General features: G+C 37.5%; 1 long non-coding RNA gene across 2 annotated transcripts; it reads left to right on the forward strand.

Annotated features, from left to right (window-relative positions):
• Positions 1-61,930: 61,930 nt before the first annotated feature.
• On the forward strand, positions 61,931-182,777 carry LOC140500392 (uncharacterized). 2 transcript variants are annotated; one of them, XR_011965718.1, is made up of 3 exons: positions 61,931-62,199; positions 180,261-180,346; positions 181,135-182,777. It is a non-coding gene; the product is annotated as an uncharacterized lncRNA (long non-coding RNA). The 2 variants fall into 2 exon arrangements; XR_011965717.1 differs by lacking the exon at positions 61,931-62,199 and having other exon boundaries at positions 179,125-180,346.
• Positions 182,778-288,358: the final 105,581 nt, after the last annotated feature.

Consider the following 288,358-nt stretch of genomic DNA (forward strand, 5'->3'; position numbering starts at 1 on the left):
ACAGATAGTTCTAAGAACACATTACCCTTTGATTACTTTTGTTCTAACCAGACAGTTACCCTCAGAAAATCTTTCAGTAAAACACTCTGATGGATATCAGGACACCTGGGCTTTGGTGTAGGTTCTGTCATGAAATTTCTGAGTAACTGGTCTTATTCCTTCCTCTTTTTTGGCTTCAGTTTTCTCCTCTGTAAAATGAGGACAAAAGATATATGTCCTTTAAGGTCCTTTCAAGACCTAAAATTCAGTTTTCTATATTTTATCACCTAGTGTTCTAAAGATATTCCAACTCTCATTCTACATTCTAACATTCTCTAATGCATCACTTTTTCAGCTCTAAGATTCTTGGAGAGAAGCAGCTTGCCTGATTCTTTGCTGTGACTCAATAAAGACTGGCACTTGTAATGAATGGGTAGCCAATTATAATGGTTACCCTCTCTTTTTAAGTAATTGCTATTATTGCAATTCGCCTTGAATAACAGTGGTCACAGTCAATTCATTTGGCCCTGGTGAAGACTGTGATCTATCAGGCAGGTGAGAAGTCTGACCTCTTGCCAGCTAGATAGGAGGAAGAGGAGGAGGAGAAAAAAAAAGAAGAGGAGGGGCAGGAGAAGGAGGAGGAGTATGTGTTGTGTGTCTGTCTGGTGATTTTTTCCATTCAATATCTCTGTATCTTCCACTGGACTGAGGTTCAGAATGTTGACATCACTTGGAAAACCATTTCAAGAGAAATTCAACCAGATAGGCATTACACAGGGCCAGGGGCCCACGAATGGAGAGAATGTGCCAGGGTTAGTAGCTTGGGGTACTGAGAGATCCTATTGGCTAAATTCTCCTTAGACACTGAAATTTGATCCCTTAATCCCTCATATTTGCATAAAGTGTTACAATTTGCAAAGTGTTTTTAAATGAATTATCTTATATGATCAACAGCCCTATTAGATAGTCAAGAGAGGGAGATGACTACCCCTATTTTTAAAATAAAGTTTTATTTTTTCAATGAAAAAATGTTTATTTTCTCTCTCTTCTATCTTCTCTATCCACGCTCAATGGGAGAGGAAAAAAGAAAACAAAACTCTTGTTAAAAAAATACATGCACACACATGGACACACACATAATCGAGCAAAACAAATTTTTGCGTTGGCCTGATTCATTATCACATAGCTAGTAGGCAATGGAGCTGGAATGTGATCCCAGGTCTTCTGAATCCTGGGACAGGGCCTCTTCTACACTGCATTGACCTAAGTAGTGTGAACATAATCTCTCAAAAAATGCCCATTGGGCTTAGCCAGATGGCTTCATCTAGCTGAGGGTTCAGAATATACATTGTATCTTCTACTAGATTATGAACTCTCCAATGATCATCAAACCCTAGATTTAGACTTAGAAGCTTCCCTGAATGTTACCCAAAGGAGGAAGAGAGCACACAAGGGGCTCAATAGAAGCTTGTGGATAAAGTGCTGATTCTGGTTCTGCCATGTTTCCCGCCATATAGCTTCTATGCCTGTAGCTTCCACCCTTAGTAAAGAGTACCTTACTTCTTTTCTAAGCTTGATTGAGAGGCATCTTGTAAGTAGTTGGGATTCATTTCAATAAATTCCTCAGAGATACCCCTATGTCTCTGAGCCATCTTGCTCACATTAGGGGGGAATCCTACACATCCTCTACTTAGATCAAGTTACTTTGCCACTCAAAAGCTCTTTTATTAAAATAATTTAATTCATATCTTTTGTCTTTACATTAGCTACACATCTTCCATTTACCTTTCTTTCCCTTTCTTACCTTTCCTTCACTTCTCAGAGAGACATTTTCCATAAAAACAAATATTAGGAAAAGAAGAAAAAAAGAGGAAGAAGAGGAAAAAAGTCAGCAAAACCAATCAATATATTGAAAAAAGTTTGAAAATACATACAATGTTCAACATCTCTACAACTTTCACTTTTGGAAAGGTCTTATGAACTTTTAGTGTATGCTTATTTCCTTGGAAGAGCTCAAGAAGGATTTTAAAAGCCAAATTAAAGAGGTAGAAGAACAATTAACAAAGGATTTTAAAAACACAGTCAGCTACTTAAAAGGTAAAATTGACCAAATGGATAAGGAGATACAAATCCTAACTGGAGAAAATAACTTTTTAAAAAAGAAGGTACAAAAGCTAAGTGAAGAAAACAATTTGTTAAAAATTAGAATTAGGTGGTTAGAAACTAATGACTCTATGAAGCATCAAGAATCAGTCAAACAAAATCTAAAGAGCAAAAAAAAAATAGAAGAAAGCATAAAATATCTCACTGAAAAAACAACTGACCTGGAAATGAAAACTGCCCCAAGGTCCTAGATACAGAGGGGAAAATAGTCATTGAAAGAACCCACTGATCATCTCCTTAAAGAGATCCCAAATTGAAACCACCAAGGAATATTGTTACCAAATTCCAGAATTATCAAGAGAAAATATTGCAAGCAGCTAGAAAGAAACAATTCAAACATCAAGGAACTACAGGCAGGATCACACAGGACCTTGCAGCTTCTACATTAAAAGATGGGAGGGATTAGAATATGATATTCCATAAAGTAACAGAGTTTGGACCACAGCCAAGTATCAATAACACAGCAAAACGGATCATGCTGTTTTGGGCAAGGAGATGGATATTCAATGAAATAAGGGATTTCTATACCTTCCTGATGAAAAGGCCTGAACTCAATAGAAAATTTGATCTTCAAATACAAGGCTTAAGAAAGGCATAACAAGGTAAAAAGGAAAAAAAAGAAAAAAAATATGTTATGCAATATGGGCAAACTGTACATCCCTATATGGGAGGATAATATTTGTTAATCTTGAGAATTGCGTATTTATTAGAACATTGAAAAGCAATACACAAAGATAGAGGATGTGGGCATAAATTAACTGATATGATAATAACAAACCTAATTAAGGGGTGCAAAAGGAGAAGAGGAAAGCAGGAGACAGAAAAGGATAAATTGTATTACATGAAGACACACAAAAACATATTATAGTAGAGGGAAAGAAGGTGGGGAAATGAGCATTGTTTGAGCTTTATTCTGATTGGATTTGGTTCAAGGAGGGAATACCATACTCAGTTAAGCATAGAAATCTAACTTGTGCTACAGGCGGTAGGAGAGGAAAGAGGAAAGAAAAGGGAGGGGGTAGTTATATGGGAGAGAGGGAGTGAGGGAAAAGGAAAAGAAAAGGGAGGAGCTGATAGAAGGGAGGGAAGACTAAAGGAGGCAATGGTCAAAAGTAAAACTTATGAGGAGGGGAAGGGAGAAGGGAGAAATGAAAGCTCAAATGGGGGGGAAATAGGATGGAGAAAAAGACACAGTAGTCATAACTCTGAATGTGGATGGCATGAACTCTTCCATAAAACAGAGGCAGAGAGCAAAATGGATTAAACAGTATAATCCTATAATATATTGTTTACAAGAAACATATTTGAAACAGGGGAATACACACAGGGTAAAGGTAAAAGGCTAGAGCAGAATATATTATGCTTCAATGAAGTAAAAAGCAATAATAACAATAGAGGTTGCAATACTAATCTCAGACAAAGCAAAAGCAAAAATAAAACTAATCAAAATACATAAGGAAGGAAGCTAAATTCTGGTAAAAGGCACCATAGAAAATGAAGTATTATAGTTAGTAAACATGTATGCACCAAGAGGTATAGCAAAGAAATTCTTAGAAGAGAAATTAAGGGAGTTACAGGAAGAAATGGACAGCAAAAGTATATAAGCGGGGGATCCCAACCTCCACCTCTCAGAACTTGATAAACCTAATCTCAAAATAAACAAGAAAGAAGTTAAGGAGGTGAATAGAATTCTGGAAAAAGATATGATAGACTTCTGAAGAAAACTGAATGGGAACAAAAAGGAATATACTTTTTTCTTGCAGTACATGGCACATGAAAAAATGACCAGGTGCTAGGGCATAAAAACCTCACAGTCAAGTGCAGAAAGGCAGAAATAGTCAATGCATGCTTCTCAGATCATGATGCAATAATCATTACATATAATATGGTGCCATGGAAAGATAGACCAAAAATTAATTGGAAATTAAGTAATCTAATTCTAAAGAATGAATAGGTCAAACAACAAACCAAAAAGCAATCAATAACTTCATTCAAGAGAATGACAATAATGAGATAACCTACCAGAACTTATGGTTTGCAGCAAAAGCAGTTCTTAGGGGGAAATTTTATATCTCTGAATGCTTACATGAATAAAATAGAGAAAGAGGAGATAAATGAATTGGATGTGCAACTGATAAAACTAGGAAAAGAACAAATTGAAAATCCCCAATTAAATACCAAATTAGAAATACTGAAAAGCAATGGAGACAGTAATAAAATTGAAATTAAGAAAACTATTGAAAAGATTATGAAGTGCAAAATGGATAATTTTGATTACATTAAGTTGAAAAACTTTTGCACAAGCACAATGCAACCAAGATTAGAAGGGAAGCAGGAAACTGGGAAAGAATTTTTGCAACTAGTGTTTGTGATAAAGGCCTCATTTCTAAAATATATGGAGAACTGATGGAATGTACAAGAATATAAGTCATTCCCCAATTGATAAATGGTCAAAGGATATGAACAGGCAGTTTTCAGAGGAAGAAATTAAAGCTATCTATAATCATATGAAAAAATGTTCCAAATCACTATTGATTAGGGGGACGCAAATGAAGACAACTCTGAGGTACCACATCACTCCTATAAGATTGGATAACATGACAAAACAGGAAGATGATAAATGCTGGAGAAGATGTGGGGGAGTTGGAACACTAATTCAATGCTGGTGGAGCTGTGAGCTGATACAACCATTCTGGATAGCAATTTCTAACTACATCTAAAGGGCTATAAAAATGGGCATACCCTTTGACCCAGCAAGACCTTTTCTAGGGCTATATCCCAAATAGATAATAAAAATGGGAAATGGGCCCACATGTACAAAAATATTTATAGCAGCTCTTTTTGTCGTGGTCATGAACTGAAAATTGAGGAAATGCCCATCAATTGGGGAATGGCTAAACAAGTTAGGGTATATGAATGTAATACTCTTGTGCTACAAGAAATGGTGAATAGGTGGACTTCAGAAATACCTGGACAGACTTATATGAACTGATGCTGAGTGAAATAAGCAGAACCAGGAGAACATTATACACTGTAACAGCCACAGTGTATGAGGACTGTTTTTTAATAAATTTAGTCCTTCACAGCAATGCAAGGACCTAAAACATTCCCAAAGGACTTGTGATGCAAAATGCCATCCACCTCCAAAGGAAGAACTGTGGAATTGCAATGCAGAATGAAGCAGACAATTTTCTCTTTTGTTATGTTTGGTTTTGTTTAGTTTTATTGATGCTTTTTACCATTTGTTTTTATTCTTCTATGCAACATGATTAACGTGAAAATATGTTTAATAAGAATGTATTTATAGAGCCCATATAAGATTACATTCTCTCCTGGAGCAAGAAGGGGAAGTGAGGAGAAAATTTAAAACTTAATGAAGTGAATGTTGAAAATTGTAAACAAAAAAATAATAAATTTTGGAGAAAGAAGTGTCCTTATTTCTAGACTGCTCTGTTGGGCTGCAAATCACTTTCAGCTGTAGCTAGTACATCCCCCTTCACCAGGCAGATTATGCATTTATAGAAACTGATAAGACCTTATCAATGGAAATGAAATTAAAGAAGCATTAACATCTTCTTTGTCACTTTACCGTAAGGGCAATGGGACTTTCCATCAGACTAGGAAATGATGTGAACTGCTTGACAATAGGGACTATCTTACTTTTCTTTCTATATCCTCAAGGGTTAGCATAGTTCTTTGCTCACAGTAAACACTTAATAAATGCTCTATTCATTCATCCACTCATTTATTCATTCATTGGCTCAATTGGTCGTCCACATGAGTTCCTGTCAGGCTGGGCTACTTTACATTCAGCATCAACCATTTGTCTACTTCACTCCTGTTCTAAGAATTAAGAATCATCCCTTTCCAACTACATCTTTTAAATTGCAAAGTGAAGTAAGCAAAGCCAGGAAAACAATATGTACAATGATTACAACAACGCACGTGGGAAGAACAATGAAAATAAAAGAACTGAAACTGAATGATACAAAATTATAATAAGTAGGCATGGCCCCAAAGGAGAGACATCAGGAGGTGCCTTTTCCTGCTGTTTTGTAGAGGTGAGGGGCCAGGCCTGTACATGGAATGTTGAGTATAAAACATCAGGTATTGTTTTGATAGGTTAGCTAGTTTGGCTAAACTGTTTCATTTCCTCTTTTCATTCTTTTTAAAGAGATCAATCGCTAGGAGAGAAAGGAGGGAGCAACATGGAGAAATACAAGTGATGTAGAAACAAAATTTAATTTAAAGAAAGCAAGCAAAAAAATGAACACATCCCTGGTGGAACAAAGAAGTAATCCTCTAAACATTTGGTAGAAATAATATCAACTCTGATAATATCAGAACTTTCTTCCCTTACTGGAGGCACCAGGGTCAACAATAAAGTACTGGGATCTACAGGTGTATGCATGCATGCGTGTGTGTGTGCATGTGTGTATGTGTACATGGGTGAATGTGCCCATAGGACATGTGGAATAGGAAGCCTGTGAAAAAAGGACTGAATAAAAATATGACCAACTCGCAGCACTACCTAATGCCATCCCTGCACCTGACAAAATTATTATTGGGAATGAATTCAATTCAATTCAATTAACTTTATTTCCACACAACTGAATTCAATGTAATTCTATTCCAGTCTACTCAACCTCTTACAACTCTATTCAGTTTGATTCAACATATGTCATCTCAGCAGTGTTGAACACAACATTCTTCATTCAAATACAATTCAATTCAAATTAATCTCATTGTATTCCATTAACTTCAAAGAAATTAAAATCAATTTGAGTCCAATAAGTTCCATTAATTTTAACTCACATATATCAAAGACAATCATTTTGGCCCAACTCACCTCAAATCAATTCAATTCAACAATTCGATCTAATCATTTCAATTCTTTTGAATTCAGTTTATTTCAGACTTATTCAGTTCAATTCTGCAACTTTATTGAATAATCATCTTTTCAAAAATTTTTCTTGATATAATGCTTCCTTCTAGAGTAGAGGTAATCTTAGGCTCTCAGACGGTCGTTAACAAAATATGAATCATCAGAGATCTTACAAAAGTGCAAAGACTTTAGGAACAGACCAAATAATGGAGTGTTCAACTATCATCTAAAACTCAGCCCAAGTGACAAGAAAGGACCTCATCACAAGAGGGTTGACTCTCCATATGAGGGCGTCCCAGATGGTGAAGGGTCATCCTAAGATGAGTTGAAGGAATAGTGGATATTTACATGGAGAAGACTTGATGGGAGAGTAGATGACAAATTGTCTTTAAGAGCTTTCACAGGGAAAGGGAATTAGAGTTGTGTTTTCCTTGGCCCCTCAGTATAGAGTTACGACCATTGAATGGAAAATCTCCAAAACCATATCACATATATACTTAATTTAATTACATGAAGTCTAAATTTGCCTCAGAAAGTTATCCAAGTATGAATTTGGCTTCCTTGGGAAGCAGTGGGTTCCCGCTCTCTGGAGGCCTGCACACAATATCTGAAAGACCCATTTGTTAGGAGGAGTTATTGCTTATGTGTAGATTGGACAGATGGTCTCTAATGCCTGCTCTAACTAAGAGTTGAGAATGCTAGGAGTTTGTGGTTGGTCACCAGGGAATCCACCAGATACTCATGAAACCCTTTGTTATAGGGGTTTTTAATTTGAGGTTTGTGAAATTAAATTATATACATACATATACATACATACATACATATAATTAAATTTATATATATGTACATGCATGTATGTATGTATAATGGAATTTTAATTTAATTTTAATATAATTAATTCTATAATTGAATATATTTTAATATAATTAAATATTTTAATTCAACTGATATAATATTGAATTTTATATATGTACATGTATATATGGATAACCATATTTCAATACAATTGGCTTCCTTTGTAATACTATGCATTTTATTTCATGTTTTAGTCCATAGGCTTCACTATATTGTCAAAGAGGTCAATGACAAAAATATATATATATATGTACGTATTCTAGTAGGTGTGGATAATCTACACTGATGAAACTTTGGGTTTTTGAATGATTTCATTAAGTATTATTTATTATGTATATGACCAGTATGGGCAGCTAGGTGGTGAAGTAGTTAGAGTACCAGGCCTAGAGCCAGGAAAACTCATTTTTCTAAGCCATCAAATCTGGCCTTAGATACTTACTAACTATGTGACCCTGGCCATGTCACTTAATCCTGTTTGCCTCTATTTCCTCATCTGTAGAATGAGTTGGAAAAGGAAATGATGAATCCCTCCAGAGTCTTTGCCAAGAACATGGCAAATGGAGTCAGGAAGAGTTGGACATGACTAAAAAATGGTTGAATAACAAATGTGACCAGCATGGTACTATACCCTCAGGGAGTTTACAGATTGGTTGGGGAAACAAAACTAATGTGCCAAAATTAGGTGCTTATTGATGATTTTAAGGGAATGAATGAATGATGTGAATGAATGTTGATGGCTCCTTTGGGAATGAGAGGACAGGAAAGAGGGGTGGGAGATGGAGGAGTTGTAGAATATTTCCCCAATTCTAAAGACCAGGAAGGGATACTGACCCCTTAGCCTTAGGTAAAAGCCCAAATCTAAGTGCTGTTTGAGAAGTATAAGGACTTTGTGTAATGTCTTTCATTTTCCTGGCTACTGCCAAGGAAGGAGAGAAAATGTAAGATAAGCATATATAACTGAATTGTAGTTAGAAATGTCAGGGGGCACATCTTACCTCTGACTTCAACTTGTTGAGTGACTGTGGACAAGGCATGTCTTCCTTCTGAGCTTTAGTTTTTTTCATCCACATGTAACACTAACTACATTGGCCCCTCATTGCCTGAAGACTACATGTTTTATTTTTCTTTCCTCCCTTGGGTTCTTTGATACCCTAAAGGGGGCTGGGGAATGTGACTACCCTTTATGCAAATAGGTCAAGCCTCAGTTGCTATTAATCCAATTGCAGGGAAGGGACTCCTATGCCCTAGTTCCATTTAGGCACTAATAGTTGGATTAGTTTTTGTTTTTTTAAATTACTTCAAAAAGTATAATAACATATACAAACACCTCTATAAACTTACTCCCCCCAAAACATGGGAGGCATAATCCCTCCCCCTTACCTCAGTCTCTGGGGAAGTGAAGGAGATTAGTTAATAACTGAGCTCAATTCCTATGGATACAGTCCCAATTCCATGTTTAAAATGTTTTTGGATTCCTAGACACCTTGGCTTATCTGAGTTTCCCTGCCAGGCAGGCTGGTTATACTATCCCACCTGCAATCAATCATTCAATCAATAAACATTTATTAAATGCATCCTTTGTACTAGGCACTGTGCTAAGTACTGGTGATACAGAAAGAAGCAAAAGAGAGTGTCTAGCCTTAGGGAGCTTATACTCTAATGGAGATAATTTGTCAGAAGGAAGGTTCTATAAATGAGAGGGTTTGTGTAAGGCTTCCTGTAGAAGTTGGGATCTTAATGGCACTTAAAGGAAGACAGGGAGGTTAGTAGTGAGGGTGAAGGAGGGAGACCATTGCAGGTATGGGAGATAACCAGAAAGAATTCCCAGAGCCAAGAGATAGATAGGTGCATGAAAAACCAAGGAGATGAAGGGTACAAGTCAGAGAATACCTTAAAAAGACTAGAAAGGTAGGAGAGGGCTACCTTATGAAAGATTTTGAATCCCAAATAGAGCATTCCGTATTTGATTCTGTGTGCCACCAGAGTGTAAAGCAGTGGCAGGAAGGAGGAGGAGAATGTCATAATCAGATCTGTACTTTAAGAAAATCTCTTTAGTGGCTCAATGGAAGATGGTTGGAATGGAGGGAGATTTGAGACTCCCCATCAGGCTATTGTAATAAATCAGACATGAGGTGATGAGAACCTGCACTAGAGTGGTAGCAATGATAGAGGAGAGAAGAGGCCATATTTGAGGGATTTTGCAAAGGTGAAATCTACAGGAGTTAGAAACAGCTTGGGTGGGTAAGAGATAGTGAGGAATTAAGAATGATTCCAAGCTGGTGAACCTGAGAGACTGGGACGATATTGTTACCACCTGTCAGTAATAGAGAAAGTGGGAGAGGAGGAGAGTTTGGGGGAAAGACACTGACTTCCATTTTGGACATACTGAGTTTAAGATGTCTACTGAACATCCAGTTTGAGATTTCTGAAAATCAGTTATAGATGCAAGAGAGGAGAGAAGTTAGTACAAGAAGGGTAGATTTGAGAATTATCAGCATATCAATGGAAATTAAATCCATGGGAGCTGATGAGTTCACAAGTGAAGTAGTATAGAGGGAGAAGAAAAGAGGGCCTAGGACAGAACCTTGAAGAACACTTTTGGTAAGAAGGCATGACCTGGACAAAAACCCAGCAAATAAGTCAGGGAAGGAGCAGTCTGATAGACAGGAGGAGAACCAGGAGAAAATCATGTCCCAGAATCTAAAAAGAAAAAAGATCAATTAGTAGTGCCAAAGGTTGCAGAGTGGTCAAGGAGAAAAGGATTGAGAAAAGGTCATTTGATTTGGCAAATAAGACATCATTAGTAATTCTGAAGAGGCAGTTTCCCACATGGTAAGAGGTCAGGAAGAGAGTGAGAGGAGAGAAAGTGAAGGTAATTATTTCAGACTGCCTTTTGGAGAAGTTTAGTTACAAAGGACCCAAGAGATATGGGACAATAGATGGTGGCGATGGAAGGATCAAGTGAGGGATTTTTTACGGTGGGGGAGATGTGGGCATTTTTGTAGGGAGCAGGAAATGAGCTAGTAGAGAAGGAGAGAATGAATATAAGTGATAGAAGGGGCAATCTATTAGAGGAGAGGGAATGGAACGGTTCTCTTGGTAAAGAATAAAACTACTTCATCATATTAGACAAGGATGAAGGAGGAGACAGTGACAGAAAGCATCTGAGTGATGGGAGATGAGGGGGTGAATGGCCTCAATTCTTTTATTTTGTAAAATATGGGGCAAAATTTTCAGATAAGGGAGTTGGGGAGGGGTTTGAGGAGGGACAAAAAGGTTTCGAAGAGTGTCTGCGTAGAAGGCGTTAGTAAGTCCATCTGGTCTTTGAGATTGTTGCAGCTTGAACTCCCCACCAGGAACTGAAACTGAAGACAAACAGCACAAAATAGAAGTAAATACTCCTAGATCCATTTTTCAGAACCGTTGGAAAACGTAAGGTGAGGTGATCATGGTGCCTGTTCTATGGGTGAACTCCTATCTCCATCCTTTGGACCTACTGAATGCATAGGAAAAAAATATTTAGAAAAAAATCAATTGTCTCAGTCTCACAAGTTTTATTGGTGTAGTCTTTCTGCCATGTATCTAAAGAAAGGAAACTAACCCCACCCATGTGGGAGGGGATGCAGAATGCCTCTATCTTAGATCTAAGCATGGCCGGGTATGCCCCTTTAGTAGTGTCTCCATGTTAGGCAGTTTGGGCACGCTCCAAAAGCCCCATTACATATAAAATAAGCACATCTGTATTATCTACCTTATGAGACTATTGTGAGGCTCAAATGAGATGATGTATATATTTTTCAAACTTCAAGTGATATATAAATGTCTATTAATAATATTATGAGGGGGGCAGCTAGAGGTTCCAGGATTAGTTGAGTGTGCACTTTGGTGCTTACAGCCTGTAATTTGCCCAAGACTTCTTTTTTGGGGTTTTATATGTTGAGTTCTTAACCATCATTCAAGGCTCAACTTAAATTTCACCTCTTCCATCAAGCCATCGCTGATTCCCAGTCAGTGATGCCCTCTACGCACAGCCCCTTACTTCGTTAACTCCTCTCTTAGACACTTATCACACATATGTCGTGGCATATGCCACTTGTGCATTATTGTTATTTATGTTCATGTCTCATCCCAGATTAGACTGGGAGATCCGAGTGGAGTAGTGTAGAGGGAGAAGAAAAGAGAGCCTAGGACAGAACCTTGAGGAATGTCCATGGTAAAATGGCATGACCTGGATGAGAATCCAGCAAAGAAGACAGAGAAGCAGCAGTCTGATAGGAGGAGACTCAGGAGGTAGTGGTGTCCACAAAAACCTAAAAAGAAGAGGGTATCAAAGAAGAGACAATGTTTGGCAGTGTCAAAGGCTGCTGGGAGATCTACAAGGACAACCCATTACTTAACTTACCATAGGCACTTATTAAAATGTTTGCTGAACTAAGTTGAAAGGAATGGGGGAGCAGAGAGAAGAAGGGGAAAAAACACAAACCTCTAAAACTAATATTTGTTTCCCGTCCAAAAAAATAATTTCTTGGCACCAGAGGTATTCAGAGGTCTAGGCTGACAAATGATTTGTACCAAATTTCCCTGCTACTCTTTGATAACAAATCCCTCTCCACGGCTCCGTTTCCCTAAAGCATTCTGGGAAGAGAGCTGGGTCCAGGCTGCAGAAGAAAAATACAGCACCAGTGTGGGCAGAGATATCTCTTTCCCCAGCGTGGCCATAAATTGGGGTCAGAGCTCAGCTTTAGCTCCATGGGGGCATCACAGTGATTGCTTCTGTGTTTCCTGTGGCTTATAACTTCCCTCTAGTGTAATCAAAGCAAATGACTGTGTACATGAGGTCTGAGAGGAAAAGATGCAATGGATAAAGCCAGAAAAGAACGAATTTAGAACTGAGGATAGATTATGAGCACTGGCACTGATAATAGAGGCCATCTAGTTCAAAATACAGTTATCCTTTGCACATTGTGGGGATTAAGGATGTGACCCCTCATGCCCCATGAGCTGGAAAATCCCCTTAAAATTTTTGGAATCTCCCTTCCTTCATGCCAGAAAAGAAGTCTGATTTTTTTCTTGTTCTTTTATGGAGCGTTTACAATACCTTATTATAATATTTGGGTTAATTACTTGATCATAGACTCTGTCATCTGCTGGCCTCCACTTGTTTTTTGCAGCTTCTGCAAAATTCTCCCCAAATTCCCATTTAATTTCTTATGCCAAACTGTGATATATCAAAACTATCATGGGAAAAGTCATATTATGGAAGGGATAACTCATTTCTGGCTGAGATAAGTGAGAGGGAAATGGTTAGAGTAGGTTGTTAACTTTGGGGCCACTCCCCATTAGGACTACATAAATAATTATTCTGTCTCCTTTTCTTCTTTTAAATTCTTTGTTGATCTGATTCCATCTCTAGGAAAGGCATCATGGTGTAGTAATATAAGTCCTGGTCAGGACCAGATACCAAGTCTTCAATCTGCAGCTAAATCATCATCTCACCTGGGGTAAGTTACTTTTTTTTTTTTTTTTTGTTGGGATTGTCAGCTCTATAAAATGAGGGACTTATAAGATGATTTCTAGGTAGAGGTGTGGGTAGAGTCCTGGACTTGGAGTCAGGAAGAACTGAGTTAAAATGTGGCCTTGGATATTTGTTACCTGTGTGACCCTGGGCAAGTCAATTTATCTCAGTTTCCCCATCTGTAAGATGGGACTACTACAGGCACCTACTTTTCAGGTAAGGATCAAATGAGATAAGCTTTATAAAGTGCATACATAGCACAGTCTCTGACATATACTACGTAATTAAGGAATGCCTTAAAAATGATAATGTGACAACAGCAAGGTGGGGCAGTGGAAGATTCCACAGTATAGGAAGACTTAGCTTCCTGAGTTCAAATACGGCCTCAGACACTTACTAGTTGTGTGACCTTGGGAAAGTCACTTAATCATGTTTTCCTCAGTTTCCTTATCTGTAAAAAAATGAGCTGGAGGAGGAAACAGCAAGCCACTCCAGTATCTCTGCTGAGAAAACCCCAAATGAATTTACGAGAAGTTAGACATGACTGAATAACAGTATCAGCTCTACTAGTCTATGTTCCATGTGCTAAGCCTATTGGAAGTAATAACACTCATGGTAGCATAGTGAAAACAACACTGGATTGGGAGTCAGGAGAGCTCGGTTGAAATCCAGGCACTGCTATTAGGCACTTGGGCAGCTTTTGACAAATTGCTTGCCCCCTCTGAGACTTGGTTGCTCACCTATAAAATGGGTGCAGTGAACTAGATGATCTCTAAAGTCCCTTCCAACTCTTAGGGGAAAAATTTAAACTCTAGATAAAGAGCAATGTCTGAACCGCAGGAGAGTGAGTTACATTTCCTACCTCCACTTTCAACAGAGGATGTGAAGACAAGACCCCACTTTCTTCCCTTGATTCCTTTATAACAGAGGACTTCTGGTACATTTCTGGCTTAGGCTACAGAATTAAGGCTATCCTTGAGAATTTTGATAATAATAGTTATTTACATAATGTGTTTATATTTACCAAGTGTTTTACCTATATTCTTTCATTTGAGCTTCACAATATCCCTGAGAGGCAGGTATCGTTTTTATGTCCATTTTCCAGATGAGGAATCAGAGAAAGACAGATAAAATAACTTACCCAGCTAGGAAGTGACTAAGACAAGATTTGAACTCAGATTTTCTAGACTCCAGGATCAATGCTTCATTCATTAAGCAACCAATGCTTAAATAGGAAGAGTGCCATTGAAGGACTAAGCCTTCCTTAAACTTCACTTAGCCATCTTTGAAGAACTATGTAAATGTTGACTCATCATTACGCTCATCCTCATCCTCATCCTTCTTATGTGCCTACTTGTGACTGGTCTGCCCCATGTACCTTTCTTCTGCTCTTTTGAGCTACAATACATTGCCCATGCATTGTTTCTTCCTCTTCTCCTATGAGCTTCATTAAGTCACTCATTCCTTGCAGTGATGAGTATGAGCTTATCTCAGATGTCCATTGACTGCACACATCTCCATGAAAAGGGAACCTAGTATAAAGGGTGCTAGAGTCAGAAGGAGTCTGAGTTCAAATTCTGCTGCTGAAAATAACTTTGTGACCAAATTACTTAACCTCTCTGAACCTCAGTTTTTTCATCTGGAAAAATGAGGATAACAGTACCTTTAGTACTTCTCTCATCAAGTTAGTGGGAGAATCAAATGAGATGATGCATGTAAATCAAGCTGCCAACTTTAAGCTCTGTGTGTGTGTGTGTGTGTGTGTGTGTGTGTGTATGTGTGTGTGTATACTAGAACCTACCTTTCAGGTGAGGATCAAATGAGATAAGATATATATATAATGTTGAATATTCTCTAACCCTAAATTGAACATTCTCTGATTTATACTAAGTATTTCTCTCTCTGTGTCTATATATCTATATGTGTATATATAATATATGTAGACACAGAGAGAAACATTTATTAAATGCCTACTACATGATAGACGCTGTGATAAACTCTTTACAAATATTATCTCATTTGATTCAAAATTCTTCATCATGATTATTATGTGGTTATTTTGAGATGTGATTTGTCTCCCTCCTTCACAGATGGGATAATTGAGACCCAGGGAAAGGAAGCAATTGGTCCAAGATCCCACGGGGAGTAAGTGGTATAACTGGGAAAGAAACCTTGTGCTCTGACTCCCAGTCTCCACCTTCCTCCCCTCATCATGACACCAGCCACTCAGCTGTGAGGCAGAGCTATGAAGGGTTTGGTTGCATCTTGTCAATTTTTAGTTCTCGCCTCATGAAATCCAGGCAGTTGGAGTTCATGGGGTGTGAATTGTGAAAATCTGTTTCCCATTTCAGGACTGATCACTATTTTGTGCCTGTAAATTCCTGGGAACCTAGTTTATGGGTATGTGTGTGTGTGTAGAGGGTAGTAGAGTGGGGAATACATCTTTATCATCATTTAAAGTGGTTTTGAAACAGCTGAGGAAATTCAGGAGGAAAATTATGTTCCCATTTGTTTGAGAGAAATACAGTAGGTATCAGCTTCCCTGATGGGGCAACTGAGATTCAGGGAAGTGATATCTAAGGTCACAGGGGGAATGAGTGACAGAACCATGCCACATTTTGGGAAATCCTGTGGGTCACAGCATATTCCTTATTTATGGGAACATAGAGCTCATCTTCCTTAGCATAGCAAGAAGGGCTTTGGTCTCCCACTTTGATCTCCATTTGTTTTGGGACAGTGGAGCACTCTACGACACAGAGACAAAGAGGCTACAAGCAATACTATGTAGGTTCTCCTGGTAAATGGTGTCCGGGCTGCTAGAAATACCTTGAGATCCACCTCATTGAATGGATACATCTGCCAGGGTATTAGAGGATCCAAAAAAGGGATTTTACAATAATTCATATTTATATAGTGTTTTGAAGATTTGAAAGGCTTAGTTTTGACTCTGTGAGATAGTAGAGTGAATATTGTCATCCCCATTTTACAGATGAAGAAACTGAGAGTCAGGGAGGTACAATAGTTTGCCCAAGGTCACATGTCTATTAAGTCTCAGAATTAGAATCTGAATTTGGGTCTCCTAATTTGAAAATTCCAAAACTCCACTATGTAATTTGCCTTTTTAAAAAGTCTATTTGTTTTTACTTTTCAACATTTCCTTCCATAAATTTTAAATTTTCTCCCTACCCTTCCGTCTCTTCCCCTAGACAGCATTCAATCTGATACAGACTCTATATAATACATTCCTATTAAACATATTTTCACATGAGTCATGTTGTATAGAAGAATTATAATGAATGAGAGGAACCATGAGAAAGAAGCAAAAAAACAAAATAAAAAAAAAATAGTCTGCTTCATTCTACATTTTGACTCCTTAGTTCTTTCTCTGGGTGTGGATGGCATTTAGCCTCATTAGTCCCTTGGAAATGTTTTAGGTCCTCACATTGCTGAGAACAACTAAGTCCTTGCATGGTGTGGCTGTTACTGTGTACAATGTTCTCCTGGTTCTACTCACTTCACTCAGCATCAGTTCATATAAGTCTTTCCAAGTTTTTCTGAAGTCTGCCTATAACATTGCCTCTTTGGGGTAGCTAGTGCACACAGGCTCAAGGAGGTCAATATTTGATGACTTTAAAACATGAAAAAGACTAGTTGGGACTGTGAGGTGGGACATGGAACAATAGCACATCTGCTGCGTAGTAGGTTTGCATCAGTGTTCCCCAGGTCCCCAGCCCAGGGATTTCTGAGCCTTCTCAACGAAGTCCTCCATCCTCACTGCCTCTGGACAATGAGAAAAATCTTTGATCATTATGGTTCTTACTTTATTGGAGAGGTCTACCTTCCTATTGCCTCAGGATTCTGGTGTAAAAATCATTATAATTTTCTGGTTTCAAGAATTTCTTGATCATTTTTCAGTCTGCTGCAAACTTCAGGGTCTTGTTTGGCTAGGTATGTGGGAGGGGTTTGTCTCCTGTTCAGCCGTCCTTTCAGGAAGTCTTGGGAATAAGATTTTCACAGGTCAAAGAGCTGGAAGGGATCCCGGGGAGTGTCTCATATAGCTCATTCCAGAATTAGTATCCTGTCTTCAACATCCCCAACAGGTGGTCATACAGCTTCTACTTGAAGACTTCAAGAGATGGAGAACTCACTGTCTCCCAAGACAGTGTTGTAATCCACTTTGTGACAGCTCTTATTGTTAGGAAATTGTTGAATTTTTTTTCCTTTAAAAGGGCTTAAATGTAGCTCTTTACAAGTCTAATAGAAGACAGACTTCTGAGAAAGTGACAAGGCTCATGTGAGAAGAATAAACACAGTTTTGGATTCTCAGAGGAGTGAACTCTTTCATTTGTGGTGAGTAGAGAAGAATTCCTGCTAAGTATAAGATTTAATTTGGGCCTGGAAGAACAGATATGATTCCATAGGCAGAGATGAAGACATAGAAACAGTACTCTAGGTGTGGGAAAGGATTGAGGAAAGCTGCATAGACGGAACAATAAGGTGTTTGTTGGGGGTCTCCACCCCCTTCTGGGTGGAAGTGTTAGATTAGGAAAGAAACAGTTTGGGGACAGACAATGAAGGATATATAATGTCAGGATCAGGCTTTATTAAAGACACAATAGGGAGAAAATGAAGGTCCTTGGGTTACTCTCATTGGTCCAGGATTCTTTGGATACTTTTGATTCCATGATTCCTATGAATTATTTTCTTTTTTTTTATATTTCAATAAGGTTGTAGTGCTATGCTGTCTGTTTCTTCTGCTTTGTGGTATGCATATAAATATATATATTATATATTTATAAGTATATCATATATATTTATAAATATATTTATAAAGATATACATACATACATGGATCCTGCCTCCAAGCTAGTCCTTGGAACAATCATCCAAGAAACAGGCTCTTGAGAAGAAGAGACCAGGCATCCTCACCAGCAGGGCTGGCCAGACTAGCTAAAGCAACAAGGCACACTGGGAAAGAGAGAGAGGAGGCAGCATGTAGAAGACAAGTCTCACCAACATCATGACCATGTCCAAAATCTCCCCTCACTTCCTGATGGAAACAGCCCAAGACCCTGAACCCAAGAGCTTTGGGAATAACAATACTTCCAGCCTAGTGCCCTTAGCCATCATTCTGGGAAGCAACCCTGTGGAGCCACAGACTGGCAGCAGCTCCTCAGTGACCACAGCCACACCTATTGAAGACCCAGAAAAGAAAATCATTGTCAACAAAGTCCTTGGCGCCGTCAAATGGTTCAACATCAGAAATGACATTAAAAAACAGCATTACCATCTGCTTTGACACATACAAGGACCACAGGACCTTTCAATCTGACTTGCAGCTGAAACGTACCATATGTGATGTCTTTCTGTAAGGTCCTTGAGAGCTGGAACTGTTTTACATTTCTATTGATATCCTTATTGCTCAGCACAATGTTTTGCACAAAGCAAATACTTAATCAATGCTTTATTCATTCCTTTATCCATCCATTAATTCATTCATCAATACATCAATCACACATTCATTCATTCATTCATTTACTTTTCACAGTAGAAAATTAATCATCCATCCATCACGTACAATAGAAAAAGCCATAGACAACTGAACTTGAGTTCTGCCTCTACCAGTTAGCAGGATGTTATGTCATTGATATGACCTTGGGTAAATGACTTTCCCTCTCTGTGTCTCAGTTTTCTCATCAATAAAATAAAGGGTCTGGACTAGATGATCTTGATACCATCCAGTTTGGACATTCTGGGATTCTGTGATTCCTACCTGTAAAGGTCTAGGAATAAGCAGGATGTGGTCTTACAGCAATAGCCCAGGTCCATAACCATCTGGGTTTTCTCCTTCTGTCCTATTGTATCAGTGTCCACACATGTATTACTAACATAACAAAACCAAAAACAGACCAGATACGTTCTTTTTCCTTCAAAGAGATCATAGATTTATAAATAAAAGGAACCTCAGAAATCTAGTCCTACTTCCTCATATTTCAGATAAGGAAACTGAGACCCACAGAGACAAATGTACTTGCCCCAGTTTCCACAGTAAGTTAGTTGCACACTGTGATTTGAAGCCAGGTTTTTCAAAGCATCAGTCTTTCTACTGTCCAAAAACAACTTGCCTGGGGGTGTCTTGTTAGCAGATGGCATTAATATTCCAGAGCCTGAGAACAGGAGGGAAAATAGATAAGAGAGACATTGGTTGAAAAAGTGCCAAGCTACAACAATAGGCGAAAACAAATAAAATTAAGTGGAATAACAATAATAATGTAATTGATATAATATTTTATACTACTTATCTCAAAATGCTTTATAAATATTATCTCAATTCATCTTCACAACAACTGTGGAAGTTAGGTACTATTATTATTCTCATTTTATAGATGAGGAAACTAAGGCAGACAGAGGTTAGATGACTTTCCCAGGATCACATATATGCTAAGTGTCACAGACAGGATTTGAACTTAGGTCTTACTGACTCCATGGGTAGCATTTTAATAGTTCTACCTAATTACTTATAAAAGGGACATATATTGTTCTACAATGGGTTAAAAAAAATAACTTTACCAAAAAATGAAAGAAATAAACAGGTATTTGAAAAGAAATAATCTGAAGGTTTTAGTGGATTGCAAGTTTAGTATGAGGCAGCAGAATGTTGCAGACAGAAAACTAAGGTGATTTCAGGTGGCATTAAGAGAAATGTGGTGTACAGGACGAGAAATGTAATAATTCAATAATACTGTGCCATGGTTAGGCCCAAACTGGAATATTATGTTCATTTCAGAGTGTTGCATTTTAGCAACAGCAACATAATAATGATAGCTAACATTTATAAAATGATTTCTATGTTCCAGGCACTGTACCTTTTATTAATATTATTTCATTTGAGCCTTACAACAACCCCGGGGGTGTGTGGTAAGTGTTATTATCATCCCATTTTTCAGATGAGGAAACAGAGGCAAAAAAAGGTTAAGTGGTTTGTCCAGGGACACACATTTAGCAAATATCTGAGGCCAAATTTGGACTTGGACCTTCCAGACTCCAGGTCCAGTATGCTACCTATTGTATCACCTAGCTGCTAGGACATAGACAAGCTTAGTCAAGTCTAGGAAAGTAAGATAGGTATAATGGGAAGACTGGACACTATGCCATACTAGGATCATTTGGAAGAACTAGGGACATTTATCTTCACAGGGGAGGAGGTAGAAAGATGAGGGAATGTTTTAGAGCCAGCTCAAACCAAGACACTTGATTGTTAAATTTTCAGCATGAGCATTTATACCTGAAAAGTCAATAAGTATACAGATCAGGGATTGATTTATTGTTTTATTAACTGTCTACACTTAGGAAGGAAATGGAGAAAAAGTTAATATTGCCAATTAAATCTGAAAGTATGTCAACTGTATACTTGTCTCTCCTCAGCCCAGCCCCCTGAAAATTGGTTGTCAGCATTTACTAGTACACCCCTAGTCACATAATAGCTGTGTCCATTGGTGGATTGACGTGTGGAAGATGGAATGGATGGCTGTTGTTCTTCTTAACCCAGAGGGCAAAACAGTTAGTGACGACTGAAAAGAAACAAATATGATTTTGATGTAAAAAGAATTTTTGAATCATTGTAACTAAAAATAGAATGAGATTTTTTTTTATTTGTTCTTAGAAATGAAGTAGTTTCCTTCTCAATGGAAGTTAGGTTGACTGGTTTGTTGTTGGACATATCCGTGGGTAGATTCTTATTCTTGTGTGGAATGCATTTTATGGCCTATAAAGTTCCTTTCAGCTCTTAGGTTCCAAGATTTCTCAGTTCTATCTTCTGAGTCCCAATAGGGGAGGAGGAATCATATGCAAATGGAGTACAATTAATGAGACAAAGAAACATAGAGAAAAGACTATCAAGGTCTATCAAGATAGGATCTCTTAGATCACTCGGTTCAATTTCTTCCTTTTACCAAAAAGGAAACAATTCCAAAGATGGGAAAGGACACATCTGAGGTCACCAATGAAGTATCAAGTAGTGAGCTGAAATTCTGTAATGATTATTAGCCAAAAAACTAATGCAATCTTATTTATTGATCATGTAAATGAAATCGCGACCTTAGCTACATAGGCCCTTTATTGCAAAGATTTCAGGCAGCATCAGAAGAAGTTTTGCAAGAAAAAAAAGGGAGATACTAATCCTATTGTCCTCTGCGATGGTCAGATCCCCTCTCAAGTGTTGGAAAAGAATTTCTCAACACTGAAAGCTGGCTAAAAAATAGAATGATAGGTCTGAGCCCCTCAATGACTTCCCCATCATTAGAGGTGTCATAGCAAAAGCTAGATGTCTACTTTTCAGGGTGACAATGAAGAGAATTTCTGGTCTGTGTGGGAGGCTGGGCATAATGACCCCTTTCCCAGTTATAGTTTTCTGTGATTCTAATGGAGCAACAGGGAAAGTGCCAGATCCTGTTGGCCAGACAGTCCGGTTTTTGGCAAGCTGAGGCTGTCCTGAGTCCAAATGAGTTTAGATGTGTTTGGCTGGTCCATGTCTGCAGTCCCTGTCTGTCTCCTCTTCCCTCCCTCCCTCCTTGTCTGTCTCTGTGTCTCTCTGTGTGTGTCTGTCTCCCCCATCTCTCTCTGTCTCTTTATCTCTGTGTCTCTGTGTTTCTGTCTATCTCTGTGTCTCTCTCTGTCTCTGTCTCCCATCTCTCTGTCTTTCTGTGTGTACCTCTGTCTCTGTGTGTCTCTGTCTCTGCCTATCTCTGTGTCTCTCTGTGTCTCTATCTCTCTCTTTCTCTCTCTCTCCCCACATCTCTCTATATCTCTCCTATCCCTCTTCTCACTCTCTCTACTATCCCTCTCAGCCCCTACTCCTCTTTCTGCTTGTTTCTTTTCTTACCAGAAAGAGTAATGAGTCAGCAGTTCGTAGTTGAGTTCCAGGAAGAGCTTGATGCAAAGATGGCTGGATGAAATCAGCAGCCCGGGGTGAAGAACTCCTGTTCCTGTGGCTGCCAGCATTGTGGAGGGAGGAGTAGTTGGAATTATAAGTTGCACAAGCACATCTTTCCATCACTAGGAACTATAGAAATAAGAGATCTTTCACTGAGAGTAACCTGGGCTGTTGAGGAAGGGCTTACTTTGATCTTCAGATAATTATCCAGATGTTTTCAATTTTCTAGATGTTATGTTGAGTTGCAGACTGAATTACCACATCACAGACTTACTTTACATTTAATTCCAGGGAGAAAGCTTATGGGGAACCTTGAACTTAGAACAGGTTTAGTGGATAGAGAACCAGGTCTGGAGTCAGGATGACATGGGTTCAAATCGAGCCTCAGACACATAATAGCTGTGTGACCTTGGGCAAGTCATTAACTCATTTGCCTTAGTTTAATCATCTGTAAAATGAGCTGGAGAAGGAAATGGCAAACCATTTCAGTATCTTGGCCAAGAAAATCTCAAATGGGGTCACAAAGAATTAGACATGGCTGAAATGACTGAATAGTAGCAAAAAAGAAAAGATCATAATGGATGTCACCACCCCCGAGGAAGCCTCATCTTTAGAGAAAGAAGGGTTGTCATTAAGGAAAGGGGAAGAGGGTTCTTATAAAATGTATTTATTTCTTAAATCAATCTGAAATATTTCTGATATTTTACCCTGGGACTCCAAAATTTAAAACTACTACCAATGGTCATCAAATACATGAGTGATCAGTATAATCTTGGAGGTAATGGTGATGCTAATCCATCAACAATCAATCAACAAACATCTACTCAACTCCTGCCTGTTATGTATTAGGCCTTATATATACTAAGTACTAGGGAGATAAACAGACAAAAATGAAGCAATATCTGCTCTCAAAGAATTGATATTCTATCATGTGAGAAAACATGTATCTATATAAGGATATATCCTCCCTAGATGCTGCCATCTCTCCTAGCTAAAATGCTATATTTCTCCTCTTCCCCCATAAATCCTTAAAAATTCCATCAACATTTGGTGCCTCTACTGCTTTTCTTCTCAGTCTTTTCTAAACTTATCTTCTGATTTGATTATTCGGCTGAAAATGCACTCTTTAAATCTTAATTTTCAAATTTAGTGCACTCCTTTGGATTCTCATCCTTCTTGATCTCTCTTTTACATTTGGCAAACTTCTACATATTCTGCTTTATCATGGTTCTTATCCTGCCTATGTGAAAGCCCTTTCTTGATCTCCTTTGTTGTGTCTTCATCCACGTTGGACTCTCAAACTTTAGGTATACACAAAGGCTTTGTCCTAGGTTTCTTTTTCTTTTCTCTCTAAAGGCTCTCCTTTGGTAATCTCATCAGCTCCCCTAGGTTCAATTTTCCAGTGATTCCCAGATCTATTTGGCTAGTCTCTAGTATCTCTCCTAAACTTCAACACTGATCACCAACTGCTTATTGGACATTTTAAATAGGAGGTCACAGAAGCAACTCAAACTCAACATGTCTAAAATATAGCTCATTAGCTAACCATCCTCACAAACTAACCCCTCCTCTGAACTTCCTTACTAGTGTTGTATTGACATTAGTAAATCAGGTTCAGACCTTTGGTTTCATTATCTGCTTCTCACTCTTTTTCATCTCATGTATTCAATCAGTTGACAAATCTTATCATTCCTATCCAAAATGTTTATATGTCTCCTCTCCAATCACACAAGTATCATCCTTATTTAGGGATTTATTACCTTTAATTTGTACAAATTCAATAATTTCCTAATTGGACTTTGTACCTTGAGACTTTACCCACTCTTGTCCATATCTCATACAGCTACAAAATTGATATTCCTAAAATACAGGTCTAAGCATATCACTTCCCAGGGTGGGGGGTAGAGCCAAGATGGTGGAGTAAAAGTGGGAACTTGCCATAGATCTCCCCCCAAACCTCTCCAAATACTTGTAAAAATGACTCTAAAAATTCTAGAGCAGCAGAACCCACAACAAATCAGAATGAAATAAATTTTCAGCCAGGAAAGGTCTGTTGCACTGGGCTAGGGGAGGAATTAGTCTAGCTCAAGCCATGCCAGCATAGACCCAGCCCCAGAGAACCTGGAACAGTCCTCAGGCCATTGAATCATAGGCAACTGTGGTGGTTTCCAGATTTCTCAACTCACAAATGCAAAAGATAACTTAGAAGGTCAGTGGGAAAGGTCTGTTGGACCTGAATGAGAAAGGAACACAATCCAACCCCAGCCTCAACACAATCTGGTGGTACTGTGGTGGTGGCGGCAGTGGCTTCTTGTAGAGCTCTCAGCCCACAGAAGGTAAGGTGATTGATTGAACAATTTATCAGAAGGAGATCACAGAGGTCTCTTTGCTGTCACTGGCATCAGGCTTCTGTTGCTTTGCCCATACTTGGACCTGGGTTGTAGTCCTGGGTGGCAGTCATGAGGCAAGAAGGAGTACTGGCATAGCAGAGCTTGTGGCAGCAGTGGAGAGAGACCCCTCTTCACAATTCCAGGGCAGAAAAGAGTGCTTGTGGTCACTCAGAGACCAGAGTACAGGCCAATAGAGTAATATACACCTCTCCTTAGATGATACCACCTTGGAAGAACTGAAATCTTACAGGTTCCAAGAAGTATCTCTGAAAACAGCTGCACAAAACCCCTAAAGCTTGGGACAATACACACTCCACACTCTAAGTAGAGAACTACCTTAAAAAGTCTTTTTGAAAGTTCTTTAAAAGTTAAAAAGTCAAATAGTTGACTGAGAAAATGAACAAACAGTGGGAAAAAAACTCAGGCTATAAAAACTTATTTTAGTGACAAGAAAGATCAAGGGGGGTCAGAAGAAGACAACAAAGTCAAAGTTTCTACATCCCAAACCTCCCGAAATATGAATTGGTTTCATGCTATGGAAGAGCTAAAAAGGGATATTGAAAGTCAAGGAAGAGAGGTAGAGGAAAAATTAGGAAGAGAAATGAGAGTGATGCACTAAAATCATGAAAAATGAGTAAATAGCTTGCTAAAGGAACCCCCTCCCAAATACTGAAGAAAATAACATCTTAAAAATAGACTAACTCAAATGGCAAAAGAAGTCCAAAAAGCCAATGAGGAGAAGAATGCCTTAAAAGGCAGAACTGGCCAAATGGAAAAGGAGATCCAAAAGCTCACTGAGGAAAATAATTCCTTAAAAATTAGAATGGAGCAAATGGAAGCTAATGATTCTGTGAGAAATCAAGAAACTATAAAACAAAACCAAAAGACTCAAGAAGTAGATGACAACGGGAAATATATCATTGGAGAACAAACAATTGAACTGGAAATGGATACAGGAAAGATAATTTAAAAATTATTGGATTACCTGACAACCATGATGAAAAAAAATCCTAGCCATCATCTTCCAAGAAATTACCAAAGAAACTGCTCTGAAATTTTAAAACCAGAAGGGAAAATTAAAATTAAAATAATCCACTGATCACCCCCTGAAAGAGACCCCAAAAGGAAAATTCCCAGAAATATTATAGCCAAATTCTAGATTTTTCAGGTCAAGGAGAAAATATTGTAAGCAGCCAGAAAAATTCAATCATTATGGAAATACAATCAGCTTCTATATTTAGCAGTTTCTACATTAAAAGATTAGAGATCTTGGAATATAATATTTCAGAGGTTGAAAGAGCTAGTATTAAAATCAAGAATCATGTACCCAGCAAAATGAAGTGTATTTAATGGGGGAGGGGGGTTGATATTCAATGATGTAGAGGGATTTAATCCATTCTTGAGAACAAAAGGAGAGCTAATGAGAAAAACTGATTTTCACATACAAGACTCAAGAGAAACATGAAAAGGTAACAATAAAATTAAGGGGTGAACACAGAGACAGAGAGCACAGAGTGAATGGAATAGGATGGGATCATATCTTAAAAAAATGAAATTAAGTGGTGAGAGAGAAATATATTGGGAGGAGAAAGAGAGAAATGGAATGAGGCAAATTATCTCTCATAAAAGAGGCAGGCAAAAGACTTTTTAGTGGAGGGAAAAAGAGGGGAGGTGAGAGAAAAACATGAAGTTTACTCTCATCACAATCGACTAAAGGAAGGAATAACATGCATACTCATTTTGTTATGAAAACCTATCTTACAATACAGGAAAGTGGGGGAGAAGGGGATAAGTAGGGTGGAGGGGATGATGGAAGGGAGGGCAATGGGAGGAGGGAGCAATATGAGGTCAACACTCTTGGGGAGGGATAGGATCAAAAGAGAGAATAGAAGCAATGGGGGGCAGGATAGGATGGAGGGAAATATAGTTAGTCTTACACAACATAACTATTATGGAACTCATTTGCAAAATTACACAGATATGGCCTACATTGAATTGCTTGCTTTCCCAAAGGGAAGGGGTGGGGAGGGAGGGATGAAGAGAAGTTGGAACTCAAAGTTTTAGGAACAACTGTCGAGTACTGTTTTTGCTACTAGGAAATAAGAAATACAGGTAATGGGGTATAGAAAGTTATCTTGCCCTACAGGACAAAAGAGAAGATGGTGATGAGGGAAAGGAGGGATGTTAGAAGAGAGGGCAGATTGGTGATAGGGGCAATTAGAATGCTCGGTGTTTTGGGGTGGGGGGAGGGGAGAAATGGGGAGAAAATTTGGAACCAAAAATTTTGTGGAAGTGAATGTTAAAAGTTAAATTAATAAATTTAAAAAAATTAATGGATGAGAGAGGAATGTACTGGGAGAAGGAGAAGAGGAGAGGTAAAATGAGGTAAATTATCTCACATAAAAGAGGCAAGAAAACATTTTACAGTGGAGGGGAAGGGAAGGTGAGAGGGAATGAGTGAACCTTAGTCTTACTGGATTTTGCTCAAAGAGGGAATGATATACACACTTAACTGGGCATCAAAATCTATCTTATCTTTACTGGAAAGTAGGAGGGAAGGGGATAAGAAAGGGGGAGGATGACAGAAGTGAGGGTAGATTGGGGGAGGGTGTAATCAGAAGCAAACACCTTCGAGGAGCGACAGGGTCAAAGGAGAAAATATAATAAATGGGGGTAGGATAGGATGGAGGGAAATATGCTTAGTCTTTCATGACATGACCATTATGGGGTGATTTGCTTGACTATACAATCTGACCTATATTGAATTGCTTGTCTTCTCAATGAAGGTGGGTGGGGAGGGAGCAAGGGAGAGAATTTGGAAAATTTTTTTTTAAATTAAATTAAATTTAAATTAAAGTTTTAAAAAATGAATTTTAAAAATTGTTTTTACATGCACCTGGAAAATAAGATACACAGGCAATGTGGTATAGAAATCTATCATACCCTACAGGAAAACAGAAGAGAAAGGGTATAAGAGAAGGGTGGGTGGGATAGAAGGGAGGGCAGATTGGGGGAAGAGGTAATCTGAATGCATACAGTATTAGGATAAAGGAGGGGAGAAATGGGAAGAAAATTTGGAACTCAAAATCTTGTGGAAGTTAATGTTGAAAACTATAATAAATAAATATACATTTAAGAAATAAACATCACCTCCCTTGTTAATAAACTCTAATGCTATCCCCTTTCTTCACCTCTAAAATAAAATATAAACAATTCTGCCATTTCAAAGCTTTCCCCAACTTGTTCCCTTTGTACCTTTCTTATCTCCTTACAGATTTCTACCTTCCTTGCATTCCAGTCTAGCCATACTGGCCAACTTATTTCCCCTTAAACCGTACTGCTTCTTGTCTCCATGTCTCTGCACTAACTATCCCCTAATGGTTGGAATAATTTGCCCTCTCTCTTTGCATTTTGGAATCCTTGCTCTTCTTCAAGATTTAGCTCAAGCAACATCTTTTCTAGGAAGCCTTTCATGTTCTCCTTACCTTCTAGTATTACATCCTCTAAAGATATTCTACATCCACTTTGTATATATCTTGTGTATGACAAAGATTATGTGTGTTGTTCCCCTTGTTCGATAGTATGATCTTTGAGAATGGGACCTCTCATTTTTATCTCTGTACTCCCTTCATCTAGTGTGGAGATTACAATCTAATGAGGAAGACATGTACAAACATCGTCATATACCAGATTGATTAATATAGGATAGAGTTAGGGACTGAATCTATAATTTTACCAGTATAGGAAATTCTAAATGAGGAAACTTTTTTTCCAGGTGTAGGTCTGGGGTGTTACCTTCATTGTATCTCACAGTCTTAAAGAATCATTTATGAAACTGAGAGGTTAAGTGACTTACCCAGGGTCACACAGTCTATGTATGTCAGAGTCTAGGATTGTGGATTCTAGTCGTATTCTTAGCTTTGAAGTGAGTTCCCTAGCCATTAAGCTAGGCTGTCTTTTAGAATAAATAGAAAATAAATACAAATTAATTAACTACAAAGTAGTTAAGGAGGGAGCAAACTAGAAGGTGAGTGAATCAGGAGAGGTTCCTACAGAAGACAGTACTTGACTGATGTCTTATAGGAAGTGAAGGATTCTGTGATAATGGTGATGGCAGTGATGGCTTAAAGGAGATCCCTAATTGTGTTTGGCCACACTCCTCCTCTTCCCAGAAGCTCTTCAGCCTTCAGTTTTCCATTCTGGAATCTATACTTAATCCATAATAGCTGCCCAAATATTTCCTTAGGCTTAACACAAGGGAGAGGAAGTCAAAGACCCCAGATATCAAAACTACCTCATCCTCTTTGTTTCACATCCCACATTGAAAACAACTCAGAAAGAGAAAGGGTCTCCTCCCCGCCTCCTTGTGGAATGGCCTCAACCCAGATTCCCCAGCAATTATTAACTGCACAGAAAGGCACCTCATGGGATGGATGTTATCTATGAATAATGAAAGGCCCCTTTTGTATTCAATTTCTGGATGCGGCATGATTAAATGGAGTCTGCTCATGGCATAAAAAACAAAATGCTGACATTGTAAATCAACCTGAACCAATCTTGTGTTTTCCCAGGCGTTACTTAAAGAAAATTAATTCCCCCACACCCAGGAACAAGCCCTCCACCTTGGATAATTGATAAACTGGATCCTGGCTCCCATGTAATTGAAAATAATAGTTCTTCCTTTTATCTTTTGATCACCATCATTATTATTATTATAATTCAACAAACAGTTATGAGTACCTACCATATGTGATAATAATTATTACTAAATTCAATAATTGTTTATTAAGTGTCAAAGATATATTCGTACCATTAGCATTATTCAAGTCAATATATTTATTAAGTACATGCCATGTGTTGTTATCATTAATAAAATATATAATGATGCTGAGCATGTTGGAATGATGTGGGAGTGACAGTTTGTCTTAGGCTAGGAGTTTTCTATGCTTTTTTTTGCATCTGAGGCAACTGAAGGACTCATCTGTTAGTTTGGCCCGTGTCCTCTGGCACATAGTAGGAGCTTCATAAATGTTTATTGACTGATTGAAAACTACTTGGATCAGGTCCTGGGCTGGAACACTTCCCAGTTATTTATGGGCAGTATATGTGGACTCCTGGGAACTGGCAGGGGGGAGGTAAGCCAACACATTGCTGCCAGCCTCCTGTCTCTGAGATCTTTCCCGAAAGCCCTCCCTCTTCTGTGCTTTCCTTCTTTCTTTGACTTGGCCAAGGTCAGTGGAAGTGCATGGTTTGTCCTCTAAATTCAGACAGCCATAAAACTATTCACATATTACCCATAATAGCTGCCTTTTTTTCCTATGTCTATTGGTGCTTTACAAAGTGTTCTCACAACCACTAATCAATTAAGTTCAAGTGTTAACTAAATTCCCACTATGTGCCAAGGACTCTTCCAGGTGTTGGGACAAATTAATATTAATTATATCTAGTATTTATATAGTGCGTTAATGTTTACAAAGTAATTTGTAAATATTATCTCATTTTATCCTTCCTACCTGGGAGATGGATACTATTATTATCCCCATTATACAAATGAAAACACTGAAGCAGAGGTTAAATGACTTGCCCAGGGTCACACTGATAGTAAGCATCTTTATCACTCCAGGTACAATTCCCTACCTCACTGTCCAGCCGCCTTCAAGAACATATGTTCTATTAGGAGTGATGTGTGAAAAGATAAGTACACCATATATAGAAATGGTAATTGGGGTGACTCAGAGAGAATAACAACTGAGGATCAGAAAAAACCTCTTGGCTTTTTCTTAATGGCATTAATTGTTAAAATTTTGGGATATTCTATTGATTTTTTTCAGTTATTAAGAATTTATTTTCCCTTCCTCTCACCTTCCTCTTACTGGGAAAAAAAGACAAAGAAAAGGAAAGAAAACATAAACTATGTAGTAAATGCACACAGTTAAGCAAAATAAATTCCCATACTTTTTGGTCATGTCCAAAAATATATATTTCTCATTCTGAATTTTATGGTCATTACTCCTCCTCCCCTCCTCCTCCTCCTCCTCTTCCTCTTCCTCTTTCTCACCCTCCTCCTCCTCCTCGTCCTCCTCCTTCTACTCTAACTCCATTTATGTTTCAGTTTGTGCTTTCTTGGCTATTTCATCTTTGCTTCTGCTTATCCTCCTTCTTCATCTTCCCTTTCTTGCTCTGCTTCTTCTTAGTCCTAGTTCTATTCCTTTTCTTCTCTCTTCAACTTCCTCTCTTTCTCTTTTAACTTCTCTTTATCCTCCTCCTCCACTTCCTCCTTCTCCTCCTTTTCCACCTTCCTCAAAAGTTCATTGAATTTATCAATGTGAGAGTTAACATTTAGGTACACCCCTACTACCCTAGTGTAGTAGTCTTTATTTACTGTGGCCAAGAAAAGATTAGTTTCCTGATCGCCAAACCTCTTTTGAACCTTTGTGTACTTATGTAAGCACATTTAGGGTTACCATTTTGCCATTGGACTTATGTTGGAAACCTTTCCTACTTAGTTGAATAGGAAAGATCTTGTAGTACACTGGCAAAGTTTTGGATAAAGCAAGGTACTACCACACCATGATGAGGCATCTGAGGAAGATATTCCACAGAAGTCCAGTTAGTAAGTAAGTAACTAGTAAGTTAGTAAGTAAATCTTTCAATAGATTTGACCGTTTAGTTTAGCAATAGATAAAAAAGGAAAGTGGAATGTCCATTAGCATATTTTTAATTCCAGTCTCAAAGCCCATTGGTATGGAACCCTCTTCACATTGGTAGAAATCAACACCCTGCACTTGTTTGAGGGGCAAGACAGAGTTGGTGAGAACTGGAGAGAGAAGAGCTCTTCAGTTCTTCTTCAAACATTCTTTGAGTCCCCTTCAAGTTTCTTTGGAATTTGGACACTTCTGGCTTCCAGATTGCAATGGTTATTTAAATGAGAAGATCTTTCCCATTCATTAATAGACACATGTCACCTACCTGGGTCACATGGAAGTCTGAGTCACATGGAACCTGTGGTGGGAAGAACTTGCTGAACAGGAAGAGGTGGAGTTAGAGCAGAACTGAGAGGAAATTGGTCAGAGTCTAGTCAGAAGGATGCAGGCAAGCAGACAGAGGGCTAGAATGAGTGAGAGAGCTTGTTTGTGATTTTGTTTAAAGGAGCCTTCTTGTGATTTGTTTAATGGAGCTGGTTCGTGGGAAGCCTAGCAGGAAGAAGGCTTGGGGATTGTGTTGCCCTCTGTGTTGTTATTATGTATAGATTTCTTTGTTCCTATGGTGGATTTGGATTTCTGGTCTTGGGATTTGGCTTTCTGGTATCTGAATAAATGTTTTGGTTCTGTCTTCCATGTGGAGAGTCTATTGTATTTTGTGACTCCGAATTGTGCCAGGATATCCATGGCCACCATAGGCGCTGTGAATATTGCATTGATGCTTCAAGAGAGAAGATAAAAGATGCCAGCCCCATTTCAGGTTGCAGAAAGAAAAGACTCTGGGAAGGAGCCAACATGAAAGGAGCTAGCAGTGTCCATCACTTTCCTATACCTAGATTGCTGTATTAGAGACCTCAGGGAGTTTCTCCTTGGGTGAGAAACTAGGATATTTTCTCTTGGTTGAGCTCTTACCTTGCTCCCAATAAAAGAGCTTCTTCACTCTGTTATCTGGCATATATTATTATAAGTATACTTTCTCTGATTTCTATTTAGCTATCAAATTAGATAAAGGGGTTTTATTGTCTAGGTGTGTGTGTTCATTGTGGAGTTGGAATTTGGTGGGAAAGGGGTCAATACATAAATATAAGACTTGGAGTCTTCCTCCTAAGAGTGAATAATGACCAGAAATGAAACTGAACATGAAAATCACATTTTCTAGACCAATACTATTTAAGGGAGCAGATACATGTAATTTTAGCACAGTGCCCCCTATATCTGAGGAGAGCAAAGTGGCTAGTCTGTACCTTCTGCTTCCCTTCCTGGCAGGAATTGAAGTCTCCCTTGGAAAAGGGTTAGGGGAGAGGAAGATAGAGATCTTTATTCTGCCTCCCTTTGAGCCAACATGATATGCCCTCAGAACACGTGGAGGCTTACTACATTTCAGTGGTCTGGTGGCAGTAGTAAAGAGGCATGAGGTGGGGAGAGAGTTACTTTCCAAAAACTTTGGGGTGAGGTAAGAAAATAAAGGTTTTTCTACAGAGTAGAAAAAGAGCAGAAATTGAGAGTTTTGACCCAAGTTCCAATTGGGAGGGATCAAATGGTTTTCCATTTCTTTACAGGTTCCCTTTTCCTCTTCTTTTTTCAGACATCCCCATTTTTAGGTGATGAAACTGAGTATGGCTATTACATGCAGGATGATATTTTAGTTATCTCTGTCCATTTCAGAGTTGTTCTGCTGGATTGTGTGTATCTAGAAGGAAGGGAGCACATCTTTCTCCTCTGAAAGAGTAAGAGGGAACCAAAAGAGAGGAAGATATAAAGCATTGCCTCTCTTCTTCTGAATGCCTCCTAGAGTTCCCCAATCAATACACTGACTTTTACCCCTGCAGTTTAATTCATAATGCAGCAGGGATTTTATTTGGTTCTGTCAGCTTCAATTCTGGCTAAATCTTAGTCTTATGCAACAACATCTAGAGAGTTTACCAAGGAAGTGTGCCAGCTGTTTCAAGCTGGGAGCACAATGGGATGGCTGTCCTCCTAATGTTTAGCTCTGAAGCCATCAGTGGCTCCCCATTGCCTACTGTATAAATACAAAACTTCAGGACTAGCTTCCACAGTTTGGCTCCAGTCATAATTCATGCTATTCCCCTTTGCATGCTCTACATTGCAGCCAAGTAAGATGATTCACCATCCTTTGGTCTTGTCCTGAATTCTCTTTTCTCTCTACACCAGAAGTTCTCTCAAAAACCCAGTCTGTGATCTACATGTGACCCACATCACTCCTGAGTTTTGCAGAACTAGCTAACATGTAGTTCCTACCTTGCTTTGTGTCTTGACATATTAATTAAAATATAAATATAGAAATAGGTGTGGTTTCCTAAGTCACTATGTGGCCCACATGGATCCTTAGGCATAGTTCAGTGGCTCCTGTTTCTATATACCTTTGATACCACTGCTCTACACCATCCCCCATTCCTGTAACATACTGTCATCCATCGCAGTCCAACAAACATTTTTAAGTGCCTTGTTGTTGTTGAATTGTTTCAGCTGTGTCCAACTCTTCAAGACCCCACTTGGGTCTTTCTTGGCAAAGGTACTGGAGGGGTTTTCCTTTTCCTTCTCCAGTTCATTTTACAGATGAGGAAATGGGGCAAACAAGGTTAAGTGACCTGCCCAGGGTCATGAAGCTGGTATCTGAGGTCAGATTTGAACTCAGGTTCTCCTGACTCCAGACCCAGCACTCTATCCACTTAGCCACTTAGCTTCCCATTATTTGGTGCCTACTCTGTGTAAAGGGTTTCCTAATCTGTGGGTGTTCAAATAAACAAACAAGAGAGTCCCTGCCTTCTTGGAGTTTATATTCTTCTGAGAGAAATGCAATATGTAAACTAAGGAAATACATTCTGGATTATTGGAGGAGTATGGAGAGAGCATTGCGAATTAACGGGATTAGGAAAAGTATCTGGCTAGAGATGATGTCAGCTGAGCCCTGAAAAAAATCTTATTATTCCAAGAGGCAGTGGTTAGGAGTGAGGGCATTCCAGGCATGGGAAGCTGCCTATTCAAGGCAGCAGAGGGAGTGCAGAGTTTGAGAAACAGTAAAACTCGACCACCTCTCTGCCTATTGAGCTTCCCTTCTTTCAGGATCCAGTATATATACCATCTGGTTAGCTAGGAGGTACAGTGGATAAAATGTTGGGCCTAGAGTCAGGAAGACCCAAGTTCAAATATGACCTCAGACACATACTAGCTGTGTGACCCTGCGCAAATCACTTAACCCCTATTTCCCTTATTTCCTCATCTGTAAAATGGGGGTACACTGGAGGACATGGCAAATAATTCTAAATCTTTGCCAAGAAACTTCATGAATCATGTAGACTCAGGAATGACTGAATGACTGAACTACAGCAAATGTGTACTATCTCCTTCAGGAAGTCTTTCCTGATTGCCCCCTCCCTATCCCCAATAAAAAGCAATCTTCTCTCTCTTCAAATGCATTTAGTGTATTTATAACCTCATGTGGTCAAATGTATAACCACTGAGGTGTTGAGAAACTAGCTCTACCACTTGTTATTCATTTAACTGCTCTCTATTTCCTCCTCTGTAAAATGGGGCTAATTCTTTCACTGCCTGTCACATAGGATTGTTGCAATGAAAGAAAGCACTTTGATAAGTCATGAAATGCTGCAAAAAATGAAGCGTGGCACAAGTTCTTATTACCTCCACCTTGCTCATACTTAATAATAGCCAGCATTTATGTAGCACTTGAAGAATAAAATGCTTTACAACTATCATCTCCTTTTATCCTCACAACAAACTTAGAAGGGAGGTGCAGTTATTTTCCTTGTTTTGGGGGAAATGAAGATAGACAGAGGTAAAGTGATTTCCCAGGGACACACAGCTAGTAAGTGTCTGAGGTTGGATTTGAACACAGGTCTTCCTTACTCCAAGTCTTGCATTCTAATCTGTTACTTAGCTGCTTCTCCGTCTCTGTCTCTGTCTCTGTCTCTCTCTGTCTCTGTCTCTCTCTCTCATCTACATATCCATGGCCCACCCCTCCTCTAACTCTTTTAACCCAAGGATTTTTTTTTTATTTCTAGCATGTAGCACAGATCACTAATCAAAGTAAATACTTAATACATATCAGTTTAATTAAATTGTTCCAAATGTGTTGAAGATATGTTAGTATTGGGGTGTGTGTGTGTGTGTGTGTGTGTGTGTGTGTGTGTTTGTGTGTGTGGGACAGAGAGAGAGAGAGAGAGAGAGAGAGAGAGAGAGAGAGAGAGAAAGACAGAGAGAGAGAGAGAAAGACAGAGAGAGAGAGAGAAAGACAGAGAGAGAGAGAGAGAGAGAGAGAGAGAGAGAGAGAGAGAGAGAGAGAGAGAGAGAGGGATTCTTTATTATTATTTTCCACTCTCTAGGTCCAACACAAGTAGTGTGAACAGTCAGGTCAGCATCTGACTCATGAGAATTATATGAAGCCAGAAAACATAGCCAGGTATTAGAGTACGACTGAGGACAAACCCTGGGAGATCATCTTGCTTTCAAACATCTCTGTAATCTTTTGGCTGCTTATTGAAATTCAACCATTAGGGCCATTCTTTCAGATTGAGGCCCTAGGAAGAATACATCTTTTGTACTCTTCTTTCACTCCTACCTCATTGTAAAGGAGTTCTATATCGTTTCTGAGATCAGCTTTTGAGGATAGCACAAAGAGTAGGATGAAACACATGGGGAGAAGATATACTTCAAATCTACACGTCAAGTCAACAAGTCTTTACTAAGCATCTGCCACATACCAGGTACTGCTATTGCTAAAGATGAGCAAAGATGAGAAATTAAACCTGAATTCTAGCCCTAAACACAGCACGGGAGGGGGGGGGGAGGTAGGGGTTTGGGGGCAGGGTCAGAGATGTAGCTTTAACTCTGTCCTCAATATGCATCTTTAATTCTATAATCTATAGATAGCTATAATCAAGTCCATATTATTCCCTGACTCACTAGTCATGGTGTGAAGTATTCACTTCCCCTTCAGGGATTCATTTTTTCCCAGACACCAAATGGGAATAGCGGTTAGAAAGTTGGTCTTGAAGCTAGGAAAAGATATGGATTCAAGTTTGGCTTCTGATACATCCCAACTATGTGACTGTAGTAAGTCACTGAATCTTCCCGTGCTCTAGGCCATTCCCTAAGAGTCTATGTCTCCCAGAAGTTGCTAGCTTATGTTGGTAGAGGGAGTTCCTCATTTGTATGTTCCCTATACCAATATAATCACAGGCTTAGCTACTATCCTATTTGTGGTTATCAACTCATGAGTTTTGGTTTTTTGAAGTAAAACAATTTTTTAAAATATTAAAATAAACAATTGAATGAATATATATTTCTTTATTAAGTACTTACTATATGCAAAACACTATGCTCATCCTCTGAATACAAACAGAAAAATGAAAAAGTCCTTACCTTCCAGAAGCTCAGATTCTGATGGGGGAGATCACCCAGATGGACAATTTCAGCTTCCAGTTAGTTAGAAAGGTCCCATGGTCTTTAAGGTATAGCAGCAAAGCAGCTGTTTACTTTTTGTCTTTCTTGTTGGTGTTGAGTCGTGTTGTTTTTCAGTTGTTTTCCATCATGTTTCACTCTCTGTCACCCAATTTGGGGTTTTCTTGCCAAAGATATTGAGTAATTTGCCATTTCCTTCACCAGCTTGTTTTATATATGAGGAAACTGAGACAAGCAGGGTTAAGTGTCTTGCCCAGAATCACACAGCTAGTAAGTGTCTGAGACCAGATTTGAATTCAGGAAGATGAATCTTCCTGATCCTAAACCCAATGCTCTATACACTACATTGCCTAGCTACCTCAGCATCCTATTTACTTGTGGTCATATCTATTTCTAAAGTTAAATCATTTAATGGTGCCAAGTATTTTTCTTAGTCTTTAGTAACTATGTCTGCTGAGGAGGCAGGGACTCTGGCTCCTATAAAAGCATTTGCAAGGTCTCATCTCTCCACAGGTGTTGCTTCTTTGGACAATCATGGCTGGCACTGGTCTGGAAGCTGGATCAGTAGCTTGCTGCCAGGGATTTTGGCTACTCCTCTCCACTGCTGGCAATTGGTCAGCAATTGGAGTTAGTGGCAATGAAAGTGGGTCCCATCTTTGTAGTGATTGTTTCCTTTGATGAAACCGAGGAGCCAAGTTTGAAAATAAAGCCAACTGTCTAGAGGGTATTGAACTTCTCAAGGCTTTTGTGTTCAGTGTCCTGGGCTATCTCCCTCTTGGTCTGAGGAGAGGTGGTGGTTGAGATGGTAGGATTTTGACTTGCCTGGCACATGTCCTTACCTGTCTTTCCAACAGGGCTCCTTGCTGTTTCAGCTAGGTCAGCTTGCCTGCCCTATAGATTGCAGTTGAGGATCACTGGCTCCTTCTTCATAGGGGTTGCTTCCCTGCATGATGCTTCTGGAGGCTGGACTTGAATCAAGACCAGTGGTTTCAAAGAATACTGCCTCTGTTAAGACTTTTACTTCTATTTACGCTGACCCATGGTGGCAGTTGGACAAGTCGTTAGTATAAGTGGTGGCAAGGTGAAAAATGTCATTATCATTGGTCATTATTCATTATTGAAAAGCAGAGATGGAATTCCATTTTGATTTCTTTGTTTCCACATTTATTGCTTTTCTCATTATACCATGATGTCTCTCCTATTTTTTTTCAGGATAGGAAGACCAAGTTTGAAAGAAATAGGAACAAAGTAGGACAGAAAGTGGGGCAGGTCATGGTAAAGAAAATATACCATAGTGGAACAAGTCTTGTGTTCAGATACCGTCTCTGCTGCTAGCTATTTTTAAAACTAGATTTGTTATTTAATTATTTTTAAAATATTCTTTTCTTTTTAAATTTTGAGTTCCAGATTTTCTGAGAAGTCAAGCAAAATAATATTGATTATACATGTGAACTCATACAAAGCATATTTCCATATTAGCCATATCACAAAAAAAAGAAAGTGAGACAGTTGTACTTCAGTTTATACTCAGACTTCATCAGTTCTGTCTCTGGAGGTGGATAGCATTTTTTTCACTAAGAGTCCTTTGGAATTGTCTTGGATCATTGTCTTGATCAGAGATTTTTTCATAGTTTATCATCATTGTAACATTGCTGTAACTATACATAATGATCTTCCAGTTCTCACTTCACTCTGCATCAGTTCATATAGGTCTTCTCATGTTTTTTTTTTTTCTGACACCCCGCCCCCCCCCCCCCATAATTTCTTATAGGACAATAGTATTTCATCACGATCATGTGCCACAATTTGTTCAATCATTCCCCAATTGGTGTCCTTTCAATTTCCAATTCTGTGCCACCACAAAAAGAGCTGCTATAAATATTTTTATATACATAGGCCTTTTTCTTTTATCTCTTTGGAGTACAGACCTCACAGTGATGTGACTGCATCGAAGGGTACACAAAGTTTTATAGCCCTTTGAGCATAGATCCAAATTGCTCTCCAGAATGATTGAACTGGTTCATAATACCATTAAAAATTTATTAGTGTACCTATTTTCCCTCAATAACTCCAATATTTTTTGCTTCTGATAGATATAAGGTGACACCTCAGAATTATTTTAATTTGTGTTTCTCTAATTAATAGTGATTTATAATATTTTTATATGACTATACAAAGTTTTGATTTCTTCTGAAAGCTGATGTTTTGACCTCTTATCAGTTGTGTAATCACTCTTATTTTTTATAAATTTTTTCAGTTCCCTCTATACTTGAGAAATGAGACCTTTATCAGAGAAACTTGCTGTAATTTTTTTCATATTACTTCATTGTATATTGTACCTTTTAGCAAAATATAGTTTCCTGATTACCTCTTTTAATTAGGTCTACTTTTGCTTTTGTTTTATCTCAGGTAATGATTACTATCCTTGTCTTTTTAAATTCAGCAAAAGAATAATAGATTCTGCTCCAGTCTTTTATTTTAAATCTGTGTGTGTCTTTCTGTTTCAAGTATGCCTCTTATAAATAACATGTTGCTAGGTTCTGGTTTCTAATTTCTTCTGCTACTTACTTTCAGTTTGTGGGTGATCTATACCATTCTCATTCATAGTTATGATTACTAACTGTATTTCTTTCCATCCTATTTTCTTATGTTCATCCTTCTCTCTGCTTTTTGATCCTGTCCCTCCTCAAAAAGTTTTTTTTTTTTGCTTCTGACCATTGTCTCCCTTTATCTAACCTCCCTTTCTATCATCTCCTCCATGTCTCTTATCCCCTTTCCCCTCCTATTTTCCTATTGTGTCAGATTTCTCTACCCCACTGAGTATATACATGTGTATGCATACATACATACATACATATATACATATATATATATATATATATATATATATATATATATATATATATATATATATACATAATGTTCTTCCCTCTTAGAACCAGTTCTAATGAGAGTGAGGTTTAAGGATTGCCTGCAAACCACACCATTTCCCCCCTCTTTTCTAAAAGCTCTTCCTTGCATGCCTCCTTTATATGAGAAAAATTTTAATTCTACCCCTTATTTTTGTAGTTTCCAGTGTATTTCCCTTTCTCACATATTCATTTTTTGGGATCCTTTTGACATAATTAACTCACACCTGTGTCCTCTATGTAGGTGTCTTCTAACTGTCCAAATAATGATAAAATTCTTAGGAGTGATACGTATCATTTTCCCATATAGAAATATAAACAGTTTAACTTTACTGAATCTCTTGTGATTTCTCTTTTATCTTTACCTTTTCATCCCTCTGTGCCTATGACCTCAGTGCCACAGAATTTTCTGCCAATCCCCAAAGTTGTCTTAAATACCTTACATTGTCTCTGACAGTTCAAAATTTTATTTGAGGTGTTATTTTAAAGTTGTTTGGAAAGAAATGTTGGGAGAGTCCAGTAGAATGACTGCCTGTACTGTACCAGCTTGGCTCCAGCCCATGATGCTGACTATTTGAATGTACTTGGGAAACTTATTGGGTCTCAGTTTTCCTATCTGTAAAATGAAGGGATTGGACTGAATGAAGTGTGCCCCTACAATTAACGCTAATACATCGATCCTGTACCCTAAGCATATGTGCAGATATGACTTTAGAACAAGAAGGAAACTACCAGGGTTTATCTACTCTAACCTAAGGAAAGCAAATCCCAGTGATTTATTAAGTGATTTTTTGCCTAAGTTGAGATTTGAATCCAGGTCTTCTGGCTTCCAAACCAGTACTCTTTCTACTGCAGCATGTTAAGAAATCTCTGGAGCTTCAGTTTTACACAGAAGATTTGTCTTCTGAAAACTTGTCCTCCTGGAGCTTTACCTTAATTAACCTTGAGTCAAAGCCCCAAATGAGAGGGCTTTTGTTGAAAGCGGTTCAGATACCCCACTGAATGCTTCTGAAGCTGGTAGAATCAAATGAGCAGACAGGAGGGTGGGTGCAAGGAGGGAAGGGAGGAGGACTGGGACTATTGATCATGTAAGACTTCCTTACAAGATCAAAGGCACAGAGAGTAAGTCCCAGGGGGGAATGACTGAGCAAGAGACTGCCGACATCACAGAAAACTATGATCAAGAGGAACAGTCAGGCATGGTGTGGTAGAGCCCTCATCTGTGAGGCTGAACAGGGAAAGGCACAAGTAGGGAGAGAAAAGTCTTCCATACTAGGAAAATGATGGGTCATCCCTCAGGGGACTTTCCCACTCCACAGTAGAGTCTCTTACTGATAGGAAAGGTTCAAGTATAATTCAAGCCAGAGCTAGCTTCTTTAGTCCCCATGTGGATTGCAGAACTTAGACTTGGTACTTCCATAGGTACTAAAACATCCCTTAAATTATGTCCATGGAAATCATCTCTATACTTAGAAAACTGCAGGAGGCACCAGTTGACAGTTATAATCAAAAGAGTTCAGAAAAAGTCTCTTTTTTCAAATACTGAAACTGTTGGTGTCGATTATATAGTATACAAATGAAACTAACATTTATCTAATTCAACAAGCTCCTCTTTTATGCAAGACTGCACTGCTAGACCCTAGCTATACAAAGACCAAAAAAAACAAAAGGTCCCAGCTTATGAAGCGGATACAGTGTGAATGCATGTAAGGATATTCAGAGTCATCTCTGGGGCTACTGACAATGGTAGGGATCTATAAAGACCTTCAGTAGCAGCTGCCACTGCAATTGAGCCTGGAAGAAAGCAAGGTTGTCCTAGAGGCAGAAGAGCATCCTAGGCGTCAGAAACAGTCTACACAAAGGCATAGTGGAGGGAGATAATCCTTAGCAAACAGCTAGAATTCCTGCATGATGGAAACAGATTTTGTGAAGGGACCAGTATGAAACAGGTGCCTTATTAAATACCTCCTATGTCCTGGATCCTGGACTTGGTGTTGATGTTAGGAACAAATGAATAAACAGTTACAAAAGCTTTTATTTTGAACCCAGGCCTTTGATTTCACTGGTGTAGATAGAGTGTGGGTTAGAAACTGTTCCACCATTAAAATCATTGGTCAGAGAAGAAAATTCGTTGCTCTGAGTTAGAATTTCTATGATTCTACAAGAGATATAAGAGGTGGCAAGGCATACTTGATTGCATTGGGCTTGGAGTCAAGATGGCTTGGGTTCAATTCTGCCACAGATCTTTACAAGCTGTGTGACCCAGGGCAAGTTACTTAGCCTATGTCTTACTTAACCTATCTCAGCCTCCTTGTTCTAATATGAAAAATGGGTTTAATAAGAATACCTATGTTGTAGTCATGAGACCAAATGAGATGATCTATATAAAATGCTTTGCAAACTTAGTGCTATGTATTAGTGAGATACTTTTATTCTAAACCTTGGTTTGGTGTATCTTCCATCTCTAGAGTATGAAGCATCCTGTGTTGACTTCCCTAGAAATACTAACAGGTTCCCATCCACTTCACCTTCTGATATTGATTTGATCCAATGGATGAATCAGCAGAAAACAGGAATAGGGCATTTTCAGACATTTTATGCTTATGCAGAGGGGAGAGCCTGCGGTAGGAGGAAAGAAAGACGGAGGACAGAGGATTCTATCAGTAGCCCAGTTGCCTATGTGCCAATGTAATTAACAAAGTGATTCCATCATGGACGCAGGCAGCATTTGATACCTCCCCAACCCTCCTTGGAGCAGGATTTCAGATTGTCATGTTCAACATGGAAAACTAATTGACTCAATGTCTGCAGTGCACGGCCATAAACCCTAAACTTACTGACATATAAATCTGCCATGAGTGGGGAGGAGCCGTTGAAAAGTCACTGGGAACATACACAAGCAGAATTGGTCAGAAATAGGCCAGGGATCCTCTGCTGGCTGCTCTTTCATAGGACTTTCCCCTTCTAAGGGGATCAATCATCAAACAAGGAAGATTTTCAATGTTGTTTGTGACATATGGGGTGCAGACAACACCAAATTAGGTATTGTGTCTTGTTCTGCATACCATATTTTAGGATGGAAACTGACAAACTCTAGAAGAAGGTGACGTGGATGGGGAGAGAGGTATAAGTCAATTCATAGTAGTAGTTGAAGTAAGTAAGTTCATTTCATCTGAAAAAGAGAAGAGTTGGAGAGTGGGATCATTGTTCTTAAATATCCTTGCTTCCTGACTATATGACTTTGGATAAATAACTCTGTCTTTCTGAGACTCAGTTTACACATCTGTAAAATGGTATTAGTAATTTTCAACAAAGATCACTCCAAGGAAAGTTCTTATAAACTTTAAAGTTCTAAAGAGTTGAAAGTTGCAATTATTATTAACAACCAAGAAATATTTAAAATTTGTTGAAAATCTTAAAACGCTATGTAAATTTTAGCTATTGTTATTATTCAGAATTGTTGATGTTTAGTCTTGAAAACAAGACATTTAGGGAACTGGACTACCATAGGAGATAATGGGTTCTTCCACACTAGAGGTCTTCAGACCTAGGCTGTATGACTACTTGTCTTGACCAGGCATGAATGGGACTAAATGTCACCTGACAGCACTTCCAGTTAAGAGATTCTGTGATTTTGGGAGAGGATACAATCATTGATTTTGAATATCTGAAGGACCAAGTTCAGCCACTCACTAGACATGTAATGTTGAACATTTCACTTAACGTCCCTGGGCTCATAAATCAGATGTTTTTCCCCCTCAGTAGAAGGTAAGTTTCCTTAAAGGCAGAGATTCTTTTAAATTATTTTTTTGCTTGTTTATATTGTACGCCCAGGGCCTTACATAGTGCCTGGAATGTACAAAGTGAACAATTGATAAATGCTTATTGGATTGAGATGAATTGAACTTCAGTTTCTTCAGCAATAAATTGGGAATAATAATTCCTGTCTCACCAGTTATTGGATGCAATAATGCATATAAAGCACTTTGAAAATCTTATAAGGTTATATTAATATGAAATTGTTTTGAATCATCTTGTCCTACTTGGTGCTAGCGGGGAAAAAAGCAGGGCTAAAAAAGAGGATTACAGGAAGGCACATTTCAACTTAGCATAAGGGAAACCTTCTTAAAAATCCAAGTATGGAAAAGCTGCGCTTCCCCCATGGAGGCAAATCCTCTCTGAAATGAGCCCTCTGAATTCCATCTTGTTTCCTTTCCTCATTATCCCCTGGCTTCTTCCAATACAAGCTGTACTTTTTCATTGTATCTAAACCTTCTCTTATTTTGTTCTGCCTTGTCAAGAACACTTACCACCCTCTTATCAGAAAGCAAATCCTGCCCTGACTTTTTAAGATGCAGTTCCAATATCACCACTTCCAGATTTCACCTTTCCCTTTCTATGACTTTCTATGGTATATCCTCTGTTGTATGATCTTGTAATGTCTGGTAATGTTTCTTGTTTATGGGCTTTGCTACCCTAACTGGACTATGAAGTCTTTGGAGTCATGGATTGAGTCTCTTAGACACTGGGATGATGATGACATTGATAGTGATGATAGGGTGATGAAATACATTTAATGCTTGCAAATGTAAATCCCCTCTGATTCTGTGTCCTCTAGAACACAATGGAAGAAGCTTCTCATAGTGCCTCCATTCTCACATCCCCTAGTAGTTATCCAGTCATGTAGCTTCTCCTCCAAGATCTTCAAGATTCCTCATACAGAAAACTTATAACCTCCAAAAGAAACCCATTTCCCTTTGAGGCAATCCCAGTTGTTATGAGTGTCTTCTTTAAATTAAGCTGAAATTGACATTGAGTAGCCTTTCATGATGAGTATGTCCTCCATTCTGAGGGAAGGCATGGCCCCTACCAACAGGGTATCCAAAGTTTGGTTGGGTAGCTACACAAAAGTGTTCTTTTTTTATATATCACTGCTAATGACTATATGTGGATAAACAGAATATTTTCCTAAACAAACTAAGAACAACACAAGTTTTCTAACTATGGTGAGAGTTTTGTATTTAGATACTTTGAAGGATCCCTGAACTTATCAATGTGAAAAACCAATGATCTTATCAATACTTCAATTGATACAGATCAAAATGCATCTTACTGAAATTCTTGAGCATGTATCCTCATAAATCTGTTGATTCATTTGATTCAGGTAAATGGAAGGGTGGAGGTAGTATAGAAAATGGTCCAACCATGGATGTCCTCAAAGTGGGAGATGGGTAGATTATCTTCAAGAGCATTCAACTCTTTGTTCCATAACAATTGGGAAAGAAAAGGCCAGCTTCGAGAGAGGCCCAGCCCCACAGTGACAGGACTCAGGGAGTAATAGCCTCAGAGATAAACTGAAATTGTAATGACTATCCTCTCATCTTCTATGTTCCCCCAGCAAAACATATTATAAGATTTCCAAGATGTATTATATAGATCCCTTGAGGTCAGGGACCTAATCCTTTTCTTGAGTAGTCAGAGTAGGTTCCATATAGGAAGTAAGATCTAAGTTGGCTCTTGAAGGATAGGTAGGATGAGGCCTGGTTACTTTTTTATCTTTCCTCTTCTTTTGGGTGTTTACTGTGTTTTTTGGTCTGTCCCCAAACTGTGTGCTGCCACAATGGTAAACACTGTTTGAATCCTAAGCAAATTGTCTCTAATTAAACAGTCGGCAGATTACAGCCTTTTGCTTCCAATTGTCAGGTTTCCTCTTCCTGAGGGAAGACAACTAGAGCTTAATGAGCTTCCCATCCAGGCTGTGTTTGCTACCAACCAGGCTGATGCCCTACTTGCCCCTGGGCATATGCCTCATGCTTGAAACAGCTCTTTCTACCAAAAAAAGTTGTTTTGCTGGAGTCTGGGGCTGAGATGACATGGCTTGTTTGGTGACTGTGAGAATGTGCATATGTGAAGGGAGGGGGGTGTAGAAGCCTGGGTGCATAAGCTGCTGTGAATGTGTAACATGGAATATTTCCCAATGGCAACACATAAGCGATTTTTCACTCTCACTAAGGGACTTCCCTTATGGAGCTATTTGGCTGGGCTTGATGGTATAGTATCTGAGGGACATGCTATTTGGTAATATCAAAATTAAAGAAAAGAGGATAAAATTACCTTTGGCCACCATTTAAAGACTGAAGTGATCATTATGACAAGTCAAAAAATCAGCTCTTGGGCTATCAGCCCAGAAAGAATCCCAGTACATGTCAAAATAGTTGAAGTTTTGATCCTTACTATATGATTGTATGCTAGTTTTGTTATAACCATCATTACATTAGCATTATCCCCATCATCAGCTTCACCATCTTCACCCCATCATCTCTGTCCTAATCACTATCATCCTTTTCATCACCATCGCCATTTCCAATCTCCTCTTCACTGTCTCCATCCCTGTCATCATCACAGTCATAGCTTTTACCACCTTCAGCATCTTCCTTCATCACCATCATTATTGCCATCACCGTACTTACCACCCCTAACTTCACCATCACCATCATCACCATCACATCACACCATCTGCAGTGTCCCCCATCAACATCACCATGATTTCCTTTATTTGACCATGTGCTAAATGTTAACATAGTCACTGTCTTCAAATTCTTTTACATTCATCATATGGAAGAGGGGTTATTATTGTTATGTCTTAGCCCAAAAGGCAGAACTAAGAAGAATATGGTGAAATCACACTGAGACACTTTGCTACAAGGGGGAAAACACAACTTAGGGAATCCATTGCCTTGAAAGATAGTAAATTTGCCATCACAGGAGGTTTTCAAGTATAGGCTGAACTTTTTGGGGATTCTTTTAAAAATTATTGAAATTTTGTTTGTGATTAGACTGGATGTCCTCTGATGTGCCTACTGACATTGCATTTCTATGGTTCTAAGGTCACACAGAAAATCACCACCAGGACTGATATGAGAGCTAGGCAGCACCTTGATTTGAAGTCTCATGCTTCTTGTTAGCTCTTCCTTACTTGATAGGGCTCTACTTAATAATCTCAATCCTCTCTTTATAACAACTTCATCTAACAATGTTTTTTCCCCAGGCCTGAATAGCACACTTTATTCTAACTCTACCTGAATTTTTCTTGGTTCAGGGAATAGAGGAGATTAATAGACTATAGGGTTAATGAGGACAGGACTGCATGATCTTATGGTTCATGATGAACTATATCTTACCTAAACATATTTCCCCCAGTACTAAGCACAATGTTCAGCACATTTTTGGTACTTAATAAAAGTTTTCTGAATGAATAAATGAATGGACCTTTGTTGAATGAGCTCTAGACCAGAATATTCCTTTCAAACTCACATCTCTTCAGCAGAGTAGAGAGAACTTCACTGGTACAGGTTGGGGTTGGAGATGGGGTTAAATAGACGACCTCAGTGACATCAGAGAAAAGGCATTAAGTTGTCCTTTAACGTTCCCAGTTAGCTCACTAAGTACTAAGAAAGATTTTCTCTCCATTTCCCTTCTAAATTTCTTGCATCATCTTTCACTTCTTAGAAAGTCAGGAAGGGAAGGAAATTTTATCATGCAATATAGAATCACAGAACTTTGCTCATTAGAACTTGAAGGGATTTTAGAGGTCATCCAATCTAATAGTCTCGTTTTACAGAAAAGACCAAGAAAGGAAATCGAGGAGTGAGTTACTCAAGGTCATATAGCCAATCAATGACAAATCTGGGTCCAGAAGCCAGGACTCTTGACTTCCTGACTTAAACTGTTTCTACCACACTATGAAGTTTCTTAAAAATTTGCATTTACTTTGAATATGTGATTGAGCAAATGAGCTCAGGAAAGTGATAACGGGTTGATAAAATATTTAAAAGAGACCTTACCTACTTGGTTTAATGTCGGTGCCTCTGAGCCCACACAGATGTTATGCACAGACTGTTGGTACAGGGTGAGGTGGGAGGGGAGGAAGTGAGGTGGGCCAGACATTTCTGTCTGTTTTTTGGGTTGTTGATGATACCATGGAAAGAACAGGATCTCAGAGAGAGCTGACAACAAAAGTATCCTCTCACTTCAGAAATGCCTTTGTCTCCTGTGGCCATGGTAGTGAGGATCAGACTGGAGGAGAAAGGTGCTATTACCTGGTTTCCTATTAGCAACTCTGGCCTTCTACTTTCATCTTATGGCTGGCATCACTCCAGGTTGTGTAGTTCACTAAGCATGTAGTAGTACCTATCTCTGGCTACTGTTTAGTTAGCTAAATGTTTAGAGCCTTTAGAAAGAAAAAATAATTTTCTTTTCTCAAAGTCACAGACTTAGCCCTGAGCCTGGACCCAGTCTGAGTCCAGACCTTAGCCCCAGACTGAGCCCTGAGCTTGGTCCCAATCTGAGCCCTTAGTCTGGTACCAGACTGAATCCTGAGCCTAGTCCTATTCTGAGCCCTGAATCTGGTTCCAGACTGAACCTGACTCTGACCGCAGACTGAGCCCTGAGCTGGTCCTAGTCTGAGCCCTGATCCTGGTCCCAGACTGAGCCCTTAGCCTGGTCCCAAACTGAGCCTCAATCTTGGTCACAAACTAATAATCCTGAGCCCATCAGCTACCAAAAAATACATTTTCTGGGTCACAAGGGAGATTTTTTGAGATTCTAAGGATCTCAAGGCAGTTCATGTATCCATTACTTCAAGCAAAGGACAGTCACTTTCTATGGTCCATCAGGTACCACACCAGACTTATCCTGTGAGCTCAAGCAGGTTAGTTGCCTTCTATTGGACTTAGTTTCTTCCTCTGCCAAATGGATATAGCAGTTCTCTCCCTGTTCCTTCAAAAATTTGCTGTGGAGATCAAGTGAGTTAACACACACGAAAAATGCTTCAAAAGAATTTAGTTTTTTCAGAGAAGGAGATATCCTTATGACCCCACAGGGTCTAGCACAGGGTGGGCCATACAGTGGATATTCAATTAATGGACCACTGATTTTTTAAAGTAAGAGGCAGTATGGACCTCGGCCAAGCCCTTCCACTTACCCACACTACCTGGGACTCCTTATCACCCACAGAATCAAATATAAACAATTTTGTTCGTCATTTAAATATCTTCACAGCCTACCTTCTCTCAGCCTGTCTAATTTTCTTATATCATGAACCCTGCGATCCAGTCATAATGGGCTACTTTCTGTTCAGCGCACATGCCATGACAGGGCAGTAACAGGACCTCCCCAAGTTTCTCTGTACAGTCAATGGATGGCTTTTTTGTGTGGCTGTTGTTGTCATATCATTGTTGCTTACTAGTCTTTCATCTAGGTGGCTCAGTATTAGACCTGGAATGAGGAAGACCTGAATTCAAATTCAGCCTCAGACACTTAGTAACTGTGTGATCCTGGGCAAGTCACTTAACCATTGTTTGATTCAATTTCCTCAACTGTAGAATGGAGATAAGAATAGGATCAAATGAGACAAATATTTGCAAAGCACTTAACACAGTGCCTGAGATGTATTAAGGGCTTCTTCCTTCTTTCCTTCCTTCCTTCCTTCCTTCCTTCCTTCCTTCCTTCCTTCCTTCCTTCCTTCCTTCCTTCCTTCCTTCCTTCTTTCTCTCTTTCTTTCTCTCTTTCTTTCTTTTTTCTTTCTTTCTTCTTCCCTTCCTTCCATCCAGCCACAAACCAAAGAATGTTGTTCAATAGTAAAATGATTCCATTTTCTTTTCCCCATACAGAAGAACAAAGTTGAAATGGGCTGAAGAAGCCATTTAGTAGTTTAGATCAGTGAAATCTTAGACATCATTTAATCTAATCCCCATTATCACTGCATTGAGCCTAAGGCCCAGAGGTTAAGTGAATTGCTCAAAATCGCAAAACTAGTAAGTAGGATTCCAAATCAGGTCTCATAATTCTGAAGTTGGGGCTCTTTCCACTGAACCACAGTAAATCTCAGTCTCTAACTCGACACAAATCCCCCCCACTTTATCCCTGACAAGTCATTCCTTTCATTGACAAGAAACCTAAGGCAGCTCATTCTTCTTCTAGAGGGATGGATTTGTTACTGTTAAGGAAGTTTCTTTTCTATGGAGTCTAAACCTGCCACTTTTCAACTGCCACCTCTTATGCCTTCTAGGGTTAAGCAGGACAAGTCAAATCTTTCTTGAGCATGATAGTCCTTCAAATACTTTACACAGCTTTCAAGTCTCCTTTGACCCTTTCTCAACCTAACATTATCAATTCCCTTCAACTGGTCTTTGTATGGTAGAGTCTCTATACTCTCTGCTGCCCTTTGCTGTCCTGATTAGTCTTCTCTGTATGTGTCCCATGCTGTCAATGTCTCTTCCTAGGGTGTGGCCTCAAGAAATGACCACAATACCCCAGTTAGGATTTAACCAGAAGGTCAGAATGCAGCTACAGGAATACAATGGAAGAAAAAATGGTTTTTGGCAGCTGTCTGAGGACTGTATCTCTTGTCATTTGCTTGCAGAAGACTCATTGTTTCAAATCCTTGCAGGTTGGCACACTAGTGGGGATGTTAGGACTGCAGATATGGAAGTTCAGAAGTAGCCCTGGGGCCCATTAACTTACAGGAGGACTGCCCCTTTCCATCTTTCCAGAAATGCCTCTGGCCGAATGAGCCTGGCTCATGGGACTAAAATATTTATAGCAGCTGTCATGTAGAAGACCCTGTGCTTCTTCCTGGTGACACAAAGATGAAAAGTCTGACTCACCAATGGGAGTCATGGATGAGATTCACATTTGTGTGAGGAGCCAGAGAAGATAACAATAATAGACTACGTTTATGCAGAGATTTTGAGGTTACAATGAAACTTCTATATATGACCTCTTTTGAGCCTCACAAAAATCTAGTGAGGTAGGCAGTACAAATCTTATTATCATCATTTTACAGATGGGGTAACTGAGGCCCAGAGAGGCTACACAACTTGTTATGGTTACACAGCAAGGGAAGGGCTTCATGGTCTTGTTTAGAAGAGTTTAATCATTGTTTTCTGTCCTGGATCCCTCTGGAAATCTGGGGAAGTCAATGGAGCCCTTCTCAGAATAATATTTTTAACTGCATAAAATAAAATACATATGATAAGAAGAAGCCGATTAGATTGAATAGAGTTTATAAAATATTCAAATAAAACAAGTTCACAGACCCCAGGTTTGGAGCCCCTGGTCCAGGGGGAAAGGATTGGTTTTGACTTCTGACTATTATAAGCTACTATCATGACCTAAGACAAATCTTTAACTTTTATGGGTTGAACTTCTATGGAAAATGAGTGTTGTATTTTATAATCCTAAAACAAATGTCAATATTGGGACTCAAACCCTTCTCTTCTGACTCCAAGCCCAGCTCTCTTTCCTGTACATCACAATCTGACTTCAGAGGGACCAGTCAAGGATCCCAGGATGCCTTCTGATCTTCAGGAAGACTGGGAAATAAATGGATGTGGTGACCATTTACCCTTATAGTGTTGAGTTTATTGATAGCAAATCTTCAGTAAATAGTGTCACTCCCTATGTTTTTGCTATGGCTAGCAGTGAGCCTCGAAATCACCTTTCCATTTCTATTCATCTCACAAAGTCCCTCATGACAGTTTTTCTTCTTATTATTTCCTTAAGGAACCCACTTAATATGAAACTCAGCACTGCGATGATAATAGCGCCTGGGCTTGTTTTATTCCAAGCCGCGTGATGCATAAACATTTTAAATCTTCTTGGCTATGCATGAGTGTGCCCTATAGAAAGGAAGAAGAAACATAATTTGGGGCTAAACTACCAACTTAATGCCGCACCAGAGAATTTCCAATCACTTCTGTGGCCTTCAGCCATCTCTCGAAACAACTAGCTCCAACCAAGGGGAAGTGTCAGGCAGATTTCATCACAATAGAAGGAAAAGCTTCTTAATGATTAGGGCTGTCTAGAAATGCTATGGGCTGCCACAGGAAGTTAGTGAATTCCCCATCCGTCAAAGCTTTGAGTGGAGGCCTGATGACCACTTGTCAGGAATGTGGTCGATAGGGTACATGCTTTAGGTGGGAAGTAGACTAGATGCCCCCTGAGGTCTCTCTATTTCGGAGATTCTGTGATTCCAGGATTCCCCCTGCTTCCAAGTTGACATATTTGGTAGGGTAAGAGAAACATGAATGGATATAATCTCTTCCATTTGGGAAACTTTCTCTTCCACTGTCTACCAAAAGGTGGGAGCCAGCAAAGAAGTGAGTTGCCCTGCTGGGAATTCAGTTTCTGTTATTATCTGTCCTTCATTCTCAAAGAAGACCATGATGATATCAGGGAAAATCCTGTATTTCTAACTTGTCAGCTACATTGACAAATCAGTTTAGAAATCCCTCAGCTTGTGTAGGATTCCTGAGGCAGTTGTTCATTTCCCACATTGGAGTTCTTCCTCCTGCCCCCCAATTCTTAGTCTTTATCTTTTTTCCCAATTAAGGAGTTGTTAGCTGTGAAGAAGAAATAGGCAGTCCCATAATGTAGTTTTAGGTTGGAGTACCCAGTGGTTTTTCTCCTGTGACATATTTATGAGAATTTGTAAGTTCATAGGATTTGGAGCTCAAATTAACATTGCACATCACCAAGTCCCACCACCACCTTTTGTAGATGAGGATGCTATGATCTAGAGAACAGGGTCAAGTTGCCCAGTTATACAGGTAGAAAGAAGCAGACTGGATCTGAGCTCAGGTCTTCTGCCTTCAAATCCAATAATCTTTCCATTATACCATACTGCTAGTATCTCCCTATTCTCTCTGAGATCAACCTTAACTTCTTTTGTTTGACTCTTAAAGCCCTTCAGAATCTGACCCCTCCCTATCTTTCCAGTCTTCTTACACCTTCCTCCCCTCCATGTTGTCTGTGATTTGGCCGCATGGCTGTCCTTGCTGTTCCTTGTGCTCAGCACTCCATTTCTCAACAAGGCACTTTCACTGGCTGTGCCTAAAGCCTAGAATTCTCTTCCTGCTCATCTTTGATTCCTAGCTTCCTTAAAGTCTCATTCAAAATCTCACCTCCTACAAGAATCTTTCCCCAATTCCCCTTAATGCCTTCTCTTTGTTAGCTCTCTCCAATTTATCCTAGAAATCTCTTGTTTGTACAGACTTGTTCCATGTTGTTTCCCTATTAAACTTTGGGCCGCTTGAGGCAGGGACTGTCTTTCTGCTTTTCTTCCTGTCATCAGCACTTAGCATAGTGTTTGTCACATGGATGCTTCACAAATGTTTGTCTGTTTGATTAGTACATAGGGCAGTCATCTGTCCATACACAGATTTAACAATCACATGCATGTGCATTTACATAAACCCATATGTAGACACACATACTTCCTTTCCCAATTACAGCTTGTAATCATAGCCTACCTTTCTTTAAACTTTATAAAACACATTCCATTCATTACAACTCTGAGGAAGATGTTGCAAGAATTATCATTATTTCCATTTTGCAGATGAACAAACTAACATTTAGAGGTTAAGTGACTTTTCCTGGATCACATAGCTAACACATGTCAAAGTTTGGATTTGAACTCAGGTCTTTTGGCTCCAGGTATATCATACAACCCATCAGATACTGAACTGACAGGTATACCTATAATCAGTGCTCTAATTCCCTGTCTTATTTCTCTGTCTCTCTGTCTCTGCTTATTTGTCTCTCACACACATTATCTCTGTGTCGGTTCCCCAGTCTCTGTGTATCTCTCTGTGCCTCTCTCTCTGTCCCTGGTTGTGTCTTTCTATGACTGTGTCTGTTTCTTGTCACACAATGCCCTCTGTCCCTGTCTCTCTTTGTGTGTGTGTGTCTATCTTTCTGTCTCTGTCTCTACTTCTCTGTCTTTATTCTTCTCTCCACCTCTTCTTCTGTTTCTGTGTTTGAGAGACTGACAGTAGACAGACAGAAACACATACACACACACACACATCAGAATGTTATCATACAGGAAGAAACACTAGGGTCAATAACCCTGGGTGTGACCACTGTACCCTGAGTATGAGGCATAGATTTATGTCACTGATTGCGTCCTATTAATCTGTGTAATGCATAAAACACACATTGCATTTCACAAGTTCCTTATCTTTAGCATCCTCTGAGGATGAGTGGCCACCAGGAAATTCAGCTGGTCAAATTCAGATAGGCAACATGTGTGACTTTGCAGCTTCCTCACTCCTTATTTCCCCAAAGGAACTGGGAGCAGGCCCTAAGAAGAACATATGCTGAGACCAACAGGATGTTTGTGAACACCCCTCCCCCATTTCAGGATGTCCCGAGGGAAGGCCACCATGCCATCCAGATATTTGTGGGTTTCTCCCTAGTGAACACTCTCCAACACTGACCCCAACCTCTGCTGAATCTTCCAAGTGCTCCATCACTACAGAGTGCTCTCATTCCTCAGCCTGGACTCTGGCTCCATGCTACCCCCCACACTACCCCAGCAGCTTTTACATTCCTTCGCTCCCTTCAAAAGCCTGCCAACAATGCTGGCAAGAGTCACCCTCTCCTTTTTCCAGCTGCTTCCAGGCACACGAGAGATGAGGCAGAGAGCTCCTCTTCCATGATGCTAAAAGCAACATCTGTACTGTTTTATCTTTCCAGCTCAGACGTGGCCCAGCCTGCTGACATATATGTGGATATACTCTTTATTTGCTGCGTAGATTCATATATGTATGAATCTCTCTCTCTCTCTCTCTCTCTCTCTCTCTCTCTCTCTCTCTCTCACACACACACACACACACACACACACACGCACACACACGCACACTTCCCAATTGAGTACATTCTCCTGCATCGTACAGGTAATAGATACTGACAAAACAATGCTGAAGAAAGAAATTGTGTAATCAATTACTATATTCATGAGCAGTTGGGGAGCCTTTGCTTATGTGACTTCCTTGCTCAAATATCTTCATTACCTGGGAGAGAAAGTCAAAATTCCGGAGTCTGGCATTAAAGGACATCCATACTCAAGCCGCCACCAGCCATCTTTTAGTACCACCCTGCATATGTCATCTGGTCTTCTTAATAATTGTATGACAACAGCAGTTGGAATAGCTCTCATCTTTATAGCGCTTACCACATACAAGGTGCTGTGTAGTAAATGTTTTTACAATGATTATCTCATTTGATCCTCACATTAACCCTGGGAGATAAGTGCTATGTTATCCCCATTTTGCAGATGAGAAAACTGAGGCAAACAGGCTCACAAACAAGTCTCACCTCCTCTAGGAAGCCTGCCATGGTCAGCTCCATTAATCAGATCTTTCATCTTCGAAGTCTCTATAGCAGTCATTGTCATCATCACTGATTTCTTTTCTAGTCTAGCTGCTGGTGGTTATATATTATCCCATGTCCTAGACTACAAACTGAGAGCAGGAATTGTCTTCATATCTCCAAGTTCAAAGCACAGGCCACTGAACATAGTAGGTGCGTCATAACTATTTATTTTTTGATTGTTTGACTTGAGGTGGACTTGGAAAGAAATGTCTCAGTTTTGAAAGAAATAGGTGGAAAGCCAGTGTAAGAACACAGAGGTTTGAAGGCAGAATGCAGTGGGACTGTAGTTTCTGGATTTTGATTCAGGAAGTCAAGGATCAAGGGGTGGCTTCTAGGGAGAAAAAATAGAAGAGAGAAAAGGGACCTTTGAATCTTAGAGGCATGGAATCATGGTATCTCAGAGGCAGCTGAAAGGGGTGATAGAGGCTTCTAGTCTTCCCAACCACCTAGCACAGAGATCCCCACAGAAGGGTAGTTAGCCAGCTACATTATCTCCCTAATCAGAGGGTCTCATTTTTGCAAGTATATTAGAATTCATGCCCCTTTGCAAGAGAGTGAGCCTCCTCTGGGGCTTCCTTTGGTAATGATTCTTCCGTTCCAGCACAGCCTCAGTAATTTCAAATCCCCACTTGGGATTCTGCTCTGTCCCTTTGCTAGGGCCAAGTCTAGGAGCAGCACAACGTTTCTAATTGGCAGTGACTACAGACCAATCCCCAGGGGAGGCTGGGATGGGTTGTGCAGCCTGAGGGTGGCCTCGACTTGGAGATAAGGAGAGATTTATGCCAGGGGCCATCCACCTCATCCCCACCAGGAGCTATTAGCAATCTGACAAAGAGAGTGAAACTGAGCCAACTTGGGTTTTTAAAAACCATCGTTATCCCTGACGTTTATATAATGCTGGAAGATTTGCCAAACACTTTATGTGAATTATCTTATTTGAACCTCACAACAACTGCGTAAAATAGCTAGTACAAATAGCATCACCCCTATTTCACACGTTAGGAAACTGAGGATGAAGAGAGATGGAGCCTCAGCTCCCAAGTGAGAGAATAAGGACTCATAGGATCATGAGATTAAAGCTAAAGGGGCTGGAGGCATCATTTTATGGACAAGGAAACTGAGGTTCAGAGAAATTAATGTGTGTATTCTGAGTGTTTTGTCCAGATGCCAACCCGAGTTCTGTGGTGCTATATCTAATATTCTTTCAAGTTTGCCAAGTTCTGAATCTCAAAGCTTTTCCTATCTTTTTTCTGGTTCTTTGCTTATCAGTATTCTGACTATCCTTCAAGACTCAGATGAAGACTCTTACCCATCACCTCCTTCTAGGAAAGCTTCCCTAACTACTCAAGTACATATCATAACCATCTTTCCTTCTCTGAATTTTGTAGTCTAATACACACAATATGGATTATATCCTATTATCTGTTGTTCTCATTTTCATGCATGACACATTTGTCTCCCCAATGAGCACTAGACTAGAAGCCAGGAAATATGGATTTTCATCTTAGTCCTGCCACTAGCTAGTTATGTTAGATGAGCTAAGACAAGTCTTGCCCCACCTGCAAAACCAATACATTGGACTAGGTCACTTTCCAGTGCTGTCATTTTACCTTCTGATTTCTGTTCTATGCTCTAAGGTCTCTCTCACCTCTAACATTCTGTCTGTGATTCCAAGATACCTGAGTGACCGTCTCCTCTTTCTCTTGTCTCCTAGGTTGACTGTGATACCTCTTGCCACGCTTCAAGGTCTCATGCTGAGAAAAATCTTTCTCTCTGTCTATGTGTTGCTAGTCATTAAAATTCCAAACCTCATGAATACTGAGCAGTTCAAGCTCTAATTACCAGCTATTGTTAATTATGCAGAACCATCAGCAATTTATTTTTATATACCCAGACAAAACCAGGGCCTTTGGAAATATTGAACCCCGTTCTGTTAGAACCAAGACTTGCCAACATCCTACTGGTACAAGGCCATGGGAAGGAGATGCTATGGCTATGTTTTCAATGCTATCCACATTCAAGTCCATTTAATTCAGTTCCGTTAAATTCGATGTGTTTTTTTCTGAGTTAACAAACCAACAGGTATTTATTAAACACCTATGCCAGGCAGTGTGCTGAGCTCTGGGGAAACAAAGAAAGGTAACAAAGGTCCCTGCTCTCAAGAACCTCACAGTGTAATGATGGCGGGGAGACAACACACAAACACTGATGCACTTGTAAGATGCATACATTGTAAATCGAGGTAATTTCTGAGGGAAGGCGCTAGCCTTGAGGGGGACCTGAGACTTGAAGGAAGTCAGGGAAGACAGGAGACAGAGAAAGGGAGAGAGAGCATTCCAGGCAGAAAGGACAGCCTGAGAAAAGACAGAGTCAGGAGGTAGTAGGGTATTTTATTCACGGAACATCCAGAGACTGCTATCAGTTTAGAGTCAAGTTCTCAGATCTGCTAGGTACAATAGCAGCTGGAGAGAAGAGAAAAAATGGACAAAGAATGAAATAGGACAGGTTTCCTCGAAGAAGCAGGGCTTAGTCAGTACACTGAAGGTAATTTAGGATGTGAAAGCTGATGGAGAACAGAATCTGATGTTTTTGTAGATATTTTGTAGTCCTTGTGTTTTTAAGCTGAGCTTTCATCAGTGGGATAGAAACTGAAATCCTTAGTTCCCTTGAAGGCTAATCTCAGGGAGTGAAGATTAAAATCTTCAAATTATATTGTATTTACTAATCTGTGTAGATTCTGCATCCACCCTCCCTAACCCTGCTTCTCCAGTATATACTCCTTGAAGCCAAAGTCAGTTTCTCATTTTGTCTTCATATTCATAGCACCAAGAATATGCCTCACATATAGTAGGTGACTAATAAATGCACATTTAATTGGAATGATGTTGCTAGAATAAGGAACACATGTTTATTGGCATATATACATATGTGACAATCAGCATAGAGTGGTGGACTTTAGAATCATGAAGACCTGGAATGTTTAAAGAAATAAACTACGTAGTACTTTAAAAATCAATAGGACTATTATTATCACAGAACAGCAGACCTGTAGTCAAGAAGATCTGGGTTGAAATATGGTCTTAGATATTTTCTAGCTGTGTGACCCTGGTTAAATCACTTAACCTTGTTTTGCCTCAGTTTCCTCATCTGTAAAATGAGTAAAATGACAGCACCTATCTCCTAGGGCGGTTGTGAGGGGCAACTGAAATAATATAATGTTAAAATAATATATCTAACAATAAAATGAATATATGAAATAATATGATATATCTAAAGCACTTAAGAACCTGGTCCACAAATAAGCGCATTATGAATATTAGCTCTTACTAATACCATCATCACTGGAAGAAAGGTTGGCCGCTAGCTAATGATGATTGTTTTTGCCTTATTTTCATTTAGTTTTTATCCACATGAAGAAAATGAAAAAAGAAAGCGGAAGGAGTTTCCTTATAGGGAGTTCCTTATACCAATGAAATCACAAGTCTGTTTCCCCCCGCAAAAATAACAAATCAATTATTTCATCAGTTGAGAGGATATTGAATGAGGGAACTCCTACCGGTACAGATCAGCACTTGCTTGGTAATTTATAGTCATAGCTGTCCTGGGTCATCAAAGCTTAAATGACTTGCCTAGGCATTCACACACACACATTACATACATATACATACTTATGGCTAAATAAGACAATATGTATGTATTCATACATCCATTTTCATGCATCCTAGTATCATTTATGTGGTTATTTCTGAGAAATACAGACCTCAACCCTTCTACAACATAGTATACATTTTCTTCAGGTTGAAAAAAAAGTCATGGCCCAATGACCAATCTACCAGAGATAATAACAGCTCAGATTTTTATACTTTATGGTTTCTGTGAGGTCCATGCACTATAATCTTTCCTCCATGCTTCACTGTGGCATAGAAGTGATGAAGATTTCACCAGTAAACAATGAGTTCTGGTGGGCAGATCCTTCCACCCTGGGAAAACTTTGAGTATGGGTCCAGCAAGAGGATGAAGTATTTGCGGTCTGAAAGGTATCATAATAAAGCTTAGACAGGCTTATCCCCTGAAGACTGGTCATGTGATGATTTGTTCTTAAAATCACAGCCACAGAAGACAGCAAGAGGAGTCAAGTAGGTGCAAACTATAACCAAGGTATGGACATACACCAGTTTAACAGGCCTTGAGGGACTAAAGTGTGGTTTACAAAATCTGTTCCCCACAACAACCATAGGTAGATAGTACAATACTAAACTGCCCCTCCCTCCAGCACATATACACTTTAGTGAAGAGGAGATGGGGCTCAGAAAGATCATACCTTGGAACCAGGACTTTCACTGCTTTGCTTGTTTACCTGGAACATCTCAACTGCTAATTAATTCTTAGATAATAGCCAGCAGCTGTTTGTGCCCTGTTCTTGGCCCAAGAAACTACATCGTATTTTCTTTGCACACATTTCACATTTACCTCTCTGTGTACATGTTTCACTCTTGTAGAATATAAGCTTAGAGGATAGAGGACTATTTTGTGTTTTGCCTTTATATCACCAGCATCTAGAACAGATCCTTATAGGCACAACCTTGTTATTCAGTTATTTTTTCCATCCCAACCTTTGTGACCTCATTTGGGGTTTACTTCGCAATGATACTGGAGTGATTTGTCATTTCCTTCTCCTGCTCATTTTAAAGATAAAGAAACTTAGGCAAATAGAGTTAAGGGACTTGCCCAAGGTCACTCAGCTAGGAAGTATGTGAGGCTAGATTTGAAGTCAGGAAGATGAGTCTTCCTGACTTCAGGCCCAGCGCTCTATTCACTGTACCACCTAGCCACCGAGACACTTTCTATTTTTTTCCTTAATTGAATTGAAATGAAAGAGAGCAGGATCTGGGAATTTTCTTTCCACATGATAGTGGGAGAATCAGTTGACCATTGCCTCCAATCTTCATATTTCTGCAAGGATTTAGTAGAGCATCAGTATAGGGTATTGGTGTCACCCTCACTGTTGGGACCTTCCAAACAGAAGAACTGAGGGTGTACTGTAGTTAGTGGGTGAAGATAGCAGGGAGTTCTGTCCCAGGACTCTGGTCAGTAAATATTAGGAATTTTATTCTGCAAATGAGTTAAGCCTCTGCTATATTATAGCTCTGTAGATGCTGGGAGATAAGGATACATCAAAGACATCCACATGTAGAATAGTAGCTAGAGAACCATGGTACTATAGGAAGTGTTATATTTAGAGTCAGGTGTTCCAGATTCAAATCCTGGCTCAGTTGCTACATGCATTCTACGTGTGTGACCTTAGACTTTCTCTGGGCATCAGTTTCCTCATCTGTAAAATGAGAGGCTCGTACCTCTCACAGTCTTTACAGTAGTTTTCAGCTCTCATTTCATGATCTTATAATGAAAGGATTAACTCCTAATCTTTGAGTTTACCAATACAGCTCTCTAGTACTTTTGGTACCCAGACATCTCCAATATATGATGAATTTATAGGCCTGAGGATTAGGCTTTCTGCTTTCTCTGGTAGGCAGTTTGTAACAAGGACTTGCTTCATTAGAGAAAGTTAAAATATTATCCAGTATCTTCCATTTAAAAACTCATGAAAATACATGTGGTATATATACTTCTACATTTAGAGTGATCCAAGATTTTGCCAATAGGGTCAGGCAGACTCCACCCATACAAATGATCCCATTCATACTATTGATTGCCCCTTCCTAGCTTAGTAAATAGTCTTGATAAATTGTCATGGCAAAAAAGAAACCTATCCTTTGGCTCCAGTCTTCTTACAGGGAGCTGCCGAACACTGACTAGTCCTTGTAACAACCAGTCTGTCTTGAAAAAAATAATGGAAGCATTCTAGCTTGATAGGAGACTGTGCTCATGTGAAATAGCCTTGGAAATAGACTCATATCCATTCTAGGTTGTAGTGGTGGAGGAGACCTTGGGTATACTGTGAACATACGTAGTTTGATAGTCAACAACATTAATTAAACAATTACTAGGTGCCAGGAATTGGGCCACACAAAGACAGCCTAAAAAACCAAACTGAGCCAAACCGAAAAACCCAACCTCAAGCTAAATGAAACCACAATATCATAAATTCTTCCTTTCAAGGAGTCACATAGGTACACCAATAAGAACCTAAAAAGGAAGCTTCTATCTCTAGGAATTCATTTGTAGCTAACCCTATTTTTCCTAACTTTTCTCCAAAACACACATGTAAGTTGAGGTGCTGGGAAATGTAAAACTGAACGGAGGAGTGGAAATACAGACATTGAACTGCAAAAGAGAAGGTCTTCAGGCATAAAATAAACATTTTACTTATGATAAAGGATGAGAAGTTTGAATTGATCAATTGCTGAGGAAGAGGCTGGCAAAGATAGTGAATTGCCCTTAGGGCACAGACTATATTGCCAGCTTCATCCCCAGTTCCCCAGAGGTGTCTGGGAAATGTAACTGTCTGAATTAGCACTGATCACCATAAGGCAAGGTGGAGTTCCTTACTGAGGGGATTGGCTTTGAATCAGAAAAGATTGTTGAATTGACAAATCTAGACCTCTTCCCCCACTTCACTGATGATGACAAATGTTAGATCTGAGACTTGGAGGGGGTTAAGAAATCAAAGAGAAGAGGCTTCAGCCAATCCCAAGGTTGTTGACCTATGTGACAGGATACTGGTGCTTTTGGCTCTCATTCCATGATTTTATGATGGAAGAATTAGCTCCTAATCCTAATTCTTTCCAACTGAAAAGAATGCTGCAACATTCTAGTTGAAGAGACCATAGTACATACCAACCAAAGATTGTGAAAGACTGGAGTTACCCATTAAATAATAAGCCTGAGGGAGTCCAGCAGTTTGACCCATCTGACATTGATGTTATATTTGGATAATATCCCAGTGGCTAAGCGACCTGCTTGGCAGCAGATACCCATTAGCCAAGTGACCAGTCAGGGTCAGCTCAGCAGTTGGCATGCCCAGTGGCTGAATAACCTTCCCAGTACAGATCAGCAACACATCTATCTGTCCAATCAAGCCACCATATCCTATCCTACAGAGCAAGCCCAGCAAAGCATTTGGTCCGGCTGAGAAGTCATGCCCTACAACGATTCAACTCTGCTGAGATATGCAATTCAGATGTCTGCTCGTCCATTGCTGATGCCACACTACATAGCAATCTTCATGAATATCCTCCAGAGATAGAAAAGGTGAGGGAACACTGGATTTCCAGTTATCAGTAGCCTAGGTAACATGGGTTGTCTGCATATGTGCCCCATCACCATTATCCATTCAATTTGTATATACTCTTCCCTTCATTGGTTCTGTGTGTATTTGTGGGAGAGTATGTTCCAGGTATTGGGGAAAGCTCTTTATTCCTAAATGTTCTTCTATGATGCTTGAGTGAATATCTTTCCTAAAGAACTAAGTCTCTGATCTGATTGTTAAGGAGAACCACACAGGTGGAGACTTGGGAGCTGGTGTTAGGAGGTTATCCACTCACAGAAATACCTCTCAAACCCTAGCAGCTGTCCTAGAGAACATTAACCTACCACCAATGTCAAAGGGTACCAAGGGAATGAATACAGAGGGGGTGTTACACACATTGTGAAATAAATGAGGCATTATTATAGATAATTTGTCTATGCAGCCGCCTCTCCCTCTTAAATATCTTTTTACCCTCTCTTAAATATCTTTTACAAGAGATTTTAACAACAGGGATTAATTAAATTGTCATTTTCCCATGTTGATCTAGAGACCAAGGTAGATAAATACCTATTAATTAATGCAGCTAAATAAAGAATCAAAGAGGCTTCAAAAAGATCATCCTCCCAACCATGACTACCACATAGTGTTTCTAGCAGTTTGGGTGAAGATGAGGGGGGTTTCTTCTTTTCTTCAAATTCAGTGCTCCATCTCCTACCTTCTAGCCTTTGAATGAGCTATCCTCTCCCATTGGAATGTATACCTTTTCCACCTCCACTCATTTCTCATATCCCTAGTTGAAGCCCCATGTTCTACCTGAGTCCTTTCCTAATCTCCATTAGCTGCTAGTCTCCACCACTTCCCCTATGACATTCGATCTTCTTTATATACAGTGCCGAGATCAGTAGACAGTTTGCTCCTAAGGGGACTCAAATTCTTATATATTTAACTCAAGAGTGTCAAAGTTCCAAAGGAGACTATGCTTCTTCAGACTCAGATATGGAGTTGATCATAAGATCATAGATTTTTTTCTTTTTTTTTAAATACTTATTTATTTTTAGTTTTCAACATTCATTCCACAAGATTTTGAGTTTCAAATTTTCTCCTCATCTCTCCCCTCCCCCCACCCAAGACACCATGCATTTACCCTCAATCTGCCTTTCTTTCTATCACACCCTTCTCTTCCCCTATCCCTACCTCCTCTTTTTACTTATTAGGCAGGATAGATTTCTATAGCCCATTACCTATATTTCTTATTTCCCAGTTGCCTACAAAAATAATTCTCAACATACATTCTTACTTTGAGTTCCAGCTTCTCTCCCTTTTTCCCTCCCCACCTATCCCCACTGAGGAGGAAACAATTCAATGTAGGTTATACATATATAGTTATGCTAAAGACTTCCATAGTAGTCATATTGTGAAAGACTAACTATATTTCCCTCCATCCTATACTGCCCCTATGTTTATTCTATTCTCTCTTTCAACCTTTTCCCTCCCCAAAAGTATTTACTTCTAATTACTCTCTCCTCCCATTTGCCCTCTACCATCCCCCCTCACAACTCACTTATCTCCTTCTCCCCTACTTTCCTGTAGTATAAGATAGATTTTCATGCCAAATTGAGTGTGCATGTTATTTCCTCTTTAAGCCAAATGTGATGAGAGTAAGCTTCACTTTTTCCCTCTCATCTTCCCCCTTTTTCCCTCCATTGAAAAAGCTTTCTCTCACCTCTTTTATGAGAAATAATTTGTCCCATTCAATTTCTCCTTTTCTCTTCCCAATATATTCCTCTCTCACCCTTTAATTTAAGTTTTTAGATATCATTTCTTCCTGTTCAACTCATCCTGTGCCCTCTGTCTATATGTATATAATTCCTTCAACTACCCAAATACTGAGAAAACTCTCAAGAATTACAAATACTATCTTTTCATGTAGGAATGTAAACAGTTCAATTTTAGTAAGTCCCTTGTGATTTCTCTTTCCTGTTTCCCTTTTCATGTTTCTCTTGATTCTTGTGCTTGAAAGTCAAATTTCCTATTCAGCTCTGGTCTTTTCATGAAGAATGCTTGAAAGTCTTCTATTTCATTGAATGACCATTTTCCTCCTGAAGTATTATACTCAGTTTTGCTGGATAGGTGATTCTTGGCTTTATTCCTAGTTCCCTTGACTTTTGGAATATCATATTCCAAGTCCTGCAATCCCTTAATGTAGAAGCTGATAGATCTTGTGTTACCCTGATTGAATTTTCACAATACTTGAATTGTTTCTTTCTGGCTGCTTGCAATATTTTCTCCTTGATCTGGGAACTCTGGGATCTGGCTACAATATTTTTAGGAATTTTCTTTTGGAATCTCTCTCAGGAGGTTATTGGTGGATTCTTTCAATATTTATTTTACTTTCTGGTTTTAGAACATCAGGGCAGTTTTCCTTTGTAATTTCATGAAAGATGATATCTAGGCTCTTTTTTTGATCATGGCTTTAAGGTAGCCCCATAATTTTTAAATTGTCTCTCCTGGATCTATTTTTCAGGTCAGTTGTTTTTCCAATAAGATATTTCATATTGTCTTCAATTTTTTTCATTCTTTTGGTTTTGTTTTATAATTTCTTGTTTTCTCATATAGTCATTAGCTTCTACCTGCTCCATTCTAATTTTTAAAGAACTATTTCCTTCAGTGAGTTTTTGAACCTCTTTTTCCATTTGGCTAATTCTTCTTTTAAAAGCATTCTTCTCCTCATTGACTTTTTGGACATCTTTTGCCATTTGGGTTAGTCTATTTTTAAAGGTGTTACTTTCTTCAGCATTTTTTGGGTCTCCTTTAGCAAGCTGTTGACTCAGTTTTCATGATTTTCTTGAATCGCTCTCATTTCTCTTCCCAGTTTTTCCTCCACCTCTCTTATTTGATTTTCAAAATCTTTCTTGTACTCTTCCATGGCCTAAGACAATTGTATATTTATTTTGGAGGCTTAGAATTTAGAAGCCTTGACTGTTATGACTTCCTTTGAAGGTATACTTTGTTTTTCCTCATCTGAAAAGGAGGAAAATACCTGTTCACCAAGAAAGTAACCTTCTATAGTCTCATTTTTTTTCCCTTTTTGGGGGCATTTTCCTAGCCAATTACTTGACTTTTGAGTCCTTTTTCAAGTGCAGGGTATACTTTAGTGATCTGTAAGTTCTCAGTTCCTTCAAGGTGGCACAATCAAGGAAGAGGAGTTTACTCCTTTCCTGGCCTGTGCTCTGGTCTGTGAACAACCACAAGCTTTTCTGCCCAGGATCTGTGAGTAGAATTCCTTCTTTATAGCCTCCACCAGCACCACCCTAGGGCAGGGACCAGACTGCATTTTCTCTCTCTCTCCCTCCCTCCCTCCCTCCCTCTCTTCCTCCCTTCTTCATTTCCTCTGTCCCTCTGTCCCTCTCTCTGTGTCTCTCTGGGTCTGTCTGTCTGTCTTTCTGTCTGTCTCTCTGTCTGTCTGTCTGTCTGTCTCTCTCTCCCCTCTCACACCCCACCCATAGGTAAGCTCCTTGAGAATAGATAGATTCTATTTTTGCTTTTGTCTTCGTCTCCAGTGCCTGTTAGAGCAACTGCCACATAGTAATTACTTAATAAATGCCCGTTGATTGATGATGATGATGATGATAATGATACATTACATTTGCATATAGCCATCAGTAATAACCTCTATTTCTATAGCAGTAGGAAGGGTGTAAAACACTTTACTCACAATGTTATGAAGTATTTCACATCAATATTATTATCTCTCATTTTGCTTATGAAGCTGGAGTTTAGAGAAGTTGTGTACCTTTCCTTAAGCCACACAGCTCAAGTTGGGATGTTTTAGAAAGTTTTATTTTATTGTATCTAAAGGCGTAGACTTGGCTTTCTCACTCACTTAGGAGCTGATGCAAAATCTGAGGAGGAAGACAGATCCAGCAGTCAGGGAGGACCTGGTACAAAGGGAATTTTCAGCTCCCTGTCAACCCCACCACAGCCTAAGATAGTCCTCAGGGAGTCCCTGCTTTGGAGGCTGAGAAAGGGATCCCAAAATAATGACACACAAACACACAAAGCAGTGTGCTTATTGTGCTGCAGGTACCTTTTTTTTTTTTCCTGTGGTGAGATACACACTCTAATTCAGGGAGCAAAATCCATTACTGAGCTTTCTGGCTGAGCTTTCTTCTTGGAAGGAACCTTTCTTCCATTCCCTTGTAAACTCGTCTCTTTGTTCTGCCTCCCCAATTACTGATAAGGGGCCAATCTGCATAACAAGAGCCTTCTGCCTCTGATTTTGCTCCTCTGGTCTTGTCTCTGGGTTTAGAGACAAAAATTAAGATGCTGGCTGCTCACCAAACCCTGAGTTAGAGGGGCATTCTATTAGAATCTGTACTTTATTTGGAGCTAGCTCTAAAGAAAGGAGGGTGGGGGGGGGGCGGTAAGTAGTGAGGGGAGGAGGATCACAGCAATGAAAAAGAGCAAAGCTTCAGAGGCATAAGATCTAATCCTTGCATTAGCTCCCACAGTGACCTTGGGCAAATTTTTTCCCCTCTCTGGGCTCAGAGTCAAATTTTCCTGCCGTAAAATGAGGGGGTTAAATTAGATTCTCTTCAGCAAACATTTTTTAAGCCCCTAGAATCATAGACTTCTAGAACTAGAAGGAATTTTGGGGAGCCTCTAATATGAACTTGTCTTTTTTTAATATTAAGGAAACTTCAGTCTCCAATCCTAAAATCATAGAACTAATTAGTGGAAGAGGCTTGAATAGAGCCCAGGTCTTCTGACTCCATTTTCAATATTCTTTCTGATGTATTCTGGGCTCAGTAACTCATCCTGAACCACTGAGAGGTGGTTCCCTCTAGGGATGGGTGCAATCATTTTCAGAATAATAGAGGTTATTCTGTGGATAGCTATCCTACTAACACTAGCTTATGAGTCCCTACTGGCATGACTCCCAATAAAAATCATCCAATATGTAGGTTTTTTGCAAAGATATTTATTCAGATGACTTAACAAGAACACTATTCCCACTATCCTCACTCACCCCCACATACACCAGATATGCACAATCGCACTAATCCTCACAGTCTTGAGTGGAAAGAGTAAACATGAATTTAATGCCAAATTGAATGAGTTAGACATTTAAAGAAACTCACAACTCTGTAATGTCAGGGTCCAATGTCTTTTATCTGTCTGGAGGGTCCTAATGATATTTCTGGTGGGGCACAAAATTGGTTATGTATGAGTTGTACTGCTCAGCTAGGATAGTTCCTTGAAGGGTATAATGTTATTACAAATTATATTATAATATTATTACAAGTTATATTACAAATGCTTCAACTGTACTTGATTCCTGTATGACTGAATAGATAGCTCACCTGAGCTTACTCCTTGTGTGGTATGATATCTTAGAAGGACAGGTCAATCTGATGCTGGACTGAAATAGACAGGCTTCTCTACTGCTGGGCAGTTTCTTTGGGATAATACCAGACAAATCACTCTGCCCTTGGGCAGTTGTCACCAGGGGATACTCTATAGCTTTCTGTCACTGCTGGTCAATGCTAGACAATCTACTATGCCATTGAGATGTGACTTCCTGGCTAGACCAAGCAGATTGGTAAACTCCTAGGCTCTTTTCAGGGAATATGGCTGCTGCTGAATCACTGCTGCTAGATCCATTAATTCATTGTCCTCACTGGACTCACTTTGCAAGGCTTTGATAGTCTTTTCCCATTTTCAGGCCCCGGTTTGGCTAGGTGGTACTAGGCTGAGTGTTACAGTGTTCTTCCAGCTAGGGCAATTAACTTGGGTTTGATGGAATTTTCTTTCCTTCGACTCCCTCAGAACCTAAACTCTCAGGCTGATTGTCACTGCCAGGTGGGAGATGGAAGAGGTCTAGCATCAATTATTTAATGATGCTTTCTGACTCAAAATCTTTTCCTTCAGTAAACACTTTATTTTAGGGTGGTCAGTTAAAAATTCTGTAGTTTTCTACTTCCCATACTCCTTTGTGGCTGTTACCTGGATGTGGGTATAGATGTAGATAGAGATGAGTGATTAGGGACTAGGGTATGAATGCAGTCTACGCTCTGGAGACAAGTTTATTGTTTCATTGTCCTTTTGAGGTCTTCAAGTCTGAGCCCCTTTCTAGGTCTGGAAATGTCTATTTGGCATCTGAAAGCTTCCTCCAGTATAGTTTCCTGTCTCTGGCATTTAAAGTCCCTCTAAATCTTTGGCTTTTGCTGAGGTAGTAAGGAACCCTTGTTCTCGTAGTAGTATAGCTGTGGGGGTAGAGATTAGTTAGTCAGTCAATAAACAGTTACTAAACATTTACTAAGCACTTATATGCCAAGCACTGTGCTAACCCTTAAAATACAAAGAAAAACCAAAATTGCTCCTGTCTTCAAAAGACTCATGCTCTAATGAGAGATACCACATGTAAATAACTAGTTATGTGAAAATGCATCCAGGGTAGGTAGATGAAAGGTAATCTCAGAGGGTAAAGGAGAGCACCAGGAGCCGGAGAAGGCTTCTTGGAGAAGAAAACCTTACCTGGACCTTGAAGGATGGGTAGAATGTGGTGAAGCAGAGATGGAGTGGCAGGAGAACATTCTGGGCATAGAGGACTGAGTCAGGAGTAGCACAGGGGTTAAAAACTCAGTCATTTGCTGTGACTTGAGGGTAAGGCATATGGGAAGAGAGCTTAAGGTCAGGTTGAGGGGAATCTCAAATGCCCAATGGAAGAATACGAATTTGAGGTTTAATACTATATTCTCTTTCCATGTATTTTCCTGTCTCTTTCCTTTAGTTCAAGGTCAGTCAGCCTTATGCTGGCACTCAGGGCCTAGCACAGACCTGGCACAGGCCTTGCATATAGAAATAGTTGTAGTTTATTCAGCTGAATTGATGTGTGAGGGGAATGCACAAAGTTAGAAGACATTGTACCTGCTCAAGAGTCTTTCAATTTAATGAAGAAAAAAGATTCATGTATAGAAAATAGAGAGAGCACAATAGAAGGCTGTGAATGATCAATTCGCCAAGTTGTCTGTTATAACATTCTGGGAGGGAGGATGAGTGAGCTAAGAGGGCATTAAGTCCATCAACTAGCCTATCATGTGCTGGTATTGTGCTAACTACTTTCTATTGCCCTGAGATGGTGACAGTATTTCTCCCACTTTGAGATTACTTATTTTAGACAATAGATAAAAGCAGAGAGAACTCAAAGACTTGCGCTGCTAGCTGCTATTGCCCAAAGTAGACAATATACTGTGGCTACAGGGCTGAGCGTGTTGATGAAAAGGAATAAGAAAAACTGATGATACCTCTCTATAGGCAAGCTTATTTACCTTGGAGATTTTCCTGAGTGTCTGTACAATTATCCCTTCAAAATTGTGGGGATTAGGGGGATGGCCATATCTGCTATTTGAAAAATCTGAATAAAAGTTTTTGGCCCTGCCTTCATACCATAAAAGAAGTCTGACTTTTTTTTTTTTAATTTTTCTTTTATGGAATGTTTACAGTACCTTATTAAAAATTTGGGTTAAATATTTGGTCGTAGACTCTGTGTCATCTGCTGGCCTTTGCATGTCATCTGGTGCTTCAGCCAAACTCCCCCAAAATTCCTGTTTAATTTCTTATGTCAATCGATAATACACTGAAACTGTGATGGAGAAAGTAACAATGTGGGACGGATAGCTATATTTGCTGTATTTGTGTGTATATATCTATCACTGGCTTGTACAGAGCTTATACCAGTTCTATGTATGACTATTGGTACCTCAGGAAGTCTTCTCTGATGGTTTGTGACATGAACTGCTTGATAATTAGGCAGAAGAAAACTGATTCCTGGTTGGATTCAATTTGCTTAATAATTATTTATTTTTTAAATGACAGTTGCTTAATGAGCACAAACCAGGTGAAGGATACTCTGCTAGGTATTAAGGATATAGAAAAGTTACTGTTCAATTCTGTGACCTTGGGTAGATCGTGCCTTCTTCCTGGGCCTCAGTAACCTCACTTATAAAATTAAGGAGTTAGATTAGATAATCTCTGAAGTCCTACCCAGATTTAAATCCTATGATTTCTTGCCTCTATTTTTCACTGAGTAGCTGATATAGTGGATCTGGGAAGATTCTTCCAAAGTCCTCTTGACTCACATACACCAACAAGGGCAGGAGCTTGAACAAGAGATACTATGGTAGTACCAACTTTAAGTGAAATTGAATTTCTGTAGAAGGGAAAATCTCGGCAGGCCAAAGCAGGAAAAAGGTAGGAACTGAGCTGGGCCTTGAAAGACAGGAGAGAATTTGGTAAGACAGAAAAGAGGGAGGTGGGGTAAGCCATTCCACATGAGGAAACCATACTAAACAATGTCCTGGTCTAGAGGAAGGAATGAGAATAGATCCGAGTTGCAGACACTATCTTTCAGTGAGAAAGAGAAAATGTTGGGGTCTCAACTTGATTGTTTCTCTCTATATAAACAGAAATAAGAATTTTGATTGAATATGAGGTATTGTGCCAAAGGGACATATACTTTTAAAGCATCAAGCTATGGATTTCTTGGTGACAAAGATCTTGAGGAGAACTAGGATAAGCATCACTGATTCATCTTCCAGAAACTTTTCAACATCTGAATATTTAAGATTGGAAGAGGTTAAGATTGGGGAGCAGGGCTCTGATCTCCAAAACACAATGTTAGGGATACAGAGATGAAAAAAGGAAATCATTTTCCCTTGAGCAGTTTATAATATGGTATATATGACCAATTTGTGTGATATAATTTATTAACAATAACTAATCCTTCCATAGCATTTGAATGATTATAAAATATTTTCTCATACAACAACCTTGTGAAGTAAGCCATGAATGTGTTATTATCTATCTTTTACAGATGAGGAACCTCTGACCTGCATAGGAGAAATAGCTTCCCCAAGGTCACACAGCTAGTGTCAGAGATTGAATTTAAAACAAGATTTGAAACCAGGTCCCCTGATTCCAAATCTAGTTTTCTTTTCCTTCTTTTCTTTTTTTTCCAATCCAGTGTGCAGAAGGGACCAAACAGAGAGGAATGAAAGTTCTTTGGAGGATGAGATCACTTCTAGCTTGGGAAGAATTATGGAAAGATTTATGGACCTGTAGATGGGTCTTAAAGGCAAAGAAGGTTGTTAGCAGGCAAAGATGGGCAAGCAATGAATTTCAGTATACTTCCTCTTCACCCCAGGGATCATGCTTGTGATATTTGGTGGGGCAGAAAGTTGTCTTATCATATGTATTTATCCATCATTTCTCAAGTTTTTGCTGTGTTTTGATCTTGAAAACAATTTCCTTCTGGGAAGAGGCCATTCAGTAAAGAAGGAGAAAAGCCACTCTGATATGGAAGAGAAAGATTATGGGATGTGCTAATAACCTATGTCATCCTTTCCAAGGCAGTATATAGGGAAGGGGAGAGGAGGATTCTGAATGCTAGTCCTATGACAAAACACAAGGTATGGGACCTTTAATGGAGAGAGAGAGAAAGGGGGAGAGAGAGAGAGAGAGAGAGAGAGAGAGAGAGAGAGAGAGAGAGAGAGAGAGAGAGAGAGAGAGAGAGAGAGAAGACAGACAGATAGGAGAGGATAGGCTACTAGACTAAGGTTGGTGAGACTCTCAGAGTCTACTCCATATTACCTGTTTCCAATTTTTTTTCCTCAAATACTTTCCAAGGGTATGTGAGAGATACCCCTGAGGGATAGATGAGAGGATATCTGGAGACAGAGAAAGAAATGCAGCCACAATGGCCGTGAAGTAGAAGCCTGTTCCTCTAAATGCCTATTTATATTTCTGTGATTCTAAAAATGCAATTAACAAACATAATCATTTATAAATTTTACAATAGTCAATTTTACAAGTGTAAGCTAAAATATTAACAGAAAGAAAGTTAATACAAAAGGGAGAAAATATTTTGTTAGTTTGGGAGAAGTAGGGGGAAGTTGACTAGAGAAAGCTTCTGCAACTTTAGTAATCTTTGGGATATTTATTTCCTAGACTACTTTTGAACCTGCAAAAAGACTTTAAAAAGGAAATGAGTCAATAGTTATGGGAAGTGAATGGTATATAGGATATATTTAGATATAACAACCCCTCTGAAGACTTCACTCACTCATTTTCCCTCTTCCTCTTCCCAATCACCACACAGGCATGATCGTCATAGAAATTATATGAGCAAAGGTTCAGAAAGGCTTGATAACGTCATCCAATGGACAAGAATGAACATTGAGACAAAATATTGGGTTGAATAAGGTTGAATGGGGACTTTGAGACTAGACTGATAAGAGGTCCTACAGGGTTTACCTCTCCCAGGGAAACATGCTCTTTTTCTTAAGTAGTACATCTTTTGGGGTTACTGACCCAACTCTCATCCCCATAGAAGTTTTGTTCCCCAGAAAGTGGCTCATTATTCATTCCCTCCTAATTCTAAAGGTAACTCTGAAGGGTTTATATTGCATTTCTCATTAGCCCTATCTGGTGTGTTTTCTGTTATCAGAAAATTAAACTTCATTAGCTTTTATAAAGGGGGGGTATTTATTGAGAAAGTAGAACATGAACAATAGTTGTAAAATGTTTCCCCCCACTACCACTAATCCAGGGGCACATTTTCTTTTTGTACACACAAGAGTTACAGGGAGAGTCCTATCACATTTAAAACAAAATAGGATTGAAGTATACTGTTGGGAACATTTGGATCCAAGAGATTCTTCCAAAACCCCAGCCTTGGAAAGTCTTTTGTCCTTTTGTGGGATCCCCATGGACTTTTTCTTAAGTTTAGTTCTCTGTAGGTCTCTAAGGACTGCTGCTTTTCTAGAGTCCAGAGACAGCATTTCTCTGTAAAAAGGGGTCAAAATCTCTAAAATTTTCATTCTCTTGAGCAAATTTTGTTCCACATTGGTCTGTAAGGTCTTTCTTCTGTCTTAGTCTGCTATCACTCTGGAAGATTCTTCAAACAATGCAGGTTATTAGTGGCACACCTTGCAGTTTTGATGTGTTCTAGTTCATGCCCACATTAGAATATTCATTCTCCTTTTATTTGGAAAGAATACACACACATAAACGCACATATACATACAAAGAAACAATATGGTCAGAGATATGTAGCATCAGAATTGGGGAAAAGTGACCAAATTTCCTTTCCAAGCGGCAGCTTGAAAAACTCTTCTTCCATCAAAAGTTTCCATAGAAGAGACTGAGAAATTATCTATTTGACCCTTTTGTATGCATAAGCTTGGTTCAGCTTTTGAGTCATCAGTATTGACTCCAAAGTCAATTAGAAGACTGTTTACCATCACACCATACTAACTCTGAGTCTTCATGGCTGAAAATAAGTTCACCAAGCTTCTATCAGGTTAAATTGCAATACCTATACAAACTTTGAATAACTGATTGGAAGGGCAAATTCAAAAATTCTCTAATTGGTTCTCATTGGCCCAACTCTTCATTATAAATAAGACTGATTTCTTTTAAAAATTTATCCTAGGATCAGGTTATGGGTATCTTGAAGAAACCAAGGAACCAAGGAACCAAGATACTAGGATAACTTGTGAGACGGTGATAGTTTCACTAGTCCCAGCTGATGAGGAAATTCAGAAGAAGTGAAATAACCTGCCTAATGCAGTACACTATGAAAATTTAGAGATGGAAGGTAGTTAGATATCTTTACTTCAAGTCCAGTATTCTGAGAGAAAGGATAGAGAAAATCCAGAGGTTAGGAGCAGAAATGTGATGAATAGAGACTCTGGGCCACTTGATAGGGGAGCAATATATGAGTCCCCAAATGGCAGAATAGAAATGGCAAAGAAAGTAGGAGGAGGTCAAACTCATTCTGTTCAGAAAATTTCAATGGCTCCTCATCGTATGTTTCAGTGGTCCTCAACTTTTGTTGAGTTCAATGCCCCTTTTTAATGTTAAAACAAACTTGTAGAATCCCATACAATACTATTTTGTTGGAGCTAAATAAAGATCAAGCTGGCAATTCTTGAAGCACATACGGATTCTTAGATTCCTTCTAATAACTCCTCAGTTTGCTTACACATTGCCATATACCTCTCCATTGCTCTCTGTGTGATTCTCATGTTTAATTCTTCATTAACTGTAGTATTCCATGACTCATCATCACAAAACAACGCTAGTAGAATAATGAAATTAAAAATGGGTCTTAATTTCAGAGATATGTATTAAAGAAGCTTTGGAATTTCAAACCCCCCCCCCCAAAAAAAAACCATCAAAGTAGCCTGTTCTCTACCTACTATTTAATTAAGGATCCAATTTGCTGTCCATTTACGTTGCCTGTCCAAACTTTATAAACTGATCAGCTGTAGGATGTGAAGAATATAAGGTTCCAAAATGCTTATTGATTAAAAAAAGAGTTTTGATAGAACAAAGTAATGCCTTAAATGTACTCTTCCACCAAAGTACTTACCTTGCATATATTCAAATTATTCACCATTCCTTGAGTGAGCTAACCCTCTCAGCAGTACTATGAGGGGAATCACAGAAGAAGAAGACATGGTCAATAAAGGTACTAGCCACTCTCAAGGTGGAGATCTAGGACAGATTACAGGTTGAATCCATCCCCCAATGGTGGTAAGGATTTGCAGAGGTTTATGTGGCATACCACATTGTTCTGCTTGCATTAATCTGTGGGAAAATGCACAGTCTTCTGAAGAGGATAATTCATCACTCAAGAATTTGATCTAACCTTCTGCATTGGAAAAATAACTGGGTGAAGAAGGATCAGAGGTAGAATACGAAGGCACATTAATTCACTATTGTATAGAAAACTGGGTTTGAGTCTGGAAGAAAAACTGGCTTTGCACACAGAACTTTCTTAAGGAATATTTATTGAATAGAATTCACAATGTATGCCTTATAGACAGTCTGTATTATAGTTACCTGTGCCCATAACTTATATCCCTCATTAAGCTATAAGATCCTTGAGGTTTGGAGCCAGATTCTGTTTCCTCTACTAGTGTAAAAACCATTGGTCATGGAACAAAGAGTTCACATTAACAATATTAACAATTAAAATAATTCATTTTAATTAAAAAGACCTCTGCTTTTTTGAATTATTTGACCTCCTTTCCAACACTGTGTCTCTATCACTGAGGAAGTCAAAAGGGGCTATCTAACTGCACTTGTTTCAAAAGTTTCTGTAACCAAAGAATTAATATGGGTCGTTGGTTTATCTCCCAAACTATAGCATAAGTTTCTTGAAACTAAGAATTGTAGGGGGAGGAGCCAAGATGGCAGAGTAGAAAGATTCACATATGCTAGCTCCAAACCCACAGCCCATAAAATACCTGTAGAAAAGAACTCCCAACAAACTCTGGAGCAGCAGAAGCCACAGAACAACAGAGTAGAGGAGATTTCTGTTTCAGAGAGCCCTGAAAAACCAATGTGAAAGGTCCGTCGAGCCCCCGGACCTGGAGCTGAGCCCAGCCCTGCCTTGGCCACGTGGCACCAAGAGGAGCAGATCCCAGCAGGCTTCAGGGACGGAATCTCCAGCAGCCACACAGGTCCCTCCACCCACGGGCACCAGGGGTGAGTGAGAGAGTCTTTTTGGCTTGCTGGGAGGGGAGCAGGGTGTCTCGATAACTCAGGCCCCCTCGGGAGGCAGCCGCGGAGGCAGCAGCAGACAGGGGCTCCCCAAGCAGGAAAGAGCATGGATCCATTGTTGAAGGTCTCTGCATAAACCCCCTGAGGGAACTGAGCCTGAGAGGTGGCCCTTCCCTGACCTGAGCACCTGAACTTAATCTCACACTGAATAGCAGCCCCACCCCCGCCCAAAGCCCTGAGGCTGGCAAGCAGCATTTGAATCTCACACCCCAAGTGCTGGCTGGGAGGATCTGGAAGCAAAGTGGGTGTGGAGACGTCACTCAGAAGTCAAGTCACTGGCTGGGAAAATGCCCAGAAAAGGGAAAAAAAAATAAGACTATAGAAGGTTACTTTCTTGGTGAACAGGTATTTCCTCCCTTCCTTTCTGATGAGGAAGAACAATGCTTACCATCAGAGAAAGACATAGAAATCAAGGCTTCTGTATCCCAGCGCACCCAGTGGGCTCAGGCCATGGAAGAGCTCAAAAAGGATTTTGAAAATCAAGTTAGAGAGGTGGAGGAAAAACTGGGAAGAGAAATGAGAGAGATGCAAGAAAAGCATGAAAAGCAGGTCAACACCTTGCTAAAGGAGACCCCCCCCCCAAATGCTGAAGAGACTAAGAATTATACTTTGTCTTTGTTAACAATTCCCATTTTCATAGCACTAAAGCTTCACTTTACATAAATTAATGACATGAAGTTGGGGGTACAAGGACTTTTTGCTGCATTTTGTATATCTGGTTGTATATATTGAGATTTAGAAAAATCAAGAGATTTTTCCATAGTAGTGTAATTGGTAAAATGTCAGAATAAGACAAGATTCAAGCTCAGTTCTCTGGCCTCTAAGACTAGTGTTCCTTCCATTGGATAAATCTCTAGCACAGGGTTTGGTCACTTGATTTTGTTAAATCCAAAATTTTGGAGTTAACCCTGACACTAACCCCCCGTTTTGAAGGATGACACATACGTAAACTCAGTCCACATGCAGAGAGGTGAATTTTCTGCCCACAACTAAATGACTTTATGTGGCATGTCAACACATCACCTAAGAGAACAGAGCAACACCCAAAATGATGCTTTAATTACTCATCTCAGATGAAGTAATGATCTTTAATGTGCACTGGATCTCATTAATTAACTCTCAGATTTTAATTAACTTCTTGCCTATTTCACCTGCCACAATATATTATCACAAATGTCAACTTAACAGAATGCTTTTGTCTGAAAAAGAAGTTGCACACAATAATTATACTCTATGATGCATTTGTAGTGTTCTCCAGGAGGGTTGCCTATCCTCTATCTTATGAGTTTTTTCCAGTTTGGGATCTAGTGATCACAACCCCCTCCTATAAGTCAAGAAACTAATGAGATAGCTGAAGGGACTTGTACTGGCATTTCTTTGTGGTTCCATTACCACAATGGTACTGTATTTGTGTTGTTAGAAGGCTGACTCATCATCATTGTTATCAGAACTGATATCTCTGTGACCATCACTAATGCCTTTCATCATCACAATTACCATCATCAACATTATGTCTATGCTTTTATTAAATGCTTGTAACTTAATATATGCAACACTCTTTGCTTTTACATATGGATCTGTTTTCCAGGATTGAGTTCTCCCTGAACAGTTTTTGAATGTCTGATGAGTTCGGTGTTTTATTCAATACTTTCAACTTTTGTGCAGGTAGCTGAGATTGGCTTGGCCAATTGCAACATTTTCAGGGCTGGTGAATACAAACATGATCTCTGATATGCAAATATTTAGCTTATTCGTTTGATTCATCTTTCCCAGATTATCCATAGCAATGATGTGCCATTTGATGATTGAGGAGAAAGGTCCAAAATGCAGTCTAGAGCAGAAAAAGATCAAGAGGAAGAAGAGATAAGAATGTCATTCAATTTCAAAACTGAAGGAGTAGCTTTTTCCATTTCCATGTTCAATAACATTCCCAGACCTATAAAAACACTATACATTTTCAACTGTTTAGTACCTACTGTCATATCTTTCTTTTTCTTGATGGCTGGAGAGAAGCATGAAATAATTTAATTAAAGGTAAACTTAGAGATAACTTGCCTATGTGGAATCCATGATTTAGCTAAGGGTTAGAGTGGGCTTGTGATGTTCCTTATGCTTCTGAGATTCTATGGATCTATGACTACTGTGATTAAGAAGGCTATTTAAGGAGTTGAGAATATTGAGACTGAAGGAAAAAAGACATTAGGCACATTATTAGTATCTTTAAATATATGAAGTTGGTTTATGGAGAAGATGATTGACACTTTGTTCTTCATAACCCAAAGGTTCAGAACTGGGAGCAGTGGAAAGAAATTACAAAAGTAAATTGTAGTTAGATATGAGAAGAAAATTTTCTAATATCAGAGTTCTCCCATGTAAGTCCCAGAATTCCCCTGGCTGGGGAACCCTGTACTTCTCCCATAATCATGGGATATCCTTTCGATACCAAAGAAAGAGACCACAGATCTCTAGATGATTATAAGTAGTAGTTTAATTAATCATTATGAATTCTTACAAACAAGGGCAATCTTTGGGCTGGGGTGGCAGCCAGAAAGATTTGTGGATCCCTCCTGAAGAACATCCCAATCCCCATGGTAATTATAGAAAACAGACGAAGACAGGAAGAGCTAAAGAGTATATCACCACTGATTGGTGGATATTTTTGGTTTTCTGCTTAGTAATGAGCTTGGGAGTTAGGCCAATGTTATGCCCAAATATAAGTTTATCCTTTGATCATGTCCCAGTTACAATATTCTTGGCTTTCATAGGTTATAGTATCTTAAGTTTTACCACAGTGTCTTAGTTTTAATTTGCTATCTAAATTATGATTTGTTAACAGGTCACAATGTTTGGGCTTCCATCTTTCCTGGAATTTAAGATTTTATGACTTTTCATTTATTGCTGCATTTTAGGACTTTTTCCCCAATTCAATCCCTACATGCCAAAAGGGAAAGTGTTGTCTAAGGATGTAGGGTTCTCCCTCACTTTGGTCTTCAAGTAAAGATCACTATTTTTTCTCTCTGTTCTTCCTTTCTCCAGTCTTCCTACCTCCTTTCCTATTGTCCTTCACAACAATGTCTGAACAATTGTATTATTCCTTTTCCTAAAAGGCTTTCTATGACCCTCTAGACCCCTGCACTTGGTGGAGTGGGGTCAGGTATGTTTGTCTCACTTTTGTCTTTGTAACTCCATTATTTGGCATAATGCCTGGCACATAGTAATTACTTAATAGATACTTGTTGACTGTCTGACACCTCATTGACTAATGAATGCAATCAAGTATCAATTCCTGATTGTATCATTCAGAGCCCTTCACAATCTGTCCAGTTTTTCTGTGCAGTATTATCTGCAAGCATTATCTTTCACATATCCCAGGGCCTCAGTCAAAGTGGACCATCCTTCATTTCCTATATTCTCCTGCCTACTCTCATCTCTGCACCTTTATTCATACCATCTCTCATATTTGGGATGAATTCCAACCCTTCTATCTCCATTTGCTGAAGTCTCTTCCTCTTTCTTTAAGGCCTAGTTCAGGTGATATCTCCTCTGTGAGGGATTTCATGAATACCAAAGGTGCCAGCCATCTTTCCTCTTTTTTTTATCCCTTTGGAAGCAATCGGGATTAAGTGACTTGCCCAGTGTTGGGCAACTAGTAAGTGTTTGAAGCTGGATTTGAACACAAGAAGATGAGTCTTCCAGACTCTGGGGCCAGTGCCCTGTCTACTGTGCCACCTAGTTGCCTCCATCTCTCCTTTAAATCTAACTTGCCACTTTGCTTGGCTCCAGACTTTCTCACTCTCCCTTGCATTATAGTGTTTTGTATACATTTCTTCCCCTTAATCCCCATTAGATTATAAACTCTGTGGTATCAAGGAATATGTACTGTCTATCATCAAACACCCAGGACCTAGCATAACACTTTATACATTATAGGCACTTACTGAAAGTTAATTAAATGAAATTGAAAATATTGAGAAGCTGATTTAGGCTTAATATAAGATAAAAATCTTTTAACACTCCAGGCTGTCCCATAATGGAATGATTGATCCCAATAGGTAGTGAAATCCCCATCATAGGAAATATTCAAGTATAGGCCAGAGCTTTCTATTTCAGGAGTGCTCTAGATGGCAGATCTTTCTATGAGACCAAGCAATCAGGGGCCTTATTGGAGTTGTACAAGGGGGGTATACCCCTCCCACCTGACCCCTGGAGTTTGTTCCAACTCTCAGATTCTGTGGTTTTATTATCCCCTGTAACAAATGGGGAAATTGAGTTTCAGAGATGAGAACTGATCTGGCCAAGACTACCCAGGTTGCTAGTGGCAGAAATGGGATTGGTGCCCATGTCCCCTGATACTCTTCTTGCCCTGGATACCTTTCCCCCATGATTAAAGTTTCTTTTGGAGATGATTTAAGCCCTGCCTGATTTGGAGCTCAGCTAAACAATGGTCTGTGGGCTGGTGCTTTATGTTCCATTCTAATACTTATTGATGTATGAAATTAAATGAAGTGCTGCTGTTGAGTTGAACCAATTACTGTGGCTGCTGCCGCTGCCAACAACAGAAGACGCCTAATTGTTTGCCCAAAAAAGAAAAAAAATAACACAAAACCAACCAACAAAAAAGAAGCCCACTAACTGAACACACACCAGCTTTAACTCCTTATTGAGGGATTCTGCCTTTGATGGTGCACACACAGTATATAAAGCAGTAGACTTGGAGTTCTTGGCACTTAGGTTCAGATCCAACTTCAGATCTGTTGCTGGGTGACTCTGAACAAGACAGCTAACCTGTCTTAATCTGTGTTTAATCCTTTCCTAACAGCCATCCTTGCATCTCCAGCATCAGTCTAAACTGTGTCATCGAAAACGATTTTTAAAACATATGTTGCTATAGTTGCTTTGCTAGAATTTTATTTAACATTTTCACATCTCTATTCATGGGTACTATTCCTTTCTTAAAGTTCTATTTCTTTTACTAGCAGACTTCAGCATACACATTAATATTTCTTCTGGCCTCCCAGTTCCTTAATTTCTTCAAATCCTATAACCTGCTAGGTCCAACTAGGTGGTTCAATGTGGATAGAGTTCTGGGCCTAAATTCAGGAAGTCTTAGGTTCAAATTTAGAATGAGATATTTACTAGACTTGTCACCCTGGGCAAGTCACTTAACCTCTCTCTGACTCAGTTTCCTCAACTGTGAAATGGGATGATGACAATACCACCTACTGCTTAGAATTGTTGTGAGGATTAAATGAGACAATCTTTATAAAGTGCTTAGGACAGTGCCTGACCTACATCAGAGGCTTAAAAAATGCTTCTTCTCTCTGTTCCTACTCCTTTACTTTACCTCAAACACATGCAGAGTGAGTGTCACATACACTTCATGTCACTAGCACCCACAGATATCTTACTTTCATTCAAGAATCCTGAAATTCTTATATCTGGTCAAAACAATCCTTCATCTCCATCTGTCTCAATTTCTTTTCCCTCTTAAATCCATTCTTTCTCCGTATCATGACAACCAATCCCTTGACTCTCTCAGTTCTCTCCCAACCCATTATCCCTCCTCTGGCTTGATACTTCTCTCTTGCCAGTTTTGACCCTATACTTACACATTACATTGTCTTCTAGGATCACATACCCTCATCTTGTTCATTCCTTGCCAAACCCAGCCTTGGTTTATTTTTGCTATCTACCTCCTTTGTTCCTACTCACGAATCGCCAAACGGAACCTGAGAAAGGAACACAAATGTGCTGACTGGATCTAGTACAAACTTATATCATTGAATATTAACCGAATACTTGCTGCCACCAGACAACACTTTTACTCTTCCTCCATTGATTCTCTGTCCCATTTACCACCAGGAAGGTACCAAACATTCTCTTCTCTATTCAAACATCCCATACATCTTTTTATTTTAAAAGAAGACCTTGTTTCACACTCTACTAAGAAAAGAATGGACATTAGCCAGGAGCTCCTGATTCTCCACATTTTAGAACCCCTTCACATCAGCTCCCATTACTTTCTCCTTTATGCCAGCATCTGAAGAAATGACACTTCTCCCTGGCTGGGGCTAACCCCTCTACCTATGTACTTGAATATATTCCTTGCCATGTCTTCTAATAGATTACCCAAATAATCATCACTCTTTAAAAATCTTAATCTCTCCCTTTCTGCTCTTTCCTTTCTTATTTCCTACAATGATGACCTCTTTCATCTATATTTAAGACAGCTGCATGACTTACCATATTCTGAAACTGTCATCCTATATTTCTCCTCCTTTCACACCAAACTTCTGGGGAAAAAAATGCCTGAACTTATGGTTTCTACTTCTTATTCACTTCTCAGATCCCTGCAATATGGCTTTCATTTTCATCACTTAACTAAAATTGCTCTCTCCAATGATTTACATCTTCCTTTCTCCCTCCCTTCTTGACTCTCTCCCTCCCTCCCTGCCTCTCTTCCTTCCTTCCTTCTTCCCTGCTTCCTTCCTTCTTTATTTTCTCCTTCCTTTCCTTTCTCCCAGTGAAGCATTATATTGGAGTCATCTAACTGGTTTTCCAGAGTCCATGGCTAAATATTCAGTGCAAGGCTTTACACTTGAGAAATCAATTGGTATCATTACAAATCAGGCCTTGATTTGTTGTTTTGTTGATTGTCTAGACTTAAAAAAGCATCAGTAATGTGGATTAAATTTAGAAATGTATCTGTTTACCTCCCTCTTCTCTCTACAATCCACTTGTAAAACATCCACCGGGACACCTTTGTATTTCTCTATAGTGGAGGACTCAGGGAGATAAGTCAGCATGGGACTGTAGGCCTTATGACTATACACTAATAATAATTATAATAATGAGGATTTATACAGAGTTTTATGGTTAGTAAAGTACTTCTCATCTATTGTCTCATTTGAATCTCACTACACCCATGCTCATGGATTTGATCACACTGCTGATCAACAAGGAAGCTTTTGACCTGTTTTGTTGACTTGGACTGGCTTGTTCCTCCTTAGGCAACATAGTGGCCCCTGGTTTCTGGGAGGGGTTAACCGCATTTGATGCCATACCTAATGTGGATACATGATTGACTTTATCCCTACTACAGTTCTGTGCTAACTTAAATAATCCATTAACTTCAGTTTTCTTGGTATCAGAAATTCTGGGCACTTCACACCTAGACATTGTTGATTTCTTCATTGTTAAATCCAGTGGCCATTTGTTATTCATCTTTGGTGACCTCTCTTTCAAACTTTACACTTGACTATGCTCTCCTCCTAGATACCCTCTCCTCTCTGGGTTTTTTGTGTCACAGTTTTCTCCTAGCTTTCTGACTGATTTTTCACAGTTTTCCTTGTTGGATCATGAGTTTTCTATCATTTAACTGATCGTGAAACCCAAGACTCTACCCTCTATTCTCCCCATTTTGTCTCTATGATCTCTTAATTTGTGGCATCATTATCATTTAAAGAATCAGTTTTCATTTTTGTGTGTCCCAAACCTTATGACCAGACGTTATTTCTTTAATGTTTCAGTCCCATATTATCAATTATCTTTTTGACATTGCAAACTGGCTATATCACAGAAATCCCAAACTCAATTATTTTCTCTTTATTTATTTATTTATTTGTTTGCTTATTTATTTTCAAAGCACTTTATTTTTATTTATTTATTTTAAGTTTTCAACATTCATTTCCACAGAATTTTGAGTTCCAAATTTTCTCCCCATCTCTGCTCTCCCCCCACTGCAAAATGCCTTGCATTCTGATTGTCCCTTCCATCAAAGTGCCCTCCCTTCTAACACCTCTCCCTTCCCTTATTCCCATCTTCCCTCTTGTCCTGTAGGGCAAGATAAATTTCTATACCCCATTACTTATATTGCTTATTTCCCAGTTGTATGCCAAAACAGTTCTCAACATTTGTTCCCAAAACTTTGCGTTTCAACTTCTCTTTCTTCCTCCTTCCCCACCCATCCCCACTGAGAAGGTAAGCAATTCAATATAGGCTATGTATGTGTAGTTTTGCGAATGACTTCCATAATAGTCATGCTGTGTAAGAGTAACTATATTTCCCTCCATCCTATTCCGCCCCTCATTTCTTCTATTCTCTCTTTTGACCTTGTCTGTCCCCTAGAGTGTTTACTTCTGATTGCTCACTTTTCCTCTTTGTCCTCCCTTCCATCATCCCCTTACCCTGTTCCTGTAGTGTAAGATGGATATTCATACCAAATTGAGTATGCATATTATTCCTTCCTTGAGCCAAATGTGATGGGAGCAATCTTGACTTTTTCCCTCTTACCTCCCCCCTTTTACCCTCCATTGGAAAAGTTTTTTCTTGCCTCTTCTGTGAGAGATTATTTGCCCCATTCCATTTATCCCTTTCTCCTCCCAATATATTCCTCTCTCATTCCTTAATTTTATTTTTTTTTAGATATGATTCCTTCCCATTCAATTCACCCTATGCTCTCTGTCTCTCTCTGTCTGTCTCTGTCTGTCTGTCTGTCTGTCTCTCTCTCTCTCTCTCTCTCTACACACACACACACACACACACACACACACACACACATGTGTGTGTATGTGTGTGATCCCTCCAACTACCCAGATAATGAGAAATGTTTCAAGAATTACAAATATTATCTTTCCATGTAGGAATGTAAACAGTTCAACTTTAGTAAGTCCCTTGTGATTTCTCTTTCCTGTTTCTCTTTTCATGCTTCTCTTGATTCTTGTGTTTGAAAGTGAAAATTGCTTTACAGGTCTGGTCTTTTCATCAAGAATGCTTGAAAGTCCTCTGTTTCATTGAGTGACTATTTTTTCCCCTGAAGTATTATACTCAGTTTTGCTAAGTAGGTGATTCTTGGTTTTAATCCTAATTCCTTTGACTTCTGGAATATCATATTCCAAGCCCTTTGTTTCCTTAATGTCGAAGCTTCTAGTCCTTGTGTCACCCTGATTGTATTTCCACAATGATCGAATAGTTTCTTTCTAACTGCTTGCAATACCTTCTCCTTGACCTGAGAACTCTGACTGCATTATTCCTAGGAGTTTCTCTTTTTGTATTTCTTTCAGGAGGTAATTGGTGGATTCTTTCAATATTTACTTTACCCTCTGGTTCCAGAATACAAGAGCAGTTTTCTTTAATAATTTCATGAAAGATGATGTCTAGGCTCTTTTTTTCATCATAGCTTTCAGGTAGTCCCATAATTTTTAAATTGTCTCTAATGGATCTGTTTTCCAGGTCAGTTGTTTTTCCAATGAGATATTTCACATTTTCTTCTTTTTTCATTCTTTTGGTTTTGTTTTGTAATTTCTTGGTTTCTCACAGAGTCATTAGTTTCCATCTGTTCCATTCTAATTTTTAAAGAACTATTGTCTTCATTGAGCTTTTGAACCTCCTTTTCCATTTGGCTAATTCTGCTTTTTAAAGCATTCTTCTCCTCATTGGCTTTTTGGATCTCTTTTACCAGTTGAGTTAGCCTATTTTTAAAGGTGTCATTTTCTTCATCATTTTTTGGGTCTCCTTTAGCAAGCAGTTGACTTATTTTTCATGATTTTCTTGTATTACTCTCATTTCTCTTCCCAATTTTTCCCCCACTTCTCTTACTTGATTTTCAAAATCCTTTTTGAGCTCTTCCATGGCCTGGGACCATTGCACATTTATTTTGGAGGTTTTGGATACAGAAACCTTAAACTTTATGTCTTCCCCTGATGGTAAACATTGTACTTCCTCATCTGAAAGGACGGGAGAGAATACCCATTCATGAAGAAAGTAACCCTCTATAGTCTTATTTTTTCCCCTTTTTTAGGCATTTTCCCAAGCTGTTACTTGACTTTTGAGTCCTTTGTCAAAAGTAGGGTGTACTCTGGGGACCTGTGAGTTCTCAGTTCCTCCAAAGTGGCATAATTAAGGGAGAGGAGTTTACTTCCTGGCTGGGCTGGAGGCTATGATTCAGATTAGCTGCTCAATTCCCCAGGGCTTTAAACTTAGGCTCCAACAATGCCTGCCCTGACCACCACCACCCAAGGTGCTGCTGCTGCTCCCACAGCTGCCACAGCCTGGGGCCAGGGCTAGGAGAGGACCCCGCTCCCTTTTCACTAAGTTGGAAAAGCTCTCTCACTGACTTTCGAAGCTGCCTTTTGTGCTTGTGGGTTGAGGGATCAGCAAACGTCTGCTGCTACTGGTGGTATCTGCCCCCCAGGCCTGTTTCTCCAGGCACAGGGAGGCCCAGGCTGGTCTGTGCTCTGCTCCATGGTGGGTATGACAGACCTCTCTCATCAGCCTTCCAGGTCACCCTGGGCTGGAAATCTCCTCCATTCTGTCATTCTGTATCTTCTGCTGCTCTGGAATTTGTTGAGTGTATTTCTTTACAGGTATTTTATGAACTGTGGGGGAAGAGCTAGAGTATGTTCCTCTTTCTACTCCACCATCTTGGCTCCACCCAAACTCAATTATTTTCAAAACAAAATTATCCCTCAAACATGCTTCTCTACTATACCTGCCCATTTCTGTTTTGGGGATTTTCATTATTCTAGTGATCCAGGATCATAAACTATGTGTCATTCTTGACTCTCACCTTTTCTTCACAATACATATTTAATGAGTTACCAAATCCCTTTGATTTTTCTTCATAACATCTCTCAGTTCAAAACACTTTTTTCCATACAGAGTCACTAATGTAGTTCAGGCCACCATCATCTCTGATCTGTCCTATTGTCACAACTGTCCTCTTGGTCTGTCAGCCTCAAGTCTCTGCTTGAGATTAGGAGCTGTTTTTATTTTATTCTTTAATTTCTTTCTATCCTTGGGGCCAGTTCCAGTGACTGTGACAAAATAGGTACTTAATAATTGCTTGTGGACTTGACTTAACTCTTTCTAATTTATCCTCCATATAGTTGCCAAAATGATTTTCCTAAAGGACAGGTACAGCTATGTTACTCTACTGCTCAAGAAGCAGCAGTACCTTCTCATCACTTTTAGGATGAAATACAAATTTTCCCATTGGGCATTGAATGTCATTCACAATCTGTCTCCACCATACTTTTACTAGATTTATTACATATTGGCCCCTTTTACATATTAAATGGATAACTAAACTGGCTTCCTTGCTATTCCTCATAAATGATAGTCCATCTGTCTCCTCTAAGTCATTGTAAAGATTTCCCTTTTTGCCTGAAACCTATCCTGTCCTCACCTCTGCCTCTCAGAATTCTTGTCTTCATTCAAAATGGGTGTGTATGTGTATACACACACATACATACATACACACATACATATATAAAACATATGCATATGTGTTTTTGTGGCTATCTATATCTAAATCAATATCTATAATTTATATTTGTTTCTTCCCATGAAATATATACTCCATGAGAGCAGGGACAATTTCACTTTTGTTCTTGTAACCCCATACTCAGTACAATGCTTGACAAATAATGGATTCTTAATACAGGGAGAGTGGATAAGGTGCTGGGTCTGGAGTCAAGAAGACCCATCTTTCTGAGTTCAAATCTGGTTTCAGACACTTAATAGCTGTGTGACCTTGGGCAAACCACTTTATCCTTGTTTGCTTCAATTTCTTCATTTATAAAATGAGCTGGAGAAAGATATGATAAACTACTCCAGTGTCTTTGCCAAGAAAACCCCAAATGAGGTCACAAAAGGTTCAACATTACTAAAAATAACTGAATACATGATTAGCGATTGATATTTAAAAGCTTACAGTCTTTGATTTTCATTTCCTCTTGACTAATTTATTGTTTCTTTCAGGTCTGTTAACTTGTTGAATCTTTTTAAACTTGCATATTTAATTTATCAATCCCTCCTCCATTTTGCTAATGTATATTTTTAGAAAGTGATTTTTCTCCCTCTGAGGACTGTTTATCTACATCACAATATGTTTCATGGTGATTTGTCATTATTCTAATTTCACATAGGTATGAATTGTTTTTGTTTGACCCACTACTTAGGCCTTTTAAAATGATTATTAAGTCTACATTGTGTTTAAAGTCTGTAATTTGTAAAGGATTTGCTTAGAATCTCTATCATTAATAATTTATCTGTGTCTTGGCTCAGTGTCTAATCATTTAAAGACATTGTATGGTCTTCAAGTGTGTGTACCTTATTCATTGTTTCCATTTAACAGTCATTAAGAAATAGTTTCTTCAATACTTTATTCAGTTCTAAATTTTCCTGTTTAAAAAATGTCTAAATTTATATAGCTCCAAGAGAGCAATATTAAAGTCTCCTATACTTATTGTGTTATGACAAATATATATATATATATGTGTGTGTGTGTGTGTGTGTGTATGTGTGTGCAATTCAGTTAACTTTTATGAATTTAAATTCTAAGCTATGCATTGTTTAATATTTATGTTATTTCAGTATCTGTGGTACCTTTAATCACAAAGCAATTTTCCTATTATCTTCCCTTGCTAATGGTGTCTTTTTGTTTGTCTGACAGCATGACCAATAATCTTATCTTATATAAAAAAACACTTGCTTAATAATATTTTTCTAGTCACCAATTTACATGTCCATTTTACCTTTATTTATGATTTTTTTGTTTTTATGTTGGGAATTGGTGGGTTTTGTCTTCTTACCCATTCTACTGCCCTCATTTGTTTGATTTGCTTATACATTCTATTCATACTTAAGATTATGATTGTTAATCTTGTATTTTCTCAATTTTTTGTAACTAATCTTTATCCCCTTCCTCCTTTAAATCGGTTTTGTCCTTTCCATGAACTTTGCTTACATAGTTTTGATATTATTTTGATTCCCATACACTCTCAATGCCCTATTCCCATTTACCTTCCTTATCCCAAATTCCTAGAATTTACTTGTCATTTTTATGCCTTCTCTTCATTTGATGCTTCTCTTACTTTGCTCAGATAATCACATGACCCAACACCAATATCCAGTCTCAGCTTAAGTAGCATTATTCATGATACTTTTACTAAAAAGCTTTTAAGTTACTTTTTCATCTTCCTAGTTTCTAGTACCTTCCAGTCTATGCTGAATTCTGTTCTTTCCTTGTGTCTTTTTTTATTCCTTCTGTGTAATTCATCTAAAGTAGAGCATCTGGGGTATCATGTCTGAGCTCTGACTTCTATCTGATTTCTATGGTACTGTATTTGCAGATCTTGCCCTATATGTTCTTCCTTACATGTATTTATCTATTCATTTATTCATCTATCTATAAATTTATTTTTTAAAAGTTTTTGGGGGTTATCATTTTTGGAGGGACCTTTTTATCAACCACTTCCAGAGGGACATCATGTCATCTGATGGGAGTCACTCTGTATCTCATATAATGAAGTGTGATCCTGCCCCCTGCCCTTTCCATTATCCTTAACTATTTCTAAGGCCAGGTTATTCTATCTCTAGCCTTCTCTCATCTTTCACCTTATTATCATAGTTTCTAGCTTCCCCTTGGAGACCATACATTTTTCCTGGGGTAAGATGAACTTCTGGGAAAGAAAACTGTTAGTAGTTAAAGCATTCTAATATTGTGTACTTTTCCTCTCTCTCCCAAGATGAATTCCACTATTAAGTTCCTGTTTTTAATGATAAATCTTGATCTTCCCATTCTCATCTATCCATTATTTAAATATCACCATTCCAGGCCTTGCTTTCTATTACTGTCATCCAATTTTGCAAAAACCTCCACTTTTTTTGTGGGCTTAAAAAAAAATGGCTATCCATTCTCCGTTCACTTCTAGGCTTGGTGGGTAGTATACTGTCATCTCACCTCTATTTCTTGCCTTACATGTCTCCTCTTGAGTCATTTCCTATTATGTTATTACTCTTGCAAAAGATAATAAACCATTAATAGAGGAACATGGAATAAAATCCATGTAAGACTAATTTAGTTTTTTCTTTTTTTTCTTTCCCCATATTGCTTCAATATTTTAGCTCCTTGTATCTGTTTTTACCTTTTACAACTCCTCTTCACTCTATTTCCCCTCGTTCAGTTTTTTTGGATAAAAAATATTACATACATATGAGGTAATTGGTTACATTGATTAGTCTTATTTTTGATAATTATAATCTTTTACTTTTTGTGTGTTTCTCTTGTTTAGAGTTTTTGCAAGTCAAGCCTGATTCTTACATCTGGATTCTGTTGAAGTTTTGCCTTCAATGATTCTCTTTTTTTGAAAAGCAGAATATGTTTTGGCTTGCAGCTTAAGACTTTTTGCTTTTGCAGTATCCTATAACATCTTTTCCCTATAATTTCATCATGCCTCCAGGATAATCCTATTATGTAAATTGGCATTCTTTCACACAGATGAAATTTTTTGTCTTACTATTTGCAAAATTTGTTGTTTGTAATCGAAAATTTGAAATTTAGCCACCTTGGAGTTTCAAACATGTTTTCTTTTCAATCTAAGAATCTGATCATTGAATGCTTTATTCTCTATACTCAAAAGTTCTAGGTAATTTTCTTTTTATTTCCTGTACTGTGTTATTCAGTTGTTTAATTTGCTGTGTTCTTCTCTGATACCTGAGATCCTTAAGCCATTTCTGTTCATTTTGTACTGAGGGTAAGAACTTTATATGATATAGAAATTCGTATATTTTATTTGTTATCTTTTGATTTTCTTTTCTCCACTTTTCTTCTACTTATGTACTTTTTAATTTAATTCTGTCTTTCAGTGCATCTCCTTTTTGATTTTTCAATGTGTTGTCCCGTTCAAATCTTATTGTTTTATTTCTTTTGTTCTACATTGATGTATTTTTATGTTCAACCTTATGTACGCATACGCACACAAACACACACACACGCACATATATGTATTACTCTAATATTTTCTTTCAAAAGTATTATTTTTCTTATGAGCCAGGAAATTTTTAGTTCCTTTTTCTTCAAAGAATTATTGTTTGTGCTTTGGTCATTTAATGTTATCCAGCAATACCACTTCTAAGACTTTATTCCAAAGAGATATAAAAATGGAAAAAGGATCCACATGTACAAAAATATTTATAATAGCTCTTTGTGTGGGGGTCAAGAACTAGAAATTAAGGGGCTGCCCATCAATTGGGGAATGGCTGAACAAGTTGTGATATGTGAATGTAATGGAATACTATTGCTCTATATGAAATGATGAGCAGGCTGACTTCAGAAAAATCTGGAAAGATTTAGATGAACTGATGCTGAGTGAAGTGAGCAGAACCAGGAGAACACTTTACACAGTAACAGCCACCTTGTGTGATGACTGACTTTGATAGACTTAGCCCTTCAAAGAAATGCAAGGACCTAAATCAACACCAAAAGATTCATGATGAAAATGTCATCCACATTCACAGAAAGAGAGTCTGAATGCGGATGAAAGTGTACTTTTTGTTCCCCCTTGTTTTTATTTAGTTAACTTTTGTTTTTTTCATTCTCATGTTTCTACCTACTCATAATTTTTCTATACAACATCAGTAATGTGAAAATATGTTTAATAAAAATGTGTATGTACAGTCTATATAGGATTGCATACCATCTTAAGGAAGGGAAGGGGAAGCAGGTGAAGAAAATTTAAAACTTATGGAAGGAAATGTTGAAAATTTAAAAATTAATTAATTAATTTATTAAAAAAACACAAATTTTACTTGTTTTTCTTTCTATTTTTGAATCTCTTTGTTAATTTATCTACATGGGAAATTTTTCAGTTTTTTCCCCCATCAGCTTGTTTGTAGCTATCCTTCTTACTCTTGATCTTGAGCTTTTTCTTTGTTACACAGATAATTCTAGACACCCTGTTTCCTTGTGTTAGGGGAGTAGATATAAAAGTAAAAGAGTAAATAAAATAGGATCTTTGCTGTTTTTGCTTTAGCATAATCATGAAGTATAATGCCTCTATTTGAATGTGATTGGGGAGGATCTTTCCCACCCATTGTCAGACTTGGGAGGATTTGTAAGTAGGTCCATACCTTTTGTTGATGAGGCACCGGTTATCAAGGGATGTGATGAGCTCTTACTCTAAAAAGTGTATAAAGATTCTGAGGGTAAGGTTTTACTTTCGAATTTAGCTTTTCTTTAGTTTTTGTGAGAGTTTCATTTTGTAAGGGTGTTTGTTTGGCCAGATGAGATCTCTGGGAAGCTGCTGAGGAGCACCCCTCCCCCACTAGATGTCATGCTTCCCTTTTTGGTAACTGTGGTCAGATAGTTGGAGCACAAATGTCTGCTGAATTCAGTCAGAAGAAGCCATGTCTGTTGATCTTTTATTTCTCTATATTTTCTTTGAAGTTTGGGGTGGTGAGTCCCCTGAATTAGGAGAATGATATACGTGCTTGGTTAAAGGATTGATACATGTGCTTGATTAAAGTGATTGTTAACCCCTCAAAAGTTACCTTTCCTTTTATGAATGCAGATCTAAGAACCTGTGATAGCAGCCCCCCCCTTTGTATGTTAGGGTGCTTACTGTTACAGAGGGTCTACTGTGCTCACATCCTGAGCATGACAATTAACATAAGCTTGGTTTCCAATCCTCTTTAACTCATGCATCGAAATCCCTAGGAATTGCCCTCTAATTGGTGCTAAGCTAAGATCTTAAAGAAAAAAATCAAAACATTATTCAGTTGTCAGCATTCACTTTCACAGGATTTCGAATTCAGAATTTTCTCCCCGTCTCTCCACTCCCTCACCCCAGGACAGCATGTACCCAAACCATCCCTTTCCGCAGTCTGCCCTCCCTTCTATAATCCCTTTTGACCCATTCCCCCTTCCCTCCATTTTCCTGTAGGGCAAGATAGATTTCTATATCCTTTTGCCTGTACAATTTATTTCGCAGCTGCATGCAAAAACAATATTTGACATTCATTCAATAAATGACAATTTATTGATAAATTGACAAATAACAAACAATAAATAAACAATAAATGACATTCATTTTTAAAACTTTGAGTTCCACATTTTCTCCCTTCCTCCCTCTCCACTCACCCTCATTGAGCAAGCAAGCAATTCGATTTGCTCATACATGGGTAGCCATGCAAAACACTTCCATAACAGTCATGTTGCAAAAGACTAACCACATTTCCCTTGATCCTATACTGCCCTCCATTTATTCCATTCTCTCCCTATCCCTGCACAATAGTGTTTGCTTCTGATTATCCCTTCCCCCAATCTACCATCCCTTTGATTATCCTCCATCTCCTATCCCCTTCTCCTTTGCCTTCCTTCAGGGTAAAACAGATTTCCATACTCAACTGAATGTGCATCATTCCCTCCTTAAGCCAAATCTGATGAGAGTAAGGCTCACTTATTCCCTCTCACCTCTCCCTTTTCCCCTCCATTGTAAAAGCTCTTTCATGCTTCTTTTATGGAAGATACTTTACTACATTCTACCTCTCCCTTTCTCTTTCTCCCATTACATTCCTCTCAACACTTAATTTTATTATTTAGTTATCCTCTCTTCATATTCAGCTTACCCTCTGCCCTCTGTCTATACATAACACATACATACACACATACATAAACATATTCATGCATTCACATATATCTACACACATAATGCACACATACATATACATGCATATATACACACACACACACACATATATATGTATGCGTGTGTGTGTATATATAGGTGTATATAGATATATGAATGAATATATTCCCTCTAACTACCCTAATACTGAGAGGTCTCATGAATTACAAATATCATCCTTTCATGTAGGAATGTAAACAGTTCAACTTTAATGAGTCCCTTATGGCTTCTGTTTCTTGTTTACCTTTTCATATTTCTCTTGATTCTTGTATTTGAAAATCAAATTTTCTATACAGCTCTGGTCTCTTCAACAAGAATGCTTGGAGGTCCTCTATTTCATTGAAATTTCATTTCCCCCTGAAGTACTATACTCAGTTTTGCTGGATAGGTGATTCTTCGTTTTAATTTTAGATCCTTTGATCTCTGGAATCTCATGTCCCAAACCCTCTGATACCTTAGTATAGAAGCTACTAAATCCTGTGTTATCCCAACAGTGTTTTCACAATACTTGAACTGTTTCTTTCTGGCTGCTTGTAATATTTTCTCCTTGACCTGGGAACTCTGGAATTTGGCTACAATATTCCAAGGAGTTTTCCTTTTGGGATTGTAATGGTAAATTAGGATCTTTTGCTGTTTTTTTTTTTTTTAGTGTAATCAAGTGCCTCTGACTGAATCTTGTCTTTATCATTCAAGAGTCCTTACAAGGAGTAAAGTACAGAAACAAGAGTTTCTTTAACTAGAAGTAGTATATGTATTTGTATTGCTAATTATTGTAATGTGATTAAAGATCTTTCTCACCCATTAATGGGCCTGCCCATTAAGGGGAGTTTGATTAGAGAAAATTTCTGGGAAGGACCAAGTCTTTTGTTAATGAGGCACTGGATCTCAAGGGTTGTGATGCTCTCTGGCTCTAAAAAAGGTATAAATACTCTGAGTTGAGGTTTTACTTTGGGGCTTAGTTTTTGAAAGAAGGTTTGAGTGGCAGATGAGGAATCTGAGAAGCTGTAAAGAAGCCCCCTAGATTTGAGAATTCAGATGTTGTGCTTCTCTCTCTGTTAACGATGGTCAGAGAGTTGGGGTTAAATTATCTGCTGAAATTAGACAGAGGAAGCCATGTCTTTTGTTCTTTTGATTTCTCTATATTTTCTTTTTTTCTTTCTTTTTTTTTTTACTAACAGTAATGTATTTTTTGTATGTTTCACTTAAGGTTTATAAGGCAGTTTCCTTGAAACAATCCTGCAAAGCAGATAGTATATCATGGGCCCTATTTTACAGATGGGAAAACTGGGGCTCAGAAAATTTAAATGGCTGGCCCATGTTCACATAATTTGTTTTTGTTTTTTTTTTTTTAACATTTATTTTCACACAATTTTGGGTTACAAATTTTCTCCCCTTTTATCCCCTCCCCCCCCCAGACCCAAGCTTTCTAATTGCCCCTGTGACCTATCTGCTCTCTCCTCTATCCTCTCTCCCTGCCCTTGTCTCCGTCTTCTCTTTTGTCCTGTAGGGCCGGATAGCTTTCTTGACCCCTTAACCTGTATTTCTTGTTACCCAGTGGTAAGAACATTACATTTGGTCCTAACACTTTGAGTTCCAACTTCTTTAGCTCCCTCCTTCTCCACCCCTTCCCTTTGGAAGACAGGCAGTTCAATATAGGCCATATCTGTTTAGTTTTGCAAATGATTTCCATACTAGTTGTGTTGTATAGGACTAACTATATTTCCCTCCATCATATCCTGTCCCCCATTACTTCAATTTTCTTATGGTCCTTTCCCTCCCCATGAGTGTCAACCTCGTATTGCATTCTCCTCCCCATGCCCTCCCCTCTATCCTCCCCCCCATCCTGCTTGTGCCCCTGTCCCCCACTCTCCTGTATTATGAGATAGGTTTTCCTATGAAAATGAGTGTGCATTATATTCTTTCCTTTAATGGAATGTGATGAGAGTAGACCTCATGTTTTTCTTTTGCCTCCCCTCTTTATCCCACCACTAATAAGTCTTTTGCTTGCCTCTTTTATGAGAGATAATTTGCCCCATATAACTTCTCCCTTTCTCCTCCCAATATTTCTCTCTCACTGCTTGATTTCATTTTTTTTTAAGATATGATCCCATCCACTTCAATTCACTCTGTGCACTCTGTCTCTATGTATGTGTGCGTGTGTGCATGTGTGTGTGTGCGTACTCCCACCCAGTACCCAAATACTGAAATGTTTCAAGAGTTACAAATATTGTCTTTACATGTAGGAATGTAAACCGTTCAACTTTAGTAAGTCCCTTATGATTTCTCTTTGCTGTTCACCTTTTCATGGTTCTCTTCATTCTTGTGTTAGAAAGTCAAATTTTCTTTCCAGCTCTGGTCTTTTCATCAGGAAAATTTGAAAGTCCTCTATTTCATTGAAAGACCATTTTTTCTCCTGAAGTATTATACTCAGTTTTGCTGGGTAGGTGATTCTTGGCTTCAGTCCTAGTTCCTTTGACTTCTGGAATATCCTATTCCATTCCCTTCTATCTCTCAATGTAGAGGGTGCCAGATCTTGTACTATCCTGATTGTATTTCCACAATACTTGAATTGTTTCTTTCTAGCTGCTTGCAATATTTTCTCTTTCGCCTGGGAATTCTGGAATTTGGCCACAATGCTCCTAGGAGTTTCTCTTTTTGGATCTCTTTCATGCGGTGTTCTGCGGATTCCTGGAATGTTTATTTTGCCTTCTGGTTCTAGAATCTCAGGGCAGTTTTCCTTGATAATTTCATGGAAGATGATGTCTAGGCTCTTCTTTTGATCATGGTTTTCAGGTAGTCCCAGAATTTTTCCATTGTCTCTCCTGATTCTATTTTCCAGGTCAGTTGTTTTTCCAATAAGATATTTCACATTATCTTCCATTTTTCGAATCTGCGTGGTATGTTCTGAGATATCTATCTTTCTCATAAAGTCCTTAGCGTCCATCCGTATCATTCCAGTTTTGAAAGATCTATTTTCTTCAGTGAGCTTTTGAATCTCCTTTTCCATTTGGTTGATTCTGCTTTTGAAAGCATTCTTCTCCTCATTGGCCCCTTGCACCTCCCTTGCCAACCGAGTTAGGCTGGTTCTCAAGGTGCCAATTTCTTCAAGATTTTTTTTGTTCTTCTTTAGCAGGGAGCTGATCTGCTTTTCATGCTTCTCCCTCATCCCTCTCATTTCCCTTCCCAGTCTTTCTTCCACCTCTCTAACTTGATTTTCAAAATTCCTCTTGAGCTCTTCCATGGCCCAAGCCCATTGGGTGGGCTGGGACACAGAATCCTCGATTTCTGTGTCTTTGCCTGATGGCAAGCATTGTTCCTCCCCATCAGAAAGGAAGGGAGGAAGTGTTTTTTCTCCAAGAAAATACCCTTCAATAGTTTTACTTCTTTTCCCTTTTCTTGGCATTCTCGTCAACCAGTGACCTAACCTCTGAATGTTCTCCTCACACCCACCTCGCCTCCTGGTCCTCCCAGCCAGTGTTTGGGGACTGAGATTCAAATGCTGCTTCCCGCCTTAGGGTTTTTGGTGGGGGCAGGGCTGCTATTCAGTGTGAGAATTAAGATCAGGTGGTCAGGGGCAGGGCTGCTTCTCTGGCTCAGTTCCCACCGGGGGTTTATGCTTAAACCTTCCACAATGGATCTAGGCTCCCACCCGTTTGGGGAGCCCCTGTCTGTAGCCGCCTGTCAGCTTCTATCTCCTGGGGGGGCCCCAGCCACGGGGGCACCCCACTCCCCTCTCAACCCACCAAAGAGTCTCTCTCACCTACCCCCGTCAGTCCACTGTTGGTGGGGGGCTTGTAATGCCACTGGAGATCCCTTCTCTGGAGCATTCTCAGATCTGTACCTCTCGGAGCCGCAGCCCGCTGCCGCCTCCACAGGTCCGGGCTGGGCACCACCTGCAGCGCGACGGACCTTTTGCGAGAGGTTTGCAGGTCCCTCTCTGGGTGGGGGGACCCACGTGGCCGCTAGAGATCCCGTCCCCGTCCCCGTAGCACTCTCGAATCTTTTCTTCACGGTGTCATGGCCATGGCAGGGCTGCTCTCTGCTCCCCGTCCCGGCGCCCAGTCCACGGCGCGAAGGACCCCCCGCGAGAGGTTTGCAGGTCTCTCCAGAACAGAAATCTCCCTCGTTCCAATATTCTGTGGTCTCTGGGTGCAGAATTCGCCCTGGGTTGGTCGCCTCTGCCGTTCTGTGGTTTGTGGGTTCGGAGCTATGTGTATGTGCGTCTTTCTACTTCGCCATCTTGGCTCCGCCCCCTCTATATTTTCTTTGAAATTCAAAGTCGTAACTCCCTGAACTAACTGAATGATAAATGTATTTGGTTAAATAAATGATACATATGCTTGATTAAAGTGATTGAAAATTATTTTCCTTTTATGAATGCAGATCTAAGAATCTGTGCTAGCAGGCTCCCTGTGTATGTTGGGGTGCTTACTGCTATAAGGAACTCTTTCAAGAGACAATTGATGAATTCTTTCCATTTCTGTTTTACCCTTTGGTTCTGAAATATCAGGGCAGTTTTCCTTCAAAATTTCTTGAAAGATGATGTTGAGACTTTTTTTTTTATTATGGTTTTCAGGTAGACCAATAATTTCTAAATTATTTCTCCTAAATCTATTTTCCAGATCAGTTATTTTTTCCAACGAGATATTCTACATGGTCTCCTATTTTTTCATTCTTTTAGTTTTGTTTTATAATTCTTATTTCTCACAAAACCACTAGCTTCCATTTTATCTATTCTAATTTTTAAGGAATTATTTTCTTCAGTGAGCTTCTGGACTTCCTTTTCCATTTGGTCAGTTCTGCTTTTTAAGGCATTCTTCTCTTCATTGGTTTTTTCGACATTTTTTTGCCATTTGGGTTAGTCTACTTTTAAAGGTGTTATTTTCCTCAGCATTTTTTGGGAGGGCTCTCCTTTAGCAAGGTGTTGACTTGTTTTTCTTGATTTTCTTGAATCACATGCATTTATCTTCACATTTTTTGCTCTACTTTTCTTACTTGATTTTCCTTTTTTAATTAAATTATTTTATTTTTTTTTCAGTGTTCGAAAAACACTTCCATACTTCTTAGATTTTTTTCACTCCCTCCCTTTCATTCCTCCCTCCCTTCTCACTCTCTCCTTAAGATGTCACGCAATCTTAAATAGGTTCTACATGTGTATTCATATTAAATACGTGTTGCATAGAAGAATTAAAAAGAATGGTAGAAACCATAAAACAAAACAAAACAAAACATAGTGCAAAAGAAAATGGTCTGTTTCTATCTGCAATCCAATTCCATACTTGAAGGTTGCAAAATAAAACCACATAAATCATCAGTATTTCTGTGTATTACTAATAAAGCCTAACAGCAAGAGATGGAAAGAGAAATCCCATTTGAAGCAAGGGTAGACACTATAAAATATCTGAGAGTCTACCTGCCAAAACAAGCTCAAGGACTATATGGATACAATTACAAAACACTTTTCACACAAATAAAGTCAATGCTAAATAAGTGGAGAAACATCAGGTTCTCATGGGTAGACAGAGCTAATATAATAAAAATGACAATTCTATCTTAGTTAATTTACTTATTCAATGCCATATCAATCAATTCACCAGATAATTATTTTCTAGAGCTAGGAAAAATAATAGCAAAATTCATCTGGAATTTTAAAAGGTCCAGAATATCAAGGGAACTAATGAAAAGAAATGCTAGAAAAGGTGGTGTAACCCTACCAGATCTCAAATTGTATTATAAAGCAGCAATTATCAAAACCACATGGTACTGGCTGAAAAACAAAGGAGTAGACCAGTGGAATATGTTAGGTTCTCAAGACACAATAGTTAATGAATATAGCAATCTACTGTTTGATAAACCCAAGGACCCCAGCTTCTGGGATAATAACTCACTGTTTGACAAAAATGACTGGGAAAATTGGATAACTGTTTGGCAGAAACTAGGCATAACCAATGCCTGACACCATACACAAGAATAAAGTCCAAATGGATACATGATCTAGGTGTAAAGACTGATACTATAAATGAATTAGGGGAGCACAGAACAGTGTTGTTTTCAGATTTATGGAGAATGGAGAAATGTATGAGTAAACAAGAGATAGAGAAGATTATGAAGTGTAAAATGGATAATTTTGATTACATTAAATTGAAAAGTTTTTGTACATACAAATGCAATGCAACTGAAATTAGGAGAGAAGCAGAAAACTGGGAAAGAATTTTTGAAACTAGTGTCTGTGATAAAGGCCTCATTTCTAAAATATGTGGAGAATTGATTCAAATGTACAACAATACAAGTTGTTCCCCAATTGATTAATGGTCAGAGGATATGAACAGAGAATTTTCAGAGGAAGAAATTAAAGCTATTGAAAATTATATGAAAAAATGCTCTAAATCACTATTGATTAGAGAGATGCAAATCAAAACAATTCTGAGGTACCATATCATACCTATCAGATTGGCTAACATGACAAAACAGGAAGATGATGAATGTTGGAGTAGATGTGGGAGAGTTAGAACACTAGTTCATTGTTGGTGGAGCTATAAGCTGATCCAATCACTCTGGAGAGCAATTTGGAACTGTGCCCAAAGGGCTACAAAAATATGCATACCCTTTGACCCAGCAATATTGCTTCTGGGACTCTATACCAAAGAGATCATAGAAATGGGAAAAGGTCCTACATGTAGAAAAACATTTATAGAAACTCTCTTTGAGGTGGCCAAAAACTGGAAATCAACAGGATGCCCATCAATTGGGGAATGGCTGAACAAGTTGTGGTATATGGATGTGATGCAATACTATTATGCTATGAGAAATGATAAACAGGAAGACTTTAGAGAGTCCTGGAAAGACTTATATGAACTGATGCTGAGTGAAAGGAGCAGAGCCACAAGAATTTTGTTCACAGAAACAACCACAGTGTGCAAGGAATTTTCTGGTAGACTTAGTACTTCATTGAAATTCATGGACTTCAAAAATTTCCAGTGGACTCAAGGCAAAACGCCTTCCACATACATGAGGTCCTTGGGTTTATCAAACAGTAGATTTCTATATTCATTAACTATTGTGTCTTGAGAACCTAATATATTCCACTGGTCTACTCCTCAGTACCATGTGGTTTTGATAATTGCTGCTTTATAATACAATTTGAGGTCTGGTAGGGTTACACCACCTTTTCTAGCATTTCTTTTCATTAGTTCCCTTGATATTCTGGACCTTTTAAAATTCCAGATGAATTTTGCTATTATTTTTCCTAGCTCTAGAAAATAATTATCTGGTGAATTGATTGATATGGCATTGAATAAGTAAATTAATTAAGGTAGAATTGTCATTTTTATTATATTAGCTCTGTCTACCCATGAGAACCTGATGTTTCTCCACTTATTAAGCGTTGACTTTATTTGTGTGAAAAGTGTTTTGTAATTGTGTCCATATAGTCCTTGAGCTTGTTTTGGCAGGTAGACTCTCAGATATTTTATAGTGTCTACCCTTGCTTTAAATGGGATTTCTCTTTCCATCTCTTGCTGTTAGGCTTTATTAGTAATACATAGAAATACTGGTGATTTATGTGGTTTTATTTTGCAACCTTCAATTTTACCAAAGTGGTTTATTATTTCAAGAAGTTTTTTAATTGATTCTCTAGGATTCTCTAAGTATATCATTATATCATCTGCAAAGAGTGAAAACTTAGTTTCTTCTTTGCCTACTAATTCTTTCAAGTTCTTTTTCTTCTCTTAGTGCTACACTATCATTTCTAATACCATATTGAATAACAGTGGTGATAATGGACATCCTTGTTTCACCTCTGATCTCATTGGAAATGCATCTAGCTTGTCCCCATTGCATATAATGGTTGCTGAAGGTTTTAGGTAGATACTACTTATTATTTTATGGAAAGTTTCATTTATTCCTATGCTTTCCAGTGTTTTCCATAGGAATGGGTGTTGTATTTTGTCAAAAGCTTTTTCTGCATGTATTGAGATAATTGTATGGTTTCTGTTAGATTGGTTGTTGATATGATCAATAATACTAATAACTTTTCTAATACTGAGCCAGCTCTGCATTCTTGTTATAAACCCCACCTGACCATAATGTATTATTCTCATGATAAGTTGCCATGTTCTTTTTGCTAATATTTAAAATTTTTGCATCTATATTCATTACAGAAATTGGTCTATAATTTCCTTTCTCCATTTTACCACTTCCTGGTTTAGGTATCAGAACAATATTTGTATCATAAAAAGCACACTTTCTTCGGCAATTTTCTCAAATAATCTATATAGTATTGGAATTAACTGTTCTTTAAGTGTTTGATATAATTCATTTGTAAATCCATCTGACCCTGGAGATTTTTTCCTAGGGAGTTCATTGATGTCTTGTTCAAATTCATTTTCTGAGAAGGGTTTATTTAAGTACTCAAATTCCTCTTCTGTTAATCTGGGCAATTTATATATTTTTTTAAATAATCATCCATCTCATTGAGATTGTCGAATTCATGGACATAGATTTGGGCAAAGAAATTTCTAATTATTGTTTTCATTTCCTCCTCACTGGAGGTTAGTTCCTCCTTTTCATTTTTGATATTGATAATTTAGTTTTCTTCTTTCTTTTTCTTAAACCAAATTGACCAAAGGTTTATAAATTTTATTGTTTTTTTCATAAAAGCAACACAGTTTTATTTATTAGTTCAATAGATTTCTTAATTTCAAATTTCTTAATCTCTCCTTTGATTTTCAGCATTTCTAATCTGATATTTCCTTGAGAATTTTCAATGTGTTCATTTTAGAGCTTTTTCAGCTGCATTCATTGATCTCCTCTTTCCCTATTTTATTCATATAGGCATTCAAAGATTTAAAACTTCCTCTAAGAACTTCTTTTGCAGTATCTCATAAAATTTGATAGGTTGTCTTGTTATTGTCATTCTCTTGAATGAAGTTGTTGATTGTTTCTATAGTTTGTTGTTTAACCCAGTTATTCTTTAGGATTTGATGGTTTAGTTTCCAATTAATTTTTGGTTTATATTTCCATGGCCTTTGATTACATATAAGTTTTATTGCATTGTGATCTGAGAAGGATGCATTGACTATCTCTGCTTTTCCTGTACTGGACTGTGAGGTTTTAATGGCCTAGCATATGGTCAGTTTTTGTATATGTGCCATGTACTGCTGAGAAAAAGGTATATTTCTTTCTATCCCCATTCAATTTTCTCCAGAGATGTATCATATCCACCTTATCCTGAGTTTTATTTACCTCCTTAACTTCTTTCTTGTTTATTTTGATGTTAGATTTATCAAGTTAGAGAGGGGGAGTTTGAGGTTCCCCACTAGTATAGTTTTCTCTCTATTTCTTCCTATAACTCTTTGTTTCTCCTCTAAGTATACGGATGCTCTAACACGTGGAGCATATATGTTTCGTAATGAAATTCTTCGTTGTCTATGATATCTTTTAGCAGGATGTAGTTTCCTTCCTTATCTCTTTTGATTAGGACTATTTCTGCTTTTGCTTTTCTGAGATTAGTATTGGTACCCCTGCTTTTGTTACATCAGCTGAAGCACAATATATTCTGCTTCAACCTTTTACCTTTACCCTGTGTGTATGCCCTCATTTCAAATGTTTTTCTTGTAAACAACATATTGTCGGATTATGGATTTTAATCCATTGTGTTATCAGTCTCCATTTTATGGAAGAGTTTATTTCATTCACATTTCACTTTCATACTTATGATTACTGTCTGTCCCTTTCCCTCCATCCCATTTCCCCTTGTTTATGCTTTTAGTTCTCCCTTCCCCTTCAAAATAGAGTTGTAATTTTTGACCACCACCTCCCTTCATCTTCCCTCCCTTTTTTCAGCCCCGCTCCCTTTTAATTCCCTTTTCCCTCACTACTTCTTCCCTCCTTTTAGCCTCGCCACCCTTTTCTTTCCTCCTTCCCCTCCTACTGCCTCTAGTTGTATTTCTTTACTTAACTGAGTTTGTTGTTTCCTCCTTGAATCCAATCAGATGAGAGTACCTCTCAAACAATTATCATCTCCCTCCTCTCTTTCCCTCTACTGTAATATATTTTTGTGCCTCTTCTTATGATGTAATTTATTTTTTTCTGCCTCTTCATTTTCATATCTCCCATTACAATCTCTTTGCACCCTTCAATCGCATTTGTTATCATCACATCATTTAATTTATACCCACTCCCTCCATGTATATTCTTTTTCTATATATATAATATACAATTTATAAATATACAATTCTCGAGATTAACAATATCATCTTCCCTTATAGGGATGTGAATAGTTTGCCTGTGTTGAGTAACAGGTTTTTTTTTTTTCCCATTGCCTTTTTATGCCCCTCTTGAGACCTGTGTTTGAAGATCAGATTTTCTATTGAGTTTTGGCCTTTTCATCAGGAAGGTCTGGAAATCCCTTATTTCACTGAATGTCCAACTCCTTGCCTGAAATATTATGCTCAGCTTTGTTGGGTAATTAAACCTTGGTTGTAGTCCCAGCTCCTTTGCCTTATGGAATAGTGTATTCCAATTCCTTCTATCTTTTAATGCAGAAGCTGCAGGGTCTTCTGTGATCCTGACTGCAGCTCCTCAATATTTGAATTGTTTCTTTCTGGTTGCCTGCAGTATTTTCTCCTTCACTTGATAGTTTTGAATTTGGCAACGATATTCTTTGGTGTTTTTAGTTTGCGATCCCTTTCTGGAAATGAGTGATGGATTCTTTCAATGATTCTTTTGCCCTCTGGATTCAGGACTTCTGGGCAATTTTCCTTGATGATTTCTTGAATTATATTGTCCAGGCTCTTTTTTCATCAAGTCTTTCTGGTGGACTAATAATCCTTAAATTTTCTCTCCCAAATCTATTTTCCAGGTCAGTTATTTTTTTCCAATGAGATATTTCACAGTCTCCTATTTTTTCATTCTTTTAGTTTTGTTTTATAATTTCTTGATTTCTCATAAAGTCATTAGCCTCCATTTGTTCTATTCTAATTTTTAAGGAATTATTTTCTTTAGTGAGCTTGTGGACTTCCTTTTCCATTTGGCCAATTCTGCTTTTTAAGTCATTCTTCTCTTTGTTTTTTTGGATATCTTTTGCCATTTGTGTTAGTCTACTTTTAAAGGTATTTTTTTCTTCAGCGTTTTTGGGGTCTCTCCTTCAGCAAAGTATTGACTTTTTAAAAAATTTTCTTGAATCACTCTCATTTCTCTTCCCATTTTTTGCTCTACTTCTATTATTTGATTTTCAAAATTGTTTTTGAGTTCTTCCATGGCCTGAGACCATATCATATTTTTCTTGACGGCTTTAGTTGTAGGAGCCTTGACCATGCTGTCTTCTTCCAGTTGTAAGCTTTGATCTTCCTCATCATAAGAAAATACTTTTTCACCAAAAAAATAACCTTTCATAGTCTTATTTTTCCCCTTTTGATGATTTTGGTCGTTTTCTCAGTCAATTACTTGACTTTTGAGCTCTTTGTTAAGTACAGATAGCACTGACCCAAGTTTCAGGGGTTTTGTGCACCTGCTTCCAATGATATCTCTAGGGACCTGTAAATTCTCATTTCCTCCAAAATGGTATGATCAAAGGAGAGGTATTTACTCCTCTCCTGGCTTGCACTCTGGTCTGTGAGCAACCACAAACTCTTTTCTGCCCAGGAACTGTGAGTAGGATTCCCTCTCCACAGAAGCCACCACTTCTTCCATGACAGCATTTCTCTTTTCCCTATGACAGCCACCCACGACTGGGTCCAACTCAGATCAGCCACTCAATTTACCCTATCGTCTATAGACTGAGAGCTCCAGAAGCAGCCACTGCTGTAGCATATCTCTCACCTCTCTCTCTCTCACCTCTCTCTCTCTCTTTCTCTTTCTCTCTCCTATGTGAGAGAGTTTTCCTACTGACTTTTGAAGCTGTTTTTGGTGTTCGTGAGAAGTCTGGAAATTCCTACAGCTGCCAGTGGTTTAGCAGTCTGAGATCTGCTCCAATCCAGTCTGTGCCAGCATGGCCCATGCTTGTCTATGTTCTCCTCCAAGACTGGTGCAATAGACTCTTCCTGTTTGGCCTTTCATATTGTCTTAGCTGGAAATATGTTCCAGTATGTCATTTTGTGACTTTTCCTGTTCTAGAATTTGTTTACAGTAATTTTTACATTTTTTGAGGGGTGTAGGGAGATTCCTCAGGCAGGTTCCTACTTCTACTCCACCATCTTAGCTCTACTCCCTAAGTTAAAATCTTAAATGCATAATTGAAGGGGGTGAACATTCCAGGCCTGAAGAAAACCTTTTTGAAGACATGAAGTTGGGAGTGAAAATTTTTACTCCAGGGAAGATAAATTAGGAAATTTGGTTGGAATGTGGAGTTTATGAAGGGGTTAAAATGAAGTAAAACTTTACAAGTAGACTAAGGCTAGTTTTTGATGGGCTTAATATATCAGGTGAACTTGCATTTTATTCTAGGCACTAGGGAGTCACTGTAAACTTTTAAGTGGAGAAGTGATAGGATGAATCTTGTGGCTTTGTTTCATTATTCTGGCAGCTTTGTGGAGGATTGATTGGACAAGGGAGAGACAAAATATTGCAAAGATTAAGATATGTTGAGTGAAAATCAACAACAACCTAACTGATAGGATATGGAGATGAAGGAGAATGAAGAGTAAAGAATACAATAATCCTTTTCTTATTCTACTATAGAATGGAAATATGTGTTTTATTTCTTAAGTTCAGAATAAAATTAATAATATTTGAAAAATAGAATGATGATGAAGTTAGGGAGCTGGGAGACTGGAGGATAATGGGACCCGGTATCCTTGACAGTAATAAGCAAGTTTCTATGAGGAAAGAATTCTATTTTGTTTGGTTTTTTTTTGTTTGTTTTTTTGAGGGGGGAGGGAAGGAAAAACTGGAAATGAAAAATTGTGTCTTGAATATTATGAGTTGAGATATGAATAGGTTAGAGATTTAGAGATGTTTTACAGGCATCAGACAATATGGACTAAAGCCAATGCAGGAAATATATAGACCTAGTAATTGTATGCATAGAGATGGCATTTAAACCCATGGGAGCTGAAGAGTTCATATAGAGAAAGTGCTTAGAAAATTAAAAGACTACAGGCCAGGCAGGACCATGAGGGATACAGAAGGCAGAAAAGGGGATAATGATTCAGCAAAGGAAATTGAAAACAAGTGGTCAGACAGTTCAGAAGAGAATTAGACATCCAACCAGTAAGTGTAGGAGCTGGGGATCTTCCAATTTTTCAATACCACTGGTCCATTCCACCAGGATCTTTTAACACTGTCCCTTCCTCATCTCTCCCCTAATCTCTCTTTAGTGTAGTATAGAGAATAAATGGTTTCTGGATTTAGAATCAGAAAGCTCATGTTCGAAACCTGATGTTGCCACATACTGCCTTTGCAACCATGCCTACATTGCACTTATTTAGGTCTGAGCTCATGAATTTATAAAATGAGGGGACTGGACCAGAAACCGAGGGAGTGTTGTAAAAGGAATTATAATGGGAAGAAATCTGGTATCATCAGAGTCAGAGTACCCAGGTTCAAAGCACTTTTAATGCTTACTTACCTTGTGAACTTGGGCAATTCACTTATCCTCTTTGGAGTTTAGTTTCTTCATCTATAAAATGAGGGAATTGATCAGTGAGCATTTATTAAGCACCTATTATATGTCAGACATTGTGCTAAATGCCTTCCAAGGTGACTTTCAGCTCTTGAGGTAACAGGAGGATTACATGGTATCTAAGGTCCTGTTTAGCCCTAGAATTATCGGCTTATGAGTTGCCTTTGCACTTACTTCCATGACACTTTGTGGCCAACATTTGCAAAATTGTGTTTCTCCTGTGGAGAGGTTGATGGGAGAATGCTTCTCAGTGATAGGTGGATCGAAGATCCAGAAAAGAAACTCTGGCCCATACAGTGTACTATAACTATGGGCTTGGGACAGAAGTATCTCTGTCAGCTTGGTTATATATGACACACAGTGGTTTATTGGTCCCCATGACAGATGGCTACATAAACAATCAGAGGCAGGGAGAATCCCTCGTAAACCATAAATGATTCCTATCCAAATGAATATTTCAGAAGTAGAGATTGAGTTTATATCTTCTTGAGACAAGGGAAAATGTCTTTCCCATGCCTTCTCTGTCTTTTCTCCCAGGAATTGTTCTGAAGGGTGAGAATGGAAGTGAGAGCAGGATATTACACTTAAAGAAAGACAGCTATATACGCACATATGTGCATATGTATGCATATATATATGTACTTGCTTACATAAATTGAAATTATGGAAATTCATCTCCCAGGTGGTCATTGGGCAGGGACACAGGTGGCAGTAGCAGTAGTAGTACCTATCCAATCCCTCATCGGGGGTCCTTTGCTCAGGCGCTGAAGATCCTCGAGATCCACAAAGCCATGAAGAAAGTGGGGTTACAAGGAGCCCCTGGAAGGAAGTCTGTGGAATGGAATAGTCCACTTACATTAAGTGAGAACTGACAAAATATGATGTATGCATGTATATATAAATAAAATATACATATGCATATTATATATATAAAAATATATATACATACATATATGCAGACATATATATGTGCGTGTACACATATATTTGTCATTGTTGTTCAGTCATTTCAGTCATGTCCTACCCTTTGGGACCCCATTTGGAGTTTTCGTGGCAAAGCTACTACAGTGGTTTGCCATTTGCTTCTCCAGTTCATTTTACAGATGAGGAAACCGAGCCAAAAAGGGTTAAGTGACTTGCCAAGGGTCACAGAGATAGTAAGTGTCTGAGGCTGGAGACATACACACACACACACACACACACACACACACACACACATACATATGTATATACAAATATGTATGTGTGTGTGTAGTCACAAGCTATTATATAAGTAAGTGCAAAGGCAAATCAAAGAATTTTAACTCAAACTAAATAGGAATTCAAATGTCATCTAAACATCCTATCACTTCAAGAGCTAGAAGGGACCTTCAAAGTCATCTAGTAAAATGTATAAATATCTGTTATTAACATTATGTGGTCAGAGAGATACTACTGTGGACCAATGAACTTAAGAAGGGATGGTAGGCAACATGTTTTCCTTCACCTTCACCAGAGGTGGCACCTCTTTCTCTTGTGTCTTTTCTCTTTCAACTTCTACTGATTCAGGGATTGGTACACTAGAAAGGATTAGAAATATGGGTGTTCTAGAGTCAGCTTGACTGGCGTACTGGAACTGATTGCTGATTTTTTTTTTTATATGAGTATTTACTTAAACTTTGGAAATTAGCAAATGCTACAAATCAGGGCATGTTTTATTGCCTTATTGGTTGTATAGACTTAGAAATGATGGAGAAAACAATATTGCTGTAGATTAAACTTAAAAACGTATTTTTAAAACACTTTTCCTCCCCTAAGGGCCTGTTTTTAAACATTAACCAGTACACCCCTGGTTAGGAAGTAGTTAGTTTTGTTACTTTATGTTTTGATTTGTTTTGACCAGATCACCTTCAATGAGGAAGTTCCCTTTAGCAATGCAGATTGATCCTTGTTGTGTAGTTATATCTTAGTAGCCTGCAGCCACCTGGAAGCAAAGAAATTTGTCCAGGTCACACAGCAAATAAGTATTAAAGGTGTAACTTGATCCTTGGTCTTTCTGACTCAGAGATCATTATTTTCTCTGACATAACATATTGCCTCTTTGACTGCCGCGTAAGTACTTGGAGAATTGAATTGAGGTGAAATGAAATCAAGTGAAATGAATAGAAATTAATTAAATTCAAATGAGTTGCATTATATTGGCCTTGATCAAATGGGATTGCAATGAAATGCATTTAATTGCAGGGAAATGAATACAAAGCAGATAGACTCAATGAAGGAATGGCTCTGGTTGTTTTATGAGCTCCCCAAGGAGTGGGTGAGTTGGTGCTATACTCAGAGAGCTAAAGCAGACAAGCTCCTGGGTACTGGGTACAATCATAGGCGACTTGCTATCACTGTTTTGACAAGTGTTATGGATGGTAATCGCAACAGTGATGCTACCTTACATTTCCATGCTGCTTTATAGCACACAAAAGACTTTTGCATCCTTTGTCTCAGTTGGTCTCTCTTGCCACCATGAAGGAAGCAGGATAGGAATCATTGGCTACTTTTTGCTGAGGAAGAAGTAAGACCCAGGAAGGCAAAGCAAATTGAACAAGGTCAAGCAACTTGAATTCAAGACTTGAAAACCTGAGGGTAGAGGCAGCTGGTGGCACAGTGGACAGAGGGCTGGTCCTGGAGTCAGGACGACTCAAGTTCGAATCTGGTCTCAGATACTTAATTGATATATGACCTTGGGCAAGTCACTTAACCTCTACCTCAGGTTCTTCATTTGTAAATGGGAATAATAAAAGCATCTCCTTGAGAGAACTGTTGTGAGGTTCAAATGGGATTATAATTATAGAAGTGATTAGTATGGCTCCTCACACATATTAGGTGCTATATGAATGCTTGTTTCCTCCCCTCTGTCCCCAGGTTGACATAGCACATAAGTTGCATGCATGTATCAGATGAAGACATCACAATCATTTAACCATCTAAAAGACTGTCATGAGACAGAAGGAAGAGGCTCATTTTGAGTAGTTTCAAAGAATAGAATTAGGATGGATAGGGACAGAGATATACTAGAGCTAGCTTGAACTGACTTGTAAAGGCCAGATTAAAGTTTTGGTGTGAGCAATTATGGGGAGTCTAAGGGAATGCAGTGGATCGAACACAAGACCTTGACTCAAGAAGGCTCATCTTCTTGAATTTAAATCTAGCCTCAGACACTTACTAACTATGTGACCCTGGGCAAGTAGCTTAACTCTTTTTTCCTCAGTTTCCTCATCTGTAAAATGATCTGGAGAAGGAAATGGCAAACTACTTTAGTGTCTTTGCAAAGAAAACACCAAATGGTATCACAAAAAAGTCAAATGAGACTGAAATAACTGAACAATAAGTGCACATTTATTGACACTTGAGAAACTGCCAAATACTACAAACCAGGACTTGATTTATTACCTTGATGATTTTCTAGATTTAAAAAAAAAAGTGATGATGAAAATGAAGAATAAATTTAAAAGTGTGTCAGGCATATTCCCTCCTTCCCCACAGAGCCAGTTGTTTAACATTTATCAGAACACCACAGGATAGGGCAGGGAAGACAGAGAAAGATATCTATATTTATATGAAGAAAAAATTTTTCTAAAAACCAGAGCTATCTATCCTACAATGGAAAGGGCTGATTATATGATGTTAGTAGTGGTATTATGGGCAGGGAACATGGTATAGTAGAAAGGAAATAGGATTTAGAGTCAGGACATCTCACTATCCTATCTCAGACATTCACCAGCAATTTGCTTATGACTAAGTTGCTTAACCTTTCTAAACTTCAGTTTCCTCATTTGTTTTAAAAGATGTTTTTTTTTTTAATTTCAGCAAGTATTTCTTAATTACATGTAATTATATGAAAAATTACATGTAAAAATTTTAACATCTTTAAAAATTTTAAGTTTCAAATTTTGTCCATCTTTTGTACACCTCTAATCTCCTTGAGAAGATAAGCAATTTAATTTTGAATATACATGTAAGGTCATACAAAATATATTTTCATATTAGCCATGATTCAAAAGAAAACACAAACAAAATAAAACAGTAAGATAAAGAAAAATTACAAATATGGATTCTTTGAAATTGTCTGGGATGACCGTCTTGATCAGAGTAACTAAATCTTTTACAGGTGATTATTCTCACAATGCTATCACTGTGTACAGTGTTTTCGAGGTTCTGCTCACTTCACTTTGCATCAGTTCATAAAAGTCTTCCAGGTCTTTTTCTGAAAGCATCTTGCTCATGATTTCTTATGGTACAATGATATTCCACCAAAATCAGATAACATATCTTGTTCAGTTATTCCCCTATTGATGGGCATCCCTTCAATTTCCAATCCTTTGCCACCAAAAAAAAGAGCCACTGTGAATATTTTGTACAAATAGGTCTTTTCCCCTTTTTTTTTATTTCTTTGAGGTAGAGACTTAGCTGTGGTATTGCAGAGCTTTATGGCCCTTTGGACATAGTTACAACTTCTTCTCTGGAATGGTTTGACTAGTTCACGACTCCATAACCAATGTATTAGAGTCTTGATTTTTCTACATCTTCTAAAGAATTTGTCATTTTCCTTTTATGTCATATTTGTCAATCTGGTAGTTGTGAGATGGCATCTCAGAGTTGTCTTCATTTTCATTTCTCTAATCAGGAGTGATTCAGAACTTTGTACATACATATATCTATATCTGTAGATATATATATATATACATATTATATATATATACATACACACATATATATGTATATATATGCACATACACCCATATGTGTGTGTATATATATGTGTGTGCATATATATGTATGTGTGTATATACATATACATACATATATATGCATATATGTATATGTATATATATATGACTATTGATGACTTTGATTTCTTCTGAAAACTGCCTGTTCATATCCTTGACCATTTATCAACTGGAAAATGTCTCCTATATTTTTTATAAATTTATCTCAGTTCCTTATATTTGAGAAATGAAGGCTTTATCAGAGAATGTTGCCATAAAAATCCTCTCCCCCTCCACCAGTTTCTTGTTTTCTTCTAATTTTTACTGTGTTAGGATTTGTGTATGTAAAGAAAGTTTATTTTTTAATTTCGTGTGTCATAAAAATTGTTAGGACAGAATCTTTGGCAGTAGTGGCAATTTCCAGACCTCTCAGCCAGGATGGGGGTCTTTTGGAAGTGGATGAGAGAGAAGCAAAGTCCTGGCTATGGCAGTGACAGCAGTTAATCCTGGGTCTATCAAGTCATAGACTGAATGTTTGAAAATCACCTATTTAAATTTCTGGGAGCCAAGATGGTGGAATAAACAGTAAGTACTCACCATACCTTTTCAACCTTGAAAAACTCAGAGAATATTGCCCCAAGAAAAATCCTGGAATAGTGCAGTCAACTGAAAAACAGAACAAGACAAACTTCTAGCTCTAGCTCAAGAGGCTTAGGAGATTAACAGGAAAGCTCCATATTGCTGTAACTAAAGGGGATCAGTAAAGGATGGGAGATGTCCCAGAAAACCAACAATAAACCCTACCTCAGCAGACCAGCAAGAGATCCTGAAGCCCAGGATAGAGCAGCAGGCAAACATCAACACCAGGCACACAACACCTGCAGCTCAGCACCAGGCAAAATACCAGAACACTACAACATATAACTGCAAGCACCTGAGGCCCCAGCACAGAAAATGAGTAACCAGACCCCTAGCCATGAGCACAGAAGTCTAGAATGAGGCCCCCAGGGTCCCAGAAGCAGAGATCAAATTTGAAAGCCAAAAAATAAAGGGAAAACAACATGAGGAGAAGAATAAAAAAAACAATGACCATAGAGAAATAGTTTAGTGACAGAGAGGATGAAAACACAAATTCAGGAGAGGAAAACATGGTCAATATACCCACATCTGAAACCTCAAAGGGGAATAGAAACTGTTTTCAAGCACCAAAAACCTTCTTGGGAGAGCTCAAAAGGGATTTTAAAAGTCAAGTAAGAGAGGTGGAAGAAAAATTTAAAAATACAACTGACAAAATGGGAAAGAAAAGTACACTGAAGAAAAGAACTCCTTAAGCAGTACAATTGATCAAATGGAAAAGGAGGTAAAAATGCTAACTGAAGAAAACAATTTGCTAAAAATTAGAATTGCGAAACTAGAAACTAATGACTCTATGAGATGTCAAGAACCAGTTAAAAAAATTGAAAGAATGAAAAAAGAGAAAAAACCCATAAAATACCTCATTGAAAAATCAACTGACCTAGAAAATAGATCCAGGAGAGGTAATTTAAGAATTATTGGTCTACTTGAGGAACATGATGCAAAAAAAGAACTTGGACAGCATTTTTCAAGAAATCATCAAGGAAAATTGTACTGAGGTCTTAGAACCAGAGATTAAAAGAGCCCTTGAAAGAATTCAACCATCACCTCCTGAAAGAGAACCCAAACTGAAAACACCAAGGGGTATTGTAGCCAAATTCCAGAATTGGCAGATTAAGGAGAAAATGCTTCAAGTAGTCAGAAAGAAACAATTCACATGTTATGGAACCACAGTCAGGATTATACAGGACCTTGCAATTTCTACATTAAAAGATTGTGGTTGAGGGTGAAGCCAAGATGGCAGAGTGAGAGCACCTACTCACCTAAGCTCCAAGATAAGCTCCTTCAGATACCTCTAAAAAGACAATATGAACAAATTTTAGAGTGGCAGAATCCACTAGGAGACAGAGTGTGGCAGATTTCTAGCCCAGAACAGCTCAGAAGGTTGACAGGAAGGATGTGTTGCATGAGCTGGAGGAGGAGCTCAGAGTACACAAACTGTACCAGCATGGACCCTGCTGAGCAGGAAGCACCAAGGAGTCTGAAAGAGAAGAAGTAGTGTAAACTCTGAAACATATCAACCTAGGGTGGAAGTCCAGTGGAACTGAGTGACAGAGAAGTGCAGAACCCCAGGTAACAGCAGCAGCTGCCCACAGACTGAATATCTACAAGTTACCTACTTGAACTTCTGGGAGCCCAGATGTCAGAGTGATCTGTAAGTGCATTCCCGCTCCCCTTGTTGACCTTGAAAAACCCAGAGAATATCTCCCCAGGACCAGCCAAAGGGGTAAACAATCTTTTAGTCCCAGAGGCCAGGAAAATTTCAAAAGGAGGGGTGTCACTCTTGCTATGACTGAAGGGAACCAGTTCAGGACCAGAACTATTCCAGGCAGCCCCATGTCAGTGAACCAGGAGGAGATCCTGAGCCCCAGGGGTGTGGAATCCATAAGTGCCAACCCCAGAACCCAAGACATGTCTTATCACAGCCAGGGTAATTGGGAAGACACTAGCACAGTCAAGGTATCACCACATGCTGAGCCTGCCTGTGATCTAGCTCAGGAGAGGAGACCTCCTGAGGCCAGACCACCCTTCCCCGAAACCTCCTGCAGCAAGCTCCAGGGTAATTCCAGGGAAGTTTAGAAAGAGTCCACCTGTCTGCTTTGGCACACCAGTCAGTTAAGCACCAGGTAAGCTACAGCATTCTAATTTCTAGCTGAAAGAACCAGAGGCCACAATGCACAAAACCTCAAGTTCTAAGCACAAATACCATGGGAAAGAGCCTCCTGTGCCTCAGAACCAGAGTACCACTCAAAAAGCCAGGAAAAAGTCAGTCATCAAGAGCAGGAAGCAAACCAGAGAAGAAAAGACCATAGAATCTTACTATGGAGACAAGGACCAAACCACGAATCTGAAAAGTACAGCATTGAGCCTGTACTCCCATCTGAAACATCAGAACAGAATATGAACTGGTGTCAGGCCCAAAGAGCATTATTGGAAGAGCTCAAGAAGAATTTTAAAAACCAAATGAGAGAAATAGAAGAGAAGTTGGCCAATGATTTGAAAAATTTTAAAAATATGAAAAAAAGAAATCATGGAAGAATTTAAAAAGAAAATTGGACAAATGGATAAAGACTACAAAACCTAACTGGAACAACTGGACAAATGGAAAAGGAGAAGCAAAAGTTAACCGAAGAAAACAATCTATTAAAAATTGGAATTGGGCAAGTAGAAGCTACTGACTATGAGACATCAAGAATCAGTCAAGTAGAATCTAAAGAGTGAAAAAAAAAAAGACAGGAGAAAAGGTAAAACAACTCATTGAAAAAACAACTGACTTGGAAAGTAGATCCAAGAGAGAAAAATCTAAGAATTATTGTTTTACCAGGAAGCCATGATGAAAAAAGAGTTTGGAAAATATCTTCCAAGAAGTCATCAAGAAAAAATGCCCTGAGGTGCTAGAGTCATCAGAAGAATCCACTGATCACCTCCTGAAAGAGATCCCAAACTAAAAACACCATGGAATATTGTTGTCAAATTCCAGAACTATCAAGTTAAGGAGAAAATACTGCAAGTTGCCAGAAAGAAAAAAATTCAGATATCAAGGAGCTATAGTTAGGATCATGCATGATGTTGCAGCTTTTACATTAAAAGATAAGAGGGACTAGAATATAATATTTTGTAATAGAAAAGAGCATAGAATATAACCAAAGATCAATCACTCAGAAAAATTGAGCATAGTATTTCAGTCAAGGAGATGGAAATTCAATGAAATAAGGGATTTCTGAACCTTCCTAATGAAAAGGCTGGAGCTCAATAGAAAATGTGATCTTCAAGTACAAGTCTCAAGAGAGACCTAAAAGGGTAAACAGGAGAAAAAACAACAAAAACTTGTTATTTAATATGGGCAAACTGTTTATACCCCTATAAGGGAAGATGATAATTGTTAATCTTGAGAACTGTATATTTGTTATGATATTTAAAAAGGAATATACATAGATAGATGAATTAACTGATAGTGAATTAACTGATGTGATGATAAAAAGTGTGATTTAAGTGTGAGAAGAGATTGTAATGGGAGAAGTGAAAAGGAGGAGGCAGAAAAAGTTAAATTACATCACAGGAAGAAGCACGATAACACATTGTAGAAGATAGAAAGAGGGGAGTGAGATGAGCATTGTTTGAGATGTACTGTCATCTCATTTGGTTCAAGGAGGGAGCAACAAATTCAGTTAAGGTATAGAAATCTAACTTTCCCTATAGACTATAGGAGGGGAAAGGGAAAAGAAAATGGAGGGGAGGCTAAAAATGAGTGAAGAAGTAGTAAGGGAAAAGGGGAAATAAAGGGAAGGGGGCTGATACAAGGGAGGGGAGACTAAGGGAGGTGGTGGTCAAAAATTAAAACTCTCTTGTGGAGGGGGAAGGGAAAAAGGAAAACTAAAAACATAAATGGAGGAAATAGAATGTAGGGAAAGACACAGATAGTAATCATTACTGTGAATGTGAATGGGATGAGCTCTTTCATAAATAGGAGGCAGACAGCAGAATGGATTGAAAAACCATAATCCAACAATATATCGCTTACAAGAAACACATTTGAAACAGGGGGATACACACAGGGTACAGGTAAAATGTTGGAGCAGAATATATTATGCTTCAGTTGATGAAAAAAACAGGGGTAGAAATCTTCATCTCAGACAAAGCAAAAGTAGAAATAGATCTAATCAAAAGAGATAAGAAAGGAAACTATAACCTACTAAAAGACGCCATAGACAATGAAGCAATATCATTACTAAACATATATGAACCAAGTGGGATAGCATCCAGATTCTTAGAGGAGAAATTAACAGAGTTATAGGAAGAAATAGACATTAAAACTATACTTGTAGGGGATCTCAATCTTCCCTTCTCTGAACTTGATAAATCTAATGTCAAAAATAAACAAGAAAGAAGTTAAGGAGGTGAATAGAACTCTGAATAAGGTAGACATGGTGAATATCTAGAGAAAACTGAATGAGAATAGAAAGGAATATACTTTTTCTCAGTGGTATATAGTACATATACAAAAACTGATCATGCACTTGGTCATAAAAACCTAACAGTCCAGTGCAGAAGAGCAGGGATAGTCAATGCATCCTTCTCAGATCATAATGCAATAAAAATTATATGTCATATAAGACCATGTAAAGATAGACCAAAAATTAATTGGAAATTAAATAATCTAATCCTCAAGAATGAGTGGGTTGAAACAACAAATCTTAGAAACAATCAAGAACTTCATTCAAGAGAATGACAATAATGAGATAACTTACCAAAACTGATAGCATTCTGCTAAAGGAGTTCTGAGGGGAAGTTTTATATCATTGAATGCCTACATGAATAAAACAGAGAACGAAGAGATCAATGAATTGGGCATGCAGCTAAAAAAGATAGAAAAAGAACAAATTGAAAATCCCCAAGTAAATATCAAATTAGAAATACTGAAAAATAAAGGAGATATTAATAAAATTGAAATTAAGAAAACTATTGAACTAGTAAATAGAATTAACAGTTGGTTTTATTAAAAAAAAACAATAAAATTGACAAATCTTTGGTCAATTTGATTAAAAAAAGAAAGAAGAAAACCAAATTACCAATATCAATAATGAAAAGGTGAAATTCACCTCCAGTGAGGAGGGAATTAAAAGAATAAATAGAAATTACCTTGCCAACTCTATGCCAACTCTAAATTACCAACTCTATGCTCATAAATTTGACAATCTGAGTAAGATGGATGAAGAAGAAGATGAATAATTAAACAACCACATCTCAGAAAAAGAAATTGAACAAGTTATCAATGAATTCTAGGAAAAAATCTCCAGATCCAGATGGATTTACAAGTGAATTCTATCCAACATTTAAAGAACAGTCAGTTCCAATATGATATAGGCTATTTGGGAAAATTGGGGAAGAAGGAGTCCTACCAAATTCTTTTTATGATACAAATATGGTTCCAAAACCTAAATGAGGAAGAGCCAAAACAGAGAAAGAAAATTATACATACATTTCCCTAATGCATATAGATGCAAATTTTTAAATAAGATATTAGCAAAAGAATGCAGCAACTTAGCATGAGAAAAATACATTATGATGAGGTAGGATTTAAACTAGGGATGCAGGACTTTTTCAGTATTAGGAAAACTATTAACATTATTGATTCTATCAACAACAAAACTAACAGAAAACATATGATTATCTTAATAGATGCAGAAAAAGCTTTTGACAAAATACAACACCCATTCCTCTTGAAAACACTGTAGAGTGTAGGAATAAATGGAACTTTCCATAAAATAATAAGCAATATTTACTTAAAACCACCAGAAAGCATTATATGCAATGGGGATAGGGTATATGCATTTCCAATAAGATAAGGGGTGGAACAAGGATGTCTGTTATCACCACTGTTATTCAACATGGTACTAGAAATGTTAGCTATGGCAATAAGAGAAGAAAAAGAAACTGAGGGAATTAAAATAGGCAAAGAAGAAACTAAGTTATCACTCTTTGCATATGATATGATGATATACTTTAAGAATCCTAGAGAATCAAGAAAAAAACTACTTGAAATAATAAGCAACTTTGACAAAGTTGAAGGTTACAAAATAAACCCACATAAATCATCTGCATTTCTATATATTGCTAACAAAGCCCAACAGCAAGAGATGGAAAGAGAAATCCCATTTAAAGCAAGGGTAGACACTATAAAATATCTGGGAGTCTACCTACCTAAACAAACCCAGGGACTATATGAGCACAGTTACAAAACATTTTTCACACAAATAATGTCAGATATAAGTAAGTGGAAAAATATCAGTTGCTCATGGGTTGGCCAAACCAATATAATAGAAATGGCAATTCTACCTAAATTAATTTACTTATTCAGTACCATACCAGTCAAACTACCAGATAATTATTTTCTAGAGCTAGAGAAAATAATATTAAAATTCATCTGGGAAGAGCAAAAGGTCCAGAATATCAGGAGAATTAATGAAATGAAATGCTAGGGAAAGTGGCCTAGCCTTACTAGATGTCAAATTGTATTTTGAAGCAGCAATCATCAAAGCTATCTGGCTAAGAAACAGGGGAAGACCAATGGAATAGGATAGGTACTCAAGACAGAGTAGTCAATGAATATAGCAATCTACTGTTTAATAAAACCAAGGACCCCAGCTTCTGGGACAAGAACTCATTATTTAACAAAAATTACTGGGAAAACTGGATAACAGTGTAGCAGAAACTGGGCATAGATCAATGCCTGACACAATAAACAAGAATAAATTCCAAATGAATACATGATCTAGGTATAAAGACTGATTCTATAAACAAATTACTGGAACAAGGAATAATGTTTTTGTTAGATTTATGGAGAATGGAGAGATTTATGACCAAACAAGAGAGAGAGAGAACATTATGAATTGCAAAATGTATAATTTTGATTACATTAAATTGAAATGGTTTTGCACAAACAAAACTAATGCAACCAAGATTAGGAGAGAAGCAGAAAACTGGGAAAGAATTTTTGCAACTAGTGCCTGTGATAAAGGTCTCATTTCTAAAATATCTAGAGAACTGAGTCAAATGTACAAGAATACAAGTCATTATGCCCCAATTGAAAAACATCTAAGGATATGAATAGGCAATTTTCAGAGGAAGAAATTAGAGCTATCTATAGTCTTATGAAACAATGCTCTAATTCATTTTTGATTAGAGAGATGCAAATCAAAACAACTTTGAGGTATCACATCACATCTATTAGATAGGATAATATGATAAATCAGGAAGAGGATACATGTTGGAAAAGATGTGAGATAGTTAGAACACTAATTCCTTGTTTGTGGAGCTGTGAGCTGATCCAACCATTCTGAATAGCAATCTGGAACTGTTCCCAAAGGGTTACAAAAATGTGCATACCCTTTGACCCAGCTATATTTCTTCTAGGACTTGTCCCAAAGAAAGCATTAAAATGAGAAAAGGACCCACATGAACAGAAATATTTATAGCAGCTCTCTTTGTGGTAGCCAAGAACTGGAAATTGTGGGGATGCCCATCAATTGGGGAGTGGCTGAACAAGTTGTGGTATATGAATGTAATGGAATACTGTTGTGCTGTAAGAAATGATGATCAGTAAAACTTCAGACAGTCTTGGCAGTATTTATATGAACTGATGCTGAGTGAAAGGAGCAGAACCAATAGGTCTCTGTACACAGTAGCAACCACTGTATGTAGGGAATTTTTCAGGTAAACTTAGCCCTTCACAGTAATGCAAGGACATGCACATTCCCAAAAAGCTCCTGAGGTAAAATGCCATCCACATCCAGAGAAAGTACTATGAAATTCTAATGCAGAATGAAGCAGAATATTTTCTCTTGTGTTTATGTTTTGTTTGTTTGAGTTTTTGTCATGGTTTCTCACATGCATTTTAATTTTTCTATGCAACAGGACTAATGTGAAAATGTATTTAATAAGAATATATGTGTAGAACCCAAATAAGATTGCATACTGTCTCGGGGAGGGTGGAAGGAGGGAAGAGGAGAAAATGTAAGATATGGAAGTGATTGTAGAAAACTGAAAACAAGTAAATAATTAAATAAATAAAAATATCATAGGGCCTGGAATATGATATTCCATAAGGCCAAGGAGCTTGGATTACAAGCAAGGATCAACTACTCAATGAAATTGAGAATAATGTGCCAGGGGAGAAGAAGGGCATTCAATGAGATAGGGAACTTCCAGTCTTTCCTGATGAAAAGACCAAAGTTCAATGGAAAAATCTGATCTTCAAATACAGGACTCAAGAGTGGCATAAAAAGGTAAACAGGAAAGGGAAAAACAAACAAACAAACAACCATGTTATTCCATAAGAACAAACTGTTTACATTGCTTCAAGGAAAGATGAAACTTACAACTCTTAAGAACTGTATCTTTATTACATCATGTAGAAAGCAAATATATAGACAGAGGGTGTGGGTTTAAATTGATTTTAATGTGTCAATAAAAAAATTAAGTGCTTAAAAAATTGTAATGAGAGATGAGAAAAAGAGAAGACAGAAAGGGGGTAAATTACATTATATGAAGAGGCACAAAGACATTTTACAGTAGGTGGAAAGTAGGGAGGGTGATGAGCATTGTTTGAACTTTGCTGTCATTGGATTAGGCTCAAAGAGGAAATAATATATTTAGTTATTGAAATCTAACTTGCCCTATGGGCAGTTGGAGGGAAAATGGGAAAGAAAAGAGAGGGGGCTGTTAGAATGGAATGCAGATTGAGGGAGGAGTCAATAAAAAACAAAATTCTTTTGACCAGGGAAAGAAAGAAAGGAGAAAGAAAAACATAAGCATATGGGGGACAGGATGTAGAAAAAGACAGATAGCAATCCCAACTGTGAATGTGAATTCCCATAAAATGGAAGTGGATAGCAGAATGGATTAAAAATCAGAATCCTACAATATGTTGCTTACCAGAAATGCATTTGAAACAGAGGGATATACACAGACTAAAGGTAAAGGCTGGAATAGAATATAAGCTTGAACGGAAGTAAAAAAAAAAAAAGTGCGGATAGCAATCTTGATCTCAGACAAAGCAAAAACAAAAATAGAACTAATTAAAGAGCCAAGGAAGGAAAGTATATCTCACTAAAAGGCACTACAGACAATGAGGCAATACCATTATTAAGCATGTATGCACCATGTGGTATAGCATCCAAATTATTAGAGGAGAACTTAAGTGAATAATGGGAAGAATTTGACAGCAAAATTATGCTAGTGGGTACCTGAACCTCCCATCTTTCTCTTGTTTGGTCATAAACTCTCCTCTAACCAATAGATCTTACACATACATTCCCCAAGCTCCTTTAATTTACTTAGGATACTGCCTTTTATGTCTAAATCATTTATCCATTTTGACTTCTTAATATATGGTATGAAGTATTGGTCTATGCTTAGTTTCTATAAAAATGCTTTGTAGTCTTCCCAACAATTTTTGTGAAATGTTGAGTTGCACCTCTAATGCTTGGATTTTGGTTTGTCAAACGTTAAAGTAATATGGTCATTTACTGCTGTATATTGTGTACCTAATCTATTCCAGTGATCCTTATTTCTTAGTCAGCACCAGTTTATTTTGATTGTAACCACTTTGTAATATAGTTTGAAATCTGGAACTGGCAGTCTGACTCCTTTCTTACATTTTTTCATTGATTCCCGTAATTCCTGACATTTTGTTACTCCAGATGAATTTTGTTACTCTCTTTTTCAAGCTCTACAAAAGAATTATTTAGTAGTTTGATTGGTATAAACTGAAAAAAGAAATTAAATTAAGCAGAATTGTTATTTTATTATATTGACTTAGCCTATCCATGAACAATCAATATTTCTCTAATTCTTTAGCTCTATCTTTATTTGTGTGAAAAGTATTTTGTAACTATGTTCATATAATTCCTGAGTTTGTCTGGGCAAGTAGATTCCCAAGTATTTTTTATTGCATATGGTTATTTTAAGTGGAGTTTCTCTTTTTATATCTTCCTGCTGCTTTTTGTTAGTAATATACAGAAATGCTGATGATTTATTTTTTTCCTTCAAATTTGCTGAAGCTCTTAATTGCTTCAACTAGTTTTTAGTTGATTCTCTAGGGTTCTCTAAGTATACCATCATACCATCTGCAAAGAGTAATAGTTTCATTTCCTTATTGCCTGTTTTTATTCCTTTAATTTCTTCTTCTTGTCTTATTATTATAGCTAGCATTTCTAAAGCAATATTGAGTAACAGTGGTGATAATGGACATTTTACTCCACTGCTGTTCTTATTGGGTCTGCCTCAAACAGTTACAGATAATGGTTGCTCTTGGTTTTAGACAGATACTACCTATCATTTTTAAGAAAAACCTCCATTTATTCCTATGCTTTCTAGTATGTTTTAATAAGAATGAGTATTGTATTTTGTCAAAGACTTTTTCTGAATCTATTGATAAAATCAAATGATTTTTGTTGTTTTTGTTATTGATATGGTTAATTTTGATTATGGTTTCTCTGATACGGAATCAGCCTTGCATTCCTGGTATAAATCCAATCTACTCATAGTGTATTATTTTGGCGATATATTGCAACATCCTGGCTACTATTTTATATAAATTTTTGCATTAATATTAATTAAGAAAACTGGTCCATAATTTTCTTGGTTTATTTTTGCTCTCCATGGTTTAGGTATCAAAATCATATTTGTCACAAAAAGAATTTGGTAGGACTCACCTATTTCTTCTTCAAATAGTTTGCATAGTATTGGGATTAATTATTTATTAAATGTTTGGTGGAATTCATTTGTGAATAGCTTTGCTTCTGGCGATTTTTTTGTAGGGAGCTCATTGATAGCTTGTTCAATAATGTTTTTGTAATCTTTTATTTTTTTCAATTGTGTAAAAGCAATTTCATTTTTTTAAAATTCTGAGTTCCAAATTCCCTTCCACCATCCCTGCTTCCACCTTCCCCACACTGAGAGAAGGCTGTAGGTTGTAAAGGTGAAGTCATGCAAAATACATTTCCATACTAGTAATGTTGTGGAAGAAAACACAGACCTGCTCCCCAAAATGAAACACTAAGAAAAATGAAGAAAGTAAAAGAAAAGTATGCTTTGATATGCACTCAGATTCAATTAGTTCTTTCTCTGGATGTAGACAACATTTTACATCATGAATCCTTTGGAATTGTCTAGTGTTGGTGAGCATGGCTCAAGTCATTCATAGTTGATCATCATACAATATTGTTGTTACCGTGTAAAATGTTGTCGTTCTGTTTACTTCAGTTTACATCAATTCATGGAAGTCTTTCAAAGTTTTCCTGAAAGCATATTACTCACCATTTCTTATAGTACAATAATATTATTCCATCATAATCATACACCACAATTTCTCTAACCATTCCCCAATTGATAGCATCTCCTCAATTTCTGATTCTTTTCCACTACCAAAAGAGCTGCTATATTTTTGTATATAGGTGCTTTTCATTTTTTAAAAATTCTCTTTGGTATACAGACCCAGTAGTGGTGTTTCTGGGTCAAAGAATATGAATGTTTTATAGCTCTTTGGGTATAGTCTCAAACTGCATTGGATCAGTTAACAACTCTGCCAACAGTGCATTAGTTTCCCAATTTTTGCATATTTTCTCCAACAGTTATCATTTTCCTTTTCTATCACATTAGCTAATCTGATAGAGATGAGAAATGGTAATTCAGATTTGTTTTAATTTGCATTTTTCTAATCAATAGTGGTTTAGAGAATTTTTATATGACTGTGAATAGCTTTGATTACTTCATCTGAAAACTGTCCACATCCTTTCAAAATTTATCAACTGGAGAATAATTTGTATACTTATCAATTTGACCCACTTTTCTGTACATATGAGAAATGAGACCTTTATCAGAGAAACTTATTTAAAAGCTTATTTTCCCAGTTTTCTGTTTTCTCTCTAGTCTTGACTGCACTAGGGTTTTTTTTGCACAAAATCTTTCTAATATAGTATAATGAAAATTATGCATTTTAGATTTCATAATCTCCTCTACCTCTTGTTTGACTGTAAATTTTTTATTCATAGATATGACAGGAAAACTATTCCATGTTGCTCTAATTTGCTTATGGTATCACACTATATGTCTAAATTATTTATTCATTTTGACCTTGTCTTGGTGTATTGTCTGAGATATTGGTCTGTACTTGTTTCTGCCAAATTATTATCCAGCTTTCCCAGCAGTTTTTGTTAAATGTTAAGTTCTTATTCCAAAAGTTTGGATTTCTTGGTTTTTCAAACACTAGATTATTATGGTCATTTACTACCATGCGTTATATACCTGATCTTTTCCATTGATCTGCCAATTTATTTCTTAGACAGTACCAGACTGTTTTGATGGTCACTGCTATATAATACCATCTGAGATCTCATATGGATAAGCCACCTTCTTTCACATTTTTTTCTCATTGGTTCCATTTATTTTTTGGAGCTCTTGTTCTTCTGGATGAATTTTGTTACATTTTTCTAAACATAATTCTTTGGTAACTTGGTTGATATGACACTGAATAAATAAAGTATAATTGTCATGTTTGTTACATTGGCTTGGCTTATCTATGATAAATTAATATTTTTCTATTGCTTAGATTTGACTGTTTGTGTGAAAAGTGCTTTGTAATTGTATTCATATAGTTCCTGAATTTGTCTCAGCAGGTAGATGCCAAACTATTTTATATTGTCTGCAGTTATTTTAAATGGGATGTCTACTTGCTACTGATCTTTGATGGTGTTATACAGAAGTGCTAGTGATTTATGATAGTTTATTTTGCATTCTGCAAGTGTACTAAAGTAATTATTTCAACCAGAGGAAGTGCTAATCTCTATAACTGCCTTTGTGTAATGGGCCCCGTATCTCTTTACTATATGTATTTTTGTTAGAATGCTTTCCAAACCTATTACAGTTCATTCAACAGTATTAAAATTGTACATTAAGCCTGGTATCATATAGGTATAAATTACTTAAATATATTATTTCTACTCATCTTTGATTGCAAGATGCTGATAAGTTTCTTAAATTCAATAACAGTTTGCTTCTAGATATCTATCTATATCCTGGGTCTTTCTTGTAGAACAATGCAATTGTAAATATTACCTTTGTCAGTTTGTTCAATTTGTTTTCTGCATTAAAACTCAAAGCATTTAGTCTCTACATTAAGAGTCCAAATGACATTTTAATGTCACTGGGAAAAGATTCTACATGATGGAAGAACTTGTTAATGTGCTTTTCCCCCATTGGAACTTTATAGTTTCATGACATCTACATACATCAAGTATATGATAAGATATTTTATTTTGATCCCTTTTGACTTACAAGTCATAATTCTGTTTAAGAGAGATGATAGTGAACCTAAGGAAAGACTTAACTAAAAGGGATTTAATAATTTCCTGATAAATGTCATGTTTTATATCCATTGTTTATGATATAATTGTGTTTTAAGTAGATACTATGTTTCCATTTGGTCATAGAACACTCTAGAGTTTTTGTAATTTTAGAGTTCTCTTTTGTAAATTGTAGTAAATGACTAAGCCATGAGTACAGGCTGAGTCAAAGGCTTTGCAACACTCAATAATGGCAGTGTTGTTGTTACAATATTTTCAGGTAACTTGGTCAAGAATGAGATTAATAAGATGCTGTTATTTATGCAATTGGAACTGATTTAGTACATAAATTTTGCTTAACTAAACACGTTCTTTTCATGTACCATGTGATAAATTGATTTTTTTGTGATACAAACTGTGAATGTTCTGCATAAGGTACAAAAAAAGCAGTTGGTCTATATTTGAAGGATCACTGATGTTGTTATCTTTTAGCAGTAAATATGGTGCTTTTTGTTAAGAAAGGATGGAAAGAGGTTAGGGGAGTGTTGGAGCCAAAATGGTATGATAGCAGGAAGAACATCCAACCTCTCATAAAGATCTAGAAAAGGCAATTGACCAGGTCACAATCAGGAAATACAAGAAAAAAATCACAATGAATCATTTTTAAAACTCAGGTCAGCACAGAGAGACTGAGATGACTGAGAATCAGTCACACATGGACTGCAAGAGGGTAGAGTCTATGCACTATGGAAAGGTGAGGTATCAGACCCATAACAGGATATGTCAACTTCATGCAGGATGTGGGAAAAGGTGCCAGTAGGTGATTCTGTTGTGCCCTACCCATTCTAAGTCACAGATACAGGGTGAACTGATGAGGGGACCTATATCTAAGGGTGCTTTTACAGGGTAAGGAGCATCTGTGGTCCCTAGATTGTATACTGAGCCAGGAACAAGTTCAGAAGCAAACAGCTATGTGCCTTTTATAGGAACAGAGCAGAATCTCAGCAGAAGCTTCCAGACCATTCTTAAGTCTGCAATGGAATAATGAAGGCAGGAACCTCAGACCAAAATGAAGCCGAATAAAATGAATTCTTTTACTCTGAACCAGAGAGCTTTCAGATTGTCTGATGATGTCTGCATTACTAGCAATAGTCTACTGGAACTTCCAACCAAGGGCAAGAAAAGGTGGGCACACCAAACTCTGGTGAATAGAGATAGATAGAGATAGAGACAGATATACAGATAGACCAGTTGAACAGTAGAATGGGGATCAAATTTTGTCATGGGTCAGACAACTTTGGGAGCACTGAAAGCTTATATGTTCCCAGCCCAAGGAGACCCTGAGGTCATGATTATCAATACTACAAGAAAGTAGCAGAAGGAGCCAAGGGTATAAAAGCTCAATTGAGAATTATCCCTAGAGGTATGTAGAACCCAGTCCTAACATAAGATATAAAGCTGATAAATGAACTAAAGGAATGAACAGATAAATAAAAAAAAATTCACCTTAGGAACTATTATGGTGAAAGAGATGCTCAAGACACAAACTCAGTAGAAGAGTATGATTATAAACATCAAAAAGCAAAATCTCAAAGAAAAACCTGGCTTGGTTAGAAGTGCAACCATGATTCCTGGAAGTGAAGAAGCAAGAGTTATTCTTTTAAAGAGCTAAAAATGATTTTAAAAATAAGAGTGCTAAAGAATAAATGGAAAATAAATTAGAAGCATGGAACAAGTATTTGAAAAGAGAATTAACACCTTGAAATAAGGAACACAAAACATTTACCAAGGGGGAAAAACTCCATTAAAATTATAACTGACTAAATAGAAGCTAAGATTTTACGAGAAAAGAAGAAACAGTATAACAACATAAAAATACCTTAAAATAGAAGAAATTAGATGGTATCTCCTAAAACAAAACAAAACAAAACAACCAACAAAGAAACAAACAAAATGGCATGGAAAAATTATCTGGGAGAGTTCATTTAAGAACAATAGAATTACTTGAAAGCCATGACCAAAAAAAGGCTTAGACCCCATATTTGAAGAAATTGCAAAAAAGAAAACTGTCTAAATCTCTTTCAGAAACAGAGGGAAACACAGAGACAGAAAGAAAATACTACTCACCTCTCAAACGACTCCAAAATGAAAACTCCAAAGTATTTTGGCCAAAATCCAGAGTTTTCAAATAAAAGAAAAAAATACAAGCAGCCAAAATAATAATAATAACGATAATAATAGTAATAGTATTAATGTACTATGAAACCACAGTCAGTACCAAACATGATTTATCAGCCACCACTCAAAAGAAGCAGGGAGCTTGGAATATGAAATTCAAGAAAATAAGCTTACAACCAAGAATAACTTACCTTAAAAAATTAAATCCTATAGGGAAAATGAATTTTTAATGGAATAGAGAATTTCTAAACATTACTGATGAAAATGCCAGAGGTGAGTAAAAAATTGGAAATACACATATAGTATTCACTAGAAACTTAAAAAGGTACATATGAAGAACTAAAGAAAAAAATGTATCCTGTTATGAGGAGGTGTCACCTGTATTCATTCATAAATCTATCATCATCAGGGGCCATAGAGGGAGTTTCATTAGACAGATGACTTGGATGTGGTTTTCTTGTATGTTGATGATCTTAAGATGCGAAGGGAGTAGAAGAAGAATACATTGGGAATAGAGAGGGAGAAGGTAGTTAGGGAAAAATTTCATGTAATCAGGTACACAAGTAGAAGTTTGTATGAAGTAGGAGGAAGGGTTTGTTGAAGAAGTAGGTGATGTTTCAGCTTTACTCTGATCTGAACTGGTAAAAGGAGGGAAGCAAATCCCATGGAACTGGTAGTGAATGAGGTAAAATAATAAAGTGCAATCAGTGCAAAAACAGTTATTGAAACAGTTTACTTGACATGGAAAGAGGAGGGAAAAAGGAGAAAGGAAATGAGGAAATAAGAGGGAGGATATATTGAAAGTAAATTGAAATGTAATTGTAAAAATAAAGCATGGGATAGGGATTTTTTCTGAAAGAAAGCTGGTAAAATGATTGATAATACTTCACATGCAACTGTGTAACATTTAAGCCAACAAGTATGGATCTTGTCATTATCTACCACTTTCCAGTTTTGTGGAAAAACTAGTTTTTTATACCCTTGATTTAACTTTTCTGTCATTCATCATTAGTTGTGTTCAAACCGTTTGTTTCTTTTTTGATCAGACTTGTATTATTGATGTCTTATTTATCTCATCATTTTGTAGAGTTCAGACAGAAATGACCCAAGCACAAGTAGCTATATTGCAATTATTCTTTCATATTTAATATGCTGTGGAACTTTGCTTAATTGAATAAATTAGCTGTTTTATATAATTGAATAACAATATTTGGATGTGAACTCATCTCAACATTTATTGAACATGTTATTAGGACTCTAGTAATAAACAGAGTGACAAGAATGATGTATATAACATCTTGTCCTCACATGTTCTTAATTTCTTCACTTAGGTGACTACAATTTGACTTGTAATTCCATAAAATTTGGAGATTAAATTTTAACTACAATATCCTCTGTTAAAACTTGTTCTTAAATTTTTATGGATCATCATTATGTCTGGGTTATTGTGGAAAGTGGTTCTGCGTTGTTGCTTATTGATGTATGTTGTTGTTGAAGGTGTTTAATCATGTTTCCTGTCAAAGAAATGTTAGAGTCACAGTTTTCAACCCTCGTTATACACTTAAAAAGTATTGAGAACCACCTACCAAGTGTTTTTGTTTATGTGAATTATATTCATTAATATTTACATAAGAAATGAAAATGTTATTATTATTATTAAAATAGTTTATAGCTCATAGTCCCCCTGAAAGGAACTCAGAGACATGTACTTTGAGAACTGCTTCTATGGAGGATAGTTCTATATCAGGTTGAAATAATCTAGATACCATCTAAGTTCCTTTCCATGTCTCTTCTTTAAAGAGATATTGATACAGCTCTGGAGTCAGAAGACCTAAGTTCAAATTCTACTTGCTGTTTACTACCAGTATCATTTTGGGAAAGTCATTTAACACTCTTTGGTCTCTATTTCCTCACCTATCAAAAGGGTCAGTAAGTCTATACTGATTTACAAAATTGCTTCCAGACTGAGATTTAGGATTCTATGAAGATTAGCTTCCCTGAGCAGAACACTTTTTAGAGTACATGGTAAAACTATTACACTATTTTGTTTAAGAGCCCTGTGAAAGTTTCTTTTTAAGTGACTTTAAGTGACAAAAATAGTTTGTTCTGAAGAGTGCTTCTGGCCCTTTTAGAAAAGTTTCTGCTTTGTAACTCTTAAGTGCTATAGGAGAATCAGGTTGTAAAAGTGATGCTCATTGAGGGGACCATTATTTTTAAATTGCTAGTAAACACCATATTGAGCAGTGAAAGTCTTCTTAAGAGTGGGAAGGTTCCACTCCCCTTTGAGAGGGGGGAATGACTCCCTTTTGATTGGAAAAAGATAGTTCATGGTGTTGAAGTAGAGACATACATATGTGATTGCCAACTGTCTTTCCATTATGCATTTTGCAAAAAAGGGAGGGGAACAGAAGAGTAAGGGGAAATATCATCAACACTCTATTAACAAAGAAAAGTACAGACAAATAGACCACTGGTGACTTTGACAGATGGAAGCCAGAGAGGGCAGGAAAAGATGAGGAGGAGACTTTTTGAAATCCAATATGACATGGAATCTGAGTATCACATAATTTAAGAGATGAAAGAGACCTCTCATGTCACCATGGAAATGCATAGAGTGTGGGTCCACCCAATGCAAGCCTGTGGATGTCAGAGAGATGAAAGAGTTTGATCTGGGAGGTTCCTTCAAATCATCAAATATAAACTCATCTTTTTATAGAGAATGACGTGATCCTGGGCAAGTCATACTTAACCTCTCTCTGCTTCTGTTTCTACAACTGTGAAATGGAGATAATAACACCTACTTCTGAGGAGTATTGTGATAAAAATGAGATAATATTTGTGAAGCATTTGTAAATCTAAAAGTACTAAAATGTTAGTTATTATTATTATCATTGTTATATTCCCCTATAAGTCTTCTCTTTTCTTGGATAAATAATCTTAATTCCTTCAGCCACATTTTTTCTCCAGTTGTCTCTCATCCCATCCACTCTCCTTTGGACCCATCCCAGTCCTTCACTGTTCTTCCTAACATGGAGCAATTGGACATGGTCACAGTCCATCTACAATGAGATCTTGAGAGGCAGTGAGTAGGTATCTTGAGATCAAGACTACAGTTCAAATTTGGTTGCCATCTACAAAGAAGTGACAGTTAATACTGTGAAAATAAATGGCACCTCTGAAATTCAGGATAGCTGGAAACATAAAAAAGAAAGATTACGAACTTAAGATTGTATGGAGAGGAGTCAGAAGGAATTAACAGAAGTTAGCCAAGATTATCTAGGTGTGGGCAGAGAGGTAGTAACAGAGCCAGGGTAGTATACTGTAACAGAGGCAAAGCTGGAAAGAGGCTCAAAAAAGAGAGGCATGTTACAACTGTCAAAAGCATCTGAGAGAGGTCAAGGAGAATGGGAAGCCAGGAGAATCAATGATCCTAAGATTCTTTAATTCTGGGAGTCAGTAATTTCAGGATAGATCCCTCCCTGCAATGACATGTTGTTTTTTATGAGTTATAAACATATATTCTTATGAAACACAATTTTACATTGGTCATGTTGCAAAGAAGAATTAAAATGAATGGGAGAAAACATGAGAAAAACCAAACTAAACCAAACCATAACACAAGAGAAAATATTCTGCTTCATTCTGCATTCCAATTCTATAGTTCTTTCTCTGGATGTGGATGGCACTTTGCCTCAAGAGAACACTGGGAATATTTTAGGTCCTTCCATTGCTGTGAAGGGCTAAGTCTACCAGAAAAATTCCTCATGCACTGTGGTTGTTACTAGGTACAATATTTTCCTGGTTCTGCTCTTTTCACTCAGCATCAGTTCATAGAAGTCCTTCTAGGCCTCTCTGAAGTCTTCCTGTTCATCATTTCTTATAGCACAATAGTATTCCATTACATTCATATACCACAACTTGTCCAGCCATTCCCCAATTGATGGACATCCTTTTGATTTCCAGTTCTGGGCCACCACAAAGGGAGTTGCTATAGATAATTTTGTTCATGTGGGACCCTTTCCCATTTTTATGATTTCTTTGGGGTAAAGTCCTAGAAGAGATATTACTGAGTCTAAGGGCATGCATATTTTTGTAGCCCTTTTGGCCATAGTTCTAGATTGTTCTCCACAATGATTGGATCAATTCACAGCTCAACAAACAATGAATTAGTATTCCAACTCTCCCACTCCTTCTCCAACATTTATCATCTTCCTGTTCTGTCATGTTAGCCAATCTGATAGGTGTGATGTGGTACCTCAGAGTTGTTTTGATTTGCATGTCGCAAATCAATAGTGATTTAGAGCATTTTTTCATATGACTATAGACAGCTTTAATTTCTTCCTCTGAAAACTGCCTGTTCATCACCTTTGACTTTTATCAATTGGGGAATGATCTGCATTCTTGTGCATTTGAATCAGTTCTCTATATATTTTAGAAATGAGGCCTTTATCACAGACACTAATTGCAAAAATTCTTTCCCAGTTTTCTGCTTCCCTCCTAATCTTGGTTGCATTGGGTTTGTGTGTGCAAAAACTTTTCAATTTAATGCAATCAAAATTATCCATTTTGCACCTCACAATGTTCTCTATCTCTTGTTTGGTCATAAATTTCTCCATTCTCTATAAATCTGACAAATACGCTATTCCTTGCTCCACTAAATTGTTCATATTATCTATCAATCTTTATACTTAGATCATGCATCTATTTGAACTTTCTTCCTGTTTATAGTGTCAGGCATTGGTCTATGCCCAGTTTCTGCCACACTGTTATCCAGTTTTCCTAGCAGTTTTTGTCCTCTGGTGAGTTCTTATTCCAGAAGTTGGTGTCCTTGGGTTTATCAAAGAGTAGATTGCTATATTCATTGACTACTGTTCCTTGAGTACCTAACCCATTCCACTGGTCTACCCCTCTATTTCTTAGCCAGTATCAAGTGATTTTAATGATTGCTACCTTATAATACAATTTGAAATCTGGTAAGCCTAGGCCACCTTCCCTAGAATTTCTTTTCATTAATTCCCTTGGTATTCTGGACCTTTTGTTCTTCCAGATGTATTCTGATATTATTTTTTTCTAGCTCTAGAAAATAATTATCTGGTAGTTTGATTGGTATGGAACTGAATAAGTGGATCAACTTAGGTAGAACTGAATGACAGATATTTTGAACAGATTATATATCCTCTTCCTTTCAAAAAGAAGAAATTTTTTCGGGTTATTGTTGACTTTCTCTGGATGATAGAAGCAGTTGCCACAGGTAACAAGGGAACTGCAAGTGGTTGGATTGATAGCTCCTTTCACCCCTTGGCATTTTAACTAGTTCTTTGCTTCATCCCGTCTCTTTCAGAACCCTGTGGGCCAATTGTAGTAGCAAGAACCCTGGCATGTACAGAAGGTCCTGCTGCACAGATTCTTAGATTTGCTTTTCTAAAAAGAAAGCAACTTTTGAGGAATCAACAATCCACTTTAATTACATATACCAACACAGAAAATACAGGCAAAGAAATAAAGACCAACAGACAGGGCTTCTAACTGTCTGACTGTAAGCAACTCATTCACCACAGATCAACAGACAAATTGAACTGTCTGACCATTACATACATACATAGTTACCAGAGATAGAAGCACCAGCATCTGGGTTTTCATAGCATGGGTGGGGTGCAGTGGGGGGCTTCCTTAATGGCTACTCAGAGTCTCATCTGGCACATGAACCTTCTTTCAAAGAGTAAGCCCCAAGGCAAAACCTCACTTCATAGTATATATACATATTTCAGAGCTGAGAGCAAGGCCCTCCTGACCCAGTCCCTCATCAGTAATTAACAAAAGGTGTGGGCCTTCTTAAAAACAAGCCTCTGGTAATTGGAGGTCTATTAATGGATGTGGAAAAATCTTTCCTCAACATAAATTTCATTAACTTTTAGCCTATGGGAATTTGATTCCAGAAAATTACCCAAAAGGGGCAAGAGATAAATTTTCCCAAGAACTCATATGCTGTTGCAAAATTTGTCTCTCAGAAGCATCTCTTCTTGATTGAATTCTAGGTTAAATTGTTGGCACCCACTTTGGTGAACTTTAGGTCACTGATGCTGTCTTTAGCTAACTTGTATGTGATGAAAGGTGGAGGTAGGAGGGGAATGCCTTTAATAGACTGTCCCTGCTGAGATTAAGGGCTACTGTAACGTTTCCCTCTTTTATGAATAGCTATAGTCATTTTTCATTTGAAAAAGAGATTAGAATGTCTCTGGATCGATCAGTGAGTGGAGCTAAGGTTGTGGAATAAGAGCAACTACTCACCTAAGCTGTAAGACAAACTCCTTCAGATACTTCTGGAAAGAGAACCTGAATGGATTTTGGAGGGACAGAAGCCAATAGGAGACAGACTGTGGCAGATTCACAGCCTAGGACAGACTGAAAGATCAATGGAAAGGGTCTGCTGTGTGGGGCTGGAAGAACACACAGCACACAGCACACAGGCTGTACCAGGGCCATCCCCACCATGGCAGGGTCAAGCAGGAAGCCCATGGAAGTCTGAAGCAGTGGCCACACCCCAGAATCTTGTCTGTAAGTAAATTCTCTCCCCCTCCCCTTGCTGACCTTGAAAATCTCATAAAACATTTCCCTAGAAAAATCCTGGAGCAGTGGGATCAGTTGAAAGGATAAATAATTTCTTAACATATAAGGCTAGGAAAATTGCTAATGAGAGTCCCTGTTGCTGTGACTGAAGGGGACCAGTGTAGGACTGGAGCTGTCCCAGACAGCCCTACCTCATCAAACCAGGAAGAGATCCTGAGCATCAGGAGGGTAGAGCCCACAAACACCAACACCAGGACCCCAGGCGTGCCTCAGCAGCCCAGGGAAATTGAAAAGACAGTAGTGCTGATGGGAACACCAAATGCTGAGCTTATTGATATGCAAGCTCAGCAGAAGAGATCTCCTGAGGCCAGACCACCCCTCCCCCACACATAATGCTGCTAGCTCTGAGATAATTCTGGGAAACCCAGAAAGACTTCACCTGACTTCTATTTGTTCATACCACTCAACTCAGTACCAGGTAAGCTTCAGCATTTTAACTTATAGCTGAAAGAACCAGAGGCCACAGCACACAAAGCCACAAGAGCTATGGGACAGAGTCCCCTGTGCCCCAGAAGCAGAGATCTACTTTAAAAGACAAGAAAAGGGTAATCATCATGAGTAAGAAGTAAAGCACAAAAGAAAAGACCATAGAATCTTTCTATGGGAACAAGGACCAAAACATGAATACCAAAGAGGTCAGCATTGAGACTGTACCCCCATCTGAAACTTGAGAATGGAAAATGAATTGGTCCCAAGCCCAAAGAGCATTCTTGGAAGAGCTGAAGAAGGAATTTAAAAGGAAACTTAGAGAAACAGAAGAAAAACTGGCCAATGATTTTGAAAATAGGAAAAAATAAATCACAGAAGAATTTAAAAGAAAAATGTGACAAATGAAAAAGGAAGTACAAAACATGGCTGGAGAAAATAACTCCTTAAAAGGAAAAACTGGACAGATGGAAAAGGAGATGCAAAAGCTAACTGAAGAAATCAATTTGGTAAAAATTACAATTGAGCAATTAGAAGCTAATGACTCTATGAGACATCAATAATCAGTCAAACAAAATCTAAAGAATGAAAAGATAGAAGAAAATATAAAATATCTCATTGGAAAAACAACTGACATGAAAAATAGATCCAGGAGAGAAAATGTTAGAATTCTTGGTCTAACAGAAAGCCATGATGAAAAAAAACCCTGGAAAATGTCATCCAAAAGATCATCAAGGAAAACTGCCCAGAAGTCCTAGATCCAGAGGATAAATCATCATGAAAGGACTACACCATTCACCTCCTGAAAGGGATCCCAAACTAAAAATGCCAAGGAATATTGCTGCCAAATTCCAGAACTGTCAAGTGAAGGAGAAAATACTGCAGACAACCAGAAAGAAACCTTTCAAATATCGAGGAGCTACAGTCAGGATCACACAAGACCCTTGCAGCTTCTACATTAAAAGATCGAAGGAATTGAAATATGATATTATATAAGGGAAAGTTGCTGGGACTACAGTCAAAGATCAATTACCCAGCAAGGCTGAGCATAATATTTCAGGCAAGGAGATGGACATTCAGTGAAATAAGGGGTTTCCAGACCTTCAAGATGAAAAAGCCAAAGCTCAATAGAAAATTCGATCTTCAAGTATAAATCTCAAGAAAGGCATACAAAGGTAAAGAGAAGGGAAAAAACTTCTTATTTAATATGGGCAAACTGTTTATATCCCCACAAGAGAACATGATATTTACTTTCACCTGAATGGGTTCAAGGAGGGAACAACAAGATCAGTTAAGTGTAGAAAACTAAGTAACTCTATAGGCAGTAGGAAGGGAAGGGGGAAAGAAATGGGAGGGAAAGATAAAAGGGAGGTAATAAGTAGTAAGGGAGAAGGGGAGTATAAGGGAAGGGCATTGAAAGAAGGAAGGGAAGACTGAAGGAGGTGGTGGTCAAAAACTGAAACTCTGTTGTGGAGGGGAAGGGAGAAAGGAGAGTTAAAAGCACAAATGGGGGGAAAGAGGATGGAGGGAAAGACACAGATAAAAATCATAACTGTGAATGTGAATGGGATAAACTCTCCCATAAAATGGAGATGGATAGCAGAATGGATTAAAAACCACAATCCAACAATATATTGTTTACAAGAAACACATTTGAAATGAGAGGATACATATAGGGTAAAGGTAAAAGATTGTAAGAGAATATATTGTGCTTCATCTGTTGTAAAAAAAAAAAGCACAGGTAGCAATACTAATCTCAGACAAAGCAAAAGCAGAAATAGATCTAATCAAAAATGATAAGGAAGGAAAATATATCCTGCTAAAAGACAACATAGAAAATGAAGCAATATTATTGCTAAACATATATGCTTCAATGGTATAGTATCCAAATTCTTAGAGGAGAAGTTAAGGGAGTTACACGAGGAAATAGACAGCAAAACTATACTAATGGGGGACCTCAACCTCCCCTTCTCTGAATTTGATAAATCTAACCTCAAAATAAACAAGAAAGAAGCTAAGGACACATAGTGCAGACATACTAGGGGTTTGGCCTGTTTCAGTTGGTGTTGTAATAAACTCACTATTTGGGGAGGAGCCAAGATGGTGGAGTAGAAAGATGGATCTATAGAAACTCCCCTGCATAGCCCATATAATACCTGTAAAAATGACTCTAAACAAATTATAGAGCAGCAAAAGCCACAAAACAACAGAGTGAAATAGATTTCCAGTCCAAGGCAGCCTGGAAGGCTGACAGGAAAGGTCTGTCTATCACACCAGGCATAGAATGGAGCACAGCCCAGGTTGGGCCAGAATGGCACAGCAGAGACAGGACCTGGAATAGACTTCAGGATGCCACTGGCAGCAGCACTTCCAAGATTGCTAAACCCACAAACACCAAAGAGTTTCAAATGTCAGTGAGAATGCTTTTTCCCTTGGGTGAGAAGAGAATGTGGTCTGGACCTGTCAGCAGCTGCCACTGCAGTGGCAGCATCCCTTTTTGGAGCCCTCTGCCTAAAGATTCTGGGGGAATTGAGCCACTGATCTGGATTTCAGCCCTGAATGGCTCTCCTAGGTTGAAGAAGAGTTCCAGCAATGGAGCTGCTGGAGGTTCTGGAGAGGGAATGCTACAGATTCTGTGCAGAACAGAGTGCCTGTGGTTGCTCTCATATCAGAGTGCAAGCCACGAGAAGAGTAAATTCCTCTCCTTTGACTGTGCCACTTTGGAAGAACTGAGAAATTATAGACCTCCAGATTATAGCCTCCTCTTGATAAAGGACTCAAAAATCAAGTAACTGGCTGGGAAAATGCCCAAAAAAGGGAAAAAAATGACTATAAAAGGGTACATTCTTAGTGAACATGTATTTTCTTCTATCCTTTCAAATGAGGAAGAACATTGCGTACCATCAGAGGAAGATCTAAAAGTTAAAGCTTCTTCAGCCAAAATCTCCAAAATAAATATGCAATGATCTCAGACCATTGAAGAGATCAAAAAGAATTTTGAAAATCAAATAAGAGAGGTGGAGAAAAAATTGTGAAGAGAAATGAGAGTGATGCAAGAAAATCATGAAAAGCAAGTCAATTGCTTGCTAAACGAGATCTCCCCAAAAAATACTGAAGAAAATAACACCTTTAAAAATAGGCTAACACAATTGGCAAAAGAGGTCCCAAAAGTCAATGAGGAGAAGAATTCTTTAAAAAGCAGAATTAGCCAAATGGAAAAGGCAATTCAAAAGCTCACTGAAGAAAATAGTTCTTTAAAAATTAGAATGGAGCAGATGGAAGCTAATGACTTTATGAGAAACAAACAAATTACAAAGCAAAACCAAAAGAATGAAAAAGTAGAAGATAATGTGGAATATCTCATTGGCAAAACAAATGACCTGGAAAATAGATCCAGGAGAGAAAATTTTAAAAATGTGGGACTACCTGAAAGCCATTATTAAGAGAAGAGCCTAGACACCATCTCTCATGAATTTATCAAGCAAAAGTGCCCTGACATTCTAGAACCAGACAGCAAAATAAATATTGAAAGAATCCACAAATCACCTCCAGAAAGAGGTCTCAAAAGAAACTCCTAGGAATATTGTAGTCAAATTCCAGAGTCCCCAGGTCAAGAAGAAAATATTGCAAGCAGTCAGAAAGAAACAATTTTAGTATTGTGGAAATACAATCAGGATAACACAAGATCTAGCAGCTTCTACAGTAAGGGAACAAAGGGCTTGGAATATGATATTCCAGAAGTCACAGGAACTATATTGAAAACCAAGAATCACCCACTCAGCAACACTGAGTATAATACTTCAGAGGAAAAAATGGTTATTCAATGAAATAAAGGACTTTCACGGATTATTGATGAAAAGACCAGAGCTGAATAGAAAATTTGACTTTCAAACACAAGAATCAAGAGAAGCATGAAAAAGTAAACAGCAAAGAAAAAACATAAGGGAATTTCTGAAGTTGAATTGTTTACATTCCTACATGGAAAGATAATATTTGTAACTCTCGAAACTTTTCTCAGTATTTCTCAGTAGTTGGATGGATTATACACACACACATACATACATACATACATATATATGTTTGTGTGTATATACATACACACACATATATAAACGTGTATATATATATAGATATAGATATAGATATAGATAGATATAGATATAGATATATAGACAGAGAGCACAGGTGAGTGGAAGGGATGATATCTGAAAAATAAAATTAAGGGGTGAGAGAGGAATGTATTTGAAAGAGAATGGGATAAATGTAATGGGGCAAGAAATCTCTCCTTAAAGGGGCAAGAAAAAGTTTTTCAATGGAGAAGGAAAGGGGGGAGTTGAGAGGGTGAAAATGAAGCTTACTCTCATCACATTTGGCTTATGGAGGGAATCACATGCTCACTCAATTTGGTATGAAAATCTATCTTACACTACAGGAAAGTAGGGGAGAAGGAGAGAAGTGTGGAGGGAGGATGATAGAGGGGAGGGACAATGGGAAAAGGGAGTAATTAGAAGTAAACCCTTTTGGGGAGGGACAAGGTCAAAAGAGAGAATAGAATAAGTGGGGGGCAGGATAGGATGGAGGGATGTAGTTAGTCTCACACAACATGATTATTATGGAAGTCTCTTGCAAAACTACATGTATATAGCCTATAGTTAATTGCTTTTCTTCTCAGTGGGGATGGGTGGGGAGGGAAGAAAGGAGAGAAGTTGGAAGTTAACATTTTAGGAACAAATGTTGAGAATTGTTTTTGCATACAACTGGGAAATAAGAAATACATGTAATAGTGTATAGAAATCTGTCTTACTCTGCAATGAAACTGAGAAAATGGGGATAAGGAAAGGGAGGGGTGAGATAGAAGGGAGGGCAGATTGAGGGAAAGAGCAATCACAATGCATGACATTTTGGGGTGGGAGGAGGGGAAAGATGGGGAGAAAATTTGGAACTCAAAATTTTGTGGAAATGAATGGCAAAAACCAAAAATAAATACATAAACATAAAAAAAATTCACTATTTGCTCTAAAAAAAGTTAAGGAGGTGAATAAAACTCTGGATAAGGTAGCTACAATATACTTCTGGAGAAAGGTGTATAAGGATGGGAAGTAATATACCATTTTCTCAGCAGTACATGGCACATATACAAAAATTGACTATGTACTAGGCCATAAAAACCTCACCATCCAGTGCAGAAAGGCAAAGATATTATATGCATCCTTCTCAGATCATAATGCAATAAAAATTATATGTAATAAAAGGCTATGAAAAGATAGACCAAAATTAATTGGAAACTAAATAATCTAATACTGAAGAATGAGTGGGTTAAACAACAAATCATAGAAACAATGAACAACTTCATTCAAGAGAATGACAATAATGAGACAACCTACAAATCAAAAACAGCAAAAGCTGTTCTTAGGGGAAGTTTTACATCTTTAAATTCCTACATGAATAAAATAGAGAAAGAGGAGATCAATGACTTGGGCATACAGCTGAAAAACTATAAAAAGAACAAATTGAAAATTCCCAATTAAATACTAAATTAGAAATACTAAAAACCAAAGTATAGATTAATAAAATTGAAATTAAGAAAATTATTGAACTAATAAATAAAATTAAGATTTGGTTTTATTCAAAATTCCATAAAATTGATAAACCATTGGTCAATTTGATTAAAAAAGAAATAATAAAACCTAATTACCAATAACAAAAATAAAAAGGGCGAACAAACCTCCTATGAGGAAGAAATTAAAACAATAATTGGAAAATACTTTGCCCAACTCTATGCCCATAAATTTGACAATCTAAATGAGTTGATTATTTTTAAAAATGTAAATTATCCAGATTAACAGAAGAGAAAGTTGAATACTTAAATAACCTCATCTCAGAAAAAGAAATTGAACAAACCATCAACGAACTCCCAAAGGAAAATCTCCAGGGCCAGATGGATTTCCAAGTGAATTATATCAAACATTTAAAGAACAGTTAATTCCAGTACACACACATACATACATACATAGACTATTTGAGAACATTGGGGAAGAAGAAGTGCAAACAAATTCTTTTTATGATACAAATATGATTCTGATACCTAAACCAGGAAGAGCCAAAACAGAGAAAGACAATTGTACACTGATATCTCTAATGATTACAGATGTGAAAATTTTAAATAAGATTTTAGCAAAAATAATACAGTAATTTATCATAAGAATAACACATTGTAATCAGGCAGGATTTATACCAGGAATGCAAGTCTGGTTCAATATTAGGAAAGCTATTAGCATTATTGATCATATCAACCACAAAACTAACAGAAACCATATGATTTTCTCAATAGATGCAGAAAAAGCTTTTGACAAAATGCAACACATTCCTATTAAAAATACTGGAGAGCATAGGAATAAATGGAACTTTCCATAAAATAATAAGCGGTATGTACCTAAAATCTTCAACTGGCATTATATTCAATGGGAATAAGCTAGACACATTTCCAATAAGATCAGAGGTGAAACAAGGATGTCCATTATCACCACTATAATTCAATATGGTACTAGAAATATTGGCTGTAGCTATAATAAGAAAAGAAAAAAAAAGAAATTGAAGGAATTAGAATAGGCAAAGAAGAAACTAATTTATCACTCTTTGTAGATGATAGAATGATATACTTCCAGAATCCCAGAGAATCAAGTAACAAAGTACTTGAAATAATAGACAACTTTGGTAAAGTTGTAGGTTACAAAATAAACCCACACAAATCTTCTGCATTTCTATATATTACTAACAAAGCCCAACAGCAAGAGATGGAAAGAGAAATCCCATTTAAAGCTATGGTAGACACTATCAAATATCTGGGAATCTCCCTCCCAAAAGAAACCCAGGAACTATATGAACACTATTACAAAGCACTTTTCTCACAAAAAAGTCAGTTCTAAGTAAGAGGGAAAACATCAGTTGCCTGTGGGTAGGCTGAGCCGATATAATTAAAATGATAATTCTACATAAATTAATTTACTTATTCAGTGCCCTACCAATCAACCTACCAGATAATTATTTTCTAGAACTAGAAAAAATAATATCAAAATTCATCTGGAAGAACAAAAGGTCCAGAATATCAAGGGAACTAATGAAAAAATACTAGGGAAGGTGGCCTAGCACTAGGAGATCTCAAACTGTATTATAAATCAGCAATCATCAAAACCACTTGGTACTGGCTAAGAAAGAGAAGGGTAGACCAGTGAAATAGATTAGGTACTCAAGACATAGTAGTCAATGAATATAGCAATCTAGTGTTTGATAAACCCAAGGACCTCAGCTTCTGGGATAAAAACTCACTGTTTGAGAAAAATTGCTGGGAAAAATGGATAACAGTGTGGCAGAAATTGGGCATAGACCAATGCCTGACACAAGAATAATGTCCAAATGGATGCGTGATCTAGGTAAAAAGATTGATACTATAAAAAATTAAGGGAGAAAGGAATATTGTACTTGTCAGATGTATGGGAAATGAAGAAATCTTTGACTTAAGAAGAGATAGAAAACATTATGAAGTGCAAAATGGATAATTTTGATTACATTAAATTGAAAAGTTTTTGCACAAACAAACCTAATGCAATCAAGATTCGGACAGAAGCAGAAAGCTGGGAAAGAATTTTTGCAACTAGTGTCTGTGACAAAGGCCTCATGTCTGAAATATATGGAGAACTGAGTCAAATGTAAAAAAAAATATGTCATTTTCAATTGATAAATTGTCAAAGTATGTGAAGTTAATTTTCAGAAGAAGAAATTAAAGGTATGTATAGTCATATGAAAAAATGTTCCACATCACTATTGATTAGAGAGATGCAAATCAAAACAACTCTGAGGTATCACATCACACCTATCAGATTGGCTAACTTGACGAACAGGAACATTATAAATGTTGGTGAAGATATGGGAGAGTTGCAACACCAGGTCATTGCTGGTGGAGCTGTGAACTGATCCAACCATTCTGGAGAGCAATCAGGAACTATGCCCAAAGGGTTATAAAAATGTGCATGCCCTTTGACCCAACAATATGACTTCTAGGACTGTATCCCAAAGAGATCATAGAAATGGTAAAGGGCCCCATGTGTACAAAAATATTTATAGCAGATATTTATAAAGAGATATTTATATCTCTTTGTGGTGGCCCAGAACTGGAAATCAAAGGGATGCCCACCAGTTGGGGAATGGCTGAACAAGGTGTGGTAAAAGAATATAATGGAATTCTATTGTGCTATAAGAAATGATGAATGGGAAGACTTTAGAGAAGCCTGGAAAGACTTATATGAACATATTGAGTGAAAGGAGCTGAAGCGGGAAAACTTTGTACACAGCAACAACTACAATGCATGAAGAGCTTTTCTGGTATACTTAGTGCTTCATTGCAATTCAAGGACCTAAGAAATTCCCAAAGGACTTTTGAGGCAAAATGCCTTCCACATTCAGAGAATGAACTATGGTTCCCTATTGTCTAAGAGATAAACTCTAAATCCCTCCCTTTGCAATCAAATTCCTCTAGAGTTTAGCTTACTTTTAATATGTCACTTCTCATTCAAACATCTACTGTGGCTTCGTAATATCACCAAGATCAAGTTCTAAGGTTTGGCATCCTATTCAAGGGCATCAAAATTATGCCCTTTATCTCCAACCCTATTTTTCCCTCCTTCCCAATATGAAACTTTATTCTTATTATGTCAGTCTCTCCCTGTTGTCATTATACTTAACTGATTTAATTTCAGTTCAACCCCTTTGTACTTACATGTCCCTGGTTAAGTAATTTTATTTCTGCGATCTATAGTTTTTGTGATCTATAGCTTTTTAAAATAAAGGCAGTAGACTCAATGATCTCTAAGATCCCTGCTTTTTCTGATATCTGTAATTACTAATTTTGTTAACATTTATAATTTTTTAAAAAAAATATGTGCTGGGTTGTCATTGTATTCAGTCATGTTCAAATTTTGTGACCTCATGGACACATGAGTCCATGGACTTTTCTTGGAAGAGATACTAGAGTGGTTTTCCATTTCCTTCTCCAGTGGATTAAGGCAAACAGAGGTTAAGTGACTTACCCAGGGTCACACAGCTAGTTAGTATCTGAAGTCAAATTTGAATTCATGTCTTCCTGACTCCAGGCTGATCCCTCTCTCTACTGAACCATCTACCTGCCTCATGTGCTGGGTGCTTGGATCCAAAGATAGTAAAAAAAACATAGTTCTTTCCTTAAAAGAGCTTAAAATATAATAATGAATGTGTAACTTGTACACAACTGCATAGGACATAGGATACAATGGGATGGGGCAAAGGAAAGATCTAGAAATGTACATTTGAAGGTGATGGCAAGATAAAGGGTATGACTATCTTTGTGTGTGAATGAGGGAGGATGGAAGAATAGATCATGGAAATTGAAGAGGTTGAAAAAATGAGTGGTTAAGATCTTTGAGAGGAAGTCAGTATATATTTTGAAGTCTTCTAATATGGAGCTGGGCAGAAGGTGGCACAATAGAGTGCTAGATGTGGAATTAGGACTACTCATCTTCTTGACATAAAATCTTGTCTCAACACTTAATATTTGTGTGACCCTGTGGAAGTCACTTCACCCTATTTTCCTCTGTTTCCTCATCTGTAAAGCGTGCTAGAGAAGGAAATGAAAAAACCACTCCGGTATCTTTGTCAAGAAAACTGTAAATTGGGTCATGAAGAGTTGAACACAACTGGAAAAAAATGAACAAGAAATATGGAGGGAGGAATTGGAGAGGAGAAAAAATGTGAGCTCAGTAGTGAAGTTTTTGAGGAATGAGAGTGATCTGGAAATCTGGAAAACCGTCTACTAGGATTATGCTTGGTTGGTAGATACAGATTGCACAAACCTCAAAGGAGAAGAGATTACTGACCGATACTGTTTATTGTTCATCCTTCACTCTCAGAGGTCCAATGAAACAAAAGAGTCATGTTTTGACTTTCAAGTGAGTTGGATTTAAGTAAGACAAAGCTGTGCAAAGTCATCAGCCTCCCTCCTCCCAAATCATGAGAGTCCAAAGGCAAGGCATAAGTTAAGCAGCCTGATGATGACCCAGAACTGAGTTTGGGAGATAGTGGGGAAATCTGCAAGTGTCAATGGGGAAAAGGATTATTCCAATCCATGCCGCCTCAACCACTAACCTGAAGGGAATGAGTGAAAATGTATCTAATTACTGAAAAGGATGACTAGGAAGGCTACGCTATCAGGGAGGACCCAAGCCTCATGATTTCGAAAAGGTAGAGGGAGTGGGAGAAGAAAAAGCTTAAGTTGAAGAGGAGTTTGTTGTTTATGGAACAGGTTTTCCAGGTGTCATAATGGAAGGATTGGGTAGCATTTGGTTGGGACTTTGGTGTGGGAAGATTGAGTGAAATGGAAATAAAGTACTAGGTGGCAGAGAATAGGCAATGAGGTTTGGATGGTGACCTACAGGGGATAAGAATCAGTGGGATATGTAAGGTATGGCCAGGTATGAGTATGTTCATCACTGAATGGAAGGTAACACTTCTTAGAGCAGGTTAGAGGTCAGGCAGGATACGACACAGAAGGTAATGGGAGTACTTCTCCCTGCTGACTTTTCTGTTCTTCTACCCTCAGGGAGCAAGAAGGGTGTAAAAGTATCAGTCAGATGAAGGTTAGGGGAAGATATAAGACCACTTCAAGATCAACATTGGAGAGGTTTACCTTTGCAACTTAATCCAACCCAGAAAGGTCACTGTCTTTTAAAACCCATCCTTCCCAGTGTTGGTCCTTTGTCTTTGATGCACAATGTGTCAGTCGAGAGGTTCCTTTCTCAACTTGATGCCTTTAGAGGTCTGCTAGACTTGTTCATCTCCTGATTTCCCTACAATCTAAATCTCCTATCTTGCATCTGCTCCCTCCTGATCTAGACTTTCTATGTTTTTGATGGGGTTATTGGCTTATTTGGAGGACACACACACACACACACACACACACACACACACACAATTCATGTTCACGTGATCAGAAGGAAGAAGAACATCTATCCATAGAAAGTCACTACATTTGTAACAAAAAATAGTTTTAGATATGGGAATGAACCTAGATCATAAAATGGTGAAATTGAAAGATATTGTGGCAAATTTTAATAACCAGCTCTGGGCATAAAAATAGTACTCTCAACACATTTTAAAGTTTAATCTATATCAGTATTTTCTCTACCTCTTAAGCCTAGAAAATCCACAAAACAATAAATTATGTTCTGATTTGTAATGTTTGCTCACTTTTAAGGTGTAAATAATCATGCTGAGAATTAATAATTAGATCTCTAGAGGTAGTTTGAGCTGGTTCTAGCACACACCAAGTTGGAAAGTACTTTGGAACATAAAGGGACTTTAGAACATGGAACACAGAATGTGAGAATTAAGAAGTTGTGAGGATCACAGACTGTGGATTGCTACATATGCAAGGGATTTTAGAATATGGAACATAGACTGTCAGAACTGAGGAATCTTAGAAATAATGTAAATAAACTCAATTAACTTTATGTTTAATGTAACCTATAAGTATTCCCTATCTTTGTTGTCTGACACATTATGAAATCTAAAATTGTGAATTTCAGGATAGGCTAGGTGGTAAAATGATACTCTCAGAATCAAGTAAGAGAAATATGAGAAGGGAAATGCTGGTGAAAATTATAGTAACTCATATCAATAACTGCAGAGAAAACTCTTGACAAAATGAACACCTATTCTTATTTAAAAACAAATACATGAAATCATAGGAATAAATGGTACTTTTCTTAAATGATAAGATAGCTATTATGTGTAATGGGAATAAACTTGAAGCCTGCCCAATGAGATAAGTAGTATGTTCATTATCAGCATTATTATTCAGTGTCTTACTAGGATACTAGCTAAAGCAATAAGACAAGAAAACATAAATTGAAGGAATAAGAATAGGCAACAAGGAAACAAAAGTTATCGCTCTTTGCAGATGATACAATCTAAATATTTGAACTAAAAACTATTTGAAACAATGAGCAATTTTAACAAAGTTGCAGGATATACACAATGTACATACTATGTAAATCATGAGCATTTTTACATATAACCAACAAAATTCAGCAGGAAGAGAAAGAATGAAAAGAAATCAAAGTTATTAATAGTCATATGAAAACATATCTCAAATCACTAGGATTTGGAGGGAAGCAAATTAAAACAATTCTGAAGTTCAACTTCACACCTATCACATTGGCTAACATAACATAAAAAGAAAATGAGAAATGCTAGAGGGGATATGAAAAAAAAAAAACCAGGAACACTAATGCAGTGCTGGTGAGTTGTGAACTGGTCCAACGATTCTGGAGAACAATTTGGAACTATGATTAAAGAGCAAGAAATACCATTACTAGGTCTATGTTCCAGAGAGATCAAAGGAAAATAATCTATCCACACAAAAATATTAATAGCAATTCTTTTTGTTGTGGCAAAGAATTGGTAATGGAAGAGATGACCATCAATCAAGGAATGGTTAAGTCGTGGTTTTTGATTGTGATGAAATACTAATTTATTGTAAGAACTTACAGAGGGGATAGTTTCAGAAAAAAAGAAAAAACAACATGGGAAGAATTATATGAACTGATTCAAAGTAAACAGAACTAGGAGAATATTGTGCTCGGTATCACCAATATATTGTAATAATAATCAACTGTGAAAGACTTTCACTAATCAATACAGGGACTTATGATAAACTTGTGATAAAAATATGATAAAGGACTTATGATTAAAAATATTATTCACCACCAGAGAGAGAACTTATGATCTCTAAATTCAATTTGAAACATATTTTTCACTTTCTCTATCATTCTTTTTTTCTTTTTCCTTTTTGTAACATGGCTAATAATAGAAATAAGTTTTGAATGACATCAGATGTAAAATGGGTGTCATATTGCTTACTCCCTCAAAAGGTGGAGGAAGGGGGATGGAAAGGAGAGAATTTGGAACATAAAACAAAAATTAATTTAAAAAATAAATGATAATGCTCTCTTAGATTGAGTTTGGTTCTTTGGATGACAATATAAGATAGAAAAGAATCAAAATAAAATAAATGAACTTTTGGGCAGATCTGAAATAATATACAAATATGTATATACACATATATACTTATAGACACATACATATGCATGCATATGTTTGCACACATTTAAATAAGCAATGCATACATAAACACATGCATATACACATATGCACATACACAGAATCATATATATATACACACAATATACAGATATGCGTTATCTATGCATTTTCATATAAAGGCACATATGCACACATAATCTGCACAGACGTATAATACATATATATCACAATACACCATGCATATACAAATGCACACTTATATATACATGTGTATGCATGCACACACATATATGCACATGTGCATGTACAATACACACATATACAAAATACACATCTATACATTTATATGCATATATGCAGACAGTTCACATACATACCCATATAAATATTGAATATATGTGAATTTACATACATATATAACATGCACACAATCTACACACGTGCAATGCATATATACAGATACATGTATATAAACAGATATGTGCATTATATGCTATGTATGTGCATGTACACACATACAACACAGTACACATACATATAAGTGTGCATATGCATATACGTATAATATATAGACATTCTTACACTGTATGTATATATGCGCATATATATGTATAACTCTGCTTCAAGTATTTCTTTCATATAGCAAGTATTTGTAAAAAACCACCATTCCTGTAGCCCTCAAGTCTTTTAACCTCTGGCTTATTAAACTTTTTACATTTCTTTTTATTTTATTTTATTTTTTTTATTTATTTAAAGTTTTCAACATTCATTTTCACAAAATTTTGAGTTCCAAATTTTCTCCCCATCTCTCTCCTCCCCTCATCTCAAAACGCCTTGCATTTTGATTGTCCCTTCCACCAAACTGCTCTCTGTTCTAACACCTCTCCCTTCCCTTATCCCCATCTTCTCTCTTGTCCCATAGGGCAGGATAAATTTCTGTACTCCATTACCTGTATTTCTTATTTCCCAGTTGTATGCCAAAACAACTCTCAACATTTGTTCCCAAAATTTTGAATTCCAGCTTATGTTCCTTACTCCCTCCCTCCCCACCCATCCCCAGTGAGAAGACAAACAATTCAATATAGGCTATATATGTGTGTGTGTGTGTGTGTGTGTGTGTGTGTGTGTGTGTGTGTGTGTGTGTGTGTGTGTGTAGTTTTGCAAATGACTTCTATAACAGTCATGTTGTGGAAGACTATATTTCCCTCCAACCTATCCTGCCATCATTTCTTTTATTCTCTCTTTTGACCTTGTCCCTCCCCAAGAGTGTTTACTTCTAATTGTTCCCTTCTTCTATTTGCTCTCCCTTCTATCATCACCCCCACCATGCTTATCCCCTTCTCCCTTATTTTCCTATAGTATAAGATAGGTTTTCATAAAAAATTGAGTGTGCATGTTATTCCTTCCTTGAGCCAAATGTGATGACAGACAGTAAGCTTCACTTTTTCGCTCTCACCTTCCCTCTTTTCCCTTTCATTGAAAAAGCCTTGCCTCTCTTACGAGAGATAATTTGCCCCATTTAATTTCTCCCTTTTTACTTCTGATATATTCCTCTCTCACCCCTTAATTTTATTTTTTTAGATGTGATCTCTTCCTATTCAACTCAACCTGTGCTCTCTGTTTCTCTGTCTCTCTCTGTCTCTTTCTGTCGCTGTCTCTCTGTCTCTCTGTCTGTCTCTGTCTGTCTCTGTCTCTCTCTCTGTCTCTCTCTCTGTCTCTCTCTCTCTCTGTCTCTGTCTCTGTCTCTCTCTGTCTCTCTGTCTCTCTGTCTCTCTGTCTCTCTCTCTCTCTCTCTCTCTCTCTCTCTCTCTCTCTCTCTCTCTCTATATATATATATATATATATATATATATATATCTGTGTGTGTGTGTGTGTGTGTGTGTGTGTGTGTGTGTGTGTGTGTAATCCCTCCAACTACCCAAATACTGGGAAAAGTTTCAAGAGTTACAAATATTATCTTTCCATGTGGGAATGTAAACAGTTGAACTTTAGTAAGTCCTTTGTGATTTCTCTTTCCTGTTTCCCTTTTCATGTTTCTCTTGATTCTTGTGTTTGAAAATCAAATGTTTCATTTCGCTCTGGTCTTTTCATCAAGAATGTTTGAAAGTCCTCTATTTCATTGAATGACCATTTTTTCCTGTGAAGTATTATAGCCAGTTTTGCTGAGTAGATGATTCTTCATTTCAATCCTAGTTCCTTTCACTTCCAGAATGTCATATTCCATGCCCTTCAATACCTTAATCCAGGAGATGATAGGTCTTCTGTTATCAGGATTGTATTTCCACAATACTTGAATTGTTTCTTTCTGGCTGCTTGCAATATTTTCTTCTTGACCTGAGAACTCTGAAATTTGACTACAATATTCCTAGGAGTTTCTATTTTTGGATCTCTTTCAGGAGGTGATTGGTAGATTCTTTCAATAATTATTTTGCCCTATGGTTCTAGAATATCAGGGAAATTTTCCTTGATAATTTCATGAAAGATGATATCTGGGCTCTTTTTTTTATCATGGCTTTCAGGTAGTCTGATAAGTTTTAAATTATTTCTCCCAGGTCTATTTTCCAGGTCAGTTGTTTTTCCAGTGAGGTAGTTCACATTATCGTCCATTTTTTCATTCTTTTGGTTTTGTTTTGTAATTTTTTTTATTTCTCAGAAAGTCATTAGTTTCCATCTGTTCCATTCTAATTTTTAAAGAACTATTTTCTTCAGTGAGCTTTTGAATTTCCTTTTCCATTTGGCTAATTCTACTTTTTAAAGAATTCTTCTCTTCATTGGCTTTTTGGACCTTTTTTGCCAATTGAGTTAGCCTATTTTTAAAGTGTTATTTTCTTCAGCATTTTTTGGGTCTCCTTTAGCAAACTGTTGACTGGCTTTTCATGATTTTTTTACATTGCTCTCATTTCTCTTCCCAATTTTTCTTCCACCTCTCTTACTTGATTTTCAAAACCCTTTTTGAGCTCTTCCAAGGCCAGTGTCCATTGCATATTTACTTGGGATGTTTGGGGCAAGCAGAAGCCTTGACTTTTATATCTTTCCCTGATGGTAAGCATTGTTCTTCCTCATCCAAAACGATGGGAGAAAATACCTGTTCACCAAGAAAGTAACCTTCTATAGTCTTATTTTTTTCCCTTTTTTGGGCATTTTCCTAACCAGTTACTGGACTTTTGGGTCCTTTTTCAAGAGTAGGGTATACTCTGGGGATGTGTAATTCTCAGTTCCTCCAAGGTGGCACAATCAAGGAAGAGGAGTTTACTCCTTGGTTGGGCTGAAATTCAGATAAGCTGCTTAATTCCTCCAGGGGCTTTAGAAGGGAGCTGGGCTGATACTAAGGGCTGAGGGTCAGATCAGCTGCTCAATTCCCCCAGGGGCTTTAAGCTGAGGCTCCAACAATGGAGGTTTGCTGTTGCTGCTGCTGCTGCCTCCTGGGGCCAGGGTTAGGGGAGGACCCTGTTCCCCTCTGTCTGACCTTTGAAGTTTATTTGTAGCCTGTGGTTTGAGGGATTTGAGAACCACTGCTGCTGCTAGGGATTCTGCCCCTGAGGCCTGCTCTGGTGCTGTTCTTCCCAGTGCTATGGGGCCAAGGCTGGGCTGCATTCCGCTCTGCATCTGGTGTGACAGATCTTTCCTGTTGGCCTTCCAGGTCATCCTGGTCTGGAAATCTCCTCCACTTCATCATTCTGTGGCTTTGGCTGCTCTAGAATTTGTTGAGAGTCATCCTTTACAGGTGTTTTATGGGCTACAGGGGAAGAGCTAGAGTATGTGCATCTTTCTACTCTTCCATCTTGGTTCCACTCCCCTGAATTTCTTTACTGGTTTCTTATGGAATGTTCTTTGGTATTTTCACTCTCCAAGTAGTCCTGCAGTGGATGTTCTCTACTTTCTTCATGAAATGGGAGGAAATGTGTGAGAAGTTCAAGAACACCATGAGGTTATTGCAGATCAGTACATAGTAGTAATCAGAGACTTTCATGATCTGATGATCTCCCATATGTCTCAACCTTCCAGAACAGAATAATAACTTCTTGAGGCTGATAACTTGGGGCTAATATTGATATTTAATAACTTTTTGTATTGCTAATTTCATCTTTCACAAGTTGGAAGAATCAATGACAGGATCCATTATTTTAGACTCAATTCTAACCAACAAGGAAGAACTGTCTACTTGGGTGGAAATCATAGGAAGCTCAATTGAAAGTGATCATTCCATCTTAGAATTGCTAACAAAGAGGAAAGAAGCCAGACATAGTTTGGTTTTCATCCTAGACTATGGTGAAGTCATATCAAAGTGTTCAAAGAAAGGATACACAGAATCCTATAGCCTAAAATTCTTCAGAGAAGTCAGTCCCAGTGATATTCACTGCTCTTAAGAACAACATGCCAGATACTAAAAGACACACTTCTGGGAAGAAGGGGAGGAAAAGGAAATAAACTGTCAAGACACTAATATGCATGTACAAGGGAGTTCTCACAGAACTTTGTAGAAGAAAGAAATTTCAGAAGTCATGTAGTCTAAGTTATTTCTGAATAACAATTGCTTCTGCAACATAGTTACCAAATGAACATCTAACTTGTCTTTAAAGGTCTTTATTGAGTCAAAACTTACTACTTCCCTAGGCAGCAAATTCCACTTATGAATTCAGAGCTCTAATGATGGAGTCCTCTCCTCCCTCCTTATATACACACCAAGTCTAAGTCTATTTCTCTGCAATTTTTACCTATTTCTCCTACTTCTGCCCATTGGGACCAAATGGAACAAGGCTAATGCCTCTTCCTGACAATAGCTGTTTTAATACTGAAAGGCAACTAATATCTTCTCTAAGTCTTTTCTTTTCCAAGTCAAATATTCCCAGTCTCTCCAAGTGCTCTTCAATTGTCATTAACTGGCAGATCCTCATCACATTGGTTGCCTTCCTCTGGACACTATTTTTCGTTGTCCTTCTTAAAATGAATTACCCAGAACTTAATAAACTATTCTATGGAGAGTACTAAGGAAATTATCATTACCCTGATCCTGAACATGATATCAATACTATTTTTAATTGAAAAACATTAATTAATTTTTGTTACATTTTAAATTCCAAAATGTCTTCCTATCTCCATCCCCACCCTACACTAGAAAAGGCCACCATTTGACAGTGGCCTTTATATATATACACACATGCATTCACAGATGCATATATATGCATATACATGCATAAGTGTATATTCATATGCATACATCTACACATATAACACAATACACATGCTTGCACATATACACACATATATGTATATGCATATATACACATATGTACATATGTGTATATGCATGCATACATAATTTATGTTTGTGACATGTAAAACCATACTGTGTATACTTCTATTTATCTACTTATCTAAATTCTATTTATCATTTCTTTCTCTGAAAGTGGATAGCATCTTCCTTCATAGGTCCTTTGTAGACATGTCCAATTCTTAATGTCTCCTAACATCACATGAGTTCTTTTCGCTGTCATATCAGACTGTTTAGTTCCATATTTCACTTACAGGTCCCTAATTGTATCCTCTTCAGTCTCTCTCAGATTTATTTCTCTTTAGCCTTCCTTTCTGCTTCCTTTCCTCTTCTTGCAGACTTCACTGACTTATAGCTAACTGATTCTACTCTTTTTCTTTATTTTTTAAAATATCAGCATAGTGTTTACCATTCTTCCATCCTGGGTCACTTGTCTTCTTCTCTAGCATTTACATGTTTAAATATTTTGTGATTTTCCAAGTGGAAGCATCAACTACTTTTTAAAGAGGAAATTCTGTTGTTATCCCATCAACATCCTCCCAATTCTCTCCTTCTCCCCCATTCCCAGCATGAATGTATGCATACACATTTCTAACAACCTGTAATCTGTGCTCTGGGTACCTTGGAATCTAAATTCCCGTTTAATTACCTCTGGGCCCTTATGAGTGATTAATCCAAGTTAATGTTTCGATGCAGTGCTTGATTTTTTAATCATTAAAGCATAATAAAGAACAACAGCTGTCGCCTTACTAGATATGAGACTTTCACCCTATCTGCTCTGTAGGGAGACTCAGACCAACAGGTGATGCTTTTACATTTCACTTCTGGACCTGAGTGACTATTTCTTCTCACTATCAGATGTTCATAAGTTTTGGAAGTGTAAGAGACCTTGGAGATCATTTACCAGAGGTTTTTATACTGAGATAATGTCCTGGGTATATGTATATTTGTACATATGTGTACATGTATTGCATGCATATGTGTGCCCATTTGGGGTGCATATGTACATATATGAGTATGTGCATGTACACGTACACACATACATATACATATATACATACATTATATATTATATGTACATACATCATATATTATATTTACTACATTTCATTGTAATTGGTTTCTTCATATTTTATTTTATGCAATTAAAAATATTATGAGGAGTCTATAGATTTCACTAACCTGCTAAAGGATTCTATATCACGAAAAAATTTAGGAAACCTTGGTCTAGCCCAACACACTTATTGTATAAAAAAGAAAGAAACTGATCTCCAAAGAGGGACAAGGGATTTGTTAAAAATTATTTGTGTAATAAATAACAAAGCCAGAATTAGAACTTTGGTCTTTAAGTTCTGACTCCAAAACCAGCACTTCTTCTGCTGTTGCTTACCATGACTTCTATATACATGTTGCTTTGATCATTTTGATCACAGGATCACAGGAGATAATGGATACAGCATTAAGAAGTTAAAAAGCATCATCAACCCTGTTTCTTGGGTCTTCCTATTCACTTCTTATCTCAAGTCTGGGACTATGATTTTTTCCACAAAGAATTCTCTGCCTCATCCCCACCCTAATTTCAGTCCTGATCACCTTGTTTCTATTTCACCTTCTTCACATCTATTTTTCTCTCTTCTTCATTCTTTTGTTTCTCCTCTCATCTTTTATCTTTCTTCTCTTGATTCCTAGTAATCTTTCTTCCCTTCATCCAGATACACCTTTTTTGACAGAATCAACCAACAAAAATACCCTGGAAAAACAAAGACAAAATAAAAACAATTCCTACCCATGAAAAGCTTACCTGCTAGCCATGGGAAGCAAGAAAGAATTATAGGATCGTTGGTTTAGCACTTGAAGGAATCCTTGAGCCATATTAGCGTAGAAAATATGCACAAAGTCATCAGAAACTGAGGGGCTAGGGCAACATTTCATGTCAAAAACTGAACTTTTGTGAGCCTTGAGTGATTATAGTCATTCTAAGATATGGAGGCAAAGAGAGCAAATTCTAATCAATGCAAAGGCATGGAGATGGGAGATGGTAGGGCTTTTATGAGGAACAAGAAAATAACCAACTTGGATGGATTATAATGTTCTTTAAAGAGTGATATTATTGAAAATATAGCTTAGAGATGGGTTACATAGCATTTTAATTGTCAAACAGAGGACTTTCTATTTGATTCTAGAGATCACAGGAAGTCAGTAGAGTTTACTAAGTAGTAGAATGACATGGTCAAATTTATAGTTTAGGAAAAACACATTTAGCAGAGTGCCTGACATAGTGAGCCTGTTTGAATTTCAGTTCTGCCTCTGATATGTTGACTGTATAGTAGTCACTTAATGCCTAGCCACCTAGTCAGTTAGGCAAGTCATTTAATCTCTCAATATCTTAGGTAACATTTTACAAAGAAAGGCTGATTTGTGTTCATAAAGGGAATTCCTTACTGGTAGTTCCATTGTGGCAGGTAGGTGAAACAGTGGAGAGAATGCCAGGTCTCATCTTCCTGAATTCAAATCTGGTCTTAGATAGATAAAGCTGTGTGACTCTGGGGAAGTCACTTCATCCTGTTTGCCTCAGTTTCCTATAAAATGAGCTGGAGAAGGAAGTGGTAAGTCACTCTAGTATCATCACCAAGACAGCTCCAAAAGGGTCACAAAGAGTTAGACATGGAGCCCAGCACAAGTACAAAGCAGAGTACAATGCAGCAGGGAATCCTGCTCATGGAACAGAGTGCATGCCTGGAGAGGAATAAATTCCTTTCCCTTGATTGGAGGAACTGAGAACTTAGAAGTCCCCAGAATATACCCTTATCTTGAGAAAGAACTCAAAAGTCAAGTAACTGCCTGGAAAAATGCACAAAAAGGGAAAAAGAATAAGAAAATAGAAGGTTAATTTCTTGGTGAGCAACTATTTTCTTCCATCCTTTTGGATGAGGAGGAACAATTTAGGTCTTCAGAGGAAGACCTAAAAGTCAAGGTTTCTGCATGAAAACCTCCAAAATAAATATGCAATGGTCTCAGGCCATGAAAGAGTTTATAAAGGGTTTTGAAAATCAAGTAAGAGAGGTGGAGGAAAAATTGGGAAGAGAAATGAGAGTGATGCAAGAAAATCATGAAAATCAAGTCAACAGCTTGCTAAAAGAGACCCCAAAAATGCTGAAGAAATTAATACCTTTAAAAGTAGACTAACTCACATGGCAAAACAGGCCCAAAAAGTCAATGAGGAGAAGATGTGTGCGTGTGTGTGTGTGTGTGTGTGTGTATTCATCCTTCATTGCCAAAGAAGACCATGCCATCAGAGAAATAATGAAATGACTTTCACTTGACTTTGTTTTGAGTGAAGGAGGGCTCTGCAGCTCACCAGCCTCAATTCTCCTCCAGAGACATCTGAATCCAGTGACCAGATATTCATCAGAATGAGAGGAGATGACCCAAGATGAGACAATTGAGGTCAAGTGACTTGCCCAAGGTCACACAGATAGTGAGTGTCAAGTGTCTGAGGTAAGATTTGTACTCAGGTCCTCCTAACTCCTGTAATGGTGTTTTATCCACTGACCACCTTGCTGCCCCAAAGAGCAGAATTAGCCAAATGGAAAAGGAGGTTCAAAAACTCACTGAAGAAAACAGGTCTTTAAAAATGAGAATGGAACAGATGGAAGCTAATGACTTTATTAGAAATTAAGAAATCACAAAACAAAACCAAAAGAATGAAAAAATAGAAGACAATGTGAAATACCTCATTGGAAAAACAACTGACCTGGAAAATAGAACCAGGCAAGACAATTTAAAAATTGTGGTACTACCTGAAAGCCATCATCACAAAAAGACCCTAGATATCATTTTTCATGAAATTATCAATGAAAACTGCCTTGATATTCTGGAACCAGAGGGTAAAATAAATATTGAAAGAATTGACCAATCACTTCCTGAAAGAGATCCAAAAAGAAAAACTCTTAGGAATATTGTAGCCAAATTCCAGAATTCCCAAGTCAAGAAAAGCATATTGAAAGTAGCTAGAAAGAAACAATTTGAGTACTGTGGAAATACAATCGAGATAACACAAGAAGTAGCAGCTTCTACTTTAAGGGATCAAAGGGCTTGGAATAGGGTAGTCCAGAAGTCAAAGGAACTAGGACTAAAACCAAGAATCACCTATCCAGCAAAACTGAGCATAATACTTCAGAGGAAAAAATGGTCATTCAATGAAATAGAGGACTTTCAAGCATTCTTGATGAAAAGACTAGAGCGGAATGGAAAATTTGACTTTCAAACACAAGAATCAAGGGAAGCATGAAAAGGTAAACAGGAAAGAAAAATCATAAGGGATTTTCTGAATTTGAACTGTTTACATTCCTACATGGAAAGATAATATTTGTAACTCTTGAAGCTTTTCTCAGTATTTGAGTAGCTGGAGGGATTATACACATATGTATAGACAGAGAGCACAAGGTGAGTTGAATAGGAAGGGATGATATCCAAATAAATAAAATTAAGGGGTGAAAGAGGAATATATTGGGAGGAGAAAGGGAGAAATGCAATGGGGCAAATTATCTCTCATTAAAAAAAGGCAAGAAAAAGCTTTTTCGATAGATGGAAAAAGGGAAAGGTGAGAGGGGAAGCTTGCTTTCATCACATTTGGCTTAAGGAGGAAATAACATGCACACTCAATTTGGTATGAAAACCTATCTTATACTATAGGAAAGTAGAGGAGAAAGGGGTAAGTGGGGTATGGGTGGATGATAGAAGGGAGGGCAAATGAGAGGAGAGGAGTAATTAGAAGTAAACACTTTTGGGTAGGGATAAGGTAAAAAAAAAGAATAGAATGAATGAGGGGTAGGATAGAATGGAAGGAAATATAGGTAATCTTTCACAACATGACTATTATGGAAGTCTTTAGCAAAATTATATATATATATTATATTGAATTGCTTGCCTTCTCAGTGGGGATGGGTGGGGAGGGAGGAAGGAAGAGAAACTGGAACTCAAAATTTTAGGAACAAGCATTGAGAATTGTTTTTGCATGTAAGTGGGAAATAAGAAATACATGTAATGGGGTATATAACTCTATCTTGCCCTACAAGAAAAGAGAGAAGATGTTAATAAGGGAAGGCAGGGGTGTGATAGAAGAGAAGGTAGATTGGGGGAAGGGGTAATCAGAATGCACAGCTTTTTGGGGTGGAGGAGGGGAGAGATGGGGAGAAAATTTGTAACTTAAAATTTTGTGGAAATGAATGTTAAATCCTAAACATAAATAAATTGGACAAAATAATAAAAGAGCTAGACATGACTGAAATGATTGAACAATAGCAGTTCCCTATAATGATGAAGTCACAGGTGAGGTTTACAAAAAAGGGAAATAAAAAAGATCACTATGCCAACTATGTAAATGATAGAGTAGATTTTAAGGGGATTTGAGGCAGAGAGATTAATGAGGAGGTCATGATGTTAGTTCAAGCAAGAGGTGATGAAGATCTGAACTAGGGTAATGTTTATATGAGCAGTTTGAATGAGATCAATGTGACAGCTGTTGTGGAAGAACTGATGTGGATGTTAAAACAGATTACAGTAAAAAAATATGAATGAATGAATAAACAAATAAATGAACAGATAAATGAATGAACGAATGAAGCATGTAGGGCCCTGGATGAGAATACTGATGTTAGAATAGTAGATTTAGAATGAGCCCATGGACATAGGGCATAAAATACCTGGATATTGAATGACTGATCTCTAAAGGATATTAGAGAAAATGAGAGTCCAGCCCCTCCATCAGGCTCAATTCTGGGTGGCCCAATTTAGGAAGGCAACTATCCAGCATCTAGAGATAGTCTAGAGAAGAGTAAAGTGAATGGATAGTGGACTCAGTCACTATGAGACTCAACTGAAGGAGCTGAGGACTTTTAGTGTGAAGAAGAGAGGACTAGGCAATCATGATTGAACTGTTTATGTATTTGAAGAGCTCTCATGTGGAAGACTGATTGGACACGTTTTGCTTGACTCCAGAGAGATAAACAAGGAATAGTGAATCAGAAGGGGGAGAGACAGATAGAGAGAAACAAACAGAGAGATAGAGGCAGAGACAGAGGAGAGAAGAAAAAGATGTGTACACTCACATATATGTATGTATGTATGTACACTTACATACATACATACTTCTGTCTGTATCTATTTGGAGAGAAAGAAGAGGAGAAAGAGAGACAGAAGAGACAAAGAGAAAGATGTGTATGTGGGCTTATATATATGTATACATTATATATGTATATACACATATATAGAAAGGGATAGACAGAGACAGGAGATAGAGACAAAGTCAGAGACAGGAACAGAGAGAAAAGAGATAGAGACCACACACAGAAACAGAGAGACAGAGAGAAGACAGACAGAAGCAAAGATGTGTTTGTGTGTGTGTGCTCACGTGCGTGTGTGTGTGTGTGTGTGTGTGTGTGTGTGTAGAGACAGACAGACAGACATAGGCAGAATGATAGAGACAGAGAGACAGAGAGAAACAAAGACATTCATTATATATATATATGTGTGTGTGTGTGTGTGTATGTATATATATAGAGAGAGAAAGAGAGAGAAAGAAGAAGAAGAAGAAGAAGAAGAAGAAGAAGAAGAAGAAGAAGAAGAAAACTAGGTTTATTTTAAGATAAATTTTTGAAATAAATGGAGCAGGCTAAAAGTGGGATGTACTGCTGTGAGAGGTAATGATCTTTCTCCTCCTTAAGCATAAGTTGGATGACCACTAATTAGGTATACCATAGTGGGAATTCTTGTGGGAGTATGAGATAAGCTAAGTGAAAACTGAGGCCCCTTCCAATTCTCAAATTTGCCTAGTTTTACATTTTACAGATAGCCCAGAGGGGAAATTATCTGAGCATTGTTACCTCAACAGTCAATAACAGGAATGCCTGTCCAGCTTGAACTCATGTCTCCTGATACCTAGTCCAGGATTTGTGTTCCTGTTTCTGCTCCCTCCCCCTTTTTTTCTGCCTTCCTCCTTTACTTCTCTATCTGACTTACTGAAGGAGTTGGGAGAAGGGCACATAGAAGTCAGGAAAAGAAATCAGAAGGGATGAGTGATGATGATTCTGTCACAAAGTCAGTGTGAGCCGTATCCTTGGCATCACCTCTGAATCCTTTGCTCTTCTTTTGAGCAATCCTGGTTAAAGATGGTTGTACTATGACCCCACACTTCCACCTCCCCCTCTTTTTTCCCTATTCCTCTAAGTCTTCTGGCACTTGCTGAGGGTAGTTATTCTGCTCTATCATGACACCCTGTGCAAAGTTCAATTCCTTGTTGCCTAAACAGGTCTTTTATCTTCTACCCCCATGCTCTATCATCCTTTTTCAGATGAGCACTGGGACAAGTGCAAAACAATCCAATCAGTCCAATAAAGAAACATGATCTTAATGAATGACCACAGTTTGATACATTCTTGGTCAGGAGGAAGTTAATTTTTAATTGCAATGCAAAATTAAATAAATTTTGATGCAAAGAGCCTGTCACATTCCTTCAAGATTTTGGGATAAGTGAGGCTCTTCTTGTCCCCCAAGGGCATATATGGGGATATCTCAGAGGTGAGAGATTTTTGAGGATTTTTCTGGAACTATGAAGAAAAAGGAAAGATGTTAGAGAAGGAAGCTGTTGTTGAACTAAGGGACTCCTTACCTCCACCCGAGTTGCTCAGCATCCTGCCAGAATTCATAGACAATTAAGGTTTCTATGCCACTCTTTACTGATGCTAAGACTTCAGGCATCAACTTAACAATACTGTTGCAGCTTCATTGCTGTGGATACTGACCGGGCTCTGGATTTGACCCAACTATTTGCTGCCAGTCCTAGACATAACTTGTTCCCTCTGGCTGCAGTTTCCCAGAGATTCAGTATGCCTGTGGGCAGCAGCAGCAGCAACTTCCAGGCACTGAGGTTGCTATGTTCCCATGGCAAGCTTCTACCACCATAGGGCCAGGCTGACTTTATAAGCCATCATCCCTAGAGGTTTCCATGTGAATTGTTTGGGAAATAGGAGATGCACATATTTGCTATTGATGTACTTCCTTTGTCTTTTATCCTGCAGTTCTATTTTAAGTAAATTGTATTTTTCTACTACTATAATGTGATATCATATGATTAAAATAGTGATTGGTCATGGGACAGAAACTGAAAGGAATGAGGTCTTGAACATTTGTTTGAGTATACAGGAACCTAAATTCAGTTCAGATAGCCAAAAGTAATAGAAGTAATCTGTTAAATTTTCAGTCTTAGGCATCAAGGAAAATTGAGGAGTGAATGTTTTCCCAGCACCATTAAGGCAACTGTGTGTTTCACCTAAACGCAAAACCTAGAGCTGTTTGTTGAAAGGGAGAGGTTGTTGATGGAAAGTCAGGGAAAAAGGGTTGGGGGGACTGTGGGTAGCAATCTCTCTGCTTTCTCTGAGTTGCTTCTGTCTGCTTTCTGTTGTCTCTGATGTTTTCACTTTCTGTTACATCTATCACATCCCTGCTGCCAGCAAGCTGCAGGAGAGATACCAGCTGGTTATGAGCTAGGAATGACCACATTAATGTTTGATTTGCATGGGGTTGTACTGTAATTGTGTTAATTAAAGTTTAACTGGAGTTATTAGCAGCCAGTAGGGTAGAAGCGAACATGTTCAGCTGGCAGGCAGGAGAAAGTGGTGTGAGATATAGGGGAGTGGAGTGGCAGAGGGCATTAGGTTTGGGTTCCATCAATGCCATTAAGTCTCAAGAAGGAGAATATATTTGTAACTCAACAGACAAGGGAGAACATGAGGAAAAGGATTCAGATGGGGCACATTTCCCATTTATGGAAAATTGCATTCATTTTTCTTTGAGATGTGACTAAAAGCCCATGTTTTCTTAAAAGCATTCTATCTAACTTCTGACTCTGAATGTGAGGGTATGAAAACAGAATTAGATTTAGAGATAACCTGAGTTCAAATCCTGCCTCTGTAGGACTTTAGTCAAGTCATTTAACCTGCCTAAGCCTTAATTTCCTCATTCGTAAAGTGAAGAGATAGTATTAGAGAGCTTCATAAGCCCTTTCTATGACCTGGAAGAGAACCTTGGGAATATCATTGCTCTAATGCTTCTTGAGCTTTGGCAGGTCTACCCAAACTGAGAAGGCTTCAAGCAAAGTCTAGGCAATGGGCTATGTGTCTTTCACCTGAGGATCAACCTATCTAAACCAAAAGAACTTTGGCCATCAGGAAAGAAAACTTTTGACACCAACAAACTCATGTGCTAAGGTGTTGAAGGGATATGATTTATGTTGTAATAGACAGTGCCCCACAAAATGAAATTACAAATCTTTTGAAGCATAGCAACCTTTCAATGAAAAAAATAAGTTGCATAACGTCTTTAGTTCTCTGTTTACTTACCTATAAAATGGAGATGTTGCTTTCATTTTTTTTTTTTTTTTTGCTTCAAAGAGTCATGAGGAAAACATTTTTACCCTTCAAGGTGATATTGAAGTACAAGTATATTACCTTGTATGTCCTTCCCCTGTTCAAGGGCAGCACACAAAGACTACTCCTTTACATTAATTTTCCTCAGTACTTACAAATTATATTGAATTTTTTAATTTTCTTGGTATCCTGAAAATAATTTCTACTCACCATACAAAATTCTAACATTTGGAACACTCTGTCATATAGAGATAGGTTGATGTTTCAAAGAAGCACACGTTTTTTAATTTAATATAAGAAAAATTCCCTAATGATCAACAATGTCCAAGAGTGGAATAGGCTGCCTCAGTAGTTAGAGTTTTTTGTTCCAGGATATCTTTGGTCATATGAAGTTATAGTAGATAAAGATCTGATCTTGGAGTCAGGAAGACCTGAGTTCAAATACTACCTCAGACACTTTCTAACTGTGTGACAGGTCATCTACTTGTCTTCTGCCTGCCTCAGTTTTCTCAATCTTAAAATGGAGACAATAACACTACCTAATGCTCAGGGTTCTTGTGAGGGTCAAATGAGATCATATTTGTAAAGTAGTGTGCCAGCTTTAAAATGTTATATGAAAACTAACTCTTCTTATATGATTTCTGGTCTCTTATTTTTAACTTCTGAACTTCTTGTGACTCAGAAGCTGAAAGACTGCCCCCTCCTTTCCAATCAGGTACAATGTAGTGGAAATTACTATTGATGTTGAAATCTCCTCCCAACCCAGGATTTTGTTTAGTCAGGTGCATTCACAGACTGAGTAACCTACAAGTGACAATAAGGCCTCTCTATAGCTACTCTGATTGTTAACAGTATTAGCAATATCAAAGCCATTGACTACGGTGCAGTTGAAAGAACAATGGACTAGTAGTTAGGGAATCCTGGCTCTGACTCACACTAGCTGTATAATCCTCCAGAAATCATTTTGCTTCTCTGGAGCTCAGTTTCCTCTTTTGTCAAAACAAGAGATTAATTTTTCTCTTCCAAACTCAATATTATGAGACAAGTATTCTATAAACCTTAAGGAACGATATTGGTAGAAGTTATCTTCACAAGTAGATGCAGCTTTGGAGGACAAAGAGCTCAATGTCCATAGTTTCCTGGGTGATGCTTCCATGTAGAAACTGTATATTTACTGCCAGCGAAAATGCTGCTCATAGCCATATCCTTCTCAGTTAATGTCTATTGTGTTCTTATATAATAGAAGGTTTTTGTTAACTGACTGTGGTACTATGTACTGGTTCAACAAATGTTGAACAATATTTGTTATATGAAAACATCCCTGAAAGGATGAAAAATTAATGACATAGGAACTAGTTTATTGGTAGGGCACTGAACCTTCCATGGATAAGTATCACTTGGAATATGGAATATTCCAAATGTGGAAGTCACCATCCAGATGTTTCCAAATTTCTAGATTTGGGGTACCTTATAAAAGTAGATGTCATCTATAAAAGCTTAATGTTCAAAGGGCAACATCCTCACGTTCTCCATTGTCTCTAATGTCAGAAAGGAAGAAAACAGATTTAAGCATGAATATTACTGACTTAGGTTTATTACAAGAATTTATGAAGTTGAGTTGAATAGAGTAATTTAAGCCATATAAAGTAGTTTCTTCAAACCACACTCAGAGGAAGGTGGTGAATGTATTTTCATCATTTTTGTTTTGTAAATGGTGAAGGTTAAAAGCTGAGAGGTAAAATGATTTCTTCAGCAGCTAGTAAAAGTCAGTGCTGTAAATGAATCAACATTTTCTAGCACCCAGGCTTGTGCTATTTCTTTTAGATCCCTTGAGAAATCAAGGGAATAAAATAAAGTAGTGGTAGTTCATAGGAATGTTTTAGAGATAGAAAGGACCTTTGTCAAACATTATTTTTAGACAAAAATGAGCCACTAGGAAGGGAAGTGACTTGCCTCAGGTCAAATAAGTAAGTGGCAGATCTAGAATTTGAAGCAAAGCTTTCATCTTCCAAGTCCAGTGTTGTAGTGAAATGGACCTGCACACGATATAACAGACTTTGCATAGTATCTTTCATATGTTTAATGATGATGACGATGTTTTAATCGAGTGAATAGATATGTAAATGTAGTGTGAACACATTGTAAATTCACTACTTTCATCCTCTAGTGTGTTTATGTGAGTCAGGCAGTTAGGATTTATTATGTTTTAGGAAACATGCTGCACTTAGTGGCTCAGTGGACAGAGCGTGGGTCTGGAGTCAGGAAGATCTCAGTTCAAAACTGGCCTCAGATACTTACTAGCTAGGAGACCCTAGACAAGTCATTTAACCTCTGTTTGCTTTAATCCACTGAAGAAGGCAATAGCAAACCACTCCAATATCTTTGCCCAGAAAACCACATAGGGGGTCATGAAGAGTTGGACACAACTGAACAACAACATGTGTCATGAACCATGTTATATGTTGGGAAAAAAAAGAAAGAGAAAACAAAACCAAAATGACAGAAGGAAATCAAAAGAAAATAGTCTCCGCTTCCAAAGAGCTCATAGCTTAATGGAAACAACATGCAAATAACTATGCACAAATGATATAGATATAGATAATTATTTTATTACGTGTTTTATATAATATATAATTATGTATTATATATAATTATCTATCTCTAATCTCTATTGCTGTTTCTATCATATATATGCATATGTGTGTATATATGTATATGTGTGTATGTATATACATATATGCATGTATATATATGTATATACATATGTATGTATATAATGCGGAATATTCTCAGAAGTAAGGAATTAATTTTCAGGAGTAGTGGGAAAAGCTACTTGCAGAAGGTAGGGTTTCAGCTGAGACTTGGAGGAAGTTAGGAAAGCCATGAAATGTAGATAAGAAAGAAGTCCAGGCATGGGAGAGAACTAGCAAGAAGAGTTGGGAGATGGAATGTCAGGTGTGAGGATCAGAAAGGAAGCCAGTAGCACTGAGTTGAAGAAAACATTGAGGGGAGTTAGGTATAAGAAGTCCAGAAAGATAAAAAAAGACCAAGTTATGAATGCCTTAAAAGTCAGAAGATTCTATATTTGATCCTAGATGCTAGAAATTTATTGAAATTTGAGTTTGTTGAATAGGGAAAGGTGATATTATGAACACCCAGGGCAGTCTTAAAGGAGAAAAGAAGTTTAAAAATAACCATTCAGCATTGCTTCATGGAAGACAGAAGAGGCTGCCACCAGATTATCTTGTTAGTAGTAATATACAGGTTCATATAGTATATTGGGGAGAGTCAATTTTTTTCTACAGACATCATTTATGTATAATATGCCAATTAATGTAGAATTTATTATTGTGTATAAATATTTAGTAATTATAGTTTCTGGGGGAAAGTTAGCAACATGTGTTGCTATTTCTTAAATAAACCATTGTAAAGATATGATAAAAGTAAGAGTGTTGTTGATTCCTCGCTTCCACTAATGTACTCTTAGAGCTTCTTTTTCATCAGCTCACTTGAAGTCACGTTCTTATCTCCTACTTGCTACTTGTCACTGACTAGACATCAACCACTTATGAACCCCTTACTTTGGAGTGGTTGTTACTAATGCATTCTATGGTGGCCCTAACAGGGGGGATAAGAATAGGACTTAAATTATGAAATCTCAACTTTGAGCTCTGCCAATATTACTGACCAATGAAGTCTTTTGGACTAGGTTAACAGCATGCCAATACATTAGGACAAAGAGAAGAACTGAGTGCATAATCCTCCTATATTTTACAAAATGCTGTCTATTTTGTAGTCTTGACTTCACAGAAATTTAACCTATTCAAACTAGTAAGCAGGCATCATGCAAGGGATGATTAGGGATTTTTTAATATGTAACTTCATATATATGTATATATATTTATATATGTATGTGTATGTATGTATGTATGTATGTATATCTTTGTGTGTGTATGCTACTTTAATTTTCATTCTACTCCTTGTCACAATAATAACATCAGAAATGTCATTTGAGACCGTCTTAGCCATGAAAAACAATCGCAAGGGTCTAGTGTTTGGGGGTGTATGTTCACCATGTTCTATGTGCTTTTCATAGAGCAAGAAAGGACTTTTGTCAAAACTTCCCTTTAGTAAATTGTTAGGGTATCATTATAAGTAGAAACTTTCCTCCCCTGTGACAAAACCTATTTTAGGTGCCCATCACAACTCATGTTCTCTACAGTTACTTCATTCTATATAAGAGACCTCCTTTTATTTCTCCTGTAACTAGCCCACTCTATCTCAATGGAGAGTTTAATTATCCCTCAGGATTTAAGAAACAAAGTCAGTTCTCATATACAGAGTATTTATCTAGATATAATGTGATGCTAAGATGAGAGTCATGACAGTATTATGTGCCAGTCTTGACAAGAACACTTGGATCATCTTTGTCTCGAGGAGGGTCATGATAGAACATATAAAATGTGTAAGACTTGTTCAGGTCTTTCAGGGCCATGAGCACATTTGAGTACCTACTTTACTTTGGGGGATTATTCTGTTTTATACTCAGGATGGGAAAGAAAGTTGGTACTTTTTCAAAAAAAGCACCAATTTAGAGAATTCAGATCCCAGGCATCTTTGGATATATGCATCATGAGGAACCTAGAGAAAGAAGTTTTCAAGGAGGTGACAAAATTCTTTTGGTTCACAGTGGTTCTCCTTATCAACTCATCAGTCAGTCTTTTTATTTCATATTATAGACATACATACATGTACACATGTATGTGTATTGTGTGACTGTGACTGTGTGTATGTGTATATCTATGTATGTATGTATGTCATGCTTCCATCTTCTCTTTAAGGGAAGGGGCATAGTTTGCTCAAATTGCTTCAGCAGGGATTAATGACCAAGATTCACATAATAAATTTATGGATCCACTCATTATACCATTACTTTATCAACATACTTTATAAACATAACTTTAGAAACATACTTTAGAAACAATTATCAAATATTATCTCTTCCCACATTATGGATTGAAGAAGTCTCCTTTCTTTTGGTAGGTCATTTGCATTATCTTACCATATCTACCCTGTGTGTGTGAACCACCACTATATATGCTCTATTTCACAGAATTGATATGATTTTTTTTGAATTTGCCAGTTGCACAAAGAACTCTAGAGCACTGATTCCTCCCTCCTCTGTTGGAGCTAATTTTCTCTCTCCTTACCTCCCACATTACTCTATGGAGTCTGTATGTCATTATTCATTACTTTCACTGAGATAATTTATTTGCCTGGGATACTGGGAGCAGGTCAATTTGGTATAGCATAGAATGCAGGATGATGGAATCTCAGTTGCTATATTTACTCTTTGTCATTGTGCACCAAAAAGATATATACATAGATTTGACAATCCAATATCATTCCAGTGGACAGCTCTCTGTTCATTCCCAGATAAGCTGTCGATTGCACTGCATTTCTAGTCACTTGCTATCTGGCTTTATTTTGATGTAATAGTGGGGAAAATGCAGTTGGTAATGACCCATGACAGTTACTATATTGATATCCCCAGTCTTGTGAAGAGAGAGAGAGAGATGGAGAAAATAAACACTTGATAAAAGTATGATTGAAGATTAATAGTTGTCTGGTGCTGATTCATGATGAAACAGCCTGTAAAGAGATTACTTGTCCATAGTGCTGAATTGTTCAGCCTGCATCCGGACTGAAGGCATTCAGTCACTTTAGAGACTGCTTCTACTTTCCTGATTTCATTGCTGGAAAGATGCTAGTGCAAGGCTCAGGTGTGAGGGAGGGTCAGAGAGCAGCTGGCTAACTAAATTTACCAAGAAATAGAGGAAGCAGGATTTTCTGAACAGAAAAACATTTCTGCCTGGAGACGTTCAGTCAAAAACAATGATACTATTGATAATAGTATTAATTAATGAAGTTCAGCTTCATAATGATTGCAGTGCAAATTACAGAGGTGACTGAGGGCTGACCTTGGTTCTGACCTCCTTGATGACATGGTGGTACCATGAAACATATGCATGATTTAAGGTTGTGCTCCACCTGACTGAAGTAAAGGGGTGGATTTTCCCCATATGGTCAGTGCCATGATTATGATATTTAGGTGCTACTTCCACCTAACTTTTAGTTTTAGATTCTCAATTGACTAACAAATAGTTAAAACTCCTTTGCTTGGCATGCAATTCTTTCCACAACTGGGTGATATATTACTTTTCTAGCCTTATCTCATATTACTCCCCTCCATGAACTTTATGTTTTAGGATAAAGTAAGCATCCCTTACAATATATGTCTTGTGCTTGACTGCTTTTGCATTTACTCACACTGTTTCTTATACCTGAATGCCCTTATCCCCTTCCAACAACCCTACATGTCGATTTCTTACCAATCCTTTAAATCCTAACCCAAATATCACTTCCTCCAGTAAGCCTTCATTGATCCCCCCTCAGACTTCACGCAGAATTTTGTTTGCACACTGCTTATGAACTTATCTTGAATTATTTTAATTTTATAATGATCTTTGTATGTATCCCTCCACTGAAGTCTGCCTGCAAAGCCTTACCATGATACGAAGATACCTATAGGTTCTTGAAAACTGTATCAAATGGAAGAAAAGGTCTAGAAGTTGCAAACAAGCTTCAAAGCCTTTGAGTATGGACATGGCAATAGGCATATCTCCCAATCAATGACCAGCTTAGCAAAGTGCAGGGAGACCTATCACTTGAAAGTTAGCCTTCTAGGCCTGCTCTTTTATAGACACTACAATTCACGAAGACCATATATGGAATATAGAAAGGTTCTGCTCTATTTAGGGGAGGATTGTTGATGTTTCTCAGTCACACAGAAGTTAGATGATATGGGTCTTGAAGTCCTATCCAATTTTGGTAATCTGTAATTCTGTGTAGATATAAGCCATTGAAGCAATGAAATGTATATGCCTTATTCTGCTTTCAGATTGTAAGGTCCTTAAGATAAATGACTGTATCTTAACTAAACTAGGTGTCTTACCCAGTCTCACTCAGTGCTTAATATAATAGAATAATAGAATAATAATAACTGACAACCTATGTTGTGTTTTACAGTTTACAAAATTCTTTACAATTATATTATCTCATTTTATTCTCATAACGATCTAAGGGATAGGTGCTATTACTTTGCTTATTTTACAGATGAAGAAACTGAGGCTGGCAGAAGTTAAGTGACTTGCTCAGATGTGCACAACTAAGTGTCTGAGATAAAATTTGGACTTACGTCTTCCTGACTCCAGCTCCATCCCCTAGCTTTTTCCACTATGACACCCAGGTGCCTCTGAATTATATAGCTAGTGAATCGATGTTTCTTCTATTGAATAATCCCTACAAGATAGTTACATAATTGTGGTTAATCAAGATATGCCTAGGTGTGCTTGTAGGCTCTGGGGCAAGGATTACCACTGAATCACTTCCTCTCAGGAAGGATGATGGCAATACTTGCCAAGGTATGTGGCACACTCTGCTCATGTTTTAGGCATTCTTATGCATAACAAACAAATAGACACACATATCCATAAAAATCATAACTGGTACTCTTTTCATTCTTGTCAATTGCGTAGTTATTTATCTGCTTCAGATAAATAGTTTCAGAGGATTATAACGTTCAGCTTTGACCTTCAGAGATAAATTTTAGGGTCCTGTCAAGAGAGGATTTTCACTATGTCTTCTATGAAAAAAGTAGTCTATGGTAGGATCATGTTGGCCTGCATGTGCTGTTGAGAATTGAACTTCCTGAGATCTAATTTCTAGGCAAAACTATTCATGGTGGTCTGGGCGGTCTGGGATCATTCGTAGAAAAATAGGCTTAAAGAATCCTTCAGAAGATATAGTGTTCTTAAACTCAATATTTACCTATCAGTGGAGGATTCAATTGAGGGTAAAAATTAGCTATTACAAATCCCATTCTGTCTCATAAAGGGTCAGGTCTACGTTGGTTATTGTAGTGAGAACTTTTCTTTTTTACCCTACATCCCTCCCTTCTTCATTTTTATCTGTTGAATTTCTTCCCATCTTTTTATACTCAACTGAAACATCACATCTTCCAAGAATCTTTCTCTAACTTTCAAGTTGGTAGCTAGCCACTCCCTCAGCGCTCATATAATACCTGGTTTTATGCCCCTCTGGTGTATCTTTCTCATAAGTATGTATATTAGAGTTATCTAAGTGTGTTCTACCCTAGTACCCCTTCAATGCTTCAATATAATGGCAGTGAAATGTTCAATGCGATGCTGCTGGATCACAAGCTATGTGAAGTCCTATTAAAGTAAGCATGAGCCCATGGTGGACAGTATGTATTTTTTCTGGGAAGATGATCCTAGATTGGTTGCAGTGTAATGATTTTTTTGACTACAGTGAATACATCTTACATAACATACAGGGATTATAATCTGCACTGATGGATGGGAGTGCCCATACTAACAAAACCTTAGACTCTGAAGTTTTGCACAAGTATTAGCTTCTTCACTATCTTCTAAGCTCTTCCATGAAGTCAGGAATTACATATCATTTAAACTCTATCTCTTGCTCAGTGACTAGAAGGGTACTCCACACAGGAGGTTCTTAAAAATGTTGATTAAATAAATCCCTTAGTAGTCAGACACTTGTCAGCCCTCCCAAGTGGTAGAATAGTAGCACAATCTTTGACATTCCCCACATATGATTATACATCTGGAAGCTCAAGGACATCCATACAAAAGAATAAGTATAATGCCTTTGGGAAGCACCTTGGTAGAGTAGGAAGAACATGATACTCATTCAAAAGACCTGAGTCTAAACCCAAGATCTGCTCTCTTTTTGATCGTGAATAATTCATTTATCTTTTGCAAACTTCAGTTTCCTTTGTAAAATGGGGATGAAAACATTTGTATTAACTGTCTAAAAATACTGTTGTGCAGAAAGTGTTTTTAAGCCTGAGAATCCTAAGGAATTAGATATGCAGGATATAAGATAACTCTCCCAGGGGCCTACTAAAATCTTGAACACTCTACCATTCATTTCATGGACAGAAAGACAATAATAATTCCTTTTAAATATAATCCCTACTCCTAAGGGTATATGAAGTCAGTGTCAGTCAATTCATTCATTAGAGACTTTCCTTTAAGACAACAATGCGAAGTGTCAAGCGAAGTGATAGAAGTATTGGTGGGAGAAACCTCCCCAGGTCAGCATAATTTTAAAGATGGACAACAGTCTATGGAGATGGCAGAAATGTTAACATAAAATATAATATTATATATTACTTGCCACTTTTCTTAATAATCCTACTAATGTCAACATTCTAGTAATACGCTTGTATACTTACTCTTAAGATATTTACTCTTGATTAGGTTGAGGTGAACTACACCCTAAGTCCCCACCTTGTGATCTTACCTGGTAAAGGAACTCTAGTTTTAGCTGTATCTCAGCTGTTAATGTCTTTGTCCTGTTCATTGAGATTTATGGCAAGTTGGACCATGAAGGGTAAATTAACCAGAATAAGTGGGTACACTTGCCCGCATTGCCAAGGGTGACTGGGGCTTCATGACCAGGTCTTGCTGCCTCATAATACCTCCTCCCCATTTTCTCCTAAAAAACATGAAAACCTTTCCTGCTAGTCTCCTGCCAAGACATCCACCAGAGTAACGACTTTGCTACCCTGTTATCTTGATAAAGATGTTATATTCTTTCACTTATGAGTCTGATTTACTTCAGGACATCACAGAGAGCAAACTGTTAGGGATTAAGGTATAGCATGGATAGAAGGGAAACCAGAGACTAGACACAAAGGCATCTAGAGGACAACTATAGGACAATTATTTCCTGTCTATAACATAGTGCCTGGCACATAATAGGCCCTTAATAAATGTTTATTAAATTGAATTGAATTAATTAGGGGCAATATTGACTGTTAAGGATCAGCCCTACACATTGGAATGAAGGTTCACCAGATTTACACAATCATCACATTAATAAGAAATTATATTTGTACAGTGCTTTGCAATATGCAAAAGGGTTTATTGGATCTCTGAGTTTTATGTGCTTACTTTACAAATAAAAAAATCAAACTAAGGTACAGAAAGGCAAAGTGATTTTCATAATATTATATTGGCAATTAGTATCATATAGTCACAGAATGCAATATTGTCTAACCTGTACTTGGTTAACTATTACAGCAAATTTAAACATTATCATTTATTTTTTTTCATGAAGACCTTCAGTTAAGAGGAATGCACTTTCTTTCCAGGCAGACCATTCCACTTTTCTATAGCTTAAGCTATTATTCATCAAGCTTTCTTTTTCTAGACAGGGAGATAAACTGTGCCTTTCGTGAACATAGGATGCCTCTTCATCAGAAACTGAACCAAAGAAGGAAAAAATGGTGGAAAGGGTGACAAAAAGAACTCTTAAGATGTAGAACAGGAAAGCAGAGGAAAGTGAAGATGTGTAGCCTCTATTTTCTTAAGAAAATTGCAGTTTTCTAAGTGTTTTGTTTCCTAAGAGAGGCATTATAGGCACTTAAATACATATTAATTGTTGATTAATTGAGAAGATATCTGAAGTAAGAAAAGAAGATTTGGAACATCAGCCATGCAGAGTATAATAGTCAGTGAGGTGTAACAGCAAGCACCCTGACATACACAGGAAGGCATGCTGTACAGGTTCTTAGATCTACTTTTATAAAGGGAAAACAACTTTTGCGGGGTCAACAATCTACTTTAGTCAAGCACATATATCATTCACTTAGTTCAGGGGAAAAAGTCAGCACCTGAACTTCAGAGAAAATACAGAGAAATAAAAATCGACAGACAAGGCTTCCAACTGTCTGACCATAAGCAATACATACAGAGTTACTAGACAGAAAAGCACCAACATCTGGCTTTTCAAAGCTAGGGAGCTCCTTCATGGCTAGCCAGAGTCTCATCTGGCCAAACAAATGATTCCAATGAGTAAGCCCCAAAGTAAAACCTTACCTCAGAATATTTATACACTTTTCACAGCCTGAGGTCATGACCCTCTGACCCAGTGCCTCAATAGAATTTAACAAAAGGTACTGAGGCCTATTAATGTATGGGGAAGATCTTTAACTCTTTCCCTGTCCACCATTAACCCTAAATTACCATTACATGAAGAAAAGGTCATTAAGTAGTTATCAGAGCTCATATGAGGCAAAAAAACAAAAATGCTTTGTTGGCCTGTTTGGAAGGTTATGTACAAATTCCTCTAAGGATGTTCAAAATCATAAGAGTAGGAGCAAAGAAGAAAATCTGGTAGTAATTCAGGCTTGTTTGGCAAGTCATGAGCAGCCATAGGACAACTGGGCAAAGTATTCAAGAGTAGAAGTTAATTATAAGATTAAGACTGAGAAGGGAAGAGAGTGACATTAAAATCTTCCTTACATATTTTAACTCCTTCATGCATGGCTAAATGAGGAAGGAGAAATTCATAAAATCATGCAATTGGCATCCACTACAAATTTATGTTACATAACTTTAGCCAGGCCCTCACTGCTGTAAGGCAGGGCCTCTATACCTCCCAGAGCAACTCACTATTCCACTCTCTGCAGCATGGCTTCCCAAACTTTTGATCCCTCTTCAAATGTCTCATGATTCCACCCTAATTCCCTCAACTGAAAACTTTTCATAAATCTCGTCCTGACACTTTTCAGCTCAAAAATTAGTTCCCTGTTACTACATAAATAAGTTAAAAATTCCTCTGCCAAGCATTTAAGTAAATAAGCATTGATTAAGCATTAGCTATGTAAAAATTGAGTTCTTTCACCTCTTCTCCCCTCTGCCTCATCTCACATCACTAAGACACATCCTCCCCTAACCCTGTTTCACATAATGAGGTGACCCTTCTTCTTGCCCTTCTGCCTATGAAAGTGATCCTATTTCATCCTGTCTTCTCCAGCAGATTATCCCCTCTATCTTCTTGACTCTCTCATTTACTTTTAATTTCTCCCTATCTACTGAATGTTTCTTTACTATCTACAGATATGCTCATGTGTCTTCTGTACTCAGAAAACCATCATTATCCATCCCTGCCATCTATTCTCTTTTATCTCTTCTGCCCATTGTGGCTAAACTTCTTGAGATGGCCATTTTCAATGGTTTCCCCCACTTTTTCTCTTACTCTCTTCTTACTCTGAGGAGTAGCCAGCTTGGGTAGGTGACACTTTTAAACATAAAACAGAATCAGTAGCACACATAGAATAGGACTCAAATCTCTTCTCTTTAGAACAATGTGTTTGTATACTGTATCTGGCTACCCTGTATTCTAGTCTTCTAAGTCAGAGAATTGTTAAGTCCTCTTACATCTACTGTAACAACAGCTAGCCCCACTCACATAATTAGCCCATTATGACTGGGGATTTCATGCAAATCATTCATTCATACTTAATTCACAAACAATTGTTCTAATTCCAACTACTTATCAATGTGTGTCCCGCTGTATTGCATGTACAAAAGCTACAAAGAAACTTAGGGATCAGCACTTTGTACAAGAAGCCTTTACTAAGGGAAGGGATTTTCATATCTATTCCCCACGAGTTCATAGGGTAGGATCAATCTCTTGAATTATCTTTCCTTACACATGTCCATACCTCCTGTGTGACCAAACCTTCAATGACTTCAAAACACGTTTGTAATATGGTGTCATAGTACATTTTTCCTCCTCATTTAATTTTGTATTCAATAAGTTACTCTCTGGTGACTTGCTTCTACCTCGTTCACTTTCTCCCATAACGATTCCCGCCTGTCCATATTCATTGCAACTATTTTAGTCCCAGCTCTCATTACAATTTTCTTGGACCATTATAAAAATATACCTTCACTGTTGTTTCTATCCTCTCTTCAGCTCCAATTATATTTTATGTTGCTGCCAGAATATGCATGCATTTGTTTAAGTCTGGTCCAGCTACATTTCTGCTAAAAAATTTTCAGTAGCTTCCTATTATTATGAAAATAGATTAAGAATTCTTCTTTCTGACATTTAATTCAAATCAGTAAGCATTTATTAAGCATTTTCTATGTGAAAAAACTGTGTTTTGCTGGGGTTCTTTATTCAAAATACATTCCCTGTCTTCAAGGAGTTCTCATTCTAATGAGGAAACAAAATGCAAACAAATGTCTGTGTGTGTGTGTGTGTGTGTGTGTGTGTGTGCATGTGTGTGTGGGGGAAGATAGAGGGAGAGAGAGAAAGAGGGAGAGAGAGAGATGACAGATATGATGATGATGATGATGATGATGATGATGATGATGATGATGATGATAATGATGATGATGATTTATTGCAGATAATCTCAGAGAGAAGTCACCAAGGTTAAGAATGATCTGGTAAGGTATTGTATAGAAGGTTGAACTTTTGTTGAAACTTAAAGGAATCCAGGAGATTAAGGTGAAGAAGGAGAGGATTCCAGGTATTGGGAACCACTAGGGAAAATGCTTAGAATCAGGAAATAAAATATCCTCTTTGAGGAACAAGGTTATTGCCACTAGATGGAAAAGCACATGAACAAGAGTAAGGTATAAGATGACTGCAAAGGTAGAAAGGGACCAAACTGTAATGGATTAAAAAAAGACAAATGCAGAATTTTCTATTTAATCCTAGAGGTGATATTGAACAACTAGAGTTTATTGAATGGAGAGGAAGGCGACATGATTACACCTGAGTTACTTTTAAGATCCGTTTGACAGCTGAGTGGAAGATGGATTGAAGTGGTGAGTGACTTGAGGCAGGGACACTAAGCAGTATGCTATTGCAACAACCTCTCTTTATTTTAGTACCTTTCCCCCTGTTGCTTATTTCCAATTTATCCTTTATATAGCATTTTAGTACACTGTTACTTGCATGTTGTCTTGCTCGTTAGATTGTAAACTCCTCAAGTGCAGGGGCTGTCTTATTTCTCTTACTCTCTCCAGTGCTTAGCACAATGCTTGGCACTTAGTCAATATTTAACAAATATTTTTTTAACTGACTCAGAAAATGACGATAAGATACATAAGATATTTTTCAAATTTTGAAGTTACAAATAAATACCATCTACTAATATTAAAATGACTGTTTATACTCTAAACTTCTTTAACTAAGGGAAAGTCAAAGCAACTGATTATGTCAGAGCCATAGCCAGTTATTTTTTCACCCAAACCTCCCCCATCCCACAAAAAATAAAAGCTAGTTTAAGAGGTGATGATGATGCTGAGAGGGAGCATCAGACTGTCTCATCTGAGACAAATAGGACTCTGCCTTCCTGGGAAGGGAGGAATCAATGGTAGAGTTGGGAATGTGGGTGGGAGGGGAAATCAAGAGGCTGCTGCACTGGGAGCCATCTCAAGCCAGTGAGGCAACTGTGCCATGTGGGAGTGGTGCTTGTTGTTAGGATCCCAGCACTCAATAGCTGCTAGTAATGCCTATGTGCTATGGAAATTTCTAGTCACGTCATCCATTGTCTTGATAGTAGCTATAAGTCTGCTCACAGAATACTTTTCTGGCTCTGATATAGGACTCTCCAATGTACTGTGCTGGGTATGAATCTTAAGGTCTCTCCAGGTATGGAACACACTCCTAACCAGGGGCTTCTCCAAATGTTCCCAAGTTTGCTAATAGAACTTTGTGCATTATTTAACCATGAACAAACAGTAGCCTTTGAGAAAATCTAAACAGCAGCAGTAGGGTGACCAAACCATCCCTCAGGAGGTTACTACATCAGTAATAAACAGGTCCTATAGCAATGTCCCCTTTACCCCACTGGTGACCCAAGGAAAGCTCCTTTTCCACCACACTGATGCAATTATTCAGCTTCCAGATTTTAATATCCTGATTTTAAAAATAAGAAAACAGGTTCAAGTTGGGCATGGGGGAGACTGACTTGCCCAGTGTCACCAAGACTGCAAGTACCAGAGCTAGGATTTTGGACCAAGGTGGAAAATCTTCCCTACCCACTAATAGGCCTCAGATGGGGCTATTGGGGGAGGCTTGATTAGAGGAGGTTTGTTTTGTATTTGTATTTAGTGTTTTGTATGAAGGTCCACACCTTTTGTTAGTTGCTAGTGAAGCACTGGGTCATAAGGGTCTTGCCCTCCTGCTCTGAAAAGTGTATATACACTCCGAAGTGAGGTTTTGCTTTGGGGCTGACATTGGAAGAGTGTTTGTGTGATTAGGCAGAGGAGACTCTGGCAGCTTTTTAGGAGACCCCCTTCGATCTCTCTCTTTAAAAACCCGGATGTTGGTACTGTGTCTCTGGTAACAATGTATGTGTATTGTCTATAATCAGACAGTTGGAAGCCCTCTCTGTTGGTCTTTCTGTTTGCAATTTCCTTTTGTGATTTCTGTTTGTATTTTCTCTGAAGTTCAGGCTGTTGACTTTTTCCCCTGAACTGAGTGAATGATATATGTGCTTGACTAAAGTAAGATTGCTTACCGCTTTTAAGGTTGCTCTCCTTAGAAAAGCAGATCTAAGAATCAGTACCAGCAGGTCATACGGAGTGCTGGGGTCCTTACTGTTATTCCAGGTTGTTTAATTCTAGTTTCAGTGCTTTTCCTTCCCTATTCCTCACTGTTCTATGACTCTGATCTTTATGATTATTTTTTGAGCTAAGCAAAGCAAGGTCTCTACATTTGACGGACTGGAAAATTTTTTTTCTTTCCATATCCAGCACATATTAATCACTTAATAAATGCTTTTTAACTAACTGATTGATTTCTACTTTGGGTTACAAACTCTTCCTCCTTGGCCTTTACATCATACTTTGTGTAGATTTCCCTAAAGCATTTGTGATATATTTTATGACATAATTTTTGACATGTACCATATCCTCCTACCAAAATATGTGTTCCTGAAGTGTAGGCCTTTCTATTTTCCCACTGTCCAGTATTGTGCTCTGACCACAGAATCACAGAGTCAGTATTTAATACATCTTGGGTTAATTTCTTTCCGAAATAAGACTTGGTTTCTGCTCTCCAGGAGATCACAAATTATCAGGGAAGTCTTCTAGAAAATGATGATCTTTGTCCTATATGGTATCTTTAACATCTGTCTTGGTGCCACTGTGGATAGAACAATAGACCTGGAGTCACAAAGGCCTGAGTTCAGATTCAGCATCATGGACTTACTAGTTGTGTGACTGTGTAAGTTAGTTAACTTCTGTCTACCTTAGTTTCCTCATCTATAAAATGGGACTTACCTTGCAGAGTTGTTGTTTGGATCAAATGAGGTAATATTTGTAAAATTCTTTACAATCTGTATTAACTCTAATTTTACAAATATAAATGCTAATATACTATATAAATATATATATATACTGTATGTACTTATATCTAAATTATGCACCTAAATATATTGTATATAAATGCAAATTTATACATAAATACTAATAATAACTATTATTAACTGTTGTTGTTATCTGTTCACTGGTTGGTCATACGCCCTAAAAGTCATCCCAGTACAGACGGACAAGCACTGAGTGTCAAAGAACCCAAGAGTCAACAGACCTTGTTTCAAGGCTTGATTCATGAACTCATTTGACTGTGTAATATGGGGTGAGTTCCACCCCAAATCCCTGTAACCTCCCTGAGCCTCAATTTTCCCATGTGTAGAAAAGGGAATAAAACCATGGGTACTACTTAGATTATAGGGGTGCTGTGGAGAAAGGTATTGGAAAAGTTAAGCATTGCCAATGTGTGAACTATCTAAAAAGTTACATTTTTGTGAATAGATTCTTTTCATCACAACTGGATGATGGGCTCTTTGAAATCACGAAGGATGTACAATTCATTTTTTTAATCTTCTCTGTGTGCCTAGCATTGTGTCTTACACACAGATTGTGTTATGCTACTACATAGAATTCTGGTGATACAAATTTAAAAGAATGCCTAGTGGAGCACTCAGCATGGGACTATTATATCACAAAGCTATTACTCTGGTAAATATAATTATAACAAAGACAATTATTATAATTACATATCTCAATACCTCCAAGTTTTGCTAATACTTCTGTTCTCTCTCTCAGGTGCACTGACTCACTGAACTTCTAAGCATTCAACACAACTCCTCCTTCTTCGAAGCAAACTCTTTAAACATATACTCTCTCCTGTGGAAACTGTCCATACTCCTTCATTTATCCAACATGGGAAAGAAGGGAAGGGCATAAACATTTATGTAGTTTCTATTATGTGTCAGAAACTTCAGATTATGCTCATTTTACAATAGAGGAAACAGAGATTAAGTGTTTACATAGCGAGTGCCTGAGGATAGATTTGAACTCAGGTCTTCCTAACTCTAAATCCAGCACTCTATCCATTGAAGCACCTTGCTGTTGTTAGTCTTTTATTATTGAAAAGGACTAATAACATTCCTGGTGATGTTTTGACAGGCATTTAAATTGGATTTAAGTGAGGCAGAGTTGCATAAAATCATCAGCCTCACTCTCTCTTTCAGAGTCATCCCAGTCCAGTGTCAAGACAAAAGTCAAGATGACCAGTGATGGCCCACAATGCATTGGATGACATTGGTGTCCTTGTTGTCTGACTAAACTCTTAAGTTTTTCACAGAACCTGCTTCTGCTACCTTCATGCCATTGGAACAAATTGTTCTCAGTCACCCAGTCCACCTGGGGGAAAGTCATCACATGCTTAAGGTATACATCCCCCTAACTCACCATTGGGTTTGAGGCCTACTGATTACCCTTTACCTGCTTTAGTCAGTCTACCAGCATGGCTTACTAGGGTGTGGCTGTTGGGTATGGTATAATTCCTTGAAACCACAGGTGAGAATTGTGTGAAGGTAGACATCAAAGGCAGAGGAGGAGCCCTGAAAATGGCTCAGCAAGCCCTCACACCAGAAGGGCTAGACCTCTCTAAACATTCCATACATCCTATGCAGGACAGTTATCAACATTCCATGACCCTTAGCATCTCTATTGCTACTTTTTGATGACTTTAAATGGTCTCAGGGAAAGATCTAGGGATCACTTGACCACCGACAGCTCCAAAGAGCCTTGGGTTCAAAGTAAATCTTCTTTTACTGGAATCTTCAACCTCAGTTATGAAAGATCTGCTAAAGTTTACATTCACTGGTATAGCCTGGGAGAGCCCATAGTCACATCTATTCCATAGTGAAGCATTGACAAAAAACTATGGGGGAGGATTAGGCTCATAGGTCTAGACACAGTCCAATCCTCTTATTTTATAAATGAAGAAACTGAGACCCAGAGAGGTTAAGTGACTTACCTAAGGATATCCAGGCAGTTAAGCATGAGAGGTGAAATTCAGATTCAGATCCTCTGACTCTAGAACTAATGATATTTCTATTGTACTATGCTTCTTCCCATTAGAAATGCTCCTACTATTATCTCCTCCAGTAGAATGCTCTGATTGTTCCTTCCAATAGGAGATGACCCTCTGCTTTCTCATATTCTTCTAACAGAGCACAAGTTTGGGTAGGCCGTGCCAGGCTAGAAATGCTGCAAGGATGAGCCCAGGGATTGACTACATGTGCCATGCATGGACCAGGCTTGTTCACTCATCAACAGCAGACCAGCTATGAAAAGATGAATTATTTTGGCTGCAGCTGCTAATGAAGGCCATCTCCTAAAGGCATAGAGATTTGCAGTTTGAATCAGGGGTGGGAGATTTCATGTCATCTGTGGTATTTGAAGGAAATAATCAAAGTTTATATTTAATCTATGCTTTCTGGCTATGGAGCACTTATACTTTTGATTTTAATAACCCCAGAAGGTAGGCAGGACAATATTTATTATCATTTCTATTTTATAGCTCACAAGATCAGGATTAGAGAATTAAAGTTGAAAAGGACTTTAGAGAGCATCTAGCCCAATTATTTAATTTTAGTGATGCTCTAAGACTTTCCCAAGTGACTTTCCCCAAATCACACAACTATTAAGTGGAAGAATTATGAGTTGAAACTAAGTCTTATCACACCTATCCATTTCTCTGAAGTCAATGAATTGGTATCTTAACCAGCTGTGTTAGACTGGGTGAACAAAAGGATTGTGGTAGATGAGGGAGTTGAGAATGGCATGAAAGAGTTGGGAAATCTGAGTTAGAAGAGATAAACTATTCATTGTATAAAAGAGGAACTTGAGACCCAGAGAGGGCATGGGATTTTTCCCAGTGTACTCAGTGAGTTAATAAGAGAAATGGAATTAAAAATCAGAATTTTTGATTTCGAGTCCAGATCTTCCCCACTATGTCCTGCTAGAATTCTGAAGGCACATTTGGATACCAAATCAAGGCCGCTCTGGCACTTGAGCTGAGTCGCAGCCCAGCACCCAGCATATAAATCAAATACTGATGTAATTCATCATGGAAAACCCTCACGAGACCAATGGGGAGGGGATGAGATGATACTGCCTCAGGTGCATTGGGATTATAAATAGTCCTCTTCTTCCCTTTGGCCTGTACACCCAAGTTTCTCCATGTTCTATTTCACTGATGATGAAGGATCCCCCACATAAATGATGATACACAAAATCTTCTTCATTTTGATAAATGACATTTATTCCATGGATTCTTTCTTTTTTCTCTGATACTTTCTGCTTACTACATTTCCACTATTCAATGTCAACCATGAGCTCTGCTGGTTGAGTGTTGGAATTATGATATCAGGAGCAAGTGGGCTGTTAGAGCTATGTGACTATATTTCACAGGTAACCACACAATTTATTTTGGGCAACTTACATATTTTAGGAGAATTGGTTTATATTTCATAGGCTAAAGTCACAACTGTCAAACACAGAGTGGCCGGTGATATACACAGACCATGCTTGGCTGAAGACAGACTAGAGGAGGGGACTGGGAGTCTGTGGGCCCCAGAAATCAAGAAATGTGGCAGTTCCATATATTATGAATTACACTAGCTTTGGAGTGGAGAGGCTTCAGTTTAAATCTTAATTCTTTCAGTTACTAGTTATGTGATCTTCGGTAAGTCACTTCCTCTCTCTGAGGCATTTTTTTTCTTCATCCACAAATGTGGATCATACCTACATGTCATAAGATATTCATAGGATTGTCATAAGGAAATGTTTTTTAAATAAAATTTAGAGATTTTTTTTGTGTTAGAAGTTATTGTAATTTATCATTATTATCATTTGAATTCATATTGTGTAATCACTTTATCACACTAATATGCCAGAATCCCTGAATTGTAAGAAACATTAAATGACTCCTATTTACACCCATACCTGAACAAAAATGCCATCTACATCATAACTGATAGAAGAATAGCTAGGTCTTTATAGAGCATCCTCAATGGGGAGAAAATCCCTAACTCCCAAAGTAGAACTTTCTATTTTTGGATAGCTCTAATTCTTTCATTTTGAAGAAGTGATAGTGGTAAGGGGATGAATTTTAATAATTGCTGGGCATGGGTGGTCTGTTTTGGTGATCTCATGTACCAGGGAGGTTGTCTGATGGATCTCTTGAATTTGGGAGTTTTGAGTTGCAGTGGAATATTGGTTGTCCAAACTAAATTTGACATTGATATGGTGAGGGACAGAGGCACTAGGCTGCCTAAGGAGGGGCAAACTAGCCCAGGTCAATCTTTTCTTTCTTTCTCTTGTCTACGATAACACACCTTCCTTCCTTTTTTCTTTCTTTTTCTTTTTTCTCTTCTTTCTTTCCTTCCTTCCTTCCTTCTCTCCCTCCTTCCTTTTTTCCCTTCCTTTCTTTATCATCTTGACCACTACTAATAAATAATATTTATATAGTGTTTTAAGGTTTATAAAGCTATTTACCTAATTTTTATGAGTTTATCCTCACAATAACTCTGGGGGGGAGTAGGTTCTATAATTATTCCCATTTTACCATGGAGGAATATGAGGTATACAGAGTTTAAGTGAAGATGAATACACACTACACACACTCACACACACACACGTATATGTATTGTGAATGTATATGTGTGTTTATGTAGAGACAGACAGATTTAATATTCCCACTTATTTTACTGTTTAGTAATTGTTTATTTCTCTTTTTCTTGCATCCTCTCACAATTAAAAAAAATACAAAAATAAGGACAAAAGAAAGCACCAATGGCAAATGCCTTCTTTTAAAGCCATCACCTCTCTGTGAGACTGGGAGTAGTATGTTTCTCTAGTACTCTGGAATTGTGGCTAGTCATTGCATTGATTACATGTCTCATTTATTTTGATTTTTCTTTATAATGTCATCACGTAATTGGTTTTCCTAGTTTTTCTTACTGTACTCCACATCAACTCATAGAGATCACCCAGTTTTCTTTTGACACTGTCCCTTCTGCCATTTCTTATGGAGGGGAAAAGGAAGAAGCATTTATATAGCATTAACTATGTGCCAGGCCCACAACTCTATCCAGTACACCACTTATCTGGTACAACAATATTCCATTACATTCATATAGCACAATAATTTTTAGCCATTCTCCAATTGATGAGCACTCCCTTTTTAGTTTGAAGTTATTTGTCCCCACATAAAGATTTGTTACCAATACATATATGTGCATGCATGTGTGTACATACATGTATATGTATACCACACAATTCTGTGGGTATATATATACTTAGACACACATATGTGTATACATTATAGATGTACATATATAATATATGTGCACACACGTATGCTCCCTTTTCCTTTTGCTTTGGTCTGTTAGCAGTATAAACCAAGTAACGATATTGCTGAGTTACAGTTACAAAACCATTTAGTGGTTTTGGTGGTAAATATATGTGTGTATACATGTGTACGTATCTATATCTATAGATGCGCATATGTAACTACATGATAAATATTATCACAATTATCCCTTTTATCTTTCATGATTCTGTCTATTCCTTCAGTGCTGGGTCATGACTTCTTCTCCTAGCTGTATATTGTTCTAATTCTTAGTAAGTATTATCCTGGCAAATTCCCCAACAATTCAAGGTGAATTGTCACCCTGAATTTGCCTCTTTGTAACTTACTAATTTCTCTATGGTCAAAAAGGAAAAAAAAAAAGAAGAAAAAAAATAGTCCTATTCCTCCTTTTACATGACAGTCTTTCAAATACCTAAGAAGAGACATTTTGCTTATCATATTTCCTTGAGACTTCCTTTTTATTGTTGACTAAAGAAACCCCTTCCCTTCAGTTGACACAGTCATGGAGTTATCTCAAGACCCTTCATTTCCCATAGTGGTTGCCCTCTTCTGGTTCATTTCTAGTTGATTATTATGTTGCCTAGAACTCCACAGATATTCTACATGTGTCTGACCAGGGTAAAGGACAACTGGGCCACCCCCTTATTCTAGGAATGAGGCTTTTCTTGATTCAGTCTGGGACCCTTAGTCCACTCTTGATTTCTATTGGCTTTTCAGTTCACTACCCAATCCCCATCCATGTCTTTTCCACAGTTTAATATATAAGATGTTTCATCTATAAACAGGTATAATACTACTCAAACACAGCTAGGGCAATGGGCACATGTGTTGTTCAGTCAATCTTGAGCCTGGATCTTCGTCCCTGGGTACACTTATGCTTGTGTTCCTTTTTCTGAAGATAACCTATTCTGGGACAGCCAGTCTTTTTTGGGGGGGGGATGGTTGTTTCAGGAATAGGAAAGAGAAGAGAATAAGTATTTGTATAGTGCTTGCTATATATCAGGCATTTTACAGATGAGAAAATGAAGGCTTTAGAAAGGTGACTTGATCATGGTCATGCAGTTGCAATCATCATATTCCCCTAAGACTTCCTCCTTTTTGGACTAAAGAAGCCTCCTTCCTTCCCTTCAGCTGATGCTGATATGGCATTATCTCCTAACCCTTCATGTACTGTACTTATTGCCCTCTTTTGTTTCATCTCTAGAATTTCACAGAATACTCCTGATATATCTGACCTGGATTTGACCTCAGGTCTTCCTCACTGCAGACCCAGTGTTCTATACTGCATTATCAGCTGCCTCTGAGAGGTCCTGGTTTCTGTAGTAAAAGATGCCTGGCAACAGGAAGTTTTTTTTTTTTTTATTTTCACTACCACTTCTCCAAAAAGAAGACTATCTATAGAATGAGCCCAAGTGATGCCCTGACTTGACAGAGGACATGGGGTTTTGAGGGAATTCTTCAGAAGTGTGGAATGAAGGTGAAAGTGAAACAGCTATTTATCAATGCTATTAAAACAAAGGACAAACACAACAAAAACCCCACATGCTTTAGTGTCAACTTTCAGGGAGAACGTTGTAGGGATTATGTGTTAATGTGTCCACTGACTTTGTCAATATATTCTTCTGAATCTTTTACATTCAATGAATAGATGGATGGAGAAAATAAGGTTGAACAGTGGATAGAATGCTTGACTCAAGTCAGGAAGACCTGAGTTCAAATTCGAGCTCCAACACTTACTAGCCATGTGACCCTGGGAAAATCACTTAGCACAGTGCCTGAAGGTGGTAAGTGTTGAATAAAGGCTTATTTGACCAATAACCTTGTCTTACTTGGTTTCCTCCTCTATAAAAGGGGGATAATAAAAGATCCAACTTCCCAGGGTTTTGGGGAGGAACAAAAGACAATATATATAAAGCATCTTACAGACTCTTACATACTATATAAATGCAAATCATCATCGTCATCATTGTCATTTGATAGAAATGGCATTTACTGAGCACTTAATCCAGTGCTTTTCCCCTATTAATTATTTTCTGTTTATCCTTTATATATCTTGCTTTGCTTATATTTGTTTCCATATTGTTTCCCTCATTAGATTATAAGCTCTCTGAGGGCAGGAGCTGTCTTTTGCCTCTTTTTGTAACCCCAGTACTTATCACAGTGCCTAGCAAAAAATACCTACATAACATATGTTGATAGATTGATTGAGTTTGTAAGCAGCTGAGAGGGGATTGCAAAGGAGAATGAAAGTAGTCTGGGAACTGAGTTGAGCTAATTGTTAAATGAGCAGGACTAGATCTAGCCATTAAATAGCAGACTTACTAAGCAGGATAGCAGGTCTCACAGGCCTCAGAGATATTTCTAGGTGATCAAGATTGCTGTAGAGGAGGTAGAACAGTGCCTCTTGAGAGGGAGTTGAACTGGGAGTGAAGTAAGCATTCCTGAGGCCTTTCAAGGAAAAGCTGTTTTAAGCTTGATCTATATTATGCCTTGAGGACATTTCTGTTTTCTTTGAGGGTAGCCTTGGACATGAAAAATACCTTGGTTTTAACAGGCTGACTCCTCTCTCTTTATAGGCTAGAGTCGCCTTGGACTGTATGAGCTGAGGAGCCCATTACTGGGAATGGGGACCCCCACTGCCCTTTGATTCTTCCATACCACCATGGCTTAACTGTTCTTATAAATCAATCAAGTGACAAACTTTTATTGAGTATCTCCTATGTTGCAGGAACTGTGTTAACTGCTATTTATGCCTATAAAAATTAAAAGATTCATCTTCAAAGAACTTACATCCTACCAAAGTAAAACCTCACCAATCCCTGTAAAATGCATGATACTCTCAGAATCTGTGAGCTACCATGATGCATGTTATAGTACTTCAAAATGAGAGTGGTGATTACTCAATATAACCATATACCAAGCCCTGAGGTTGAGGTCTCCCATAACTATCCCAGCCATACTCCCCTCTTGCCAAACCTACCATGTTTCCAATTGTGGTTTTATCTTTGTTTCACTATTGACTTTCATTAGATCTTTTGCCAATTCTACATCCTGGGAGCCCCATTTCTCCATAACATTTTTGTATTTATATATACTTATATATTATATTTTTGTTTTTATATATTCATATGTATTTTCTGTTACATTTATATATAAATACATATATATTTTATATTATATATTTATATACAAGTACACATGTATGTACATAGGTGCATGTATTTGTGTATACACATGTATGTATATATTAGTACTTGAAGTTTTGCTAAGTGATTTACAACTGTTATCTCATTTGATCCTCACAACCATACAGGGAAGAAGATATTTTTATTAATATTCTTTTTACATATGAGGAAACTGAAGCAGTCAGAAGTGAAGTGCTCATCCAAGCTAGTAAGCATCTGAGGCCAGATTTGAATTCAGGTCTTACTGATAACAGGTCTAGTGCTCTATCCACTATACCACCTACCTGCCTGATATTTTCAGCCACAGCAAATCTCAGTGACTGTCTACCAAAATACAGCAGGATTACAACCTATTACTGTATGTATTGTGTCTATACCATTGAAAACTGAGATTCTTGAAGCAGCTAAGCATATATTAATTTATAAGATAAGATCATGGGATTAGGCATCTAGATATCTGCTTCTGCCACTTACCTGGACAATTCTATTGGCCCCTGATTTCCTCTTCTGTAAAATCAGTGGATTTAATTAGATTATTCATTGAGATCTAGAAAGATCTAATGCCATTTGTTATCCTAAGATTGTGTTTGAATGCAAGATATGGCTTTGTTATTCTTATTAATATTATGTGATTCAATGCCATGTGTATGCATGCATTTATTTATATGCTTACCTGGTAGATTGTAAAGTGTTATGGTGGAATAAAGAAACCAAATAGTGGAATCCAGACAAAGATTCATTTAGCAATGCATGTGGTTGCAGAAACAAACTTAGTCCAAGGTTGTCAGTAGCCAAGATCATTGACCACTGGTTTTTACACATTCAATATACAATTTGGAAGGAGTGAAAAACAGGGAAAACAATAAGATTTTAAGATCGAACCACTTGGTTTCTTATTGGTCGAAGGGGGTTGAGGTGAAAGGGAGATGAGTACTTTTGTGACATTCCTTAAGTCTAATGAGAGTAATCTTGTAACTTTTTCAGAATTCGATGACTTCCATGAAGTTGAGACTTAACTTCACAAATTAGTAGATAACGGACAAAATTGAGTTACTCATACTTTTAAAAAAATGTAACAAAATAAAACACTGATGCCCAAAGGTATATGTATACACATGCAATATATACATATATGTTGCATACACATGCAGTGTACATACAGGTATAGACACATACATGCACATACATAACTATACATACACTTCAACTGGTTGAGATTAAAACTACTTATCTGAACATTTCAGCGTCTTAGGTAACACAGCCTCAATTAGCCTTTCTAACTTATGGTTCTATGCAAATCTTCTACTCATGCCAGGCAGAGAGATTGAATGAAACACTGAACTTATTCTAATAGATTTAGAACTAGAAGAGATTCAACCTTCCTTATTCTGCATAGGAGGAAACTGAGTCAGAGAGATCAAATTATTTGCTTAAAATCATACAGATAAGGGAATAGGATCTGGATCCAGGTCTTCAGTCTTCAAATCCACAGTCTTTTCCAATGTGCCATGCCCTATCTTGTCAGAAATTTGAATCCTCCCAAGGTAAACCACATGCTAGCTGTGTGACCTGCAAATCCTTTCCTTCCCTAGAACTCAATCTTCTTAGATATAAAATGAAGGGATTGAACTAGTCTTTGTATAAGCTTCTATCTAGCCCTAGGGTGCTATGATGCCTAAATACCCACTGTCAGATCATATTATCCCAAGAAAGAATGTCATCACTCCTCCAATCCTCATCCATTCACATAACATTCAATAAACATTTATTAAGTACCTACTTTTTTCAAGGTTCTGTTCTAGGTTCTGGAAATAGAAAGACTAAAAAAAGATAGTTTTTACCCTCAAAAAGCTTACATACTACTGGGAATGAGGGAAGTTAAGATACACACCTAAATATAGGCATGTATAGGTAAATGCCTAAAGGTCAATATAATGAGAATCATATAATGAGAGCAAAGAAAAAGAAATCCAGAGCCCTAGAAAACTTGAGGGAGGAAAAGTACATTTTCAGCTGAGGGAAGAGGAGAGGGACACCAGGGAAAGCTTCATGAATTATCTGATTACCTTGCTATGCCCTTCACTACTTTTGAACCTGCGACTTCTAGGGTTTAAGTGCAAAGGGGGCAACTAATGATGTAAGTAATCAATGCAACTTTATTTGTCATTTGACATCTGGTCCATGGAAGGAGAGCATCAGCACCAATACCCCAAGTATAATTCCATGCTATTTATTCTTGAAGGAGTCTAACACCCCAACCATATACTGGTATTCCTTTGCACTATAAAGATCCCTTTAGATTTAAAGAAGAAAGGCTCAGCTTCCACTCACAATTTTTCCAATTATATTTTATTGATTTTAAAGCAAAGGACACAGCAAGACTATGTGCCAGTTGGTAACATTCCCACTCCAATGTTTCCTTTCTCTACTTATTTCACCTGATCCGGTATATGTACCCTTGAGGTCTGCCTAGGAGCTGGTCAACATTGCCAGAATATAGATTTCCTTGAGTGGTTCCTGAATATTTGGACTTACAGTATTCTGTGTTATAGAAAACAAGAGGCATTGCAGCCTTTTTATAATATACCAACCTAGGGTAAGTAGCCCCCAAGGCACCCCTGAATATATCCTTCATGAGAAAGCTAGCTAAGTATGCTTCAGGGGCTGGTAAAATTCCTTTGCTGCTCAGTGACCTGTAGTTTTGGAATCATCTCCCCCTCTAGCTGTTCTATCTAACAGATTGACTTACTCTTTACACCTTATCCCTTATCTCTCACTCCTTTTTTGGACCCTGCTATTAATTTGTTAGTTAATCATTAGCAAAAGCAACGTGAATAGAGTAAGGAAGTCTCTCTTGTTTCTCATACAGGGACCTCTTCACCTTTGCCAATTTTCTTCCTACTGAGTAAAATATTGGAGCCAATTCCTTAAACCATAATCCTGTGGTCCAGCTTATTTTCAACCAATCAGCAAGCACTGCACACATTTGTGTATGCGTACTTGTATATGTACACATATCCCTACGCACACACAGGTATATATGTTTATGTATGTGCCTATTAATAAATACATATGTGTATATTGCAGTATATTATATGTGTGCATATATTCATATGTGTATATACAGGTGCGTGTGTGTAGGTGTGTATGTATACACACATGTAGATCGAGTGTATGTTTGCATATGTGTGTGTGTGTGTGTGTGTGTGTGTGTGGCATATAATCTTCATTGGTCTGGATGATTCAATCAACTTGTCCTAACTCCCTCTGGTTCTATGTTCTCCAATCCACCCTTCCCACAGCTGCCACAATCATGTTCCCATTCTATAGACATGATCATATCATTATTCTGATCACATAATTCTCAGGAAAGCACTCCTGGTTTTGTACAACCATCTATATTTAAAATCCTGTCCTTTTAATAATAATGACAAAAAACTTGTATACTAACCCTAATCTAGCAATCTTAACACAGGAAGTAGCACCTGTACTTGAATTCAACTTTGAAGAAAAACAAAATTCTGAAAGGTAGAGATGAAAATAAGTTGACTTGACAGTCAGGGGCAATGGCCTGATATCCATTGAGACTGGTTGCCTAATTTGGCTGGAATGTGGAATACAAGAATATGAGGTAGTAATATAGAAAGGGAGTTGGGAGACAAATCATGGAGGTCTTTGTTTCTAGTCTACAGAGTTAGTATTTTATCCTAAAAGAAACAAGGGTCCGCTGAAGGTATATGAGGTAGATTTCACAAGACTTGGCAATTGATCGGCTATGAAGAGGGGATGAAGAGGGGATGAAGGAAAATGAAGGGTTAACAGTGACACTGATGTTAAACCTGAGTTTCTGGGCAGGATCCCCCAAATACTGGAATTCAGTAGACTCAGATAGACTCTAGGCAACTGAAGTCTGTCTAAGCCTCAAGAAGTTCACTGAGTGCTGTCAGTTTCTGTATCTTGACCTGATTTCACCTACAAGATACATGTTAGCCAGTTCCTTTCACTGGAGTATTGACCATCCATAGCTCTGGAGGAGATATGCCTGTATCCTACAAAACAAGAAGGGAAGGGCTCCTCTGGATTTCAAAAAATATCCTTCTTTCTCACTCTAGGAGAGAAATAGCTGTGCTTAGCAAGATCATCCATAAGGTTTTATTGTTGTTGTTGTTTTGAAGTGAATTTTGTTCTCGTTCTTATTTAGAGCATAGAATTGGAAGCATACTCTTATGAAGAAAAAAAATAACATAAAAATTGAGTGAAATTATTTTCTTGAAAAAGTGTTTAAGATGATAACAACCCAGTAGGGTATAATGGAAAGGGCACTGGATTTCAATGAGAACTTGAGTTCAAATTTTAGCTCTTTACCTTGCTGCCTTTTTAAGTAACTCACTTCTCTTTCTTGTGCATAATTTTCTTCTTTTATAAAATAAGTTGGATTAGATGAAATGCTCCCTTTCAGTTCTGTATCTATGATCATATGATTTATTGTGACATAATATTTTTGTAACTCTTTTTAAAAGGCTTTTCTCTCTCTGTCTTTCTGACTCTCTCTCTCTCAATATATGTATATATATATATATATATACATGTGTGTATAAGCATATATACTCTCCATACACATATGTGTATATAGACATATGTGTGTATATACATACATACACATCTTGATATGTGTGCATACACATACACATATGTATATACCCCATCTCCATCCCTGTCTCCTTGACCTGATACTGTTTAGCTTTCTTATTCCCAGTCTTTGATACCATAAGGCTGAGGTCCAATATATTGCCTGGTTAGTAGAAAGTTCCATGTGACAAGTGATTACTTCTTGTACCCAGAAAATAATTTTATTTTGATAGATACTTTGAGTTTTATAAAATGAATTTAAGCAATGTTACATTTTCCAGCATCATTTAATGAAGAAGGCAAATTCTTTTACTGAGTTTTTAGGAAACTCTTTATACTGAGCTGAAATCTCTTATTTGTATTTATGCCATCAAGTCTGTTTCTTTTTCCCAATGATATGCTTCAGATGTTTGAATATAATGATCATGGTCATCTAAATTTTTTTCTTCTCCAGGATACACATCCCATGTTTCAACAAGCAAACTTTATAAGACATAATTTTGATTTCTTTTTCCATCCTGGTGATGTTCTTTTGGATGAACTCCATATTATCAATGCCCCTGGCCTGCTAAAATCCACAAAATGATGTCTAGGGCATTATGCCAACTTACCAGTTTCCTAACCCTGCCAAAGAGGAAAAAATTAGGTTAGTTTGGCATTCCTTATTTGTAGTCAATCCATGTTGGTTCCTAGCGATTGCCACTTCCCTTCCTAAGTGCTCATAAATCATCTACCTAATGATCTGTTCTCAAAATATGTCCTTATGCAGGAGGGATATCCCACCTCATCTTGTTAATGTAACTCACAAGATACTCTATGACTTAACACGTATATCAGCTAAGGATGCCTCTTTTATTGAGTTATAAAATCAGTCAAGCCATCAAAAGTGTAAACTAGACTTCAACAATTCCTAGACACCCTTATTGAATCATTCAATCAATCAAAGGTATAAAGTAGGTATGAACAAGTATTTAATCAATTTGGACGAAGTGTAGTACTTTAATTATTGAATGAAAGCAGATGATACCATGAAGGAAATGTCTTGTGGTTGGTTAAACAGAATCAGTCATACCCTGTGTGGCTTGGACAAAAGAACAAGCAAGTACAACATCTGGCATTTTGACTACCAGCCAGCATAGTAATGGAATAGTTTCACTCAGGCCCCTGAGAAGGAATCACTTGGGGAAGGAAAAGAGATGATCTGGTAGCAGTTTCTGCATCAAGAACCAAAGAAAACTAAGGACAAACAGCTTCAAGAATCTACAAGATCATAGAATCTTAAATTCTGGAAGAGTACTTATATAGTCTGAAGGAGAAACTGTATGAAGATTTCACAAGGGAGAGAAGGACTTAAAGACAAGAAGAAGCTGTGAATTACACTTTGACCACATGTGTTCTCTTAGATTGAGCTCATTTCCCCTGGGCTCAGCATACATTTTGGGAGAGTGTGTTCCAGACTTCTGGAGGGGGGAGTAATGTTTTGTACTAAGTGTTCCTACTGTACCACCTCGGTAAACATCCCTTTCTAAAAAGCTAATTCACTCTGTCTGGCTAATTGAAAATCAATTGGGAGGAGAATACACTAAATGGTGGTTCATGAGCTATACCAAAAGAAACAGCCCTAGAACATCAAAGGAAGAAATAGCCAATTATCTTTAGGGTTCTCATACATCAATGTAAGTATGAATTGAGAAGTATTTATGGAGGAGGTAGGTATTAGGCTAAAAATGAATAATGCTTATTTCTGGAATGGAGTGAATTAAATAAATTCATTAGAATATTAGACTTAACACCATATGACAAAATTCAATAGGAACAAATGTAAAGACTTGTACTTGGATACAAAAGTTAACTTTACTATTATAAGATGGGAGAGGCATGGATAGACAAGTTATTCAGAAAAAAAAGAATCTTGCAAGTTTTAATGGTTTGCAAGTTCCACATGAGTCAGTAATGTCATATGTCAGATCAAAAAGTTAATGTACTCTTAGGCCTCCATAAGTGAAGCATGGCTTCCAGGAACATGGAGGTTATGTTTCTAATGCCCTCTGTCTTTGTCATATCTCAACTGAAATACTGTATTCAGTTTTGAATGCCACAGTTTAAGAAGGGTATTGATAAAGCTGTAGAGTATCCAGAGAAGGACCATCATAATGGTGAAGGGTCTTAATTCCATGTCATATGAGCATCGGTTGGAAGAAGTGGGAACATTTGTTCTAGGGCAGAGAAGACTTGTTGGTGGGAAGGGGCATGGAGAGCTATCATGGATGAATGATGAGCACTGCTGTTTGGGACACTAGAGGGCAGAACCATAAGCAATTGATGTAATTGACAGAGGGACAAATTTAGGCTCGATGGAAGGAAATGCTTCATAGCAATTGGAGCTGTCCCAAAGTGGAATGGATAGCTTTGAGAAAAGGTGGTTTCACTTTCCTCAGAGGTCTTCAAGAAGAGGCTCAATGAGCACTCAGAAGTAAAAGTTATTGTGCGGATTCCTTTTCATGTATTGGTTGGTCTCTATGGCTACTTCCAATGCTAAAATTTTGTGATTTTGTGATTCTTTCCTGTGATAGGATATGGAGATACACCAGAAAGAATAGCATTAAAACCTTAGCCTTTCTCTCAAGTCCCTGAAGTAATATTAAAAGTTTTGGGAAAACTGACTTCGGGGAATTTTTTTATCCCTTCTCCAAGTAGAGGGTAACATTTGTTCATTCCATTTAGGGTAAATTACCATATTAATTATTCAAAATACTTAATGCTATCAAATGAGAATAAGTGTACCGGATCCAACAGAAAACCTGAAACAAAAATCAATGGTGTCCAAAAGCCCTGGAAGTTAATGAATAATTAAGTCCATGCCCTTATGAAGTTTAAGTGGTGCAGAACAAACAGGTTACTTGATATGCAGTAAAGGGCAAGATGAGTCAGGCTGAGGACCATAGAAGGTAGGATTGGGGGGCTGTTCCCTCTCCAGTTCTACTCAGCCATCTCAGTTCCCCAAAGCCAGCACTTCCATGATTAAAGATTCTATTGCCCTCTGTGTCTTCAAGTCTCAGAGTTGATCGAGCTAATTGGATTTTTAAATTACCATAATTTCACGCCTTTTTCGCCCCCTGCGGGACACTGGGATGGTAGATGCTGGACGTCCTCTGTCTCACTCACAGGATGGGTTAGAGGCAGTCTATTTTTATCCAAATGTATTCTGAGTTGGTTCCACTGGCCTCCCTAATCTAATCTTCTGTCCTTCACATATCATCAGTAGGACAAGAGTTGCGTCTTCAGTTATGGAAATAGGCTGACCTGAGGTATCAAGATCTTCTTTTCCAGTCTCTCTTGATCAATATGTAGCAGGTTCAGGGATATATATGAGGTTGAGATTAAGGATCAGGATGTGAGACTGAATTCATAATCTTGAATATATTACCTTGCTCCCATGAAATCATGAAGAATTCCAAAGAAAATTATCAATTTTGGGAGGGAAGAGATAAGGATGTAGTAGACAGAGCACTAGGTCTGGAGTCAAGAAGGCCTGAATTCAAATCCTGTATCATACACTGACTGGCTTTGTGATTCTTGACAATTCACTTAACTATTGCCTGCCTCAGTTTCTGAAATAGCAAAATGAGTATAATATTAAAACTTTCCTCCCAGGGTTGTTGTGAGGATAAAATGAAATTATAATTGTAAAGTGAGTAACATAGTGCCTGGAACATAGTAGGTGCTGGGCACCTGCTATTAGCATTGTTATTTTAGATCACAGGTTAGCTATGAAAGGCCTTGGGTTTAGCCAGTCTGAATTCTAACATTGTCTTTCTCATTAAACCAGTGTGAGCAAGTTATATCAATTGCTAGTCTTTAATTTCTCAGCTTTCTCTTCTATAAAATGAGGCAGTTACGTGGCTTAGTTGTCATTATTACTTCCAGCTTTGACATTTAATTTTCTCAAATTTCCTCCAAGCTTTGAATTCTAAGTTCCCTGTCCATGAGTCCCTTTTGCCTTTAACATCTCTGTTCCTCATTCTAAAGGTCTTTACAACTTACATAGATTTTTTAAAAGCATTCTATGAATCTAGACAACTTGACAATATTGGGGGGAGTGGACTATGTTAAAAAAGTTGCTTTAGGCTGACAACTTTGGAGACTCTTCAATAGAGAGAACTCTCCGTTTTACCCCCTAGAAGCACCAATGTTTTTGTTCAGTAGATTCTCAAGTCCTGCCTGGTCTCCATGTCATTCTGATCTCTCTGTTCTCTTGTGTCCTGTAATCACATCCATTTTGGCTGGCCTGATATTTCTGGATTCCTGCTGCCTCAATCTTGGAATCAGTGGGCTCCCTTTGGGTTTGTCAACATTGGAACAGCTTTCAAAACTGCAGTAAAGAGTAAACTCCCCCCTTCCTCCAAAGTGGTAAATATGGAGACAAAGAAGCTGTACAGAATAGAAAACAGTAAGAATTCTACACCACCTGCATATCAACATCCTTGTAGGCTGTGTATTGGATTAAGAAAAGTGCGTGTTTTATCTCCTTCCACAGAAGGACCTGGGCACAGGAGGGATCGCTCCTATTTGGGGCACTTTAAGTGAAGTTCCCTTTTGAAGCAGGAGATTGTTCATAATGATTTTTTAAATTACTTTCAATGTAAAAAATATTTTACATATTTTTAGCCAATCTTGAGGCAACTTTTTGGAATGTGCAGAAGAACCAACCTACTAGGTTTAGTTTTGCCCAAGAGAAAGAGGTCTTGCATGTTTCTGGGGCATTTATAATATACTCAGGCATGGGATTGTCATTATGAGGGAGATAGGAATAGGAAAAATGGCAAACCTTGCCCACAAGGAATTCCTGGTCCTTAGGGGGAGGTCAAACTCATCACTGCTACCACACAATGGTGGAATCCACTCACAAGGGCACATGATGGTGTTGATTGACTGCTCTTCATGGAATTACACCTTCCCCCAGTTAGAGGCAGGGGAAAGGGAAGAGGTTTTTATTAAGTACCTATCTATATACCAAGAAATGCAATCTATATCTGTATACCAAGAACACTTTGCAAGTATTTTATTTGATCCTCACAATAACCCTATGATGTGGAAACTCTTAATATCATCATTATACAAGCAAGAAAATTGAAACAGAAGGAGGTTAAGTAAGTTGTCCAGGGTCATATGGCTAATAAGTATATGAGACTAAATTTTATATGTGTGTATATATATATATATACATGCATGTATATATGTATGCTTGTATATGTGTGTATGTATATGTATGTAAGTACACGTATGTATACACACAGAGACATGTAGACACACATATCTAGATAGATAGATAGACAGACAGACAGACAGACAGACAGACAGACAGATAGATAGATAGATAGATAGATAGATAGATAGATAGATAGATAGATAAAACAATCCTGGGAGGTAGATGTTATTATTATTATCTACATTTTAGAGATGAGGAACCTGAGGCAAACCAAGGTGAAGTAACTTGTTCAGGGACACATAGGTACTAAATGTCTGAGGTCAGATTTGAACTTGGGTCTTCCTAACTTCCATTCGCTTTGCCACTTAGTTGTTCAGCAATTGTTAACAGAGAAACCTACCTCAAACCATGAATTACAGACTCAATTCACTTCATTTTATTTTAATTCAGTTTTATTCAATCAAAATTTATTAAATATCTTTTATTTTCAAAACCCTATACCAAGCAAAATGGATAATAAGACAGATAGGACATAGGTCCTCTCAGGCAGCTTGAACTCTAACAGGGTTGGTATAGGTATAATAGTATCATAAATTTAGGGATGGAAGAGACCTTAGAGATTTTCTAATTCTTTTCCAAAATGACAAAATGGCACAGGTTTCAGTGAAAAGAAAGTCAGAAGTTGCCACTGGGCCTCTGACTAAACGTCTTTCGTTTTACATATAAGAGAAGAAGGACTACATTAACATTAAACACTTTGGTTTGTAAAAGAATAGATCATGATTTTTCCTAACAGCTCTGGGGTCTGTGATGCTTGAATCATGTGACCTTTCACTGCCAATTCTATAAGTTCCCTAGCCAGAAGGTGGAACCATATTTCATGCCTGGGAGAAGATGGAAGATTTATACCATTGTTGCTAAGTATTTTCATTGTTTTTTTTTTTTTTTTTACCATATATAGTATTTTCCTCCCTCCCTCTATTCCTTCCTTCCTTCCTTCCTTCCTTCTTTCCTTCCTTCCTTCCTTCCTTCCTTCCTTCCTTCCTTCCTTCCTTCCTTCCTTCCTTCCTTCCTTCCTTCCTTCCTTCCTTCCTTCCTTGTTGTCCACTAATGGTAAGAATAATGGATATTTTTAAAAGCATTTTACAGTTTTCAAAACACTTGACTCACAATGTCCCTGTAAAGTAAGAAGTTCAATTGTCACTCCCATTTCATAGAGAAGGAAACTGAAACTCGGAGATGTGAAATGAATTTTCCATGACTTCATAGCTGGTAAAAGTTAGGACAAAGATTCAAATTCTCATTTTCTTACTCCAAATCTAGTGCTTTTTCTCTGTACAGATTGCTGCCTTTATGTCAACTTCTTTTTAGCTCTGAATGAATCACCTGAAAGTCCAAGCCTTTTGTGACCAACTGAGCACTTTGGTGATGACCCAATCTAATCCCCCTTCCAAATGCTAGCACTTGTAGAGGCATCAAACTAGCTCTATTTCATCTCTCTCTATCCAGATCTTTTCTTTTCTAAGCAAAACAACTCCAAGGCATTCAATTATTTCCTACGTGGCATGGTTTTAGTTTCATTTTCTTTTGTGTGTTCTTACTATCCAGCTTGATTTACTTTCAGTGCTTTCCAGTTCTTCAATGTTGTTCCTAAACTCTGGTGCCCAGAACTACAAACAACTCTCTACATGAGGTCTGACCTTGGCAAGAGAGAACTGTCACCTTTCTTGTAATGGACACTATGCTCAGAATTGTATTAGCTATTTAAACTGCCCTTCAAAATGTTCAATCATATTGAGCGAGTATTCCATTTAAACCACCCAGTTCTCCCCACCCCCACCTCTGCCACAAACGGTTGTTCAGCCATGCCATGTGGTATTTTAATATTGATTTTTTGAATGCTGTAGTAGGTTTATATTTTTACTTATTAAATTTAAACCAATTAGATGTGGATTAGAATTCTAACCTGTTAAAATGTTTTTCAATTCTTATTTTGTTTTCAAATATGTTAGTTAATCTCTCCAGGTTTGTGTTGTCTAAAAAACTGATCTCACACCACATTCCTTTGTAAAAGTTCATGATAAAAATGTTAAAAAGCATGTAATTAGGCACAGATCTTTGAGGTGCACCAATAGAAATCCTTAACTCTTAATGATTCCTCTTAGGGTTTATTCAAAGTTGTAATTAATTTCATTGTACTGTCATGTTTTAACATTTTATTCACAAGTATAATAAAACTAGATACACTAAGTCTGTAGTTTTCCCCTAATTTATCAGTTATCCCCAAAGTAAAGTCAAGTTAGTTCTGAAGGTTTAAAACTTCTTTTCCCCCCTAGGTTGTCACATCTTTTATGATATAGTCTTGGATTTTTTTTTCCAGGAATAGAAGCTACAATTTTAGTTATAAAAAAAAAACAAAAAAAACCCCCAAAATTAAAAGAGTGTTCCTCTCTTCCATCCCCACCTCCTGCTTATCTCAAGCCTCACACAATGAAAAATAATTAAAGTGATGATTTTGCAGTCAGGAGGACCTGGGTTCAAATCCCACCCATAACACTTACTAGCTATGTGATCATGGGCAAACCACTTAATCCATCTGAGCATCAATTTCCTAGTCTACAAAATGGGAATGATTATACCTATAAGACTTAAATGAGATCATATCTGTAAAGCACTTCACACACATTTTAAGTGTTATGTGAATTTCACCTACTCTTGCTGTCTTCTCATAGTCCCTTTAGCCATAACTGAAATGCCTAGTACTCTACAGTCTTTGTAGTAAATGTTCTGAGTTTTTCTGCACTTAAATTAGAAGCAATTGATTACTTTCTCCATCCATCCATTGTCTGACTCCTTAATTCAGCGCTTTTAATTAATATATTTACTTGATTCAGCAAAACTCCCTTTTTGCTGTTGTTTTTATTTTTATTTTTTGCCATATTGGGCATTGAAGTCCTAAATAGTGTTAGAGAGGATCAAACCACCATCATATATGGAATAGCACAATGTCTCTGCTAGGCAGCAGAGGGTGCTGTTAACATGTACGGGAAGAAGGAAGTAGTATGTTTGGAAGGGTGGTATCATGATTTTTTACATCACAAATTTTTCTGATATAAAATTTGTAGATCAATTAACAGAAGAAGCATGGATGATGTAGTGAGTGTGGTATAGGTAACTGAAAATCAGTGTGACATAAAAGAAAGGCCACAGGACTTGACATCAGGAGACCTGGTATTACATTCTACATGATGTAAGATTCTAAGGGCAAAAACTGTCATTTTTTTTCTGTCTCCTTAAGGCCTAGCATAGTGACTGACATGTAGTAGGCTTAATAAATTCTTAATATTTAACACTTAATAAGTTCTTATTAATTCATTGAATCCTTGGTCTATCCTTCACTAGCCATTTTACTTCTGTAATCAAGTGGTCAAGTAGCATTTATTAAGATCCTGCTCTGTGTCAGGCTCTGTGCTTAGCACTAAGGACAGAAAGGCAAAAAAAGTGATCTCAACTTCAAGGAACTCACAGTCTAATAAGGCAGAGAATATGCGAATGATTATGAACATGTAAGCAATATAAACAATAAATTAGAAATAATCACCACAGAGAAAGAACTAGAATTAAGAGGGATCAGGAAAATTTTTCTAGAAGATGGTCTTTTAGCTAACACTTGAAGGAAGTGAAGGAAACCAGAAAGTGCAGAAAAGGAGGCAAAGCTGCAGACCTAGGAGACAGTAAGAATAAAAGGTCAGTCAGAACTAATGTCTTGTTCAAGGAACATCAAGGAAGTCAATTTCACAGGATCACTGAGTATGTGATGGGAGTATAAAGTATAAGACTAGAATGATAGAAAGCAACCAGGTTATAAAGAACTTTAAAAACCAAACAGAGGATTTTATATTTGACCCTGGAAGTGATAGGGAGACCTTGGTGTTTATTGACTAATGGTAGTAGTGGTGCTGGTGGTGGTGATGGTGAGATTTGTACTTTAAAAAGATTGTTTTGACAACCAAGTGGATAATGGATTGGAGTGGTGAGAAACCTGAGTCAGGAAGACCAGACAGTCTAGGTATGAGGTGATGAGGGACCACAGCAGAGTCATGGTAATGTCAGACTAGAAAAGGGAACATATACAAGAAATATTGTCAAGGCAAACTCAATGGAACTTGACGTCTGATTGAATATATGGAGTATCAGGTAGGATGAGAATATAAGATGACATCTATCTTTTGAGCCTGAGTGACTAGCCAGATGGTAGTGTCCTCAACAACAAAAAGAAAGTCAGGAAAAGAGGAGGGTTTGGGAGGGTAAATAATGAATTCAGTTTTGGACATGGGGAGTTTTGAATATCTACAGGATATCCAGTTTGAAATGTCCAGTTGGCAATTGGATATAAGAGACTAAAAATGAGATATATTTGATGCTAGATGAGTGGATCTGAGATTCGTCAGTATAGAAATGATAACTGAATCCTTGGGAACTAATGAGATGATCACCAAGTGAAATAGTTAGAAGAAGATGAGAGGACCCAGGACAGAGACATAAGGGACATCCATGTTTATCTGGCAAGACCTTGATAAAGATCCAGCAGAGGAGACTGAAAAGAGGTTAGACAAGTAGAAAAAAAATTTAAAAGTGGTATAATGTAAAAAAAAAAGACTAGTTCTGAGGTAAGAGAATGTTTCTAACTTATCCTGGACAAGTCACTTAACATAAATGAAACTTATTTTTTCCCATTAGTAAAATGAGAAGTTTAAGCTAGATAGCCTCTGAACTCCATTCTAGTTTCAGATGTATGATTCTATGATTTTACTTCCCTATATCCAAATTTTCTTACCTGAAAAATGGAAATAACTCACACCTTAGAGAAAACAAAAAGACATAGTTAATGCTGGGTAAAAGACAAATAACTTCAGATAGCCAATCCAAGAGGATCGGATTAGAATTTTTAAAAAGAATCCAAACCAACAAGTCCAAACTAGGGAAGAATGGAAGGAATAATATAGAACAAAGTCAGAAAATCACTATGGATTGAAAAGTATGAAGTATTCAATGATAGCTTTATCTCAGGCAACTTCTTCATTTTCATGGGAAAATGTTCTGGCCTGAAAACTTTTTGGTAACCATACCTCCTTTTACTTCCTTACAAAGAGTCATTGAGTGCTTTGACAGATGGATACAGTCATAAATTCCATCCACTGGTATATTGCAAGGACAAATTTGCCTATGTTTAGTCATGGCTATGTACGTTCTAACAAACATCACTAGAAATTTATTCACTGATCTTCTTTACTATTTTCCAATGGATTCATCCACTATCAACAAAAGAAAAGATATATTCAAGAGGACTTTAAAATTATTGAATCATCAAACATGGATTGATCAAGGACAGGCACTGTCAGAGACGCAGTGCAGTACTATTTTTTTTATAACATTTATTTTTTTAATGTTTATTTATTTATTCTTACGTTTCAGTATTCATTTCCACAAAATTTTGAGTTCCAAATTTTCTCCCCATCTGTCCCCTCCCTTCACTACATAATGTCTTGCCTTCTGATTACCCCTTCCCTCAATATGCCTTCCCTTCTATCACACCTCTCCCTTCCCTTATCCCCTTCTTTTGTCTTTTTTTGTAGGGCAAGATAGGTTCCAGTTGTTTTTCCAATGAGATATTTCCCAGACATACCCCATTACCTGTATTTCTTATTTCCCAGGTTTATGCAAAAATAATTCTCAACAATCATTCCTAATACTTTGAATTCCAACTTCTCTCCTTTCCTCCCTCCCCACCCATCCCCACTGAGAAGGAAGGCAATTCAATATAGGCTGTATAAGTGTAGTTTTGCAAAAGACTTCCATAATAGTCAGGTCGTGTAAGACTAACTATATTTCCCTCCATCCTATCCTGCCCCCCATTTATTCTGTTCTCTCTTTTGACCTTGTTTCTCTCCTAAAGTGTTTACTTCTGATTACTCCCTTCTTCCATTTGCCCTCTCTTCTATCATCTCCCTCACCCCACTTGTCCCCTTCTCCCCTACCCTTCTGAAGTGCAAGATACTTTCATACCAGGCTGAGTGAACATGTCATTCCCTCAAGCCAAATGTGAAGAGAGTAAGGTTCCATTTTTCCCTCTCACATCCTCCCTTTTCTCCTCCACTGAAGAAGCTTTTTCTTGCCTCCTTGATGTGTGATAATTTACTCCATTCCATTTCTCCCTTTTTCCTCCCAATATATTCCTCTCTCATCCCTCAATTTTATTTTATTTTTTTAGGTATCATCCTTTCTTATTCAACTCACCCTGTGTTCTGTGTGTGTGTGTGTGTGTGTGTGTGTGTGTGTATAAACCCTCCAACTACCCAAATACTGAGAAAAGTCTCAAGAGTTGCAAATATTATCTTTCCATATAGGATTGTAAACAATTCAACTTTAGAAAGCTCTTTATGTTTTCTATTTCCTGTTTACTTTTTCATGCTTCTCTTGATTCTTGTGTTTGAAAGTCAAATTTTCTATTCAGTTATGTTCTTCTCATCAAGAATGCTTGAAAGTACTCTATATCATTGAATGACCACTTTTTGCTGAGTAGGCGATTCTTGGTTTTTAGTCCTAGTTCCTTTGACTTCTGGAATATCATATTCCAAGCCCCGCTATCCCTAATGTAGAAGCTACTAGATGTTGTGTTATCCTGATTGTATTTCCACAGTACTCAAATTGTTTCTTTCTAGCTACTTTCAATATGCTTTTCTTGACTTGGGAATTCTGGAATTTGGCTACAATATTCCTAGGAGTTTCTCTTTTTGTGTCTCTTTTAGGAGGTGATCTGTGGATTCTTTCAATATTTATTTTGCTTTCTGGTTCTAGACTATCAGGGCAGTTTTTCTTTATTGTTTCATGGAAAATGATGTCAATGTTTGGACTTTTTTTTTGATCATGGTTTTCAGGTAGACAATTTTTAAATTGTCTCTCATGGCTTTATTTTGCAGGTCAGTTGTTTTTCCAATGAGATATTTCACATGATCTTTTATTTTTCATTCTTTTGGTTTTGTTTTGTAATTTCTTGGTTTCTCATAACGTCATTAGCTTTCATCTGCTCCATTCTAATTTTTAAGAACTATATTCTTCAGTGAGCTTTTGAATCTCCTTTTCCATTGGGCTTTTTCTGATTTTTAAAGCATTCTTCTCCTCATTGGCTTTTTGGACCTCTTTCTCCAGTTTGAGTTAGCTTATTTGTAAAGGTGTTATTTTCTTCAGCATTTTTTTGAGTCTCCTTTAGTAAGCTGTTGACTCACTTTTCATGATTTTCTTGCATCACTCTCATTTCTTTTCCCAATTTTCCCTCCACCTCTCTTACTTGATTTTCAAAATGCTTCTTGACCTCTTCCATGGCCTGAGACCATTGCATGTTCATTTTGTAGGTTTTGGACATAGAAGCCTTGACTTCCTCTGGTGTTATGCTTTGTTCTTTCTCATCTAAAAGGATGGGAGAAAATACCTGTTCACCAAGAAAGTGACCTTCTATAGTCTCATTTTTTCTCCACTTTTTTGGCATTTCCCAACCAGTTACTTGGCTTTTGAGACCTTTGTTGAGAGGAGGGTATGTTCTGGGGATCTGTAAGTTCTCAGTTCTTCCATGGTGGCACAATCATGAGAGAGGTGTTTATTCCTCTCCTGACCTTCGCACTGGTGTGGGAGCAACCAAAAGCTTTTCTGTCCAGAATCTTCCAGTACTATTTTTTTTTTTAAGATAGAATAGGCACAGAAAACCTTGGATTCTATATCAATTTTGCCATTTGCTAACTATCTCACCATTGGTGAATCATTCTCTTTTGTTCCATTCATTATCTATAATGAGTTCTGGGGTGTGGGGGGGGGGGCTTTAGCAAGATAGTAGAGTAAGAGATATGACAAAGAATTATAGCCCATCAGCCTTTACCTTCCACTCACCCCACTACATGCAGAGTTGAACAGAAAATTGTGCCCCTACCTCCAAACAAAATGAATGGATGCATAAAAAGCAAGATAAAAAAAGAAACAATAGCATAAATACATTGAATGAATCACCCCCAGAAAGAGAAAAAGAACCAGAACAAGGAAATGAATAAGTAACATTAAAGAAAAAAGAAAACATCCTACACAGTGAACAACTATTAAATAGGACACAAAACTCAATAAACACTTGAAAGTAAATGAAATAGGGACTCATGTCAATTAAAAAAAAAGGCATTCAAAATAACTTAATAGATAAAAATAGACAAATCATAGCAAAAAACAACAATGTAAAAGTGATGAAAAATGTGAATAAAGCATTGGGATCCGTGAAAAATCCAATTGTCACAATGAAAGGGCAGGGACAGCAAAAGAAGCATGAATCAGTTTCTTAAACACTTACAATGTGCCTGGGACCACACTGAGTACTAGAGGAGTAAAGACAAAACAGACTGTTCTGACTTCATCAATAAATTCAACTAAATGATTTCTGTTAGGTCTCTTCCACTCCAAAAAAACCATAATTGTAGACAGATAGGAAGGTTCCCCAAAACTTTTGTTAAACACCATGAACAAGGCCCTGAAACCCCTCAGAAAGCAGAAGTATAGAAGGCAATCTTCAAGGCTTCCACCATACTGTGTGTGAGTGAGGACAGTAGGACAGAATCTCTCTTGGTTTGGTAAATTATTAAACAAAGTTTCATTGTGCATCTATTGTATACAAAACATAAAACTAGATGTGCTGTAAAATAGCAGGATGAATAAAATATAATACATGATCTCAAGAATTCTACATTCTTAGGGTAAATAAGACATTGGTAGTGAAAAAAATAACAAATAATACAAAAGAAGTGTTGAATAAGAGGTAAAAAACTGTTAGCACTATCAGTGATAGCCTCCTTAAGCCTCACATCCCACATCTGCAAAATGGGAATATTAGTTCCACCCTTATTTTCATGCTTGAGGTGAGCATAGCATGAATGAATTGCGTAGTGCTTTCCAGCTCTTGTAGTTCTGCAACCCTTATCATGCATTGCTTTCTTAACCTGGGCCAAAGAATGAACTCTAACCCCAGAAAAAAGACAGAGACTTAATCCAGTCACTTTTTGGGTCCCATTTTTGTCTATGATGACAGTTAATAGCAATTAATATTCTCATTTTGCAGATGAGAGAACTGGGAATTAGAAAGGTGAATACTGAAACACTGATAGTCTTCACTCTTCATTCAATGTTTACCATGGGTAGCCTTCTATTATTTTAATATTTTCATTAGTTAATCCAATGGTGATATGGTTATGAATAGATAGCCAATGCCTACCTCTAGGAGTACGGAAATCATCTGACAGGGATTCAAAGGTATTATCTTTAGGATACTGAGAATGGCATTTTTTTTCCTCTTGGACTTGTTCAAGTCCCTTATGCCACCTCAATTTGTGTCCAAGACCCAAAGAAATGAATGGAAGTCTCAATGATATTAATAATTATACTTTCTCTGAGCCTCAGACAGTTATAAATCATTCTAGAATTCAGTGTTTAGAGAAACCAATATTGTGATACTTTTATAGCAGTGGTGGGCAGATGAGGTCAGGACCTTTCAGTCTCTTGCTGAAAATCTAAGTAAGCCCCAAGTTTAGACACAGGCTTCAATGCCAGAAGAAACTTTAAAGACAAACTGTTTCAATATTCTTATTTTAATTCAATGTGATTCAACAAACATTTATTAAATGTGAAAAGAACTATGTAAGGTAGGACAATGTGTGTCCACAAGAAGCCTACCTATTCTTAGATAGCTTTGCATCACAGAAGGGTAGCTGACTTGGAATTTAGTAGACTAGAACTTAATTTCCAGGTTGTTTTAGTTGTATAGTTATAAGGCAGTCCCATCACTGAACCTCAAAGAGATCAGGATACATATGTAGAAAGAGGATAATGTGTGCCATTAAGAACACTAAACTTAGCATCAAGTACTAATTGTAGCTATGTGTCCATTAACAACTATCTTTCTTAGTGCCTCAGATTCAGAATCTGTAAGGTGAGGAAGTGGGGCCAAATTTCTCAGACCTTTTCTAGCTACAAATGAATAAATTGCCCTCTGTAAAATTGACATAATGATCATATCATCCACCCCATGATGTTATAGCTCCTTTGGATGCTCCTCATTCATTTGATAAGCACTTTGAAAGCACCTGCTATGGGCAAATCCCTGTAGGAGATACCATGACTAGATGAAGCCGAATTCCTGCTCTCATGGATCTCAGAATCTAGTCTAGCCTAGGTAGGGATAAACTAGAAATGCAGATAATACTACTAGTATGTATATGTTTCATACATGCATTCATATAAACATGCATTATAATAATGTCAGCATATATTTTAAGAATAACATGTGTATGTTATACTTACATACATACATATATATATGTGTGTGTGTATGTGTGTGTCTGTACAAAGCAGTCTAAGCAATTTAGAATTATGCAAGTAAAGTAGCTACAATGTCCATACCCTTTGTTCCATAGATTCCACTGCTACTCACCTACCCAAGGTGATCATTGAAGAAGAAAGGCTCCATATACATCAAAACTTTTTAGCAGAACATTTTGTTGTAGCAAAGAATTAGAAACAAAGTCAATGCCCATTGATTTAGAAATGGCTAAACGACATCAGTAATTGAATAAATGGATTATTACTGTGCTATAAGAAAAAATAAATAGCAAGAGTTCAGAGAAGCCTGAAAAACTTACATGGGTTGATGGAAAGTGATGTCCCAAGAGCCAAGAAAACAATGACTTCAACAAGATAAATTGAAAGGACAACCATTATAAAATAATAAAAATTGATAATGTGAAATTAAAAGAGAAAGCTTGATCTTAAAGAAGAGATTTGAGAAGACACCTTTTTCCCCTCATTTGAAGAGCTGGGGGATCATAGGTGGAGAATATTAAGCATAATATCAGATTTTTTCAAGGTATTTATTTTTCTGGTTCTTTTTTTCCTCTCTTTTTTTTTTAAAAAATGGTCTTTGTTGTAAGCAAAAGATCTCTAGTAGTTGGGAAGAGATAGAGGAGCATATCTAGGCAGTGCAAAATCAAATGATGTCAAAAAAATCTATTTTATGTGGAAAAAAATTAGAACAAAGCCAATTAACCCAGTTTTTCCATGCACCTGTATCTCTGCTATTTCTTTCCCTCCTAGCACACCTATGACAGGCCTTATAGTATAGCCCTCAAATACTCCATCCCAGGTAGACAGATTCATTCCCAACATAGTCCTGAGCCTTTTCCCCAACTTATTCATGCTGTCAGTCAAGATCCCTCTTCCCCAACCAGGATGATGGTGTCAGAACTCAACCATAAAGTACAGCAGACATTCCCACCTCCTCGCCTCCATCATAGCAATGGTAAAAAAAAATTTGATGCTTCATTTCTGACCCTCATCCCATCCCATCCCTGGATCTCAGAAGCAGTAAGCCTTTGCTGTAAGACCAGTTATTCTCCCTCTCTGACCCCTTCACCCCATTCCTGGGGTTCAGAAATAGGAGATCTTTGCTACAAGCCCATTTCTTCTCCCTTCCCACCCCACGGCAACTTCCCCAGGACTGGGAGAAGAAGTAGCATGAACTAGAGATGAGTGGTCACAGCAGCAGCAGAGGCATATGAGAAGGGAGCAGGAGGAAGTAACAGCTGACAAAACCCAAGAGGTTTCAGTAACTGGGGGTTGGGAGATTCTTTACCCAAACCCACCATTCTCCAATTTGCAACACGCTTCGAAGAGCACTACTTCTGCCATTACCTCCAAAACACATATCTTAGAAACCAGTGTCAAAAGCTATTCATCATGACAAAATCTGGACCTACCTGGGCATATTGACACTTGTTCAGCCCCTTTTTCCCATCTAGAAGTGTCATTCTCCAGATCTGGAGCCTGAACTCCAACAATTAGCCCTCAGGAAAGATATAAAATTTCTAGCTAAATTTCAGTAAGAAAACCTTTACATGATTGATGAATGGGATTAAAAAATGAGTACCACAATTTAACATGTGCGATCCACATTTGCCCTTCTTCCACTTAGATCTATGTTTTTTTGTTTGTTTGTTTGTTTTTGTGTTGAAGAAGGAATGAAATTAACTCATAGTCATATTAGGAGTCAGTAGTAAAGAGAGAGATTAATACCCTCCAAGCCTCAGTTTCCTCATCTGTGAAAATAGGCATAGTTAATGCTATCCCTGCCTACTATCTACCCCTATCTCACCTGGATGTTGTGGGGATTGTTGTGGGGATGGCCTAGTGGTTGACAAAACAGTCTGAAAATAACTAAGTTCTATACAAATAATTTACCTGATCCTATCAGAAAAGGGGAAGAACTCCAGGCTCACAAAGAGAGCTTCTTAAGGCTGAAGTATGGTTCATACATGGATAGAAACCCTCTCTCCAATATCTTCAGATCATTCCCTTATCTGCTTTTGTAATCACTGAAATTTCATTTCAATGCTTTAGAGCATCACAATATTTCACCACAGTAATAGTCCTCAGACACCATCTAATCAGTTCATACCTTTCTAAACATTGTGTTGTTGACTCCAGTTATAGGGTAAGATTTTTGAGAACAGGAATTGTCTTGATTTTTATTTTTGTATCCCCACAACTTTGAATAGTATGTGACATATAATAAGTAATTATAATATTTTATTTTATTCATTCTTTCATAGTTTATATATATAGTAATTCAAACATTGCTTGAAGTTCCCCAGGGAAGGAGAACTTCCTACCTCTTGAGGTAGTCCATAACAATTTTATTAAGAGGTAGGATTTTCGCTACATCAAGCTTCAATCTGCCTCTCTGTAACTTCCACCTTTCAGGCAGTTTCCCATCGTCTGATCTATGACTTCACGAGGAGGGTTGGGATGTTCTCCTTTCACAGACGACTATCATCAGTCTCTCTTTTTTCAGACAAACTGTCAGTGAGAAATAGACTCATTTGGCCCTTTACTGAGAAGCTAAAATAAATGATTGTGTTGCTTTTCCCATTGAGTGAGCAATGTTTTCTTCTTTAAAAAAAGAAGCATCACTGTCTTTGGCCTGTTTGTTCAGCAGCCTGGGAGGCACAGCTCCAGAGATCACTCATCAGGACTCCAATTCTGGCAAGGTATTCTGACCCATATGGTTGTCAGAGGCTTTGTCTGTCATTCTGCCAGGCTGTGTGATCATCTACCAGTCACAGGTATCGACTGAGTGACTCTTGCCTATATTTGACCCTGTGGCAGGAAAGACAGTAGGAGGTTGTGAGGGAGTTTCTGATCCCCAGTCCCTGAATTCTGGTACCCCCTGGTCTGAAAGGAAAGCTTTTGCATCAACTCTCAATCAATCAATCAACAAGCCTTTGTTAAGTGTCTGCTCACTGCCCAGCACTATACTACATACTAGAAAAACAAAGATAAAAATTCCCTTAAGGAATTTATAATCTAACTGGGGAAGACAATGTGCAAATATATTGGTGTATGCAAATTAGAGACAAGCTAATTTTAGGAGAAAAATACTAGTAGCTGGAGGATCTGGAAAGATTTTGGAAATTAGAATAGATACTGTGCAGGTAACCATTTATATGCAGAAACTCTCATAAAGACATGAGTCTGAATCCTACCTTAGACAGTTACACAGCTCTGTCACTTGGACAAGTCACATTTCTGAGCCTCAGTTTCCACATCTCTAAACTGATGAGAATGGGGGGGAGAGTGTGGAGCCAAAATGACTAAGTAAAAGCAGGGACTTGCTAGAGCTCCCCACCCCAAATCCAGCCAAATAGTTGTAAAAAATGACTCTAAACAAATTCTGGAGCTGCAGAATCCATGGAATGATGGGAGTTAAGCAAATCTCCAGGGCAACACAACCTAAAAGGTTGACAGGAAGTGTCTATCATGCCAGGCTGGGAGCAGAGCATAGTTCAGCATAGGCAGGTGGCACAGAAGGAACCTGAGCAGGCCTCAAGGGGAATGGATCACTGGTACCTATGGTGGTTTCCAGACTTCTCGACCCCAAAACATCAAGGACAAATTGAAAGGTTAGTGCAACAAATCTGTGGGATTATGTGAGAGAATATAGTGGTCGTGGCCCAGCCCCAGGTGGCAGAGGGGAGGAGGAGCCTTCAGCAGCCACAGCAGCAGCAAGGACAATGACAGTGGCTGTTTCTGGAGCTTCAGGCCAATAGATTGTAGAGGGATTGAGCACCTGACAGTACTCTCTCCCAGCCCACTGAGAGCAGAGTAATACCTTGACAAAGAGTTCAAAAGTCAAGTAATTGGTTGGGGAAATGAGCAAAAACAGGAAAAAAATATCAGATTGTAGAATCTTACTGTGATGACAAAGAAAATCAAAATATACAACCAGAAGGAGACAACAAAGTCAAAGATCCTACATCCAAAGCCTACAAGAAAATTATGAATTGGTCTCAGGCCATGGAAGAGCTCAAAAAGGATTTTAAAAATCAAGTAAGAGAAGTAGAGCAAAAATTGGAAATAGAAATGAGAGTGCTGCAAGAAAATCATGGAAAAAAGAGTCAACTGTTTGCCAAAATTCCTGAAGAAAATAACATCTTAAAAATAGACTCACCCAAATGGCAAAAGAAATCCATAAAACCAATGAGGAAAAGAATGCCTTAAAAACCAGAATGGGCCAAATGGGAAAAAGAGGTCCAAAAGATCACTGAAGAAAACAATTCCTTAAAAATTATAATGGAGCAGATGAAAGCTAATGACTTTTTGAAAAATCAAGAAAGTATACCAGAAGAATGAAAAAATAAAAGACAATATGAAATATCTCATTGGAAAATATATCCAGGAGAGAAAACTTAAAAATTATTGGACACCTGAAAGACGATGAAAAAATAGAACCTAAACATCATCTTTCAAGAAATTATCAAGGAAAACTACAGTGATATTGTAGAATCAGAGGGTAAAGTAGATATTGAAAGAATCTACCAATTACTTCCTGAAAGAGATCCCAAAAGGAAAACTCCTAGGAATATTGTAACCAGATTCCAGAGCTCCCATGTAAAGGAAAAAAATATTGCAAGGATCCAGAAAGAAGCAATTCAAGTATTGTGGAAACAAAATCAGGATAATACAGGATCTATCAGCTTCTATATTAAGGAATAAAAGGGCTTTGGAATATGATATTCCAGAGGTCAAAGGAGCTAGGATTAAAACCAAAAATCACCTACCCAGCAAAACCAAATATAATACTTCAGGGGGGAAATGGTCACTAAATGAAATAGAGAACTTTATAGGATTCTTGCTGAAAAGACCAGAGCTGAAAAGAAAATTTAGCTTTCAAATACAAGAATCAAGAGAAGCATGAAAAGGAAAACAGGAAAGAGAAATCATAAGGGACTTACTAAAGTTGAACAGTTTATATTCCTATGTAGAAAGATAATATATGTAACCCTTGAGAATTTTCTCAGTATTAGGGTAGTTGGTATAATTTCTTGATAGAAGGGAGGGCAAATTGGAGGAGGCAGTAATTAGAAGTAAACACTTTTGAGGAAGGACAGAGTCAAATCTATCTTCAGAGCAGGTCAGGATAGGATAGAGGGCAATATAGTCAGTCTTTCACAACATGACTATTATGGAAGTATTTTGCATGACTACACAGGTATAACCTATATAGAATTGCTTGCCTTCTCAATGGAGGTGGGTGGAGAGGTGGGATAGGAGAGAAGTTGGAACTCAAAGTTTTAAAAGTTAATGTTAAAATAGTTTTTACATGCGACTGGGAAATAGGACATACAGGCAATGGTGTATAGAAATCTATCTTGACCTACAAAAAAATAAAATAGAAGAGGATAAGAGAAGGGAGGGATGTGATAGCAGGAAGGGCAGTTTGGGAGAAAGTTTAATCAGAATGCATGCTGTCTTAGGGCAGTTAGAAGGAAAAGATGGGAGAAAATTTGGAAATCAAAATCTCGTGCAAGTGAATGTTGAAAACTAAAAATAAATAAAGTAATTGATAACAATAAAAGAAACTAGTGATAACAGAAACACCAACTTCACTCTGTTGTGAAGATAAAATGAAATCATATATGAGACACTTCACAAACCCTGAGGGATTATAGAAGTGCTATCAATTAAGGTGTTTCCTCCAGTGGGTTGATATTATTTTCTCTGACATTTAACCAACTACTTGAAAAGGGGAGAACAGAAATGTTCCCTTCCAATAGACAGCACTACCAGGACTACAGTCCCCAAAGTCTCATTGTGAGGTAAGTAGGATAGGTAGAAAGGACCGCAGATGTTGCCACTTGTCCCCCTAGTTACCCAGTCCTATTAATCCATACTGAGGTCTTTGTTTCTCTGCCCTAGACTGATTCTGCCAGGCACTTCTCTCTGAGGAGCCATTTACTTTTCTGTATGAGTGAGGGAAGGGGTGGGAGGGAGGGAGAGAGATGGGCAAATCATCTTCAAAACTCCTTCTGGCTTTTACATCCTTCGTTCAACTTTGAAAGACCCTTCGGATTCTAACAGTCAAATTTACGTTTACAGCCCCTTCTAATGCTGATATTCCATATTCTATGTCCCTTTGAGCTCTAATAGTCTAAATTCTTGGTTCTATATTTCCTTTCAGATCCAATCATCTTTGTCCTGTGTTTATACTATCTTACATTGAGAACTAAAATATTTTGGAAGTCATCAAAAACTAACCTCCTCATTCCCTTAAAAAGAACTGGGAGCCCAGAGGGAACAAGCAACTTGACCAAAAATCACAGAGGTAGGGAGTGACATCTCTCTGGAGCAAGAAGGAACCTCAGGTGTTATCTAGATCAGAAGGCAGCTAGGTGGCTCAGTGGATAGGGCTCTGGGCCTGGAATCAAGACCTGAGTTCAAATTCAGACTTAAGCACTTGTTGTCTATATGAGGCTGTGCAAGTCACACCACCTCCATTTGCCTCAGTTTCCTCAACTGCAAAGTGGAGATAATTACAACACTTCCCAGGATTGCTGTGAGGATCAAATGAGATAACATTTGTAAAGTGCTTAGCACAGTGACAAGCGCTATATTTTTATTGAGTTATGTTTACTCATGTCCGATTCTTGGTGATCATTTGGGATTTTCTTGGCAAAAATATTGAAGTGACTTTCTATTTCCTTTTTCAGCTCATTTTACAGGTGAGAAAACTAAGAAAAACAGAGTTAAGTGACTTGCCCAGGATCACATAGCTACTAAGTATCTAAGGGCAGATTTGAACTCAGGAAGATGAAACTTCCTGACTCCAAATCTGGCACTCTATCCACTGTGATACCTAGCTACTTTAAAGCACACCATATAGAGCCTGCCAAAGTATAACATATTGATGTTATATAAATGCTTATTCTATTCTTTCTATTTTATAGATGAGGAAACGAAGGCCTAGGGATAGTTGAATGACTTGTTTGAAGCCACTTGGATCACACTTCCTAGAACACATAGTACTTACATAGTGCTTTAAGGTTATAAAGTGCTTTACAGATATTTTCTCATTTGATCCTCTCAAGATAGATGCCATTATTATCCTCATTTTAAAGAAAAGGAAACTGAGGCAGATGGATGGTAAGTGACTTGCATTGGGTCATATAGCTGGTAAATGTCTGAGACTAGATTTGAACTCTGTTCTCCTGACTCTAGGGCCAACAGTCTATCTACTGAGCCATCTCAGTTGCCCCTGTAAATAATTAAAGGCAAAATTAGGATGTGAACCCAGGGCCTCTGACTCCATTTCTAACACTGCAATGTACCATGTTGATTCAATTCTAAGTTGCTATGCTCTATGCCCTTTGATACTTTACCAGTCAAGCTTTTTAGGTCTGGCTCTGTCCTCCATTCCTTGAAAGTAGCCAGCAGAGTTGGGATGTACACCAAATACTTTTAAAATATGTATACTTCTATTATCAAGATACCTAAAATAGGATCCTTGTTGGCTGCCTGATTCACCTCTGTCCCCCGTCCTCCCCTGCCCTCCCTCCTCAACATTTTTGTTAAATCAAGCCCTGATGACATTAAACAAGTTTGGGTTGGGGGGTATGGATCACTTGGGTGACATGGGGCGAAATTGGCTGTTCTGTTTGGTTGCTCGGCTAATCAATGAAATTCCATTAGGGAAACTGACCAGGCAGGATGAGGAATACAGATTTCAGATACTGGGCTTTCCTGCTTGACTAGTCAGTCTTTTGAATTAGTTTGAGCTAGGGATCAGAGCATGGTTAAGGTTCCAGGCAGCTCCTAGATTATAAGGAAAAAGGATACTACCCTATTGGACTCCCACAGAAGGCACAAATGAATAAAGATATGGACTAGTAGAGGGTCTAGACCCTGCCCTATTGACATTTTTCATGAATAGAGGGGAAAGCAGGGATCAGGATCTCTATGTCCTGGGCCATTTGCAATAGCTCAGGCTACCTGAAAAGACAAATTCAGTTTCATATGCTGGATTGGTTAAATATTCACTGGGCATCCATGGGGCAGAACTTGGGATGTATGCAAGTTTTATGAGTAATGAAAACCTAAAATTTGCTTGGCTTCTTCCAAGGCTCATCTCCAATACCGACCTTTCTGTGTCTCATACCATTCTCTAGTTATTAGTACTCTTTCCCTCCTTTCCAAATTATCTTGTATTTTACAAATTTGCTTTCATAAATAATAATAATAATAGTAATAATAATAGTATTTGTATAATGCTTTAAGGCATAGAAACCACTTGAAATATGTCATCTCAATTGATCCTAACCACAACCCTATAAAATAGGTGTTATTATCATGTTCCACTTTACAGATGAAAAAACTAAGACTGAGAAGAAGAGGGGCTATTTTTCATTTTTATCTTTGTTATTCCCATTGATTCCCTGACATAATTCCCATAAGCCCTTATGGAATTGTTTGCTGTACTGAATTGAATGCAGAGAAAAGGTATAGCATCCACTCTGGGGGAGCAATGGTCTAAAAGGGGAGACAAAATCTCTGCTTGAGGGACTCTAGAAAAAGGAGATCCTCCACCTTCCCAGGAAAGCCATTTCATTTTGGGACAACCAGCTCTAAACATTAGGAAACATAATTTTATATCAAGCGTAAATCTGACTTGTTAGGGTTTTCACCCAAAGATTCTAGTTCTGTCATCTGGTACCACACTAAACACCATCTTTTTTATATGATAGACCTTTGGATAATCAGAAGAAAGCTAGAACATCCCACCCAAATCTTCTCTGTCCTAGTTACCTGCCTTAAAAAGTCCCCAGTCTCCTAAGAGAATCATTTCAAAACTCTATCTTCATTCCCTGGTCTCCTTCAAAACTCTCTACTCATACAGTTAAGTCTGAAATATTGTTTCCTCATTGATGTACCTGCCTCCTCTCCAGTCCACTCTCCACACAGCTTCCAGAGTGATTTTTCCTAAAGCACAGGTCTGTTCATGTCACAACCTTGCTCAGGAAACCACAGGGGCTCCCTAGTACTTCTAGGAACAACTATTAACTTCTTCATTTAACATTAAACACTCTTCACCACCTGCCTCCAAGCTACCTTTACTGCCTGGTTATATGGTGTTGTCCTCATCACACTCTATATTCTATACAAGTGACCTTTTTACTCTTTCCCATGTGACTCTCTATCTTCCATGGGTACTCCATTGCCTAAAGTGCCTGACCAAACAACTCTATCTATAAACATAAAAACTAGCACTTATATGGTGCTTAAAGTTTGAAAAGCACTTGACAAAAATTATTTCATTTATCCTCACAATAACTGAGGGAGGTAGATGTTGTACCCATTTTACAGAAGAGGCAACAGAGAGAGACAGAAGTAAAATGAATTGACCAGGTTCACACAACTAGGCAGTATCTGAGTCAGAATCTGAACTCAATTCTTCCTTATTCCTGGTCCAGTGCCCTATCCACTGCATCTCATACTTGCTTCAACATTATCTCTTGGATAATAATATCAACATGTCTCCCAGAATCCCTGATTTCCTTTAAATCTCAGAACTAGTGTCATCTTCTACTTTACTGGTAGCTTTAGCTGCTAGTGCCTGCCAAGACCCATATTACCTTATATTTAGTGTATGCATGTGTGCTTGTTTCCACCTTGTATTTAGTGCGTGCATGCTTACTCCTTGAGGGGAGGGGCTATTTCATTATTTTTTTTTTCTATTTCAAGCACTTAAGGTACTGCAATGGCACATAGTAAGTAATTTTATAAATACTTCAACTCAAGAATCATCTTCTGTTTCTCCTGATCTTCTCCAAGTACAAAAATATCCTTGCTCCCACACCACCCTCTGTTTATTTTGTACATGTATCTATAAGCAGACATAGAAATAGAAAGATAGAGAAGATGGAGATTGAGATTGGGGTGAGCATAGAAATAGAAATTAAAATGGATACAGAGATATTGATGATAGAGATTGAGATTGGAATGAAGATAGAGATTAAGGTGGAGATGTAGATAGAGATAGACATTAAGATAAGGGCAGATAGGTGGCATAGTGGATAGAATGCTGGGCCTGGCATCAGGAAGACTTGTCTTCCTGAGTTCAAACCTGGCTTCAGACACTGACTAGCTGTGTGACCCTGGGCAAGGCATTTAATCCTGTTTGCTTCACTTTCCTCATCTATAAAATGAGCTGAAGAAGGGAATGGCAAGCAACTCCTATATCTTTGCCCAAAAAGCAACAAAACCCAAAAAACCCCAAATGGGGTCACAGAATCTGGCAGGACTAAAAATGACTGAAAAAAAGTCATTAAGAATGAGATAGATATAAAGGCAGAGACGATAGAGATGCAGATATATACTTGTTTCCTCCATTAGAGTATAAGGTGCTGGAGGGCAGGGTCTATTTTACTTTTGTCTTTAAGTCTTCAGAATTGAGAACAGTGCTTGACACATGGTAGACATTTAATGTCTTGATTGATTGAGTGGCAACCTTAACAACTGATTGATCCCTGGCTCAAGTTATAGATGAAACCTTGATTGTGATCCCAGACCAAACTCTACCCATGATCCCAGAGTGATCCTAGATTTCTGACTTCACTAGCTGCATCAATATATCAAGGACCTCTGTAGGGTCAGTGTAAGAACTCTCAGAATTCTTCCACCATGGAAACTCCCCCGCACCAGTGTCCATTCTAGATAGTTTATAAATTATAGCCTTAGGTAGTGATCTAAGAGAGAGAGAGAGATGTTATGATTATTTCATTGATAATTATCATACAGACATAGCTAGAAGAAGGATTTGAACTTGAATTGTCCTGGTGCCAAATCCATTTTTTTTAACATTCAAACATGTATTATTGTTATTAAATTAGTCATTATTATTTAAGTTGCTGGTGTTTTCATAATTATTACATTTTCCAAAACACCTGCATCTCTGGTCTTTCATTTTTTGTACCATATCTCTTGCCAGAGGAATGGAAACTTTATGGTGTTCATTTTATAAAGGAGGAAACTGAGGCTCAAAAAGTGAAAATGACATACAAGGTTACATGACAAGCTCTTGACCAAGCAGTGATTGGAACTCAGAACTCTTTGACTTCTCCCATTGGAGCTCATGGACTCTCCACTCTCTCGTCTGGGAGTTTTTGAATGGATTTTTCAGTCTTTCAGTCTTTCAGGGCATGTTTACAGCTGAGAAGACAAGGGAATTAGATTCACACAAGAAACCCAAATCTCAGACTATTGGAGAAAGGCAAAACAAATAGAAACTGAGGCTTTGTTTCCATTCTCTCTATACTACCGGCTGTTCTCAGGGAGCAGATGTGCTGAACAGCTGGAACTCTGGCACTCTGACATGTGCTGTGGAAGGCCTGCATTTTGAAGAACCATTAAGTACATGCCTTGTTGGATTTGGACCTATTTTGGTCCTTGGCAGTTTCTTATAATAGCAAGCATTCCCTTCTGGGCTCCAAAAGTGCATTAGGGTTGCATTTCACCGGCTAGCATTTCTATAGCAAAATCCATTGCTATCTCTTTGCATGACTGATGATCCCAAAGCACTCTTGTGTGATAATATGCAAATGCCCTGGAGTATTGTAAGATCCCTTCTCTCTCTAAATCTATGACCTTAAGCACCTGCAAAAACAAGAGATTCTCTACCTCCCAAGGTAGCTCATTCCAATTAAGTTCATCACTAATTTTTGTCACAGTGCAGAAGGTATACTGAATAGAGTGCTGGACTTGGAGTAAAGCAATATATGATTTCAAATCCTGCCCATAACACTTAACCTTTATCTATTTCAGTTTCATCATCTGTAAAATTGGAATAATAATAACACCTGACTCCCAGATCTGTTGTGAAGATGAAATGAGATATTTATAAAGTGCTTTGCAAATTTTAAAGTTCAATATAAAGGTTTATTAATATTATTAATTGTTTTTTCTCTCTCCTCTCCTCTATGATTTTCAATTATTTTTCTGAGGACAATAAAAGGAGGTATATTTTAGCCCAATGTAAGGGGTTTAAAAATGAGTTTCTTTTTTATACTCCTAAGAGTTTTTAACACTCTCTCATCTCATATCAGCATTAGCAGGTTGGGACTGATAATCCAAGCTGTCCCACAGAAGAATAATTATTACAGCAAATAGTGAACTTGCAGTCCCAAGTCTTGTTCCAGCAGGGGTTGGATACAACCTGTCAAAGATGTCATCATGATTTTTGTTTTAGATAGGAAGGTGGCCAAGATGAGCTCTAATATCTTTTTCAGTGCTGTGATTTTATGAAACACCCCATTGCATTGGGCAGCTCTCCGATATAAACAGCCATTATCTGATCCTTTAGTAGTATGAGACACCATTGTCTTTTATCTGGTTGGTAAACCTGATTGTTTAAGAGTTTTTTTTTTCTGTTTTTAGTGTAAGATGCCCCTACATGCAGACCTAGGCATTCAAGACACTCAATATCAGCCTTGGTCAAGAGCATCTGTGAGTCATTGATGATGAAAATGGTCACAAGTAGTGTGGTTTGAGACCCTTTAAATTTGATTAGAGACCCAGTTCTAAATTGTTATGGACAAGTAAACATAATTCGCGTTGTGTCAATTTCTTAATGTAAAATAAGAAGTTGGCCTAGAAGGTGTTTAAGGTCATTTCCTAATTTAAAAAAAAAAAATCCTTGATCTGCTCATCTTTGATCTCCTATTGTACATTTCCATCTAGCTTTTGTCATTCTAGGTTGTATACTTTATCATTTAAGGTAGCAGTTTTCAGAGTGGGGCTGAGTTCTCCTCGGATCGGGGTCTGATAAAAAGGAGTCAGGGATCTATCAATCTCACCTTCCTCACATCCCACTTTTTTCATAATGTCTGATTGTATGTCTTGTCTCCATCACAACCATATCCTGCTGCCCCTCACTACCTCCATTGTTCAAGATCCAAATCTTTCTCTCTCTGAATCTTGAACTGACCCAAAGTCAGTTAAATTTACCTAACCATTCTGTGGGTCCCATGTACATAACTGTCCTAGTGCCACTAGGAAGATCCTTTTAGCATACTAAGCTTGGTGCTACCCAGCCTCCTCCTCTACAAGACCACATAGTATCTTTAGGAGGCACCCTTTAGAGGTTAAGTTATACACACTAAGACAATGACTCATGGGTAAAAACTCTGCCTCCTTATATTGGTTTGTTTTTTTTTTTTTTGGTAGAACAGAGTGAGCCAAACAGGTTGACAAATATGGATAGGAGAGAAGGTACCTTACACATCTCATTATATCAGCTTTCTCCCTAAAGCTACCCTTCTCTTTGACTTCCCTATTACTGTAAAGGTCACTACCAGCCACCCAGTAACCCATGCCCTCAATATGCTCAAATCTTCACTCTCATTCATTCCGCACGATCAATCTTATCTCCAAATCTGGCCATTTCTACTGTCACAAAATCTCTCTTGTCTGTCCCTTTTTCTCCACTCATGTTGTCACCACTTTGGTTCAAATCTTCACTTCCTCTCACTTGAACCTCTGCAATAGACCCTAATCGATCTCTGTGTCTCAAGCCTCTTCCTTCTCTAGTTTGCTAAAACAATTTCCCTAAAGTTCACATCTATCCATATAACTTGTCATTTCAATAAAGTCCAGTAGCTCCCCATTGCTTCTAGAATAAAAATATTTTTCATCCGTATGGCATCTTTTTGAAAATTTCTATTTCTTTTGAAAAGCTTTATGAGGAAACACATTTTGCCACGTAAGGACAGCAATTTCTTTGAAACTTATAGTCTTTGAAAAATTCCATAGAGCAATGAGACATTAAGTAGCTTGGTGAGGAGTTCATAGCCAGTATTTTTCAGAGTCAGGACCTGAACTCATGTCTCAGGCTCATCTTCTGATGTCATCTCTTTTATTATTCTAATACTATCCAGGGGTTTTTTCTTGGCAAAATACTGGAGTGGTTTACCATTTCCTTTTCTGTGGATCACCTTTTGTCAGAACTCTTCACTATGAACTGTGTGTCTTGTGTAACCTTGCACAGGATAACATAGTTTTCTCGAGCTATACAAACCCCTTTGCCATGACCAGGCAGTGATCTCAACTCTGAAGTCCCTTCTATTTCTAGAGCTATGATCTTGTGATCCAAATGAGACGATATTGACACAATATTTGACATATAGTAGGCACTTAATGAGTGTACATTCGCTCCCAGGTTACTTTGTATTATCAAAATATTTTAAAATAAATTCATGCACCCATGTCAACAACCCATGTTCTAGAGTAACAACAAATCTTGCAGCTGAGTGAGTGAACTTCTTACCCACAGCTATACACTTTTCCCCCAATACACAGAAAATCCCTTGTACTTTTTATAAAACACAACTGCCTCCAAGTGTCTCAAAAGTGAAAAATGATGGTAGAGAAAGACCATCCAAGAATCTTTCACTGAAATCTTCCTACAATGACTCATCTTGGCAGGAACAGTAATCTGGACATAGTCTTAAAGACTATGCCAGTGAAGAATATGTTTTGTCAAAATCTACTAGACTGTTAAGACATTGAATATGAGCCCAATAGGGTATGCTTTTGTGCCACCCAAGGACCAGACTGGTTTAGCTAGGCGAAAGTTAAGCATCTAGTCTTTAGTCACCATGAATTCTCTTTGCAACCACCTATTAAAACCATGAGGAGTTTTGATCATTATTGATGGGAGGAGTACCCTCTTGGATAAAATCATGGATCCTTGACAAGGAGGTGATATTTGCAAGCAATTGAGAGGCAGCAGAGTGTTGTGGAAAGATTACTTGGACTGGGGATCAGAAGATCTCTGTATCCCAGTTTGAGCCTTTACTATCTGTGTGACCTTGCACATGCCATTTCATTTCTCTGAGTTTAAACTTCTTCACTTGTAAAATAGGCTGATCATATTGGCATTCCCTCTCTCACAAGGCTGTCATGAGGAAAGCATAACATAAAGCTGAAAGCCCTATGTGAATATGAGTTTTTGGGAAATTATTCTTGCTAATAACAATCAGAGATGTGTCATGACAAATTAGGTTGCCTCAAAGGAAGCAAGCTCTTAGTCACTGGGAGTATTCAAGCAGAGGGTGCATCATCACTTAATGAAGATGCTCTAAAAATGATTCTTTAATTAATTAGGAACATTGGTCTTGGGGTTAGGAAAACCTGTGTTCTAATTACTGACTTGTTTCATAATTATAGGATTATTGAGATATCTAACTCAATGATCTGCTATTCTCCCCTTTTTGGTTCTCATTCTGCCCTCTGAGGCCACACAGAATAAGTCTACTACCTTTTCCACATGAAAATGCTTCAGATATTTGATGATAAAAATCCTCAAAGAATGCTTTGGAGGAAAATAATTGATTTAGCTTAAAATGCTACATGGCTATCAATAACTAGCATTGTTTTTTCAATGTTAATTTCTTTTCTCCAATTCTAAAATAGTTTTAGAGGTCATTTACAATCATTAGTGTTGGCATCTCAACCAGTACCTATTCCCTGTACTCACTTTCCTCCCTTCCCAATATTTACCAGTACAACTCTTCACTCTACACTTGGGTCCCTTGCCCCTTGTACTTTCCATGGCCATGCCTTGCTCAACTTTAGCTCTGGGCTGCGCCCACCATCATTCTGAACTGTTCTTTCCGTGTTGCTGAATGATTCTGAAGGATATCACACTTTGGAGGACTACCTTCATTGAGGCAACCCATTAAATCTTTTTGGTAGATGATGTCCACTCAAATTTTATATATGTGCGTGCATGTATATGTATATATGTGTGCATATGTATATGTATGTGTACATATGTATGTATATGTGTGTACACACATATACATACACATACATGTTGTATATATGGATAGTGTGTATATGTATGCAAATTGCATGTATGCATATACATGTATGCATATATATGTGTGTGTATGTATGTGTATATGTATTTGTTGTGTCATAATATCCTATTTTATTCCTATAGCACCTTTTCCTCATACTTTCTTCCAGTAGATAGGAATCTATTTTGTTTCCTGTTCTTCATCACAAAGATGCTCTAAATATTTTGATTTGTATTGATTCTTTGCTCCTGTCTTTGACTCACAGGTATTTGACCAAAAGTAGGGTAGCAGCATCAAAGAAAATAGCGATTTATGCACTTTTTTTTAATGAGGAAGGATGGAGATTAGATCTCTTATGTAGCTTGTGAAATGACAGCAAATAAAGGGCAGACAACATAACAGAGAAGGCGAAGTGTTCAATATACTTGTAAAATACATATATAGTTCCACACTGCCAATTGTTTGCAATGTGTGAAGTTCTCTCAATTGGAAGGTCAGCCGGCCATTTACTGGGTGAAGATTGGCCACAATTCTGGAGGAACTTAACAAAGTAAGCCTGACAAACCCTGGATATTCCTTCAGCCAAATCCACACAGGTGGGGATTTCAAAGCTTCTGAAGCAGGGAACAACCTTGTGAAGTGTGACTGATCTCTGTGTCTCTATCAGAGTGAAGCAAAGGGGTAGGAAGGTTTTCTAATTTCCTTACGCCTCAACCTCATACCATGGGCTATGACACATAGGAATCCCCTACTCATTCAATAGGAGATACTGAATTCAGCCATCAATACATTGAGAGAGATTTTGAGGAATAGTTGAGGTACATCTAGCAAGGAGCAGATTCAAACTAGACTGGTACATAGATATAGATAGGAGCAACATTCTAGGAAGGAAGCAGCTCCACACAGTATGACTCCTTAGTAGTAGAGGAAAGAGATGACTAAGAGGAAAAGGGAGAACTAGCCCTGAAATTTGACAGTTGAGTTGTGGAGATACACCTCATGTGTATTTGGATTAAACACACTAGGCTTGGTAAATAACTTTACTTTGGGCTAATTATGTATAGGTAATAAACACTTAATATTTTTTAAGTTGTTCTCTAAACTGAATTAGATGGAATAAAGCAACATGAGAATCAAGATCTCCCTCTTCTCCCCCTCCTCATTTTATATCACATCCATACTTTCTGTCTCCATCCCTTCCTTCATCCCTGTGTTACAGAAAGGTCAACCCCTCTACATACATAACAGATGCTATTTAATTTGCGTATGTTAGACCACATTATGGTTTAAGTGCCATTTGATTAATTAAAAAAAGGTTAATGAGTCCTAAAACTATGTAGTTCTCATCTGAGTACAAAGATACTTGAAGTCAATAAATAAGTTTAAAAAACTAATTAATGCTTAATTTAGAATAGAACTGTAGTCAGTTCTGTTCCTCTGGACTTAAAGGATTATGACCTTGCATAAAGAAGTGAAGATTAGCCAGTGATACCCTACTAATCTGAAGGAGAAAAGTGCTTTGGGAAATTTGTAGAATCAGAGCATTTGGGAGCCCTAGGGAACCCAACAGGTCTCTGACAAAGAGCCATGCAGCCTCTGCATGAAGAACTCCAGTGATGAAAAGATCACTACCTATTAAGATAGATATCAGGATCCAGGTCCCAAGAACCTCCAAAGGTATGCCTAAAAATCACATTAATCCTAGGTAGAACACTGAATTTTGAGTTAAGAAATATGGGTTCTAGACAATGATTTACTTTCACTCTAACACCTAGGACTCCAGATTCTTTGCCTATGTGATGAGTAAAACAATCCTCCCTTTTTTTTTTCATTTCCCAAGGATGTTATAAGGTTTAAGAAAGGAAGCATATGGTCATATACATTGGAAAATTATGCAAAGATATGTCAGAAGTAAAGATGGGAGTCATTGCTATAAGATCAAAGAATCATGCAATGTAAGAAATAGAAGGGACTTGACAATGCAGAATTTCAGGGCTAGAAGGAATTGTAGGGTCTAAGAACTTAGCATTTGGGGAGAAAGCACACATTTGTGAAAATTTGGGGAAAATGTAAAAGAGAAAGACTAGTGTTGAAGGAGAAGATGATTTCAGTCTAAAAAAATACTTATTTTTTAAAGTATGCTTTCATCTCCATTCAGACTTCACCAGTTCTTCATCTGAAGGCAGATAGCATTTTTTGACATGAGTCCTTCAGAATTGTCGCATTCAGTTATGATTAACCTTACATTTCTCTACATCCTGCTCCCCCCATTTCTCCTTTTATTTCACTTTTCACCCTTTCCCTCCTCAAAAATGTTTTATTTTTGACCACCATCTCTCCCAGTCCTCTCCTTCTATGAACCCTCTTTTCTCTTATTCCCTTCCCTTTCTACTTCCCTGTAGGGTAAGAGATATTCCTATACCCAAATGTGTGTGTATGTTATTACCACTTTGAACCAATTACAATGAGAGTAAGGTTTAAGTGCTACACACTGCCTCCTTATCCCCTTCACTATAAAAACTGTTTTGTGCCTCTTTTTATGTGGGATAATTTACTTCATTGAATATCACCCTTTCCCCTTCTCCTAATAGATCTCTTTTTCTCATTCCTTAATTTTATTGTTTTGGATATCATCTTAAAATCGTCAGCTGACACTTGTATCTTCTATTTATGTACACTCTTTCTAACTGTCCTAATAATAATAAAGTATTTAGAATGATAAGTATCATCTTCCCATGTTAAAATATAGACAGTTTAAACTTATTGAATCCTTTATGATTTCTCTTTCCTGTTTATCTTTTTGTGTTTTTCTTGAGTCTTGTATTTGCAGATCAGATTTTCTGTTCAGCTCCAATCTTTTCATCAAAAATGATTGAAAGTCCTCTATTTCATTGAATACCCAGTTTTCCTCTTGAAAGATTATATCAGTTTTTTTTTCTGGGGAAGTGATTCTTGGTTGTAATCTAACTCCTTGGTCTTCTAGAATATCATATTCCAAGTCCTCTGATCCTTTGATGTAGAAGCTGATAAATATAATGTTTTCTGAAATATAACTCCATGATACTTTGTTTGCTTGCTTGTTTTAATTTGAGGAGTTTATTAAAAAAAAATAAACAAAACAGCACTGTCCAGCTCAGTGTTCAAACATGTAATTGCTTTTAAAGATAATTTTTATAATAATATCAAGACAATCCTGATAGTACTGTTTCCAAAAGGGGATGGATCATGGAGTCCCAGCTCCTCTCTAATTGCCTCTTCAGGAGGAATTGAGATTAGAGATAAAGAAGATGTCATGAGAGTACATGTGACTACTTGAGGCCTTTCTCAACAGACTGATTAATGTTGCTGGGTGTACTATTCAGGCTAGAAACAATGGGGTCATCAAAGCTAAGTCAACACAAATTTCAATAAAATATTAAAAATAAGGATACTCTAGAATGTCTCTAAAGCTGTACTAACTACATTATACTAAACAAATATGTGATTGGTTGTTGTCCTTCATTCTTATAAAGGACCAAAATGACACCACTATCTTAGGGTGAAGGTACAGTGAGGTTGCCTTTCACTTATCAGGCCACCATGAGCCCAGAAGTCTCTCTCACAGGTCAGCACAAATCCAGGAGGTGAGTTGGGCACTCCTTATAAAAGGCTGCTCAGACACCCAAGGGCTGCCAAATCCCACTGCTGCTACATTTCAGTGATAAGGTGATCTTAAGGCCTCAGCCTCTGTGCAGGGTTGTGACTATCTGTTTCTTTATCATTGATCTATTGCCTCAGGACTTTTAAGATAAAAATGATGAAGTGGTATGGGCGATGTCTTCTGACTCAGGCATAAATTGAATGTAATCTAGGCAGAGTTTCCAAAGTTGTCAGCCTTACTTTCCCTTCCAATGTCATCAGAGTCCAGTGGCAAGCTGTCAAATTGAGATGATTAGTGATGGGTCAGGATGAAGTGGGTGACTTTCATGTCTTTTATGTCTTTGAGCTTTGAGAACTCTATAGCATCTGCTTCGGAAACCTTCATGGTCCTTGGAATAAATTTTTCTTGTCAGTCCATTCCCCCAAAAGAAGTCTTCACATGCTTGGGATAGATACCCTCCTAACTTGCTGATGGGTTTGAGACCTCTCAGTTACCCTCAACCTGTTTTAACCTATGTGCTGAGGTGGTTTTACTGTGGTATAGCTAGTGTGCATGGTGCAGCTTCTTGGAGGTATAGGTGAAAATTGGGTGAATTAGGTGAACATTAATGGTGGAAGGCAGTGTTAGAAAGGGCTCTGCAGCCCTCCCACCAGAGGAACTAGTCTTCTCTGAACATCCCTAGGTGGCACAGTGGATAGAGCATCAGACCCTTAGATATTAACTGTCTGACGTTGGGTAAATTACACAACCTCACCCGCCCAGTTTCTTCATCTGCAAAAATGAGCTAGAAGAGAAGAGAGAAGAAAATGGCAAACCATTCCAGAATCCCCACCAGCAAAAGCCAAAATACAGTCATGAAGAGTCACATATGACTGAAAAACAAGCAAGCATTTAAACAAATACTATAAAACATCTGGAATAGAAACATTCCATTTCTATCATTCAGTCACTCATTTTCAGTCATGTCTAACTTTTTAAGACTCATTTATAGTTCTTTTGTCAAAGATATCTTTGCCGCTTTCCTTTCCAGCCCATTTCATAGATGAGAAAACTGCAGCGCACAAGGAGAAGTGACCTGCCCAGGGCCATATACTGTGTGTCTGAGGTCACACCTGAACTCAGGAAGATGAATCCTCCCATAGCTCACAGGGAAGCTGGTGCTCCCCAGGAGAGACAGGAGGGTCTCTGCTCACCCCTGCTACTTCCCCACCTTTCTCTTTGAGCTGGACATTATAGAATACTACTTTTGTTAATAAAACACAATTGATTCTTTTATAAGGTTTAGCAATAATTTTATAAAGTAAATGTAATACCTTTACAAATTAAAAATTAAGAACCATTAAAGATAAATTATTTATTTAAATAATAAAATATGACAAAAGTAAATATAACTGCTTTTCTAAAAGATAAGGGCATGCAATAGGGATTTCATTGGTCTAGGGAATTCTGGAAGAGGAATTCCAATTAACAATGCTGGTCTGTGCCTCCTTTGTTACATCTAGTCTTAAAGAGCACAGAAAAGTAGGTGACTAGCCCAGGGTGACACAGCCAGGATGTGTGAAAATACAAATGGAAAATGATCCATAAGAATCACATTAAAAAGATGATAAAAAGTGATATAAACTAATAAAAGATTAAGAAAATAAATTTTAAAATAGAAATAAGTTGCTTTCTAAAATGAATATGAATTGAATTATTGTTCAGGCCTTTTAATCATGTCTGACTCTTTGTGACCCGCTTTAGAGTTTCTTGGCAAAGATACTGGAGTGCTTTGCCACTTCCTTCTCCAACTCATTTTAAAGAACTGAGTCAGGCAGGGCCAAGTGACCTGCAGACGGTCACACAAATGCTAAGTGTCTATGGACAGATCCTAACTCAAAAAGATCAAACTCAACTAGAGAAATAATAATCTTACCGACTTGCTTAAGGGTAGAATATCTGACAACTGAAAAGACAAAGCCTACGATGACAGATGACAAAACAAGGGAACCTGGGGTCCCTACCTGAGTTCCAAATAGTTATCCTAATATCTTCTTGTGGCAAATCCTAGCTATTGCCCCTCAGACTCAGGGCCTCAGCTGAGCAGGGTCAGGGGCATGGAAAGGCAGCTGCCTTATTTAAGGCAAAGGAGCTAGAGCCAAGGAGACAGTGACAGACAGTGGGCTTACTAGGAGGCTGGAAAGAAGAGCTGGCAGCTGGGACTAGGCTGCTTGAATTAATCAGATAATGGAGACACAGATGAGGGAAAGTTCAATCCACAATCTGATTCTCTGTAGTTTTGTTTGACAGAAGAAACAAATCACTAAGAAGCCAGGGAAGACCAACGAGAATAAAACAAAAATTATAGCAAGTGTCTTCTGAGATGTGGGAAGATTCTCTGATACCTGCGGTTTGATGTGGACTTCATCATAATTGTCACGTGACTGGATATGGCAAATGTATTGACCAGAGTCAGAGACCTGGGCCTGATGGATGCTCAAGGTCAACTTCCCTTCAGTCATGTCCTGTTTCAGCAACTCCATCCTCCTCTGGAACTCAGTGCCCTGAGATTCCTCCAGCATCTCCCCACTGGGGTATCTGAGCATGAAAGTCTGGTTTCTGAACCAGTTCACAGTCACATCCTGGGAGGCCATCTTGAGAGAGTGTACAGGTGAATGTGATATCATCCCCCTGCTTGGGCTGAATGAGCTGAGCAGGGCCAATCACTGAGAATGTTTCTTTCTGGTATTCTGCCACCTGAAGGTCAAAGCTGGTTGCAGTGTAAAAGGCTGCAAAGAGCTGGACCAGGTGGATGATCACAATTACCTTCCTCTCATCCATGCTCTGTATCAGTATCATTGTCCTCCCTTGAAATGCAGAGTCCTGGACTTCCTCCATCTTCTGTCCTATGCTGTATTTGTACACAACCAGTGGTCCTCTACTTCACAGTGATTCCCTGAGTATCCATCTTAGGGGAAGGCATCTGCCCCAACCCAGACCTGGATAGGCTGGACCAGAGGGCCAGAAATTATGAATGTTCCTGAGGTAGGAAGATCAGAAACATCAAGGATTAGGTGTATGAGGTATAAAGGTAGAGTGAGGCTATTGCAGGAAGCTGATTCATAATATATATTAATTCTCTAAACATTACATTAAAATATTAAATAAAATGAAAATATTATATTAAAATGAATGGAGGAGACTATGAGAAAAACAAAACAAAATATAACAAAGAAAGAATATAGTCTGCTTCATTCTGCATTCTGACCCTGAAGTTTCTCTGGATGTGGATGGCATTTTGTATTCTGAGTCCTTTGGAAATGTTTTAGGTCCTTGCATTGATGTGAAGGACTAAGTCTATCAAAAACAGTCCTTAAACACTGTGGATCTTACTGTGTGTAATGTTCTCTTGACTCTGCTTACTTCATTGCTGTTCATTTCTCATAGCACAATAATAGTCCATTACATTCATATACCACAACTCGTTCAGCTATTTCCTGATTGATGGACATCACCTTGATTTCCAGTTCTTGGCCACCACAAAAGAACAGCTATAAATATTTTTGTACATTTGGGTCCTCTTCCCATTTTAATGATCTCTTTGCGATACAGTCCTATAAGAAGTATTGCTGGGTCAAAGGGTATGCACAGTTTTATAATCCTTTGGGTATAGTTCCAAATTGCTCTCCAGAATTGTTGGATCAGCTCATGACTCCACTAGCAATGGATTAGTGTTCCAATTCTCTCCCATCTTCTCCAACATTTAACATCTTTCGATTTTGTCATGTTATCTAGCGTAAACAGTTCAACTTCATGAGTCCTTTAGGGCTTCTCTTTCCTGTTTACCTTTTCAGGTTTCCCTGGATTATTGTATTTGAAAGTCAAATTTTCCATTCAACTCTGGTCTTTTCAACAAGAAAGCTTGGAAGTCCTCTATTTCATTGAAATTCCATTTTCCCCCTGAACTAGTATACTCAGTTTTGTTGGATAGGTTATTCTTGATTTTAATCCTGCCTTCTTTGATCTCTGGAATATCATATTCCAAGCCCTTTGATCTCTTAGTGTAGAAGTTGCTAAATCCTGTGTTATCATGATTCTATTTCCACCATACTTGAATTGTTTCTTTCTTGCTGCTTGTAATATTTTATCCTTGATCTGGGAACTCTGGAATTTGGCTACAATGTTTCTAGGAGTTTTCCTTTTGGGAGGTCTCTTTCATGAGGTGACCGGTGCATTCTTTCAATTGCTATTGTACTCTCTGGTTGTAGAATATCAGGGCAGTTTTTCTTGATAATTTCTTGGAGGGTGATGTCTAGGCTCTTTTTTTTATCATGATTTTCGGGTAGACCAATAATTTTAAAAGTATCTCTGCTGGATTTATTTTTCTGGTCAGTTGTTTCTCCAGTGAGATATTTCACATTGTCTCCTATTTCTTCATTCTTTTGGTTTTGTTTTATCTTTTCTTGATTTCTCATAATGTCATTAGCTTCCATCTGCTCCATTCTAACTTTTAAAGAACTATTTTCTTCAGTGAGCTCTTGGACCTCTTTTTCCATTTGGCTCATTTTGCTTTCCAAGGCATTCTACTCCTCGTTGGCTTTGAGAGCTTCTTTTACCATTTCAATTTGTCTTTTTTAAAAGGTGTTATTTTCTCCAGCTTTTTTATGGGGTGGGTCTCCTTTAATAAGCTGTTGACACATTTTTCATGATTATCTTGCATTGCTCTCATTTGTCTTCCCATTGTTTCCTCCATCTTTATTTCTTGATTTTCAAAATCCTTTTCGAGTTCTTTCATGGCCTGAGACCATTTCATATGTATTTTTAGGGGGCTTGGCTATATGGCCTTGCTATCTTCCTTTTGTTGTGTACTTTGTTCTTCCTCTGATTGTATGCTTTGATCTTCCTCATCTGAAAGGATGGAAGAAAATACCTTTTCATGAAGAAGGTAACCTTCTATAGGCTTATTTTTCACCTTTTAGAGTATTTCCATGGCCAGTTACTTGACTTTTGAGCCCTTTGTCAAGTGGAGGGTATTGTTGTTGTGTTTGTCTGTTGCTGAAGAAGACCATACCATCAGAGAAATGATGACATGACTTGAACTTGACTTTGTTTTCAGTGACAGAGGGCTGTGTAAGGTCACCAGCCTCACTTCTCCTCACGAGTCATCTGAATTAAATGACTTGATATTTCTCAGGATGACTGGAGATGACCCAGGATGCACTGGGAGGGTATACTGCCCCGTGTTTCAAGGGCTTTGTTTAGCTGTTCTCTGTGATATATCTAGGGACTTGTAAGTTCTCTGTTCTTCCAAGGTAGTATAATCAAGGGAGAAGTGTTTATGCCTCTCCTAGCCTGTACTCTGGTCTGTGAGCAACCACAGGCAGAGTTTTCTGCCCTAGAATTGTGAGTAGGATTCCATCTCCACAACTACCACCAGCTCCTCTATGCCAGTGCTCCTCCTCAACCCAGGAGCATCACTCAGGACGGAGACCCAGATCATCCACTCAATTACCCCACCATCTGTAGGCTGAGAGCTCCAGAAGTAGCTGTCACTATGGCAGTAGGTGCTACCACCATGGGGCTGGGCCTGGGACTATGTTCCCCTTTCACCCAAATGAAAGCTTTCTCATTGACCTTTTAGTTTGTCTTTGGTGAGAAATCTGGAAACCTCACTAGCTGCCTGTGATTCAGTGACCTGAGACCCGCTCCAATTCTGTCTGTGCTGGTGCAACCCACACTTGCTTGCACTCTGATTCAAGTCTGGTGCAATAGACCCTTCCTGTTGGCCTTCCAGATTGTCTTGGACTGGAAATCTGTTTCACTATGTCATTTTGTGACTTCTGTTGCTCTAGAATTTGGTTAGAGTCATTTTTACAGGTATTTTAAGGGCTTTGGTGGGAAATCTTGAGCATGCTTCTACTCTGTCATCTTCTAGATATTACTTATGATTTTAAGGAATGCTCCATTTTATCCTATGCTCTACAGTGTTTTCAATAAGAATGGGTGTTGTATTTTGTCAAAAGCTTTTTCTGCTCCTATTGAGATAATCATATGGTTTCTGTGAATTTTCTTCTTGATATGATCAATTAAGCTGATACTTTTCCTAATATTGAACCAGTCCTGCATTCTAGTGTAAGTTCTATCTGATTAAAGTTTATTATTCTCATGACAAACTGCTGTAAAATTTTTTGCTAACACCTTATTTAAAATTTTTGCATTTATATTCATTAAGGAACATGGTCTATAATTTTCTTTCTCTGTTTTGGCTCTTTGAGGTTTAGGTATCAGCACCATATTTGTATTATAAAAATAATTTGAAAGGACTTCTATTTGCTAATTTTCCCAAATAGTCCATGTAGTGCTGGGGTAAATTGTTCTTGAAATGTTTGATAGAATTTGCTTGTAAATTCATCTGGCCCTGGAGAATTTTTCCTGGGAATTCGTTGATAGTTTGTTCAATTCCTTTTTCTGAAGTGGGGTAAAAAAGTATTTTACATCCTCTTCAGTAAATCTGGGTAATTCATTCATTTTTTTTGATATATGTATATGTATATGTATATGTATATATATATATATTTTTATATATATATATTTAATTTTTTCGGTTCTTAACATTCACTTCCACAAGAATTTGAATTCAAAATTTTCTCCCAATCTTTCCTAACCTCCATCCTCAGGAAAGCATGCACCCTATCCACCCTTTCCTCCAGTCTGTCTTCCCTTCTATTACCCACTATTTTTCCAAACCCCATCCCCTCTATTTTCCTGTAGGGCAAAATAGATTTCTATACTCCATTGCCTGTATAGTTTAATATCTAGTTCCATGCGGAAACAATTTTTAACATTCATTCTTAAAGCTTTGAGTTCCACATTCTCTCCCTCCCTCCCCACCAACACTCATTGAGAAAACAAGCAATTTAATATAGGTTATACAAGTGTAACAATGCAAAGCACTTCCATAATATTTGTTTTGCAAAAGACTAACCACATTTGCCTCTGTCCTATTCTGCCCTTCATTTATTTCATTCTCTGTCTTGACCTGTCCTCCCACAATAGTGTTCACTTCTGATTATCCCTTTCCCCAGTTTTGCTGTCCCTTATATTATTTTCCCTCTCCTATCATTTTCCCCATTGCATTCCTGCAGGGTAAAATAGATTTCTATATTCAACTGAGTGTTTGTTATTCTCTCTTTAAGCCAAATTCCATGAGAGTAAGACTCAATTATTTCTTTTTGTCTCTCCCCTTCCCCTCCAATGTAAAAACTCTTCCCTTTTGTATGTGTGATGATTTGGTAAGTTCTACCTCTCCCTTCCTCTTACTACTAGTACCGTCCATTCAACAGCAAATTGTATTTTCTTGTAGTTGTTTTCCCTTCATATTTAGTTCACCCTGTGCCCTCTGACTATGTATGTATGAATATATATACATACATATATACACACACATGTGCAAACATTCATATACATACCTACACATATATAATAGATACATATCAATACACACATATTTATGTATATATTTCCTCTAACTACCCTAATACTGGAAAATGTCTCATGAGTTAAAAATAACATTATTTTCATGTAGGAATGTGTAAACAGTTCAACTTTAATGAGTTCTTTAAGGCTTCTCTTTCCTGTTTACCTGTTCATGTTTCTCTTGATTCTTGTTTTTGAAAGTCAAATTTCTTAGTCATCACTAGTCTTTTCAACAAGAAAGCTTCAAATTCATCTATTTCATTGAAATTCCATTTTCCCCCTGAAGTATAATAGTTTTGTTGGGAAAGTGGTTCTTGGTTTTAATTCTATCTACTTTGACCTCTGGAATATTATATTTCAAGCCCTTTGATTCCTTAGTATAGAGGCTGCTAAATCCTGTGTTGTCCTGATTGTATTCTACAACACTTACATTATTTCTTTGTGGATGCTTGCAATATTTTCTCCTTGACCTGGGAACTCTGGAATTTGGCTACAATATTCCTAGGAGTTTTCCTTTGGCATCTCCTTCAGGAGGTGATTGGTGAATTTTTTCCATTTCTATTTTACTCTCTGGTTATGGGATATCAGGGCAGTTTTCCTAGATAATTTTTTGGAAGATGATGTATAGGCTCTTTTTCTGATCATGGTTTTCAGGTAGACCAATAATTTTTAAATTATGTCTCTTGGATCTATTTTCCAGGTCAGTTGTTTTTTTTCCAATGAGATATTTCAAATTGTCTTCTATTTTTTCATTCTTTTGGTTTAGTTTTGTAATTTCTTGCTGTCTCATAAAGTCACTAGCTTCCATCTACTCCATTCTAATTTTTAAGGAACTATTTTCTTCAGTGAGCTTTTGAACTTCTCTTTCCATTTGGCTGATTCTGCTTTTTAAAGCATTCTTCACCTCATTGACTTTGTGGACTTCTTTTACAATTTGGGTTAGTCTATTTTTAAAAGTGTTATTTTCTTCAGCATTTTTTTTGTTCTCCTTTAGCAAGCTGTTGACTTGTTTTCCTGATTTTCTTGCATCACTCTCATTTCTCTTCCCAATTTTTCCTTGACCTCTCTTACATGATTTTCAAATCCTTTTTGAATGCTTCCATGGCTTGAGACCACTGCATACTTTTCTGGAGGTTTTGGATGTAAAAGTCTTGACTTTGATGTCTTCCTCTTATGATGTGCTTTGTTCTTCCTCATCCAAAAGGATGGAAGAAAACATTTTCATCAAGAAAGTGACTTTCTATAGTCTTTTCCCCCACTTTTGGGGGCATTTTCCGAGCCAGTTACTTGACTTTTGGGTCCTTTGTTCTAGGGACCTGTAAATTCTCAGTTCTCAGTTTCTCCAAAGTGGCACAATCAAGGAGAGAGTTTACTCTTCTCCTGGCCTGAATTGTGATCTGTAAGCAACCACAAACATTCTTTTCTGCCCAGGATCTGTGAGTAGGATTCCTTCTCCACAGCTGCCACCAGCTCCACCAGTCCAATGCCAATGCTCCTCTTCACCCCAGGACTGACACTCAGACCTTGACACCCAGATCAGGTGCTCTATTTTCCCAGGATGTTTAGGCTGAGGGCTCCAAAGGCTAATGATGTTGCTGCAGTGGGTGCTGCCACCCTGGGGCCAGGGCTGAGGCCAGACAGCACACCCCTCTCACCCAGGTGAAAGAGCTTTCTGACCTTTGAAGCTGTCTTTTGGAATTTGTGGGTTGAGAAATCTGGGAAGTATAGCTACTTGTAATTCCTTTCCCTGAAACCTGTTGCAGTCCTATCTGTGCCATGCCACGTGGCCAATGATGGACTGCACTCTGCTCTGAGTCCAGTGGGATAGACCTTTCCTGTTAGCTTTTCAGGCTTTCTTGGACTGGAAATCTCTCTTACTTTGTCATTTTGTGGCTTCTACTGCTCTAAAATTTATTTAGAGTCCTTTTTTACAGATATTTTATTGGCTACGGAGGGGGGAAGCTAGAGCCAATTTATGTTTTTTTTGTAAATAATCATCCATTTCAATAAGATTGCCAAATTTATGGGCATACAGTTGGGCAAAGTAATTTTTAATTGTTGTTTTAATTTCCTTCTTATTGGAGGTGAGGTCACCCTTTTAATTTTTGGTATTTGTCATTTAGTTTTCTTCTTTCTTTTATCAAGTTGACCAAAGGTTTATTAATTTTATTTTTTTTTTATAAAAACAACTTAGTTTTATCTATTAGTTCAATAGTTTTGTTAATTTCACTTTTATTAATCCATCCTTCAGTTTTCATTATTTCTTTAAGTTAATTTTATTTATTTTCAGTGTTCTACAACCACTACCACATAACTTAGATGTTTTTTCCCCTTCCTTTCCCTTCCCTCACACCTCCCTCCCTGAGACAGCATACAATTTTTAAAAAAAAATTTATTATTATTATTTTTTAATGTTTAACAATCACTGCCATACAATTGAGATTTTATCCCCCCCACACACCTACCCCTCAGTACCCCACTTCCTCCGCACAACAGCATACAATTCTGTGTAGGTTCTACATATACTTTCCAATTGAGTACATTTTCACTATAGTCATGCTATATAGTCGGACTAAAATAAATGGAAGAAATCATATAACAAATCAAAACATGATACACACACACACACACACACACAAACATGATCTACTACATTCTGTGAATGACTTCCATCTTTCTTTCTCTGAGTGTGGAAGGCATTTTGCCTTAAAAAACCACCATTGGGATTTTTTTTTTTTAAGAAGTTCTTGCATTATTACAAAATTCCAAGTCTACCAGAAAAAACTCTTGCACACTGTGGTCGTTGCTGTGCACAAAGTTCTCCTGGTTCTGCTCCTTTCACTCAGCATCAGGTCATATAAGTCCTTCCAGGCCTCTCTGAAGTCTTCTTGTTCATCATTTCTTATGGCACAATAGTACTCCATTACATTCATATACCATAATTTATTCAGCCATTCCCCAATTGATGGACATCCCCTTGACTTCCAGTTTTTGGCAACTACATAGAGTGCTGCTATAAATATTTTTGTACATGTGGGACCCTTTCCCATTTTTATGATCTCTTGGGGATACAGTCCTTGTAGCACTATTGCTGGGTCAAAGGGTATGCACATTTTTGTAGCCCTTTGGGCATAGTTCCAAATTGCTCTCCAGAATGGTTGGATGAGCTCGTAGCTCCACCAACAATGAATTAGTGTTCCAACTCTCCCACATTCTCTCCAGCATTTATCATTTTCTTATTCTGTCATGTTTGCCAATCTTATAGGTGTGATGTGGTACCTCAGAGTTGTTTTGATTTGCATCTCTCTAATCAAAAGTGATTTAGAGCATTTTTTCATATGATTATAGATAGCTTTAATTTCTTCCTCTGAAAATTGCCTGTTCATATTCTTTGACCATTTATCAATTGGGGAATGACTTGTATGTTTATACATTTGAGTCAGTTCTCTATATATTATAGAAATGAGGCCTTTATCCCCGAGCTTAGCTGTAAAAATCATTTCCCAATTTACTACATCCCTCCGGATTTTGGTTGCATTGGGTTTGGTTGTGCAAAAACTTCTAAGTTTAATGTAATCAAAATTATCCATTTTGCATTTCATAATGCTTTCTATCTCTTCTTTAGTAAAAAATTCTTTCCTTCTCCATAAATCTGATAAATACACTATTCCTTGCTTCTCCAGTTTATTCATGGTATCAATCTTTATACCTAAATCATGTACCCATTTGGACTTTATTCTTGTGTACAGTGTCAGGCATGGGTCTATGCTTAATTTCTGCCACACTGTTATCCAGTTTTCCCAGCAATTTTTGTCAAATGACAACATACAATTTTATATAGGCTGTACACATACATTCCTATTAAATGCATTTTCACTATAGTCATGTTGTGTAGAAGAACTAAAATGAATGGGAGAAAGCATATAACAAACCAAAACGTAATACACACAAAAAAATGATCTGTTACATTCTGTGAATGAATTCCATATATCTATCTCTGTATGTGGAAGGCATTTTGCCTTAAAAGGTCATTGGGAATTTTTTTCAGTCCTTGCATTGCAATGAAGTTCCAAGTCTGACAGAAAAAATTCTTGCATACTGTGGTCATTGCTGTGCACAAAGTTCTCTTTTCACTCAGCATCAGACCATATACATCTTTCCAGGCCTTTCTGAAGTCTTCTTGTTCATCATTGCTTATAGCACAATAGTATTCCATTATATTCATTTACCATAAATTGTTCAACCATTCCCCAGTTGATGGGCATCCCCTTGATTTCCACTTTTTGACCACCACAAAAGTGTAGCTATAAATATTTATGTACAAGTGGGACCCTTTCCCATTTTTATGATCTCTTAGGGATACAGTCCTAGAAGTGATATTGCTGGGTCAAAGGGTATGCATATTTTTGTAGCCCTTTGGGCATAGTTCCAAATTGCTCTCGAGAATGTGAGATCAGTTCACAGCTCCACCAACAATGAATTAGTGTTCCAACTCTCCCACATCCTCTCCAACATTTATCATCTTCCTGTTCTGTCATGTTTGCCAATGTGATAGGTGTAATGTGGTACCTCAGAGTTGTTTTGATTTGTATCTCTCTAATCAATAGTGATTTAGACCATTTTTTCGTATGACTATAGATATCTTTAATTTCTTCCTCTGAAAACTGCCTGTTCATATCCTTTGACCATTTATCAGTTGGGAAATGACTTGTATTTTTGTACATTTGACTCAATTCTCTATATATTCTAAAAATGAGGCCTTTATGAGAGACACTGGTTGAAGATCTGGTAGTGCTAGACCACCTTCCCTAGCATTTCTTTTCATTAGTCCTCTTGGTATTCTGGACCTCTTGTTCTTCCAGCTGAGTTGTGACATTATTTTTTCCAGCTCTAGAGAATACTTATCCTATAGTTTAATTGGTATGGCACTAAATAAGTAAATTAATTTAGGTAGAATTGTGATTTTTATTATATTGGCTCAGCCTACTCATGAGCAACTGATGTTTTTCCACTTACTTAAATCTGACTTTCTTTGTGTGAAAAGTGTCTTGCAGTTGTGTTCATATAGTCCCTGGGTTTGTTTTGGCAGATAAACTCCTAAATATTTTATAGTGTCTACCCTAGCTTTAAATAGAATTTCTCTTTCTCTGTCTTGCTGTTGTTCTTTGTTACTAATATATAGAAATGAAGAAGATTTGTGCGGGTTTATTTTGTAACCTGTAAATTTGCCAAAGTTGTTTATTACTTCAAGTAGATTTTTAGTTGAATCTCTGGGATTCTCTAAGTATATCATCACATCATCTGCAAAGAATTATATTGTAGTTTCCTCTTTGCTATTCTAATTCCTTCAGTTTTTTTTATCTTGTCTAATTGCTGCAGCCAACATTTCTATTACCATACAGAATAAAAGTGATGATAATGGACATTCTTGTTTCAGCCCTGATTTTATTGGAAATTCATCTAGTTTATCTCTATTGCATATCATGCTTGTTGAAGGTTTTAGATACATATTGCTTATTAATTTGTGGAAAGTTCTATTTATTCCTATGCTCTCCAGTGTTTTTAATTGGAATGGGTGTTGTATTTTGTCAAAAGATTTTTTTTTTGCATCTATTGAGATAATCATGTGGTTTCTGTTAGTTTTGTTGTTGATATGATCAATAATGCTAATAGTTTTCATAATATTGAACCAGCCCTGCATTCTTGGTATGAATCCTATCTGATCATAATGTGTTATTCTTGTGCTAAGTTGCTGTATTCTTTTTGCTAAAATCTTATTTAAAATTGTTGCATCTATATTCATTAGAGAAATTGGTGTACAATTTTCTTTCTCTGTTTTGTCTTTTCCTGATTTAGGTATCAAAACCATATTTGTATCATAAAAAGAATTTGGGAGAATTTCTTCTTCCCTAATTTTCCCGAATTGATTATATAGTATTGGAATTAACTGTTCTTTAAATGTTTGATAGAATTGGTTTGTAAATCCAGCCTGCCCTGAAGATCTTTTCCTAGGGAGTTCATTGATGGGTTATTAAATTTCTTTTTCTGATATGGTGTAGTTTAAGTATTCAGTTTCCTCTTCTGTTAATCTGGGAAATATATATTTTTTAAGATACTCATTCATCTCATTTAGATTATTGAATTTGTGGGCATAAAGTTGGGCAAAGTAATTTCCAATTTTTGTTTTAATTTCCTCCTTCTTGGAGGTGAGTTCACCCCTTTCATTTTTGATATTGGTAATTTCATTTTCTTCTTTCTTTTTTTTAAATCAAATTGACCAAAGGTTTATCAATTTTATTAGTTTCTTTTTCATAAAATCAACTATTGGTTTTATTTATTAATTCAATAGTTTTCTTAATTTCAGTTTTATCAATCTCTGCTTTGGTTTTCAGTATTTCTAATTTAGTATTTACTTGGGAATTTTCAATTTGGTTTTTTTTTCTAGTTTTTTCAGCTGTATGCCCAAGTCATTGATCTCCTCTTTCTCTATTTTATTCATGTAGGCATTCAAAGGTATAAAAGGTCCCCTAAGAACTGCTTTTGCAGTATCCCATAATATTTGGTAGATTGTCTCATTATTGTTAATCTTTTGAATGAAACTGTTGATTGTTTCTATAATTTGTTGTTTAACTGACACCTTCTTTAGGATTAGATTATTTAGTTTCCTATTAATTTTTGGTTTATCTTTCCATGGCCTTTTATTACATGTAATTTTTATTGTGTTATGATCTGAGAAGGATGCGTTGATTAACTCTACCTTTGTGCAGTGGATTGTGAGGTTTTTTGCCCTAGAACATGGGTCAATTTTTGTATATGTTCCTTGTAATGCGGAGAAAAAGGTATATTCCTTTCTATCCCCATTCAATTTTCTCCAGAGATCTATCATATCTACCTTGTCCAGAGTTTTATTTATCTTCTTAACTTCCTTCTTGTTTATTTTGAGGTTAGATTTATCAAGTTCAGAGAGGGGGAGGTTGAGGTCCCCCACTAGTATAGTTTCACTGTCTATTTCTTCCTGCAACTCCCCCAACTTCTCCTCTAAGAATTTGGATGCTATATCACTTGGAGCATACATGTTTAGTAATGATATTGCTTCATTGTCTATGGTGCCTTTTAACAGAATAAAATTTCCTTCTTTATCTCTTTTGATTAGATCTATTTCAGCTTTTGCTTTGTCTGAGATTAGGATTGCTACCCCTGCTTTTCTTACATCAGCTGAGGCACAATATATTCTGCTCCAAACTTTTACCTTTACACTGTGTGTATTCCCCTGTTTCAAATGTGTTTCTTGTAAACAACATATTTTTGGATTATGGCTTTTAAGTCATTCCGCTACCCGTCTCCGTTTTATGGGAGAGTTCATTCCATTCACATTCACAGTTATGATTACAATCTGTGTCTTCCCCTCCATTCTCTTTCCCACTATTTGTGCTTTTAGTTCTCCCATCTCACTTCACCTCCTCAGTAGTTTTCACTTTTGACCACCTCCTCCCACAGTCTTCTCTTCCTTCTTTCAGTTCTCCTCCCTTTTCCTCCCCTTTACGCTTACTACTTCTTCCCTCTCTTTTAGCTTCCCCTCTCCTTACTCCCCGCTTCCCCTCCTACTGCCTACAGAGCTAGTTAGATTTATATACCTAATTAATTTTATTGTTCCTTCCTTCAACCAAATCATATGAGAGTACCTCTCAAACAATGCTAATCTCCCTCCCCTCTTTCCCTCTACTATAATATAATTTTGTACTTCTTCCTGTGATATAATTTACCATTTTCAGCTTCCTCCTTTTCATATCTCCTGTTACAATCCCTTCACATGCTTAAATCACATTTTTATCTTCACATCATTTACTTTATACCCATTCCCTCTATCTATGCATATCCCATTTATATTTCATAATTGATGTACAATTCTCAAGATTAACAAATATCATCTTCCCTTATAGGGATATAAACAGTTTGCCCATATTAAATAGGAAGTTTTTCTTTTCTGCAGTTTACCTTTTTAAGCCTCTCTTGAGACCTGCATTTGGAGATCAAATTTTCTATTGAGTTTTGGCCTTTTGGTCAGGAAGATCTGGAAATCCCTTATTTCATTGAATGTTTATCTCCTTGCCTGAAATGTTATACTGAACTTCGCTGGGTAATTGATCCTTGGTTGTAGTCCCAGTTCCTTTGCCTTATGGAATATCATATTCCAATCCCTCCAGTTTTTTAATATAGAAGCTACGAGGTCCTATGTCATTCCGATAGTAGTTCCTGCATATTTGAATTGTTTCTTTCTGGCTCCTTGCAGTATTTTTTCCTTGACCTGATAGTTCTAGAATTTATCAACAATATTCCTTGGCATTTTCAATTTGGGAGGTTTTCAGGAGGTGATCAGTGGATTCTTCTTTTTCTTAGTATATAGTTTATTTATTTTTCAGTTCTTAACATTCACCTCCACAAAAATGTGAATTCAAAATTTTCTCCCCGCTGTTCCCCACCCCCCACCCCAGGACAGCATACACCTCATCCACTCCTTCCTCCAATCTGTCCTCCCTTCTATTACCCACTCTTCTCCCAAAACCCTTCTGCTCTTTTATTCCTTTAGGGCAAAATAGATTTCTGTACTCTATTGCCTGTATAGCTTAATTTCCAGTTGCATGCTAAAACAATTTTTAACATTCATTCTTTTTTTTTAATTAAATTTATTTATTTAACTTTTAACATTCATTTTCACAAAATTTTGGGTTACAAATTTTCTCCCCTTTTATCCCCTCCCCTCCCCAAACACCAAGCATTCTAATTGTCCCTATGACCAATCTGCTCTCTCTTCTATCATCCCTCTCTGCCCTTGTCTCCGTCTTCTCTTTTGTCCTGTAGAGCCAGATAGCTTTCTATACACCTTTACCTGTATTTCTTATTTCCTAGTGGCAAGAACATTACTCGACAGTTGATCCTAACACTTTGAGTTCCAACTTCTTTACCTCCCTCCCTCTCCACCCCTTCCCTTTGGAAGGCAAGCAATTCAATATGGGCCCAATCTGTGTAGTTTTGCAAATGACTTCCATAATAGTTGTGTTGTATAGGACTAACTAACTCTATTTCCCTCCATCCTATCCTGTCCCCTATTACTTCTATTCTCTTTTGATCCTATCCCTCCCCATGAGTGTCGACCTCGAATTGCACTCTCCTTCCCATGCCCTCCCTTCTATCATCCCCCCCACCCTGTTTGTCCCCTTATCCCCCACTTTCCTGTATTGTGAGATAGGTTTTCCTACCAAAATGAGTGTGCATTTTATTCTTTCCTTTAGTGGAATGTGATGAGAGTAGACTTCATGTTTTTCTCTCACCTCCCCTCATTATCCCTCCACTAATGTGTCTTTTGCTTGCCTCTTTTATGAGAGATAATTTGCCCCATTCAATTTCTCCCTTTCTCCTCCCAATATATTTCTCTCTCACTTCTTGATTTCATTTTTTTTAAGATATGATCCCATCCTCTTCAATTCACTCTGTGCACTCTGTCTCTATGTATGTGTGCGTGTGTGCATGTGTGTGTGTGTAATCCCACCCAGTACCCAGATACTGAAATGTTTCAAGAGTTACAAATATTATCTTTCCATGTAGGAATGTAAACAGTTCAGCTTTAGTAAGTCCCTTATGACTTCTCTTTGCTGTTCACCTTTTCATGGTTCTCTTCATTCTTGTGTTTGAAAGTCAAATTTTCTTTTCAGCTCTGGTCTTTTCATCAAGAATACTTGAAAATCCTCTATTTCATTGAAAGACCAATTTTTCCCCTGAAGTATTATACTCAGTTTTGATGAGTAGGTGATTCTTGGTTTTAGTCCTAGTTCCTTTGACTTCTGGAATATGATATTCCATGCCCTTTGATCCCTTAATGTAGAGGCTGCTAGATCTTGGGTTATCCTGATTGTATTTCCACAATACTTGAATTGTTTCTTTCTAGCTGCTTGCAATATTTTCTCCTTGACCTGGGAACTCTGGAATTTGGCCACAATGTTCCTAGGAGTTTCTCTTTTTGGATCTCTTTCAGGCGGTGTTCTGTGGATTCCTTGAATATTTATTTTGCCCTCTGGTTCTAGAATCTCAAGGCAGTTTTCCTTGATAATTTCATGAAAGATGATGTCTAGGCTCTTCTTTTGATCATGGCTTTCAGGTAGTCCCATAATTTTTAAATTGTCTCTCGTGGATCTATTTTCCAGTTCTGTTGTTTTTCCAATGAGATATTTCACATTATCTTCCATTTTTCCATTCTTCTGCCTTTGTTCTGTGATTTCTTGGTTTTGCATAAAGTTATTAGCCTCCATCGTGCCATTCTAATTTTGAAAGAACTATTTTTTTCAGTGAGCTTTTGAATCTTCTTTTCCATTTGGCTAATTCTGCTTTTGAAAGCATTCTTCTCCTCATTGGCTTTTTGAACCTCTTTTGCCAATTGAGTTAGGCTAGTTTTCAAGGTGTTAATTTCTTCAACATTTTTTTGGGTCTCCTTTAGCAGGGAGCTGATCTGCTGTTCATGCTTTGACTTCATGTTTCTCATTTCTCTTCCCAGCTTTTCCTCTACCTCTCTAACTTGATTTTCAAAATTCTTTTTGAGCTCTTCCATGGCCTGAGCCCATTGGGTGGGCTGAGACACAGAAGCCTTGATTTCTGTGTCTTTGCCTGATGGTAAGCATTGTTCTTCCTCATCAGAAAGGAAGGGAGGAAATGCCTGTTCTCCAAGAAAGTAGCCTTTTATAGTCTTATTTCTTTTCCCTTTTCTGGGCATTTTCCCAGCCAATGACTTGACCTCTGAATATTCTCCTCACACCCACCTCGCCTCCTGATCCTCCCAGCCAGCGTTTGGGGTCTGAGATTCAAATGCTGCTTCCAGCCTTAGGGCTTTTGGCGGGGGCAGGGCTGCTGTTCAGTATGAGATTAAGTTCAGGTGGTCAGGTCGGGGCAGGGCCGCCTCTCAGGCTCAGTTCCCTTAGGGGGTTTATGCACAAACCTTCCACAATGTATCCAGGCTCCTGCCCGCTTGGGGAGCCCCTGTCTGCAGCCACCTCTCAGCTTCTACCTCCCGGGGGGGGCCTGAATTATGGGGGCACCCCACTCCCCTCTCTACCCACCAAAGAGACTCTCTCACCGACCCCTGTCACCTGTGGGTGGAGGGACTTATGAGGCCACTGGAGATCCTGTCCCTGAAGCCTGCTTGGATCTGTATCTCTCGGTGCTGCAGCCGCAGCAGGTCTGGGCTGGACTCCGCGTCTGCAGCGTGACGGACCTTTTGCAAGAGGTTTGCAGGTCCCTCTGTGGGTGGAGGGACCCGCATGGCCGCTGGAGATCCCGTCCCTGGAGCCCGCTTGGATCTTTTCCTCTCGGTGCCTCGGCAGTGGCAGGGCTGCACTCAGCTCCCAGTCCCGGCACCCAATCCGCATCTTGAAGGACGCCCTGCGAGAGGTTTGCAGGTCTCTCCGGAACAGAAATCTCCCTCGCTCCAATATTCCATGGCCTCTGGGTGCAGAATTTGCTGTGAGTTACTTCCCTGTAGCCGTTCTATGGGTTGTGGGTTCGGAGCTATGTGTATGTGCATCTTTCTACTCCGCCATCTTGGCTCCGCCCCCTTTAACATTCATTCTTAAAGCTTTGAGTTTCATATTCTCTCCCTCCCTCTCCATCCACCTTCATTGAGAAAACAAGCAATTCAATATAGGTCATACATGTGTAACAATGCAAAACACTTCTATAATAGTTATGGCATAGAAGAGTAACCACATTTTCCTCTCTCCTATCCTGTTCTTCATTTATTCCATTCTCTCCCTTGACCTGTCCTCCCACAACAGCATTTGATTCTCATTTTCTCTTTCCCCAATTTGCTGTCCCTTCTATTATGTTCTCTCTCCTATCTAATTCCCCCTTGCCTTCCTGCAGGGTAAAATAGATTTCTATATCCAATTCAGTGTTTGCTATTCCCTCCTTAAGCCAAATTCCAGGGAGTAAGGCTCTATTATTTCCTTTCATCTCCTGTCCCTTTCCCTCTATTGTAAAAGCTATTTCTTCCTTCTTATGTGAGATGATTTGCTACATTCTACTTCTCTCTTTCTCTTACTCCAAGTACATTCAATTCCACAGTAAATTTTACTTTTTTTTAGATATTCTGCCTTCATATTCAACTCACCTTATCCCTTCTGTCTCTGTACACACACACACGTGCGTGCGCACGCACACACACACACACGCACACACATACACACACCATTGCACATGTTTTTGGAGGTTTTGGATGTACAAGCCTTGACTTTTATGCCTTCCTCTGATGGCATGCTTTGTTCTTCCTTATTAGAAAAGATGAAAGAAAATACCTGTGCACCAAGAAAATAACCTTCTATAGTCTTATTTTTTCCCTTTCTTAGGCATTTTCCCAGCCAGTTTCTTGACTTCTGAGTCCTTTGTCAAGTGATGGGTATATTCTAGGGACCTGTAAGTTCTCAGTTCCTCCAACACAATCGAGAAAAGAGTTTACTCCTCTCCTAAACTGTGCTCTAGTGTGTGAGCAATCACAAGCTTTCTTATCTTCTCAGGATCTGGAAGGAGGATTCCCTCTCCACAGTCACCACCAGCTCCACCATGCCAATGCTCTTTCTCACCCCAGGACCACCATTCAGAGCTGAGACTCAGATCAGCAGCTCAATTCCCCCGGGGTCTTTATGCTGAGGGCTGCAAAAGTGAATACTGGTGCTGTAGTGATTACCACTGCCTTTGGGCTGTGGTCAGACAGCACTCCCTTCTCACCAAGGTGAAAGAGCTTTCTTACTGACCTTTTAAGCTTTCTTTGGTGTTTGTGGATTGAGAAATCTGGGAACAACAGCTGCTAATGGTGATTCTGCCTCCTGAGGCCAGCTCCACTCCTGTCCATACTGCACGCCAAAACTGGGCTGAGCTCTGCTCTGCTCTGAGCCTAATGTGACAGACCTTTCCTGTAGGCTTTCCAGGCTGTCATGGGCTGAAAATCTCTTTCACCCTATCATTTTGTGGCTTCTGCTGCTCTAGAACTTGATTAGAGTCATTTTTACAGGTATTTTATGGGCTATTGGGAGAGAGCTAGAGTATGTCTGTCTTTCTACTCTGCCATCTTGACTTTGCCTCCCTGGTGCATTCTTTCAATGACCATTTTACCCTCTGAATCTAGGACATGAGGATAGTTTTCCTTGATGATTTCTTGGAAGATATTGTCCAGACTCTTTGTTTCATCATGATTTTCCAGTAGAACAATAATTCTTAGATTTTCTCTCCCAGATGTATTTTCTAGATTCATTGTTTTTTCAATGAGATAGTTTATATTTTCTTCTCTTTTTTCATTCTTTAGATTTTGTTTCACTGATTCTTCATGTGTCATAGAGTCATTAGCTTCTCCTTGCCCAGTTCTAATTTTAATGAATTGTTTTCTTCAGTTAGCTTTTTTACCTCCTTTTACTTTTGTCCATTATCCCTTTTTAGGAGTTATTTTCTCTGATTAGGTTTTGTACCTTTTTATCCATTGGGCCAAATTTGCTTTTTTAAATTTACTCTTCAGTGAATTCTTTTTTTCATTTTGCCAATTATATTTTTAAAATCATTGGTCAAATTTTCTTCTACCTACCTTATTTGGCTTTAAAAGTTCTTTTTGAGTTCTTCCAAGAATCCTTTTTGAGCTTGAGACTTGTTCACATTGCCTTTTGACGTTTTAGATGTGAGTATATTGTCAGTGCTGTCCTCTTCTAAATTCATATTTTGATTTTCCTCTTCCCCGTACTAAGATTCTATGGGCTTGTTTTTCTGATTTGCTTCTTGCTCATGGTGATTGCCTCTTTTCTTTGCTTTTAAAGTGGATCTCTGCTTCTAGAGCTCAGGGGTTTCTGTCCCATGTTTCTTGAGCTGGGAACTTGGGGCCTGGTTACTGACTTTGTGTGTTGTGCCTCTGGTTCTTTCAGCTAGAAAGTATATAATGCTGGTGCTTACCTGGTGCTGAGCTGGCTAGTGTGTGCCAAGGCCAAGCCCAGATAAAGTCTTTCTGAGTCTCCCCAGGGTTTTACTGAAGCTTATGACATGAGATGGGGAGGAGGGGTGGTCTGGCAAGAAAAGGGCTCCTCCTCCCCTAGGGCTGCATGAGATCACAGGCAGGCTCAGTACCTGGTAAAGCCCTCTCTGAGCTAGTGTCTGCCCCATTCCCCTAGCTGTATTAAGGCATACCTGGGGTCCTGGTGTTGGCACTTAATGGCAACATTCCCCTGGGGTTCAGGACCTCCTGCTGGTCCACTGAGATGAGGTTTGCTGGGACACTTCTGGTCATGCACTGATCCACTTCAACCACAGCAAGAAGGACTCTTCTTGTTGATCTACCTAGCCTTCCAAAGTGAAAGACTGCTGTACTCCTTCTGCTGGCTACACTATTCCAGGATTTTCAAGGTCAACAAGGGTAGGGTGAGAGCACTTACAATTTACTTTGCCATCTTGACTCCTGGAAGTTCAAATAGGTAACTTTCAAACAATTAATCTGTAGGCTTATGGCCCCAGGAGTGGCTGCTGCTTCTTATGCGGGTCCTGCACTTCTCTCTCACTCATCTCAGTGAACTCCCCTCCTATACTATGAGGTTTGGGAATCTGCACTGAATCTGTACTGCTGCTTCTCATTCATTCTCCCAAGGGCTGTTCCCACTCCACTATGGCTGAAGCTGTGATGGTGTACCATGTGTGCTCTGTGCTCCCCAAGCCCCATGCAACACATCCTTCTCATCAACTTTCCTGGCAGTTCTAGGCTGGAAATATAACACACTCTGTCTCCTAGTGGGTTCTACCATTCTAAAATTTCTTAAATTTTAGAAGTATCTGAAAGAGTTTGTGGAAGAGTTCGGGTGAGTCCCTGCTTTCATTTCACCATCTTGGCTCCATCGCCCTACTTAAATAACTCTTAAATGATCAGTCCTCTACCTATTTTCCAGGTCATTTTTTTCCTGATGAAATATTTAACTTTTTTTCATTCTTTTGACTTTTTTTGTCTTTTCTTGATGTCTCATGGAGTCATTGAGGTTTTGTTCTTCCTTTTCCATGTAGCCAAGCATAGTTTTGAAGGAGTTCCTTTCTCAAGTTAATTTTTGTACCTCATTTTTCCCATTTTGCCAATTCTGCTTATTAAATAGTTCATTTATTTAATTTAAATTTTTTGCCTCTTTTTGCATCTGGCTTATTTTATTTTTAAGGTGTTATTTTCTTCAGTATTTTTTGTGCCTCTTTACCAAGCTACTGACTCTTCTTTCATGGTTCTTTTGCAACACTCTCATTTCTTTCCCCAATTTTTATTTGACATTTTGTATGTAGCTGTTTTGGTTTTGTTGTCTTCTTCTGAATTTATATTTTTATATTTCTTGTCACCCTGGTAACTTTTTATGGCCATGTTTTTCTTTTGGTTTTCTCATTTTTAAGCTAATTTCTTGACTTTTAACTTCATATGTTAAAATTGGGTTCTGATTCTGAGGTGAAGGAGGTGCTTAAAGATTTTTGTGCTGCTGTTTTCATAGCTTGTTGTAGAGGTCTGGAAATTTTGAGTTCTTCTGAGGTTGTATGATCTAAGGAGAGCTGTGGTCACTGCTCTTCTGCTTTGTGCTCTTGGGCCCACAAGTGACTCTTCCTAATGCTCCTTCTCACCATGAGACTGTGACCCAGAGCCATGTGTGTTCAATTCAACGGATTCCTACTTCCAGTGGCAGTAAAGGGTACCCTGTAATCTCTATCTGACCAGTTATTGGAACCTCTTACAATGTGTGGTCTGAGAACTATTAAGGTCATAATTAATGCAGTTACCCCCAAGGTCTGCTACTGGCTTGCTGGCTGCTGAGTTGCACTCCACTCTCACCCTAGTGAAGCACACCTTTCCTACTAAACTTCTAAGGTGTCTTGGGTTAGAAAATTGTTTCATCTTGCCCTTTTGTTGATTCTACTTTTTAAGAATTATGGAAAGGGTCAGAGTTATGTTTTTTATTTTTATTTTTTTTAGTTTATGAATTAAACAAGCATTTCCATAGCATAATATAACAAAAAAGACTCCATACAAAACTGGAAATCCATTATATACAACTGGCTATTCTTTTCAAATGTATAATAAAATTATCATGTGAATTTACTCCTATTTTCATTTTGAGACATTTTTAAATGTTGTTTGGAGGGAAAATTAAGAGAACTCAAATGAGTTCTGCCTTTACTCCACCATCTTGGCTCCACCTCATCGTTTATTTGTTCAATAACTCATATTATTTTTTTATGACTCAATTACAGAGGCATGAGAACTTTGTAAAGGAATCACAAGGTTTGGCCACAATGTTCCATTAAGTTTAACACCTTTTCCTCCACTTAATGATATTTCATTTTTTTCAATTGTATGGTAAGATAATTTTCAACATTCACTTTTATATGATTTTTAGTTTAATTTTTTTTGTCCCTTCCATCCTCCCTCCCTAAGACAGAAAGCTACCTGATACAGGCTATACATGTATGATCATATTAAATATATCTACATTATTCATGTGAAAGAAGAATCAGAACAAAAGAGGACAACCAAGAGGAAGGAAAAAAGTGAAAACTATACTCTATCTGTATTCAGAATCCATAGTTCTTTCTCTGGAGGTGGTTAGAATTTTCCATCAACAAGCTTTTGGAATTGTCTTGGATCATTGTTTTGCTGAGAAGAGCTAAGTCTATCATAGCAGATCACTGGGAAATTTTACTGTTTTTTCTGTACAATGCTCTCCTGGTTCTGCTCATTTCACTCAGCATCAATTCATATTAGTCTCTCTAGTCTTCTCTGAAATGAACAAGCTCATCATTTCTTATAGCACAATAGTAATCCAAGCATTCATATAACACATCTCATTCAATCATTTCTTGTTCAGCCATTCCCCAATTGATGTACATTCTCTCAATTTCAATTCTTTGCAATGACAAAAAGAGCTACTATAAACAATTTTCTACATGTGGACCCTTTTCTCTTTTTTATGATCTCTTTGGGATAGAGACATAGGAATGGTATTGCTAGATTAAAGGGTATGGACAATTTGATTGACCTTTGGGCGGAGTTCAAATTGCTCTCTAGAATGGTTGGATCAGTTCACAACTCCACCAATAATGCATCAGTGTTCCAATTTCCCCATATCTTCTCCAACATTTATCACTTTATTTTTGTTTCATATTAGAGAATCTGATCGGTGTGAAGTCCTCATTGTTGTTTAAATTTGTGTTTCTCTAGTCAACAGTGATTTAGAGCATTTTTTTCATATGAATACAGATAGCATGAATTTTTTCATCTGACTACTTGTTTATATCCTTGCACCATTTTCCAGTTGGAGAATGACTGGTATTCATATACATTTGACTCAGTTCTCTATATATTTTTAGAAATTAGACCTTTTTAAGAAACAGTGGCTGTGAAAAAAGAATTTCCCAGCTTAGCGTTTTCCTTCTGATCTTGTTTGCATTGGCTTTCTTTATGCAAAGTCATTTTAATTTCGTGTAATCAAAGTTATCCATTGACATTTCATAATGCTCTCTGTCTCTTGTTTGTTCATAAATTCTTCCCTTCCCCCAATCTGACACATAAACTATTCCTTGCTCTCCTAATTTGCCTATGGTATCCTCCTCCACGTCTAAATCATATATCCATTTCCACCTTATCTTAGTACAGAGTGTGAGATGTTGGTCTATACCTAGTTTCAGCCATACTATTTTCCAGTTTTCCTAGCAGTTTTTGTCCAATAGTGAGTTCTTATCCTAGAAGTTGAAGTATTTGGGTTTATCAAACTAATGATTTATATGCACGTATTTTATATCTTGCAACTTTGCTTAAGTTAATTTTTCTATTTAAAATAATTTTAGTTGATCCTTTAGGATTCTTTAATATAGCATCATATGATCTTAAAAGAAGGATAATTTTGTTTCGTCATCTCCTGTTCTAATTCCTTCCATTTTTCCTTCTGTTATTGCTAAAGGTAACATTTCTAGTACAACATTGAATGGGCATCCTTGTTTCATCCCTAATCTTATCCCCATTATATATAATGCTTGCTGATAGTTTTAGATAGATATGGCTTAACATTTTAAAGGAAACTCCATTTACTTCTATGTTCTCCAATGTTTTTAAAAAGAATGGATGCCATATTTTGTCAAAAGCTTTTTCTGCATCTATGAAGATAATCATATTATCTCTGTTGGTTTTGTTGTTGATAGTTTTCTTAATATTGAACCAACCCTGCATTCCTGGTATAAATCCATCCTGGTCATAGGGTATTACCTTGGTGATAAATTGCTGTAATTTCTTTGCTAATATTATATTTAATTTTTTGCAAATATATATTAGGAAAATTAGTTTATAATTTATTTATTTGACTCTTCCTGAATCAGGTATTGGTACCATATTTGTGTCATAAAAGGAATTTGGCAGGACTTCTTCTTTCCCTGTTTTTCCAGATAGATTATATAGTATTGGAATTAATTGTTTAAATGTTTAGTACAATTCACTTGTAAATCCATCTGGCCCTGGAGATTGTCTCTTAGGGAGTCTATTGATGGCTTGTTTAAATTCTTTTTCTAATATGGGCTTATTTAAGAATTTTATTTCCTCTTTTATTAATCTATGCAATTTATATCTTTGTTAATATTCATCCACTTCCATTAAGATTGTTTTATTTATTGTCATTTGATTGGGAATAATAGTTCCTAATTATTGTTTTAATTTCCTCTTCATTGCTGGTGAATTCACTTTTCATTTTTGATACTGATAATTTGACTTCTTTCTTTTTAAAAAAATCAAATGAACAAAAACTTTATCTATTTTATTGTTTCACAATTCCAGTTCTTAGTTTTATTTATTAGTTCAACAGTTTTCTTACTTTCAATTTTATTAATCTCTCTTTTGATTTTTAGAATTTCTAATATGATGTGTCACTGGTAATTTTTAATTTGTTCTTTTTCTAGCTTTTTAGTTGCATTCCCAATTCATTGTCTTCTTTCTCTATTTTATTCATGTAAGCATTTAGAGGTATAAAATTTCCCCTAAGGAGTGTTTTAGTTGCAATCCAGAAGATTTGATATTTTGTCTCATTATTGTTGTTGCCTTTAACGATATTATTTATTGTTCCTCTGATTTCTTGTCTGACTCACTCATTCTTTAGGTTTAGATTATTTAGTTTCCAATTAGTTTTAGTCTATCTTTCTATAGCCCATTATTACATGTAGTATTTATTGCGTTGTGATCTGAAGAGTATGCAATTAATATTTCTGTATTTGATTGAGAGGTTTTTATTCCCTTAGGTATGGTCAATTTTTGTGAGGGGCCATATATCACTGAAAAAGTATATTCCTTTCTATCCCTATTCAGTTTTCTAGCTTTTCCTCTAAATTTCAACTTTGCTTAAATTCAATTCAGCTCTTTAACTGATTTCTTGTTTATTTTGTGATTAGATTTATCTATTTTTGAGATAGGGAAATTGAGGTTGCCAACTAGTTTAGTTTTACTGTATATTTCTTCCTGTGACTCACTTGACTTCTCTTCTAAGGATTTGGGTAATATACTACTTGATGTATATGTGTTTAGTATTAGTATTATTTCATTGTTTATGGTACCTTTTAGCATGATGTAGTTTCCTTCTTTATCTGTTTAAATTAGATCTATTTTGCTTTTGCTTTATCTGAGATCAGGATTGCTATCTCTGCTTTTTTTTTTTTTACCTTCAGTTGAAGCATATTATATTCTGGCAGTCTTTTCCTTTACTCTGTGTGTATCTCTCTGCTTCAAATGTGTTTCTTGCAATATGTAGTACGGTTTTTGTTTTTAATCTACTCTGCAATCCATTTCTGTTTTATCAACGTTCATCCCATTCACATTCAATTATGATCTTATTTTTAACCTTCTTTATACTTTCTCTCTCCTTTCACCTTATCTCTCTTTGCTAGTTTTGATTCTGACCACCCCCTCCCTCAAACTGCCCTCACTTGTCTTAGCCCCCTCTCTTTTTCCCCCTTTTCCCGTACTATTTCTACCTTCCTTTCAATCCATTCTTTCCTTTTCTTTCCCCTTTCCCCTCCTAGTTCCTTATAGGGTAAGATAAAGTTTTATACTTAACTGAGTGTGTATGTTGTTCCTTCATTGAGCCAAATGTGATCAGAGTAAGGTTCAAACAATGCCCATCTCCTTCCTTCTTTCCTTCTAATACAATAGGTATTTTGTGCCTTTTCATGTGATGTAATTTACTCTATTCCTCTCACTTTCCTCTTCTCCCAGCACAATCCTTTTCTTCACCCCTTAATTTTTTTATAGCATCACATCAAAGTCAACTTTTACCCACATACTCTACGTACACTCCTTCTAACTTTTCTAATAGAGATACAATTCTCAAAACTACAAGTATTATCTTCCTGGTTAGGGAAAGCAGTTTAAATTGTATTGAATAAAATTATTTTCTTTTTTCCTTTCTCATTTACCTTTTTGTGCTTCTCTTAAATCATGTATTTGAATATCAAATTTTCTGTTTTGCTCTGATCTTTTCATCAGGAAAATTTAAAATTTTCCTATTTCATTGAATTTCCACCTCAGAAATGATGCTCAGTTTATCTAGGTAGTTGATTCTTGATTGTAATTCAAGATCCATTGTTCTCCAGAATAACATATTCCAAATCCTCTGATCATTTAATTCAAAGTTGTGAAGTCCCATATAATCCTGACTGTGACTCCTTGATATTTGAATTGCTTTTTTCCCCTAGATGTTTGGAGTATTTTCTCCTTGTCTTCATAATTCTGGTATTAGGCTGCAATATTAATTGGAGTTTTGATTTTGGGATATCTTTCAGGAGGTGATCAGTGGATTTTTTCAATGACTATTTTGCCCTCTGGTTCTAGGATATCAGTGATTTTTCTTGAGAAATGGAGTGGCAAGATTCATGGGATAGGTTTTGTACACAAGACATAGTAGTACAATACTATTGGAATCTACTGTTTGATAAACCCAAAAACTTCAGCTTCTGGGATAAGACCTCACTATGGGACAAAAGCCACTAGGAAAACTCAAAAATAGTATGACTGAAGCTAGACATGTGTAATGGCAAGTAAAGTAGGCTCTTTTGCTGTTTTTGTTTTAGTAAAATCAAGAAGAATAATGCCTCTATTTGAACGTGATTAAGAGGATCTTTCCCACTCATTGATGGACCTGCTTATTGTAAGAAGCTTGATTAGGGAAGTTATTTTGTAGGAGGGTCCCAAGGACCTTTTGTTTTTTTTACTACTGAGGCACTGGATTAGAGGGTTATGCCCTCTGACTCTAAAACATGTATAAATACTCTGAGGATAAAGTTTTACTTTGGCTCTTAGTTTTGGTAAGAAGATTTATGTGCCAGAGGAGGACTCTGAGAAGGTCCTAAGGAGGTCCCCCACTCCTGACTTTGAGAACCCAGATGTTATACTTCCCCCTCTGGTAATTATGGTTAGACAACTGTCTGTCTGTTGAATTATGGTCCGACAGAAGAAGCCATGTGTCTTGATTACTTTGGGGTTCAGGGTGTTGCCTCCCCTGAAATAGGTGAATGATATATGTTTTTGACTAATGGATTGATACATGTATTTGATTAAAATAATTGTCAGTCCCTCAAAAGTTGCTTTCCTTTTATGAATGAACATCTAAGAATCTGTGGTAACAGCACCCCCCGTGTATGTTGGGAAGCTTACTGATACAGCATAGACCAACATCTCACACTCTATACCAATGTAAGGTCAAAATGGATACATGGCTTAGACATAAATGATGATACCATAAGCAAATTAGGAGGGCAAGGAATAGTTTACCTGTCAGGTCTATGGAGAAGGGAAGAATTTATGACCAAGCAAGAGGAAGAGAACATTTTAAAATGCAAAATGTATAATTTTGATTACATGGAATTAAAAAGGTTTTGCACAAACAAAGCCAATGCAACCAAGATTAGAAGAAAGTTGGAACATTTTATTTTTTACAGAAAGTGTTTTTGATAAATGTCTGCTATCTAAAATACATAGAGAACTGAATCAAATTTATTAGAAAACTAGTCATTTCCCAATTTAAAAAAAATGGTAAAAGGATAGAAACAGGCAGTTTTTAGATGAAGAAATTAAAACTATCAAAGATGGCAGAGTAGAAGCAGAGACCTGCCTGAGCTCTAACCCCAAACCACTCAAAATATCAGTAGAAAATGACTGAACAAATTCTAGGCAGCAGAAGCCACAAAATAGCAGTGAAACAGATTTCAAGGCCAAGACAATATGGAAGGACAACAGGAAGTGTCTGTTGCACCAGGTCTGCAGCAGAGTGCAGGCAAGTGTGGACTGCACCAGCACAGACAAAACTGGAGTAGGGATCAGGGTGCTGAGTCACTGGCAGCTGTACTGGTTTCCAGACTTCTCAACACACAAACAACAAATACAGGTGCAAATGTCAATAGGAAAACTCTCTCACTTGGCTGAGAGCAGACATGGTCTGACCTCAGCCCCAGGGAAGTCACAGGCACACAGTGGCAGCTGCTCTTGGAGCTCTTGGCCTAAAGGCAATGGGGGAATCAAATGACTGATCTGGGTCACAGTCCTGGGTGGTGGTCCTAGGGTGAGGAGAGCTGACATGGCAGAACTTGTGACTGTGGATAGAAAATCCTACTCACAATTCCATAGAAGAAACGATTGTCGTTGCTCACAGACCAGAGTGCAACTCAGGATAGTAGTAAACATTCACTCTTAATTATGCCACCTTGGAGAAACTGAGAATTTACAAGTCTCTAGAGATATCTCTGCAAAAAGCTACACAAACCCCTGAAACTTGGGGCAGTACACCCTCCACTCAACAAAGAGCTCAAAAGTCAAGTAACTGGATGGAGAAATGACCAAAAAGGGGAAAATGAGATTATAGAGCTAACTTTCTTGGTGAAAAGGTATTTTCTTATGACAAGGAAGATCAAAGCATGTAACTAAAGGAAGACAGCAAGGTCAAAGGCCCTACATCCAAAACCTCCAAGAAAAAATATGAAATGGGCTCAGGTCATGGAAAAAAGGGATTTTGAAAATCAAGTAATAGAAGTAGAGGAAAAAGTTGGGAAGAGAAATGAGAATGATGCAAGAAAATCATGAAAAATGAATGAAAAGTTGGCTAAAAGAGATAAAAAATGCTGAAGAAAATAACACCTTTAAAAATAGACTACTGATGGTAAAACAGATGCAAAAAGCCAATGACGAAAAGAATGCATTAAAAAACAGAACTGGCTAAGTTTAAAAAGAGGTCCAAAAGCTCACTGAAGAAAATAATTCCTTCAAAATTAGAATGGAACAGATGGAAGCTAGTGACTTTATGAGAAATTAAGAAATTATAAAACAAAACCAAAAGTATGACAAAATAGAAGATAATGTGAAATATCTGATTGGAAAAACAACTGACTTGGAAAATAGATCCAAGAGAAATAATTTAAAAATTGTTGGTCTACCTGAAAACCATGATAAAAAAAGAGCCTAGACATCATCTTTCAAGATTTGTCAAGGAAAACTGCCCTGATATTCTAGAATCAGATGGTAAAATAGAAAAGGAAAGAATCCACCAATAACCTCCTGAAAGAGATCCCAAAAAGAAAACTCCTAGGAATATTGTAGTCAAATTCCAGAGTTCCCTGGTTAAAGAGAAAATATTATAAGTAGCCAGAAAGAAACAATTCATGCAAAATGGAAACACAATCAGAATAAAAAAGGATTTAGTAGTTCTACACTAAGGGATCAGAGGGCTTGGAATACAATATTTCAGAGGTCAAAGGAGCTAGAATTAAAATCAAGAATCACGTATCCAGAAAAATTGATTATAATACTTCAGGGAAAAAAGTGGAATTTCAGTGACATGAAGGACTTCCTAGCATTCTTGTTGAAAAAATCAGAGCTAAAGAGAAAATTTGCCTTTCAAATACAAGAATCAAGATAAATATGAAAAGGTAAACAGAAAAGAGAAGTCATACAAGACTCATTAAAGTTGAACTGTTTGCATTTCTACATGGAAAGATGATATTTATGACTCATGAAATCTTTCTCAATATTAGGGTAATATATACATATATATGTATATATATACATACATACATACATATATGCACATACATTTATATATATACATACACAAATATATACATATATATCTAATGCATACATGTATGCATGTATGTGTATATATATAAATTATTCTATGTGTGTGTATGTATGTATATATTCATGTATACAGACAGAGGAAATAGAGTAAGTTGTGTGTTAAGGGAAGATACCTAAAGAATAAAATTAAATGTTGAGAGGAATGTACTGGGAGTAAGAGAAAAGGAGAGTCAGATTGCAGTAAATCATCTCACATAAAAAAGACAAAAAGGAATTTCTAAAATGGGAGAAGAGGGGCAGATGAGAGGCAATAAGTGAGCCTTTCTCTCATCATTTGGCTTATGGAGGGAATAACACATACTCAATTGCTTATGGAAATGTATCTTACCCTGCAGGAAGGTGGGGAAGGGGAACTGAAGAGATAGGAGAGGGAGGGTAATAGAAAGGACAGCAAATTAGGGGAAGGAGTGATGAGAAACAAATACTATTGTGGGGGACAGATCAAGGGAGAGAATGGAATAAGTGGAGCTCAGGACAGGATAGAGGGAAATGTATTTAGCATTTTGCAGCATGATGGTTATGGAAATCTTGTGCATGGCTACATATGTATGATTTATACCAAATTGCTTGCTTTCTCAATGTGGGTAGGCAGGGAGAGAGGAAGGGAGAGAATAAGGAACTCAAAGCTTTAAAAATGAATGTCAAAAATTGTTTTTGAATGCAACTGGGGAATAAGTTGTACAGGCAATGGAGCGTAGACATCTATCTTGCCCCACAGGAAAACAGATGGGAGAGGGATGGGAGAAGGGTGGGTGATAGAAGGGAGGGCAGGTTGGGAAAAAAGGATGGTTGTTGTACATGCTGTCCTGGGGGAGGAAAGAGGTAGGGAGAAAATTTGGAATTCAAAATCTTGTGGAATTGAAAGTTGAAAACTGAAAATAAATAAATCATATACAAAATAAAAAAAGAAACTAAATCGATCTATGGTCATTTGTAGAAATCTAAACCACTGTTGTTTAGAGAAGTGCAAATTAAAAGAACTCTGGCATACCACTTCCTACCTATCAGATTTTCTAATATGACACAAAAGGAAAATGATAAATATTGAAGAAAATGGGAAAATTGGAACACTAATGCATTGTTGGTGAAATTGTGAACTGATCCAACCATTGTGGAGAGTAATTTAAACTCTGCCCAAAAGGCAGTCACATTGTGTATACCCTTTGATCCAGCAATGCCACTCCTAGGTCTGAATCCCAGAGATCATAAAAAAGAGAAAAGGTACCATATTTCAACAATATTTATAGTAGTTCTTCTTGTGGTATGTAGAATTAGAAACTGAGAGGATGATCATTCATTGGGGAGTGGTTAAACAAGTTGTGGTATATGAATGTAATTGAGTATTGTGCTATCTGAAATGAGGAGCAAGCAGATTTCAGAAAAAAAAAAGCCCTGCAACTTCTTACATGAACTAATGCTGAGTGAAGTGAGCAGAACCAGGAGAACATTGTATACAGAAACAGTAACAATTTGCAATGATCAGCTGTGATTGATTTAGCCCTTCTCAGCAATACAATGATATAAGACAATTCCAAGACTCATAATGGAAAATGATGTCCACATACAGAGAAAGAATTACGGATTCTGAATACAGATTGAAATATATAATCATCACTTTTTTCCTTTATGCTTCTTCCCTTTTGTTCTGATCCTTCTTTCACAACATGACTAATATGGAAATCTGTTTAATATGATTTTATATGTATAGCCTATATTAGATTACTTACTGTATTACAGATATGGAAGGGAGAAAATTTTGGAACTCAAAATAAAATTAGAAAACTATCTTTACACGTAAATGGAAAAAAATAAATGACATTAAGTAAAGAAATAATAAAATAACTATAGACAGTAAAAAACAGGGAAGAAAGATGCTCTTTGGGTTCTTTTTGAACATGGCTTTCAGGTAATTCAATAATTCTTAAATTATCTCTCCTTGTTCTATTTTTAAGATAAATGCATTATTTTAAATTTTCTTCTTTTTTTCATTCTTTTTAGTTTTTTTGTACTGATTCTTGATGTCTAATATAGTCATAGCTTCCATTTGCCTAATTGTAATTTTTAAAGATTATTTTTTCTTCAATTTTATTTTTTTATCTCATTTTCCATTTGGGAAATTCCACTCTTTAAGTAGCTGTTTTCTTCAGTGGATTGTTTTTTTCCATTTAGACAATTTTTAAAATATTTCATATGGCAGTGTATAATTAATGAAAGATGGGCTAATGCTCAGAATTAGCTGAGACTGATGAGAAAAGCTAAAAACAAAACGTTTGTTATTGTCTTGTTATTGCTATTGCTGCTGCTGAGTTTTGTTTTGTTTGGTTTGAATTGAGGGAAGGTAACAATATGTAACTCATATAGCATTCCAAAGAACAGGGAGGAAGAGAAGGATCTTTGTGACAGGAAGAAAAGATAGATTGGTCACATGGTGACAATGAAAGATGACAGGTGAGTGGACAGAGTGCTCTCCTGGTTTCCTTGTGATGGCAAGAAAACTTGAGGAAGTCTCTAGAATATTGGGTGGTTTTCCTGTGACAAATTTATGGGAGGACATGGATAAGAATCACATAGTATAGATAGATATGGATGTGTTGGGATCTGCATTATTGGAGGAAGCTTTCAAACCAATGAGATTTCAGACCTATTTGAGTATTGAGTATATTGTGAGAAAGGAGTGAATATAATAGCTGACAACAAAATGAAGACAATATTGCTTAATCCTTGATTACTTTTTCTACCAAGAAGAATGATTTTGGACTCAAATGGATAGAATAAAAAATGTCAATTAAAAAAGGAGATGATATTTTAAATAAGTAAGGAGATAATAAGAAAGCATTTAGGTATCCTTAATGAATTCAAGTCACCTGTTCCAGATGCTCTACATTCAGATTCCGAAAACATAACAACACTAAACTGGCAGATGGAATTGCTTAGTCATCACCAGTAACATTTTAAAATTCATGGAGAATGAGAGTAGTACCACAGGATTGGAGAAGGATAGATGTTCTAGTTTTCAAAAGAGGGAAGAGAAAAATAGTTACAATTCACAGAACAGTGAACTTGACTTCAATTTCTGGGGAAAAATCATACATCATATTATTAAAGAAATAGTCACTGTATATTTTGAAAAGGAAATAAGAAGCACAAAGAGCAAATATAACTGCATCAAGAATAGATCATGTGAGCCTAACCTTATTTCTTCATCATTTTTTTGGACAGGATGATTAAACTGATAAGTCAAAGGGATATTAGTGATATGATTTATCTAAGAATTTAAGAAAATTCTTGAATAAGTATATCATACTATTTTAGAAGTAGAAAGAGAGTAAGTATTGCAATTATGTGCATTTAGAAGTAATTGAAATGCTATACATCAAAAATAGTCATTTATGATTCAATTTCAACCTCGAGGGATATCTTTCACACAATATCTTAATGATTTTTCCTTGGTTGTCTGTAGTTGAAATTTTTTTTGTTTTTATTGATGGTTAATATAAAGATATATATTTCATGATTATCAAATTGACAAATAACACTAAATTAGAAGGTACAGCTAACAAGCTATATGGCAATCAGCATCTAAATGTATGTAGAACCAAAAGACTTGTTCCTTGGTTTGAATTTAATAATCTGAAATTCGATAAGGATAAGTGTAAAGTCATGAACCTAAGTTCAAAGACTTTAAAAGTGCACAATGAAAAAGACACAAGTAGACAGCTGATTATTTAAAAAAGTTCTAAGAGTTTTAGTTGATTGCCAGCTTAATATGAGTCATCTCTCCATTATGGTGATCAAAAACAACAACAGTAACCACCGACTGTGACTTTGACTTTCATTGAAACAGACATTGTTTCTGCGAATAAGGAGTTGGTACACCTGATGCACTCTGTCTTGGGCAGACAGCAGCAATTGTACTCAATTTTGCGTATTGCAATTTAGAATAGGACATTGATAAATTGGGGAATATTCAGAAAAGGACAACCAAGAAGGGTTGGAGTCAATGTCATATGAAGATTAGTTGAAGAAACTGGGCATGTTTAACCTGGAGATGAAATGACTTAGGTGATACATGGTAATGTTTCAAATATTTGAAGGATAGTCATGTGGAAGAGAGATTAGGTATATTTGTTTGGCTGCAGAGGATATCACTGAAGAGGCAAATTTAAATTTGGTGTCAGGGGAAAACAAAACTTCTTAACAATTACACCTATCCAAAAATGGAAATAAGTTATCTTCGATGAGATTAGGTATCTTCTCATTTTTCTCAAACAGGGGTTTTATTGAGACTAGTACCTTCTCATTTTTTTTCCAAACAGAGACTTCTTGTATTGTTGAGAAAATTCATTTTTAGTAAAATTTGAACTAGTAAATGGCCACTAGTGTCCAACTCTGAGATTCATTTATTTCAAAACTTTCAGAAATGGAATGAACCTTAGCACACAGAAAATAGAATGCTGTCCATCCTTTGTTTTTGAAGAGGACCAATGACATTTCTGGGTGTATTGACTTGTACATAAATGGATTTATTAAGTGAAGCAGAATTCTGTAAAAACACTGGCCTGACTCTCTCTTCCAGAGTCATCAAAGTTTATTAGCAAGAAAAAAGACAGGATGACTGGTGGAGGTCTGTGATGTAGTGGATGACCTTGGCGTCTTCAATATCAGATCAACCTCTAAGTGATCCACAGTCTTCAGCTCCTTCATGAACATTGGAACAAGTTGTTCTCAGCCAGCATTCCATTGGAGAAAGTCTTCATATGCTTGGGGCACACAACTCCCTAACTCATCAATAGATTTGAAGCCTTTTGATTAACATTAATTTGGTTTAACCTGTCTTCCAAGACAGTTTTATCAGGGTGTGGCCATTGTGTGTGCTTAAGCTTTTTGGAGTGACAAACAAGAGTTTGGTGAAAGGTGGATATCAAAGATGGATGAGCAGCCCTGCAAAGGGCTTAGCAAGCCCTCACAACATAAGTGCTAATTTTCCCTGAACATCTCATGCAGTTCATGAAATGACATTGGGAAAGAACTTAAAATCATGCAAAACCCATGTGAATAAGATGACAATTTCTTTGAAGTATAGTGGTTACCATAATATTCAATTCAGTAAACAGTTATGGAGCACCTACTAAAGGCAAGACACTATTCTAGGGAAAAAATAATAATATAATAACAGATATATTTGGAAGTCTATAAAAGTCTTCTAAATTCAGATAGAAACAATGGGGAAAGGGTGCAGGAGAAGATGAGGGGGTGATTTTTAGAGGCTAGCAGGTTCAGTAATGGGAGGAAGAGGTAGTGAGCAGAAGTAAAGTAGAGGAGTTAGGAGGGATAGGAAACAAGATATGTACAAAAACAAAACAAAGATCAGGAGTAGAATTTATTAGGAAGGAAAGCAAAAGTAGTAATCATGATCTCAGGCAAAGTTGAAGGTAAAATAAATTTAATCAAAAGAGAAAAATATGGAAACTTCATTAAATGCTGGTCATATTAATCAATATTGTTTTAAGCTATTTGAACTATGGGGTGGGAGAGGCAGAGCCAAGATGACAGAGTAGAAGCAGAGACTTGCTAGCATTCTCCTCCTAAGCCCAGTCAAATACCTGTAAAAGTGACTCTAAAGAAACTCTAGAGCTGCAAAACCCACAGAATGATGGAGTGAAGCAAATTTCCAGCTTGGAATGTCTATTGCACCAAGCTAGGAGCAGAGTGCAGCTTAGTGTGGACCAAGCTGGTACAGACATGACCTGAGCAGGCCTGGGGGGACTGAATCTCTGGCATCTGTAGTGACTTTCAGATTTCACAACCCCCAACTACTGAGGACAAATTGGAAGGTCAGTGGAAAAAAGCCTGTGTGGGGGGGTGCGGAGCCAAAGTGGCAGAGTGAGTGCACAGACACACCTAAGCTCTAGTACAAACTCCTTCAGATACCTTTAGAAAGAGAATCTGAACAAATTTTAGAGTAGCAGAATCCACCAGGAGACAGAGTGTGGCTGATTTTCAGCCCAGGACAGCCTGGAAAGTCGACAGGAAGGATCTGCTATATGGGGTTGGAGATGTGCAGAGCACACAGGCAGTACCAGCACCACAGCAAAGATAAGCAGGAACTGTCAAGCAGAAATAGCACAATGGATTCTCAAACATATCATCCCAGGATGGGAGTCCAGAGGAACTAAGTGAAGGAGAAGCAGCTGCTCCTGGTACTATAAGTCCACAGATTAAACGTCTGTAAGTCAACTACTTGCACTTCTGGAGACAAGATGGCTGAATGATTTGTAAGTGCTCTACTCTTCCCCTTGTTGACCTTGATAAACTCAGAGGATATTTCCCTAGGAAAATCCTGGAATGGTGGGATCAGTTGAAAGGATAAACAGTCTCTTAGCTGAAGAGACAAGGACAATTGCAAACGGGGGGGGGGGGGGGGTCCCTCTTGCTGTGGCTGAAGGGAACCAGTGCAGGACCAGAGCTGTCGCAGACAACCCCACCTCAATGAATTAGGAGGAGATCCTGAACCCCAGGGTGTGGAGCCCATAAGTGCCAACACCAGGACCTCAGGTATGCCTTAGCACAGCTAGGGGAATTGGGAAGACACTAGCACAGATGTGAGTTCACCAGTTGCTAAGCCTACCTTTGCTCTAGCTCAGAAGAGGAGACCACCTGTGGCCAGACCATCCATTGCCTCACCTCATGCAGCAAGATCCAGAGTACCTCTGGGGAAATTCAGAAAGACTTCACCTGGCCTTTGCTTTAGCACATCAGCCAGCTCAGCACCATGTAAGCTGCAGCATTCCAGCATCTAGCTGAAAGAACCAGAGGCCACAATATAGAAAGCCTCAAGTTCTAAGCACAAGAACCATGGGACAGAGCCCCCTTTGCCCCAGAAGTACAGATCCATTTTCAAACCAGGAAAAAGGCAATCATCACGAGCAGGAAGGAAACCAGAAAAGAAAAGGCCATAAAATCTAACACTGGAAACAAGGACCAAAACATGAATACTGAAGAGGTAAGAATTGAGACTGTATTCCCATCTGAAACCTCAGAAGGGAATATGAACTGACCTCAAGACCAAAGAGCATTCTTGGAAGACCTCAAGAAAGTTTGTAAAAGCCACATTTGAGAGGTAGAAGAAAAATTGGTCAATGATTTTAAAACTATGAGAAAAGAATTCAATGAAGAATTTAAAAGGAAAATTGGACAAAAGGAAAAGGAAGTACAAAACCCAACTGGAGAAAATAACACCTTAAATCTAATAATTGGATAAATGGACAAGGAGATGCAAAAGACAACTGAAGAAAACAATCTGTTGAAAATTATAGTTGGGCAATTAGAAACTAATTGTTCTATGAGACATCAAGAATCAGTCGAACAGAATCTAAAGGATGAAAAAAATAGAAGAAATGTAAAATATCTCATTGGAAAAGTAACTGGCCTGGAAAACCAATCTAGGAGAGAAAATTGAAGAATTATTGGTCTACTGGAAAGTCATGATGAAAAGAATAGCCAGGACAATATCTTCTAAGAAATCATCAAGGAAAACTGCCACGAGATCCTAGATCCAGAGGGCAAAATAGTCATCAAAAGAATCCACCTTTCACCTCCTGAAAGTGATTCCAAAATGAAAGCACCAAGAAATATTTTTGCCAAATTCCAGAACTATCAAGCTAACAAGAAATTACTGCAAGCAGCCAGAAAGAAAAAATTCAAATATCAGGGAACTACAGTCAAGATCACATAGGATGCTACAGCTTCTATATTAGAAGACTGGAGGAATTGGAATATGATATTCTGTAAGGCAAAGGAGCTTGGACTACAAGCAAGGAACAATTACCCAGCATAACTGAGCATCATCTTTCAGGCAAGGAGATGGATATTCAGTGAAATAAGGGATTTCCAGACTTTCCTGATGAAAAGGACAGATCTCAATAGAAAATTTGATCTTAAAATACAAGTTTCAATAGAGGTATAAAAAGGTAACTAGGGAGAAAAGCTGTTTTTCAATATGGGCCAATTATTTACATCCCTATAAGGGAAAAGATATTTGTTAATTTTGAGAATTGCATATTTATTATGATATGTATATGAGATATACAGATATAGAAGGAGTGGGCATAAATTAAATGATATGATTAAAATGTGATTTAAGGATGTGAAGGGATTGTAATGGGAGATATGAAAAGGAAGTGGCAGAAAATGTTAAATTACATCACAGGAAGAAGCCCAAAAACATATTGCAGAAGAATGAAAGAGGGGAGGGAGATGAGCACTGTTTGAGATTTACTCTCATCTGATTAGGTTTAAGGAGGGGCAAATAAACTCAGTTAAGTGTAGAAATTGAACTTTACCTAGAGATAGTAGGAGAGGAAAGTGGAAAGAAGGGGGTGGGGAGGTTAAAAAGGAGGGGAGAAATAGTAAAGGAAAAGAGGAATTAAAAAGAGAGAGGCTGATAGAAGGGAGGGAAGACAGGGAGACAATGGTCAAAAATTAAAACTCTATTGTGGAGGGGAAGGGAGAAGGAAGAAATAAAAGTCTAAATGGGGGGAAATAGGATGGCGAAAAAGATACAGATAGTAATCATAACTATGAATGTGAAATGTGAAAGGGATGAACTCTCCCAGAAAATGGAGACAGATATCAGAATGAATTAAAAATCATAATCCAACAATATGTTGTTCACAAGAAACACATTTAAAACAGGAGGATACACACGGAGAAAAGGTAAAAGGTTGGGGCAAAATATATTATGCTTCAGACTGATGTAAGAAAAGTAGGGGTAGCAATCCTAATCTCAAACAAAGCAAAAGCAGAATTAGAGCTAATCAAAAAAGATGAGGAAGGAAACAATGTCTTGCTCAAAGGCACCATAAACAATGAAGCAATGTCACTACTAAACATATATTACTACAAGTGATATAGCATCCAAATTCTTAGAGGTGAAATTAAGGTAGTTACTGGAAGCAATAGACAGCAAACCTGTACTAGTGAGGGGGAACTCGACCTTCCCCTCTCTGAACTTGGTAAATCTAGCCTCAAAATAAACAAGAAAGAAGTTGAGGATGTGAATAGAATGTGGATAAGGTAGATATGGTAGATCTCTAGAGAAAATTGGATGGGAATAGAAAGGAATATACTTTCTTATCAGCAGTACAAGGCAAATATACAAAAATGGAATATGTACTAAGGTATAAAAATCTCACAATCCAGTGCAGAAAGACAGAGATAGTCAATGCATCTTTCTCAGATCACAACGCAATAAAAATTATGTGTCATAAAAGACCATGGAAAGATAAACCAAAAATTAATTAGAAACTAAATAATCTAATCCTAAAGAATGTGTTAAACAAGAAATCATAGCACCACTCAACAATTTCATTCAAGAGAATGACAATAATGGAACAACCTACCAAAACTTATGGGATGCAGCAAAAGCAGTTCTTAGTGTCAGTTTTATATCATTGACTGCATATATGAATAAAGTAGAGAAAGAAGAGATCAATGAATGGGCATATAGCTGAAAAAACTAGAAAAAGAACAAATTGAAAATCCCCAAGTAAATACCAAATTAGAAATACTGAAAACCTAAGGAGAAATTAATAAAATTGAAATTAAGAAAGTTGTTGAGCTAAGAAATAAAGCTAAGAGTTGGTTTTATGAATAAAAAACAATAGAACTGATAAACCTTTGGTTAATTTGATTTAAAAAAAGAAAGAAGAAAAACAAATTACCTATATAAAAATGAAAAGACTGGACTCTTCTCCAACAAGGAAGAAATTGCAACAATAATTAGAAATTACTTTGTCCAACTGTATGCCCATAAATTTGACAATGAAAGTGAGATGGATGAATATTTTAAAAAAAATATAAGTTGCCCAGATTAACAGAAGAGGAACTGAATACTTCAAAAACCCCATCTCAGAAAAAGAAATAGAACAAGCCATCAATGAACTTCCTAGGGAAATATCTCCAGGGTCAGATGAATTTGCAAGTGAATTCTATCAGACATGTAAAGAACAGTTGGTTTCAATAATATGAACCATTTGTCAAAAATTGATGAAAAAGGAGTCCTATCAATTTTTTTTATGATACAAATATGGTTCTGATACCTAAACCAGGAAGAGCCAAAATAGAGAAAGAAAATTATAGACCAATTTCTCTAGATGCAAAAATTTTAGATAAGATATTAGTAAAAAGAATACAACAAATTATCATGAGAATAGTACATTATAATCAGGTAAGATTTATACCAGGAATGTAGGGATGGTTCAGTATCCGGAAAACTATCAGCATCATTGATCACAGCAACAACAAAACTAACAGAAATCATATGATTATCTCAATAGGTACACAAAAAGCTTTTGACAAAATACAATACCCATTCCTGTTGAAAATACTAGAGTGCATAGGAATAAATGGAGCCTTTTTTAAAATAATAAGCATATCTACCTAAAACCATTAGCAAACGTTATATGCAATGGGGCCTAAATTAGATGCATTTCCAATAAGACCAGAAGTGAAACAATGATGTCCATTATCACCACTGTGATTCAATAAGGTACTAGAAATACTAGCTTTAACAATAAGAGAAGAAAAAGAAATTGGAGGAACTCAAATAGGCAAAGAAGCAATTAAGTTATCACTCTGTGCAGATGATATGATGATAGACTTAGAGAATTCTAGAGAATCAAGAAGAAAACTACGTGAAATAACAAACAACCTTGGCAAATTTGAAGTTACAAAATAAATCTCTTTTCAGGGGAAAAAAAGGTCATTCAATGAAATAGAGGACTTTCAAGCATTCTTGATGAAAAGACCAGAGCTGAATAAAAAATTAACTTGCAAAAACAGGAATCAAGAGAGTCATGAAAAGGTAAACAGGAAAAACGAATCATAATGGACTTACTAAAGTTGAACTATTTACACTCCTACATAGAAGGATAATATTTGCAACTTTTGAGACTTTTCTCAGTATTAGGGTAGTTGAGGAATTATATACATATAGGAGGGCACAGGGTGAATTGAATATTCAGGAATGATTTCTAAAAAGAATAGAATTAAGGGATGAGAGAAGAATATATTGGAAGAAGAAAAAAGGAAGAAATAGAATGGGTTAAACTATCTCTCATATTAAAGAGGCAAGAAAAAGCATTTTCAATGAAGGTGGAGTGGGGGAAGTGAGAGGGAAAAAGTTAATTTTACTCTCATCCCATTTGGCTTAAAAAGGGAACAACATGCACACTCAATTTGTTATGAAAATCTATATTACACTACAGGAAAATAGGAGAAAATGGGACAAGCAAGGGGTAAGAAAATGATAGAAAGGAGGACAAATGGGACAAGGGGGTAATTAGAAGTAAATACTTTCAAAGAGAGACAGGGTCAAAAGAGAGAATAGAATCAATGGGAGCATGATAGAATATAGGGAAATATAGTTAGTCTTTCACATCATGATTTTTGTAAAATGTTTTTCATGAGTACATACGTATAGCCTATATAGAATTGCTTGCCTTCTCAGGGAGGATGGGATGAGAGCGGAGGGAGGAAGAGATGCTGGAATTCAAAGTTTTTAAAACAAATGTTGAAAATTGTTTCTAGAAGCAATTGTGAAATAAGACATAGTGGCAACATGTTATAGAAATCTATCTTGCCCTAAAAGAAAATAGAGGGAATGGGAATGAGATAAGGGAGAGGTGTGATAGAAAGGAGGGCAGATTAGGAGAAGGGGTAATTGAAATGCATAATGTCTTGGGGTAGATAGAGGGGAGAGGGAGAGAAAATTTGGAACTCAAAATATTGTGGATGTGAATGTTGAAAATTAAAAATAAATAAATTTTTAAAAATACCTAGAGAGTATAAGGTTGGAATATTGCTGTGGTGTAGGAAATGATGATTTGGTGGACTTAGAAAACATGGAAAGTCTTGTATTTATGAAAGAAGATCCTATCCATCCTCAGAGAAACAGAGGGCAAACAAGTATAGTCCCATCTTATGTACATGCACATGAATGTATATGTATATATATGAGTATGATTAAAAATATCTAAATATATGCATATGTATGTAAATGTATCATGTATCTGTATGTGTGTATATTTATAGGTTTGTGTAAATATGTGTATATGTGTATACATGTATGTATACACATACACACAAACATATATATGCATACACATATGCATACATATATGTATATATGTATGTGTTTGTATATATACTTACATATATATGTATATATGCTTAAATATAGCTTTCTTGGAGAGGTGGGGAAGGAAGGAGGAAAGAACAAAGTAAAAATTGCACAGTAGGAAACAAGAAAATTGACAAGGAAACAAAGAAAATATGGACAGCTCTGAATACAATGTGCAGCATATACAGGCTTCTAGAAATGAAAATTCATCACTGCATATTTTGAATCTTCTCTGATGTTCTGCTGCGCATATGGCAATTTTTTTTATTTGCTTATCTTGTATTTAAACTTTAGTATTTAAGTTTATACTATGCTTCTTTTTCTTTTTCATTGTTAATTTAAGTTTAAAATAAGTTAATAAAGAAAAATATAAATATACCCTGTTCTGAGAGAACTTTCATTTTATTTGGCCATAAAACATGTATATAAATGAGCAAAACCAAATGGATAAGCCAGAGAATGCTGAGTGGGCTAGGGGAGGAGCAGCAGTGCAAAGAAAGGCTCCATAGAAGACTTGTACTTGAGTTTAGCCTTAAAGAAAGAGAAGTATTCTGATGAGTAAAGACATGTATGTTCTAGATATGGAGAACAGATTGTACAAATGTCTATAGACTGGAAATAGTGTGTTAAGTCCAAGAAAAGGTAGGTAGCCTAGTTCTCCTGACATAAAATTTTTGAGGAAAGATATATTGAGTTTTAATGAAAAAAAGTGTCTAAGTGGAGAGAAGCTTATGAGTGACAGAGATTTTATGGGGATAGAATTGACAAGACTTGACAATTCATTGTTTGGCGGGGGGAGTGGTGAAAGAGATTCATGAATCAGGGATGGTTTTAAGGTTAGAAACTTGCATGCCTTGGAAAAAGGATGATGTCCTTAACAGAAAAAAAGGAGAATTTGGAAGAATTAGATTTGGACAGGGGATAATAATTTTTGCGTTTTGCTTATTGTGCTTGAGTCATCTATAAATAATCCAGGAGGAGATCTGAAGAAATTCTGCAGGCAGTTGGTGCATTCTGATAAAAGTTCAGGGGAGAAATTGGAGCTGGACATGTAGATTAGTGAATTTTCTGTATTTTCAAGCCATGGAAGATGATATTACCAAAAGAGAGATTGTAACAACAGATGAGAAGACATTCCAAGACAGCCATTCAGTCATGGGCCAAAGGGGACTAAGAAGAGGTGGTCAGACAGAAAGCAATCAGTGTCATAGACGATAAAATAGGAAAGATTATCCAGAGTGAGTGATCAACAATTTGGAAAGTTGAAGAATTGTTAAAAAGGCTATGAACTAAGAAAATGTCATTTGGTTTGTCAGCTAGAGATCATTATTAACATTGGAGAAAGCTGGTCAAGTGAGTGGTGGATTCGCGAAACCAAATTACTCAGTCAAAAAAGAGTGGCAGTAAAGAAGCAGAGGAATCAGCTATGGTCGTTGTTAGTTAGAAGTCTTATAGTAAAATAGATGAAATATATGAGATTGTATCTTGAAGTGATGGTAGGATTAAGTCAAGGTTTATTAAGCTAATGAAACTTGTTTTGATTAGTTGACCCTTCTTCCAAAGGAAAGTTCATGGTGCTTGTATGCTAAAGCTTAGCTTATCCAGACACTAGGCATTGCCTCATCTTCTGTCCCTACACCTCTCCATCTATTTGATTTATATGGTACAATTAGAATTAAGTTTCCTGGCTCCCTGATCCTCATTCCTTACTAGAAAACTTAGAAAATTCTCTCATCTCAGTGACCTCAACCACCCCATTGCCTCATTTCACTGCTGACTGGAGAGTTGTTTATTAATGCCTTATCAATTTTTTTGTCTAAAAAATTTGTATAAGCTTGAGCCCCATGTAGCTCTTGGTCTTCAGTGAAATAGACTGTGTCCCCCCAATGGAAGTTTCAGGAGGAACACATCAATGGAAGAAAAAAGTTGGCGTGATGAAGCTGTGTTACATGTAAAAAAGATCACAGGGATAGATGTGTTTTCCAGGATAAGCAGCTATAAAAGTTTTTAGTTTCATTGGTCATATATTTGGAGATGGTGGTTCGACATTGGACATCTAAAAGAAGTATCAAATCCCATATGCTTCAAGGGAGGGTACATCTCTTCTAATGTTTTGACTATGAGATTTGACTGTGTCCCATTTCAGGGACAAATGGAGCTAGAATTTATTGTGATTATTTTCTTTCCTTTCCCTATCACTAATTTCCATATGATCTTGAAATGATGCTGAAAGCACCACATAATTAAAAAAATAAAAGTCTTGGAGTTCCCTTTTGGAAATTTAGGCACAGAAGAGAAAGGCATAGGGGCTGAGCATTATTGTCTTTTCAGGAGTTGTTTCATCTGCATTTCAGTTCTAAAACTGTCCTTTCAATTACCTTCATTTTTCCCTCTAGCAAATACATCATTTCATTAAATGAGTGAGAAATTCTTTGTTGATCATGTTGTTGTGGGAAAGAGATTAGTATCCTGTGGCAATGGGTACTAGACTTATTTGATAAATTAAAAATTAGGGTTGAAAATATTCACACCCTTACACAAAAACCCAGCTTAACATTAAAAAGGGAAGCTAGGAAGATATTTTGACCAAGTAGGTCTTGTCCATGCCTATGTAGAAAAACTAAAAGGAGCTCAGGACAGAGGCCTCATGCTTTTTATCCACACTTATTTACTGACTTGCATGGACTATGTGCTCAGGGTGTGGAACATTTTCTATAGGCTTGCTGAGTGACTACTCAATCACTTCTATTAGAGCTAATATAAAGCAATGAGGTCTCATATGTAGGTACATTTCCTTTACACATCCAATTTCAGAGTTGCAAGAGACCTTAGAGAATGCCTATTGCAATACTTTCCTTCTTTTAAGTCCAGGTGTGTGTGTGTGTGTGTGTGTGTGTGTGTGTGTGTGTGTGTGTGTGTGTGTGTGTGTATGTGTGTGTGTATGTGTGTGTGTATGAGAAAGAGAGAGAGGGAGAGAGGGAGAGAGACAAAGTAGGAGATGTAGAGTAGGAGAGAGAGAGGAAGGAGGAGGAGGAGGAGGAGTCTAAACAAAGGTGGGATGAAGGAACTGAAGCTAGCTTATGCAGGAGTCAGTGAAGAGTTCAGCCTGTATCTTCCGTGGGGAAAACTGATCTCTAGTTCCTTTTATGCCTCATTGAATCTGAGTTCAGAGAAAAGAATTAATGTCATGTAGGGAAGGTTGTATATGCAGGTTAGATGCCATCTCCCCAATGAAGCTTTCGCTGATTATCACCATGGCTCCAAGTTATCCATATAATCTCTCACACCATTGAGACTCTCATCCCATTCTGTTTCAACTCCTATTCTCCATCTATCATTACATGCATTATAGTTATTGATGAATCTAGTTCATCTCCCTTTAGGTCAGGGTCTGTAGCTTTGTATCCCACTAACCATAGTGTTTTGTAAAAAGCAAGTGCTTAATGAAACTTCAAGAAGAATACCATAGTGAAGAGAGGCTCAGTGTTGAAGTCGACACAAGACCGTCTTTGACATGTACTGTGCCATTATGGATATGCAGTATTTAATCTCTCAGAACCATGAACAATTAATTCTCTGAATAGAAGTTCAAATGGATTGGCCAAATTGCATTGGGGAGGAGGAAGAAATTCCCACACTAGAGAAGAAAGAAGAGAATGGAGAGGAAGAACAGGATGAAGAAGAATTGGAAAAAGAAGAACAAGAAGAAGAAAAAGAAGAGGAGGAGAAGGAGGAGGAGGAAGACAAGGTGAAGTTTGTTCATTAAATGTTAAAGCTGCATGAGATCTAGCCCTCTTTTTTAAAATGAGGAAACAAAAGTCCAAAGATGGGTAATAATGATTTCAAGATCAATATAGAAAGTGATAATGCTGAAAGCAAAATCTGCCCCTTCTGACCCTGGTCAGGTGGATAGTTGATTTCATTCAAATTGATCCTCAATTCCCTTTGCCACAAACAAATTTGGCAGAGCCTACAATAAGAAAAAAAATGATTGAACTAACCAGTTCAAATAAATGGCAGTGTTTCCCTCTAACGGAGGAAGGAGTTAAGCTTGCGTGTGATTATTTATCCATTTGGCTAATTAGATTTTAATAAACCATTTCACACTGCCGGTGCTCAGCTTTGTGAGGAGAATTTCAATTGGCTTTGATAGGAAGCCTTCACCAGGGTGGAAAATCTACAGAAAGATTATAAATAATTGGGTAACTAATGGGACACCTCCACAAAAAGAAATCGCATTCCCCTATGGATCTGGGTCTGGGCTTTTACTTTCCCCTGTACTGGAGGCTGGAGATTTCTTCATTCCCTCTTGATGCCTTTGTTTCTGAAGTACCCCCAGCCTTGTCCCTTCAATTTCAAATGCCCCTGATCTCTCCTCTTTACCTAAGATCCTAATTGTCATTTAAAGTCTAGCCCTGAACCTACACTTATCACAAAGCCCACTCAAAATGTATTTAACTCATAATATTCTCTTTCTTTAGAAGAAATTTGCTATTAGCTTTTGTCCTTTCCTACGTTTTATTTATGTGATCTTTGTAGATCCTTAAGTAGAACCTACCTGCTTCCTCCTCAATTATTAAATTCCTTGCTTTTCTTTAGAGTTTAACACAAAGGTTGCCTGGTCCCTTTTGCCCCCTCCTTTTCCCCTCACCCACAGTTTGTATCTCTTTCAAGACATCATATAGCAATTTGTTTGCATTTTTTCCACTTATTATGTAGGGATGACTGGTGTACTGGTTAGAATGTTGGACTTTGAGTCAGGAAAACATTCGTAGGAATCCTACCTCAGATAATTATTGCTGTATAACCCAGGACAAGTCACTTAATATCTCTAGGTGTCAGTTTTATCAACTTCAAAATAAGCAGCAAGGACTAAATTATCCTTAAAGATGCTTCTAGCTCTAATTGATTACATTGGAAAGTTTAATTTCTGCTCAATTCTTTTGCTAGATTGAAATTTCTAAAGATATTTTATGATGTCTTCTCTAAACCTTCTAACTCTTCCAGTTCTAGGCAGTTGGTACTTAACACATATTTATTCTATTGTATTGACAAAAGACTGAACACTAGTCTTACAACCTGCCTTACAAACATGTATTATAGTGACCATAGCTAGAATTCATATATTTTAATATTTGTGACTTGTCCAAGGTCATACAACTAACAAATATCTATGACAGAATTTGAACTGAGATCTTCCTGCTTCTTAGTCTAGCATTTTGCATATGATACCAAATAATTTTTACTAGGAGAAGGGCCCAAAGACTGAATTACCATGTATTGCTCATTTCCTCTGAAGGAGATACATCTCAGTGTGGCTAGAAATGGTCATCTTCATATATCAATGGTGACATAGTAATTGACTTCTTGTTTTCCCAGTCATTTATAAAAAATAACAACCAATTACATAATTTTTTAACTTAAGGAACCTACTTATATATCTCTTTATATGTGACAGTGAATCTCAGGTAGACAGTATCAACAAGGAAGACCATCTGCCTGAATTTTGTATTCATGGAAGGTCATCTGAAAGAATTCTGTATAAAATAAAAAACATCTCCTCTTTGCATGTGCTATTTTGACTGATTTCAACTCCAAAGAACAAGATGCCCCTCCCAGGTTAACCTCATCACCTCTAATCTCAACACTATGCTGCTAACTCAAGCTGTGGTTGATGCTAGTTCCCTTAGCATTCTTTTCCCTCTGATTGGAGGGCTAGATTGATAGAGTACAAAACTCTTCCCAATGCCTTCCTTTACAGAGGACAAAAACCAAGCTCTCAACTCATTCTGTGTTACATCTGATTCTCTGTCTGTTTTTAACTCCACAGATCAAATGCTCCATTCCAGGTACCATTTGTTGTCCCATCCCACAACTATCAATTAGCATCAGTGATAGTTTTAGTTACTAAGAAACAGTGTGGTTCAGTGTATACGATACTGGACTTGGAATCAGGAAGGCCTGAGTAAAAACCCTAGTCTCTGCCTACTCTCATCACCATTTACTACTTATAAGCTTAAAGTCAGTTTTAGGCCATGATAAAGTCCTGGTTTCAATAAAGTTATTTGTTGAATTCTCAAGAATATTTGGGATGGAGGGAATCTATGCCTATAAGGAAGGATTTATCTTCTTTTAGTATATGAAGGCCTATGGTATATAATTCTGGAGATTGAATGTGCCTTTCTAGCTGTTTGGTAGGTAGCAAATTTTTGCAATCTGCAATGATAGTTTGTGCAATTTGTAAACTTACCTTGAATAATATGCATTGATCCATAAGTCTAAGGATAGCCCTTTTATAATTTCTTGTAACAGTGCTGTGCTTAAGGCAGAGTCATGATGGTGGAGTAACAGCATGAACTTTCTAGAGCGCTCCCACCAAGCCCAGCCAAATACCTGTAAAAAATGGCTCTAAACAAGTTCGGAAGCTGCAGAACCCACAGAATGATAGAGTGAAGCAAATCTACAGGCCAAGACAGCCTGCAAGGTCACTGGGAAGTGTCTATAGTGCCATGCAGGGGGCAGGGGGCAGTTCAGTATGGGCTGCACAGACAGGACCTGAGTAGGCCTTGGTGAGACTGAATCTCTCGCACCCATGGCACTTTCCAGTCTTCAGGACCCCAAAATTGGAAGGTCAGTGAGAAAAGCCTGTGAGATCAGTGCAGGAGAGTGGAGTGGTCCAGCCACAGATCCAGGGTGGCTCAGGGGGGAGGGGACTGAGGAACCTAAGGCAGCCACAGGAGTAGCAGGGAGAGGTGTAGCCACTGTCTCTAGAGTTCTAAGCCCACAGATTGTTGGGGGATCAAGAAGTTGACAGTACACCCTCAACCCCCACTAGAAGCAGAGATCTACCTTGACAAAGAACTCAAAAGTCAAGTAAATAGCAGGGGAAATGAGCAAAAATGGGAAAAAGAATCAGACTACAGAATGTTAGTTGGTGACAAGGATGACCAAAGTATACCAATAGAAGAAAACAAAGTCAAAGTTCTCCCATCAAAAACTTCCAAGAAAAATATGAATTGGTCTCAGGCCATGGAAGAGCTCAGAAAGGATTCCGAAAATCAAATAAGAGAAATAGATCAAAAATTGAAAAAAGGAGAGTGATGCAAGAAAATCAAGAAAAATGAGTCAACTGCATGGTAAAGGAGACCCAAAAATGCTGAAGAAAATGACACTTTAAAAAACAGACTAACCTAAATGGGAAAAGAGATCCAAAAAGCCTATGAAAAGAAGAATGACCTAAAAAGCTAATTGTACAGATGGAAAATGAGATCCAAAAGCTCACTGAAGAAAATAATTCCTTAAAGATTAGAATGGAGAAGATGGAAGCTAATGACTTTATGAAAAATTAATAAGTTATAAAATGAAACCAAAGAAATGAAAAAATAGTGGACAATGTGAAATATCTCATTAGAAAAATAGCTGACCAGGAAAATAGATCCTGGAGAGACAATTTAAAAACTATGGGACTACCTGAAAGCCATGATCAAAAAAAGAGCCTAGACATCTCTTTCATGAAATTATCAAGGAAAAAAATGCCCTGAGATTCTACAACCAGGGGGCAAAATAAATATTGAAAGAATCTACCATCACCTCCTGAAAGAGATCTGAAAATAAAAACTCCTAAGAATATTGTAGCCAACTTCCAGAGTTCCCAGGTTAAGGAGAAAATATTGCAAACAACCATAAAGAAACAGTTAAGTATTGCAGAAATACAATCAGAATAATATTAGGTCTAGCAATTTCTACATTAAGGGATCAAAGGACTTGGAATTTGATATTCCAGAAGTCAAAGAAACTAGGACTGAAACCAAGAATCACCTGCTTAGCAAAACTGAGTATAATACTTCAGGGGAAAATAACGGTCATTCAATGAAGTACAGGACTTTCAAGGATTCTTGATGAAAAGACCAGAACTGGATAGAAAATTTGACATTCAAACACAAGAATCAAGAGAAGCATGAAAAGGTAAATAGGAAAGACAAATCATTAGAGACTTATTAAAGTTGAACTGTTTACATTCCTATATGGAAAGATAACATTTGTAACTCTTGAGACTTCTCAGTATTTGGGTAGTTGGAGGGATTATATACATATAGATAGAGGGCACAGGGTGAGTTGAACAGGAAGGGATGATATAAAAACATAAAATTAAGGGATGAGAGAAGAATATATTGGGATGAGAAAGGAAGAAATGGAATGGGGCAAATTATTTCTCATGAAAGAATCAAGAAAAAGCTTTTTCAGTGGAGAGGAAAAGGGGGGAGGTGAGAGGGGAACAGTGAAATTTACTGTCATCATATTTGGCTTAAGGAAAGAATAACATGCACACTCAATTTGGTACGAAAATCCATCTTACACTACAGTAAAGTAGGGGAGAAAGGGATAAGTGGACTGTGGGGGGATGATAGAAGGGAGGGCAAATGGCAGGGGGGATAATTAGAGGTAAACCCTTGTGCAGAAGAACAAGGTCAAAAGAGAGAATAGAATAAATGGGGAGCAGGATAAAATGGAGGGAAATGTAGTCAGTCTTTCACAACATGACTTTTACAGAAGTCTTTCATATATCTACACATGTATAACCTAAATTGAATTGCTTGCTTTCTCAGTGGGGATGGGTAGAGGGGGAGGAAGGGAAAGAAGCTGGAGTTCAAAGTATTAGGAATAAATGTTGAGAAATGTTTTTGCATGCAATTGGAAAATAAATACAGATAATGGGGTATAGAAATTTATCTTGTCGTACAAGAAAATAAAGGAGATGGGGATAAGGGAAGAGAGGGGTGTGATAGAAGGGAAGGCAGATTGGTGGAAGTGGTAATCAGAATGTGTGGTTTCTTGGGGTGAGGGGAAGGGAAAGAAGGGGAGAAAATTTGGAACTCAAAATCTTGTGGAAACTAAAAACAAACAAACAAACAAACAAATCAATAAAAAGCAATGGTCTGGTTCTGCTACCATTAATCCTTCCATTTTTGTAAACAAATATGCATAATGTGTTGCCTGATGTTTCTTTATTTCCAACACATAATAGCATTTTCTTTTTTCTTTTCATTTTTTAATTTTAAAGGTTTATTTGTTAATTTTTAGTTTTCAACATTCATTTCCACAAAATTCTGAGTTCCAAATTTACTCCCCATCTCTCCTGTCTCCCACTCCATAGCATCTTGCATTCTGATTACCCCTTACCCTCCATATGTCCTCCCTTCTATCACACCCCTCCCTTCCCTTATCCCCATCTTCTGTCTTCTTTTGTAGGACAAGGTGGATTTCTGTACCCCATTACCTGTATTTCCTATTTCCCAGTTGTATGCAAAAACATTTCTCAACATTCATTCCTAATACTTTGAACTCCAGCTTCTCTCATTTCCTCCCTCCCCATTCATCCCAATTGAGAAGGTAAACAATTCAATATAGGCTATATATGTGTAGTTTTGTAAATGACTTCCATTAATAGTCATGTTGTGTAAGACTAACTATTTTTCCCTCCATCCCATCCTGTCCCCCATTTAATCTATTCTCTCTTTTGACCTTGTCCCTCCCCATAAGTGTTTACTTCTAATTACTCCCTTCTCCCATTTGCCATCCCTCCTATCATCGCCATCACCCCACTTGTCCCATTCTCCCCTACTTTCCTGTAGTGTAATGTAGATTTTCATACCAAATTGAGTGACCATGTTATTCCCTCTTTAAGCCAAATGTGAAGAGAGTAAGCTTCACTTTTCCCCTCTGACCTCCTCCCTTTTTTCCTCCATTGCATAAGCTTATTCTTGCCTCTTTTATGAAACATAGTTTGCCCCATTCCATTTCTCCCTTTCTCCTCCCAGTATATTCTCTTTCCAACCCTCAGTTTTTATTGTTTTTAGATATTATCCCTTCTTAATCAACTCACCCTGTGCTCTCTGCCTATACGTGTTGTGTGTGTGTGTGTGTGTGTGTGTGTGTGTATAATCCCTCCAACCACCCAAATAGTGAGAAAAGTCTCAAGAGTTACAAATATTGATTTTCCATGTAGGAATGTAAACAGTTCAACTTTAGAAAGCCCTTTATGATTTCTCTTTCCTGTGTACCTTATCATGCTTGTCTTGATTCTTGTGTTTGAAAGTCAAAATTTCTTTACAGGTCTGGTCTTTTCATCAAGAATGCTTGAAAGTCCTCTATATCATTGAATGACCATTTTTCCCCTGAAGTATTATACTCAGTTTTGCTGGGTAGGTGATTCTTGCTTTTAATCCTAGTTCCTTTGACTTCTGGAATATCATTTTCCAAACCCATCTATCCCTTAATTTTGAAATTGCCAGATTCTCTGCTGTCCTGATTGTATTTCCATAATACTCGAATTTTTTCTTTCTAGATGATTTCAATATTTTCTCCTTGACCTGGGAACTCTGGAATTTGGCTACAATGTTCCTAGAAGTTTCTCTTTTTGGATCTCTTTCAGGAGGTGATTGGTGGATTCTTTCAATATTTATTTTACCCACTGGTTCTAGAATATCAAGGCAGATTTCCTTGATAATTTCATGATAGATGATGTCTAGGCTCTTTTTGTGATCATGGCTTTCAGGTAGTCCCATAATTTTTAAATTGTCTCTTCTGGATTTATTTTCCAGGTCAGTTGTTTTTCCAATGAGATATTTCACATTATCTTTTATTTTTTCATTCTTTTGGCTTTGTTTTGTGACTTCTTGATTTCTCATAACATAACTAGCTTCCATCTGCTCTGTTCTAATTTTTAAAGAACTATTTTCTTCAGTGATCTTTTGCACCTCCTTTTCCATTTGGATAGTTCTTCTCTTTAAAGTGTCCTTCTCCTCATTGACATTTTGGGTCTCTTTTGCCATGTGAGCTAATCTATTTTTTAAGTTATTAATTTCTTCCACATTTTTTTCGGTCTCCTTTAGCAGGCTATTGACTTGCTTGTCATGGTTTTCTTGCATTGCTTTCATTTCTCTTTCCAATTTTTCCTCTACCTCTCTTATTTGATTTTCAAAATGCTTTTTGAGCTCTTCCATGGCCTGAGATCATTGCATATTTATTTTGGAGGTTTTCCATGCAGAAGCCTTGACTTTTAGGCCTTCCTCTGAAGATCTAATTTGTTCCACCTCATCTGAAAGAATGGAAGAAAATACCTGCTCACCAAGAAAGTAACTTTCTATTATCTTATTCTTTTTTCCCCTTTTTTGGACATTTTCCCAGGCAGTTACTTGACTTTGGAGTTCTTTGTCAGGGCCTAGCTCAGGACTGAGATTCAGATCAGTGGCTCAATTTCTCCAGGAGTTTTAGGCAGAAGTCTCCCAGGGATGCCACTCCAGACCTTGCTCCCCTCTCCAGGGTGAAGAAGCCCTCCTACTGACCTTTTAAGCTGCTTGTGGGTTGAGCAATCTGGGCACTGGTGCTACCTGTGACTCCCTGAAGTCTGTTCAGAGTCCTGTTCCTGCCACCTCATGCTGCACTCCATGTTTCCTGGGCTCATGCTAGGTATACTCCATGCTTCCTGGGCTCAGCATTTTATTTTTTCCAACTACATGCAAAGATAATTTTCTCCCTCCTTCTTCTTCCCCCTCCCCAAGGAAGCAAACAATCTGATATAGTACAATCTAATATGTGTAATCATATTAAATATATTTCCACATTACTTAGGCTGTGAAAGAAGAATCAGAAGGTAAGGGAAAAAAAACACAAGTAAAAAAAATAAAAGTGAAAATAGAATACTTTGAATTGAATTCAGAATCCATAATTCTTTCTCTCTATGTGGATATCATTTTCCATCATGAGTCTTTTGCAATTGTGTTAGATCATTGTACTGCTGAGAAGAGCTATCAAAGCTGATCATAGCAAAATGTTGCCATTTCTGTGTATAATGTTCTACTGATGCTGCACATTTCACTCAGTGTTAGTTCATGTAAGTCTTTCTATGCTTTTTTTTTTTCTTAAATCCACTTACTCAACATTTCTTATGGCACAATAGTATTCTGTTACATTAATGTACCACAACTTGTTCAGCCATTCCCCAATTGATGGAAATGCTTTCAATATCCAATTCTTGGCCACCACAAAAAGAGGTGCAATATTTTTGTACAAGTGGTCTTTTGATTCTATTTTACTGATTCTTTATGTCTCTTAGATTCATTATTTTCCACTTGCCCAATTCTAATTTTTAAGGAATTATTTCTTCTGTTAACTTTTTAAAATCTCATCATCCCCCCCAAATCTGGCCAATTCTATCTATTTTTTTAAGGAGTTGTTTTATTCAGTGGATTACTTTCCTTTTCCAAGCTGTTGACTCTTTCTTGCATACCTTTGATTTCTTTTTTCCAAATTTTTCTTCTACTCTCTTATTTGACTTTTACTTTTTTGACCTCTTCCAAAGTTTTTGGGACTTGAGGCCAATTCATATTCCCCATATGCTCTGGGTCATACTCCCTTTTTACCCAAGTGAAACAGACCTTTCCTGAAATCTTTCTAAGGTATCTTAGGCTGAAAATTTGTTTTACTCCTTCTTTTTATAGGTTCTGTCACTCCACAATCTGTTTAAAGGCTTGATTTAATGTTGTTTTTGAAGGAAACTGAGGAGAGCTCAAGGAACTTCCTAACTTCTGTTCATCATCTTGGCTGTGCCTTCATTTGTAGTTTATTTGTTCTCATGTAATACAGCATGTTATAATGGACAGCACCTTAAATTATGAGCAAGAAAGGCCATGATCCACAAAAATCATCAGCATTTCTACATATTAGTAACAAAGTCCAGTAGCAAGATAGAGAAATTCCATTTAAAGTATTTGTAGACAATGTAAAATACTTGGGAATCTACATGTCAAGGTAAATGAAGGAAATATACAAACACTACAAAACACTTCACACAAATAAATTAAGATCTAATTAATTGAAAAAAAATTAATTGTTCTTGGGTTGGTCAAGCCAACATAATAAAAATCAAATTCTAACTAAATTAATTTATTTATTCAGTGTCATACCAATCACACTACCAAAATGACTTTATAGAGCCAGAAAAAATAACAACAAAATTTATCTTGAACAAAAGTTCAAGAATATCAAGGGAATCAATAAAAAAAATATATATGAAGGAAGTTGATTTAACCATAGCATATCACAGACTGTAACACAAAGCAATAATCATTCAAACAATCTGGTACAGGCTAAGAAATAAAGTGGTCAATCAGTTGAACAGATTAAGTACACAAGAAAGAGCAGTAAATAACAATAATATCCAAATGTTTGATATAGAAACCGTCAAAGCTTTGGAATAAGAGCTGACAATTTGACAAAAACTGCTGGGAAAACTAGACAGCAGTTTCTCAGAAATTAGGTATCAGCTAACATCTCACAAAATAAGGTTAAAATTGGCACAGGATTTAGGCATAAAAAGTGATATCATAAACAAATTAAAAAGCATGGTATAGTTTATCTGTCATATATCTATATCTAAGTGAATGATTTATGGTCACACGAGGCGGGGAGGGAGAGAGAGAGAGAGAGAGAGAGAGAGAGAGAGAGAGAGAGAGAGAGAGAGAGAGAGAGAGAGAGAGAGAGGAGAGACATAGGGAGAGATAGTAAGAGACAGACAGACAGATAGATAGACAGATAGACAGACAGAAAGAGAGCATTATGATATGCAAAATCTATACCAATGAGGCAAAGATTAGCAGGAAGTTGGTGGAAAATTTCACAGCATGTTTCTCTGATAAAGGTCAAATTTCCTAACTGAATTAAATTTATACGAATGTAAAATCTTTCCCCAATAGATAAATAGCTAAAAATGTGAGCAGCCAGTTTTCAGATGAAGAAATCAAAGCTACCTATAGTCACATGAAAAAAATGCTCTAAATCACTATTGACTAGAGAAATGCAAATTCAAAAAATTATGACTTATTACCTCACACCTATCAGATTGACTAATATGATTGAAAAGGAAAATGACAAATATTGGAAAGGATATGAGAAAATAGGGACACTAAATCACTGATGGTAGAGTTGCATACTGGTTTGACCATTCTAGAGACCAATTTGGAACTGCACTCAAATGACTATAAAACTGCATACCTAGCAAAAGCATGATTAGGTCTGTATTCCAAAGAGATTTAAAAAGATGAAAAAGACCTATATATATGAAAATATTTATAGCAGCTCATTTTGTGGTGGCCAAGAATTGTAAACTGATGGGATGCTAATCAATTGGACAATAGTTAAACAAGTTGTGGCATAGAATAATGATGAAAAACTATTGTTCTATAAGAAATAACAAGCAGAATGCTTTCATAAAAAGAAAACTAGAAAGATTTTTATGAACTAATGCAGAGTGAAGTGGTCAGAACAAGAGAACACTATATACAGTAACCACAATGTTGTATGATGATCAACTGTGAATGTATTGGCTATTCTCAGCAATACAATTATCCAAGACAATTCCAAAAGATTCTTGATGATAAATGATATCTACCTCTAGAAACAAAATTCCTAGAATCTAATTGCAGGTCAAGCATACTTAAAAAAAAAACTTTAAAATTTTTCTTCTTGTTTTTTTCCTTTTTTGTTCTGTGTTTTCTTTTACATACCTAATATGGAATTATATTTTGGATGACTGCACATGTATAACATATATCAAATTGTTTTCCATCTCAATAAGGGGGAAAGGGAGGGAGGGATAGAAGAAGAAAATTTGCAACACAAAATTAAAAATAAAAATATTAAAAAAACTCTTCTGTATGCAGTTGGAAAAAATAAAATATTAAAAAAAAGAAAGGCCTTTTTTTCAGTTATTCCTTGATACATGTCTTCTGTGAGATTCTGGGAAATTCCCTTTACTTCTCCATGTCTCATTTTAAATCTGTAAATTATGATGGGGTTGGGCTCAATGGTCTATACAATCTCATCCAGTTCTGAAGTATAATTCTATGATTGAGGAAATGATCTTGTGCAGTCCTTCTTCTTCTTCTTCTCCTCCTTTTTCTTCTTCTTCTTCTTGTTCTTCTTCTTCTTCTTCTTCTTCTTCTTCTTCTTCTTCTTCTCTGACAAGAGTTTAATCAATAACAAAGATTACACCTCAGTCAATGACAAGGTCAGTGTTCAAGATATAACAGGCTTTGGATTTAGTCTATGATCAGGATTCATATTCAGCTTTAATCTGTTTAAGAGGTTAAGACTCAGTCTATGACTAGGTTTAGTTATTAGATCATGACCATAGTCTGGATTTTTTCCTCCTTATTATGTTCTTAAAACCTTGTCAGTTAACCTTTCACCTTGGCCTCACTGGTACATAATATTCTAATAAACTGAGAACACAGACACTGATAAATTCCCTGAAGGAAAGGCATGATTTACATATTTATAGTTTGATTATGCATTTGTAGTTTAAAAGACCAAAGAATGTAGTTCTTTTTAAACTGGAAGGTTTTTGGTGGAAATAGTAGTAGGTTAAGACCTAATTTCTGCAGAGAGATCTCTCCCCACTGTGTTTATTCTCACAATCAATTTATGTATCATTGAATGTATTGCATCTTCAGATCTAATTTGGTTGCTTATCCCCAATGACAAATGAAATTAAGCCTTATATTTTATGGCATCTGAAAACCCCCAAAGCCAGGAAATTAACCTTTCTACTGACCTCTGGAGACCTCGCATGTGCACAGGGATGTTTGATCTTTTAGCTGTCAGAAGTGTTCATTTTCAATTAAAGAATCCACTGATTCAAAGGGTAGTCAAACTCACTGGGTCATGAGTTATAGTATATGAATGAATTGGAGGAATTGCCTCTTCTTTTATACCCTACATATTGTCAATTGCACACTGGAAGATGATCTTTGGTAGCATCTCTTCATAATTGGAAAAATGTCCCAACAAGAATATATTACTATGCAAAGGGGGTTGGGCTACCTTAAGAGAGATCCAACCCTATCACCAAAAGTCTTCAGGGAAAGATTGGATGACTAATTAAATAACTGCATCTAGTAGAACTGTATCCTAGGACACAGGCAAATACTATTAAAGGGGCCCATACAAAGCAGTCAAAGGAAGAGAACATGGAAAGCAAAAAGAACTCTGGAACTTGGACTTCATAAAAAAGACCACATGAAAAGGAAAAGAGCCTGGGAATGATTAGTGGTGTGACCTCAAACTTTACCTAACCAAGCCTCAGTTTGCTCACCTATAAAATGTAGAAACCTTCCTAGATGACTTCTGAGGTATGTGACACTTCAGCAAAGTGGCATAGTGCATACAGTGCTGCGTCTGGAGACAGAAAGACATGGGTCCAACACCAGACTTAAACTCTTACCAGCCAAATTAATAAAAGAGGAAATATAATAACTAAATAACTCCATTTCAGAAAAAGAAACTAAATAAGCCATCAATGGACTCCATAAGGAAAAAAAAAATATCCAGGGCCAGATGGATTTACAAGTGATTTCCAGACATTTAGAGAACAATTAATTCCAATACTATATAAAGTATTTGGAAAAATAGGCAGAAAAGAGTCCTGCCCAATTCTTTTTATAATACACATATGGAGTTGATACTTAATCCAGGGAGAGCCAAAAGAGAGAAAAACTTATAGACCAATTTCTCTAATGAATATAGATGTGAAAAATATAGCAAAGAGATTATAGCAACTTATCACAAAGATAACACTAAAACCAGGGGGATTTATGCCAGAAATTCAGGACTGGTTCAATATTAGGAACACTATCCTTATAATTGGCCATATCAATAACAAAATTAAAGGCAGCCACATAACTATCTCAATAGATGCAGAAAAAGCTTTTGACAAAATACAGCACCTATTCTTATTAAAAAAATAGAAGACTGCATAGGAATAAATGGAGTTTTCTTTAAAATGATAAGTCGCATCTATCTAAAACTATCAGCAAGCATTATATTTAATGGGGATAAACTAGAAGCATTTCCAATAAGATCAGGGGTGAAACAAGGATACTTATTATCACTATTGTTATTCAATATTGTACTAGAAATTTTAGCTTAAACAGTAACAGAGGGAAAATAAATGGAAGGAATTAGAGTAAGCAGTGAAGAAACAAAGCTATCACTATGTGGACAATATGATGTTATACGTAGAGAATCCTAAAGAATCAATTAAAAAATTGTTTTAAAGAATGAGCAACTTTCAAAAATTGAAAGACACAAAATAAGTCCACATAAATCACTGGCATTTCTATATATTACTAACAAAGCCCCTCAGCAAGAGATGAAAATTCCATTTAACATAACTGTAGACAATATAAAAATATTTGG

This window comes from Notamacropus eugenii, chromosome 4, assembly GCF_028372415.1.
Source record: "Notamacropus eugenii isolate mMacEug1 chromosome 4, mMacEug1.pri_v2, whole genome shotgun sequence".
Classification (NCBI taxonomy): Eukaryota; Metazoa; Chordata; class Mammalia; order Diprotodontia; family Macropodidae; genus Notamacropus; species Notamacropus eugenii.